The 275654-nt window shown below is 47.9% G+C and overlaps 2 protein-coding genes and 1 pseudogene across 6 annotated transcripts; 2 read left to right on the forward strand and 1 right to left on the reverse strand.

The window, feature by feature from the left end:
• The first annotated feature begins 7584 nt into the window (after positions 1 to 7584).
• On the forward strand, positions 7585 to 166087 carry SETDB1 (SET domain bifurcated histone lysine methyltransferase 1). Of its 5 annotated transcripts, none has more exons than XM_077257881.1 (22): positions 7585 to 7606; positions 131291 to 131504; positions 131887 to 132044; positions 135599 to 135636; positions 143981 to 144059; positions 144126 to 144311; positions 144522 to 144723; positions 145257 to 145330; positions 145411 to 145601; positions 145738 to 145867; positions 146943 to 147069; positions 147342 to 147797; positions 147880 to 148458; positions 148841 to 148957; positions 149406 to 149575; positions 150182 to 150717; positions 153104 to 153132; positions 153222 to 153363; positions 163411 to 163558; positions 163725 to 163939; positions 164377 to 164465; positions 165746 to 166087. In XM_077257881.1, the coding sequence occupies exons 2-22, from the start codon at positions 131293 to 131295 to the stop codon at positions 165861 to 165863; spliced, it is 3996 nt and encodes a 1331-aa protein (XP_077113996.1). In that variant the 5' UTR covers positions 7585 to 7606; positions 131291 to 131292; the 3' UTR covers positions 165864 to 166087. The 5 variants fall into 5 exon arrangements, with proteins under 5 accessions (XP_077113996.1, XP_077113988.1, XP_077114013.1 ...); XM_077257873.1 differs by lacking the exon at positions 7585 to 7606 and adding an exon at positions 105304 to 105441; XM_077257898.1 differs by lacking the exon at positions 7585 to 7606 and adding an exon at positions 105304 to 105441 and having other exon boundaries at positions 153222 to 153348.
• On the forward strand, positions 13207 to 37688 carry LOC143797740 (uncharacterized; annotated as a pseudogene).
• Positions 166088 to 169336: 3249 nt separating the features above from the next.
• CERS2 (ceramide synthase 2) lies at positions 169337 to 192869 on the reverse strand. The gene is made up of 11 exons (XM_077257912.1): positions 192697 to 192869; positions 175327 to 175500; positions 174483 to 174600; positions 174090 to 174208; positions 173785 to 173842; positions 172030 to 172080; positions 171854 to 171946; positions 171611 to 171739; positions 171194 to 171300; positions 170874 to 171027; positions 169337 to 170183 (listed from the first exon to the last, which is right to left on the reverse strand). Exons 2-11 carry the CDS (start codon positions 175497 to 175499, stop codon positions 170052 to 170054), a joined length of 1134 nt encoding a protein of 377 aa, XP_077114027.1. The 5' UTR covers position 175500; positions 192697 to 192869; the 3' UTR covers positions 169337 to 170051.
• Between the last annotated feature and the right edge of the window lie 82785 nt (positions 192870 to 275654).

Below are 275654 nucleotides of genomic sequence, written 5' to 3' on the forward strand. Positions count from 1 at the left end.
CGACACTGTGGATCACCAGTTCCTTCTCACTATGCTCCGCTCCATAGGCCTCAAGGACACAGCCCTCTCCTGGTTCTCCTCCTACCTCTCTGACCGCTCCTTCACTGTATCTTTTGCTGGCTCCTCTTCCTCTCCTGGTCCCCTTACTGTCATGGTTCCCAATGGCAAGGGAACGTAAAAAACACATAAGTAATGAACGAGCTCTCGGGTGATGGAAACTCGAGTTGACCGTGAGCTAAATCTACCACACAACTAACAGTAGCCAGGGAGCATACCTACGGCTTCCTATATGCCACGCGCCAGCCGGAGGACTAACTACGCCTGGTAGAGGAAGAAACAGACCTGGCTTACCTCTAGGGAAATACCCCAAAAGATGATAGCAGCCCCCCACATGTAATAACGGTGAATTAAGAGGAAAAGACATACACAGTATGAAAGTAGATTTAGCAAAGAGAGGTCCACTTACTAGATAGCAGAAGGATACAAAAGAGGACTTCACGGTCAACTGAAAACCCTTTCAAAAACCATCCTGAAATTACTTTAAGACTCCTGTGTCAACTCATGACACAGGAGTGGCAATTTCAGCCCGCAAGAGCTTCCAGCTACAGAGAATTACAAAAACTGCAAACTGGACAAAAGGTACAAAACAAAAGGACAAAGTCCACTTAGCTGATCAGCAGACTAGTAGCAGGAACATGCAACCGAAGGCTCTGGTTACAATGATTACCGGCAAGGAAATGACTGGAGAGCAAGGCTAAATAGGAAACTCCCAAACACTGATGGAAGCAGGTGAACAGAAGAAGCAAAGTGCAAACAAGTCACCAGTACCACCAGCAACCACCAGGGGAGCCCAAAAAGCGGATACACAACAGTACCCTCCCCTTAAGGAGGGGGCACCGAACCCTCACAAGAACCGCCAGGGCGATCTGGATGAGCCCTATGAAAGGCACGAACCAAATCCGAGGCATGAACATCAGAGGCAGTTACCCAAGAATTATCTTCCTGACCATAGCCTTTCCATTTAACCAGATATTGAAGTCTCCGTCTGGAAATACGGGAGTCCAAGATCTTCTCCACGACGTACTCCAATTCACCCTCCACCAGCACAGGAGCAGGAGGTTCAGTAGAAGGAACCACCGGTACCTCATATCTCCGCAACAACGACCGATGGAACACATTATGGATAGCAAAAGATGGCGGGAGGTCCAAACGAAAGGAAACAGGGTTAAGAATCTCCAAAATCCTATAAGGACCGATAAACCGAGGCTTAAATTTGGGAGAAGAAACTCTCATAGGGACAAAACGGGAAGACAACCACACCAAGTCCCCAACGCGAAGGTGGGGACCAACACGACGACGACGGTTAGCAAACTGCTGAGTCCATTCCTGGGACAATTCCAAATTATCCACCACTTGTCCCCAAATCCGATGCAACCGATCCACCACCGCATCCACTCCAGGACAATCCGAAGATTCAACCTGACCAGATGAAAAACGCGGATGAAACCCTGAATTGCAAAAGAAAGGAGAAACCAAAGTGGCAGAACTAGCCCGATTATTAAGAGCAAACTCAGCCAACGGCAGAAAGGCGACCCAATCATCCTGATCCGCAGACACAAAACACCTCAAATAAGTCTCCAAAGTTTGATTAGTTCGCTCCGTCTGGCCATTGGTCTGAGGATGGAATGCAGACGAAAAGGACAAATCAATGCCCAACCTGGCACAGACTGCCCGCCAAAATCTAGACACGAACTGGGTACCCCTGTCAGAAACGATGTTTTCCGGAATACCATGCAAGCGAACCACATTTTGAAAAAACAGAGGGACCAACTCAGATGAGGAAGGCAACTTAGGCAATGGCACCAAATGAACCATTTTAGAAAAACGGTCACACACCACCCAGATGACAGACATCTTCTGAGAAACAGGGAGATCCGAGATAAAGTCCATAGAGATGTGCGTCCAAGGCCTCTTCGGAATAGGCAAGGGCAACAACAACCCACTAGCCCTAGAACAACAAGGCTTGGCCCGAGCACACACATCGCAAGACTGCACAAAAACACGCACATCTCGAGACAGGGAAGGCCACCAGAAGGATCTAGCCACCAAATCTCTGGTGCCAAAAATTCCCGGATGACCTGCCAGAGTAGAAGAATGAACTTCCGAGATGACTCTAATGGTCCACTCGTCAGGAACAAACAGTCTACCAGACGGACAACGATCAGGTCTATCCGCCTGAAATTCTTGCAAAGCACGTCGCAAATCTGGAGAGACAGCAGACAAAACCACTCCATCCTTAAGGACACCAGCAGGTTCAGAATTCCCAGGAGAGTCAGGCTCAAAACTCCTAGAAAGAGCATCTGCTTTCACATTCCTAGAACCCGGTAAGTACGAGACCACAAAATTAAACCGGGAAAAGAACAACGACCAACGTGCCTGTCTAGGATTCAGGCGCCTGGCAGACTCCAAATAAATTAAATTCTTGTGATCAGTCAAAACTACCACCTGATGTCGGGCACCCTCAAGCCAATGACGCCACTCCTCAAATGCCCACTTCATGGCCAAAAGCTCCCGATTACCAACATCATAGTTTCGCTCGGCGGCCGAAAATTTTCGCGAAAAGAACGCACAAGGTCTCATCACTGAGCAGTCGGAACTTTTCTGCGACAAAACCGCCCCCGCTCCGATCTCGGAAGCATCGACCTCAACCTGAAAGGGAAGAGAAACATCAGGCTGGCGCAACACAGGGGCAGACAAAAAGCGGCGCTTAAGCTCCCGAAAGGCCTCCACGGCAGCAGGGGACCAATTGGCAACATCAGCACCCTTTTTAGTCAAATCCGTCAGAGGTTTAGCAACGCCAGAAAAACCAGCTATAAATCGACGATAAAAATTAGCAAAGCCCAAGAATTTCTGGAGACTCTTCAGAGAAGTAGGCTGCGTCCAGTCGTAAATAGCCCGAACCTTGACAGGGTCCATCTCAATAGAAGAAGGGGAAAAAATATACCCCAAAAATGAAATTTTTTGAACCCCAAAAACACACTTTGAACCCTTTACACACAAAGAATTCTCCTGCAAAACCTGAAAAACCCTCCTGACCTGCTGAACATGAGACTCCCAGTCATCAGAAAAAATCAAAATATCATCCAAGTACACAATCATAAATTTATCCAAATATTCCCGGAAAATATCATGCATTAAGGACTGAAAGACAGAAGGTGCATTAGAAAGGCCGAAAGGCATTACCAAATACTCAAAATGGCCCTCAGGCGTATTAAATGCGGTCTTCCACTCATCCCCCTGCTTAATTCGCACCAAATTATACGCCCCACGAAGATCAATCTTAGAGAACCACTTAGCCCCCCTTATGCGAGCAAACAAATCAGTCAGCAAAGGCAACGGATACTGATATTTGACTGTAATTTTATTCAGGAGACGATAATCAATACAAGGCCTCAGAGAGCCATCCTTTTTAGAGACAAAGAAAAAACCGGCTCCTAAAGGTGATGAAGAAGGACGAATATGTCCCTTTTCCAGGGACTCCTTAATATACTCGCGCATAGCAGCATGTTCAGGTACAGATAGGTTAAACAAACGACCCTTTGGAAATTTACTGCCAGGAATCAGATCTATGGCGCAATCACAATCCCTGTGAGGAGGGAGTGAACCAATCTTAGGCTCTTCAAAAATATCACGATAATCAGACAAAAATGCCGGAATCTCAGATGGAATAGATGACGAAATGGACACCATAGGAGTGTCCCCATGAGCCCCCTGACATCCCCAGCTTAACACAGACATAGCCTTCCAGTCAAGGACTGGGTTATGAGACTGTAACCATGGTAATCCAAGCACCAAAACATCATGTAAATTGTACAACACAAGGAAGCGAATCACCTCCTGATGGTCTGGAGTCATACGCATAGTCACTTGCGTCCAGAACTGTGGTTTATTACAAGCCAAAGGTGTAGAATCAATACCCTTCAGAGGTATAGGGACTTCCAGAGGCTCTAAATCAAACCCACAGCGCCTGGCAAAGGACCAGTCCATAAGACTCAGAGCGGCGCCCGAGTCCACATAGGCATCCACGGTAATAACTGATAATGAACAAATCAAGGTTACAGACAAAATAAATTTGGACTGTAAAGTGCCAATTGAAATGGACTTGTCAACCTTCCTAGTACGTTTAGAGCATGCCGATATAACATGAGCAGAATCACCACAATAGAAGCATAACCCATTTTTACGCCTATAATTCTGCCGCTCGCTTCTGGACATAACTCTGTCACATTGCATTTTCTCTGGCGTCTCTTCAGAAGATACCGCCAAATGGTGCACGGGTTTGCGCTCCCGCAAACGCCGATCAATCTGAATTGCCATTGTCATGGACTCATTCAGACCTGTAGGCGCAGGGAACCCGACCATAACATCTTTAACGGCATCAGAAAGGCCCTCTCTGAAATTTGCCGCTAAGGCGCACTCATTCCACTGAGTAAGCACAGACCACCTACGAAATTTTTGGCAGTATATCTCCGCTTCATCTTGCCCTTGAGATAGGGCTATCAAAGCTTTTTCAGCTTGAATCTCCAAATTAGGTTCCTCATAAAGCAACCCTAAAGCCAGGAAAAACGCATCCACATTGAGCAACGCAGGATCCCCTGGTGCCAATGAAAATGCCCAATTTTGAGGGTCACCTCGCAGCAAAGAGATTACAATCTTAACCTGCTGGACAGGATCTTCTGAGGAGTGAGGTCTGAGAGAAAGGAATAATTTACAATTATATTTGAAATTCAAAAACCGAGATCTATCTCCGGAAAACACCTCTGGTGTAGGGATTTTAGGTTCAGAAATAGGAGCATGTATAACAAAATCTTGTAAATTTTGAACCTTCGTAGCAAGATTATTTAAACCTGCAGCCAAACTCTGGACATCCATGTTAAACAGCTAAGGTCAGAGCATTCAAGGGTTAAGAGGAGGTAAGAAGCAGCTAGACAGCAATTAAGGGCTAGGCAGCAAAACTCTGAGGGAAAGAGAAAAAAAAAAAAAAAATTTCCCTTCAACACTTCTTTTTCTCCTGCTTCAGCCCAAACAATTAACACTTTGTGGGCCGGTCATACTGTCTTGGTTCCCAATGGCAAGGGAACGTAAAAAACACATAAGTAATGAACGAGCTCTCGGGTGATGGAAACTCGAGTTGACCGTGAGCTAAATCTACCACACAACTAACAGTAGCCAGGGAGCATACCTACGGCTTCCTATATGCCACGCGCCAGCCGGAGGACTAACTACGCCTGGTAGAGGAAGAAACAGACCTGGCTTACCTCTAGGGAAATACCACAAAAGATGATAGCAGCCCCCCACATGTAATAACGGTGAATTAAGAGGAAAAGACATACACAGTATGAAAGTAGATTTAGCAAAGAGAGGTCCACTTACTAGATAGCAGAAGGATACAAAAGAGGACTTCACGGTCAACTGAAAACCCTTTCAAAAACCATCCTGAAATTACTTTAAGACTTCTGTGTCAACTCATGACACAGGAGTGGCAATTTCAGCCCGCAAGAGCTTCCAGCTACAGAGAATTACAAAAACTGCAAACTGGACAAAAGGTACAAAACAAAAGGACAAAGTCCACTTAGCTGATCAGCAGACTAGTAGCAGGAACATGCAACCGAAGGCTCTGGTTACAATGATGACCAGCAAGGAAATGACTGGAGAGCAAGGCTAAATAGGAAACTCCCAAACACTGATGGAAGCAGGTGAACAGAAGAAGCAAAGTGCAAACAAGTCACCAGTACCACCAGCAACCACCAGGGGAGCCCAAAAAGCGGATACACAACACCTTACTATCGAGGTTCCGCAAGGCTCAGTCCTAGGCCCCCTCCTCTTCTCTCTTTACACGGCCCCTATTGGACAAACAATCAGCAGATTTGGGTTCCAGTATAATCTCTATGCTAATGACACCCAAATATACACTTCTTCCCCCGACATCACCCCTACCCTAATTCAAAATACCAAGGATTGTCTGTCTGCTGTCTCTAGCATCATGTCCTCCCTCTACCTGAAACTAAATCTCCAAAACGGAACTTCTTGTGTTTCTCCCTTCTTCTAACCTCACTCTACCCAACATCGAAATTACCCTGGAGGGTTCAACCATAATTCCCAAACAGCATGCCCGCTGTCTTGCGGTCATATTCGACTCCGAACTTTCCTTTACTCCCTATATCCGATCACTCACTCGCTCTTGTCACCTGCATCTTAAAAACATCTCCTGAATCCGACCTTTTCTCACCGTTGAAACTGCTAAGACTCTTACTGTCGCTCTTATTCATTCTCGTCTGGACTACTGCAACTCTCTTCTAATCGGTCTCCCTCTTACCAAACTTTCTCCTTTCCAATCCATCTTGAATGCTGCAGCCAGAGTCATATTTCTGTCCAGCCGCTTCACCGATGCGTCCATCTTGTGCCAGTCATTACACTGGCTACCCATTCGCTACAGGGTCCAGTATCAACTCATCTCTCTCACCCACAAAGCTCTCCACAGTTCTGCACCGCCTTATATCTCCTCTCTCATCTCTGTATATCGCTCTACACGTGCCCTCAATTCTACAAACGACCTAAGACTAACATCCCCTGTAATCCGAACCTCACACCTCTATCTCCAAGACTTCTCTCATGCTGCGCCAGCTCTCTGGAATGCACTTCCCCAGACGATCAGACTGATACCTAGCCCCGACCTATTCAAGCGAGCTTTAAAAACCCATCACTTCAAACAAGCCTACCACACCAACTACTCAGTAAACTAACTTTGCCCTGTTCCCTCCCTCCAAATATTACTCTGAATCTGCACCCTACTATTCATCTGTCTCCACACCCTCCATGCACACGATTAACTGCACTTGATACTTGACTATTGCACTTAAACACACGGGCTGATGACCGGATCATGCAGCTTTGTATGAAAATCCCTATGTATTATAATTGCCAGAGCTGAAATAACAAGCACTTTTCACCTATTGTGTCCCCCCATTTCCTTGTAGATTGTAAGCTTGCGAGCAGGGACCTCACTCCTAATGTCACTGTTTAAATTGTCTTAACTCGTACTGAATTTATTGTTTGTACATGTCCCCGCTTAATTGTAAAGTGCTGCGGAATATGTTGGCGCTATATAAATAAAAATTATTATTATTATTATCTTCCTGCTCTAAACCAGAGAAACCAAGAAGAGACCTGCCCACAGGCCCACCCCAAAGCACAGCATGCACTGATTGATGAAGCCCTGACATAGGGCAGGGTCACCGCCATAACGTGGAAAAGCTAACAGACGGGGTTGAGAACCATGTACATAGTTGGCAGGCTGATTGGTCATGACTGAGCTTGTCGCATCTTGGGTAGATGCAGATGCGGTGAGAGTTGTCAGCATATCTAGATGGATGGTTACTGTCCGCAGGTAGGAGAGGATTTTATCCTGCTCGTCTTTCTGGTGGGAGACAGGTCTGAGGTAGAAGAATCCTGAGAGCCAGCGGATTCCAGGGCCTGTGCAAACTGTAACAGGAGTAGTGTAACCACTGTACCATGGTCCAAGGAGAGCCTGGAGGGGCATGACAAGGTGAGCACCTGACTCTTCAATCGAGCCCCTGATGGTGAGGTTAGGCTTGGTTCCCGATGGACACTAGGTGCTACTCCAGGACAGATCTCGGACACACGGCAGCTGACCTCCAAGGGACAGGTACTGTAGCTGGAAAGGTCCGGTAGGAGAGTACAGCTGATATAGGCAAGCACGGCAGGAACACAGGAACCACAGATGCAGATGGGTACTGCTGGTAAACAGATAAGCATTGGCACGTGCAGGCAGGTTTGGCTGATATACAGATAGGCACTGGCAGGTGCAGGCGCGTCCAGCTGATATATAGACAGGCACAGCAGGTGCAGGTGGGTCTGCCTGATATACAGACTGGCCCAGCCAGTGCAGGCGGGACTAGCTGATATATATTCATTCACGGCAGGTGCAGGCAGTTCAGACTGAAATACAGACTGACAAGTCAGGAACTAGCAAGAAATGACAGAGACTAGGGCAAGAACCAGCAGGTAGGGCTAGGGACAAGCAAACACTAGCAGAACTAGTGGTTACAAATGGAGAGGGACTTGAGAATTACCAAGCATGCTGAGAACAGACTAAGGGCAGTGACAGACTGCCATATTTCTCGTGCGAGACTCACATCGCACTGCACGGACTGGCACCTCTCCTGACTTGAGCAAGATGTATTACCATGCAGCTGTCAAGCTCAAGTCAGGAGAGCCGACAGCCAGTACTAGGTTTACGATGCGATTCTCGCAAGAGAAATACGGCAGTCTGTCTCTGCTCTAACAACGCTGCACAGGCACCTCCATGCAGGTGGACATGCCTTAAATAATAAGTGTCTCACAGCCATTGGCTTGGACACTTTAGGATGGCACGAGTGGCCCCTTTAAAAAGCATATACTGAGAACACTACAGAAAACCTGCTGTATACCAGAAACACCCTACAAGACCCGCCGTTATCGGTGTCATGCCATGTGGCGAGCGGAATTTACCACTCTGCCATAGCAGTGACAAAGAAAAAATACAGAAACTTTGTGATGCCAGGGTGAACTTAATTAACCTCTGCTTCCTGGTATTGTCCTGTAATGTGGTGCACTCCAAATAGTTCAGACAACAGGGAGGCCAGATATTCCCACCCCATATTAATCTGTTAAATCCAGATTAATGATGATTGCAGCAATCACATTTACTTTCCATTATTGTAATGCAGATATATAAATGGTGCAGTACTTTCTGAGCTTCCACTTCTGTTTATCTGTGTAATGTAGGTGTCTGGATGCAACGCACAGACGCACGAGGCGGAAACAGTCACTGATGATAATAGTTCTATTTATATACAGTGATTTAAAGTAACTCTAAACAATTAGTATTAGTAGCTAGGCAGATTAACATTCAATCGAAGATAAAAATAAACTTGGAAAAGCAAAGGAAATCTCTCTCTATTTAATGTCAATGTCCTGTTTACAACAGTGGTGCGCCCAGTCGTGAGAGTCATCATGTAAGTTCTCTCTCTGCAATTGTGGCCCTAGCAGGGGTCACCGGGTTTTCTAGCTAGGCCATAAGTCTCTCTCTGACATAGTCTATTCAAGCCCATTAAGCATCCCATGCACCAACCGGCCCCCTCTCAACCTGAGACCCTAACCCCAGCCAACCCCGGTACAATAGAGGATAGCTGGAAGTGATGGCCCTACTCACACGCACTTTCCTTCCGCAGGCACGTCCCGCCTATTGCAGTCTCCTAATGGATCTTCTCGGCTTGACTGTCGATGGAAGTCTATTAGGATTGGAATGGAGTGCGCCAGGCCTCAGCTCCTGACAGACGATGTCTGTCTCTTGAGCTTTACCGATGTGGGGCACAAATCCAGGTCCCAAGTAGCCCAGGGGGAACTCAGAGTCCTCTTGTGCGGAAACCAGCCTTGTCAGGCGATGGCCGACATCTTGCTGTCATAGGCATTCCACTGAGGCCTGTTATGCTGGCCTCAGCAACATCCCTGGAGTGTGTCTGCTCCACTCTCTTCTCTGGTGCCAAATCTGCCTGTGGCAGCTAGTGTAACGACTGGCGAAGAGCGGACACGTCTGGTTAAAGATTAGCTAGATAGACAACCCTGGCTGCTGCATTAAGGATAGCCTGGAGAGGGGAAAGTCGAGTGAGGGGGAGGACAATTAATAGAGCATTGCAGTAGTCCAGGCGGGAGTGGATCAAGGCGACAGTGAGGGTTTTTGTTGTTTCCATGGTGAGAAAAGGGCAGATTCTAGAGATGTTCTTTAGGTGTAAGCGGCACGAGCGGGCAAGAGATTGTATATGGGATGTGAAAGAGAGATCGAAGTTAAACATAACACCCAGACAGCGCGCCTGCTATAGGGGTGTTACTATGGTGCCACCCACGGAGAGGGAAATGACAGATTTAGGGAGGTTAGTAGATGGCGGGAGCAGAAGATCAGTTTTGGAGAGGTTGAGTTTCAGATAGAGAGCGGACATGATGTTGGAGACTGCGGACAGACAGTCAGTGGTGTTCTGTAGTAAAGCGGGGGTAAGGTCAGGGGATGACGTGTATAGTTGTGTGTCATCAGCCTAAAGATGGTACTGAAAGCCAAATCTGCTGATGGTCTGTCCAATTGGGGCCGTGTAGAGGGAGAAGAGAAGGGGGCCAAGGACTGAGCCCTGAGGTACCCCAACAGTGAGAGGAAGAGGAGATGAAGTGGAGCCAGAGAACTGAACACTGAAGGAGCAGTCAGAAAGATAGGAGGAGAACCAGGAAAGAGCAATGTCCTTAATTCCTTAATGCCTAGTGACTGGAGCCTAGAGAGTAGGAGAGGGTGGTCAACAGTGTCGAAAGCTGCAGAAAGGTCGAGAAGAATGAGCAGAGAGTGGTCACCATTACATTTTGCTGTCAGAAGGTCATTGGTCACCTTGATGAGTGCAGTTTCTGTCAAATGTAGGCGGCGGAAACCGGACTGTGAAGGGTCTAGGAGGGAATGAGTGGAGAGGTAACGGGTAAGGCGGGAGTAGATCAGGCGCTCCAAGAGTTTAGAGATGAAGGGGAGATTGGAGACTGGTCTGTAGTTATTTGTGCAGGATGGGTCGAGGGCGGGTTTCTTTAGTAATGGAGTAATGATAGAGTGTTTGAAGGAGGAGGGGAAAATGCCAGAGGACAGGGAGAGATTAAAGATTGTAGTTAGGTGAGTTGTGACGACTGGAGAGAGAGACTGGAGCAGATATGAGGGAATGGGGTCGGTGGTGCATATAGTCGGACGAGAAGAGAGGAGCTTGGAGACTTCTTCTTCTGTGATGGGATCGAATGTGGAGAGTGAGCCAGGGGAAATGCAGGGAGGGATGGGAGTCACTGCACTTGATGTCTGGGAGCAGATTTCCTGAGGGATATTATCTATTTTCTCTATAAAGTGTGAGGCCAGGTCATCAGCACAAATGGCTGTGATAGGGGCTTGTGCTTTTGGCCCGAGGAGGGAGTGAAAGGTGTCAAAACGTTTCTTGGGGTTGTTGGATAGTGAGGAGATCAGAGTGGTGAAAGTAGGTCTGTTTGGCGAGGTGAAGGGCAGAGTTATAGGTTTTTAACATAAAGGTTTTTAACATAAATTTGAAGTGTATGAAGTCTTCTGGTGTATGAGTTTTTCTCCATAAGCGTTCAGCACACCTAGAGCATTGCCCCATAGAATATAATGTACCCCCATAGAATATAATGCAACCATCCTCATAGAGTATAATGCAGCCCTCCATGGGGTATAATGTAGCCCCCTTAGAGTTTAGTGCAACCCCCTCATAAGGAATAATGCAGCTCCCCCATAGAATATAATGTAGCCCCCTCATAAGGCATAATGCAGCCCCTACATAGAATAAAATGAAGCCCCCTCATATAGTATAATGCAGCCCCCCACAGAATATAATGTAGCCCCCTCATAGGGTATCATGCTGCCCCCCTCATAGGGTATCACGCTGCCCCCCCATAGGGTATCATGCAGCCCCCTCATAGGGTGTCATGCTGCCCCCCATCATAGGGTATCATGCAGCCCCCTCACAGGGTATCATGCTGCCCCCTCCATAGAGTATCATGCTGCCCTCCTCCAATAGGGTATCATTCTGCCCTCCTCCAATACGGTATCATGCTGCCCCCATCCACAGGGTATCATGCTGCCCCCCTCCAAAGGGTATCATGCTGCCTCCCTCTATAGGATATCATGCTGCCTCCCTCCACAGGGTATCATACTGCCCCCCTCCACAGGGTATCATGCTGCCCCCCCTCCAATAGGGTATCATGCTGCCCCTTCCACAGGGTATCATGCTGCCCCCTCCATGAGGGTATCATGCTGCCCCCCTCCATGAGGGTATCATACTGCCCCCCTCCATAGGGTATCATGCAGCTCCCTCCCCATAGGGTATCATGCAGCTCCCCCCAATACAACCAGTACTCACTGATATATATATATATATATATATATATGTATATATATATATATATAAAAAACCCACAATATTCATCTCTCCTCCTCGCTTCCACTCAGATTCCGGCAGCGGTGGCTCTGCTCCGATGTCAGCGATATCAGGAGCTGCGCTGCAGTTGGAGTGTCAGTTGTGTGTCAGAGGCAGAGGGGAAAGATGGGATGACGCTCTGTCTCCATTAGAATGCGGCACACACTGGGGTGGTGCTGACGCCGGATCCCCATGGCTTACGGCCCCATAGTGGCCGCATGGGATGGGGGCCCCTGGGCGAGCGGGGGTGCAGCCTGTGGCAAACACTGCATGCTATTAAAATGAAATGAAGTCACTCCTCTCCATGCCCATGGTGCGTGGAGAAGCATGAGTAGTCATTTTCTTTAGCAGCGGGAACAGGCTTCAGCTTCCTGTCACCAGCTGTTGCTCCGCTGGCACCGGGATCCCCCATATCAGCTGCATGGTGTGCAGCTATTAGTGACATGTCACTGACTGGGGGCCTCTGGAGCAGTGGGGGTCTTAAGCAGCTGCTGACCCTGTATGCTAGCAGGTATCAGTGCTTGGGCCCACCGCAGAATCCTCCAGTTCTCCAGTGGCCCAGTCCGACCCTGCATATATATACAACTTCTATGCACTGAATACTCACGTACATTATCTGCAAAGGATGATATTAGTGAGAGCAGGTTGTGGGATGCAGTGACGGACAGGAGGCAGAACAAGAGTTAACAGGTTTATTACTCCTCCGAGGGAGGTGATGGGTAAACAGGGATATAGCAGGAGGAAAAGGCCCAGTATAAGGGCAGTTTAAAGTAACAAAGGAAAGAATTAAGGCAACTGTTCATGAGAGGTTAAACTTATCAGTCCGACGGCTTCTTAGCTGCAGAGCTCTAATGCTCAAAGGTAGCGCCTTCGCATTCGGTGATCCCAGGGTAGTCCGGAAGAAGTTGAAGATCCGATTCCACTGCAGGTCTCTGCTCAAAGTCACTGTACTTCACAGTCGGGGGTCTATATCGCGGGCCTGCGATGTCACGTTACTCGAAGGATCAAGCACCAACCTTCCCCTGCTGCGCGCGCTGTCTTCCCGCCAAGTCTCCTGCTCTCTTCCCATGCATAGCCCCTTTTATCTCTGTTGAACAGTGCAAAGGTCGGTCCAGGTCAGAAAACTTTCCCCCAGGCAATAATGGTGATAGCCCCGACAGTTCCGGAACTGGCGCAGGAAAGGTACTCCCGGTCCAGTATATCTTTACACTTCCCCTCTCCTTTTGCTCGCCATTCCACGGGCGAGAGTTTTTGTCCTTGAATGTTTTGTTGCCAAATAAATTGCTCTTGCTTGTATCGGTTGGGGGGTATTCCAGCTGTTGTCCATTCAGGGTAGTCGAGTCAGCTAGAACAGGTGAAGGCGGGACATGCCGGTTTCCAATGGGACAGTGTCGTCAAGAACTTCAAGGTCTTGTCCCTCTCTCAAATCTACAGGCAACGTTCAGGACCTTCCTCTTCTTCACCATCAGCGATGTCTGGAGGAGGTATTTCAGGAGCGTCTTGTACTTACTCCACCTGGTCAGGATCTTTTGACAAACAGGGTAGTAGCATGTTTCGGTGAACTATTTGAGTGGAAGTGTTTTCTTCCCCTTCTGGTTGAATTTCATAGATGGGCCCTTCCGAGTTGATTCTCCGCTTCACCCAATACAGTTTCTTCTCTCACTGGTACTCCAGTTTATCTCGAGGATGTTTATCTCGAACCAACACCCAGTCCCTAGCCTGAAGTGCTGTCCCCTGCAGAGGAGCTGTTTCTGGATGCTTTATGTTGTGAATTCCGTTCTGGAGCTCCCTCCTGTGGTTGCTAATGGTATTTTTGTGAGTTCTGCTCTTGGGCTCCCTCTGGTGGTATCGAGTGGAACTGCTGCTCCGTTAGGTAGCTGTAGCAGCTGCTGTTGTGAAATTGGATTTTGGGCTCCCCCGGTGGCCACTGGTGGAATTGAACTGGTGTGCTTCATCCTCTCTGTTCACCTGTTTCCATCAGGATGTGGGAGTCGCTATTTAGCCTTGCTCCTCTGTCACTTCCATGCCGGTCAACATTGTAATCAGAAGCCTTTCTGTGCATGTTCCTGCTGCTAGACAACTCCCAGCTAAGTTGGACTTAGTCCTTGTTTGTTTTTGCATTTTGTTCCAGTTCACAGCTGTAGTTTCGTTTCTGTGTCTGGAAAGCTCTTGTGATCTGAAATTGCCACTCTGATGTTATGAGTTAATACTAGAGTCTTAAAGTAATTTCAGGATGGTATTTTGATAGGGTTTTCAGCTGACCATGAAAGTGCCCTTTCTGTCTTCCTGCTATCTAGTAAGCGGACCTCAATTTTGCTAAACCTATTTTCATACTACGTTTGTCATTTCATCTAAAATCACCGCCAATATTTGTGGGGGCCTCTGTCTGCCTTTCGGGGAAATTTCTCTAGAGGTGAGCCAGGACTATATTTTCCTCTGCCAGGATTAGTTAGTCCTCCGGCCGGCGCTGGGCGTCTAGGGATAAAACGCAGGCTACGCTACCCAGCTACTGTTAGTTGTGCGGCAGGTTTAGTTCATGGTCAGTTTAGTTTCCATCCTTCCAAGAGCTAGTTCGTATGTTTGCTGGGCTATGTTCTCTTGCCATTGAGAACCATAACAGTTTGACCGGCCTAAAAGGGTTAAATTAATTGACAGAGAAAGGAGAGAAAAGAGAAGTCTGCTGAAGATTTTTTTTTTTTTTCTCAGTTCTGAGTGTGCTTGTAATTGAATCTCTTGCAAGTCTGCCTATATTGCAGCCTTTCTCTCTCTCTCTCCTTCTAATCCTGGAATGGCTCTGTGTTCACCTGTTTAAAATGGATATTCAGAGTTTAGCTGCAGGTTTGAATAATCTCACCACGAAAGTTCAAAACTTACAAGATTTTGTTGTTCATGTTCCTATATCTGAACCTAGAATTCCTTTGCCTGAATTTTTCTCGGGGAATAGATCTTGCTTTCAAAATTTCAAAAATAATTGCAAGTTGTTTTTGTCCCTGAAATCTCGCTCTGCTGGAGATCCTGCTCAGCAGGTCAGGATTGTGATTTCTTTGCTCCGGGGCGACCCTCAGGATTGGGCTTTTGCATTGGCTCCAGGGGATCCTGCGTTGCTCAATGTGGATGCGTTTTTTCTGGCCTTGGGGTTGCTTTATGAGGAACCTCAGTTAGAACTTCAGGCGGAAAAGGCCTTGATGTCCCTATCTCAGGGGCAAGACGAAGCTGAAATATACTGCCAGAAATTCCGTAAATGGGCTGTGCTTACTCAGTGGAATGAGTGCGCCCTGGCGGCGAATTTCAGAGAGGGTCTCTCTGATGCCATTAAGGATGTTATGGTGGGGTTCCCTGTGCCTGCGGGTCTGAATGAGTCCATGACAATGGCTATCCAGATCGATAGGCGTCTGCGGGAGCGCAAACCTGTGCACCATTTGGCGGTGTCTACTGAGAAGACGCCAGAGAATATGCAATGTGATAGAATTCTGTCCAGAAGTGAACGGCAGAATTTTAGACGAAAAAATGGGTTGTGCTTCTATTGCGGTGATTCAACTCATGTTATATCAGCATGCTCTAAGCGTACTAAGAAGCTTGATAAGTCTGTTTCAATTGGCACTTTACAGTCTAAGTTTATTCTATCTGTGACCCTGATTTGTTCTTTATCATCTATTACCGCGGATGCCTATGTCGACTCTGGCGCCGCTTTGAGTCTTATGGATTGGTCCTTTGCCAAACGCTGTGGGTATGATTTGGAGCCTCTTGAAACTCCTATACCCCTGAAGGGGATTGACTCCACCCCATTGGCTAGCAATAAACCACAATACTGGACACAAGTAACTATGCGGATTAATCCGGATCACCAGGAGATTATTCGCTTTCTTGTGCTGTATAACCTACATGATGTGTTGGTGCTTGGATTGCCATGGCTGCAATCTCATAACCCAGTCCTTGACTGGAAAGCTATGTCTGTGTTAAGCTGGGGATGTAAGGGGACGCATGGGGACGTACCTGTGGTTTCCATTTTATCATCTATTCCCTCTGAGATTCCTGAATTCTTGACTGAATATCGTGACGTTTTTGAAGAACCTAAGCTTGGTTCATTACCTCCGCACCGGGAGTGCGATTGTGCCATAGATTTGATTCCGGGTAGTAAATACCCTAAGGGTCGTTTATTTAATCTGTCTGTGCCTGAACATGCTGCTATGCGAGAATATATAAAGGAGTCCTTGGAAAAGGGACATATTCGTCCTTCGTCATCTCCCTTAGGAGCCGGTTTTTTCTTTGTGGCTAAGAAAGATGGCTCTTTGAGGCCGTGCATTGATTATCGGCTTTTGAATAAAATCACGGTTTAATATCAATATCCGTTGCCACTGCTGACTGATTTGTTTGCTCGCATAAAGGGGGCCAAGTGGTTCTCTAAGATAGATCTTCGTGGGGCGTATAATTTGGTGCGAATTAAGCAGGGGGATGAGTGGAAAACCGCATTTAATACGCCCGAGGGCCACTTTGAGTATTTGGTGATGCCTTTTGGTCTTTCAAATGCCCCTTCAGTCTTTCAGTCCTTTATGCATGACATTTTCCGTGATTATTTGGATAAATTTATGATTGTGTATCTGGATGATATTTTGATTTTTTCGGATGACTGGGACTCTCATGTCCAGCAGGTCAGGAGGGTTTTTCAGGTTTTGCGGTCTAATTCCTTGTGTGTGAAGGGTTCTAAGTGCGTTTTTGGGGTTCAAAAGATTTCCTTTTTGGGATATATTTTTTCCCCCTCTTCCATCGAGATGGATCCTGTCAAGGTTCAGGATATTTGTGATTGGACGCAACCCTCTTCTCTTAAGAGTCTTCAGAAATTTTTGGGCTTTGCTAACTTTTATCGTCGATTTATTGCTGGTTTTTCTGATGTTGTTAAACCATTGACTGATTTGACTAAGAAGGGTGCTGATGTTGCTGATTGGTCCCCTGCTGCTGTGGAGGCCTTTCGGGAGCTTAAGCGCCGCTTTTCTTCCGCCCCTGTGTTGCGTCAGCCTGATGTTGCTCTTCCTTTTCAGGTTGAGGTCGACGCTTCTGAAATCGGAGCTGGGGCGGTTTTGTCGCAGAGAAGTTCCGATTGCTCCGTGATGAGACCTTGTGCTTTTTTCTCGCGTAAATTTTCGCCCGCCGAGCGGAATTATGATGTTGGGAATCGGGAGCTTTTGGCCATGAAGTGGGCTTTTGAGGAGTGGCGTCATTGGCTTGAGGGGGCTAGACATCAGGTGGTGGTATTGACTGACCACAAAAATCTAATTTATCTTGAGTCCGCCAGACGCCTGAATCCTAGACAGGCGCGCTGGTCGTTGTTTTTCTCTCGGTTTAATTTTGTGGTGTCCTACCTGCCGGGTTCTAAGAATGTTAAGGCGGATGCCCTTTCTAGGAGTTTTGAGCCTGACTCCCCTGGTAATTCTGAACCTACAGGTATCCTTAACCCCTTCCCGACATGTGACGGTATAGTACGTCACATGTCGGGACCCCCGCTTTGATGTGCGCTCCGGCGGTGAGCGCACATCAAAGTCGCGACATGTCAGCTGTTTTTTACAGCTGACATGTGCGCGCAATAGCGGCGGGTGAAATCGCGATCACCCGCCGCTATTAACTAGTTAAATGCCGCTGTCAAACTCAGACAGCGGCATTTAACTACCGCATCCGGCCGTGCGGCCGGATATGAGCGCATCGCCGACCCCCGTCACATGATCGGGGGTCGGCGATGTGTCAGGAAGGTAACCATAGAGGTCCTTGAGACCTCTATGGTTACTGATTGCCGGTGGCTGTGAGCGCCCCCCTGTGGTCGGCGCTCACAGCACACCGGCATTTCTGCTGTGTAACAGCGATCTTATGATCGCTGCTGCATAGCAGAGCCGATCGGGCTGTGCCTGCTTCTAGCCTCCCATGGAGGCTATAGAAGCATGGCAAAAGTAAAAAAAAAAAGTTTTTAAAAATGTGAAAAAAATAAAAAAAATATAAAAGTTTAAATCACCCCCCTTTCGCCCCAATCAAAATAAATCAATAAAAAAAAACCCCAACCTACACATATTTGGTATCGCCGCGTTCAGAATCGCCCGATCTATCAATAAAAAAAAAGCATTAACCTGATCGCTAAATGGCGTAATGAGAAAAAAATTCGAAACGCCAGATTTACGTTTTTTTGGTCGCCACGACATTGCATTAAAATGCAATAACGGGCGATCAAAAGAACGTATCTACACTAAAATGCTATCATTAAAAACGCCAGCTCGGCACGCAAAAAATAAGCCCTCACCTGACCCCAGATCACGAAAAATGGAGACGCTACGAGTATCGGAAAATGGCGCAATTTTGTTTTGTTTTGTTTTTTGCAAAGTTTGGAATTTTTTTTCACCACTTAGGTGAAAAATAACCTAGTCATGTTAGGTGTCTATAAACTCGTAGTGACCTGGAGAATCATAATGGCAGGTCAGTTTTAGCATTTAGTGAACCTAGCAAAATAGGCAAGCAAAAAACAAGTGTGGGATTGCACTTTTTTTGCAATTTCACTGCACTTGGAATTTTTTTCCCGTTTTCTAGTACACGACATGCTAAAACCAATGATGTCGTTCAAAAGTACAACTCGTCCCGCAAAAAATAAGCCCTCACATGGCCAAATTGACGGAAAAATAAAAAAGTTATGGCTCTGGGAAAGAGGGTAGCGAAAAACGAAAATGGAAAAACGGAAAAAGCTCCGGGGGTGAAGGGGTTAAGGATGGAGTGATATTGTCTGCCGTTTCTCCAGACCTGCGGCGGGCCTTGCAGGAGTTTCAGGCGGATAGACCTGATCGTTGCCCACCTGGTAGACTGTTTGTTCCTGATGATTGGACCAGTAAAGTCATTTCTGAGGTTCATTCTTCTGCGTTGGCAGGTCATCCTGGAATCTTTGGTACCAGGGAATTGGTGGCAAGGTCCTTCTGGTGGCCTTCCCTGTCTCGAGATGTGCGAGGCTTCGTGCAGTCTTGTGACGTTTGTGCTCGGGCCAAGCCTTGTTGTTCTCGGGCTAGTGGATTGTTGTTGCCCTTGCCTATCCCGAAGAGGCCCTGGACGCACATCTCGATGGATTTTATTTCGGATCTTCCTGTTTCTCAGAAGATGTCTGTCATCTGGGTGGTGTGTGATCGTTTCTCTAAGATGGTCCATTTGGTTCCCCTGCCTAAGTTGCCTTCTTCTTCCGAGTTGGTTCCTCTGTTTTTTCAAAATGTGGTCCGTTTGCATGGTATTCCGGAGAATATCGTTTCTGACAGAGGTACCCAATTCGTGTCTAGATTTTGGCGAGCATTCTGTGCTAGGATGGGCATAGATTTGTCTTTCTCGTCTGCTTTCCATCCTCAGACTAATGGCCAGACCGAGCGGACGAATCAGACCTTGGAGACATATTTGAGGTGTTTTGTGTCTGCAGATCAGGATGATTGGGTTGCTTTTTTGCCTTTAGCGGAGTTTGCCCTCAATAATCGGGCCAGTTCTGCCACCTTGGTGTCTCCCTTTTTCTGTAATTCGGGGTTTCATCCTCGATTTTCTTCTGGTCAGGTGGAATCTTCGGATTGTCCTGGAGTGGATGCTGTGGTGAAGAGGTTGCATCAGATTTGGGGGCAGGTAGTGGACAATTTGAAGTTGTCCCAGGAGAAGACTCAGCTTTTTGCCAACCGCCGGCGTCGGGTTGGTCCTCGGCTTTGTGTTGGGGACTTGGTGTGGTTGTCTTCTCGTTTTGTCCCTATGAGGGTTTCTTCTCCCAAGTTTAAGCCTCGGTTCATCGGCCCGTACAAGATATTGGAGATTCTTAACCCTGTGTCCTTCCGTTTGGACCTCCCTGCATCTTTTTCTATTCATAATGATTTTCATCGGTCATTATTGCGCAGGTATGAGGTACCGGTTGTGCCTTCCGTTGAGCCTCCTGCTCCGGTGTTGGTTGAGGGCGAGTAAGAGTACGTTGTGGAAAAAATCTTGGACTCCCGTGTTTCCAGACGGAAACTCCAGTATCTGGTCAAATGGAAGGGATACGGTCAGGAGGATAATTCTTGGGTGACTGCCTCTGATGTTCATGCCTCCGATTTGGTCCGTGCCTTTCATAGGGCTCATCCTGATTGCCCTGGTGGTTCTGGTGAGGGTTCGGTGCCCCCTCCTTGAGGGGGGGGTACTGTTGTGAAATTGGATTTTGGGCTCCCCCGGTGGCCACTGGTGGAATTGAACTGGTGTGCTTCATCCTCTCTGTTCACCTGTTTCCATCAGGATGTGGGAGTCGCTATTTAGCCTTGCTCCTCTGTCACTTCCATGCCGGTCAACATTGTAATCAGAAGCCTTTCTGTGCATGTTCCTGCTGCTAGACAACTCCCAGCTAAGTTGGACTTAGTCCTTGTTTGTTTTTGCATTTTGTTCCAGTTCACAGCTGTAGTTTCGTTTCTGTGTCTGGAAAGCTCTTGTGATCTGAAATTGCCACTCTGATGTTATGAGTTAATACTAGAGTCTTAAAGTAATTTCAGGATGGTATTTTGATAGGGTTTTCAGCTGACCATGAAAGTGCCCTTTCTGTCTTCCTGCTATCTAGTAAGCGGACCTCAATTTTGCTAAACCTATTTTCATACTACGTTTGTCATTTCATCTAAAATCACCGCCAATATTTGTGGGGGCCTCTGTCTGCCTTTCGGGGAAATTTCTCTAGAGGTGAGCCAGGACTATATTTTCCTCTGCCAGGATTAGTTAGTCCTCCGGCCGGCGCTGGGCGTCTAGGGATAAAACGCAGGCTACGCTACCCGGCTACTGTTAGTTGTGCGGCAGGTTTAGTTCATGGTCAGTTTAGTTTCCATCCTTCCAAGAGCTAGTTCGTATGTTTGCTGGGCTATGTTCTCTTGCCATTGAGAACCATAACAAGCTGCCATCACTGATCGCCTTGCCTGGGTTTGTTATTTAAACCTGCTCTGGGCTTTAGTTCATGCCAGCTGTCAATGTCTTAGGTTGGATTTGGTTCTCTCCTTGGATTTCTCATATGGCCTGTCCTTGTCAGCAAAAGATAAGTTTCTGCTAGTTCTTGTTTGTCCTTTTTCTTTGGACACTATTGCTTTGCAAATATGTCTCTTTTTGTCCAGCTTGTCACTATGTCATATTCAGGCTAGCTGGAAGCTCTGGGAAGCAGATTTGCCCCTCCACACCGTGAGTCGGTGTGGAGTTCATTTTTGTAAACTCTGCGTGGATTTTTGTAGTTTTTAATACTGACCGCACAGTATCCTTTTCTCTCTGTCTATCAAGTTTAGTATTGGCCTCCTTTGCTGAAAACTGATTTCATTTCTGTGTATGTCATTTCCCTCTCCACTCACAGTCAATATTTGTGGGTGGCTGTCTTTCCTTTTGGGGTTTTCTCTGAGGCAAGATAGCTTTCTATTTCTTTCTTTAGGGGTAGTTAATTCTTAGGCTGTGAAGAGGTGTCTAGGGAGAGTCAGGAACATCCCACGGCTATTACTAGTGTTGTTGTTAGGATTAGGGACTGCGGTCAGTAGAGATACCACCTCCTCAGAGCTTGTCCCATGTTGCGTTTTAGCCACCAGGTCATATCAGTGTGGCCTCTTAACCACCAGGTCATAACAGTACAGCTGGCCCACAATGTGTTAAATGCATCTCAAAAGAGGGAAAAGAAAGTTCTGAGTCATTTTTTTTTCCTTTGTAGCTTGTTTTGTCTTTTTTTCCCTTAATCTCTGGGTGGTTCAGGATTTTGGTGCTGATATGGAGGTTCAGGGTCTGTCCTTGCGCGTGGATCAACTCGCTGCAAGGGTACAGAGTATCCAAGATTATGTTGTCCAGACTCCGGTATTAGAGCCTAGAATTCCTATTCCTGATTTATTTTCTGGGGATGGATCTAAATTTCTGAACTTTAAAAATAATTGCAGATTGTTTTTTGCTCTGAGACCCCGTTCCTCTGGTGACCCCATTCAGCAGGTGAAGATTGTTATTTCTTTGCTGCGTGGCGACCCGCAGGACTGGGCATTCTCCCTTGAGCCAGGAAATCCTGCATTGCTCAATATTGACGAATTTTTTCAAGCGCTCGGATTGCTGTATGACGAGCCTAATTCTGTGGATCAGGCAGAAAAAACTTTGCTGGCTCTGTGTCAGGGTCAGGAAGCAGCAGAAGTATACTGCCAGAAATTTAGAAAGTGGTCTGTGCTCACAAAATGGAATGAGTATGCCCTGGCAGCGATTTTCAGAAAGGGTCTTTCTGAAGCCCTTAAAGATGTTATGGTGGGGTTTCCCACGCCTGCTGGTCTGAATGAGTCAATGTCTTTGGCCATTCAGATTGATCGGCGCCTGTGCGAGCGCAAGGTTGTGCACCATATGGCAGTATCCTCTGAGCAGAGTCCTGAGCCTATGCAATGTGATAGGATTTTGACTAGAGCAGAAAGACAGAAATTCAGACGTCAGAATGGCCTGTGCTTTTACTGTGGTGATTCTGCTCATGCTATTTCTGATTGCCCTAAGCGTACTAAGAGGGTCCCTAGGTCTGTTACCATTAGTACTGTACAGCCTAAATTTCTTTTGTCTGTTACCCTGATTTGCTCATTGTCGTCCTTTTCTGTTATGGCATTTGTGGATTCTGGCGCTGCCCTGAACTTAATGGACTTAGAATTTGCCAAGCGCTGTGGTTTTTCCTTGGAGCCTTTGCGGAGTCCTATTCCCTTAAGGGGGATTGATGCTACGCCATTGGCCAAGAATAAACCCCAGTACTGGACACAGTTGACCATGTACATGGCTCCAGCACATCAGGAAAATATTCGCTTTTTGGTGTTGCATAATTTGCATGATGTTGTTGTGCTGGGTTTTCCATGGTTACAGGTACATAATCCAGTGCTGGATTGGAGATCTATGTCTGTAACTGGTTGGGGTTGTCAGGGGATACATAGTGATATTCCTTTGATGTCCATTTCCTCATCCGCTTCTTCTGATGTTCCTGAGTTTTTGTCGGATTTCCAGGATATATTTGATGAGCCCAAGTCCAGTTCCCTGCCTCCTCATAGGGACTGCGATTGTGCCATTAATTTGATTCCTGGCTGTAAGTTCCCTAAGGGCCGACTTTTCAATCTGTCTGTGCCAGAGCATGCCGCTATGCGGAGTTATGTAAAGGAGTCCTTGGAGAAGGGGCATATTCGCCCGTCTTCGTCGCCATTGGGAGCGGGATTTTTTTTTTGTTGCCAAGAAGGATGGTTCCTTGAGACCCTGTATAGATTATCGCCTTCTCAATAAGATCACGGTCAAATTCCAGTACCCTTTACCTTTGCTTTCTGATTTGTTTGCTCGGATTAAGGGTGCCAGTTGGTTTACTAAAATCGACCTTCGAGGGGCGTATAATCTCGTGCGTATTAAACAAGGTGATGAATGGAAAACAGCGTTTAATACGCCCGAAGGCCATTTTGAATATCTTGTGATGCCATTCGGGCTCTCTAATGCTCCATCGGTATTTCAGTCCTTTATGCATGATATCTTCCGGAATTATCTGGATAAATTCATGATTGTGTATTTGGATGATATTTTGTTTTTTTCTGATGATTGGGAGTCTCATGTGAAGCAGGTTAGGATGGTATTTCAGGTCCTTCGTGCTAATGCGTTGTTTGTGAAAGGGTCTAAGTGCCTCTTTGGAGTTCAGAAAGTTTCTTTTTTGGGTTTCATTTTTTCTCCCTCGGCTATTGAAATGGACCCTGTTAAAGTCCAGGCCATTCATGATTGGACTCAACCCACATCTGTAAAGAGCCTTCAAAAATTTTTGGGCTTTGCTAATTTTTATCGCCGCTTTATTGCTAATTTTTCTAGTGTGGTGAAGCCTCTGACCGATTTGACGAAGAAAGGCGCTGATGTGATGAATTGGTCCTCTGCGGCTGTTGAGGCCTTTCAGGAGCTTAAACGTCGTTTTACTTCTGCCCCTGTGTTGCGTCAGCCAGATGTTTCTCTCCCTTTTCAGGTTGAGGTTGATGCTTCTGAGATTGGGGCAGGGGCCGTTTTGTCTCAGAGAAATTCTGATGGCTCTTTGATGAAACCATGTGCTTTCTTCTCCAGAAAGTTTTCGCCTGCTGAGCGTAATTATGATGTCGGCAATCGGGAGTTGTTGGCTATGAAGTGGGCATTTGAGGAGTGGCGACATTGGCTTGAGGGAGCCAAGCATCGCGTGGTGGTCTTGACTGATCATAAAAATTTGATTTACCTCGAGTCTGCTAAGCGGTTGAATCCTAGACAAGCTCGGTGGTCTCTGTTTTTCTCCCGTTTTGATTTTGTGGTCTCGTATATTCCGGGATCTAAGAATGTGAAGGCTGATGCCCTTTCTAGGAGTTTTTTGCCTGATTCTCCGGGAGTTCTTGAGCCGGCTGGGATTCTCAAGGAGGGGGTGATTCTTTCTGCCATCTCCCCTGATTTGCGGCGGGTACTTCAGGAGTTTCAGGCTGATAAACCTGACCGCTGTCCAGTGGGGAAACTGTTTGTTCCTGATAGATGGACTAGCAGGGTAATTTCTGAGGTTCATTGTTCGGTGTTGGCTGGTCACCCTGGGATTTTCGGTACCAGAGATTTGATGGCTAGGTCCTTTTGGTGGCCTTCCTTGTCGCGGGATGTGCGTTCGTTTGTGCAGTCCTGTGGGACCTGTGCTGGGGCTAAGCCTTGCTGTTCCCATGCCAGTGGGTTGCTTTTGCCTTTGCCTATTCCCGAGAGGCCCTGGACGCATATTTCCATGGATTTTATTTCTGATCTTCCTGTTTCTCAGAAGATGTCTGTCATCTGGGTGGCTTGTGACCGGTTTTCTAAGATGGTCCATTTGGTACCGTTGCCTAAGTTGCCTTCCTCCTCTGATTTGGTTCCATTATTTTTTCAGCATGTGGTTCGTTTGCATGGTATTCCGGAGAATATTGTGTCTGACAGAGGTTCCCAGTTCGTTTCTAGGTTTTGGCGGTCCTTTTGTGCTAGAATGGGCATTGATTTGTCTTTTTCTTCAGCATTCCATCCTCAGACAAATGGCCAAACGGAGCGAACCAATCAGACCTTGGAAACCTATTTGAGATGCTTCGTGTCTGCTGATCAGGATGATTGGGTGACCTTTTTGCCGTTGGCCGAGTTTGCCCTTAATAATCGGGCTAGTTCTGCTACCTTGGTTTCGCCTTTCTTTTGTAACTTTGGTTTTCATCCTCGTTTTTCTTCAGGGCAGCTTGAGCCTTCTGACTGTCCTGGTGTGGATTCTGTGTTGGACAGGTTGCAGCAAATTTGGACTCATGTGGTCGACAATTTGACGTTGTCTCAGGAAAAGGCTCAACGTTTTGCTAACCGTCGTCGGTGTGTTGGTCCCCGGCTTCGTGTGGGGGATTTGGTCTGGTTGTCTTCTCGTCATGTTCCTATGAAGGTTTCTTCCCCTAAGTTCAAGCCTCGCTTTATTGGGCCTTATAAGATTTCTGAAATTATCAATCCGGTGTCTTTTCGTTTGGCCCTTCCAGCTTCTTTTTCCATTCATAATGTGTTCCATAGATCCTTGTTGCGGAGATATGTGGTACCTATGGTTCCCTCCGTTGATCCTCCTGCTCCGGTGTTGGTTGAGGGGGAATTGGAATATGTGGTGGAGAAGATTTTGGATTCTCGTTTTTCGAGACGGAAGCTTCAGTATCTGGTCAAGTGGAACGGTTATGGCCAGGAGGATAATTCTTGGGTTGTTGCCTCCGATGTTCATGCTGCCGATTTGGTTCGTGCTTTCCATTTGGCTCGTCCTGATCGGCCTGGGAGCTCTGTTGAGGGTTCGGTGACCCCTCCTCAAGGGGGGGGTACTGTTGTGAATTTCGTTCTGGAGCTCCCTCCTGTGGTTGCTAATGGTATTTTTGTGAGTTCTGCTCTTGGGCTCCCTCTGGTGGTTTCGAGTGGAACTGCTGCTCCGTTAGGTAGCTGTAGCAGCTGCCATCACTGATCGCCTTGCCTGGGTTTGTTATTTAAACCTGCTCTGGGCTTTAGTTCATGCCAGCTGTCAATGTCTTAGGTTGGATTTGGTTCTCTCCTTGGATTTCTCATATGGCCTGTCCTTGTCAGCAAAAGATAAGTTTCTGCTAGTTCTTGTTTGTCCTTTTTCTTTGGACACTATTGCTTTGCAAATATGTCTCTTTTTGTCCAGCTTGTCACTATGTCATATTCAGGCTAGCTGGAAGCTCTGGGAAGCAGATTTGCCCCTCCACACCGTGAGTCGGTGTGGAGTTCATTTTTGTAAACTCTGCGTGGATTTTTGTAGTTTTTAATACTGACCGCACAGTATCCTTTTCTCTCTGTCTATCAAGTTTAGTATTGGCCTCCTTTGCTGAAAACTGATTTCATTTCTGTGTATGTCATTTCCCTCTCCACTCACAGTCAATATTTGTGGGTGGCTGTCTTTCCTTTTGGGGTTTTCTCTGAGGCAAGATAGCTTTCTATTTCCTTCTTTAGGGTGTTGTGAATTTGGATTCTGGGCTCCCCCGGTGGCCGCTTGTGGAATTGGACTTGTCATCCTCTTTCCTGTTTCACCTGGTTCCATCAGTAGTGGGTGTCGCTATTTAAGCTCATTTCTCTGGTGGTTTCTTGCCGGTCAACAATGTTATCTGATGCCTCTCAGTGCTTGTTCCTGCTTCTAGACTACTACTAGATAAGTTGGACTTTTGTCCATGTTTTGTTTTGCCTATTTGTTCCAGTTCACAGCTGAAGTTTTGTTACTGTGTCTGGAAAGCTCTCGTTGATCAGGGATTGCTACTCTGGCGTTATGAGTTAATGCCAGAGTTTAAGGTAATCTCTGGATGGTGTTTTGTTAGTGTTTTTCTGCTGACCATGAAAGTATACTATCTGTCTTCTGCTATCTAGTAAGCGGACCTCAAATTTGCTAAGACTATTTTCCTGCTGCGTTTGTTGTTTCATCTGAACTCACCGTCATTATATGTGGGGGGCTACTGTCTTCTTTGGAATATTTCTCTAGAGGTGAGCCAGGTCTTATATTTCCCTCTGCTAGCTATTTAGGTCTTAGGCCAGAGCTGGGCATCTAGCGATAAATAGGAAATGCTACCTGGCTATTTCTAGTTGCGCGGCAGGCTTAGTTCATGGTCAGTATAGTTCCATCTTCCGAGAGCTTGTCCCTCTATAGGCTTGCTATGATCTCTGCCTGCAGAGATCATGATAGTTTGACCGGCCAATAAAGTGTTAAAGACCCAGGTTGAGAAAGGAGAGTTATAAGAAGTCTGCTGGAATTTTTTTTTTTTTTTTTCCTCCAGTCTGCCTTGCTGCAGTCTTTTTTCTCTCTCTCCTCCTAATCTCTGTATGGCTCTGTGTGCACCTGACAATAATGGATCTCCAGAGTGTAACTGCGGGTTTGAATAATCTCATCACGAAAGTACAAAATTTACAAGATTTTGTGGTACATGCTCCGGTATCTGAGCCGAGAATTCCTTTGCCGGAGTTCTTCACAGGGAATAGAGCTAGCTTCCAGAATTTCCGAAATAATTGTAAGCTTTATTTGTCCCTGAAGTCTCGTTCAGCTGGAGACCCTGCTCAGCAGGTTAAGATTGTGATTTCCTTGCTCAGGGGTGACCCTCAAGATTGGGCCTTCTCATTGCCAGCAGGGGATCCTGCGTTACGCGATGTGGATGCGTTTTTTCTGGCCTTGGGCTTGCTTTATGAGGAACCTCATTTGGAACTTCAGGCAGAAAAAACTTTGATGGCACTATCTCAGGGGCAAGACGAAGCTGAAGTTTTCTGCCAAAAATTCCGTAAATGGTCTGTGCTTACTCAGTGGAATGAGTGCGCCTTGGCGGCAACTTTCAGAGAAGGTCTCTCTGATGCCGTTAAGGATGTTATGGTGGGGTTCCCTGTGCCTGCAGGTCTGAATGAGTCCATGACAATGGCTATTCAGATTGATAGGCGTCTGCGGGAGCGCAAACCGGTGCACCATCTGGCGGTGTCTATGGAAAAGACGCCAGAAAGTATGCAGTGTGATAGAATTCTGTCCAGGAGCGAGCGACAGAATTTTAGACGGAAGAATGGATTGTGTTTCTATTGTGGGGATTCTACTCATGTTATATCAGCATGCTCTAGGCGTACAAAGAAGCTTGATAAGTCTGTTTCCATTGGCACCATTCAGTCTAAGTTTATTTTGTCTGTAACCCTGATTTGCTCTTTGTCATCCATTGCCACGGACGCCTATGTTGACTCTGGCGCCGCTCTGAGTCTAATGGATTGGTCCTTTGCCAATCGTTGTGGTTTTGATTTAGAGCCTTTGGAGACTCTTATTCCTCTGAAGGGGATTGACTCCACCCCATTGGCTAATAATAAACCACAATACTGGACACAAGTAACCATGCGTATCAATCCGGATCACCAGGAGATTATTCGTTTCCTGGTGCTGTATAATTTACATGACGATTTGGTACTGGGATTGCCATGGTTGCAGTCTCACAACCCAGTCTTGGACTGGAGAGCAATGTCTGTGTTGAGCTGGGGATGTAAGGGTATTCATGGGGACTTACCTTTGGTTTCTATTTCGTCGTCCATTCCCTCTGAAGTCCCTGAGTTCCTCTCTGATTATCAAGATGTCTTTGACGAACCCAAGCTTGGGTCGTTACCTCCGCACCGTGAGTGCGATTGTGCCATAGATTTGATACCGGGTTGTAAATATCCCAAGGGTCGTTTGTTTAATCTGTCTGTGCCGGAACATGCTGCTATGCGGGAATATATAAAGGAGTCTTTGGAAAAGGGACATATTCGTCCATCTTCTTCTCCCTTGGGAGCTGGGTTTTTCTTTGTCTCAAAAAAAAGACGGCTCTTTGAGACCATGTATTGATTATCGGCTTCTGAATAAGATCACTGTTAAGTATCAATACCCATTGCCATTGCTTACTGATTTGTTTGCTCGTATAGAGGGTGCTAAGTGGTTCTCTAAAATTGATCTTCGTGGGGCGTATAATTTGGTGCGGATCAGGCAGGGGGATGAGTGGAAGACCGCATTTAATACGCCCGAGGGCCACTTTGAGTATTTGGTCATGCCTTTTGGTCTTTCTAATGCCCCTTCAGTTTTCCAGTCTTTTATGCATGATATTTTCCGCGATTTTCTGGATAAATTTATGATAATATATCTGGATGATATTCTGATTTTTTCTGATGACTGGGACTCTCATGTCCAGCAGATCAGGAGAGTTTTTCAGGTTCTGCGGTCTAATTCTTTATGTGTGAAGGGGTCTAAGTGCGTTTTTGGGGTCCAGAAAATTTCCTTTTTGGGGTATATTTTTTCTCCCTCTTCCATTGAGATGGATCCCGTCAAGGTGCAAGCTATTTGTGACTGGACTCAGCCCTCCTCTCTTAAGGGTCTTCAGAGATTTTTGGGCTTTGCCAACTTTTACCGCCGATTTATTGCTGGTTTTTCGGATGTCGTTAAACCACTGACTGATTTGACCAGACAAGGCGCTGATGTTGCTAATTGGTCCCCTCATGCTGTAGAGGCCTTTCAGGAGCTTAAGCGCCGTTTTGCCTCTGCCCCTGTGTTGCGTCAGCCTGATGTGAATCTGCCTTTTCAGGTTGAGGTTGACGCTTCGGAGATCGGAGCTGGGGCAGTGTTGTCGCAGAAAGGTTCCGACTGCTCCGTCATTAGGCCTTGTGCCTTCTTTTCTCGCAAATTTTCGCCCGCAGAGCGGAATTATGATGTTGGGAATCGGGAGCTTTTGGCCATGAAGTGGGCGTTTGAGGAGTGGCGCCATTGGCTCGAGGGGGCTAGGCATCAGGTGGTGGTATTGACTGACCACAAAAATTTGATTTATCTTGAGACTGCCAGACGCCTGAATCCTAGACAGGCGCGCTGGTCTTTATTTTTTTCTCGCTTTAATTTTGTGGTGTCATACCTACCGGGTTCTAAGAATGTTAAGGCAGATGCCCTTTCTAGGAGTTTTGACCCGGACTCTCCTGGTAATTCTGAACCCACAGGTATCCTTAGGGAGGGAGTAATTTTGTCGGCCGTTTCTCCTGATCTGCGGCGGTCCTTGCAAGAGTTTCAGGCGGATAGACCGGATCGTTGTCCGCCTGATAGACTGTTTGTTCCGGATGATTGGACCAGCAGAGTCATCTCTGAGGTACATTCTTCTGCATTGGCAGGTCATCCCGGAATTTTTGGTACCAGGGATTTGGTGGCAAGATCCTTCTGGTGGCCTTCCCTGTCACGAGATGTGCGAGTCTTTGTGCAGTCATGTGACGTTTGTGCTCGGGCCAAGTCTTGTAGTTCTCGGGCTAGCGGACTGCTGTTGCCCTTGCCTATTCCTAAGAGGCCTTGGACACACATCTCGATGGATTTTATTTCAGATCTGCCTGTTTCCCAGAAGATGTCTGTCATCTGGGTGGTCTGTGACCGTTTCTCTAAAATGGTCCATTTGGTTCCTCTGCCCAAGTTGCCTTCTTCTTCTGAGTTGGTTCCTCTGTTTTTTCAGAATGTTGTCCGATTGCACGGTATTCCTGAGAATATTGTTTCTGACAGAGGTACCCAATTTGTGTCTAGATTTTGGCGGGCATTCTGTGCTAGGATGGGCATAGATTTGTCTTTTTCATCTGCTTTTCACCCTCAGACTAATGGCCAGACCGAGCGGACTAATCAGACCCTGGAGACATATCTGAGGTGTTTTGTCTCTGCTGACCAGGATGATTGGGTTGCTTTTTTGCCATTGGCAGAGTTCGCCCTCAATAATCGGGCCAGCTCTTCCACCTTGGTGTCCCCGTTTTTCTGTAATTCGGGGTTTCACCCTCGATTTTCCTCCGGTCAGGTGGAATCCTCGGATTGTCCTGGAGTGGATGCGGTGGTGGAGAGATTGCATCACATCTGGGGGCAGGTTATGGACAATTTGAAGTTGTCCCAGGAGAAGACTCAGCGTTTTGCCAACCGTCATCGTCGTGTTGGTTCTCGGCTTTGTGTTGGAGATTTGGTGTGGTTGTCTTCTCGTTTTGTCCCTATGAGGGTCTCTTCTCCTAAGTTTAAACCTCGGTTCATCGGCCCTTATAGAATATTGGAGATTCTTAATCCTGTTTCTTTCCGTTTGGACCTCCCTGCGTCCTTTTCCATTCATAACGTTTTTCATCGGTCGTTATTGCGCAGGTATGAGGTACCTGTGGTACCTTCAGTTGAGCCTCCTGCTCCGGTGTTGGTTGAGGGTGAGTTGGAGTACGTTGTGGAGAAAATTTTGGACTCTCGTGTTTCCAGACGGAGACTCCAGTATCTGGTCAACTGGAAGGGTTACGGCCAGGAGGATAATTCTTGGGTCAATGCATCTGATGTTCATGCTTCTGATCTTGTTCGTGCCTTCCATAGGGCTCATCCTGGTCGCCCTGGTGGATCTGGTGAGGGTTCGGTGCCCCCTCCTTGAGGGGGGGGTACTGTTGTGAATTTGGATTCTGGGCTCCCCCGGTGGCCGCTTGTGGAATTGGACTTGTCATCCTCTTTCCTGTTTCACCTGGTTCCATCAGTAGTGGGTGTCGCTATTTAAGCTCATTTCTCTGGTGGTTTCTTGCCGGTCAACAATGTTATCTGATGCCTCTCAGTGCTTGTTCCTGCTTCTAGACTACTACTAGATAAGTTGGACTTTTGTCCATGTTTTGTTTTGCCTATTTGTTCCAGTTCACAGCTGAAGTTTTGTTACTGTGTCTGGAAAGCTCTCGTTGATCAGGGATTGCTACTCTGGCGTTATGAGTTAATGCCAGAGTTTAAGGTAATCTCTGGATGGTGTTTTGTTAGTGTTTTTCTGCTGACCATGAAAGTATACTATCTGTCTTCTGCTATCTAGTAAGCGGACCTCAAATTTGCTAAGACTATTTTCCTGCTGCGTTTGTTGTTTCATCTGAACTCACCGTCATTATATGTGGGGGGCTACTGTCTTCTTTGGAATATTTCTCTAGAGGTGAGCCAGGTCTTATATTTCCCTCTGCTAGCTATTTAGGTCTTAGGCCAGAGCTGGGCATCTAGCGATAAATAGGAAATGCTACCTGGCTATTTCTAGTTGCGCGGCAGGCTTAGTTCATGGTCAGTATAGTTCCATCTTCCGAGAGCTTGTCCCTCTATAGGCTTGCTATGATCTCTGCCTGCAGAGATCATGATATTAGGGGTAGTTAATTCTTAGGCTGTGAAGAGGTGTCTAGGGAGAGTCAGGAACATCCCACGGCTATTACTAGTGTTGTTGTTAGGATTAGGGACTGCGGTCAGTAGAGATACCACCTCCTCAGAGCTTGTCCCATGTTGCGTTTTAGCCACCAGGTCATATCAGTGTGGCCTCTTAACCACCAGGTCATAACAGTACAGCTGGCCCACAGTGTGTTAAATGCATCTCAAAAGAGGGAAAAGAAAGTTCTGAGTCATTTTTTTTTCCTTTGTAGCTTGTTTTGTCTTTTTTCCCCTTAATCTCTGGGTGGTTCAGGATTTTGGTGCTGATATGGAGGTTCAGGGTCTGTCCTTGCGCGTGGATCAACTCGCTGCAAGGGTACAGAGTATCCAAGATTATGTTGTCCAGACTCCGGTATTAGAGCCTAGAATTCCTATTCCTGATTTATTTTCTGGGGATAGATCTAAATTTCTAAACTTTAAAAATAATTGCAGATTGTTTTTTGCTCTGAGACCCCGTTCCTCTGGTGACCCCATTCAGCAGGTGAAGATTGTTATTTCTTTGCTGCGTGGCGACCCGCAGGACTGGGCATTCTCCCTTGAGCCAGGAAATCCTGCATTGCTCAATATTGACGCATTTTTTTCAAGCGCTCGGATTGCTGTATGACGAGCCTAATTCTGTGGATCAGGCAGAAAAAACTTTGCTGGCTCTGTGTCAGGGTCAGGAAGCAGCAGAAGTATACTGCCAGAAATTTAGAAAGTGGTCTGTGCTCACAAAATGGAATGAGTATGCCCTGGCAGCGATTTTCAGAAAGGGTCTTTCTGAAGCCCTTAAAGATGTTATGGTGGGGTTTCCCACGCCTGCTGGTCTGAATGAGTCAATGTCTTTGGCCATTCAGATTGATCGGCACCTGTGCGAGCGCAAGATTGTGCACCATATGGCAGTGTCCTCTGAGCAGAGTCCTGAGCCTATGCAATGTGATAGGATTTTGACTAGAGCAGAAAGACAGAAATTCAGATGTCAGAATGGCCTGTGTTTTTACTGTGGTGATTCTGCTCATGCTATTTCTGATTGCCCTAAGCGTACTAAGAGGGTCCCTAGGTCTGTTACCATTAGTACTGTACAGCCTAAATTTCTTTTGTCTGTTACCCTGATTTGCTCATTGTCGTCCTTTTCTGTTATGGCATTTGTGGATTCTGGCGCTGCCCTGAACTTAATGGACTTAGAATTTGCCAAGCGCTGTGGTTTTTCCTTGGAGCCTTTGCAGAGTCCTATTCCCTTAAGGGGGATTAATGCTACGCCATTGGCCAAGAATAAACCCCAGTACTGGACACAGTTGACCATGTACATGGCTCCAGCACATCAGGAAAATATTCGCTTTTTGGTGTTGCATAATTTGCATGATGTTGTTGTGCTGGGTTTTCCATGGTTACAGGTACATAATCCAGTGCTGGATTGGAGATCTATGTCTGTAACTGGTTGGGGTTGTCAGGGGATACATAGTGATATTCCTTTGATGTCCATTTCCTCATCCGCTTCTTCTGATGTTCCTGAGTTTTTGTCGGATTTCCAGGATATATTTGATGAGCCCAAGTCCAGTTCCCTGCCTCCTCATAGGGACTGCGATTGTGCCATTAATTTGATTCCTGGCTGTAAGTTCCCTAAGGGCCGACTTTTCAATCTGTCTGTGCCAGAGCATGCCGCTATGCGGAGTTATGTAAAGGAGTCCTTGGAGAAGGGGCATATTCGCCCGTCTTCGTCACCATTGGGAGCGGGATTTTTTTTTTGTTGCCAAGAAGGATGGTTCCTTGAGACCCTGTATAGATTATCGCCTTCTCAATAAGATCACGGTCAAATTCCAGTACCCTTTACCTTTGCTTTCTGATTTGTTTGCTCGGATTACGGGTGCCAGTTGGTTTACTAAAATCGACCTTCGAGGGGCGTATAATCTCGTGCGTATTAAACAAGGTGATGAATGGAAAACAGCATTTAATACGCCCGAAGGCCATTTTGAATATCTTGTGATGCCATTCGGGCTCTCTAATGCTCCATCGGTATTTCAGTCCTTTATGCATGATATCTTCCGGAATTATCTGGATAAATTCATGATTGTGTATTTGGATGATATTTTGTTTTTTTTCTGATGATTGGGAGTCTCATGTGAAGCAGGTTAGGATGGTATTTCAGGTCCTTCGTGCTAATGCGTTGTTTGTGAAAGGGTCTAAGTGCCTCTTTGGAGTTCAGAAAGTTTCTTTTTTGGGTTTCATTTTTTCTCCCTCGGCTATTGAAATGGACCCTGTTAAAGTCCAGGCCATTCATGATTGGACTCAACCCACATCTGTAAAGAGCCTTCAAAAATTTTTGGGCTTTGCTAATTTTTATCGCCGCTTTATTGCTAATTTTTCTAGTGTGGTGAAGCCTCTGACCGATTTGACGAAGAAAGGCGCTGATGTGATGAATTGGTCCTCTGCGGCTGTTGAGGCCTTTCAGGAGCTTAAACGTCGTTTTACTTCTGCCCCTGTGTTGCGTCAGCCAGATGTTTCTCTCCCTTTTCAGGTTGAGGTTGATGCTTCTGAGATTGGGGCAGGGGCCGTTTTGTCTCAGAGAAATTCTGATGGCTCTTTGATGAAACCATGTGCTTTCTTCTCCAGAAAGTTTTCGCCTGCTGAGCGTAATTATGATGTCGGCAATCGGGAGTTGTTGGCTATGAAGTGGGCATTTGAGGAGTGGCGACATTGGCTTGAGGGAGCCAAGCATCGCGTGGTGGTCTTGACTGATCATAAAAATTTGATTTACCTCGAGTCTGCTAAGCGGTTGAATCCTAGACAAGCTCGGTGGTCTCTGATTTTCTCCCGTTTTGATTTTGTGGTCTCGTATATTCCGGGATCTAAGAATGTGAAGGCTGATGCCCTTTCTAGGAGTTTTTTTGCCTGATTCTCCGGGAGTTCTTGAGCCGGCTGGGATTCTCAAGGAGGGGGTGATTCTTTCTGCCATCTCCCCTGATTTGCGGCGGGTACTTCAGGAGTTTCAGGCTGATAAACCTGACCGCTGTCCAGTGGGGAAACTGTTTGTTCCTGATAGATGGACTATCAGGGTAATTTCTGAGGTTCATTGTTCGGTGTTGGCTGGTCACCCTGGGATTTTCGGTACCAGAGATTTGATGGCTAGGTCCTTTTGGTGGCCTTCCTTGTCGCGGGATGTGCGTTCGTTTGTGCAGTCCTGTGGGACCTGTGCTCGGGCTAAGCCTTGCTGTTCCCGTGCCAGTGGGTTGCTTTTGCCTTTGCCTATTCCTGAGAGGCCCTGGACGCATATTTCCATGGATTTTATTTCTGATCTTCCTGTTTCTCAGAAGATGTCTGTCATCTGGGTGGTTTGTGACCGGTTTTCTAAGATGGTCCATTTGGTACCGTTGCCTAAGTTGCCTTCCTCCTCTGATTTGGTTCCATTATTTTTTCAGCATGTGGTTCTTTTGCATGGTATTCCGGAGAATATTGTGTCTGACAGAGGTTCCCAGTTCGTTTCTAGGTTTTGGCGGTCCTTTTGTGCTAGAATGGGCATTGATTTGTCTTTTTCTTCAGCATTCCATCCTCAGACAAATGGCCAAACGGAGCGAACCAATCAGACCTTGGAAACCTATTTGAGATGCTTCGTGTCTGCTGATCAGGATGATTGGGTGACCTTTTTGCCGTTGGCCGAGTTTGCCCTTAATAATCGGGCTAGTTCTGCTACCTTGGTTTCGCCTTTTTTTTGTAACTTTGGTTTTCATCCTCGTTTTTCTTCAGGGCAGCTTGAGCCTTCTGACTGTCCTGGTGTGGATTCTGTGGTGGACAGGTTGCAGCAAATTTGGACTCATGTGGTGGACAATTTGACGTTGTCTCAGGAAAAGGCTCAACGTTTTGCTAACCGTCGTCGGTGTGTTGGTCCCCGCCTTCGTGTGGGGGATTTGGTCTGGTTGTCTTCTCGTCATGTTCCTATGAAGGTTTCTTCCCCTAAGTTCAAGCCTCGCTTTATTGGGCCTTATAAGATTTCTGAAATTATCAATCCGGTGTCTTTTCGTTTGGCCCTTCCAGCTTCTTTTTCCATTCATAATGTGTTCCATAGATCCTTGTTGCGGAGATATGTGGTACCTATGGTTCCCTCTGTTGATCCTCCTGCTCCGGTGTTGGTTGAGGGGGAATTGGAATATGTGGTGGACAAGATTTTGGATTCTCGTTTTTCGAGACGGAAGCTTCAGTATCTGGTCAAGTGGAACGGTTATGGCCAGGAGGATAATTCTTGGGTTGTTGCCTCCGATGTTCATGCTGCCGATTTGGTTCGTGCTTTCCATTTGGCTCATCCTGATCGGCCTGGGAGCTCTGGTGAGGGTTCGGTGACCCCTTCTCAAGGGGGGGGTACTGTTGTGAATTTCGTTCTGGAGCTCCCTCCTGTGGTTGCTAATGGTATTTTTGTGAGTTCTGCTCTTGGGCTCCCTCTGGTGGTATCGAGTGGAACTGCTGCTCCGTTAGGTAGCTGTAGCAACTGCCATCACTGATCGCCTTGCCTGGGTTTGTTATTTAAACCTGCTCTGGGCTTTAGTTCATGCCAGCTGTCAATGTCTTAGGTTGGATTTGGTTCTCTCCTTGGATTTCTCATATGGCCTGTCCTTGTCAGCAAAAGATAAGTTTCTGCTAGTTCTTGTTTGTCCTTTTTCTTTGGACACTATTGCTTTGCAAATATGTCTCTTTTTGTCCAGCTTGTCACTATGTCATATTCAGGCTAGCTGGAAGCTCTGGGAAGCAGATTTGCCCCTCCACACCGTGAGTCGGTGTGGAGTTCATTTTTGTAAACATTGCGTGGATTTTTGTAGTTTTTAATACTGACCGCACAGTATCCTTTTCTCTCTGTCTATCAAGTTTAGTATTGGCCTCCTTTGCTGAAAACTGATTTCATTTCTGTGTATGTCATTTTCCTCTCCACTCACAGTCAATATTTGTGGGGGGCTATCTTTCCTTTTGGGGTTTTCTCTGAGGCAAGATAGCTTTCTATTTCCTTCTTTAGGGGTAGTTAATTCTTAGGCTGTGAAGAGGTGTCTAGGGAGAGTCAGGAACATCCCACGGCTATTACTAGTGTTGTTGTTAGGATTAGGGACTGCGGTCAGTAGAGATACCACCTCCTCAGAGCTCGTCCCATGTTGCGTTTTAGCCACCAGGTCATATCAGTGTGGCCTCTTAACCACTAGGTCATAACAGCTTTAGTTCCTGAAATCTGGTCTGCACCAGATGATGTAGAGTCTGCAGATGATGACGTTGTTCTCGAACACAGGTGGACACCCTCATCCGTAGGTAGTCCTCCTCTGGACCCAGCTCCAGCTTGGTAATCTGTCTTCCTGGACGACCGAACAGCACGGTATATGGAGTGTAACCGGTGGTACAATGTATTCGGTTGTTGTACACCCACACTAACTCAGCTACAAGCTCAGGCCACTTGACCTTTCGGTCTTCTTCCAGTGTCCTCAACATCTGTATCAGAGTGCGGTTGAATCACTCACAGGCCCCTATTACCTCAGGGTGGTAAGGCTTTGTCCAAGACTTTTCTATCTGGTACAGACGGTGCAATTCTTAAATCATTTGCTCCAGAAAACAGGCACCTTGTTCAGAGTTGATGCGTTTCAGGCAGCCGTACACCTGAATGAAATTCTTGCAGATGGCATGTGCAGCGGATTCAGCCGTCTGGTCACGTGTCGGGGTCACAGCAAACTTCGTGAAGTGATCCGTCATTACTAGACAATGTTCACACCCTTGATGAGCTGGGCCTATTGTCAGATAGTCTATCATCAGTACTTGCAGGGGAGCCGAGGTCACGATGGTCTGTGTGGGAGCTCTCTGGTCTGGAGGTTTCACTAGTTCGCAGCTTCTACATGACCTACAGGTCTCTTCCACCACTGCCTTCAGCCGGGGATGATAAACTAATCTTTGTAGCCATTGAAAGGTCTTCTCCTGGCCGAAGAGAGCTCCTCTCTCGTGCGCTTCAGTGGCCACTTTAGACAGCAGTGCCGCCGGAATTAACACCTGCCAGGTGACACCCAGCTCTCGCTGAAGTTGGATCTTCCGATACAGCAATCCATTCCTTATTTGAAGCCTTTCCCACTGCCAAAGGATCTGTAGAGCCCCCGGAGACAGGGTGTCTCTCTCTCTGATTGGGGAGTTTCTTTATCGTCACCCTCTGTCTCATTTGAGCTAGTTCCCAATCTTCTTGCTGTATCCTGACCCACTCATCATGGGAATGTCTCAGTATGCATTCTTGAGACGCTACCTGCCCCAGCTCCTGCGTTGCTGCCAACTTCCTGGCAGAATCCCGGAACTCAGGGACCTCTTCAGCTTCCAGTACCTCATCTCGGTTGGGAACAGGTTTCCCATGTATCACTTTGGATAATGTGTCAGCGTGAGTGTTCTCAACTCCTGTCTTGTAGACAATTTTGTATTGAACTTTCGCCATCCAAGCCACCCAGCTCTGCTCCAGGGCTCCTAACTTTGCACTTTGGAGCCAGCCAAGTATTCGGCAAATGTCTCTGTCATGGCCCACACTAATGCCAACTAATGCCAACAGCTCTAGTCTGAATGAGCTGCAGTTGTCAGGATTCCTTTCAGATCCATGGAGAGACCGACTCACGAAGGTGATTACTCGTTCTTTTCCTTCTTGAATCTGAGACAGCACAGCCCCGAGTCCATGCAGGCTATCATCAGTGTGGATAATAAACAGTTGTGAGAAGTCGGCATAGGCTAGCACTGGCGCTTTCATCAAGGCCACTTTCACAGCCCAGAATGCTTTCTGCTGACGTTCTCCCCATGAAATGATTCTGTTCTTCACACCAGATGGCACCCCCCTTCAAAAGCTCTAGCAGCGGGTTCACTATGTTAGTAAAGTTCTTCACGAAGCACCAATAATATCTGGTAAGCCCTAAGAAAGCCCGTACATCCTTCACGGTCTGCGGAGTAGGCCAGTCCAGCAGTTTTCTCACTAGACGGTCTCACCCCTTCAGCAGAAACGACATGTCCCAAGTAGTCAATTTGGGTGAGAAATAGATGACACTTCTGGGGCTTCACTTTCAATCCGTGTCTTTGAAGGCGGCTCAACATCTGTTCCATTCTTTGGAGATGTTCCTCGAACGAGGCAGCATATATGATGATATTGTCTAAATAAATAAACATGGCCTCAAAGTTTATGTCACATAAACACCTTTCCATCAATCGATGGAACGTCCCAGGTGCATTAGCCAGGTCGAACGGCATCCGGTTGAATTCGTATAGACCCGTGGGGAGTATAAAAGCCGTCTTAGCTCGGTCCTGCTCTGACATCGGCACTTGCGAGTAACCACTGGCTAGATCCAATGATGAGAAGTATTTTGCGCTTCCCAGGGCAGACAAAGACTCTTCAATCCTTGGTAACGGATAGGAATCTCACACAGTGCAGGCATTAAGTTTGCGGTAGTCCACACAAAAGCGCAAAGTTCCATCTTCCTTTCGCACTAGTACGATGGGAGCAGCCCAAGGGCTCTGACTCTCTCAAATAACCCCATTCTATAGCATCTGGGTCAGCATTCCTTTCACCTCTTAATACATTTGCGGCGGAATTTGTCGCTACCATTCTCTTATGGGTGTGGTGTTTCCAGTCGGAATCTTGTATGTGATTGCTGTAGTGCAGCCGATGTCGTCCTCATGACGTGCAAGCACATCCTGATATCGCCCTAAGAGAGCTTCCATCTGCTGGACCTGTTGCTGTCAATTCGGCCCGCATTTGTTCTAGTATATGGCGTCCTTCCCGCAGCTACTGAGATTCTGGTGTTAAAGAGGTATCTACAGCCACGGTCCAAGGATCTCCCTGTTTCACCGTCAATTGCACGGTCTGTGGCGGTATTAGTTCTTCCGGCATGCCCAAGATTTGTGCTACTTCACTCCTGGATGGGAGCGTGATATTGCTTTCTCCCAAATTAACTCCCTTTCAACCTAGATCTTTACCGCAGACAGTTATTTGCATCCAGACTACCCCTGCGACCGGGATGGGCAAGTGATTGGCAGCCGTCAACTTTATCACTGGGCTCCACTCAGGCCGCATTGCCTCTGGAAAGTGTCGTCGGAAGTATGTTTCAGGCATCGTGGTGACCTGTGAGCCAGTGTCTACCAAACGACGTACAGCCTGACCAACTATTTCGGCCCAACCTAGAGGACACATGGAAACTAGATTCGTGGGACTTCTGTTACTCCTTCTTGACTGTTAGGGCTCCGGGCGGCGTCCTCCAGGCTCAGAGCCTCCTAGTTTAATGGACGGCATTGGAGAGGCCTATTCCGTCATGCGCGTCTCCGAGCCAAGTGTCTAGCTTCATCGCAGTTATAGAATCCCTCTCAGCGTGGCATTCTTATTTCTCGATGAGGTTCAGAACTATTTCTGGCCCCAGGTGGATTTGATGGAACTACAGGTTTGTTCTTTGTATCAGCCAATTCTGCTCGTATATCCTGAATTTCCTTCCGCAATTCTTCCACCCATCTTGGTTCGGTGGCCATTGTCATAAATACCTCTCCTCTCCGGACCTTCCCCGTCAGAACGTCACCCCTGCTCTTGCTCGTGCGTGCGCGCTTCACTCTCCACCTCTGAAAAGATCATGCGTGGATTTACCCGCAAGCGCTCCAGGAAAGCCTGTTTCAGCAGCATGTCACGCAAGCCTGTCACCAACTGGTCCCGCAGTACTATGTCAATGGACCCTATGCCAATGCCGTCTTTTCTAGCAATGGCAGTATGGATCTCTTGCAGTGGGTTCATGTACCGGGTCACCGTCTCTTCCTCCCTTTGAACCCTGCTAAATAAGTGCATGCGTAACTCCCCTACGTCAGTGGGGTCTCCGTGGGTTTCTTCCAGTATTTGTAGTGGAGCGCCCCCAGACGCAGGGCCGCGGGGTACTCGGTACCGGGCCTCTCTGTCTCGGTTCTGGGGTTGTCACGGTGGCTAGACCCGGTCCGTGACCCTGCTGAGGGGCGTCCAATGAAAGGTGTAGGTGGTGGTGCGTGGTGCAGGTCGCGGTGAATAACGAGGACACAGGGTTGCAGTCTCTTTACCTCTTTACTGAAGGCTTCAAGATCCTCAATCCAGAGCACTGCTAACAGGGCTGTCTGAGACCGTCCGGTCTGAAGGCACATCCAGAGTTCCCTTTACAGGTGGAAATCAGTGTCTACCTTCTAGCGCCTGTGTGTTGTAGTACTTCCTTGCTGAGCACCACGGGATAGTCCTCACAACTGTCGTGTATATTTCTGTTCTTTCTCTCTCTCTCCGTCCCCAGATGGTTTGGATAGGACGCACCCGTATGACAGGGTAGGCCTGGAGCTATTTTATAGGGACCCTAGAGATGCCCCTCTCCCAGAGTTTGCCTCCGTTGTCTTCGTTAGGTGTAATGGTGAGACAGCCAACCTATGGTTAACTGCCCGGCCGTGGTTAAAGTAATGCGTGGAGTCTCTTACTTTCTCGGCGTTCCGGCCACCGGCTACGCGCCTCAGAAGGATGTTGCTCATCTTAAGGCATGATTCCTTCTGGTATTGTCTCCTTTTTGCTGTATTTCTGTTCCTCACTTCTCCACAATAAACCTCGCTTCTTGTCCTTTCTTAGGAGTCTGCCAGGATCCCACCCCTGACAGATCCCCTCTCTAGCTCTTCCCAGCTACTCCTCCCTGACTTCCTATCCAACCCCCAGTTTTACCAGAGTGTGGGGAGTGGACTACTAGATAGAACCCCCCCCCCCTGGTGGCCGGAGTGTGAAGTGTCATGTGTGTCTGTGATACCTGGTCAGGTGAACTCCTTTAGTGCCATCAGACATACCATCACTCCCCTTAACGGCAGAGCGACAGTACTGCAACGACCAGGACTCTGGGGCGCTGCACTCCCCCCGGTTAAATCCAGTACTCCTGGACTGGGAAAAGAAAAACAACAATACATGTTAACAACAAACATACAAAGTTTTGAAATGCAATAAACAAGTAAACTTAACAGTGCTTCCCTTTACGGGAGGTGAGAACACTTGAACGTTGCGAAAGTTTGGTCATGCAGTTTATGACTCTCAGTTCAGTGGTTGTAACTTTAGAACAGCAGGGACCCCGGGTAAACAAAGGGGTCCCTTTGAAAGTTTTGGAGCAATTCACTGTCCACTGCTCCGTTGTCCATTTTTAAACTTATAACAAAGATATTTACACAATTAGCAACTTTTGTTAATAACTCCAAGTTTTGTAGCGAAGGGGAGTTTAATTCTTGGTGCTACATGTAGACCTCCGTAGTGCAGGGGTTGCTATTGGCCTAGCAGGACCCGCTATGCTTGCTACCACTGGTGTAGTGCACTGCCTTCTAGCTATGCTTCTAGTGAGTCTGGGCAGCACTGGCATGCTGGATCTCTCAGAGCTGCTGCTAGCAACAGTGGGTATGGCAGATTCGCCGATAGCAGAGGGAGGCTCCGCCGGTCCGACGATGGGCATGGCATCGTCCGGCGGGGTCTGTGGTGATGGCGGGTCGGGGGGATCTGGCACCACGTTCAGTTCAGGCGAGTTTGGTTGACGAAACATTAATACAGGTACCACGATTTATCTGAGTCCACGACTGGGGAAAATCGCCAAGAACAGTGTGTATCATCTTCTCCTCTTCTACAGGTGGAGAGGTTCTTGGATCTGTTTCCTTTTCTCTGAACTTGTCAGGGCATACCTTAAGGTGGTCTCTGGATATTGCCGTTGAGGTTTCCCCCCCATCTTTGCTGATGAGACAGACTTTAGTATTGTCGAAATCGGACGGCAGGATGGTATACGGTTCCGCTTCCCATTGGTCGTCAAGCTTGTGTAGTCTCCTCTTCCGCTTGAGTACTTGCTCACCAGGTGGCAAGGGAATCGCAGGAGCACGCTGGTTGTAGTCCCTTTCCTGTTTTTGCCTGGCCTGAGCGAGGCTTCTTTCCACCCACTCCTGTACCTTGCGGTACCTTTGCTGCCTCTCTGTATCCCAATCGGCATCCGGCGAGGTATCTTCGGGGGTTAGAACCCCCATGTCCAGATCAACGGGCAACTTGCTAGGCCTTCCTCGCATCAGGTATGCCGGAGTGCAGTTAGTAGAGTTTACTGGGATGTGGTTGTACATGTCTGCCAGGTCGTGCAATTTTGTTGGCCACAAGTTCCGTTCTTCTACAGGCAAGGTCTTCAGTAAGTCGATCACCACTTGGTTCATCTTTTCACACATCCCGTTGGTCTGTGGATGGTACGGTGTGGTTCTGATCTTCTTACACCCATACAGATGGCAGAACTCCTGGAACACCTCCGCCTCAAATGCCGGTCCCTGATCGGTCAGTACCTTCTCCGGATACCCATGGGGCCTACAGAAGTACTGCTGGAAGGCTTTGGCGGCTGTCCTGGCCGTTAGATCCTTGACAGGTACAACCACCAGGAACCTGGAGTAGTGGTCCACTATGGTGAGAGCATAGATATAGCCTGACTGGCTAGGCGTCAGCTTCACGTGGTCTAGCGCGACCAGTTCTAGTGGCCGTTTGGTGATGATGGGCTGCAAGGGAGCCCGTTGGCTGTCACGGTCCTTCCGGCGTAGGCTGCACGGGCCACACTCCCGGCACCACTGCTCAATGGCTCTTTTCATGCCAATCCAATAGAATCTCCCTCGGAGTAGTCTCTCCAACTTCCTCCACCCGAAGTGTCCAGCCCCATCGTGGTACGCTCCCAGAACCATGGGCGCATCTTGCCTTGGAACCACTATCTGCCATACCAATTCATGGGTGCGGGGGTCGATACTCCTTCGGCACAGCTTACCATCATGAATAAACAGTTTGCTTCTCCCCTTCCACAGCTGTTGGGTTTCTTGTGGATCATCCGGGCCGGGATGCAAACCTGCCTGCGTCAGGAGCTCTTTCACCCGACGGACCGCAGGGTCACCATCCTGGGTCTCTGCCCACCCATGGTGGGACAGGGGATTCAGCGTGGCATCCTGGTTGTTTTTGTGCCTGTTCTTCACATGATGGGAGCATTGAGTGGCCTTGGGGCGATGGAAAGTGGGCAGTTCTACTTCTTCAAGTGCCTCCGGGTCCTCCCCCGTTTCTGGCAAATTGGGCATCCGGGACAAGGCATCGGCATTCGCATTCTTGAATCCTGCCCGGTACTTGATGGTGAAATCGTAATTGGACAGCCGGGCCATCCACCGCTGTTCCAAAGCCCCGAGTTTTGCGGTGTCCAAGTGCGTTAGTGGATTGTTATCCGTGAAGACGGTGAATTTCGCTGTGGCCAGATAGTGCTTGAACCTCTCCTTCACTGCCCACACGATGGTGAGGAATTCCAGCTTGAAGGAACTGTAGTTGTCAGGGTTCCTTTCTGTGGGACGAAGTTTCCTGCTGGCGTAAGCGATTACCCTCTCCTTGCCTTTCTGGACCTGGGACAACACAGCTCCCAGTCCTACGTTGCTGGCATCCGTATACAGTACAAACGGTTGATCATACTCAGGGTAGGCCAGTACCTCGTCTCCCGTCAGCGCCATCTTCAAGCAAGTGAATGACCCTTCCAGTCCTTCGTTCCAATCGAATGGGGTGCTCTTCCCCTTGGTCTTCTTGGATTGGCCCACCAGCAGATCTTGCAATGGCGTGGCCTTCTTGGTGAAGTCCTTGATGAACCTCCTGTAATAGCCTACCAACCCGAGGAACTGCCGGACTTCATGGAGGTTGCTGGGTTTTGGCCAGTCCTTAATCACCGTAACCTTGTCGAGGTCTGGAGCCACTCCTTCAGCACTCACCACATGGCCGAGATACTGCACTTTGGGTTTCAGCAGGTGGCATTTGGATGGTTTCACTTTCAAGCCAAAGTTGGACAGGGCTTCAAACACCTCGGCCAGGTGCTTCAGATGGTCTTCATAGGTCTTAGAGAAGACAATGACATCGTCCAGATACAGCAGTACGGTTTCAAAGTTCTTGTGCCCCAGACAGCACTCCATCATCCTCTGGAACGTCCCCGGGGCATTGCACAGTCCGAAGGGCATGTAGTTGAATTCACAGAGACCCATCGGCGTCGTGAAGGCCGTCTTCTCCTTGTCCGCCTCCACCATGGGAACCTGCCAGTACCCACTGGTGAGATCCAAGGTAGAGAAGTAGTTAGCAGATTTTAACGTAGCCAGTGACTCCTCTATCCTGGGCAGTGGGTATGCATCTTTATGTGTAATGCGATTTAACTGCCTATAATCCACACACATTCTCATTGTGCCATCTTTCTTCTTAACGAGACCCAATGGAGCTGCCCAGGGGCTACAACTGTCCCTCACTACCCCAGCCTCCTTCATCTCTCGCAACATGTCTTTGGCACACTGATAATGAGCTGGGGGTACAGGACGGTATCTCTCTTTTATGGGTCGATGATCTCCTGTGGGGATATGATGTTGGATCCCTTTCACCTGCCCAAAATCTAGGGGGTGTTTGCTAAAGACCCGTTCGTACTCATGAATTACCCTGTAGGCCCCCTGTTTCTGGTGAGGTGGGGTAGAGTCAGTGCCCACGTGTAATTCCCGACACCAATCTTTCGGTTGCCCTGCAGAACCGTTGTTCTCCGCCGGATTGGACGGGACCAAGGGCCCAGGTGCCTGTATCACACTACTATTAACAGTAAACAGTTTGGCAAGTATGGCATATTTGGTTAGATGGACTTCTTCCTCCCCACAATTGAGAACACGTACTGGCACCCTCCCCTTGCGGACGTCAACCACCCCTCTGGCTGTCAGGAGGGTAGGCCTGTTATCCGAATATACAGGTTTTACCAGGGCCTGATAGTCTTTACCCCTGAGGCCTATGGCTGCCCAACACCATATTAACATTTCACTCCTGGGGGGTATCGCAATGGGGTTTGAATCACTCACTGTGACACGACCAATTTCACCACCAGTCAGCTCCACCTGCTGCCTTTGCATTAGAGCCCTGATCTCTTTTTGCAGGACACTTTGTTCACTGTAGCCAGCTGTTTCTGCGACCTGTTGTAATAGGACAATAACTTCTGCAAGACAATTCTCTATAACATTAGTACCAATGGTCATCATGGGATTACACTTACGGCGGTCAATATCAACAATTACAATCCCTTGGGCCTTCAATTCCACCCACCCCACTTTGATGGTGACCTCTTTATACCCCACTTGTGGCAATGGCTGACCATTACTGGCTATTATGGTGAAATCGTCATCGGGGCCACGAGTAATGTCAGCGTCCTCCCAATACCGTCTATAAAGCACGTAAGGCATAGTCGTCACCTGAGAACCGGTGTCCAGCAGAGCGTTCATTGGGATACCGTCGATCACAACAGGAAGAACTGGTCGCCCTCCAACGTATTTGGCTCTCCAATGCTGCGGGCCTGATCGTCCTACTTCTGGGGGTTGGCCCTTTGCCCCAGGGGTTGCTCGTTTAAAGGACAGTACCTTGCAAGGTGGCCCACCTGGTGGCAGCGGGGGCAGATGGGTCATCCGTCCCGATGGAAGCGATCGTCGTCCCTGCCTCTGGTTGGCGGAGTCCTCCTCTGTCGCATCCAGGGGACATCCTCTGGTCTGGAGGCCAGCTGGATCTTCTCCTTGGGGGCCTCCTGTAGGGACTGCACGGTGCGGGCTAGGGCAGCAACGCTCTTGGTCAGCTCCTGCATCTGGAATCGGAGTCCTGCGGGGGAGTCGTCCTCTAGGCTCTGGGCATCGGCCTCGGCGGCAACTGGGGCATCCGATGCCACCTCCTGGTGGTATGTGAGAGCGGGACGCCTGGGAGGCACTGCACGGCTGGGCTGCCGCTCTTGTAGCGCCTGGATGGCTTTATCCTTGAATTGCGCAAAAGTCAGGTCTGGATTCTGCATGGCCAGGAAGTGCAGTTGACCCCTTTGGTGGCTGCACAGGAGCCCCTCAATGAACCGCTCCTTCAGGAGTTTATCTTCATCTTGCATGCTGCCGGGGTCACTCTGCTTGATGGCCCGCAGCGCCTCCTGGAGGTTAAGGACATAGTCCCGTAAGCTATCCTGCGGCCTCTGCTTGCACTCATAGAAAGTCAACTTAATTTCTGTAGCGGTGCGGGTGTCAAAGGTGGCTTTAAGCTATGCAAAGACCTGCTGTGCAGTTCCCTTATCCGCGGCGGGCCAGGACTTCACTTCTCTCAGAGCCGCCCCAAAGAGTTGGCCCGTTATCATATGGACTTTCTGAGGCTCTGTCAAGGGATAGAACTCAAGCAGGCTGCAGATCCCCTCTTTAAAGTCAGTTAATGTATGTGACTCTCCAGAGAATCGCGGGAGCCAGGCTGCCCCAGGTAGGTACGGCATGGAGAAGGGCATGATGGCTGTTGTAGCCGCAGCAACCTCCGGCTGGCGGGTAGGGGCAGCGAGCTCTGCAGCAACCAGCTGTGGTACAAGGCCCGCGGCTGCATCTACTGCGGGGCCTGGCGGTGCCTCTGCGTCTACGGCTGCGACCGCCGCCTCTGCTCCCCCCGACTCAGACATGGTCGCTCCTTCCCCCTGCTGACCTGCTGGAAGTTGGTGTTCCTCTTCCGGGATCGTCACTTTACCGCGTCTTCTGGATCTGCGCTCTTTTTGACCGGCTCCGCCCACGAAGCTATGGCTCCTCCCTTCGAGCGCGACGATGGCGGATTTTTGGTGGCAAATAGCAGCACACAGTCTTTGCAATAAGTTACAGTCCAAGCACAATAAATCACAGTTCCAAGGCACACATGACCTGATTCTTCAGGCTTAAGTAGATCCTGTTCGTGACGCCAAGTTTGGAGCGCCCCCAGACGCAGGGCCGCGGGGTACTCGGTACCGGGCCTCTCTGTCTCGGTTCTGCGGTTGTCACGGTGGCTAGACCCGGTCCATGACCCTTCTGAGGGGCGTCCAATGAAAGGTGTAGGTGGTGGTGCATGGTGCAGGTCGCGGTGAATAACGAGGACACAGGGTTGCAGTCTCTTTACCTCTTTACTGAAGGCTTCAAGATCCTCAATCCAGAGCACTGCTAACAGGGCTGTCTGAGACCGGCCGGTCCGAAGGCACATCCAGAGTTCCCTTTACAGGTGGAAATCAGTGTCTACCTTCTAGCGCCTGTGTGTTGTAGTACTTCCCTGCTGAGCACCACGGGATAGTCCTCACAACTGTCGTGTATATTTCTGTTCTTTCTCTCTCTCTCCGTCCCCCAGATGGTTTGGATAGGACGCACCCGTATGACGGGGTAGGCCTGGAGCTATTTTATAGGGACCCTAGAGACGCCCCTCTCCCACAGTTTGCCTCCGTTGTCTTCGTTAGGTGTAATGGTGAGACAGCCAACCTATGGTTAACTGCCCGGCCGTGGTTAAAGTAATGCGTGGAGTCTCTTACTTTCTCGGCGTTCCGGCCACCGGCTACGCGCCTCAGAAGGATGTTGCTGATCTTGAGGCATGACTCCTTCTGGTATTGTCTTCTTTTTGCTGTATTTCCGTTCCTCACTTCTCCACAATAAACCTAGCTTCTTGTCCTTTCTTAGGAGTCTGCTAGGATCCCACCCCTGACAGATCCTCTCTCTAGCTCTTCCCAGCTACTTCTCCCTGACTTCCTATCCAACCCCCAGTTTTACCAGAGTGTGGGGAGTGGCCTACTAGATAGAACCACCCCCCCTGGTGGCCGGAGTGTGAAGTGTCGTGTGTGTCTGTGATACCTGGTCAGGTGAACTCCTTTAGTGCCATCAGACATACCATCACTCCCCTTAGCGGCGGAGCGACAGTACTGCAACGACCAGGACTCTGGGGCTCTGCACTAGCACTTTGTTAAAGGTGTCTCGTTCCCGGGGGGGGGTTGTAGCAAGACAGAATCCCTCACCTCTCCATCCAAAGCTATCATGGCAACCCCGCCACTAAAGCAGGAGTCATGGGTTGCATCCTCATCATCCACCTGATCCTCTCAGTCCAGCTCCATAGCATAGTATTGTTACCAGTAAACTTGGGTAGGTTGCTTAACATGGCCCCCGGGATATACTGGACCTAGGGTCTACCTCAACTGCTTGGTCTGCCGCCTCCGTGCTGTTGGACTGCATCCTGCCGAATACGCCAAGTGTGAGCAGGTTGCAGGATGCAGTGATGGACAGGAGGCAGAACACGAGATAACAGGTTTATTAACAAAGGGATTACTCCTCGCAAGGAGGTGATGGGTAAACAGGTATATAGCAGGAGGAAAAGGCCCAGTATAAGGGTTGGTTAAAGTAAGAATGGAAAGAGTTAAAGCAACTGCTCATGAGAGGTTAAACTTATCAGTCTGATGGTTTCTTAGCTGCAGAGTCCTAATGCTCAACGGTGGCACCTTCGCAACCGGCGCATGATGATCCCGAGGTAGTCCTGAAGAAGTTGAAGATCCGGTTCCTAAAGGTGGCGACGAGACCTCGCTGTATCGAGCGGGGTCCTGGATCTGGATTCTCTGTGAGGGGTGAGGAATAGTCTATGATGCTGCCCGAGCATGATTCAGCTTGTAACAAACAAATAAACGCATACAGATGGAGGAATGCCACATAATATAGATAAGTGACTACCAGTGTAGAAGATATAAGGCATTCACACCCAAATCATGGGACAGATCCGGACCCACCAGTAATCACTAATTAAACCACAGAAAAATTGGTGGAAAAAGTCCATACATAACTCAGATTGATGCAAAATAGGAAAACCTTTATTATTAAAAACATACATATAAAAGACCATAAGACAGGGGCATGACTGGAGTGGGCGATGCAACCAAACACATCATAGGTGGAGAACCACACATGCTAAAGGCATATCATAAGCGCAAGTGCGCAGCATAGATTAGATACCGTGACCGCATATCAGTACAACATACCAGAAGTCTGTAAACCAAGCCACGTGTGGACCTCACACCCTCCCCGACGCGCGTTTCGGAAGCGCTAAGCTTCCTTCCTCAGGGGGCGTGCCCCACAATGTGCCGATATGGTTTATAAGCAGGCGGGACCAGATGTAGACACGGATGCAAGAGGCTAAGGACACACCTCTATCCGGTGCTGACATCACCGCTGACGCGGATGGCCCCATGTGACCACAGCACCAGACGGCGAGCAGCAGCTGATCAGAGGCGGAACCATGTAGCGTCACTACACCGGTAACCATGGAGATTGTGGGGAAGCTAATGATGCCTCACCGCAAACAATAACTCAGCATAGTTTGCAGTACCAAATATGACATACGCCTAAAGAGGCAGCAGATAGTATAGAGATACAAACAGTAACCATATAAATCCCCACATACATTTTACAAAGTACATAGAGTAAACCCATACATTAATTATAAAATACAAGCCATATATATACACATACACAGATAACCCAATATGAGGGGAAACAGAGGATAACAAACAGTGCATATATAAATAGATCAATAACCTCCACAGATGAATATAATTCATATATACATATATGCAAAGAATACTAATAAATAGGAATAAATATGGCTAGGACATTTTTATCATAGCAACTGGTGGAGAGATACATATCAACTTCCTCTTCATAGCTTGATAGTAGTTCATCGACGTTCAAAGGCAACAAAGTAGGAAAAAACACTAAAATAGGAAAAACATGAAGAGTAAATAAACAAATACAATAAAAAATAATACTAAAAACACAAGATATGAATGTGCATCACCGCACATATATAAAGCATCAGCAGGAGGACCTTCGCGCCTGCCTATGCCGGGCTCTTCCTGGGGCTGTGGGAGAGGGATCTCTTCCTGTCAAATGAACAGGGGTTAATGGACCGTGTCCCCTTTTGGACACGGTACATTGACGATATCTTCTTCATTTGGCAGGGCAGTTCCGTCGACCTTGAGCAATTGATCCGGACTTTGAACAGCAATGACCTCAATGTGCATTTGACTTTCAACTTTGACAGTCAGTCCTTGAATTTTTTGGATGTCACCATCAGACGGGACTGTTCTGGTTTACTACAGACTGATATTTTCAGGAAAGAGACGGCGACTAATACATTATTACTTGCCTCCTCGGGTCCTCCCAAACACATGATTCGCTCTGTACCAGTGGGCCAGTTTCTCCGGCTCCGTAGAATATGCTCGTCTGATGGTGACTTTGAGTCCAGAGCTGAGGAGCTTAAACAACGCTTCTATACACGTGGCTATGGCCACAGGATGGTTAAGGCGGCGTATCATCGTGCCAAATATGCCTCCCGCCATAATCTCCTTTACAACAATGCACCTGAGCGGAAGTTGGATGACACTGTGCGATTTGTAACAACTTTTAGTTCCCGTTCGGACAGTGTTCGGTCCATCCTACAAAAGGCATGGCCAATTCTAAAGGTGGACCCTGTCCTCAAAAAGTTGATCCCCCCGGTACCATCAATAGCTTTCAGGAGGGCTAAAAATCTAAGAGACCATTTGGTCTCTAGTCACTACCCTGAGCAGGTGACTCCCACCTTCTTGGATAGGTTTCCTATTAGGGGTGGGTGTGTTCCGTGTGGTAGATGTGTCGCATGTCCCAACATTGTACGATGCGATAGTTTTACCAACGCGGAAGGTACAAAATCTTTTAGTATCCGCCAACGCATCACTTGTACCACTAGGTACGTAATTTACTATGCTACGTGCCCGTGTAACCTTATTTATGTTGGGTTAACCACACGCCAACTTAAGGTGAGGGTTCGTGAGCACGTACTGGGGATATCTGCGGCAGCTACTCACGAGGACACATCCACCCTGAAAACGATACCGCGCCACTTCAGGGAGTTGCACAATTGTGATGACACCCTCCTGAAGGTGCGCGGTATTGAATCTTTGAAAATAAATATTCGGGGTGGTGGATTATCGAAACGTCTGTCCCAACTTGAGACCAGGTGGATTTGGGCTCTGAACACTGTTCATCCCAATGGTCTTAATGAGTGTCTCTCATTTGCTCCCTTTCTGGGGTCCTCCTGCTGATGCTTTATATATGTGCGGTGATGCACATTCATATCTTGTGTTTTTAGTATTATTTTTTATTCTATTTGTTTATTTACTCTTCATGTTTTTCCTATTTTAGTGTTTTTTCCTACTTTGTTGCCTTTGAACATCGATGAACTACTATCAAGCTATGAAGAGGAAGTTGATATGTATCTCTCCACCAGTTGCTATGATAAAAATGTCCTAGCCATATTTATTCCTATTTATTAGTATTCTTTGCATATATGTATATATGAATTATATTCATCTGTGGAGGTTATTGATCTATTTATATATGCACTGTTTGTTATCCTCTGTTTCCCCTCATATTGGGTTATCTGTGTATGTGTATATATATGGCTTGTATTTTATAATTAATGTATGGGTTTACTCTATGTACTTTGTAAAATGTATGTGGGGATTTATATGGTTACTGTTTGTATCTCTATACTATCTGCTGCCTCTTTAGGCGTATGTCATATTTGGTACTGCAAACTATGCTGAGTTATTGTTTGCGGTGAGGCATCATTAGCTTCCCCACAATCTCCATGGTTACCGGTGTAGTGACGCTACATGGTTCCGCCTCTGATCAGCTGCTGCTCGCCGTCTGGTGCTGTGGTCACATGGGGCCATCCGCGTCAGCGGTGATGTCAGCACCGGATAGAGGTGTGTCCTTAGCCTCTTGCATCCGTGTCTACATCCGGTCCCGCCTGCTTATAAACCATATCGGCACATTGTGGGGCACGCCCCCTGAGGAAGGAAGCTTAGCGCTTCCGAAACGCGCGTCGGGGAGGGTGTGAGGTCCACACGTGGCTTGGTTTACAGACTTCTGGTATGTTGTACTGATATGCGGTCACGGTATCTAATCTATGCTGCGCACTTGCGCTTATGATATGCCTTTAGCATGTGTGGTTCTCCACCTATGATGTGTTTGGTTGCATCGCCCACTCCAGTCATGCCCCTGTCTTATGGTCTTTTATATGTATGTTTTTAATAATAAAGGTTTTCCTATTTTGCATCAATCTGAGTTATGTATGGACTTTTTCCACCAATTTTTCTGTGGCTTAATTAGTGATTACTGGTGGGTCCGGATCTGTCCCATGATTTGGGTGTGAATGCCTTATATCTTCTACACTGGTAGTCACTTATCTATATTATGTGGCATTCCTCCATCTGTATGCGTTTATTTGTTTGTTATTATCTATTTTCTGTGTTATGCACAGGTATTGTGATTCACGCAATGGACTTTCGAGCCAGAGAAAAGGCATGGCTCGACCATATGGACAAGGTTTTTGTTGGAGGTGTGACGGGTGTGCATCAGCAGGGGGATCCCGGTTGGGACACGAAATTTTCTAATATTAAAACTTTATTGGACAGACGCTTAAAATTATGGTGGAACCGATTGTTTCTTGAGAAATACAAAACAAATGGAATGATCCCTAGAGGACTTAGGGTGAGGGTCATTCCGTCTTTTCCAGTGGATGATGCCACATTCATCACTAAATGGGAGGAGACATGTGACACTTGCTCAATGGCCCTTATGCAACTCCTCATTGATTTAAACACGACCAGGATCAAGGATCTTGATGGTCAAATTGATACTGCACAGGCCGAAATTCGCAATGGATGTCCACCCGAAAAAATTCAGCAGTTTGAGGTCAACTTAGATAAATCCACAGATGATTTGGTCAAAAGAATTCAAAATACCCAAAAGACCAAGTATGGTAGAGATATTAAAGACTACCAATCTAAAGGTGTCTATCTGTGGACGAAAGGGAGGAATCCTAGTCTAAAGAGGAGTGGTTCAAATTTTTCCATTTCCTCTCAGAGTGGTCAGTCTGATATATCATCTGTATCAGGATCGACGGCTGGAAATTCGGGGGCTGTGAGACTTCGTGACCATGCCTACCATCCCTATAAAAGAAAATCATTCTCCGGGGGATATAAGGATAATAAGGTGATTAATCTAACCTCACATTTGCTGTCTGCCACTGACTTATCTCTATTAGGGAGAGGTTTGTCCTTTTCTCCCACTGCTGGTTTTGATTTATTTTCTACTATCAAGGACCTGCACATTTTCGCGAGGTCATTGCTGTTCAAAAGATACTTTAACACTAACAGTTTGCTTTCTCTATTCCTGACAGAAGAGGAACAGGAGGCTCTAAGGATACTCGAGGAACTTGCCAGTGAACATATAGGTGAAGGAGGTAAGGTTCCACCCTCCATTCGTCCACGGTCCACTAAGTTCCCTCCACTATCATCTTGTTCCAGTATCGATTTGTTTGTCCGGGTGGTGATGGAGGACTTATACAAAATACCACATTTTCGTGTTAATGATAATCTTACACGGGAGGAGAGGTTGAGATTAAATTATCTTCAGGGACTGCCCAATACCGTGATTAAACCTGCCGACAAAGGCGGGAATGTGGTCCTTTGGCCTACCAGTATGTATGAGAGGGAGGTATATCGCCAACTAAATAATACTACGTGTTATAGACGTCTTACGTACAACCCCCTCTCAGCATATTGTGGCCAATTGGATGTTATTATTAACCCCTTCACCCCCGGAGCTTTTTCCGTTTTTCCATTTTCGTTTTTCGCTACCCTCCTTCCCAGAGCCATAACTTTTTTATTTTTCCGTCAATTTGGCCATGTGAGGGCTTATTTTTTGCGGGACGAGTTGTACTTTTGAACGACATCATTGGTTTTAGCATGTCGTGTACTAAAAAACGGGAAAAAAATTCCAAGTGCAGTGAAATTGCAAAAAAAGTGCAATCCCACACTTGTTTTTTGCTTGCCTATTTTGCTAGGTTCACTAAATGCTAAAACTGACCTGCCATTATGATTCTCCAGGTCACTATGAGTTTATAGACACCTAACATGACTAGGTTATTTTTCACCTAAGTGGTGAAAAAAAATTCCAAACTTTGCAAAAAACAAAACAAAACAAAATTGCGCCATTTTCCGATACTCGTAGCGTCTCCATTTTTCGTGATCTGGGGTCAGGTGAGGGCTTATTTTTTGCGTGCCGAGCTGGCGTTTTTAATGATAGCATTTTGGTGTAGATACGTTCTTTTGATCGCCCGTTATTGCATTTTAATGCAATGTCGTGGCGACCAAAAAAACGTAAATCTGGCGTTTCGAATTTTTTTCTCATTACGCCATATAGCGATCAGGTTAATGCTTTTTTTTTATTGATAGATCGGGCGATTCTGAACGCGGCGATACCAAATATGTGTAGGTTGGTTTTTTTTTTTATTGATTTATTTTGATTGGGGCGAAAGGGGGGTGATTTAAACTTTTATATTTTTTTTATTTTTTTCACATTTTTAAAAACTTTTTTTTTTTACTTTTGCCATGCTTCTATAGCCTCCATGGGAGGCTAGAAGCAGGCACAGCCCGATCGGCTCTGCTATGCAGCAGTGATCATAAGATCGCTGCTACACAGCAGATTTGCAGGTGTGCTGTGAGCGCCGACCACAGGGTGGCGCTCACAGCCACCGGCAATCAGTAACCATAGAGGTCTCAAGGACCTCTATGGTTACCTTCCTGACACATCGCCGACCCCCGATCATGTGACGGGGGTCGGCGATGCGCTCATATCCGGCCGCACGGCCGGATGCGGTAGTTAAATGCCGCTGTCTGAGTTTGACAGCGGCATTTAACTAGTTAATAGCGGCGGGTGATCGCGATTTCACCCGCCGCTATTGCGCGCACATGTCAGCTGTAAAAAACAGCTGACATGTCGCGACTTTGATGTGCGCTCACCGCCGGAGCGCACATCAAAGCGGGGGTCCCGACATGTGACGTACTATACCGTCACATGTCGGGAAGGGGTTAAACGGGCCCTCTCTAGTGGCATTATCACAAAAGAACTATCATCGGCCTTGGTAGTCCCTGAACCAACCATTGCCACACTGTATCTCCTCCCTAAGATACATAAGAATGCCTCCTCACCGCCCGGTAGACCTATCGTGTCTGGCAGAGGGAATTTCCTGGACCATATTAACAAGTGGATTGATTACCACCTCCAACCTCTTGTAGTGAGCCTCCCCTCTTATTTGCGGGATACAGGTGATCTTTTGCGCAGGGTCGATGGACTGTGTCTGGAGAGTGATTCTCTTTTGGTTTCAGCAGATGTTGAATCTCTATACACTAACATCAGGCATAAGGACGGCATTTTTGCTGTACGGTATTATTTGGGCACTTCTTCTTTACCACTTGGCCTTAGAGAACTTCTGCTGGAGCTTCTTGAGTTCACTCTCACTCACAATTTTTTTGTTTTCAAGGGGTCCTTCTACCTTCAGCTCCAGGGGACCGCTATGGGCGCGGCCTTCGCGCCCGCCTATGCCGGGCTCTTCCTGGGGCTGTGGGAGAGGGATCTCTTCCTGTCAAATGAACAGGGGTTAATGGACCATGTCCCCTTTTGGACACGGTACATTGACGATATCTTCTTCATTTGGCAGGGCAGTTCCGTCGACCTTGAGCAATTGATCCGGACTTTGAACAGCAATGACCTCAATGTGCATTTGACTTTCAACTTTGACAGTCAGTCCTTGAATTTTTTGGATGTCACCATCAGACGGGACTGTTCTGGTTTACTACAGACTGATATTTTCAGGAAAGAGACGGCGACTAATACATTATTACTTGCCTCCTCGGGTCATCCCAAACACATGATTCGCTCTGTACCAGTGGGCCAGTTTCTCCGGCTCCGTAGAATATGCTCGTCTGATGGTGACTTTGAGTCCAGAGCTGAGGAGCTTAAACAACGCTTCTATACACGTGGCTATGGCCACAGGATGGTTAAGGCGGCGTACCATCGTGCCAAATATGCCTCCCGCCATAATCTCCTTTACAACAATGCACCTGAGCGGAAGTTGGATGACACTGTGCGATTTGTAACAACTTTTAGTTCCCGTTCGGACAGTGTTCGGTCCATCCTACAAAAGGCATGGCCAATTCTAAAGGTGGACCCTGTCCTCAAAAAGTTGATCCCCCCGGTACCATCAATAGCTTTCAGGAGGGCTAAAAATCTAAGAGACCATTTGGTCTCTAGTCACTACCCTGATCAGGTGACTCCCACCTTCTTGGATAGGTTTCCTATTAGGGGTGGGTGTGTTCCGTGTGGTAGATGTGTCGCATGTCCCAACATTGTACGATGCGATAGTTTTACCAACGCGGAAGGTACAAAATCTTTTAGTATCCGCCAACGCATCACTTGTACCACTAGGTACGTAATTTACTATGCTACGTGCCCGTGTAACCTTATTTATGTTGGGTTAACCACACGCCAACTTAAGGTGAGGGTTCGCGAGCACGTACTGGGGATATCTGCGGCAGCTACTCACGAGGACACATCCACCCTGAAAACGATACCGCGCCACTTCAGGGAGTTTCACAATTGTGATGACACCCTCCTGAAGGTGCGCGGTATTGAATCTTTGAAAATAAATATTCGGGGTGGTGGATTATCGAAACGTCTGTCCCAACTTGAGACCAGGTGGATTTGGGCTCTGAACACTGTTCATCCCAATGGTCTTAATGAGTGTCTCTCATTTGCTCCCTTTCTGGGGTCCTCCTGCTGATGCTTTATATATGTGCGGTGATGCACATTCATATCTTGTGTTTTTAGTATTATTTTTTATTCTATTTGTTTATTTACTCTTCATGTTTTTCCTATTTTAGTGTTTTTTCCTACTTTGTTGCCTTTGAACGTCGATGAACTACTATCAAGCTATGAAGAGGAAGTTGATATGTATCTCTCCACCAGTTGCTATGATAAAAATGTCCTAGCCATATTTATTCCTATTTATTAGTATTCTTTGCATATATGTATATATGAATTATATTCATCTGTGGAGGTTATTGATCTATTTATATATGCACTGTTTGTTATCCTCTGTTTCCCCTCATATTGGGTTATCTGTGTATGTGTATATATATGGCTTGTATTTTATAATTAATGTATGGGTTTACTCTATGTACTTTGTAAAATGTATGTGGGGATTTATATGGTTACTGTTTGTATCTCTATACTATCTGCTGCCTCTTTAGGCGTATGTCATATTTGGTACTGCAAACTATGCTGAGTTATTGTTTGCGGTGAGGCATCATTAGCTTCCCCACAATCTCCATGGTTACCGGTGTAGTGACGCTACATGGTTCCGCCTCTGATCAGCTGCTGCTCGCCGTCTGGTGCTGTGGTCACATGGGGCCATCCGCGTCAGCGGTGATGTCAGCACCGGATAGAGGTGTGTCCTTAGCCTCTTGCATCCGTGTCTACATCCGGTCCCGCCTGCTTATAAACCATATCGGCACATTGTGGGGCACGCCCCCTGAGGAAGGAAGCTTAGCGCTTCCGAAACGCGCGTCGGGGAGGGTGTGAGGTCCACACGTGGCTTGGTTTACAGACTTCTGGTATGTTGTACTGATATGCGGTCACGGTATCTAATCTATGCTGCGCACTTGCGCTTATGATATGCCTTTAGCATGTGTGGTTCTCCACCTATGATGTGTTTGGCTGCATCGCCCACTCCAGTCATGCCCCTGTCTTATGGTCTTTTATATGTATGTTTTTAATAATAAAGGTTTTCCTATTTTGCATCAATCTGAGTTATGTATGGACTTTTTCCACCAATTTTTCTGTGGTTTAATGATTCAGCTTGGCAGAACACTACGGGTGAGGTAGGATGCAATTCTATGCAAGTCACCCTGTCTCAGGAGGCACACGTGCAGCAAAAACCGGCCCAAAACGTCTGGCACTTTCGGATGCAGGAGCCAGCGGGCACACTGCTGGTCTATGTTCAAAGTCACTGTACTTCACAGTCGGTGGTCTATAGCGCGGGCCTGTGCTGTCACGTTGCTCGAAGGATCGAGCACCAACCTTCCCCTGCTACGCGCGCTGTCTTCTCGCCAAGTCTCCTGCTCTCTACCAGCGTACAGCCCCTTTTATCTCCGACACACCCCCTGTTGAACAGTGCAAAGGTTGGTCCAGGTCAAAAAGCTTTCCCCCTGGCAACAATGGTGACAGCCCCGACAGTTCCAGAACCGATGCAGGAAAGGTACTCCCGGTCCGCTCTATCTTCTTACATTAGTATAGTGCAACCATACGGAGGTAGCTGCCAGCTCTGCTACATCTTAAAGGCACATGCACTACAACTTTGGGGCATTACATATTCACCCACTTTAAAAATATGCATGTCCCTATGCACCTGGAACTTCTTATTGTGTTTTAGGACAACCTTGAAAGGAAAAAAAAATGCAAATAGTAGAATATCAGGAGTCCATGAGTCTCTGTATAAAAGCTGTAACCTGTGTAGAGGTTTGTACTCACTCGGCTGCTCTTGAGGTAGGCACATGAGGCGGTTTTCATGCAATAGTCCAGGAAAGTTTATTTAACTTCATAAACCGCTCTGGGTGGCAAAGAGCAGAGCCTTGTCTGGCACAAAGTGAAAACAAACTGAAAACAAAATGTCCATATGGCAGAGGTGTCAAACTGCATTCCTCGAGGGCCGCCAACAGGTCATGTTTTCAGGATTTCCTTAGCATTCCACAAGGTGCTGGAATCATTCTGTGCAGGTGATTAAATTATTACCTGTGCAATACAAGGAAATCCTGAAAACATGACCTGTTGGCGGCCCTCGAGGAATGCAGTTTGACACCTCTGCCATATGGTATTGCAGGTCCGCCCGTTCAGGTCAGTGCCTTTAGCAACAAACACTGAAGGTAAACATGAACTGCAGGTAAATAGTCCATATGGCACTGCAGGTCTGCACGCTCAGGTCAGTGTCTTTAGCAAGCACACTGGAGGTCTCCTGACCCTGAAGGAAAGACTCAGCCTCCATTTTATCTGCTAAACAATTCCCCTGGGGTTGGGATATGTGAGCGGTATTCCCACTCATCTCTTATGACCGCTAGTAAAACCCAGCCCTGGAATGGTCCAAATAACTCTCTCAGCACTATATGTGCTGGAGCATACTTCCTAGCTCACATCACCGCAGCTAATAGCCACAATGACACATATCTCCCCTCAAGGACTTGTCTGGTGGCCATCTTACACCTGGAACAAATATAAAATCATTCAAATGTCTTTGACGACTAGTGTTGAGCATTCCGATACTGCAAGTATCGGGTATCGGCCGATACTTGCTGTATCGGAATTCCGATACCGAGATCCGATATTTTTGTGATATCGGGTATCGGTATCGAAACAACATTAATGTAAAAATGTGTAAAAGAGAGAATTAAAATAAAAAATATTGCTATACTCACCTCTCCGACGCAGCCTGCACCTTACCGAGGGAAGCGGCAGCGTTCTTTGTTTAAAATTCGCGCTTTTCTTTCCTTTACGTGAGTCCCGGCTTGTGATTGGTTGCGTGCCGCCCATGTGACCGGGACGCAACCAATCACAGCAAGCCGTGACGTAATTTCAGGTCCTTCAGGATTTTAAAATTACGTTCCGGCGTTGTGATTGGTTGCGTCGCAGTCACATGGGCGACGCAACCAATCACAGCAAGCCGTGACGTAATTTCAGGTCCTTAAGGATTTTAAAATTACGTCCCGGCTTTGTGATTGGTTGCGTCGCAGTCACATGGGAGACGCAACCAATCACGAGCCGTGACGTCACGGGAGGCTGGACACGCGCGCATTTTAAAATGGGCACGTGTCCAGCCTCCCGTGACGTCCCGGCTTGTGATTGGTTGCGCCGCGATCAACCAATCACAAGCCGGGAGGCTGGACACGCGCGCATTTTAAAATTTTAAAATGCGCGCGTGTCCAGCCTCCCGGCTTGTGATTGGTTGACCGCGGCGCAACCAATCACAAGCCGGGACGTCACGGGAGGCTGGACACGCGCCCATTTTAAAAAGCGCGCGTGTCCAGCCTCCCGTGACGTCACGGCTTGTGATTGGTTAATGGCGGCCATGTTGCCGGGACGCGGACCAATCACAGCAAGCCGTGACGTAATTTCGTCACGGCTTGCTGTGATTGGTCCGCGTCCCGGCAACATGGCGCCGTGACCAATCATAAGCTGGGACGTCACTGGAGGCTGGACACGCGCGCTTTTTAAAATGGGCGCGTGTCCAGCCTCCCGTGACGTCCCGGCTTGTGATTGGTTAATGGCGGCCATGTTGCCGGGACGCGGACCAATCACAGCAAGCCGTGACGTAATTTCGTCACGGCTTGCTGTGATTGGTCCGCGTCCCGGCAACATGGCCGCCCTGACCAATCACAAGCCGGGACTTCACGTAACCAAGTAAAAGCGCGAATTTTAAACAAACAACGCTGCCGGTTCCCTCGCTGAGGTCCAGGCTGCGTCGGAGGGTGAGTATAGCGATATTTTTTATTTTAATTCTTTCTTTTACACATTTATATGGATCCCAGGGCCTGAAGGAGAGTTTCCTCTCCTTCAGACCCTGGGAACCATCAGGAATACCGTCCGATACTTGAGTCCCATTGACTTGTATTGGTATCGGGTATCGGTATCGGATTGGATCCGATACTTTGCCGGTATCAGCCGATACTTTCCGATACCGATACTTTCAAGTATCGGACGGTATCGCTCAACACTATTGACGACACATGTCATGAATGTGCCATGTTCTGCTGGGACCTGTGGTACATTTGAGATTAGAAGATCACAGAGATTGGCTGAACACAGGTCCTCTTTAAATCCTCAGGGTTATTCATGAGTTATCAGGTTTCTTGTGGCATGGAAAGGGTTTAGAGTTTTTAGTGGTCTATTGGCTGTGCTACTTATTGGAACCATACCCTTCCATTATATAAACCTGTGTCTAGCTTCCCTCCATGCAAGCAATAGAATCTTTATTCTGTTCTTGGCTGCAGTGGAGAAGGTGCTTCAGTAGTGTCATTCTTGTCCTCTTCAGATTTTTGTATGCGCTTTTGTCAATACCTCTTCTTTACCCTGGTTGGCGTTCCTCCATGTTGCTTTTCTGCTCCGTTACTGTGCAGCTATCTTCCCTTTGTATTTTATCCTATGTGCTTGTTGTTTGATTGTAACCTTGGTTTGCCCGTTTGTCCAGTCGGTGTTACCCCTTATACCCCTGCCCTTTCCTTCACTGGGAGGAGAGTGGAAGCAGCATAAGATTTCATAGCAGCACAAAGAGGTACAAGAACTGGGTATCTCCACCTTTAGGAGTAACCCCAGGGTTAGGGATAGACTAGGGCTTCCCTAGATTAGTAACAGTATAGGGTCACTCTTCCCAGAATTCCTACAGTCACAGCGTGACATTATTGCTCACCCCATATTTTATGATTTTAATATGGATCTGGTCGTTGTACTATCTAAACAAATGCAGATTCTGTCTTTGGAGGAGACAGATCTGTGGTCTATAGTTGTACTGCAGGAAGTGAGGAACAATGGTTGGTGATTCTTGTCTCCTTACTTCAAGGGGATCCTGTCACCATTCTGTGTCTAATAAACCGGGGCCAGGAGCTCCTACCTTGGCTCTAATGCTAGGGGTGCCCTAGCTATCCCTGATCCCCAGTTTACTTCTGATGGTGAAGATGCTATACTCCTGAATCAGCCCTTGTCTGTCCCCTCCCAGGGAAGTGGGGAAGAATAGTTTTTTTCTATACACAAACCAGACAAACAAGGTGTCATGAATCGCAGGGGGGTATTTTTATCATCCCACCGCTGCCAACAATATGTCATGAACCGGGGGTGTTTGGTTGCCCCCAGTTCGTTCTGCAGGGATTTAATTATCCCACTTCCCAGTTCCGGTTTGGAACTTGCACTTCTCTGGTGCCCCTTACCCTCAGGTCAGTCAGGGAAGTGCACCTAGGATAATTAGTCACCAGAAAGGCTGCCGTGAGGGTGACATAATTATTCCCAGCCGCAGCCGAGCAATACACTTATAAACCCCGTTCCGTCACTGCTAGCGTTACCCAACAGCGCAGGACACTTCGCTGCCACCAGCTCCTATTAAGATTAATAACAGGACAGGAGCCAACCCAATTAGTAGCGTAATTTACTTCAGAGAACTTAGGATACGTTTAGAGCAAGGAAAACGAAGCTAGTAAATATTATAACTTTAAAAAATTAGGCAGTGTTTACAAGAGTATATAAAAAGATATTATCTAAATGAGACAATTATATATGTACAGGCAATTACAAAATAAAAGGGATTAAAGGTCAAAATAAACTTACATTTGTCTTATATCATGGCTGACCATGCGGTGTGGGGGAGGGGTGACATCAAAATGCATCACAGAGTCTTTCTTTAGCTGGCTCCCTGGGCAAGAACTGGCCCCTCCTAACTCAGCTCCTAAATGTATAAGCTCTGCTTGATGACCTCACTGAGTGGGCTATGACATGGACTCCACTCCCCTTTCCAAAGAGACTCAAAACTTCAGTAAAACTCATACCCATTATAGCTTACGCTGAAAACCTCGTAGAATGACGACGAAAGTATTCCCTGTCTTCTCCCGATGTTAGCTTCCATTTAAGTCTAAACATGGGGTAGCTGTGCGACCCGGTTAAGCAGTGATCCATTTCTCGCATTCTGTTGGCGTTGCAGCTTAGAAAACACACTGTGCGTGTATCTCTACCCTTGCAGATCCTAAATATGTTTTGTTCTGAGTTCCAGAGATGGGCCATTGACACCAGGTGGAACGATCAGGCCCTCAGAAGTCAGTTTTATCATGGCCTCTCAGAAAGGTTAAAGGAAAAGGAGGTGTTGGTCCAGTATGAAACTCGCTATGGCCTTAGTCATCCGGATTGACAGATGGCTCAGATATATGCAGCGCCCCAGAGTCCTGGTCGTTGCAGTAATGTCGCTCTTCCACCAGGGGGAGTGATATTACGTCTGATGGTACTAAAGGAGTTCACCTTGCCAGGTATCACAAGTCACACACTACACTTCACACTCCAGTCCACCAGGGGGAGCTGTCATGATCTCTGCAGGCAGAGATCATAGCAAGCCTATAGAGGGACAAGCTCTCGGAAGATGGAACTATACTGACCATGAACTAAGCCTGCCGCGCAACTAGAAATAGCCAGGTAGCATTTCCTATTTATCGCTAGATGCCCAGCTCTGGCCTAAGACCTAAATAGCTAGCAGAGGGAAATATAAGACCTGGCTCACCTCTAGAGAAATATTCCAAAGAAGACAGTAGCCCCCCACATATAATGACGGTGAGTTCAGATGAAACAACAAACGCAGCAGGAAAATAGTCTTAGCAAATTTGAGGTCCGCTTACTAGATAGCAGAAGACAGATAGTATACTTTCATGGTCAGCAGAAAAAACACTAACAAAACACCATCCAGAGATTACCTTAAACTCTGGCATTAACTCATAACGCCAGAGTAGCAATCCCTGATCAACGAGAGCTTTCCAGACACAGTAACAAAACTTCAGCTGTGAACTGGAACAAATAGGCAAAACAAAACATGGACAAAAGTCCAACTTAACTAGTAGTTGTCTAGAAGCAGGAACAAGCACTGAGAGGCATCAGATAACATTGTTGACCGGCAAGAAACCACCAGAGAAATGAGCTTAAATAGCGACACCCACTACTGATGGAACCAGGTGAAACAGGAAAGAGGATGACAAGTCCAATTCCACAAGCGGCCACCGGGGGAGCCCAGAATCCAAATTCACAACAGTACCCCCCCCTCAAGGAGGGGGCACCGAACCCTCACCAGATCCACCAGGGCGACCAGGATGAGCCCTATGGAAGGCACGAACAAGATCAGAAGCATGAACATCAGATGCATTGACCCAAGAATTATCCTCCTGGCCGTAACCCTTCCAGTTGACCAGATACTGGAGTTTCCGTCTGGAAACACGAGAGTCCAAAATTTTCTCCACAACGTACTCCAACTCACCCTCAACCAACACCGGAGCAGGAGGCTCAACTGAAGGTACAACAGGTACCTCATACCTGCGCAATAACGACCGATGAAAAACGTTATGAATGGAAAAGGACGCAGGGAGGTCCAAACGGAAAGAAACAGGATTAAGGATCTCCAATATTCTATAAGGGCCGATGAACCGAGGTTTAAACTTAGGAGAAGAGACCCTCATAGGGACAAAACGAGAAGACAACCACACTAAATCTCCAACACAAAGCCGAGAACCAACACGACGATGACGGTTGGCAAAACGCTGAGTCTTCTCCTGGGACAACTTCAAATTGTCCATAACCTGCCCCCAGATGTGATGCAATCTCTCCACCACCGCATCCACTCCAGGACAATCCGAGGACTCCACCTGACCGGAGGAAAATCGAGGGTGAAACCCCGAATTACAGAAAAACGGGGACACCAAGGTGGAAGAACTGGCCCGATTATTGAGGGCGAACTCTGCCAATGGCAAAAAAGCAACCCAATCATCCTGGTCAGCAGAGACAAAACACCTCAGATATGTCTCAAGGGTCTGATTAGTCCGCTCGGTCTGGCCATTAGTCTGAGGGTGAAAAGCAGACGAAAAAGACAAATCTATGCCCATCCTAGCACAGAATGCCCGCCAAAATCTAGACACAAATTGGGTACCTCTGTCAGAAACAATATTCTCAGGAATACCGTGCAATCGGACAACATTCTGAAAAAACAGAGGAACCAACTCAGACGAAGAAGGCAACTTGGGCAGAGGAACCAAATGGACCATTTTAGAGAAACGGTCACAGACCACCCAGATGACAGACATCTTCTGGGAAACAGGCAGATCTGAAATAAAATCCATCGAGATGTGTGTCCAAGGCCTCTTAGGAATAGGCAAGGGCAACAGCAGTCCGCTAGCCCGAGAACTACAAGACTTGGCCCGAGCACAAACGTCACATGACTGCACAAAGACTCGCACATCTCGTGACAGGGAAGGCCACCAGAAGGATCTTGCCACCAAATCCCTGGTACCAAAAATTCCGGGATGACCTGCCAATGCAGAAGAATGTACCTCAGAGATGACTCTGCTGGTCCAATCATCCGGAACAAACAGTCTATCAGGCGGACAACGATCCGGTCTATCCGCCTGAAACTCCTGCAAGGACCGCCGCAGATCAGGAGAAACGGCCGACAAAATTACTCCCTCCCTAAGGATACCTGTGGGTTCAGAATTACCAGGAGAGTCCGGGTCAAAACTCCTAGAAAGGGCATCTGCCTTAACATTCTTAGAACCCGGTAGGTATGACACCACAAAATTAAAGCGAGAAAAAAATAAAGACCAGCGCGCCTGTCTAGGATTCAGGCGTCTGGCAGTCTCAAGATAAATCAAATTTTTGTGGTCAGTCAATACCACCACCTGATGCCTAGCCCCCTCGAGCCAATGGCGCCACTCCTCAAACGCCCACTTCATGGCCAAAAGCTCCCGATTCCCAACATCATAATTCCGCTCTGCGGGCGAAAATTTGCGAGAAAAGAAGGCACAAGGCCTAATGACGGAGCAGTCGGAACCTTTCTGCGACAACACTGCCCCAGCTCCGATCTCCGAAGCGTCAACCTCAACCTGAAAAGGCAGATTCACATCAGGCTGACGCAACACAGGGGCAGAGGCAAAACGGCGCTTAAGCTCCTGAAAGGCCTCTACAGCATGAGGGGACCAATTAGCAACATCAGCGCCTTGTCTGGTCAAATCAGTCAGTGGTTTAACGACATCCGAAAAACCAGCAATAAATCGGCGGTAAAAGTTGGCAAAGCCCAAAAATCTCTGAAGACCCTTAAGAGAGGAGGGCTGAGTCCAGTCACAAATAGCTTGCACCTTGACGGGATCCATCTCAATGGAAGAGGGAGAAAAAATATACCCCAAAAAGGAAATTTTCTGGACCCCAAAAACGCACTTAGACCCCTTCACACATAAAGAATTAGACCGCAGAACCTGAAAAACTCTCCTGACCTGCTGGACATGAGAGTCCCAGTCATCAGAAAAAATCAGAATATCATCCAGATATATTATCATAAATTTATCCAGAAAATCGCGGAAAATATCATGCATAAAAGACTGGAAAACTGAAGGGGCATTAGAAAGACCAAAAGGCATGACCAAATACTCAAAGTGGCCCTCGGGCGTATTAAATGCGGTCTTCCACTCATCCCCCTGCCTGATCCGCACCAAATTATACGCCCCACGAAGATCAATTTTAGAGAACCACTTAGCACCCTCTATACGAGCAAACAAATCAGTAAGCAATGGCAATGGGTATTGATACTTAACAGTGATCTTATTCAGAAGCCGATAATCAATACATGGTCTCAAAGAGCCGTCTTTTTTTGAGACAAAGAAAAACCCAGCTCCCAAGGGAGAAGAAGATGGACGAATATGTCCCTTTTCCAAAGACTCCTTTATATATTCCCGCATAGCAGCATGTTCCGGCACAGACAAATTAAACAAACGACCCTTTGGATATTTACAACCCGGTATCAAATCTATGGCACAATCGCACTCACGGTGCGGAGGTAACGACCCAAGCTTGGGTTCGTCAAAGACGTCTTGATAATCAGAGAGGAACTCAGGGACTTCAGAGGGAATGGACGACGAAATAGAAACCAAAGGTACATCCCCATGAATACCCTTACATCCCCAGCTCAACACAGACATTGCTCTCCAGTCCAAGACTGGGTTGTGAGACTGCAACCATGGCAATCCCAGTACCAAATCGTCATGTAAATTATACAGCACCAGGAAACGAATAATCTCCTGGTGATCCGGATTGATACGCATGGTTACTTGTGTCCAGTATTGTGGTTTATTATTAGCCAATGGGGTGGAGTCAATCCCCTTCAGAGGAATAAGAGTCTCCAAAGGCTCTAAATCAAAACCACAACGATTGGCAAAGGACCAATCCATAAGACTCAGAGCGGCGCCAGAGTCAACATAGGCGTCCGTGGCAATGGATGACAAAGAGCAAATCAGGGTTACAGACAAAATAAACTTAGACTGAATGGTGCCAATGGAAACAGACTTATCAAGCTTCTTTGTACGCCTAGAGCATGCTGATATAACATGAGTAGAATCCCCACAATAGAAACACAATCCATTCTTCCGTCTAAAATTCTGTCGCTCGCTCCTGGACAGAATTCTATCACACTGCATACTTTCTGGCGTCTTTTCCATAGACACCGCCAGATGGTGCACCGGTTTGCGCTCCCGCAGACGCCTATCAATCTGAATAGCCATTGTCATGGACTCATTCAGACCTGCAGGCAAAGGGAACCCCACCATAACATCCTTAACGGCATCAGAGAGACCTTCTCTGAAAGTTGCCGCCAAGGCGCACTCATTCCACTGAGTAAGCACAGACCATTTACGGAATTTTTGGCAGAAAACTTCAGCTTCGTCTTGCCCCTGAGATAGTGCCATCAAAGTTTTTTCTGCCTGAAGTTCCAAATGAGGTTCCTCATAAAGCAAGCCCAAGGCCAGAAAAAACGCATCCACATCGCGTAACGCAGGATCCCCTGCTGGCAATGAGAAGGCCCAATCTTGAGGGTCACCCCTGAGCAAGGAAATCACAATCCTAACCTGCAGAGCAGGGTCTCCAGCTGAACGAGACTTCAGGGACAAATAAAGCTTACAATTATTTCGGAAATTCTGGAAGCTAGCTCTATTCCCTGTGAAGAACTCCGGCAAAGGAATTCTCGGCTCAGATACCGGAGCATGTACCACAAAATCTTGTAAATTTTGTACTTTCGTGATGAGATTATTCAAACCCGCAGTTACACTCTGGAGATCCATTATTGTCAGGTGCACACAGAGCATACAGAGATTAGGAGGAGAGAGAGAAAAAAGACTGCAGCAAGGCAGACTGGAGGAAGAAAAAAAAAAAAAAAATTCCAGCAGACTTCTTATAACTCTCCTTTCTCAACCTGGGTCTTTAACACTTTATTGGCCGGTCAAACTGTCATGATCTCTGCAGGCAGAGATCATAGCAAGCCTATAGAGGGACAAGCTCTCGGAAGATGGAACTATACTGACCATGAACTAAGCCTGCCGCGCAACTAGAAATAGCCAGGTAGCATTTCCTATTTATCGCTAGATGCCCAGCTCTGGCCTAAGACCTAAATAGCTAGCAGAGGGAAATATAAGACCTGGCTCACCTCTAGAGAAATATTCCAAAGAAGACAGTAGCCCCCCACATATAATGACGGTGAGTTCAGATGAAACAACAAACGCAGCAGGAAAATAGTCTTAGCAAATTTGAGGTCCGCTTACTAGATAGCAGAAGACAGATAGTATACTTTCATGGTCAGCAGAAAAAACACTAACAAAACACCATCCAGAGATTACCTTAAACTCTGGCATTAACTCATAACGCCAGAGTAGCAATCCCTGATCAACGAGAGCTTTCCAGACACAGTAACAAAACTTCAGCTGTGAACTGGAACAAATAGGCAAAACAAAACATGGACAAAAGTCCAACTTAACTAGTAGTTGTCTAGAAGCAGGAACAAGCACTGAGAGGCATCAGATAACATTGTTGACCGGCAAGAAACCACCAGAGAAATGAGCTTAAATAGCGACACCCACTACTGATGGAACCAGGTGAAACAGGAAAGAGGATGACAAGTCCAATTCCACAAGCGGCCACCGGGGGAGCCCAGAATCCAAATTCACAACAGGGAGCCTTGCTTCTATCTATTAGGGCGCTCCTCACATACGGGTAAAACTGGTGGGTTGGATAGAGAGTTAGTCAGACGCTGCCTGGGTTTGACCCAGTGAGCACCTGTCAGGCAGACAGGGGGAAAAGGAGGGACATCTGAGCTGCAGACAGAGGGTCCCTGTCAGGGGTGGGATCCTGACAGGGGCCTAGCGAGACAGAAAGACACGGAGCTGCGCCTGCCCCACGTGCAGCAGTATCCTAAGAAAGGACAAGAAAGGAATTGTATTGTGGAGAGTGAGAAACAAAGTCACAGCACAAGGAGATAATACCTCCTTCTGAGGCGCGTAGCCGGTGGCCGGAACACCGAGGGAGTAATTGACTCATTACTTCAGAGACCGGCAGGACAGTCAATTCCAAGTAGGCTGCCCGACCTTAATACCTAAGAAGACACGGTGGCAAATTGTGGGGGTCGGGGCGACTCTAGGGTCCCTACAAACAAGCCCCAGGCTATCCCAGTCATACGGGTTGTCCTATCCATACCATCTGGGGACAGAGAGAGAGAACATCAGAAACATCCACGAAAGTTGTGAGGACTATCCCGTGGTGCTCAGCAGGGAGGTACTACAACACACAGGTGCTAGTAGGAAGGCTACTGATTTCCACCTGGTTAAGAGAACTCTGGATATGCCTTCGGACCAGCCGGACTCTGCCTGCCCTGTGAACAGTACTCTGGACTGTGGACGCTGAAGTCTTCAGTAAAAGGTAAAGATACTGCAACCTTTGTGTCCTCGTTATTCATTGCGCCTTACATCGTCCACCATCACCACCTACACATTTGGGAAGCCCTGGGGACATACTTCACCTGTGGAAAGGTATACCATCTAGCTGCCACTCCATCACCCCAGCGGACCCCTAGCAGCGTCGGTCACCCTGACCGAATACCACAGGTGGCGTCACGAACACCAGACAAACTTTACACCTTTAATTGGACACCCCTCAGAAGGGCCACGGACCGGTCGGGCCACCGTGACATCCCCAGAACCGAGAGAAAGAGACCCGGTACCGAGTACCCCATTGCCCTTAAAGTGGGGGCGATCCATATAGACCTGCGATAACCTATCCCCAACTTTACTCCCTAGGGTGAAGAGCTCACTTGTGTGTCCTGATGAATCTATGCAGCTGGGGAGGACCTCAGTTTGTGCCAAACCTTCTGCGGTCTGCTGAAGAACGTGGGTTTGTTTCTTTTGTGGTAAGAAGGGTCACTTCATTGGGATGTGACCCTCCGCAATTAAATAATTAAAAAAAGGCAGAAAACTTCTAACCCCAGATTGCGTGGAGGGTTACAATCTGAGTATATACAATTCCTCCAGTTTGTCTTACTTGAAGAAGTGTTTGTTGGTGCGATAATTGAAAGGGTGTCTATTCTTTTGGATAGTGGGGCAGCTTGCCCGGATTCATGGCTTATAGTGTTTTGGCAAAACCCATCCTCATATTTTCTATTGATTTTGCGCCTCTTGATCAGGGTTGTTTCACACAGGTGGTGCATAATTTGGGCCTTCACATTGGGATCCTTCATAAAGAACGCATTTCTTTCTCTGTGATTGAAGGTCTTCCTACTCCTATTGTACTGGGTCTGCCGTGGATGGTTATCCATTACCCCGTGGTAGATTGGCAGCCTAGGGAAATAACAAAATTAAGTTATTTCTGTAACAATAACTGTCTTAATACCTGCTTCTCTACTGCTTCCACCAAAACATACCCTCTTTTTTTCTCCAGTTTTCTGAAGAGGGGTGCGAGGAATTGCCTCCTCATCGGGCTTATGACTGTCCCGTTAATTTGCTCCCTGGAGCAAAACTACCCAAATACGGGTTACACAATCTTTTCAGTCTTGAAAAACCGGCCATGAAGGAGTATTTTGCCAAAAGGCATATCTGACCTTCCTCTTCCCCCTTGCTGCAGGTTTCTTCTGTGCAAAAAAAAATATGGAGGTCTGAGTCCTTGTCTGGATTTTCAGGAGTTAAATCAGATTACAATCTGAGACCCTTATCCTCTTCCACTCATTTCGGATTTGTTTAGTCAGATTGTTGGAGCAAAATGGTTCTCGAAGTTGGACCTTAGGGTACCGTCTCACAGTGGCACTTTGGTCGCTACGACTGCACAATCTGTGACGTTCCAGCGACATACGTACGATCTCGCTGTGTCTGACACGCTACTGCGATCAGTGACCCCGCTGAGAATCGTACGTCGTAGCAGATCGTTTGAAACTTTATTTCGTCGCTGGATCACCCGCTGTCATCGCTGGATTGGTGTGTGTGATACCGATCCAGCGATGTGTTCGCTTGTAACCAGGGTAAACATCGGGTTACTAAGTGCAGGGCCGCGCTTAGTAACCCGATGTTTACCCTGGTTACCATTGTAAAAGTAAAAAAAAAAAAAAACACTACATACTCACCTTCTGATGTCTGTCACGTCCCTCGCCGTCAGCTTCCCGCACTGACTGTGAGCGCCGGCCGTAAAGTGAAAGCAGAGCACAGTGGTGACGTCACCACTGTGCTGTGCTTTACGGCCGGCACTGACACAGTCAGTGCGGGAAGCTGACGGCGAGAGACGTGACAGTCACCGGACAGTCACCGGAATGTGAGTATGTAGTGTTTTTGTTTTTTTTACATTTACAATGGTAACCAGGGTAAACAACGGGTTACTAAGCGCGGCCCTGCGCTTAGTAACCCGATGTTTACCCTGGTTACCCGAGGACTTCGGCATCGTTGGGCGCTGGAGAGCTGTCTGTGTGACAGCTCTCCAGCGACCACACAACGACTTACCAACGATCACGGCCAGGTCGTATCGCTGGTCGTGATCGTTGGTAAATCGTTTAGTGTAACGGTACCCTAAGGGAGGCCTATAATCTGATTAGAATGATGAGTGGAAAAAGGCATCTTGAAAATCTAGTCATGCCATTTGGTCTGACTAATGCCTCTACCTTTTTTCAATATTTTATTTATGAAATCTTCTGTCATCTAGTGGGCAAATTTATGGTGGTATACCTTGATGATACTTTAATTTACTCACTTGATTTTGGGACACATCAGGGACATGTTAGACTAGCTACTACAGATATTGCGAGATAATAAACTTTATGCTGTACCTGAGAAATGTTTGTTCGCTATTCAGGAGGTGCAGTTCCTGGGTTACCTGGTGTCTGCTTTGGGTTTACGGACGGATCCTGAGAAGGTCTGCGACGTATTGGAATGGAACCTTCTGGAAAATATTAAGACCCTACAATGCTTTCTGGGGTTTGCTAATTATCAGAAGTTTCTCAGGAACTTCTTGTCCATTGTCAAACCACTTACGGACATGACCAAAAAGGGTACAGATTTAAATCCTCATGGTCAGTCATGAGTTAACAGGTTTCTTGTGGCGTGGCAAGAGCATTAGAGTTCCTTGTGGTCTGTTGGCTGTGTTTCTTGTTGGAACCACACCCTTCCATTATATAAATCTGTGTCTGGCTTCCCTCCTTGCAAGCAATAGAATCTTCATTCTGTTCTTGGCTGCATTAGAGAAGGTGTTCATGTAGTGTGGTCCTTGTCGTCCTGAGATTGTTGCGTGCGGTTTGTTGTCAATACCTCTTCCTTCCCCATATTGGTGTTCCTCCGTGTTGCTTTTCTGCCCTGTCACTGTGCATCCCTCTTCCATTTGCATTTTATCCTGAGTGCCTGTCCTTTGATTGTGCCTTGGTTTGCCCCTGTCTGTCCAGCTGGTGTTACCTCTTTTATAATCCTGCCACTTCCCTCACTGGGGAGAGGGTAGAAGCTTAATAGGATTTCATAGCAGCACAGATAGGTAGGAGAACCGGGCAACTCCACCTTCAGGAGTAACCCCTGGGGTTAAATTATGGACAGTAATAATAATTTTATTTATATAGCACCAACATATTCCACAGCACTTTACAATTAAGGGTGGACATATACAGACAATAAATTCAATACAAGGTAAGACAGTTTAAACAGTTACGTTAGAAATGAGGGCCCTGCTCGCAAGCTTACAATCTACAAATTAGAGGGTCTATTGCTCATAGTCTACAAGTATAGGGTCCCTCTTCTCCGGGCATTCCTATGGTCAAAGCGTGACAGCGTATCACTTGAACATTGCATAAAATGAGGAACATGGGGGCTGCTGTATTACAGTATTTGTAGTGGGCGATTTTCTTTTTCAATTGCCCTAATTAAAGTACATAGAGTAAAGGATTAACTCTGTCATCTAAAATGTCTTGCCAACACACGGCCCTTGGTCACTCTCTCTGACCTTCTCAATGAGTCACTTGGGATACCTGATGGAAGCTGTGTTCAGGTGCGACAACGGGTTGTTGTCTGTGAAGGCTATGAAAGGAGTAGCTGCCACGTAGTCTTTGAACGTCTCTGTCACTGCCCATACCAATGCAAGGAACTCAAACTTGAAGGAACTGTAGTTCTCTGGATTCCTCTCTGTTGGTCAGAGGGAGCAACTCGCATAGGCAATCACCTTCTCCTTACCATCTTGAGTCACGGTATGTGCACAAGTCAGGATTTCTTGCAGAAATTTCCTGAAGAAAACCGGAAATTTTCTGCAAGAAATCCGCATTTTTTTTTGCGTTTTTTTCCCGTTTTTTTTAAGCATTTTGCAAGCGTAATTAGCTTGCAGAATGCTAAAGTTTTTCAAGCGATCTGTATCATCGCTTGGAAAACTGACTGACAGGTTGGTCACACTTGTCAAACATAGTGTTTGACAAGTGTGACCAACTTTTTACTATAGATGCTGCTTATGCAGCATCTATAGTAAAAGATAGAATGTTTAAAAATAATAAAAAAAATAAAAAAAATGGTTATACTCACCCTCTGCAGACAGCATAAGATGCATAAGCAGCATCTATAGTAAAAAGTTGGTCACACTTGTCAAACACTATGTTTGACAAGTGTGACCAACCTTTCAGTCAGTTTTCCAAGCGATGCTACAGATCGCTTGAAAAACTTTAGCATTCTGCAAGCTAATTACGCTTGCAAAATGCTAAAAAAACAGCGAAGAAAACGGGAAAAAAACGCAAAAAAAAAATGCGGATTTCTTGCAGAAAATTTCCGGTTTTCTTCAGAAAATTTCTGCAAGAAATCCTGACGTGTGCACATACCCTAATGAACATGTTGCTTTTTTTTCCACGATGTGATTTTTTCGCAGAAAAAAATGCAGCATGTGCACAAAATATGCGGAATACACTGAAAATAATAGGAGGTATATGTAAGCGTTTTTTCGCGTTTTTATCACGTTTTTATAGCGAAAAAACACGAAAAAAACGCGAAAAATACTGAACGTGTGCACATGGCCTCAGGGTATGCCAAGATAGGAGCCTCTGTCAATATTTTCTTCAGTTGATTGAAGGAGACATCTAGTTCTTCAGTGCTGGTGATCAATTGGCTCTTTTTTTGTCTGGCGTGCACAATGACATCTCAACAGCTCTTGCAGGGGTGCAGTGATCTGGGTGAAATTTTTGATGAAGCAGCGGTAGTATCGTGAAAATTTCAAGAAACTTCTGACTTCTTGGATAGTAGTTGGGACAATCCACTTCTGGACAACATCGATCTTTTCAAGATCCATAACCAATCCTTCAGCACTCACTATGTGGCCTAGATACTGTACTCTGGGTGACAATAGGTGACACTTTGAGGGTTTGACTTTCAAGCTATAGCTGGTGAGATTCTTGAAGAGACCTGCCAGGTGCCTGAGGTGTTCTTTGTAGGTTCTGGAAAACACAATCACATCATCCAGATAAATCAGAACCATCTCAAAGTTCATGTGACCTGGCTGGAGCATTCCATTAGCCTTTAGAAAGTTCCTGTGGCATTGCACAGTTGAAATGGCATACAATTTAATTCAAACAGGCCCATCGGTGTTGTGAAGGCTGTTTTCTCTTGGGTCTTCTGGGGCTACAGGTACTTGCCAATACCCACTGGTCAGGGTCAGTGTTGAGAAGAATGCAGCTGACTTTAAGACTGAGAATGATTCCTCAATATGTGGCATGGGGTAGGCATCTTTGTGGGTGACACAATTCAGCTTTCTATAGTCTACACAGAAGTAGATGTTCCCATCTTTCTTCCTTACAAGGACAAGTGGTGCAGCCCAGGGACTGGGACTATTTTTGATAAGATCTGTGCTTTTCATGTCCTGGATTAGCTTTATCACTGGCTGGTACATCGAGGGAGAGATGCGCCGATGGCTTTGCCGGATAGGTGGGTGTGAATGAGTGTGGATGGTGAGCTGGATGACTTCCAATTTTCCAAAGTCCATGGAATTCTTACTTAAGGCTTGATGGTGTTCTTTCACAACCTTCAGAACGCCCCGCTTCCACTCATGTAGGATGTTCTGATCCCCCACATGAATCTCTTCCCACAATGGGTTTTCAGTAGTTTTTCACAGGACTAACCTCTGTCTGGGCACCTTTTTGGCAGTTCAGCACCTCTTGACTCAGGATATGTTGGAAGGACGCTATTGACAGCTTGGCAACAGCACAGTACCTTCTCAACTTCACCTGTTGATCACCGAGCTTCAGCAAACGAATAGGGGACTCTCCCTCTAGTTTCCTTAACTAAACTCCCTGCAACCAGAACTGACACTTCACCATTCAACAACAATGAGGCCCTGTTTTGGGAGTTCTGCTTGGCTGATTTTTACTGTAGGATCCCAGCTTGGGAACAGCGTGCAGTTGCTAGAAATAACATTTATTGAGGCTTCTGTAAAGTGCAGAAACTGGACAGGATTCCAGGAGCACTTATAGTAGGAGGCTTGAATTGTGGTGGCTTGTGAGCCTGTGTCAAGTAAAGCTGAAAATGAAAAAGACCTGCCGTGACAAAGAATATAAAAAAAGTCTGTGACACCAGGATGCACTAAATTAACCCTTGCTTCCTGGTAGTGTGATGCACTCCAAAAAGTCCAGAAGACAGGGAGGCCAGATGGAAGGTGTTGTACATAGCAAGAGAGGGCACTGTATATGGGACAGCAATAAAGGAGACTATGTAATATATATACATGTATGTGTGTGTGGATATATATATATATATATATATATATATATATATATATATATATATATGTTTATATATACGTAGCTTTGTCACCATAAAAGGAGGGGGCCTAGACACATTTCTTGCACAGGGGCCTCAAGCTGTCAGTGTCCGCCCCTGGCCTGTGCTGTGGCGTGTGCTTTTAATTTTTTAATTAAATGTGCGTGCCGCTGTCACTCTGTACCTGGCTCCTCCTAACTTCTCCTTTCTAGTTCTGCACTGCTCCCTGCTGAATTCTCTGGCTGGATTTGCATAAGGATGCCACATCTCCTGGCTGACGTAGCTTTCCAGCCAGAGAGAGCAGTGTATGCTGGGCCTGGTTGAAAGTAGTTGCACATGTGAGGGCGGCTCCCGGCTGTTGGAGGCGGAACATGAGGAACTGAGGCTATGTGGAGATGCAAGACGGTGAGCTGGGCCCAGCGGTGAATTTCTTTCTTTTTTTTTTTTTTTTTTTTGGGGGGGGGGGCATTCAGACTTTTGCTATGGGGCCCCATGATTTCCATGTACACCCCTGATGCAGGGCCTAGCTCTAGGGATATACAGGGCATAGGTTTCCTGCTCGGCGATTGGTGATGAACCAATATAGAGATGGTAGGGGAGGAAGGGTGCTATTAGATCTGCCTAGGGGTCTCCACTCCCCCATTCCCTAGTGTTTCGGCTTCCTTTTCCTCATCCCTTCGTGTTGCACTTAGTCTTTCCCACACTGTGCGTGACAAAGACCTGCCGTATATCGGGGACACCCCACAAGACCCACCGTGTAACGGGAACACCCCAAAAGACCTGCCATATACTGGGAACACACCACAAGACCCATTGTATACTGGGAACACTACACAAGACTTGCAGTATACCAGAAACACCCCACAAGACCTGCCATATACAAGGAACACCCCACAAGACCTGCCGTATACCAGGAACACCCCACAAGACCAGCCGTATACCGGGAACATCCCACAAAACCCGCCGTATATTGGAAACACCCCACAAGACCCGCCGTATACCGGGAACACATCACAAGACAAGTCGTATACCAGGAACAACCATACAAGACCTGTCGTATACAGGGAACACCCTACAAGACCTGCCATATACCGGGAACACCCCACAAGACCTGACGAATACCGAAAACACCCCACAAGACCTGCCGTATACAGGGAACACCCCGCCAGAGCTGCCGTATACAGGGAACACCCCACAAGACCTGCCGTACACCAGGAACACCCCATAGGTCCTGCCACATACCGGGAACACCCCACAAGACCTGCCCTATACCGGGAACACCCTTCAAGACCCACTGTATACTGGGAACACCCGACAAGACCCGCCATATACTGGGAACACCCACAAGACCCATCGTATACCGGGAACACACCACAAGACATGCCGTATACTGGGAACACCACACAAAATCTGCCAAATACCAGGAACACCCCACAAAACCTGCTGTATACCAGGAACACTCCACAGGACCTAGTGTATACCGAGAACACCCAACAGGATCTGCCGCATATCGGGAACACCCCACAGGACCTGCCGTATTCTGGGAACATGCCACAAGACCTGCCGTATACATCAAACACCCCACAAGACCTGCTGTATACAGGGAACACTCCACAACACCTACCGTATACTGGGACCACTCCACAAGACCTGCTGTATACCCGGAACACCCCACAGGACCTGCTGTATACCGGGAACACCCCACAAGACCCGCCGTATACCAGGAGCACCCCACAAGACCCGCCATAAACCGTGAACAACCCACAAGACCTGCTGCATACCGGGAACAGTCCGCAAGACCCGCCATATACCGGGAAAACCCCACAGGACCTGCCATATACAGAGAACACCTCACAAGACCTGCCGTATAACAGGAACACCCCACAAGACCGGCCGTATACCGGGAACATCCCACAAGACCTGCCTTATACTGGGAACACCCTTCAAGACCCACCGTATACTGGGAACACCCTACAAGACCCGCTGTATACTGGGAACACCCCACAAGACCCGTCGTATACCGGGAACACACCACAGGATGCGCCGTATACTGGGAAACTGGGAACACCACACAAAATCTGCCAAATACCAGGAACACCCCACAAGACCCACCGTATACCAGGAACACCCCACAAGATCTGCTGTATACCGGGAACACCCCACAGGACCTGCCACATACCGGGAACACCCCACAAGACCTGCCTTATACAGGCAACACCCCACAGGACCTGCCGTATACTGGGAACAAACAACAAGTCCTGCCGTATACCGGGAACACCGCACAAGACCTGCCTTATACCAGGATCACCCCAAAAGATCTGCCGTATACTGGGAACACCTCACAATACCTGCCAAATACCAGGAAAACACACCACAGGACCTACCGTATACTGGGAATGTAAGAAGAAGGACCGAGCCGTGGATACCTGCTCTGCGCCAGGACCGGAACTGTCGGGGCTGTCACCTCTGTTGTCCGGGGGAAAGATTAGGGGAGCTGTTGTGAATTTCGTTCTCGGGCTCCCTCCTGTGGTCGTGAATGGTACTTTGGTGAGTTCTGTCCTTGGACACCCTCTGGTGGCTTTGAGTGGAACTGCTGATCTTTGAGATTGGCTTTCTCAGCTGTCCTCGTTTATTGCTGCTGCTGGCTTCCCTATTTAACTCTGCCCAGGTCGTTAATCCATGCCAGCTGTCAATGTTTCAGTACTGGTTCAGATCTCTCTTGGATTTCTCTGATGACCTGTCTACTCCAGCAGAAGCTAAGTCCTTGCTAGTCATTTGCTGTTCATTGGTTTTGAATATATTTTTCAGTACATGCTATGTTTCAGTCCAGCCTGCTATTATGATATTTCCTTGCTAGCTGGAAGCTCTGGGGGTGCAGAGCTGCACCTCCACACCGTGAGTCGGTGTGGAGGTCTTTTTGCACACTCTGCGTGGTTTTTGTAGTTTTTTTATACTGACCACATAGTTCCCTGTTATGGCTGGACCTGGTGGTTAGGAGCACCGGGAATGACCTGATAGTCAAAACTGCAAAATAGAGCGAGCTCTGAGAAGTGGAAGCTCTGCTGACTGCAGCCCTAATCTATTATCACACACACTAGAATTAGCCGTGGATCGTACCTGACTCTGCCTAGACGACTCTTCACAGCCTGAGAGGTAATTACCCCTAAAGAGAAATATAGCCTCACCTTGCCTCAGAGAAATTCTCCAAAGGAAAAGAGCAGCCCCCCCACATATATTGACTGTGAGTTAAGAGGAAGGCACAAACACAGGAATGAGACAGGCTTCAGCAAAGGAGGCCCGACTTACTAAATAGACAGAAGATAGATAAAGGGATCTTTGCGGTCAGCACAAAAAACTACAAAAAGCCACGCAGAGTGAGCAAGAAACCCCCCCGCGCTGACTCACGGCGCGGTAGGTACCACTCTGCAACCCAGAGCTTCCAGCTAGCGAGACAATATCATGATAGCCAGCTGGACAAAACTTAGCAGGTACTCAGAAATATATTCAGCACACAAATGAACAACAAATGAGCTTAACAGGGACTTAGCTTCTGCTGACGTAGACAGGTCATCAGGAGATCCAAGTGAGATCTGAACCAGTACAGATACATTGACAACTGGCATCAGGTAACGATCTGAGCAGAGTTAAATAGAGGAACCAGCCCAGTCTTAAACGATGCAGCTGAGGAAGCCACCTCCAGACCAGCAGCTCCACTTTCAGCCACCAGAGGGAACCCACGGACAGAACTCACAGAAATACCATTCCTGACCACAGGAGGGAGCTCGAGAACAGAGTTCACAACAGTACCCCCCCCCTTGAGGAGGGGTCACCGAACCCTCACCAGAACCCCCCGGCCGATTAGGACGAGCCAAATGAAAGGCACGAACCAAATCGGCAGCATGGACATCGGAGGCAAGAACCCAGGAATTATCTTCCTGACCATAGCCCTTCCATTTGACCAGATACTGAAGTTTACGTCTCGAGATACGAGAATCTAAAATCTTCTCCACCACATACTCCAATTCTCCCTCGACCAACACCGGAGCAGGAGGGTCAACGGAAGGAACCATAGGCGCCACAAATCTCTGCAACAACGACCTATGGAACACATTATGGATGGCAAAAGAAGCTGGAAGGTCCAAACGAAATGACACAGGATTGAGGATTTCAGAAATCTTATAAGGCCCAATAAAACGAGGCTTAAACTTGGGAGAAGAAACCTTCATAGGAAAATAACGAGATGACAGCCAAACCAGATCCCCAACACGAAGTCGAGGACCAACACGGCGACGGCGGTTAGCGAAACGTTGAGCCTTCTCCTGTGACAATGTCAAATTGTCCACTACATGAGTCCAAATTTGCTGCAACCTGTCCACCACAGAATCCACACCAGGACAGTCCAAAGGCTCAACCTGCCCTGAAGAGAAACGAGGATGGAAACCAGAATTACAATAAAAAGGTGAAACCAAAGTAGCCGAACTGGCCCGATTATTAAGGGCGAACTCAGCCAATGGCAAGAAGGTCACCCAATCATCCTGATCAGCAGAAACAAAGCATCTCAGATAGGTCTCCAAAGTCTGATTGGTTCGCTCAGTTTGGCCATTTGTCTGAGGATGGAAAGCAGAAGAAAAAGACAAATCAATGCCCATCTTAGCACAAAAGGACCGCCAAAGCTTCGAAACAAACTGGGAACCTCTGTCCGACACAATGTTCTCCGGAATGCCATGCAAACGAACCACATGCTGGAAAAACAACGGAACCAAATCAGAGGATGAAGGCAACTTAGGCAAGGGTACCAAATGGACCATCTTAGAGAAGCGATCACAAACCACCCAGATGACCGACATCCTTTGAGAGACAGGGAGATCTGAAATAAAATCCATGGAAACATGCGTCCAGGGCCTCTTCGGGACCGGCAAGGGCAAAAGTAACCCACTGGCACGAGAACAGCAGGGCTTCGCCCGAGCACAAGTCCCACAGGACTGCACAAAAGCACGCACATCCCGGGACAAGGAAGGCCACCAAAAGGACCTAGCATCCAAATCTCTGGTACCAAAAATTCCAGGATGACCAGCCAACACCGAACAATGAACCTCCGAGATAACCCTACTAGTCCATCTATCAGGGACAAACAGTCTCTCTGCAGGACAGCGGTCAGGTCTATACGCCTGAAACTCCTGCAGAACCCGCCGCAAATCAGGGGAGATGGCAGACAAAATCACCCCCTCTTTGAGAATACCAGCCGGCTCAGAAACTCCCGGAGAATCAGGCACAAAACTCCTTGAAAGGTCATCAGCCTTCACATTCTTAGAACCCGGAAGGTATGAAACCACGAAATCGAAACGGGAGAAAAACAGTGACCAACGAGCCTGTCTAGGGTTCAACCGCTTGGCAGACTCGAGATAAGTCAAATTCTTGTGATCCGTCAAGACCACTACGCGATGCTTGGCGCCCTCAAGCCAATGTCGCCACTCTTCGAATGCCCACTTCATGGCCAACAACTCCCGATTGCCAACATCATAATTACGCTCAGCAGGCGAAAACTTTCTAGAAAAGAAAGCACATGGCTTCATCACAGAGCCATCAGAACTTCTCTGAGACAAAACAGCCCCTGCTCCAATCTCAGAAGCATCAACCTCAACCTGAAAAGGGAGCGAAACATCTGGCTGACACAACACAGGAGCCGAAGAAAAACGACGTTTCAGCTCCTGAAACGCCTCAACCGCCGCAGAGGACCAATTCACCACATCCGCACCTTTCTTGGTCAAATCAGTCAGTGGTTTGACAACACTAGAAAAATTAGCGATAAAGCAACGGTAAAAATTCGCAAAGCCCAGGAATTTCTGAAGGCTCTTTACAGATGTAGGCTGAGTCCAATCATAAATGGCATGGACTTTAACTGGATCCATCTCGATAGTAGAAGGGGAAAAAATGAAGCCCAAAAAGGAAACCTTCTGAACTCCGAAGAGACACTTAGACCCCTTCACAAACAAGGAATTAGCACGAAGGACTTGGAACACCATTCTGACCTGCTTCACATGAGACTCCCAATCATCCGAAAAGACCAAAATATCATCCAAATATACTATCATGAATCTATCCAGATACTTTCGGAAGATGTCATGCATAAAGGACTGGAATACAGATGGCGCATTAGAAAGCCCGAATGGCATCACCAGATACTCAAAATGGCCCTCGGGCGTATTAAATGCGGTTTTCCATTCATCGCCCCGCTTAATACGCACAAGATTATACGCTCCTCGAAGATCTATCTTGGTAAACCAACTAGCCCCCTTAATCCAAGCAAACAAATCAGACAATAGAGGCAAAGGGTACTGAAATTTGACCGTGATTTTATTAAGAAGGCGGTAATCTATACAAGGTCTCAGAGAACCATCCTTCTTGGCCACAAAAAAGAACCCTGCTCCCAACGGTGACGACGACGGGCGAATATGCCCTTTCACCAAGGACTCCTTTATATAGCTCCGCATAGCGGCGTGTTCTGGCACAGATAAATTGAAAAGTCGGCCTTTAGGAAACTTACTACCAGGAATCAAATTAATAGCACAATCACAATCCCTATGAGGAGGCAGGGCACTGGGCTTGGGCTCATCAAATACATCCTGGTAATCCGACAAAAACTCAGGTACTTGAGAAGGAGTGGAAGAAGAAATTGATAACGCTGGAACATCACCATGGGCCCCTTGACAACCCCAACTGGACACAGACATAGATTTCCAGTCCAATACTGGATTATGGACCTGTAGCCATGGCAAACCCAACACGACCACATCATGCAAATTATGCAACACCAAAAAGCGAATATCTTCCCGATGTGCAGGAGCCATGCACATGGTCAACTGGGTCCAGTACTGAGGCTTATTCTTGGCCAAAGGCGTAGCATCAATTCCCCTTAATGGAATAGGATGCTGCAAGGGCTCCAAGAAAAAACCACAGCGCCTGGCATACTCTAAGTCCATCAAATTCAGGGCTGCGCCTGAATCCACAAACGCCATAACAGAGTAAGATGACACAGAGCAAATCAAAGTAACGGACAAAAGAAATTTAGGCTGTATAGTACCAATGGTGACAGACCTAGCGGATCGCTTAGTGCGCTTAGGACAATCAGAGATAGCATGAGTGGAGTCACCACAGTAAAAACACAGCCCATTCTGACATCTGTGCTCTTGCCGTTCAGTTCTGGTCAAAGTCCTATCACATTGCATAGGCTCAGGCCTCTGCTCAGAGGACATCGCCATATGGTGCACAACTTTCCGCTCCCGCAAACGCCGATCGATCTGAATAGCCAAGGACATTGATTCATTCAGACCAGCAGGCGTGGGGAACCCCACCATAACATCCTTAAGGCCCTCAGAAAGACCCTTTCTGAAAATCGCTGCCAGAGCACACTCATTCCATTGAGTAAGCACAGACCACTTTCTAAACTTCTGACAATACATTTCAGCATCATCCTGACCCTGACATAGAGCCAGCAAGATTTTCTCTGCCTGATCCACAGAATTTGGTTCGTCATAGAGCAATCCAAGCGCCAGAAAAAACGCATCTACGTTAAGCAATGCAGGATCTCCTGGCGCAAGGGAGAATGCCCAGTCTTGAGGGTCACCACGCAACAAGGAAATAATGATTTTTACTTGCTGACTAGGGTCACCAGAGGAGCAAGGTTTCAGGGCAAGAAACAGTTTTCAATTATTCCTGAAATTCAGAAACTTTGATCTGTCCCCAGAAAAAAAATCAGGAATTGGGATTCTAGGCTCTAACATAGGATTCTGAACTATATAATCCTGAGTGCCTTGTACCCTTGCAGTGAGATTATCCACACAAGAGGACAGACCTTGAATGTCCATATCTTCACCTGAGTCCTGAACCACCCAGAGGTTTAGGGGAAAAAAAAGACTAAACACACTGCAGAGAAAAAAAAAATGGTCTCAGAACTTCTCTTATCCCTCTATTGAGATGCATTAACACTTTTGGGCCAGTTGTACTGTTATGGCTGGACCTGGTGGTTAGGAGCACCTGGAATGACCTGATAGTCAAAACTGCAAAATAGAGCGAGCTCTGGGAAGTGGAAGCTCTGCTGACCGCAGCTCTAATCTATTATCACACACACTAGAATTAGCTGTGGATCGTACCTGACTCTGCCTAGACGACTCTTCACAGCCTGAGAGGTAATTACCCCTAAAGAGAAATATAGCCTCACCTTGCCTCAGAGAAATTCCCCAAAGGAAAAGAGCAGCCCCCCCACATATATTGACTGTGAGTTAAGAGGAAGGCACAAACACAGGAATGAGACAGGTTTCAGCAAAGGAGGCCCGACTTACTAAATAGACAGAAGATAGATAAAGGGATCTTTGCGGTCAGCACAAAAAACTACAAAAAGCCACGCAGAGTGAGCAAGAAACCCCCCGCGCCGACTCACGGCGCGGTAGGTGCCACTCTGCAACCCAGCTAGCGAGACAATATCATGATAGCCAGCTGGACAAAACTTAGCAGGTACTCAGAAATATATTCAGCACACAAATGAACAACAAATGAGCTTAACAGGGACTTAAGGCCCCGTCTCACACAGCGACGCTGCAGCGATACAGACAACGATGCTGATTGCTGCAGCGTCGCTGTGTGGTCGCTGGGGAGCTGTCACACAGACAGCTCTCTCCAGCGACCAACGATCAGGGGAACGACTTCGGCATCGTTGAAACTGTCTTCAACGATGCCGAAGTCCCCCTGCAGCACCCGGGTAACCAGGGTAAACATCGGGTTACTAAGCGCAGGGCCGCGCTTAGTAACCCGATGTTTACCCTGGTTACCAGCGTAAATGTAAAAAAAAACAAACAGTACATACTCACCATCTGTTGCCCGTCAGGTCCCTTGGCGTCTGCTGCCTGCTCTGACTGAGCCGCCGTACAGTGAGAGCAGAGCGCAGCGGTGACGTCACTGCTGTGCTCTCACTTTACGGCGGCAGTCAGAGCAGGCAGCAGACGCCAAGGGACCTGACGGGCAACAGATGGTGAGTATGTACTGTTTGTTTTTTTTTACATTTACGCTGGTAACCAGGGTAAACATCGGGTTACTAAGCGCGGCCCTGCGCTTAGTAACCCGATGTTTACCCTGGTTACCAGTGAAGACATCGCTGGATCGGTGTCACACACACCGATTCAGCGATGTCAGCGGGACCTCAACGACCAAAAAAAGGTCCAGGCCATTCTGACACGACCAGCGATCTCGCAGCAGGGGCCTGATCGCTGGTACGTGTCACACATAGCGAGATCGCTACTGAGGTCGCTGTTGCGTCACAAAACTAGTGACTCAGCAGCGATCTCGCTAGCGATCTCGCTATGTGAGACGGGGCCTTTAGCTTCTGCTGAAGTAGACAGGTCATCAGGAGATCCAAGTGAGATCTGAACCAGTACAGATACATTGACAACTGGCATCAGGTAACGATCTGAGCAGAGTTAAATAGAGGAACCAGCCCAGTCTTAAACGATGCAGCTGAGGAAGCCACCTCCAGACCAGCAGCTCCACTTTCAGCCACCAGAGGGAACCCACGGACAGAACTCACAGAAATACCATTCCTGACCACAGGAGGGAGCTCGAGAACAGAGTTCACAACAGTTCCCTTTCCTATCCTCTGTCTTTCTAGAGAAGATTCGGCCTCCTTTGCTAAAATCTATTTCATTCCTGTGTTTGTCACTTCCCTCTTAAATCACAGTTAATATTTGTGGGGGGCTACCTTTACTTTGGGGAATTTCTCTGAGGCAAGGTAGGCTTCTATTTCTATCTTTAGGGGTAGTTAGCTCTTAGGCTGTGAAGAGGCGTCTAGGGAGAGTTAGGTACGCTCCACGGCTATTTCTAGTGTGTGTGATAGGATTAGGGATTGCGGTCAGTAGAGTTACCACCTCCTCAGAGCTTGTCCCAGGTTTTCTGTTCTAACCATCAGGTCACTTCGGGTGCTCCTAACCACCAGGTCATAACAGTACAGCTGGCCCATAAAGTGTTAATGCATCTCAAAAGAGGGAAAAGAGAAGTTCTGAGTCAATTTTTTTTCTTTGCAGTTTGTTTTGTCTTTCTCTTCCCCTTAACCTCTGGGTGGTTCAGGACTCAGGTGTAGATATGGATATTCAAGGTTTGTCCTCTTGTGTGGATCAACTCGCTGTTAGGGTACAGAGTATTCAAGATTATGTAGTTCAGAATCCGATGTTAGAGCCTAGAATTCCAATTCCTGATTTGTTTTCTGGGGATAGATCTAAATGTTTGAATTTCAAAAATAATTGCAGACTGTTTCTTGCTCTGAAACGCCGCTCCTCTGGTGATCCCATTCAGCAAGTAAAGATTATTATTTCTTTGTTGCGTGGTGACCCGCAAGACTGGGCATTCTCTCTTGAGCCAGGAAATCCTGCATTGCTTAATGTGGATGCATTTTTTCTAGCGCTTGGATTGCTTTATGACGAACCTAATTCTGTGGATCAGGCAGAAAAGATCTTGCTGACTCTAAGTCAGGGTCAGGATGAAGCAGAGGTGTATTGCCAGAAGTTTAGAAAGTGGTCTGTGCTTACCCAATGGAATGAGTGTGCCCTGGCAGCAATTTTCAGAAAGGGTCTTTCTGAAGCCCTTAAGGATGTTATGGTGGGGTTCCCCACGCCTGCTGGTCTGAATGAGTCAATGTCTGTGGCCATTCAGATTGATCGGCGTTTGCGCGAGCGCAAAGTTGTGCATCATTTGGCGGTGTCCTCTGAGCGGAGGCCTGAGCCTATGCAATGTGATAGGACTTTGACCAGAGCTGAACGGCAAGAACATAGACGTCAGAATGGGCTGTGTTTTTACTGTGGTGACTCCTCTCATGCTATCGCTGATTGTCCTAAGCGCACTAAGAGGTTCGCTAGGTCTGTCACCATTTGTACTTTGCAGCCTAAATTTCTCTTATCTGTTACTCTGATTTGCTCATTGTCGTCCTACTCTGTTATGGCATTTGTGGATTCAGGCGCTGCCCTGAACTTGATGGACTTGGAGTTTGCCAGGCGTTGTGGTTTTTCCTTGGAGCCTTTGCAGAGTCCTATTCCCTTAAAGGGGAATGATGCTACACCATTGGCCAAGAATAAACCTCAGTACTGGACTCAGCTGACCATGTACATGGCTCCCGCACATCAGGAAAATATTCGCTTTTTGGTGTTGCATAATTTGCATGATGTTGTCGTGTTGGGTTTGCCATGGTTACAGGTTCATAATCCAGTACTGGATTGGAAATCAATGTCTGTGTCTAGTTGGGGTTGTCAAGGGATACATGGTGATGTTCCTTTGATGTCAATTTCTTCTTCCACTCCTTCTGAAGTCCCTGAGTTTTTGTCGGATTACCAGGATGTATTTGATGAGCCCAAGTCCAGTGCCCTACCTCCTCATAGGGACTGTGATTGCGCTATTAATCTGATTCCTGGTAGTAAGTTCCCTAAGGGCCGATTGTTCAATTTATCTGGGCCAGAACATGCCGCTATGCGGAGTTATGTAAAGGAGTCCTTGGAGAAAGGGCATATTCGCCCGTCTTCGTCGCCGTTGGGAGCAGGGTTCTTTTTTTGTGGCCAAGAAGGATGGCTCTCTGAGACCCTGTATAGATTACCGCCTTCTCAATAAAATCACGGTCAAATTTCAGTACCCTTTGCCTCTGTTGTCTGATTTGTTTGCTCGGATTAAGGGGGCTAGTTGGTTTACCAAGATTGACCTTCGAAGGGCGTATAATCTTGTGCGTATTAAACAGGGCGGTGAATGGAAAACAGCATTTAATACGCCCGAGGGCCATTTTGAGTACCTGGTGATGCCATTCGGGCTTTCTAATGCTCCATCTGTGTTTCAGTCCTTTATGCACGACATCTTCCGGAAGTATCTGGATAAGTTCATGATCGTATATTTGGATGATATTTTGGTCATTTTTGATGATTGGGAGTCTCATGTAAGGCAGGTCAGGATGGTGTTCCAGGTCCTTCGCGCTAATGCGTTGTTTGTGAAGGCGTTCTAAATGCCTCTTTGGAGTTCAGAAGGTTTCCTTTTTGGGCTTCATTTTTTCCCCTTCTACTATCGAGATGGACCCTGTTAAAGTTCAGGCCATTTATGATTGGACTCAACCTACATCTGTGAAGAGTCTTCAGAAGTTCTTGGGCTTTGCTAATTTTTACCGTCGCTTCATCGCTAATTTTTCTAGTGTGGTTAAGCCTTTGACTGATTTGACGAAGAACGGCGCTGATGTGGTGAATTGATCCCCTGCGGCCGTTGAGGCTTTTCAGGAGCTTAAACGTTGTTTTACTTCAGCCCCTGTGTTGCGTCAGCCAGATGTTTTGCTCCCTTTTCAGGTCGAGGTTGATGCTTCGGAGATTGGGGCAGGGGCTGTTTTGTCTCAGAGAAGTTCTGATGGCTCCTTGATGAAGCCGTGTGCTTTCTTTTCTAGAAAGTTTTCGCCTGCTGAGCGTAATTATGATGTCGGCAATCGAGAGTTGTTGGCTATGAAGTGGGCATTCGAGGAGTGGCGACATTGGCTTGAGGGAGCCAAACATCGCGTGATGGTCCTGACTGATCACAAGAATCTGACTTACCTCGAGTCCGCCAAGCGGTTGAACCCTAGACAGGCTCGATGGTCACTGTTTTTCTCCCGTTTCGATTTTGTGGTCTCATACCTTCCGGGATCTAAGAATGTGAAGGCTGATGCCCTTTCTAAGAGTTTTTTGCCTGATTCTCCGGGAGTCCCTGAGCCGGCTGGTATTCTTAAAGAGGGGGTGATTCTGTCTGCCATCTCCCCTGATTTGCGGCGGGTGCTGCAGGAGTTTCAGGCTGATAGACCTGACCGCTGTCCAGTGGAGAAACTGTTTGTCCCTGATAGATGGACTAGTAGGGTTATTTCTGAGGTTCATTGTTCAGTGTTGGCTGGTCATCCTGGGATTTTTGGTACCAGAGATTTGGTTGCTAGGTCCTTTTGGTGGCCTTCCTTGTCACGGGATGTGCATTCTTTTGTGCAGTCCTGTGGTACTTGTGCTCGGGCCAAACCTTGCTGTTCTCGTGCCAGTGGGTTGCTTTTGCCTTTGCCTGTCCCGAAGAGGCCCTGGACGCATATTTCCATGGATTTTATTTCTGATCTTCCTGTCTCTCAAAGGATGTCTGTCATCTGGGTGGTTTGTGATCGGTTTTCTAAGATGGTCCATTTGGTACCCTTGCCTAAATTGCCTTCCTCCTCTGATTTGGTTCCATTATTTTTTCAGCATGTGGTTTGTTTGCATGGCATTCCGGAGAACATTGTGTCGGAGAGAGGTTCCCAGTTTGTTTCTAGGTTTTGGTGGTCCTTTTGTGCTAAGATGGGCATTGATTTGTCTTTTTCTTCAGCATTCCATCCTCAGACAAATGGCCAAACCGAACGAACCAATCAGACCTTGGAGACCTATCTGAGATGCTTTGTTTCTGCTGATCAGGATGATTGGGTGACGTTCTTGCCATTGGCCGAGTTCGCCCTTAATAATCGGGCTAGTTCTGCTACTTTGGTTTCGCCTTTTTTTTTGTAATTCTGGTTTTCATCCTCGTTTTTCTTCATGGCAGGTTGAGCCTTTTGACTGTCCTGGTGTGGATTCTGTGGTGGACAGGTTGCAGCAAATTTGGACTCATGTGGTGGACAATTTGACGTTGTCTCAGGAGAAGGCGCAACGTTTTGCTAACCGCCGTCGCTGTGTTGGTCCCCGACTTCGTGTTGGGGATTTGGTTTGGTTGTCTTCTCGTTATGTTCCTATGAAGGTTTCTTCTCCTAAGTTCAAGCCTCGTTTCATTGGTCCTTATAAGATTTCTGAAATTATCAATCCTGTATCGTTTCGTTTGGCCCTTCCAGCTTCTTTTGCCATCCATAATGTGTTCCATAGGTCGTTGTTGCGGAGATATGTGGCGCCTATGGTTCCTTCCGTTGATCCTCCTGCTCCGGTGTTGGTTGAGGGGGAGTTGGAGTATGTGGTGGAGAAGATTTTAGATTCTCATATTTCGAGACGGAAGCTTCAGTACCTGGTTAAATGGAAGGGCTATGGTCAAAAGGATAATTCCTGGGTTGTTGCCTCCGATGTCCATGCTGCCGATTTGGTTCGTGCCTTTCATTTGGCTCGTCCTGATCGGCCTGGGGGCTCTGGTGAGGGTTCGGTGACCCCTCCTCAAGGGGGGGTACTGTTGTGAATTCCGTTCTCGGGCTCCCTCCTGTGGTCGTGAATGGTACTTTGGTGAGTTCTGTCCTTGGACACCCTCTGGTGGCTTTGAGTGGAACTGCTGATCTTTGAGGTTGGCTTTCTCAGCTGTCCTCGTTTATTGCTGCTGCTGGCTTCCCTATTTAACTCTGCCCAGGTCGTTAGTCCATGCCAGCTGTCAATGTTTCAGTACTGGTTCAGATCTCTCTTGGATTTCTCTGATGACCTGTCTACTCCAGCAGAAGCTAAGTCCTTGCTAGTCATTTGCTGTTCATTGGTTTTGAATATATTTTTCAGTGCATGCTATGTTTCAGTCCAGCCTGCTATTATGGTATTTCCTTGCTAGCTGGAAGCTCTGGGGGTGCAGAGCTGCACCTCCACACCGTGAGTCGGTGTGGAGGTCTTTTTGCACACTCTGTGTGGTTTTTGTAGTTTTTTATACTGACCGCATAGTTCCCTTTCCTATCCTCTGTCTTTCTAGAGAAGATTCGACCTCCTTTGCTAAAATCTGTTTCATTCCTGTGTTTGTCACTTCCCTCTTAACTCACAGTTAATATTTGTGGGGGGCTACCTTTACTTTGGGGAATTTCTCTGAGGCAAGGTAGGCTTCTATTTCTATCTTTAGGGGTAGTTAGCTCTTAGGCTGTGAAGAGGCGTCTAGGGAGAGTTAGGTACGCTCCACGGCTATTTCTAGTGTGTGTGATAGGATTAGGGATTGCGGTCAGTAGAGTTACCACCTCCTCAGAGCTTGTCCCAGGTTTTCTGTTCTAACCATCAGGTCACTTCGGGTGCTCCTAACCACCAGGTCATAACAGGGAGCGTACCTACACTTGCTTTTGGGAGCAGGGGGTGTGGCTAAGTTAAAAAAGCCACAGCGCGCGTGGAAGTGGTCATACTTGGCGGGAACAGACAGCGTGCAGCAAGGAGAAGTGAGTGCTCCGTCCCTCGAGCACTGCAGCAGCGCAGGCACACGCCCGAGTGTTCCCGTTGAACAGCTGATATGTGCCCGCCAATAGGCATTGGTGGAATCGCGATCCATCCGCACCTATTAACTACTTAAATGCCGCTGTTAAACTCTGGCAGTGGCATTTAACAAGCGCTTCCGGCCATCTGGCCGGAATTGCGCTCATTGGTGACCCCCTCGCATAATTGGGGGTCATCGGTGCGTCAGCATGACAACTAGAGGTCTCCAGCAGACCTCTCTGGTTGTTGATGCCGGTTTGCAAGTCTGTAATTCAGCTACATAGTGGCGATCGGAGCATCGCCTCTATGTAGCAGAGGCAATCGAGTTGGGAGGCTATTGAAGCATGGCAAAAGTAAAAAAATAGGGATTTTTATGTACTCACCGTAAAATCCTTTTCTCCGAGCCATTCATTGGAGGACACAGACCGTGGGTGTATGCTGCTGCCACTAGGAGGCTGACACTAAGTGATACAAAGAAAGTTAGCTCCTCCCCTGCAGTATACACCCTCCTGCTGGCTCTCAGCTAACCAGTTCGGTGCAAAAGCAGTAGGAGATCAATAACAACATATGAGCTTACAGCATGTCATATTATATATGAAAGTATAGCATATCAGATTATAAAACAAGCATAAGCTAATACCAGGGTGGGAGCTGTGTCCCCCAATGAATGGCTTGGAGAAAAGGATTTTACGGAGAGTACACAAAAATCCCTATTTCTCCTTCGCCTCATTGGGGGACAGAGACCGTGGGACATCCCAAAGCAGTCCCTGGGTGGGGATAACATCAGAGACTGCCGCGACCCAGAAAAACTCCCCTCCCACAAAGTGACGCCACACATGTTTACTCAAACATAACTATTTTAGCAAGATTTATTCAAAATAACTTTCATCTTTTCTCTTTGGCTTAAAATTATGGTCGCAGCTTAACACAGGCAAAATTTGCCAACCAATCGGGTGCAGGGAGATTGTCTGCCTTCCGGTCTCCCGGTGCAGGTATCTTCACCACCAAAATCTCCACCCATTCCGCCACGGAGTAGCCCGGGAACCAAGCTACGACCCACCCAAAGAATGGAGTGCCTGAACCACCCCTTCGCGGAGACCATCCAAAAATATATCCAAACCAGCATCGTTAAGATGAACCCCGTCTGGGAGGAGAAAACCCGAATTATCCCCCTCTAACCGGTGGTGTCTCACCACGACACCATTCTTAAATCTAATGAAACGAGATATTCGCTGGTTTAAAGTGCGTCTGGATCTTTCCATAGCGCTCAGCTCCCTGGCGCCTCGCCAGACCATCCTAGGAATCAGCTCCGACCAAACCAAACGCATAGCTGGAAAGAAACCCAGAAATTTATCCAGATCCGCTCTCATAAGAGTCAGCAGTTCGGCGAGAGGAAAGGAAGCCAGGTCGTTCCCTCCGGTATGAATAACCACTACTGTCTGGGAAGACGCAACTCTCGCGATCCAAACGACTTCCGGAAGGACTTGAGACCAGGTAAGACCCCTCGTGCCACGCCAGATGACATCCATACCAGTGAAGCCCAGCGATCGTCCTCCTGGGCACAATTCAGCACGCCGAGCTACCCAATATATGTACGAATGACCCACCAGCCATATGCTGGGCCGCATACCATCTGAAACAAACAAAATTGTTAACAAAGAAACAAAAGGAATAGGAACTAGGAAAAGGAAAATCATTAACTTGTAAACGGTATGCCCTTAATGGTATGTTCTCACAAAACTAATTTGGGCCTGATATACCGAGTGAAACAACGGGACTTCCATCTACCCACTCTTTGAATATCTGATTCAAAAAGACCAGCCCTGGAGGCTTCCGTAGCCGCGCCGATCCTAAAAGAATGAGTGCCGAATTCTGACGCGGGAAGGCCTAGAAATGACAGCGAACGCCTTAGGACCGCCAAAAACTGACCCGAAAATAAGGGAGAGCCGTTCTCATGTATGAAAAATTGAGCCCCGGTGCTCCTAACCTGAATGTTGATTAAAGCCAATGGGCAGATCGTACCTTTTATGGCAAACAGAGGGAACCATGTGCCCCTACCTTCCTGATCGGTTTTGGATCTGCGAACTCTAACCCTTAAACCATCGTCGCAAATCACTGTCATCCAACTGCAAGCTACCTGCCTTGCGGCGGGACGAGGGGAGAATCTCGCTAACCCGCATGGCCCCGAAAAAAGCCAAGCCGAAGGCCGCTGAGATCAACCCGCATGGCCCCGAAAAAAGCCAAGCCGAAGGCCGCTGAGATCAACGTGGCCTCGTACACAGAATCACAAACATTTCCCGAAACCCTGATAAGGTTAACCAAGAGAGGGAAGGAAATGGGCCTCCTAAGGTCGCTCCGTGTGCTCATCCGGCGCCAGCCCTTCAAAACTTGGCCGATCAAAAAATGCTTGGTTGAATCAGCCCAGCCGCGCAATTTGAAGTGAAAAGCCACGCCCGATATGCGGTTACGTGCAACCGTTCCCGACATCCCGGCAGCCTGTAATCGCGCCAGGAACGCCAACGTAACCTGAACCCTCAGGGAATCTGAAGAACCTACCGGTTTATCCGCTGCTACAATACACCACTCATCCCACGCCTTACCGTATGCTCTCCAAGTAGACGGAGCAATGGATGACCGTATGAATGGAATCAATTCTCCAGGACATCCCAAACCGAAGGAGGGCATCCCAGGATTCGCGTTTGTTCCCTCGGAAGCTGACCATACCGTTCCTGCGAAGCAGAACAATTTTTAACATCCGTTAAGTTGACATTATCACAGTTTCCCACAACCGCTTTTATCCACACATTGAACTCCAGACATCTCAACACAATAAAACTGATGATCTTTATAACCGGTGGTGAGGAGGATGAAAGGTAATTTATGGCATGCGTGGAGCTGTCTGATTTGAGCTGCAAACGGATGCGCTTGTTACGAAAACACTGGCCCCAGAGTTCCATGGCCGCCGCCAGGGAAAACAACTCGGTTAAGGTCGGATCCGGACCCATGCTCTGCTAAGCCAAGATTCAGGCCATGCGCCAACGCACTTTTGGTCTCTGAAATGAACCCTGAAACCGACAGGACCCGCTGATTCAAACATTAGATCCAGGCTATCAATCGCAGACCTCCTCTTGAAAGCATGTTTTCCCATTGTAAGTAAGAAGGAAACACTGCCATACGATCAGATCACTTCGTAGTTGGGCAGTGATCCTGATTCTATGGTGAGGTTGCTTCACGCCTCTCGTGGCAAGTATCAACCTTCGGGAAAAGATTCTGCCCATCGGCATTATCTTGCAAGCAAAGTTCAAGCAGCCGAGAAGGGATTGCATTTGGACCAGGGAAACCTTCCCAACCGATAAGCAACCCGCGATTAATTCTAACAGCTTCGCAATCTTTTCCTGAGGCAACCTAAATTCCATGGAAACCGAATCGATTTCGATCCCGAGGAAAGTAATTACCTGACGAAGAAGGTCCGTAGACCTCCGAAACGCGTAGGCAAGTGTGGTCCTGTGCGGCATCCGTCCTTTGTTTTTTGTTTTGGTGACGTCACCTTTACCACGCCCCCCTTTTTTTCACCGCTCTGTGCACCAGCTTCCCCTGGTTCACGGGTGCCGGCAAGCGGTGTTCCTGACGCGTGCGGCGGGCACACACCCACCAGGGAGGACGCTCCCTTCACTTTCGGGTGTTTGTGCCGCCCCACGCCGCTGCCCTGGACATCGCCACTCTGGATACTGGACTCTGTACTTCCATGGGCCGCTGGTGAACCTGTCTCTACTATTGCAGCCCTCCTGAGAACGTGTTATCACCCTCACAAGCAGCTACATCATTAGCCAGTAAGTGTGCTCTCCTTTTTAATAGCAGCCACGCATTTCATGTGGAACTTTGGACATAACAGGCATCTACTTTGCTATTGATACTACTTATACTTTCATTGTGCGTCACATTGCGTCCAGGTAGACGCTCACTTTGTACACCTACGTAGTATTTATTTAGCTGGCGCGGTGCCTTTGTTTATTTATTTAGTAATTACCTGAACAGGACCGATCATTTTCTCCGGGGACAAGGGTACACCGAAATGAGACATAACCTCCTTAAATTTTGCCAGGGCCTGGGAACACGATTCCAAATTTGCCGGGCCCACCAGCAAAAAATCATCAAGGTAGTGTGTAATTGATGACAAACGCGTGACCTCTCGGGCGACCCATTCCAGGAATGTGCTGAACATTTCGAAATAATGGCAGGAAATTGAGCAACCCATTGGGAGGCATGTGTCGTAGTAATACTAGCCCTCGACCATGGCACCTAACAAATGGTAGCAGTCCGGGTGCACCGGAAGCAGGTGAAAGGCGGATTCAATATCCGATTTGGCCATAAGGGCCCCAGGTCCAGCTATTCTGACCATCTCGATGGCTCTATCGAAAGGTATGTACGTCACTGTGGTGTCATCACTCGGAATGCCATCATTCACCGACCTGCCTTTTGGGTAAGACAAATAGTAAATTAGCCGGTATTTACCCTGTTCCTTTTTGGGAACTATGCCCAACGGGGAAACCCGTAAATTATAGAAGGCGGGAACATTGAAAGGACGTCGGAAACGTCCTGCTCGGATTTCCTTGTTCAATTTCTCGTACAGGATAACGGGGTAGTCCCTTGCAGATTTCAAATTAGGGGCTGACTGAGGTTTGTCTGAAAAAACGAAAGGAATGAAAAAAACGAAAGAAAAACCAAAACGGAGCTGGGCCGCAGCCGGCTTATTGGGGTACCTGCCCAACCACGGTTCCATGTTTTTTTACGCTCACCGGTGTCATGTGGTTCACCCCCGGAGGGTGTCTTACTACTGTTTGATTTTTGGGAGGGTCGAGTGCATTTAGCTGCCGAATGGGTTCCGCCACAGACGGAACATTCGTGTTTATATTTGCATAAACTGTAGAATTTGCAGTGGCCCTCGTTGAACAGCCAACATGTGCCGGGTCTTCGTATAACCGCCGACCCTGCGCTGGTGGTCGCGCCGGCGTATGGACCGAGAAAGGGCTGCAAGGTTTTTTGTGCCATCATCAAACGCAACCAGGAATCAGTGGCCTTCACCCCCCACCCTAAATGTGGGTTGACAGCCAGCCGGCGGCGGAAATCCTAATCGTATTTCCACCACGCAGACCCGCCGTGGGACTTGTAAGAGCTGTATATACTGTCCAAGTAAATGAATAACTCGGAACATCGCTCCGGGTGTTTCTCGCCCATCACACAGCCTAAAACTGCGAAAGCCTGTAGCCAATTGTTAATAGTTTTGGCTACTTTAGGCTTCCTGTCGTAGACCTTTTCACCCACACGTCTCTCCTTGTCCACCGAGTGCTGCTCAGTGGACACGAGAGACCAAATGTCGATGAACTCGTTAGCCCAAATCTGTTCCTTTACGCTAACATCCAAATGTGAACCTATAGGTGGGACACCGCAAAAAAGGCCACCTTTGTAAATGTCTGGGCGGGGAGGAGGGGAGGGTTTTGGGGGTACGACCGGTTGCAGCAACCTGGGATTCACAAAAATCCTGCCGCCGCCCATGCTAAGCGGAATCACCGTGTCTGATAAATTTACACTATTACTCCTGTCCCCACCCCAGGCCCCAGTAAAGGGGTACTCACCGGATAGCATATTCAACTCCGGACGGCTCTGCTCTTGGGTTTCCTGATTGGTGGCACTCCGCCTTTCCGCTCGGGATGTGGACCTGTGACGAGATGATAAGCGCCGATGGGACCTGCCAGATGAACTATCCGACGTATATGGGGAATGCCATCTTGATGCCCTAGACCGTCTGGTGCGACGGCTGGATCTGGACCTATGATAGTGCCCCCGACTACTGTAACGTTCCCTATGCCTCTTCCGGCGACGGCGATAGTATCCGGACGACGATGAAGAGGAGAGGCTGCGCGCGGAGAGGTTACCCGCACTCTGTCCGCTAACCAGAGCCGGGGTGCCAGCACCCTGTGCGGGAGGTCCAACACCGGTAGCCACCAGCGATAGAACTGCTGAGGCGCTCTGATGTTCTCCTGCTGCCATTTGCGATGGAACTATTTGCCCCCCAGGTATTTGTGAAGGAGGTGCTGTAAAAATCAAAGGGCATGAGGGGAAAGGAGATTCCCCTCTAACACCTGCTTGGCCAGACACAGTTTGTGGCCCAGACACTGAGGAGGAACTTACCTGCTGCTGAGCTGCTAATAATGCCTCCCATCCTCTCCCTGCATTATTGCTAAAATCTCCCCTTGGCTGTGAAGTCGGTAAAATAGTGTCTTGTGACTCTCCTGCCCGGTTCTCCGTCCCCCCAGCCTCCTGAGAGGACGAAGATGACCCTTGCGCTCCCCCCATATTTGCGGCTGGTATCAGCCCTGTCCCAGATCCTGCAGCTAAAAGCTGGTGCTGTAAGCCTCCCCCCTTAGAGGCAGTGCCCGCCGAGTGAGCGGCGCCGCTATGCCCGGAAAATACCCCTTCCTGCGCTTGCAGAACCTCTGCTGCCGCCACCCGCTGTCTGGCGCCCACGTGTGAGGAAGCGCGCGCACTTGAAACGTGCGCGCTCCTCTTCAAATGTAATGGCGGGCTCAGGCGAGTCGGCAGCCGGGTGGCTCTGCCAGAACGCCGCCCGCCCGACGGCATCGCCTGGCCCGTCGCAGGGAGGGAGACGCTCCCGGCCAGCAAAGCCGCTAGCCAACCGCTGCCCACCCTGCTAATCTTCTGCCTCACCGCTTCCTGGAGCGGGTCCATTTCACCGGCAGCCCCAACCAGGTCCGGGTTCAGAATGAGGGACCGGAAGCCGCGTCCAGCACGACTGTCCCTCCTCCGAAATAGGCCACGCCCACAAGTGCGCGGCCAAACAAATCCCGATCGACGTCACGCTGTGGGAGACCAGGGGTAGCCATGCAGAGGCCCGGCAGTCAGGGGACATCGGGACTGCCGCAGTGTCCCTCATCAGGCCCTGTGTAACCACTACTTACAAGTGCGCCACCGCAGCTGTAGAGTCCGCCTGCCCAGACTCCCATCTGTGGAAGTATGGGAATTATAGTGCTTCAAGAATGCATGCGGACTGGACGAATCCGCAAGCTTGCAGGCATGCCTTGTCGACGCCTGGTGCCTAGAACCCTCGATAGACAGGGAGATAGGCTGACATCTAATACAGAAGGACTCCTGGTCCTGGATGGTGAAAGGAATCCACCAGGCTAATATGGCCGATGAAACGGCTAAACCCTTCCTGTAAACGCCAGGAACTCTTCCTCTTACCGTCAGGAAACCCAAGGTAAAGTGTCCAACCTTCGGAAGGACGCCGTCCTCGAGAAGTACCTACTCAGAGCACTGACTTCGTCCGGAATACGGGGAACTCATTCCATTTTGTGGACTGGTGCTGAAAGAGATGAGGGAAGAACTATGCCCTCGTAACAGTGGTAATACAATACCACCTTGGTAACAAGGGACGGGGATGGCCTGAGGACAACCTTGCCTTGAAGGAAATAAGGGAAAAAAGTCTGAAAGAACCGAGCAGCTAGCTCCGAAGACTCGTCAGGATGAGGATATCGCAGAGAAAAAAGGACGACCTTCTCTGATAGTAAAGTCTGTCCGGATCAAAAAGGAGTCTACTGTAAGACTCCTAGGACCATTAAGGTCCCAATGATCTAACAGTATGCAATAAGGAAGAACTACGTGTGAAAACTCCCTGCGAGAAAGTCCCTACTTGCAGTTTTGTTGCAGTAGGGCGGAAGCTACCAGCTCCACAAGCAAAAAAGCTGACGTGGTCAGTGCGGATCTCCGAGGATCACTGGGGCCCTTTCTGCTTCTGAAAAGCTTTCGGAAGTAGTGAAGGGGAGTTATGGAAATTGGTGCCACGGAAGAACCAGAGCATGCAGTGCGATGGCTCTTGGATCTCGAGGCCGAACTACGAACTCGAGTACATTGGCGATCAGTCTGGACGCCATCCGATCTACAACTGCAGAGCTCCAGTGAAGGCAGATCTGATGGAAGTCTTCCGGGTGAAGTTCCCACTCACTTGAGGCAAAACCCTGACGAATGAATATGTTCGCCGCCCAGAGTTATACTCCTGAGATATGTACTGCCGAGATCACCGAATGGTAGATCTCGGCCCATCAGAGAATGTGAGGTACCTCGGCCATGGCGCCTGACCGTGGGTACCTGCTAAATGATTGACGTATGGCACAGCCGTGGCATTGTCCAACTGAATTCGGATAGGTTGACCCGCCAGAAGACGGTGGGCCTGCTGTAGGACTACCGTTCAGATCCCAAGAGCAATGATCGGGAGAAGACTGGCATTGGTAGTTACTAATAACCATTGAACCGGGAGAAAGGCCTTGGATGAAGAAGGAGCTCAGAGACTATCGTCTGAAAGTCTGTTTGACTTGCTGAAAATGAGCGGAGCGAAAAAAACTGCTTCCATTGTCGTCACCATTTTTCCTCAGAACCCTCCCAGCAAATCGAATGAAATGAGGGGATGAGTGATCAAGTGCGCAAGCTCCCTGTTGAAGGGCCATGACCTTGTCTCGAGGGAGAATTACCATCCTTCTGGAAGTGGGCAGGATCATCCTCAAAAAGGATATCTGCTGGGCTGGAAATGAGGAGAACTTGTCTAAGTTTAGCTGCCAGGCCAGGTGAGAGGGTATCACAAGTGATATAGACTACTTAGCGTAGTCCTGGAAGGGCGGCTAGACAGTCGGCCAAACAGGGAAGGACGACCGCGCCTCTAGGGTGCAAGAGGAACATGACAGCCGCCATGAGCCTTGCTAACACTCTGGGTGCGGTAGCAAGGCCGAAGGACAAGGTCGTGACTTGAAAAAGCTGTTCACGAATGGAAAAGCGAAGGAATTTTTGAAGAGGGTAAGCATCCCGAATGTCGATGGATGCCAGAAACTCCACCTTTTTCTGTTGAAGTAAGGGCTGAGCGGAGGAACTCCATTCGAAGAAGGAGAACCTTGTGAAAGGTTGTTAGAAGTTTGAGGTCCAGGGTCGGTCTTACTTTTCGTTCCCCTTTTTGGAACCAAGATCCCTTAGATCTAGACTGTCCTGGACAACCCTTCCACTGCTGGTTGGGGCTGTAGGAACGTACGATCCTTTGTTAGTCTCCTGCTCAAAAGATTTGATTGGCCAGTTGTACTGTCTTCAGGAAAAGGTTACTGGTGTGAATCAAAGTAGTTAAGGTCTCCAGCCAGGAGACCATTGCTCTACCAATCCATGCGGTTGGCTAGGGAGGGTAGAGCGCTGGACCCGAAGCCGCAAGATGGAACGAACCAGATTTGCTATCTGATAGTCCGTGGTATTTTTAATTGATGATACATTGGGCAGGGATACTGGTAGGTATACCACAGGAGATTCTACCCGGTTAATCAGCCAAGTGGCAGAATGCGCGGCTGCATCCAGCAGGTCATAGTCTCTTGCCATCGCCGCTCTCTTTTGACGGTGCAGAGTTAAAAATTAGGAACCCTCGATCCACCATCCTCTTAACAGGGAAGTGGAGAGGGATCATCCGCCTTCTTGCATCTTCTGCCAAATAGTGGTGATGCAGAGGGGGGTGCTCAGACGCCCAAGAAGGGTGCCTCTATACATCCACAGAGTTCAGGTCTCCGGGTGGACAGGGCAGGTTGTCTGGCGTTAGGCCTGGATGCAGAAGAGGATACATGGAGGCAACACTCTGTGTGCTCGTCTGTTGATGGTGTGGGGAGATAGGTGCCCTTTAAAGGACCCATCGCCATTAAAAATCAGACCAGGCAAGGCATCCCACGTAGAGGTTCTGTCCAGTGAATCGCATATCCGGACTGAATGGCAAATGCTCTACGAGGGAGTTTAGTCTCCTTATAAGGGACACTGCGTAGTCTAGAGCAGGACCGGAGTCCTCGTCAATGTACAGAGATTGGTTGATGATATAAATAGGCGAGTCCATCCTTTACTGAAGCTCTAGCAAGTCCAGGTCCAAGGCACATCCGATCCATGTTCAGAGTCTTGTCCTCAGCAAATCCTTGGGGAGAGAGATCATGAAATGAAAACTTCCGTTTTCTAGATGCCTGTACGTTTCTAGAATACTCGCGGCCCCTGCTAGCCGATGGATCCCATGTAGGAGAGGGACCATGTATATCGGTCCTGCGAGCACTCCGAGCCACGGAGGGATCACGGAGGGATTCAATCTCTTGGTCAGAGAAACCATGGGACGACGTGGACGAAGTCAACTGAGGGAACTAGGTACACTGGAATAAACTGGGATCAGAGGCGGAGGGCTCCTGAACTCATTTAGGGTGACCGGCTTCGAATTGGTCATGTGCCTTTAAGACCAGGGAATACTGGTCGTATGCCTTTTAGACCAGGGAATACTGGTCGTGTGCCTTTAAGACCAGGGAATACTGGTCATGTGCCTTTAAGACCAGGGAATACTGGTCGTATGCCTTTTAGACCAGGGAATACTGGTCGTGTGCCTTTAAGACCAGGGAATACTGGTCGTGTGCCTTTAAGACCAGGGAATACTGGTCATGTGCCTTTAAGACCAGGGAATACTGGACATGTGCCTTTAAGACCAGGGAACACTGGTCATGTGCCTTTATCATGCCATGCTGCAGAGTCGTTGCAAAGGTGTCGCCCCTGTGTGAGCCGGCCGGGTGGACCAAGATGGCCACTGGGAGTTGCAGAGGTGATAAAATCTCACAGAGAGCGAGAAGCGCCAATTCAGGGCGGAGCCACAGGCACGATGTGGGCGGAGCCTCGAGACTTCCATGAATAGGCTCAAGCCAGGGCCTAAATTTCTGCAGCCGGCGGGAGCGATACCAGCGGTAGAAGTGAGGGGTGTTGTAGTGGCCGAGAAAATTGAGCGTTCCCGTGCCAGGCGAGAAGCGCCAGAAAAGTGGGCAGAGCCGCCTTATGGCGCCATAGTGCACTTCTGGGGTGCGGCCTACACATCGGCCGAAGCCGGGGGCTAAATTTTTGCAGCCAGCTGGAGCGTTATCTCAGGGAGGTGGGCCACAGGGAAGTGGCTGAGGCTGCCTGTCAGCAAGTGAATATCCCGCTGCAGAGGCCCACCGCTGACTGGATCCACTCACCATCGGTGCGCGTCCTGGCATGGAGCCGCCGCGGATGACTGGGTTTCAGCGCTGTTCTGCTGCAGGTCAGGTATTGCAGCGTGGATGGTGCAGTGATAAAGGTGTAAACCTCAATCCACCATCCCCTTGTTAGGAAGGTGGAGAGGAACCGTCCGCCTCCTTGTGCCATCCGCTTTCACAGTGGTGGGACAGTGGGGGCTGCTCGGACGCCATAGAGAGGGGCCTCTGTACATCCACGGAGTTCAGCTCCTGGGTGGACAGGGCCAGTTGTCCGGCATTAGGCCTGGCTCCAGGAGAGGATACATGGAGGCGACACTCCATGTGGTCGCCTAAGCACCAAGAAACAAGACACAGAATAGGCCATACAAAATGGGGATCACCAGAACGCTAGGATTAGACTAAAACAACACAACTTTATTACAATATCACACAGGACATGAACATTTAAAATCAATTAAAACATTGAAATACACAAAGCCTGTAATAAGGCAAGCACCTGTGCTAGACAAATGGGGAAAATAGTTTAGGATATCATGGGCTTCTGTATGGACAGCATACTCATAGTGTGCAAAAACTAGCAGCAACGATAGCAGAATATGACACAAAAATTACATAAGAGCCTAGTGCATATAGACACGAGCAGATATATAGGCTCGAAAAATGGAGACCAGTGTAAACAGTGTAAGTCTAAGGGTACTGTCACACATTGAAATTTCGATCGCTACGACGGCACGATTCGTGACGTCGCAGCGTCGTACTATTATCGCTCCAGCGTCGTAGACTGCGGTCACACGGTGCAATCACGGCGCTGGAGCGATGCTGAAGTCCCCGGGTAACCAGGGTAAACATCGGGTTGCTAAGCGCAGGGCCGCGCTTAGTAACCCGATGTTTACCCTGGTTACCAGCGTAAACGTAAAAAAAACAAACAGTACATACTTACATGCCGGTGTCTGTCCCTCGGCGAAAGCTTCTCTGCACTGTGTAAGCACAGCGGCCGGAAAGCACAGCGGTGACGTCACCGCTGTGCTCGCTTTCCGGCTCTGGTGCTTACACAGTGCAGAGAAGCTGAGACGCCGGAGGACAGACACCGGCATGTAAGTATGTACTGTTTGTTTTTTTTACGTTTACGCTGGTAACCAGGGTAAACATCGGGTTACTAAGCGCGGCCCTGCGCTTAGTTACCCGATGTTTACCCTGGTTACCAGCGAACACATCGCTGGATCGCTGTCACACACAACGATCCAGCGAGTGATCAAGCGACGAAAGAAAGTTCCAAACGATCTGCTACGACGTACGATTCTCAGCAGGGTGTCTGATCGCAGTAGCGTGTCAGACACTGCGATATCGTAACGATATCGCTAGAACGTCACGAATCGTACTGTCGTAGCGATCGAAATTTCAATGTGTGACGGTACCCTAACAGACTCTTTCAACCGAAGACCTAGTAGTCACCAGTACAGCACCTGGGTCCCTGTTAGACCCATAAAATGATATAAAGCTTGGGACCCCTCTAGCAGGTAATGCAGATATAGTGCTAAGATGTACAAAAACACGCTATTGATCTATAGAAATACCATTATTGAAAACAGATGGTCCCCCAGCACTTAAAGATGATAAATAAATAGTAGGCAGAGTAATGATGTTAATATGCGTCTACATCTTTAAACCAGACCCATACATGCAATACACTAATACACCGGCCAATACCATAGCCCAAAGGGTTATACATAATACCCCACACTAGCAAGACCAGGCACTAAGAAAGCGGGTGCCCAAAGCGTGTCCCACACAGCGGTGGCTTCGTCAGACCCCTGGACCACTTGGAATTTTCCCGTTTTCTAGTACACGACATGGTAAAACCAATGATGTCATTCAAAAGTACAACTCGTACCACAAAAAACAAACCCTCACATGGCCATAGTGACGGAAAAATAAAAAAGTTATGGCTCTGGGAAGGAGGGGAGCGAAAAACGAGAGCGCAAAACCGAAAAAAGCTCTGAAGGATAAGGGGTTAATAAACTGTATTTATACCAGGCTAAGGAGGGTCTCTACTTGTCATTCGCATAGTAGCCCCTCCCCTTCTATCCCCCTCATCACTGATTGTATGTTTTATTCGTCAATCATTTGTTAGCCACACCTCCTGAGCAGTTCTTAATGTTCATTGGTCACTTTTCTTGTCAATCATATAACGCCTCGCTATGTACATAAACACGCCCGTTCAATGATAATCACGCCCTCATGGGAAGCGCGAACTTTTCTCTTTTCTGGCTCCTCCCATTTTCTCAGACTCCGCCTTTTCGCCTTGTCCTCGCTGCTGCGGTGACGTCACTTCCAGCCAGTGCGCGGGTTCGGTTCCGGAGGGAAGACTTCCGGACCGTCACCCCGGCAACCGAAGATAGGAGGAGTACCGGGAAACGGGGAGGAAGAAAAGAGCGCGGAACGGTGCAGCTGCCGGTATGGTGACCCCAGGTCTGGCCCCATGCGCTCACAATGCGGAGACACGTGTGTGCAGAGCGCTCTAATCCGTATAGTGAGACAAGTGCCAGATTATCAATCGGTCTGGATTATTGGACAGGTCCAAAAATAATGGCGTGCAGTGAATTAGCAAGAATTGTGTGTCATTCTGAAGGATGATGGGAGGAGTGGTCCTGGGGGCATAAGGCTCTGATGGGTGGTGCCGGCCGGGGTCCCTCAGGATCGGTTATGGTCATGTGACCTTTTCAGAGGCGGTGTGCAGCCATTGGATGAGGTGGTCATGTGACACTGGGGGGCAGAGTGCACGTGACACATTTGGGGAGCTTTTGAGGCGATTTTTATTCTATTTTTCGGTGACTTTGGTTTTTAGCCCCTTATTTTACAGTAAACGATCACCCCCCCCCCCCATCCGCATGAATCGTCCGCTCGTCACCGGGGCGTAATTACAATACGGCTTTAAGCCCTACAAAGTGTGTTGGGGTAAAGGGGCTTAGTATATACAGGGCTGTGCCGAAAACTGCCTAAAAGTGCGACAGGCAATGGTTTTATCAATTAGCAAAGTGAACGAATAAAAGAGGAATATAAAACCCATCATCAGTATCTGGTGACCGCCCGTCACCTCCATCATCAGTATCTGGTGACCGCCCGTCACCTCCATTATCAGTATCTGGTGACCGCCCATCACCTCCATCATCAGTATCTGGTGACCGCCCGTCACCTCCATCATCAGTATCTGGTGATCGCCCATCACCTCCATCATCAGTGTCTGGTGACCGCCTGTCGCCTCTATTATCAGTATCTGGTGACCGCCCGTCACCTCCATCATCAGTATCTGGTGACCGCCCGTTGCCTCCATAATGAGTATCTGGTGACTGCCCGTCGCTTCCATCATCAGTATCTGGTGATCGCCCATCACCTCCATCATTGGTATCTGCTGACCGTCTGTCGCCTACATCATCAGTATCTGGTAACCCCCCATCACCTCCATCATCAGTTTCTGGTGATCGCCCGTCACCTCCATCATTGGTATCTGGTGACCGCCTGTCACCTCCATAATGAGCATTTGGTGACTGCCCGTCGCTTCCATCATTAATATCTGGTGACCGTCTGTCACCTCCATCATCAGTATCTGGTGACTGCCCGTCGCCTCCATCATTAGTATCTGGTGACCGCCCGTCACCTCCATCATCAGTTTCTGGTGACCGCCCATCACCTCCATCACCAGTTTCTGGTGACTGCCTGTCGCCTCCATCATCAGCATCTGGTGACCGTCTGTCGCCTCCATAATGAGTATCTGATGAGTATCTGGTGACCGCCTGTCGCTTCCATCATTAGTATCTTGTGACTGCCCATCACCTCCATCATCAGTTTCTGGTGACTGCCTGTCGCCTCCATCATCAGTATCTGGTGACCGTCTGTCGCCTCCATAATGAGTATCTGGTGACCGCCTGTCGCTTCCATCATTAGTATCTGGTGACTGCCCGTCACCTCCATCATCAGTATCTGGTGACCGCCCGTCACCTCCATCATCAGTATCTGGTGACCGCCCGTCACCTCCATTATCAGTATCTGGTGACCGCCCGTCACCTCCATCATCAGTATCTGGTGACCGCCCGTTGCCTCCATAATGAGTATCTGGTGACTGCCCGTTGCTTCCATCATCAGTATCTGGTGATCACCCATCACCTCCATCATTGGTATCTGCTGACCGTCTGTCGCCTCCATCATCAGTATCTGGTAACCCCCCATCACCTCCATCATCAGTTTCTGGTGATCGCCCGTCACCTCCATCATTGGTATCTGGTGACCGCCTGTCACCTCCATAATGAGCATTTGGTGACTGCCCGTCGCTTCCATCATTAATATCTGGTGACCGTCTGTCACCTCCATCATCAGTATCTGGTGACTGCCCGTCGCCTCCATCATTAGTATCTGGTGACCGCCCGTCACCTCCATCATCAGTTTCTGGTGACCGCCCATCACCTCCATCACCAGTTTCTGGTGACTGCCTGTCGCCTCCATCATCAGCATCTGGTGACCGTCTGTCGCCTCCATAATGAGTATCTGATGAGTATCTGGTGACCGCCTGTCGCTTCCATCATTAGTATCTTGTGACTGCCCATCACCTCCATCATCAGTTTCTGGTGACTGCCTGTCGCCTCCATCATCAGTATCTGGTGACCGTCTGTCGCCTCCATAATGAGTATCTGGTGACCGCCTGTCGCTTCCATCATTAGTATCTGGTGACTGCCCGTCACCTCCATCATCAGTATCTGGTGACCGCCCGTCACCTCCATCATCAGTATCTGGTGACCGCCCGTCACCTCCATTATCAGTATCTGGTGACCGCCCGTCACCTCCATCATCAGTATCTGGTGACCGCCCGTTGCCTCCATAATGAGTATCTGGTGACTGCCCGTCGCTTCCATCATCAGTATCTGGTGATCACCCATCACCTCCATCATTGGTATCTGCTGACCGTCTGTCGCCTCCATCATCAGTATCTGGTAACCCCCCATCACCTCCATCATCAGTTTCTGGTGATCGCCCGTCACCTCCATCATTGGTATCTGGTGACCGCCTGTCACCTCCATAATGAGCATTTGGTGACTGCCCGTCGCTTCCATCATTAATATCTGGTGACCGTCTGTCACCTCCATCATCAGTATCTGGTGACTGCCCGTCGCCTCCATCATTAGTATCTGGTGACCGCCCGTCACCTCCATCATCAGTTTCTGGTGACCGCCCATCACCTCCATCACCAGTTTCTGGTGACTGCCTGTCGCCTCCATCATCAGCATCTGGTGACCGTCTGTCGCCTCCATAATGAGTATCTGATGAGTATCTGGTGACCGCCTGTCGCTTCCATCATTAGTATCTTGTGACTGCCCATCACCTCCATCATCAGTTTCTGGTGACTGCCTGTCGCCTCCATCATCAGTATCTGGTGACCGTCTGTCGCCTCCATAATGAGTATCTGGTGACCGCCTGTCGCTTCCATCATTAGTATCTGGTGACTGCCCGTCACCTCCATCATCAGTATCTGGTGACCGCCCATCACCTCCATCATCAGTTTCTGGTGACTGCCTGTCGCCTCCATCATCAGTATCTGGTGACCGTCTGTCGCCTCCATAATGAGTATCTGGTGACCGCCTGCCGCTTCCATCATTAGTATCTTGTGACCGCCCGTCACCTCCATCATCAGTATCTGGTGATCGCCCATCACCTCCATCATCAGTGTCTGGTGACCGCCTGTCGCCTCTATTATCAGTATCTGGTGACCCCCCCCCCCCATATCACCTCCATCATCAGTTTCTGGTGACCGTCTGTCGCCTCCATAATGAGTATCTGATGAGTATCTGGTGACCGCCTGTCGCTTCCATCATTAGTATCTTGTGACCGCCCGTCACCTCCATCATCAGTATCTGGTGATCGCCCATCACCTCCATAATGAGTATCTGATTACCGCCCGTCGCCTCCATCATTAGTATCTGGTGACCGCCCGTCACCTCCATCATCAGTTTCTGGTGACCGCCCATCACCTCCATCACCAGTTTCTGGTGACTGCCTGTCGCCTCCATCATCAGCATCTGGTGACCGTCTGTCGCCTCCATAATGAGTATCTGATGAGTATCTGGTGACCGCCTGTCGCTTCCATCATTAGTATCTTGTGACCGCCCGTCACCTCCATCATCAGTATCTGGTGACCGCCTGTCGCCTCTATTATCAGTATCTGGTGACCCCCCCATATCACCTCCATCATTAGTATCTGGTGACCGCCTGTCGCCTCCATAATGAGTATTTGGTGACCGCCTGTCGCTTCCATCATTAGTATCTGGTGACCGCCCGTCGCCTCCACCATCAGTATCTGGTGACCGCCCATCGCCTCCATCATCAGTTTCTCGTGATCGCCCGTCGCCTGCACCATCAGTATCTGGTGACCGCCCATTGCCTCCATCATCAGTTTCTGGTGACCGCCCGTCACCTCCATCATTAGTATCTGGTGATCACCCGTTGCCTCCATAATGAGTATCTGGTGACTGCCCGTCGCTTCCATCATCAGTATCTGGTAACCCCCCCATCACCTTCATCATCAGTTTCTGGTGATCGCCCGTCACCTCCATCATTGGTATCTGGTGACCGCCTGTCACCTCCATAATGAGCATTTGGTGACTGCCCGTCGCTTCCATCATTAATATCTGGTGACCGCCAGTTACCTCCATCATCAGTATCTGGTGACCGCCTGTCGCCTCCATAATGAGTATTTGGTGACTGCCCATCGCTTCCATCATCAGTTTCTGGTGATCGCCCGTCGCCTCCATCATCATTATCTGGTGACCGCCTGTCGCCTCCTTCATCAGTATCTGGTGACCGCCTGTCGCCTCCTTCATCAGTATCTGGTGACCGCCCGTCGCCTCCATCATCAGTATCTGGTGACCGCCCGTCGCCTCCATCATCAGTATCTGGTGATCGCCCGTCGCCTCCATCATCAGTATCTGGTGACCGCGTGTCGCCTCCTTCATCAGTATCTGGTGACCGCCCGTCGCCTCCTTCATCAGTATCTGGTGACCGCCTGTCACCTCCATCATTAGTATCTGGTGATCGCCGGTTGCCTCCACCATCAGTATCTGGTGACCGCCCATCGCCTCCATCATCAGTTTCTGGTGATCGCCCGTCGCCTCCATCATCAGTTTCTGGTGATCGCCCGTCGCCTCCATCATCAGTATCTGGTGACCGCCTGTCGCCTCCTTCATCAGTATCTGGTGACCGCCCATCGCCTCCATCATCAGTATCTGGTGACCGCCTGTCGCCTCCTTCATCAGTATCTGGTGACCGCCCGTCGCCTCCTTCATCAGTATCTGGTGACCGCCCGTCACCTCCATCATTAGTATCTGGTGATCGCCGGTTGCCTCCACCATCAGTATCTGGTGACCGCCCATCGCCTCCATCATCAGTTTCTGGTGATCGCCCGTCACCTCCATCATCAGTATCTGGTGACCGCCCGTCGCCTCCATCATCAGTTTCTGGTGATCACCCGTCACCTCCATCATCAGTATCTGGTGACCGACTGTCGCCTCCATTATCAGTTTCTGGTGATCGCCCGTCACCTCCATCATCAGTATCTGGTGACCGACTGTCGCCTCCATTATCAGTTCCTGGTGATCGCCCGTCACCTCCATTATTGGTATCTGGTGACCGCCCTTTGCCTCCATAATGAGTATCTGGTGACTGTCCATCGCTTCCAACATCAGTTTCTGGTGATCGCCCATCACCTCCATCATCAGTTTCTGGTGATCGCCCATCAGTTTCTGGTGATCGCCCATCACCTCCATTATCAGTTTCTGGTGATCGCCCATCACCTCCATCATTAGTATCTGGTGACTGCCTGTCGCCTCCATCATCAGTATCTGGTGACCGCCCATCACCTCCATCATCAGTTTCTGGTGATCGCCCATCACCTCCATCATTAGTATCTGGTGACTGCCCGTTGCCTCCATCATCAGTATCTGGTAACCGCCCATTGCCTCCATCACTTCTTCTCATCACTTGTACACAGTTTGTGAAGGATCTCGTTAGGAGAGTACCCAACATCTTGGAACACTGAGGCCAGATCTCCTGTGTATGAGGCTTGTGCAGATCCTTCTGTGTCTTCATGTGATCCCACAGACGGGATGATGTGATATCAGGGCTCTCTGGGGATCTGATCATCACCTCCAGGACTCCTTATTATTAATGACATCGGCTGGATGTTGGGGGTAGTTCTCCGGCTGCAGAATACATTTGGAGACCATCATGGTATTGCATGATGGGTAAGTATCGGCCGGAGTTCTCAACACTGAGGACACAATTAATCCTGAGCAAATCCACAGATCCATTTGCTGACATGCAGCTGCAGACTTACAGGACCTTACACCATCTTCACTGTTCCTGAGGACCCTCATTATTGTCTCTGGATGGAAGAAGCTGGCCCCACTGGTTGTTTTCAGATCTGAGCTGAGGCCACTGCTGGGCGTCATCCTGTGTTTTTCATCTGCTGCACTAAGTTTCCTTGGCTGACCTCTGCATCTACTTGTCCTCAATGCTGAGAAATCCTGGCAGTTACAGTGGGGTGTACTTGATCCCTTGCTGATTTTGTAAGTTTGCCCACTGACAAAGACATGAACAGTCTATAATTATAAGGGTAGGTTAATTTTAACATTAAGAGATAGAATATCAAAAATTAAATCCAGAAAATCACATTGTATAATTGTATTTGCATTTTGCAGTGAGAAATACATATTTGATCCCCTACCAACCATTAAGAGTTCTGGCTCCTACAGACCAGTAAGACGCTCCTAATCAACTTGTTATCAGCATTAAAGACAGCTGTCTTACATAGTCACCTTTATAAACGACTCCTGTCCACAGACACAATTAATCAGTCTGACTCTAACCTCTACAACATGGGCAAGACCAAAGAGCTTTATAAGGATGTCAGGGACAAGATCATAGACCTGCACAAAGCTGGAATGGACTGCAAAACTATAACAAAGACGCTGGGTGAGAAGGAGACAACTGTTGGTGCAATAGTAAGAAAATGGAAGAAATACAAAGTGACTCTCAGTCGCCATCAATCTGCGGCACCATGCAAAATCTCACCACAAGGGGTATCCTTGATCATGAGTAAGGTGAGAGGTCAGCCTAAAACTACACGGGGGGGACTTGTTAATGATCTCAAGGCAGGTGGGACCACAGTCACCAAGAAAACCATTGGTAACACATTACGCCGTAAAGATTAAAAACCTGCAGTGCCCACAAGGTTCCCTGCTAAAGAAGGCACATGTGCAGGCCCATCTGAAGTTTGCCAATGAACACCTGGATGATTGCGAGTGATTGGGAGAAGGTGCTGTGTTCAGATGAGACAAAATTGAGATCTTTGTGATTAACTCAACTCGCCGTGTTTGGAGGAAGAGAAATGCAGCCTATGACCCAAAGAACACCGTCCCCACTGTCAAGCATGGAGGTGGAAACATTGTTTTGGGCTGTTTCTCTGCTAAGGGCACAGGACTGCTTCACCACATCAGTGGGAGAATGGATAGAGCCATGTACCGTAAAATCCTGAGTGACAACCTCCTTCCCTCCACCAGGACATTAAAAATGGGTCGTGGCTGGATCTTCCAGCAAGACAATGACCCAAAACGTACAGCCAAAGCAACAAAGGAGTGGCTCAAAAAGAAGCACATTAAGGTCATTGAGTGGCCTAGCCAGTCTCCAGACCTTAATCCCATGGAAAACTTATGGAGGGAGTTGAAGTTCCGAGTTGCCAAGCGACAGCCTCAAAATCTTAATGATTTAGAGATGATCTGCAAAGAGGAGTGGACCAAAACTCTTCCTGACATGTGTGCTAATCTCATCATCTACTACAAAAAATTTCTGACTGTTGTGCTTGCCAACAAGGGTTTTGCCACCAAGTATTAAGTCTTGTTTGCCAGAGGGATCAAACACTTATTTCTCACAGCAAAATGCAAATATATTTATATAATTTATACAATGTGATTTTGTGGATTTTATTTTTGATATTCTATCTCAATGTTAAAACTAACCTACCCTTATAATTATAGACTGTTCATGTCTTTGTCAGTGGGCAAACTTACAAAATCAGGGATCAAATACTTATTTCCCCCACTGTACTTCTCCATCATGTAATATCGTCAGGGAGGTGTTTGACTGGCTCCAAATTTATTCTTCAGCTTTACCCCGAAGATCCAGCCAATGTCATTAATCACGAGGATTTTTGGAGGTGATCGTCGGACCCCACAGATTGCTGATCTCTCATCATTTTGTCTGTGGGATCACATGAAGAGACAGAAGGATGTGCACAAGCCTCACAGATGAGATCTGGGGTCAGGTCTCCAAGATGTTTGGTACAACTTCCCTTCCCGACATGCGCCATACTAGTACTGCTCTGTGGGAACTGCGTTCCCGCAAACCGCAGTACTAGTACGGCGGCACGATCGCGCGGTCTCATGTTGCACTAGCGCTGATCGTGGGCATTTAACCCCTCTGATGCCGCTGTCAGTAGTGACAGCGACATAGAGGGGCATCGCGCAGGGACGGGGGCTCCCTGCACTCTCCCACCGGAACAACGCGATGCGATCGCGTTGTTCCGGTGGTCTCCATGGAGTCCCCGGATCCAAAATGGCGGCGGGGCTCCTTCCGGGTCCTGAAGTGAGCCTCCTGCACTGCCTGTCAGATCGCTGATCTGACACAGTGCTATGCAAAGTGTCAGATCAGTGATCTGATGTAATATAGTGATGCCCCACCCTGGGACAATGTTATAAAGTAGAAAAAATAAATAAATAAATCCCCAAATAAAGAAAAAAATAAATATTTTCCAATAAATCCTTTTATTTATGTAAATAAAAAAAAAAAACCCAATAAAATACACATATTTGGTATCGCCGTGTCCGTAACCACCCTCTCTATAAAACTATCCCACTAGTTAACCCCTTCAGTGAACACCGTAAAAAAATAAATAAAAAACGAGGCAAAAAACAATGCTTTATCATCATATCGCCGAACAAAAAGTGCAATAAAATGTGATCAAAAAGACGGATATAAATAAACATGGTACCGCTGAAAACGTCATCTTGTCCCGCAAAAAAAAGCCGCCATACAGCGTCATCAGCAGAAAAATAGAAAAGTTATAGTCCTCAGAATAAAGCGATGCAAAAACATTTTTTACCCTTCACCATGACAGCACCCACTGGAGAGATAGGGATCCGCCCCAAGGAACAGGAAACCTACAGAGACATAAAAGGGGGCGGTCCCCCTCTCCTCCTCAGTTTAGGTTTCCTGTTCCCAGGGGACAGGATCTCTGAAGACTACAGAAGATCTTACCTGGGCTAGGAGCATCCGCCTGTGCGGTTTCTGCGGGAACGGCAGGGGATGCAGTCCAGATGCAGCGTCGGGGGAGATTCCGTTAGACGGCTCCCCCCTCGTCTGGCCGGCATGTGGGATGGCTGAGTCCGGGGGAGACGCCGCCGATTCCACAAGAGCAACGCTGCAGAGGTGCGGCCTTGAAGAGGCTCCAGACGCGGACCACCAGGTAAAGGGTCCGGGATCTGCGGCACAGCTGCAGCGGCAGCCGGTACACCGCTCCATAGCGCAGGCCGGGATAATGGCGGCCGCACATGCGTGGAGCGGTGTAAGAATCCCCAGAATGACCCGGAGGTAGAGGAGCACTTCCGGGTCACTCACACAGCGGTGGGGGAAAGCGCGGTTTCGCGCATGCGCAGTACACCGCTGTGAAAGAAAAAAAAAAAAAAAGTTTACTGACCGGATCTTGGCCTATAAAAAGGGGGAAGTTGCAAACGCACAGGCGATGCAACATGTCGTCCCCAGGCAAGACTGTGGACCCAGCAGGTGAGCCAGCCAGCAGAAGGTCCTCAGATGCCAGCCACAGGAGTGAGACCAAGGATTCAAGATCCAGAAAGTCGCAGCCTCCTATTTTGGTACCGTACAGCTTCACTGGGTGAGTGTAATTTCCCCTCTGCCTATAAAGCTGACACCCTTTTCCACAAATGTCTTCTTCTCCCAGGCCAAAAAGAGACAGAAATCTAAGCACAAGCAATGTGCGTTATGTGACGAGCCTCTCCCAGATTCCCACCCCAAAAAACTCTGCAATCAGTGTATGGCGGAAACAATGCAGAGCCCATCTATGTCGGTCACAGATATACGGGCCATAGTTAGAGAGGAATTACAGGCCATCTCACAGGCCAGTACCCCCCCTAAAAAATCCGGGAAAGAAAAGGCTATATCCAGCTCTGAGTCCGAGGAGGAAGGCGTTATCCACTCAGACTCCTCGCAGGCGTCATCCTCTTCCTCAACACATTCCGACATTGAGGGTCGAGCTTGTTTTCCCCTTGATGGGGTGGACAACCTAGTAAAGTCCATCAGGAATACTATAGGTTGTGAGGATACAAAAGACGACCAAACTGCACAAGACATCATGTTTGCAGGGTTGGCGGAGAGGAAGAGAAGAGCATTCCCAGTAATTCCTGCGGTTAAGGCACTGATAAAGAGGGAGTGGGAGAAACAGGACCAGAGAGGTTTTCTCCCGTCAGCCTCCAAAAGGAAGTACCCCTTTAATGATGAGGAGTTAATTTCATGGACTAAAATCCCTAAGGTGGACGCTGCAGTTGCCTCCACCTCAAAACAGTCAGCTCTACCAGTCGAGGATGCGGGCCTACTTTCTGATCCTCTAGATCGGAAGGCAGAATCGTCACTGAAACGATCATGGGAGGCTTCCACGGGCATATTTAAGCCATCAATTGCCAGCACGTGCACAGCTAGATCCATGCTTGTTTGGATTGATCAGCTGGATCAACAGATCGAACAGGGGGTCTCCAGACAAAAATTGCGGGATGCGATACCACTAATTAGAGGTGCAGCAGCATTCATGGCCGATGCTTCAGCTGACTCTCTTCGCCTTGCAGCAAGATCAGCCGGTCTAATTAATAATGCCAGACGTGCGTTATGGATGAAGAGCTGGAAGGGGGATACGCAGTCAAAGGCTAAGATCTGCGCTATTCCGTGTGAGGGTGAGTTTTTGTTTGGGAAAGCATTAGACGAGATCCTCAAAAAAGCAAAAGAGAGGAAAAAAGCCTTCCCTGACCCCTCAATTCCTTTCTATAGGAAGACCTTTAGGAAGAGGCCGTTCGGGAAAAGAACACAAAATGAAAGATCGTCACGATGGGCCACAAGAGAGGGAAAACAGGGTGGCACTATGTTCAAAGGCCCCCCCTTCCGTAGAGACAATAAATTCTGAAACACCAGACACCCCAGTAGGGGGTAGGTTAAAATTTTTCTTTCCCCAATGGCGAAAAATCACGTCAAGTTCCTGGGTGCTAAATATTATTAAGGAAGGAATGAAAATAGAATTCCTCCAAATTCCCCATGATTCCTTTATTTTAACAACTCTTTCCTCACCAGTGCAACAGAAGGCCCTTGAACTGGAAATTAGAAGCCTTATAGTTAAAAATGTTTTAGTTAGGGTGCCAAAGGGACAAGAGGGTAAAGGGTTCTACTCTCCGTTATTTTTAATCCCTAAACCCGATGGTTCATTTCGAACAATTATAAATCTTAAAAAACTCAATACGTTTATTAAAAATTATACGTTTAAAATGGAGTCTATTAGATCGGCCATTAAACTCCTTTTCCCAAATTGTAGAATGGGCGGCATTGATTTAAAAGATGCCTACTACCATCTCCCTATCCATAGTAGGTATCAAAAATACTTAAGAGTGGCAGTAACTCTTGAGGGGGAGATTCATCATTTCCAGTATACAGCCATGCCCTTCGGTCTCTCCACGGCACCCAGGATCTTCACGAAGGTAATGTTAGAAGTAATGGCCTACCTTCGCCAGAGAGACACATTAATCATTCCCTACTTAGATGATTTTTTAGTTGTAGGAAATTCGTCCCTTCAATGTGCGGAACGATTAGCGGACACTGTCTCGTCCTTAGAAAGCCTGGGCTGGATCGTCAACTATAAAAAATCCAGACTCATCCCACTTTCTCTTCAGACATTTTTGGGGTTTAATCTAGATTCCATAAAACAAAAATGTCTACTTCCCCAAGAAAAAATATCTCTTATAGAGGGTAAAGTAGTGGCGGCCATTCACAAACCTCAAATGTCCCTGAGAGCAGGAATGTCCTTGCTAGGATCCCTCTCCTCCTGTACTCCAGCCGTTCAGTGGGCACAACTTCATACCCGAACATTACAACATCAGATACTTCGGGAACAGAGAAAATTTCTGGGGCACCTTGAATCGAAAATAACTTTATCCGAGAATGTCTTATCCTCCTTAGAATGGTGGCTAGATAAAGACAACCTAGCGGGGGGTGTCCCTTGGGTAATATCACCATCCCACACGATAACTACGGACGCTAGCCCCCACGGGTGGGGCGCACACATGGGAGATAGATTCTGCCAGGGAACCTGGGATAAGAATGAGGATTTATATTCATCAAACCTGAAAGATTTGAATGCGGTAAACTATGCACTGCGTCAATTTCTCCCACAGCTACGAGGAAGCCACGTCAGAATCTGTTCAGACAACACTACGACAGTGGCGTATTTAAACAAACAAGGCGGCACAAGATCAGACGCTCTAATGTCTTCCGCAAACAGTACCTTAATCCTGGCCGAAAAGCATCTGTTGTCCCTCTCGGCAGTCCACATCAAAGGAGAGGACAATCAACAAGCGGACTTTCTAAGGGTACCGTCACACATTGAAATTTTCATCGCTGCGACGGCACGATTCGTGACGTCGCAGCGTCGTATAATCATCGCTCCAGCGTCGTAGACTGCGGTCACACGTTGCAATCACGGCGCTGGAGCGATGCCGAAGTCCCCGGGTAACCAGGGTAAACATCGGGTAACTAAGCGCAGGGCCGCGCTTAGTAACCCGATGTTTACCCTGGTTACCAGCGTAAACGTAAAAAAACAAACAGTACATACTCACCCGTCGGTGTCCTTCAGGTCCCTTGCCGTCTGCTTCCTGCTCTGAGTGCAGCCGTACAGTGAGAGCAGATCGCAGCACCGCTGTGATCTGCTCTCACTTTCCGGCCGGCACTCAGAGCAGGAAGCAGACGGCAAGGGACCTGAAGGACACCGACGGGTGAGTATGCACGGTTTGTTTTTTTACGTTTACGCTTGTAACCAGGGTAAACATCGGGTTACTAAGCGCGGCCCTGCGCTTAGTTACCCGATGTTTACCCTGGTTACAAGCGAAGACATCGCTGGATCGCTGTCACACACAACGATCCAGCGATGTCAGCGGGTGATCAAGCGACGAAAGAAAGTTCCAAACGATCTGCTACGACGTACGATTCTCAGCAGGGTGTCTGATCGCAGTAGCGTGTCAGACACAGCGATATCGTAACGATATCGCTAGAACGTCACGAATCGTAACGTCGTAGCGATGGAAATTTCAATGTGTGACGGTACCCTAAGTCGACACACTCTTCATCAAGGAGAATGGTGTCTCAATCCTCACATTTTTCACAAGATAACATTGTTATGGGGCAAACCCCAAATAGACCTGTTCGCTACAAAACAAAACAAACAAGTCCAGAAATTCGCATCTCGGTCCCGTGCAGATCACCCGGACATTCTAGATGCCCTTCAAACACCATGGCAATTCAAGCTAGCGTATGCTTTCCCTCCGATAATTCTGCTTCCACAAGTAATACGGAAAATCAGGGAAGAGCAGGCCAGGATAATACTGATAGCGCCATTCTGGCCCAAGAGACCATGGTTCTCGTGCCTGCGGTCAATGTCGGTGACGGATCCTTGGGTCCTTCCCTCAATCCCAAACCTTCTCTCTCAGGGACCTTTCTTCCACCCTCAGGTGGACAGCCTCCACCTGACGGCCTGGAATTTGAAAGGCAGATATTAAATTCCAGGGGTTTTTCAAAAGGCCTAATTGATACACTCCTGCTTAGCAGGAAACCATCTACAACAAAAATTTACACCAAAGTATGGAAGAAGTTTCTTCAGTTCCATACTAGTTCAAACCCCTCTGAAGTCCCAATAAAATCTATACTAGAATTTCTACAGAAAGGGAAAGAGTTAGGTCTGTCAGTTAACACACTAAAGGTCCAGGTGTCCGCTCTCGGTGCCCTCTATGGCCATAATATTGCTGGTAATAAATGGGTATCCCGCTTCATCACGGCCTGTGAACGAGTTACTCCTGTCCACATACCTAGGGTAGCTCCTTGGGATCTAAATCTAGTCTTAGACTCTCTAACAGAATCTCCGTTTGAGCCTATAGACACAGCATCTTTGAAACACTTGTCGTTAAAAACAGCCTTCTTAGTAGCCTTAACATCGGCTAGAAGAGTCAGCGACATTCAGGCCTTGTCGATAGATCAACCTTACCTTCTCACATTTCATGACAGACTAATCTTAAAACCGGACCCCTTATACCTTCCTAAGGTAGCAGGGAAGTTCCACAGGTCACAAGAGATACATCTTCCTACCTTCTTTAAAGACCCCTCTACTCCTGAAGAACAAAAATTTCATACTCTAGACGTCAGGAGAGTAGTTTTGCAATATATTGAAAAAACTAGTAGTTGGAGGCAGAGTAGGGCTCTGTTCATATCCTTCCAGGGCAAAAAGAAAGGATATGGAGTCACAAGAGCAACATTATCCAGGTGGATAAGAGACGCTATCCGGTTGGCCTATTCCATGAAAAATGAAGAACCTCCGGAGGGTATCAAAGCACATTCCACCAGAGCCATGGCTTCTTCCTGGGCCGAAAAAGGGAACGTGCCAATCGAGGATATATGTAAGGCTGCAACTTGGTTGGCTCCTTCCACTTTCTATAATCACTACAGGCTTGTCCTGTCTTCCGACTCTGACCTACACTTTGGCAGGACTATCCTCAGCACGGTGGTCCCCCCCTAGGTGTTGGTCTCTGGAAATCTCTCCAGTGGGTGCTGTCATGGCGAAGGGTAAATAGCCGGATTACTTACGGTAATGCTCTTTTAATGAGTCCATGACAGCACCCAGTCACATCCCTCCCTAATAAAAGCCAATGTAATTACTTCTATGAAGTTTATATTCTGATGATACATTGTGATGGTTGACTAACACTGGCGGTCCTCCGGGTACTCTGAAATTAAACTGAGGAGGAGAGGGGGACCGCCCCCTTTTATGTCTCTGTAGGTTTCCTGTTCCTTGGGGCGGATCCCTATCTCTCCAGTGGGTGCTGTCATGGACTCATTAAAAGAGCATTACCGTAAGTAATCCGGCTAATTTTTTTTAAATAAAATAGTTTTTATTGTGTAAAAGCGCCAAAACTTAAAAAAAACTATATAAATGAAGTATCGCTGTAATCGTACTGACCCGAAGAATAAAGCTACTTTATCAATTTTACCAAACGCGGAATGGTATAAAGGCCCCCCCCCCCCCCAAAAGAAATTCAGGAATTCCTGGTTTTTGTTCATTGTACCTCACAAAAATCGGAATAAAAAGCGATCAAAAAATGTCATGTGCCCGAAAATGGTACCAATAAAAACATCAACTCGTCCTGCAAAAAACAAGACCTCACATGACTCTGTGGGCCAAAATATGTATAAATTATAGCTCTCAAAATGTGGTAACGCAAAAAATATTTTTTGCAATAAAAGGCGTCTCAGCGTGTGACAGCTGCCAATCATAAAAATACGCTAAAATACCCGCTATAAATAGTAAATCATTCCCCCCTTCATCACCCCCTTAGTTAGGGGAAAAATAATAAAATTTAAAAAATGTATTTATTTCCATTTTCCCATTAGGGTTCGGGTTGGGGCTAAAGTTTGGATTTGGATTATGTTTACGGTAAGGGTATGTGCACACGTTGCGGATTTCTTACAGAAATTTCCTGAAGAAAACCGGAAATTTTCTGCAAGAGATCCGCATTTTTTTTTTTTGCGTTTTTTTTGCGTTTTTTTTTTCGCATTCTGCAAGCGTAATTAGCTTGCAGAATGCTAAAGTTTTCCAAGCGATCTGTAGCATCGCTTGGAAAACTGACTGACGGGTTGGTCACACTTGTCAAACATACTGTTTGACAAGTGTGACCAACTTTTTACTATAGATGCAGCTTATGCAGCATCTATAGTAAAAGATAGAATGTTTAAAAATAATAAAAAAAATAAAAAAATGCTTATACTCACCCAGACATCTCCTCAGCGGCGTCCGTTCCTCTTCCTATAGCTGGTCTGTGCGCACAGGACCTTCCGTGACGTCACGGTCACGTGAGCGGTCACATGACCGCTCACGACCAATCACAGGACAGTGACGTCATCGGCAGGTCTTTCACCGCACACCAGCTACAGGAACCGAAGCGACAGCATGCAGTGGAGGCGGGAAGACATCGAAGGTGAGTATAGGACTATTTTTTATTTTAATTCTTATTTTTTGACCAATTATATGGTGCCCAGTCCGTGGAGGAGAGTCTCCTCTCCTCCACCCTGGGTACCAACCGCACATAATCTGCTTACTTCCCGCATCGTGGGCACAGCCCCGTGCGGGAAGTAAGCAGATCAATGCACTCCTAGGTGTGCGGAATCCCCTGCAATTCCGCATTTTAATGAACATGTTGCTTTTTTTTCCGCGATGCGATTTTTTCGCGGAAAAAAAGGCTACATTTGCACAAAAAATGCGGAATACACTTAAAATAATAGGAGGCATATGTAAGCGTTTTTTTCGCGTTTTTATCACGTTTTTATAGCGAAAAAACGCGAAAAAAACGCGAAAAATACTTAACGTGTGCACATGGCCTAAGGGTTGGGATTAGGGTTAGAGGTCTATCAGGGTTAGGGGTGTGGTTAGGGTTGAGATTAGGGCTGGGATTAGGGTTAGGGGTGTGGTCAGGGTTATGGTTAGGGTTGGGATTAGGCTTAGGGGAGCATTGGGGTTAGGGTTGGAGTTAGAATTGGGGGGGCTTCCACTGTTTAGGCACATTAGGGGCTCTCCAAACGCGACATGGCGTCCGATCTCAATTCCAGCCAATTCTGCGTTGAAAAAGTAAAATGGTGCTCCTTCCCTTCCGAGCTCTGCCATGCGCCCAAACAGTGGTTCCCCCCACATAAGGGCTATCAGCGTACTCGGGACAAATTGGACAACAAATTTTGGGGTCCAATTTCTCCTGCTACCCTTGGGAAAATAAAAAACTGCTGGCTAAAAGATCATTTTGTGGAAAAAAAAAATGATTTTTTTAATTTTCACGGCTCTACATTTATAAACTTTAATGAAACCATTGGGGGTTCAAAGTGCTCACCACACATCTAGATTAGTTCCTTAGGGGGTCTACTTTTCCAAAATGGGGTCAGTTGTGGGGGGTTTCCACTGCTTAGGCACATCAGGGGCCCTCCAAACTCGATATGGCGTCCTATCTCAATTACAGCAAATTTTGCATTGAAAAGTCAAATGGTGCTCCTTCCCTTCCAAGCTCTGCCATGCTCCTAAACAGTGGTTTACCCCCACATATGGGGTATCGGCGTACCGATACTGACGGTGTAGGTAGGCGATGGGCCGTCGCCAGATACTGACGGTGTAGGTAGGCAATGGGCCGTCGCCAGATACTGACGGTGTACAGTCATGGACAAAAATTTTGAGAATGAGACAAATATTAATTTTTCCAAAGTCTACTGCTTCATTTTTTTCTAATGGCAATTTGCATATACTCCTGAATGTCAGAGTGATCAGCTTAACAGCAATTACTGTACTTGCAAAGTCAATATTTGCCCAGAAAATGAACTTTAACCCCCAAAACACATTTCAACATCATTGCAGTCCTGCCTTAAAAGGAGCAGCTAACATCGTTTTAGTGATTGATCCATTAACACAGGTGTGGGTGTTGATGAGGACAGGGTTGGCGATCAGTCATGATTAAGTAAGAATGACATCACTGGATACTTTAAAAGGAGGCTGGTGCTTGGTATCATTGTTTCTCTTCAGTTAACCATGGTTATCTCTAAAGAAACACGTGCAGCCATCATTGCACTGCCCAAAAATGGCTTAACAGGGAAGAGTATCGCAGCTACAAAGCATTGTCAACCTCAGTCAACAATCTATCGCATCATCAAGAACTTCAAGGAGAGAGCTTCCATTGTTGTAAAAAAAGGCTCCAGGGCGCCCAAGAAAGACCAGCAAGCGCCAGGACCGTATCTTAAAACTGTTTCAGCTGCGGGATCGGACTACCAGCAGTGCCGAGCTTGCTCAGGAATGGCAGCAGGCTGGTGTGAGTGCTTCTGCATGCACTGTGAGGCGGAGACACTTTGAGCAAGGCCTGGTTTCAAGGAGGGCAGCAAAGAAGCCACTTCTCTCCAGAAAAAACATCAGGGACCGACTGATATTCTGCAAAAGGTACAGGGAGTGGACTGCTGAGGACTGGGGCAAAGTCATTTTCTCTGATGAATCCCCTTTTCGATTGTTTGGGACATCTGGAAAACCGCTTATTCGGAGAAGAAGAGGTGAGCGCTACCACCAGTCTTGTCTCATGCCAACTGTAAAGCATCCTGAAACCATTCATGTGTGGGGTTGCTTCTCAGCCAAGGGAATCGGCTCACTCACAGTCTTGCCTAAAAACACAGCCATGAATAAAGAATGGTACCAGAATGTCCTCCAAGAGCAACTTCTCCCAACCGTCCAAGAGCAGTTTGGGGCCCAACAATGCCTTTTCCAGCATGATGGAGCACCTTGCCATAAAGCAAAGGTGATAACTAAATGGCTCATGGAACAAAACATAGAGATTTTGGGTCCATGGCCTGGAAACTCCCCAGATCTTAATCCCATTGAGAACTTTTGGTCAATCATCAAGAGACGGGTGGACAAACAAAAACCAACAAATTCTGGCAAAATGCAAGCATTGATTATGCAAGAATGGACTGCTATCAGTCAGGATTTGGTCCAGAAGTTGATTGAGAGCAATAAAAACCAGAGGGCAGCAGATCATGTGAAAATATAATTTTGGTGTCATTCTCAAAACTTTTGGCCATGACTGTAGGTAGGCGATGGGCCGTCGCCAGATACTGACGGTGTAGGTAGGCGATGGGCCGTCGCCAGATACTGATAACCATTTAAATTTCTTTTTTGTTTGTTCGCTTGAGAAAAATAAACCAATAATCTTTCTATTCTGGAAGCTTCTTACTTTGCAGCATTTTTCCCCACCTGCCTAAAACATTTGGTAGCGCTGTAGTAGCGTTGGAGAGCACTTAGCTCGGGTCATTGGAGCAAGCATACCGCTGATGTGAACGGTCAGTCCTCAGGATCTCACCCCTTTGGTACATGGAAAGCCATCTGGCAGGAAGAGGAAAGTTGCCCACTCCTATTGCTATGTGCCCACGTTGCGGATTTCTCTGCGGATTTTTGCATACAGTTTTTGAAAAATCCTCAGGCTGTGTTATACCTGCGGATTACCCACGGGTTTACCGCAGATTTCCTGCGGTTTTTGTGCGGATTCCACCTGCGGATTCAAATTGAGGAGCAGGTGTAAACTGCTGTGGAATCCGCACAAAGAATTGACATGCTGCGGAAAATACAATGCAGCGTTTCCGAGCGATATTTTCCGCAGCATGTGTAATGGCGGATTTGGTTTTCTATGGTTCTGTATACCGCATGGAAAACAGCTGCGAATCCACAGCGGCCAATCCGCTGCAGATCTGCAGCCAAATCCGCAACGTGTGCACATACACTATTAGGCTATCATATGAGAGCCATTTTAACCCCTTCATTCCCAGTTTGATTTCACCTTCATGACCAGGCCAAATTTTTACAATTCTGACCACTGTCACTTTATGGGGTAATAACTCTGGAACGCTTCAACAGATCCCATTGATTGGGACATTTTGTCTTTTTTGTGACATATTGTACTTCATGATAGTGGTGAATTTAAATTGACTTTAATTCTTACAACCTTAAATCAGTCATGTCACACAAAATAGTTGATAAATAACATTTACCACATGTCTACTTTACATCAGCACAATTTCTGAAACCTAATTTTTTTTGCTAGGAACTTATAACGGTTAAGTTGACCAGCGATTTCTCATTTTTCCAACAAAATTTACAAACTAATTTTCTTAGGGACCACCTCACATTTGAAGTGAGTTTGAGGGACCTATATGACAGAAAATTCCCAGATGTAACGACATTATAAAACTACACCCCTCAAGGTGCTCGAAAAAAAATTTTAGCCCCAAATTTGGTATTTTCACAAGGGTAACAGGAGAAAATGGGTCATACAATCTGTTGTGCAATTTTTCCTGAGTATGCTGATACCCCATATGTGGGGAAAACTACTGTTTGGATGCATGGCCGAGCTCCTAAGTGAAGAAGCACCAAATGAATTTTGCAGTGCAAAATTGGCCGGAATAGATAGCGGACACATGTGACATTTGATGAGTCCCTGACACGGCAAAACGTCAGAAACCCCACAAATGACCCGATTTTGGTAATTACACCTTTGTAGGAATTCATCTAGGGGTGCAGTGAGCATTTTTACCCAGGCGATTCACAGAATTGTATAACATTGGGCTGAGTCAATTGAAAATTAACATGGTTTCTACTAAAGTGTTGCTTTGGCCTCAAGTTTTGAATTTTCTTAAATAGTTGTAGGAGAAAATGAACTGTAAAATTTGTTGTGCAATTTCTCTTGAGTGCACCAACACCCTACATGTAATCAGGAGCTACTTTTCAGGCACAGTGCAATGCTCAGAAAGAAAGGAGCCCCAGATTACAGTGCAGACTTTACTGTTATGGTTTGCGGGTGCCATGACCCACTGGGACTGGGAGAGAACAGCAGAATCCCCCATAAGCGACCCCATTTTACCACCAAAATGTTGTCTTAGCTTCAGATTTTACATTTTCACACACGAAGTGGGTAAAAATGGCACCAAAATTTATCCCACAATTTCTGCTGAATGTGGCAATACCCCATATGTGGCTGTACAGTGCTGCTTAACCATACAGAGAGACTCGAGCGGAACGGAGCGCTATTTGCCTCCTGGAGCGCAGGTTTTCCTCGAATAGTTTGCGGACTGCATATAAAGAGCCCCTAAGTGCCAGAAGAGCAGAATCCCACCTCAAGTGACCCCTTTTTGAAAATTATACCCCTTTGGAATTTATCTACAGATGTAGTGTCAATTTTGACTCCGTGGGTGTTTTCCGGAAACAAGCAGCAATGAATGTTGCCGAGTGAAAATTGCAAACTGCCGTTGTAGTGACCAGTCCGTTTTGCCCAGCTTGTGCTTCTGGAGACACCACCGGTAAATTATGCGGACTCTCATCGCTACAGAAGTAACAAAAATATGGGCTCTAAATGTGGTTTAGGCACACTGCGGCTTAGAAGGGAGGGGGACATTTGGATTTGGGGGTACAGAATTCACTGGATTTCTTTTGTGGGGTGAGGAGCCATTTTGCTTTTCCAGAGTCTTTGTACTATCAGTAACGAAGAAGCCCCCTATATTTCCGTTAACAGGTGACAAACCTGAGTGGGGACTTGCTTTTTTGTGATTTGAGTTGAAGCTTTTATCAATTGGGTACATTTAAAATAACATTTTGGATCACAGATAAACAGCGCGCTACACTGGCCACTTTGTGGTTTCTATCTAAATCTGACATGATTCAGATGAACCCCCCCCCCCCCCCCAGGGATCCATTCACTATAATGAGGCAGCAGAGTTACTCAAAACTTTGTCTGGCCTCTGTTCAGCGGTGTCCTTCTTTTTGAAATGCAGAAAACTGTAGCCAGTGGCACTTTTATGCAATCCTAAAAAAGACAGACGGCGTCCACAGTGCTTCCAACTGCTTCATTATAGGGAATCCTCTTTCGGGGGATCCATCTGAATCTCTTATTTCAGAGAATTACATGGAAACCCCAGTGTAAGCGCTCAGTGCAGAGCACAGGATGAATGTGCGCCAAGCCTTACTGCGATCTTTGGGAGGTAGAATGAACAAATCAGCAGCAGGTGAAGAATTGGTGACATATAGAGTACAGACCAAAAGTTTGGACACACCTTCTCATTAAAAGATTTTTCTGTATTTTCATGACTATGAAAATTGTAAATTCACACTGAAGGCATCAAAACTATGAATTAACACGTGGAATTATATAAGTAACAAAAAAGTGTAAAACAACTGAAATTGTCTTATATTCTAGGTTCTTCAAAGTAGCCACCTTTTGCTTTGATGACTGCTTTGCACACTCTTGGCATTCTCTTGATGAGCTTCCAGAGGTAGTCACCGGAAATGGTTTTCACTTCACAGGTGTGCCCTGTCAGGTTTAATAAGTGGGATTTCTTACCTTATAAATGGTGTTGGGACCATCAGTTGTGTTGTGCAGAAGTCTGGTGGATACACAGCTGATAGTCCTCCTGAATAGACTGTTAGAATTTGTATTATGGCAACAAAAAAGCAGCTAAGTAAAGAAAAACGAGTGGCCATCATTACTTTAAGAAATGAAGGTCAGTCAGTCCGAAAAATTGGGAAAACTTTGAAAGTGTCCCCAAGTGCAGTGGCAAAAACCATCAAGAGCTTCAAAGAAACTGGCTCACATGAGGATCGCCCCAGGAAAGGAAGACCAAGAGTCACCTCTGCTTCTGAGGATATGTTTATCCGAGTCACCAGCCTCAGAAATCGCAGGTTAACAGCAGCTCAGATTAGAGACCAGGTCAATGCCACACAGAGTTCTAGCAGCAGACACATCTCTACAACAACTGTTAGGCTAGAGTCACACTGCAGCGAGATACGGCCGAGTCTCGCAGGTTAAAAAGAAGCTCTGGCGCCGGCACTCCGGAGCGGAGCGTGCAGCTCCATGTATTGCTTTGCGGCTGCACGCTCCGCTTTGGAATGCCGGGGCCAGAACTTCTTTTTAACCTGCGAAACTCGGCCGTATCTCGCTGCAGTGTGACTCCGGCCTTAAGAAGAGACTTTGGGCAGCAGGCCTTCATGGTAAAATAGCTGCTAGGAAACCACTGCTAAGGACAGGCAACAAGCAGAAGAGACTTGTTTGGGCTAAAGAACACAAGGAATGGACATTAGACCAGTGGAAATCAGTGCTTTGGTCTGATGAGTCCAAATTTGAGATTTTTGGTTCCAACCACCGTGTCCTTTGTGCGACGCAGAAAAGGTGAACGGATGGACCCTACATACCTGGTTCCCACCGTGAAGCATGGAGGAGGAGGTGTGATGGTGTGGGGGTGCTTTGCTGGTGACTCTGTTGGGGATTTATTCAAAATTGAAGGCATACTGAACCAGCATGGCTACCACAGCATCTTGCAGCGGCATGCTATTCCATCCGGTTTGTGTTTAGTTGGACCATCATTTATTTTTCAACAGGACAATGACCCCAAACACACCTCCAGGCTGTGTAAGGGCTATTTGACCAAGAAGGAGAGTGATGGGCTGCTACGCCAGATGACCTGGCCTCCACAGTCACCAGACCAGAACCCAATCGAGATGGTTTGGGGTGAGCTGGAAGGCAAAAGGGCCAACAAGTGCTAAGCATCTCTGAGAACTCCTTCAAGATTATTGGAAGACCATTCCCAGTGACTACCTCTTGAAGCTCATCAAGAGAATGCCAAGAGTGTGCAAAGCAGTCATCAAAGCAAAAGGTGGCTACTTTGAAGAACCTAGAATATAAGACATAATTTCAGTTGTTTGACACTTTTTTTGTTAAGTATATAATTCCACATGTGTTAATTCATAGTTTTGATGCCTTCAGTGTGAATTTACAATTTTCATAGTCATAAAAATACAGAAAAATCTTTAAATGAGAAGGTGAGTCCAAACTTTTGGTCTGTGTATATGTATATATATATATATATATATCTCACACTGTAATGCATGAGAGCTGCAGCTTTACACTGGAAGATTGCCTGTTGCACCCTGCTGCTAGCTGGGTCTAACAGGCCACCGTAGTTGGCAGACCCTGAGGTCGTCATGTGACCTCCAGCTGCCATGTGCCATGACAACCCTTGGCCCCCTTCTGATCCTGTCATGGGGTGCCGGAGGGGTGTGAGAACAAACATCTGTCTTATAAACTTGTAAATGCTATAATCACTAATGATCGCAGTTTCTAGATCATGACACAGGGTTAATCTCATTAGGACCTGAGCCAATCAGGTCCCGATGATGTCGAAATTCCGAGCTATCGCTCTGCACCGTCATCCCGGCACTTGCAGGACTCTGGGGGGTCCCAAGCACTGCAAGACCACCGAGCGTACAGAAACGTCCACACTGAGCTACATTGTATTGGGGATAAGTACCTCGATTTGCTGATTGCCATAGGGCCCGGTGCTCCGACCACTAACACATTATCACTTTTTCTGCATTTGCCTGTCACTGAACAACCCCTTTAAGTGCTGGTCAATTTTGCACTTTTTTTTTTATTGCACAAATGTCGGAAGCGGAAAGGTTCCTATGGAATGTCTGTCAACTTGATGGAACAGAGTGGGCACTACTAGGTCCAGTCTGAGAACTGTGATTTCCCAGCGGGATGGAGCTCCTAGTGGAAAGGATAGAGCGTAGAGATGAGCCAAACGATTCAAGAGCTCTGCTCCAACAGCTTATAGTCTCACTGCTGTAACAGTAAAGAATCCTTTCAATCAGAGATGAGAATCCATTTCCAGGACCCGTGAGAAGCATTTCCTACCTGCAGAAATCCCCCTGCTTCTCCTTCTGTTAGATTTTGGCAGGTAGTAGGTGGGGCGCAGGGTTCCTGGTAATGGATTCTCTCATTTCTAATAGGATTTTTTACTGTTAGAGCTGATAGAAGGCTACGTTCACATTTGCGGTCGGCGCCGCAGCGTCGCCGTATGCGCCCCTATATTTAACATGGGGGCGCATGGACATGCGTCGCACTTGCGTTTTGCGCCGCATGCGTCCCTGCGGCGCACGCGTCTGGGCGCATTGGACGCAGCAAGTTGCATTTTTGCTGCGTCCAAAATCAATCAAAAAAAGGACGCATGCGGCGCAAAACGCAGCGTTGTGCATGCGTTTTGCTGCGTTTTTGTTTGCGTTGTGCGTTGCGGCGCCGACGCTGCGGCGCACAACGCAAATGTGAACGTAGCCGAAGATAATAACCAGACATGAAAGGTCACGCATCTTTCAGGATGTGGATATAAGATGAAGCTGACCCTCCCGATCAGTTCTTATATTGGTTATTTATCTTCCTGGGAATGAGTGGCCCCAGAGGCGACCTGTGCTGCTTGTCTCCTGTAGCGCTCAAGTTGCCTGCTCCTGCTTCTGGATACATTGCAGCAGATGTCGCTTTCCAGCTTCCCCCTCCCCCCACCTCCTGCCCTGTGCATTTTTGTGACTCTTTGTACTTGACAGCAGGATTTTTAGCTGTCTGGCCAGGGTGGGGGATGGGGTGCTAGGAGGAGGAGGATGGGCAGAGAGCAGCCAGACCAGAGGGGCGTCAGATTACTGCAGCTGCTGGAGGCTGGCTCCTGGCTTGCTGCTCTCCCTGCACATGCTCAGACTGCTGGTGCCTAGGATTTCCCAGATATCCCATTGTTCATCCCAAATGGTCCGTAAGTTCTCCCTGAAGTACCAGTGATCCTGATATTTGTTTTTTTCTACCACATGGTAAAAGCGCGGTGTGAACAGAGCCCAGTTGCATCTTCTCTGTATGGGGTATTAGCAAGCAGGTGGCAGGAGCGCTCAGCCACCATTAAGCAATTGTCCCAGATTAGACAAGTTATTTTTTTTCTTATGTTGTAAGGGGGACCTAATAGTACGGCAGTAGCCATTAGCCGCCACAAGGGGGCAGACTTTTAGCTGCATTTAATCCCGTAGATGCAATTTTTATTTTATTATTAATTTTATTTAACTTCTTCAGATGCGGTGATAGCAAATATTTTATCTTTATTGTATTTTTAAAAAATATTTGTTGGGAGGGTCCTCATAGGGGACTTGAACCTGTGATCGTCCGATTGCTCATACTATATACTTGAATATAGTATATTGTAAAATTCACAATCTCCTTTAAAAGCTAACCAGCCACAGGTAAGTCTTCACAGGAGTACCGTCGTGGCGGGCCCCAGGATGCAATGGCAACCTCCCAGCCTGTCAGAGATTGATGGATGCATCATACTCGGGGGAGGGCCCCGACAGTTCACCAACCAACACGACCAACATCGGAAGGGGCTCAGCAGATGTTAACCCATTTAAATGCTGCTGTCAAAGATTTACAGCGGCGTTTAAGGGGTTAAGCAGCAGTGATTAGGGCATGACACAGTTGAAACCGGTGTTTTTCCATGTTAAAATGTATTTATTTTTTCTCCACTGCAGCCATGGATGACCCAGAGATGGCCGAACTGGAGAACATGGTGGTGGAAGAACTGGGCATATCGATGAAGGAGCTGCGGGAATTTATAGACCGCGAGGTGGAGAAGAACGAGCTGGTGAAGCAGAAGAAGGCCCAGCTGCTGGAACTGGAGGAGCTGGTGAAGCAGAAGGAGCAGGAGGTGGCTGGTGTGGACAGCCTGTACGACAACGCCTCCAGGTGAGGGATGATCGGCATCTTACTGGTGTCTGTGCTGGAATACGGTATTGATGATCTGTCCTCAGGATAAGGCATTGATGAGAGATCAGAGGGGGTCCGACACCTAGGTCTGTGTCGGGACACGGTGTAGGTAGCCAGAGCACCACAGCGCTGTACACTGTGTATTGGCCACTCTCAGTACGGCAACTCTGCCTTCTTTAAGTGAATGAGACCTAAGCTGCAGGTACAGTAGGCCGTCGGTTCTTAGCCGGCCTCGTTCCTGTGGCTTGATCATGCCTCCGGGGTGTCCCTATAAGATGCACTAGTCCTGCAGATATGTACTATTTGTGGATGATACAGCAATGATATAGAGATGGAGTGTCTAATGGTCACTTATTTTCAGGGCTCTGGATAACTGTGAGTCCTTAGTAAAGACCCTGTATAAAGAGATGGGCATCGCCTACAGAGAGAGCAGCTCAGACGATGAGTCTTCGAAGCCAGTGGAAGTCATCGAGATTCCCGATGAGGATGACGATGACGACGTCCTGAGCGTCGGATCTGGTCAGTGACAAATATCTTACATATACAGAGGGGGCTTTAACCCCATTCACGACCATGTAACAAAACTTAGCCTGGTTGCAGGAACTGAGCTTGCAGCATACCAGCAGTGACCGGAGCAAACTCTGATCGCTGATGTTTAACCCGTTAGTGACAGACCCAATTTGCAGCTTAATAACGCTTCAGCAGATTCCACTGATTCTGAGACTGTTTTTTCGTGACATATTGTACTTCGTTAGTCGTAAAATTTATTCGATGTGACCTGCGTTTATTCATGAGAAAAAACGGAAATATTGCGAAAATTTTGGAGATTTTGCAATTTTCAAACTTTGTATTTTCATGCCCTTAAATTAGAGATTGATGTCACACAAATTACCGTATATACTTGAGTATAAGCCGACCCGAGTATAAGCCGACCCCCCCCCTAATTTTGCCACAAAAAACTGGGAAAACTTATTGACTTGAGTATAAGCCTAGGGTGGGAAATGCAGCAGCTACAGGTAAATGTCAAAAATAAAAATAGATACCAATAAAAGTAAAATGAATTGAGACATCAGTAGGTTAAGTGTTTTTGAATATCCATATTGAATCAGGAGCCCCATATAATGCTCCATACAGTTCATGATGGGCCCCATAAGATGCTCCATACAAAATACGCCCCATATAATGCTCCATATTAAAATATGCCCCATATAATGCTGCATAAAGGTTGATAGTCCCATAAGATGCTCCACACATTATTGCCCCATACGATGCTCCCATACATTGTGGCCCCATAAGATGCTCCATACATTATGGCCCCATACGATGCTCCATACATTGTTGCCCCATAAGATGCTCCATACATTATGGCCCCATACGATGCTCCATACATTGTGGCCCCATAAGATGCTCCATACATTATGGCCCCATACGATGCTCCATACATTGTGGCCCCATAAGATGCTCCATACATTGTGGCCCCATACGATGCTCCATACATTGTGGCTCCATCCATTGTGGCCCCATACGATGCTTCATACATTGTGGCCCCATACGATGCTCCATACATTGTGGCCCCATACGATGCTCCATACATTGTGGCCCCATAAGATGCTCCATACTTGGTGGCCCCATAAGATGCTCCATACATTGTGGCCCCATAAGATGCTCCATACATTGTGGCCCCATAAGATGCTCCATACATTGTGGCCCCATAAGATGCTCCATACATTGTGGCCCCATAAGATGCTCCATACATTGTGGCCCCATACGATGCTCCGTACATTGTGGCCCCATAAGATGCTCCACACATTTGCCCCATTTGCTGTTGCTGCGATTAAAATGAAAAAAAAAAGAATCACATACTCGCCTCTCTTCGCTCAGGCCCCCGGCACTTGCGATAGTCACCTTCCTCGTTCCACGCGCCTCTCTGTCTTCCATCCTCTGCACTGACTGTTCAGGCTGAGGGCGGCGCGCACTAATCGCGTCATCGTGCCCTCTGACCTGAACAGTCACAGCCAGAGGACGGAAGACAGAGCAGCGCGCAGCGGTGGAACGAGGAAGGTGACTATCGCGCAATGCTCACCTTCCCCGATATACTCGCCTGCTCCCGGCGTGGTCCCTGGCAGCGTCTCGCTGTCAGATGGTCTCCGGGAGCCGGCGGCATCTTCCTGTGTTCAGCGGTCACATACCGATCATTAAAGTAATGAATATGCGTCCATATTCATTACTTTAATGAGCGGTACCACGTGACCGCTGAACACAGGAAGAGCTGCCCAGAGACCATCGGACATGCAGGGACAGTGCCAGGAGCAGGTGAGTATGTCACCGCCCCGCTCCCCCGCCGACCCCTCCCCCCCGTCCGCTGACAATGACTCGAGTATAAGCCGAGAGGGTCACTTTCAGCCCCAAAAAGTGGGCTGAAAATCTCGGCTTATAATCGAGTATATACGGTACTTGTTAAATAACATTTCCAACATGTCTACTTTACATCGGCACAATCTTGGAAACAAAATTATTTTTTGGTAAGACGTTATAAGGGTTAAAAGTTGACTAGCGAGTTCTCATTTTTCCAACAAAATTTGCAAAACAATTTTTGTTTTTAGGGACCATCTTGCATTTGAAGTGACTTTAGGGGGTCAATATAACAGAAAATACCTAAAAGTGATACCATTCTAAAAAAAATGCACCTCTCAAGGTGCGCCAAACCACATTCAAGAAATGTATTAACCCTTCAGGTGCTTCACGAGAACTAAAGCAATGTGGAAGGAAAAAATGAACATTTTACTTTTTTCACAAAAAATTTACTTTGGAACTTTATTTTCACAAAGGTATCAGGAGAAAATGGGCCACAAAATTTGTTGTGCAATTTCTCCTGAGTATGCAGATGCCCCATATGTGGGGAAAGCCACTGTTTCGGTGCATAGCAGGTCTCATAAGAGAGGGCGCACCATTTGAATTTTTGAACGCAAAATTGGCTGGAATCAATGATGGTGCCATGTCGCGTTTGGAGACCCCCTGATGTACCTAAACAGTGGAAACCCCTCAATTCTAACTCCAACCCTAATCCCAACCCTAACCACAACCCTAACCCCAGCACACCCCTATCACATCCCCAACCACAACACACCCCTATCCCTAATCCCAACCCTAACCACAACACAACCCTATTCCTAATCCCAACCCTAACCACAACACAACCCTATCCCTAATCCCAACCCTAACCACAACACACCCCTATCCCTAATCCCAACCCTAACCACAACACACCCCTATCCCTAATCCCAACCCTAACCACAACACACCCCTATCCCAAATTCTAACCCTATCCACAAACCTAACCCCAACACACCCTTAACCCTAATCCCAACCCTAACCCTAACACACCCCTAATCCCAATCCTAACCTTAGCCCTAACCTTAGTTTAACTCTAACCCTAATGGAAAAATGGAAATGCATTTTTTTTAATTAAATTATGTTTCCCTATCTAAGGGGGTTATAAATGGGGGTTTTATTTAAACATTTTTTTAATTTGGATCGCTGTGATAGTGTCGATCACATTGATCAAAATGAACCAGTAGGAAAATTTTCCTATTGGTGCCGAACGGCAGATCTCGGTGGGCGCACTGCACATGCGCCGCCATTTTCTCCCGGAAGAAGACGCCAGGGGACATCATGGGGATTTCTGGACTCCAGAGGTTAAGGGGGGGCGACCGGGGGACCCTATTTCTCTCTCCTCTGATGTTCAATCACATCAGAGGAGAGAGAAATTAAATGGAAAATCTGACTTTTTTTTTTTTTTTTTGGTTGTCATCATTATACCGTTAATAACGGCGATTGCCACACCTGGGTTGGTAAAAACCGACCCGAATCATGTTCTCTGGGGTCTCAGCTACTCCCGGAGGCTGAGACCCCAAAGAAATTTCAACCCTGGGGGGCGCTATACACTTTTTCCTCTTTTTAAGTACCCTTAATTACCTCCGTGAAAACGTGTATCGGCGGTCGTTACGGGGTTAACAAACCATCCAAGTTTCCAACAAAATAAAGTAAAAAAATATTTTATTATTCTCTTACAGGGGAAGAAGTTAGTAAGACGCCAAAAGAGAAGCATCTAGTAAGTACGAAATAAGATATACAGGTGAAAAGTCTGTAAGACTGTCCTCGGAGAGGTGGTTTCATCAGTGCAGCCCCTTCATAAGCTGCTGTATAAGAGCACCTCTCACTTTGTATGCTGTGGTACATATCAGCCCCTTTTCATAGGAATGTTTGCTTCCATTTTTTATTTAGTTTTCTCCTTCGCCTCATTGGGGGACACAGGCCGTGGGTGTATGCTGCTGCCACCAGGAGGCTGACACTCAGTATTACAAAGAAAGTTCGCTCCTCCCCTGCAGTGTACACCCTCATGCGGGCTCCCAGAGAACCAGTTCCTTGCTCTTCCTCTCCTACGACGTGGGATGCCACTCCAGAGCTGATTCTCAGGGGCGACTGGTCCCTTCAAGGGCACCGATCTCCCCGCACCCTGAACGGATGAGCACATGGAGTGTCGCCTCCACGTACCCTCTTACGCAGCCAGGCCTATTGCCGGACATTCAGCCCTCTCCCATCCTAGGTGATTAACCCTTTGGATGTACAGAGGCCCACCTCGTGGCGTCCAAGCAGCCCCCACTGCACCACCACTGTTAAAGCAGATGGTAAAGGAGGCGGACAGTCCCTCTCCACCTCCCTGTGAAAGGGTTGGTGGATGGAGGGTTCCTGCACCTTCCAAAAATTGACGACACCTGACCTGCAACAGAGCGGTCAAGCTCTACAGCTCCTTGCAGCGGGCTTCCCGGACATCCGATCGGTGAAGGACAGGTCGGGTTCGGTAGGAGGGCTCCTGGTGCACCGCGACTACCCAGCGGACATGCACCGGCCGGTGCTGGAAATTAACTCGCCAGCTTCGGCCTGTACTAGACCGCAAACCAGACTTCCCGCCCACTTGTTCGCGCGTTCTCAGCTGGCTCCACCCCCCTCTCTTCCTGCTCACGCCATCCAGAACTTTTCTCCCTGGCTTCGGCCTGTGCTAGGCCACAAGTTGGAAGCTCCGCCCACTCCCTCAGCGTGCTTTTTCTCTGTTCCTGACGTCCATTCTCAGGCTTCCAGCCGTGCTCTGCAGACTGGGCTCCAGAAGTGGGAGGATTCTACCTCCCGGCACAGGACAGGGGTAAGAGCTGCGCAGCGATCCTGGGCATTGTTTTTTCCCATTGGCCCCTTCCCCGTAGTATATTCTGGGCATTACCCTTCTTCTCATTGCAGCCATCAACCAAACCCTGAAGGTGGACGAATCTCTGTTCTGGGCCACGCGGTATCCTTTAGCAGGATTAAACATCCGCATAAGATGTTCACCAACCATCCTGAATTTCAGGACATTATTTAGCGGCACAGAAAGAACGCTGCACAGGACAGTAACCTCTGCGTTTACTGGACCTGCATTTGCCAGTTTTTTTTCCGGAAAACGGTGGATTCATTTATTGAGACCGTCATCCACACTCTGTAGGTTGACGAGGACGCCGGTTTTACTCTGGATCACGCACTGTTCTTCAAAAGGACTAAATTCCCTCATAGAACATTTGCCTGTCACCTGTCCGGATAAGCGATGCAGGAACAGTATTGTCTGTGTACATAGGATGGACTGATTTTTAGAGGTGATGGGTCCCTTTAAGGGCAACGATCTCCCAACACCATTAACAGACGAACACATGGAGTGTCGCCTCCATGTATCCTCTCCTGCTGCCAGGCCTAATGCTGGACGTCCAGCCCTGTCCACCCCAGGGCCTGAACTCAGGGATGTACAAAGACACCCCTTTTGGCATCCGAGCAGCCCCCACTGCATCACCACTGTTTAGTGAATGATGCAAGGAAGCGGACGGTCCCTCTCCACTTCCCTGTTAAGGGGATGGTGGATCGAGGGTTCATCACTTTAACCCAGGGGTGGGGAACCTCAGGCCCCAGGGCCATTTACAGCCCCCGATGACCTTTTATTAGGCCCCCCGAGCAGATTCTCAGCGACCGCATTCTTGGGCAGGGAGGTTGTTTTGATTACAACCAGCTCATTAATTTCTTCTTGCTCTGTTAGCACGCATGCGCGCACACACACTCACACACACACACACACACACACACACACACACACACACACACACACACACACACACACACACACACACTGTTCACTACTGAACATTGAAGGGCATGCAATGAAAGATTACGTCCTGACACCAGTGCCAGAGTCAGGATGTACTTTGGGGGTGGAGTTTGTACGGCCCAGAAGGATGGTATAAATATCCAAATGGCCCTTGGTAGAAAAAAAATTCCCCACCCCTGCTCTATCCCTATACCGTCCAAAGACGGCAGCGACAGCAAGAGATGGTTTATCCTGATCTGCTGGATACAGCTGCGCATTCTACCACCCGGCAGTTTCTCCGGGTCAGTGCTCTACCCTTCCTTAGCTGCCGCATTGGTGCCTAAAGCAATGGGCTCCTGGTCGAGGACATTAACTACTTCGATTCAGAACAGTAACCTCCCGGAGGCAGTACAGCTGGCCAGTCAAATCTCTTGACTATGTGATCCACACTGCTTTGGACGCGGCTAGTTGCGCGGCGCTGTCAGCCGCTAATGCCATTACATTTAGAAGGGCATTATGGCTCAGAGGAGGGAAAGCGGACTCTGCGTCCAAAAAAGTCTGGAATCACTCTCTTACCAGAGTGGTCGGTTATTCGGTGAGAGGTTGGAACCAATTCAGGCGGGCCCACTACTTCTTCCCAATTGGGGCGTTCCGCACACAGGAACAAGGGTCGCAAGTTTCCTATAGACCCAACCAGCAGTGGAAGGGTTGTCCTAGACAGACTAGATCTCGGGGATCTAGGTTCCAAATAAAGGTCGGGAAAAGCAAAACCAATCCCTGACCTCAAACTTCTAACAAGTTTTTCAAGACCTGCCATTTTCGGAGGGAATCCTTCCGTTCTGTCATTACTTCAATGGAAAAAGGTAGAGTTGCTGACATTCACCGACATTCGGACTGCTTACCTCCACTTGCTTTTCCCTTCACCAAAAATTCCTGCGCTTCGCCATTCAGGAACAGCATTATCTGTTCACGACTTGGCCTTTAAGCCTTGCTACCGTTCCTAGAATGTTCTCAAGGGTCATGGCAGCCTTTGTGTCCATCTCACACTCTGGGCGTAGTCGTTCTGCCCTATCCAGATGACTTTCTAGTCAAGGGACCGTCCTTCCAGGACTGCGCTCAGTCTGTCTGTATCGCTTGCGATACCCTTTCTCACCTGGGCTGGCTGATAAACTTAAGCAAATCTTCCCCATTTCCAGCCCAGTGTCAGACCACGTCAGGCGTTGTTTGCAGAGCTAGTACAATTTGTCGCCGTTCTTTTCTGGCGATTGTCCAGATCTGCTCTCCAGGGACCATTCTGTCACCAGATCCCAGGGGTCCTGCGTTTCTCAACTTGGCCGTTGAACCCTGGGTTCTGACCCAGGCGGGACTCTCACAACATCAGCGACTAGTGCTTCTAAGCCCGCCTCAGTACGCATTTTGCTTGGGGCAGGGATCTCAGACGCCTTCCCCATTTTAGTTTCAAGACAATCTGGGTTCAATTCGGGCGCTCAGCTTGCTGAAAGTCCAGATTTGGCGTTATCGGTTTTATTGCAACAAAACGGCAACTAAGCACTTCACTAAGGGAGTTTCACATGTGGTACTTCCCTATCACATAACGCTAGATCTTTGGGACTTAAACTGGTCCTGGGGGTCTTAAAGGAGACTCCCTTTTGATCCGTTTCATGATGTAGCTGACTTTACTGTCATGGAAGGTCTCCTTTTTTCGTGGCGGTCACGTCGTTCTGGAGAGTTTTTTGGGAGCTAGCCGCTCTGTCCTTTCAGATGCTTATCCTTACTGCCATCAAGGGAAGGTTTTCTTCAGGCCGTATCTGTCCCTTGTTGCCAAGGTGGTATCGAACTTCCATCGTTATGAGTACATTGTTCTTCCTCATCTTGTTCGGCTCCAGTCCACAAGGTGGAACGGGTTCTCCATGCTCTGGACAAGGCATGAGCTCTGAGAAGATACGTATAAAGGACAGCAGGTCGGACGTTTTTTTCGGGCCTTCTGATGGTTACAGGAAGAGTGTAGCCGCTTTATCGGCTATGATAGCCAGGTGGATTCGTTCCAACATCCAGGAGTCCCTCCGTGTTATAGGTCAGCCTATCCCAGCGGAGATCAGGGCACACTCCACTCGGTCAATTGAGGTTTCTTGGGCCATTAGGCACCAGGCGTCAGCAGAGCACGCCTGCAAGGTTGCGGTTTCATCCAGTCCGCACGCATTCTTGAAACACTATAATTTTCACACCCATACTTCCGCAGATGTGAGTCTGGGCAAGTGGACTCTGCAGGCCGTGGTAGCGCACTCTTAGGATGCAGTTACGCATGGACTCCTCTGTTATGTTGCCCCCACCCAGGGACTGCATTGGGACGTCCCATGGTCTGTGTCCCCCAATGAGGCGAAGGAGAAATAGAGATTTTTGTGTAGTCACCGTAAAATTATTTTTTCCCAGCCAATCATTTGGGGACACAGCACCCACCCTGTTAATAATTATTATTATTATTTATTTATATAGCACCATTAATTCCATGGTGCTGTACATGAGAAAAGGGGTTAAGTACAGGGTTATAGATAACGTTTACAGTAAGCAAATTTACAATGTCAGACTGGTGCAGAGGGGAGAGGACCCTGTCCTTGCGGACTTACATTCTACGGGATAATGGGGAGGAGACAAGGTTGGGGGAGCAGCAGCTCTGGCGGTTGGTGAGGCGGCAGAATGGTTATTGCAGGCTGTAGGAAGATATTGGGAGATGAGTTCAGAGATATAGGGAGGGGACAGGTTGTGGATGGCTTTGTGGATCAGTGTTAGTAGTTTGAACTGGATTCGTTGGGGAATTGGGAGCCAGTGGAGGGATTTGCAGAGGGGAGAAGCAGGGGAGTAGCGAGGAGAGGTGGATTAGGCGGGCAGCTGAGTTGAGGACAGACTGGAGCGGTGCAAGAGAGTTAGCAGGGAGGCCACAGAGGAGGGTGTTGCTGTAGTCGAGAGGGGAGATGATGAGGGCATGCACAAGAGTTTTAGTAGATTGTGGGTTGAGGAAGGGACGGATTCTGGCAATATTTTTGAGTTGGAGGTGGCAAGAGTTTGGACGTGCGGCTTGAAGGACTGGGCAGAGTCGAGAGTTACCCCGAGGCAGCGGATTTCAGGCGCTGGGAGATCGTGATGCGTTTACCGTAATAGATCAGGTAGGGGGGATGCGCGAGATGGGGGAAAGATGATGAGTTCGGTTTTGTCTACGTTGAGTTTTAGGAAGCGAGAGCATGTAACCAGGGTACCTGCAAGTGCAGGACCTGTGGACATGTGACCAGGTTACCTGCAAAACCGGAAATGTAAGCACAGCCTCATAGAGATCAGGTAAATAACGATAATATATTTATGCAGCTAATAAGGCAGGAAGACGCAGGCGCGTCTGACGGTAGTCACAGCCTGCCGACCAGGACCTATGAGTGATAGCGCATGCGCCGTTCATCACAACAATCGGTTGCTAACAGGTAGCTAACCAGGACCTCGGTCACATGACCAGGGAGCCTGTAAGTGCAGTCTCGCGGCGATCAGGTGAATATCTTGAAAAATAACACAGTAAAGAAAGTAAAAATAGAATACACACGGAGGGGGAATGACAATGGCCCTAAAACCTCTGTTTATTCTTTGCGCTAGTTGTTAATTAAATAAAGTGTAATGGATGATTATTCTGTTACACAGGAAGTGATGACAGACGCCAGAAAGAGGTACCACCTACCCATCTTACCATATAATGGCAATCAGAACCTAGTGTGATAGAGACCATTTTGCTCCTCACACTGAGGAATCTGCTATTACTGGAGGTTATGTCTGCCACTGCAGAATACCCCCTCTAACCTGGGCAACTTCCCCTGATGAACCCCCTGAACAGGGGAGGAAACGCGTTGGGAAGAGTTAGGGAAACACAATTCCAGGGTGGCTACATTTGCCAAGGGTGTCACTGCAACAGGCTCATATTTGGGTACTGCCCTTGTGCCCTGTGTGGAAAACTCCCGCCCTCACGACAGGGAAAATAGGTCCTGTCCCCTCTCCCCCCTCTGTTGTATTTTATTCTCCCCATTACTACAAGTTTCACGGATCCTGAGGCCACAGGAACCTCCAGAAAATCGAGACGCGACAAATGGGTGAGATCGTGCCATTTTTCTAAATGCACTGGTAATCATGAGCACTGTTCTCAATTGATTGATTTTAAAACAAATTTATTCCTTTTAGGTATGCATATTAAAGGTTAAGTTTTAAGAATAATTTTCTGTCTATGCTGAAGTATACGAAATTTGATAGTCAGTTTATCTAGAGCAATACGCTATAGTTTCAATTACTGTTTATTTGAAGCGAGAGTTGAAGAAGGAGGATATGGCTGATAGACACTCCGGGATTCTGGACAGCAGAGAGGTGACATCTGGGCCAGAGAGGTAGATCTGAGTGTCGTTCGCATACAGGTGATACTGGAAGCCATGGGATTTTATTAGTTGTCCAAGGGTATACATGGAAAAAAGTAGGGGCCCTAGGACAGAGTCTTGAGGGACTCCAACAGAGAGAGGGCGGGATGAGGAGGTTGTGTGGGAGTGGGAAACGCTAAATGTGCGGTTGGAAAGGTATGAAGCAATCCAGGACAGGGCAAGGCCTTTGCCAATGGAAGAAAAAATTTGTAGCAGTGGTTGACTGTGTCGAAAGTAGAGGATAGATCGAGGAGGATGGAGAACTGTCTGTTAGATTTGACTGTGAGTAAGTCATTAGTAATCTTTTATTCAGAGCAGTTTCGGTGGAGTAGTGGGGGTGGAAGCCAGATTGGAGGTTGTCAAGAAGGGAGTTAGATGAGAGGTGGGAGGAAAGTTGAGCATGGACATGCTGCTCAAAGAGTTTGGAAGCAAACCGGAGCAGTGATATGGGGCGATAGCTGGGCATAGCAGTTGGGTCAAGGTTAGCTTTTTTGAGGATGGTGTGATGGTGGCATGTTTGACAGAAAGCATAGGGGAAGGTACCAGAAGATAGCCATAGGTTGAAGAGAAGGGTTAGGGCTCGAATGAGCATGTTGGTGAGGTTGGGGAGCAGGTGGGAAGGGATGGGGTCAAGTGCACAGGTGGTGAGGTGTGATTTTGAAAGGAGATGATTAAGTTCTCCTTCAGTGATGTGAGGGAAGTTATTAGGGAAGGGCAGAGGTCTGGTATATGGAGTGGTTGGGGTGGTGGAACAGTAAAGGTTTGCCTTGTTTGAACGATCTTGTTTTTGAAGTAGGTGGCAAACTCCTCAGAAGAGATGAAGGGAGTTGGAGGTGGCAGTGATGGGCGGAGGAGAGAGTTAAATGTGCTGAACAGTTGTTTTGGGTTGTATGATAATGAAGATACAAGGTTAGTGAAATAGGTCTGTTTAGCAGAGGTGAGGGCTAGTTTGAAGGCAAGTGTAGCTTGTTTGAAAGCAGTGAAGTCTCCTGGCAGGCAGGTTTTTTTTCCAACGCCGCTTTGCGACCCTGGATGCTTGTTGGAGTTTTTTGGTGAGGTTCTTATGCCAGGGTTGCCTATTGATTTGTCGCACTTTGCCATGCATGAGAAGGGTGACTGAGTCTATGGCTGATGTGAGGGTGGAGTTATAGAAAGCGGTGGCGCTGTCCGTGTCGTGGAGTAAAGATATGGAGGACAGGGGTAGAAGAGAGTCTGTGAATGTCTAGGTGTGCAAGATTTCTGCGAGGATGTGGTAGTGGCTGGACATGGGGTGAGTAGATGGTGGTCAGATATGGGGAAGGGAGAGATTGTGAGATTAGATAAGGAACAGAGGTGGGTGAAGATTAGGTCTAGTGTATGTCCATCTGCGTGGGTGGCTGTGGAGGACCACTGTGTAAGTTCAAAGGATGAAGTAAGGGCCAGGAGCTTGGAGGCTGCTGGCTGGCGGGTGTCAGTAGGGATATTAAAGTCACCCATTATGATTGTGGGCATATCAGCAGAGAGAGAGTGAAGAAGCCAGGTGGAGAATTGGTCAATGAACGCAGTGGCTGAGCCCAGTGGCTGAGTGCTTTTGCTTGTTCTGTAATTTGACATGTTATACTCTTATATGTTATTGATCTCCTACTGCTTTTGCACTGAATTGGTTCTCTGGGAGCCAACAGGAGGGTGTATACTGCAGGGGAGGAGCTAGCTTTCTTTGTAATACTTAGTGTCAGCCTCCTGCATACACCCATAGTCTGTGTCCCCCAATGATTGGCTCGGAGAAAAGGATTTTACGGTGAATATACAAAAATCCCTTTTTTCTTTTTTTTTTTTTTTTTTTTTATTTATTGTATTTTTTTTTTCTTTTTTTTTTTTAGTTAAAAGATGCAATGTCTGCCATGAAGAAATGCAAACAAGATGTCCAAAACTTAGTAGAAGCCATTCAGAAGAAGCCTGGTATGTACCCTACATTTTGTGCTACCTTTTTGCTGCATTAGGTCTGACATGCAAGTATTGTTGCAGATGGACCTCAGACGCGACTTTCCTCTCACCCGTCATCACCTACCAGCTCCATGGGTGCCCCCAACCAGGCTGGCACAGCCCACGATGTAAACAAAGATGGGGACCTTACGGTCAGCATGCGAATACTGGGAAAGAAGCGGACCAAAACATGGCACAAAGGAACGCTCATCTCCATCCAGATGGTCGGTGAGTTAGAGTTGGAGAGGGATTTTTTTTATGGCTAAACATGTTTTTTTGTAAAGGGGTTTTATTAAAAAAAATTGCAGCATTTGCCTTGTATTGCTGATTGCAGAATCCACCAGTGAGCTTGTTTGGCACTTCTCTTTTTATGGATCATTATCTTTCTGGTGTTTTTTTTGCATGCTGAGATGCGGTAATATGTTTCTTCCTCCCCAGGGACTGGAAAAAAATATAAAGTTAAGTTTGACAATAAGGGGAAGAGCCTGCTGTCCGGGAACCACATAGCGTACGACTACCACCCTTCAACCGAAAAATTGTTTGTGGGAAGCAGAGTGGTGGCCAAGTACAAGGATGGGAACCAAGTGTGGCTGTATGCCGGCATCGTAGCTGAACCCCCCAGCAACAAGAATAAGATGAGGTGAACAAAATATCCATTTATTTCCATAGCTGTAACATTTTTAGTTATAGACAGACAGTCCGTTACTCACTTGTGCTCTCCAACCTGTGTTTCCCCAGGGGTGTCAGAGCATGATGGGAGTTGTCATTGTCTATCTGCTGGCTAGCTACAGATGGCGACCAGTGCTTCACAGGGTTAATATCATCTTCATAGTCTGGTATTGTCAAATAGTGCTTGTAATAATAAGTACTTTTGCCATTTACCGTATGTTAAAATTTTGAGCCTTTCTTGAGATATTAACACTTTTTTATTTTGTGTATAGCTTGTTGCCTAGGTGACCGACCACCACTGCTGTCTAGCAGTTAGCAAACGTGTTAATATCTTTGGAACGGCTACAAATTTTAATTAGTAAATTGTAAAATTGTTTGTTTTTTACACGCTCTATCCAACAATATCAATTTGTGAACCCTTTAAATATTTGGCACCATGTGTGGTTTGATTTACATCTTTGTCAGGTTTTATATGATGATAAAACATCAATTATTGTTTCTCAGGTTTCTGATCTTCTTTGATGATGGCTACGCCTCTTATGTCACGCAGTCGGAGCTGTACCCTGTCTGCAGGCCATGTGAGTGTGGACTTTAGTCAAATCCACATGTAGTCGATTGGCTGCAGATTTTACCTGTGGCTGATGTTTTTTTTTTGTAGTGCCTAAATCTTGGGAGGACATAGAAGATGTGTCATGTCGAGACTTCATTGAGGAATATGTCACCGCTTACCCAAACCGTCCAATGGTTTTACTCAAGAGCGGGCAGATGATCAAGACAGAATGGGAGGGCACTTGGTGGAAATCCAAGGTGGAGGAAGTGGATGGCAGCCTGGTGAAGATCCTATTTCTGGTAAGGAGATGCCTGTCTTGCTTCCCGTTTCATCCACTGTATCTAGAGCACATAGATAGCCTTAAACTCCTTCCCAGCATGTGACTGCATATAGGGCGCTTGTCGAGAACTTCAACTATTACCCTTTCTATTTCAGGACGATAAACGTTGCGAATGGATCTACCGAGGATCCACACGTCTGGAGCCCATGTTCAGCATGAAGACTTCCACTGCTACCACTCAGGAGAAGAAACAGGCAGGACAGCAGAGGACGCGCCCCAACGTGGGTGAGTATTTGATCTTTTTCGTGTGCGGTATTGATTTCCTCATATACCGTACATACTGGAGTATAAGCCGACCCGAGTATAAGCCGAGGCACCTAATTTTGCCACGGAAAACTGGGTAAGCTTATTGACTCGAGTATACCCTGGGTATGTGTGGTTCCCCCTGTCCTGTCCAGCTCTGTGTGGCTCCCCCTGTCCCATCCTTGTATGTATGGCTCCTCCTGTCCCATCCTTGTATGCTCGGCTTCCCCTGTCCCATACTTGTATGCTCGGCTTCCCCTGTCCCATACTTGTATGCTCGGCTCCCCCAGGTCCCATCCTTGTATGCTCAGCTCCCCCGGTCCCATCCTTGTATGCATGGCTCCCCTTATCCCATCCTTGTATGCATTGCTCGGCTTCCCCGGTACCATCCTTGTATGCTTGGCTCCCCCGATCCCATCCTTGTATGCTTGGCTCCCCTGATCCCATCCTTGTATGCTGGGCTCCCCCAGTCCCATCCTTGTATGCATGGCTCCCCCGGTCCCATCCTTGTATGCATGGCTCCCCCTGTCCCATCCTTGTATGCATGGCTCGGCTCCCCCAGTCCCATCCTTGTATGCTCTGCTCTCCCAGTCCCTATCCTTGTATGTTTGGCTCCCCCGGTCCGATCCTTGTATGCATGGCTCCCCCATCATACTCGTGCTCCGTCGCTGAATGTCCCTACATCTCCATTGTCCCAGTGTAGCAGTTCTTCCTGTGCTGAGCGGTCACGTGGTACTGCTCATTAAGGTCGTGAATATGCGCTCCACACCTATGGGAATGGAGTAGCTTCCATATTCATGACCTTAATGAGTGTAGCACCACGTGACCGCTGAGCACAGGAACAGGAAAGAGCTGCCAGCGCCGGGGCAGGGATGAAGATGCAGCGACGAAGGGTGAGTATTGATGTCTTCTGGAAGCCGCTGGCTTTCTGGACCATGACTCGTGTATAAGCCGAGGGGGGCATTTTCTGAACAAAAAAAATGTGCTGAAAATCTCGGCTTATACACGAGTATATACGGTCGGTAACTAATTATTCTTCTCTCCCCCTATGTGTCAGGTGCTGTGCGGAGCAAAGGGCCCGTAGTGCAGTACACCCACGACCTCACCGGCAGCGAGTCTCCGTTTAAACCCACGGAGCCTTCCTCTCCACAGTCAATACCATCACCACAGCTCATTGACACAGAGTGAGTCTAGACGTCCACATGTTAGTCATCTCCATTCATCCTGATGGACGCCATGGATATTTTTTTCTCTCTGTAGAGAAGTCTAGTTGACAGGCTGGCATGTGAGTGCCAGGAGACCAGGTGCTTGGAGGTATACAGTGGGCAATACTCCTGACCTATGTGTCAGCTGGGTGGCTCAGACGTCTTGCCTACCGTTTTCCGCCAGTTTCTGGTTCAGATGTACACATAGATAAGTGTCAGCCGTATTTATGACTCCTTGTTTCTGGTTGCAGCTCGGATAGCCAACAGGCTCAGTCTAAGAAGCAAGTGGCCAAGAAAAGCACATCGTTCCGTCCCGGATCAGTGGGTTCAGGACAGTCCTCTCCCATACCCATCGAGGCCATCACTGGATTGCGTCCCGTTCTTCCAAACCAACTCAACCAGACCTTCCAACCCATCCAACCCATCCAGCAGATTCAGTCGATCCAGCAGATTCAGCCGATCCAACCCATCCCTCACATTCAGCAGATCCAACCTATTCAGCAGATCCAACCCATCCAGCAGTTCCAGCAAATTCAGCAGATCCAACCCATGCAGCAGATTCAGCAGATCCAACCCATGCAGCAGATTCAGCAGATCCAAACCATTCAGACTATCCAAGCAATTCAGACTTTTCCCACTATTCAGGCCATTCAGACACTTCAACCCAATCACACCATCCAAGCCATACAGATGGCACAGCCAAACAGGTGAGCTGCCCTTCACTAACAGATCTCAAATACTGCATCGAGATCTTCGATATTGATCTTTTTCCCTCACGTCTCTGTACAGGTTTATTACCACCAATCCCACGTTCCAGATTATTCAGACAAGCCCAATGCCGACAGAGATAATTTACAGGGCCCCGAGAGAAAAACTCTTCTACCTACCTCATGCATGCAACCCGAACTGCTTGTCGCGAGTCCGAGCCATTTCCCATCGGGGCAGGAACCCCATGCTTGTCCCTCTCCTTTATGATTTCCGGCGAATGACTGCAAGGAAGCGCGTGAACCGCAAAATGGGGTTCCACGTCATCTACAAAACGCCGTGCGGGCTGAGCCTGCGAACCATGCCGGAAATCGAACGGTACATCTTCGAGTCCAAGTGCGACAAACTGTATTTAGAAATGTTCTGCCTGGATCCCTACGTGTTGGTGGACCGCAAGTTTCAGCCTCAGAAACCCTTTTATTACATCCCAGACATCACGTATGGCAAGGAGGACGTGCCCCTGTCCTGCGTTAATGAGATAGACAGGACACCCCCTCCGCAGGTAGACTACAGCAAGGAGCGCATCCCCGGCCGAGGAGTGTTCATTAACACCGGTGTGGACTTCCTGGTGGGATGTGACTGCACGGACGGATGTCGAGACAGGTAGGAAGAAGCACTGAAGGTCCACATGTGATGTCGTGGCGGCCAGTAGAGATGTCGGGGATACCGGCATGTTCACAGGGCTCTGGTTTGATGATCATGGACTACTGACGTGAACACTGAACCAGGGTCTTGCCAAACATTTTTTAGAGCTTTACATGGTTAACAAAAGCGATCGGAGCTAGCTCCAAGCTCCAGTCACATCTGTTAGAGGCAGGTGCTGGCTGTATAACATTGTGTGGATCGGGCTCAGCTCCTGAGACCCCTTCAGTACACATGCAACGTCCCTAGGACTCGAGATATAATATCCTTGGGAGGGAAGAAGATTAGGAGTTGTCATGGATGACCGTTCCTCATGGATGATCTTTTGACACATTTGTTTCAGATCCAAATGTGCTTGTCATCAGCTAACGATTGACGCCACCCGCTGCACCCCCGGGGCACAGGTGAACACGTCCGCAGGTTACACGCACAAGCGGCTGGATGAATGTCTGCCTACCGGGTAAGGTCACCACTGGTTCTTTATGGGACTCATTCCTATCATGAGGGAGTCTGAAAATCTCTCCCTTAAAGTAGCGCTCCGGTCTTCATGAGTGCATCACTCCTACGCTTACGGGATGCTGCCAATAGCTGGCGCGCTCCTAAAGATTGACAGTTCTGACTAGTGGTACGTTGGCACTGCTGGTGCACAATGTGCGCACCTTCCTGCTGCTATTAGCGACAGCTTTGTCCCAGGGGTGATGTGAGACATACCCCCTTTTTTTTTTTTTTTTATAATTGTGTTTATTGAATTTAATACAACAGTACATATAAACAGTACAATTAGATAAATCATATATGAACAGTACAAATATGCAAATCATGTAGCAATACCAATGCCCAAGTACCCTAACACACCCCTACCCTTCTCTGCGGACATACCACTTTTTAATGTTTTCGTCTCCTTGCAGGGTGTACGAATGCAATAAGAGATGCAAGTGTAACCACAATATGTGCAATAACCGCCTGGTGCAGCACGGCCTCCAAGTGCGCCTCCAGCTCTTCAAAACCCAGAACAAGGGCTGGGGGATTCGCTGTCTGGACGACATAGCCAAGGGCTCCTTCGTCTGTATATACGCAGGTACGACTCCCTGTCCCAGGACACACAGGGTTCACGTATGATCTGGCGCTTGTATGCTACACCAACTGCTGCTGAGCTGTTAGACGGTGGTGGAGATTTGCCAACGACTTGAAGAGATTAAGCTCCTCAACACGAGGGAAGCAGAAAAACGAACAAGATTCCAGAAATGTGTCACTTACTGGGCTCCTTGTTGTAGTTTTGATAATATTGCTGCTTCAACTCCTCTAATCTTCTCAACCTCGCCCACACGACTGATTGGTAGCTTTCTGCCAATCCGTGGCGTGGGCGGGTTATACAATGCTTATGTATATAGAGGACTACTTAGCTGAAGCTCATTAGTGAGAAGACAAGCAGAGATGCAGCAGAAAGATAGCGATTTATCAAAACTACAGCAGGAAGCCCAATAAGTGACCCAGAATCAGCCACTTTGCTTAGTTTGCCATGTCTCCGAACAGTGCAAAAAGGACGTAAGATGTTTTTATTCTAAAATTAAAAAATCTATAGTGGTCAGAGAAATCTCAGGGGAGTTCAGTGGCTGTCTGATTAGTGACAACAGAAGGAACCATTTTCTATGTGAAGTGATTTTCACGATCTGTCTTCCCGCAGGCAAAATCCTGACGGATGACTTTGCGGACAAGGAAGGTCTAGAGATGGGTGACGAGTACTTTGCCAACTTGGACCACATCGAGAGCGTGGAGAACTACAAAGAAGGGTACGAGAGTGAAGTGAAGTCATCCTCTGACAGCAGCGGCGTAGACATCAAGGAGGATGGGGAAGAAAACAGCGGCAGCGACGACCAGGAGCAGTCAAACGACAGCTCGGATGACAACTTTGGCAAGAACGAAGACCTCACCAACAGTTCTGTGTGGCGGAGCTACGCCACGCGCCGGCAAACCAGGGGTCAGAAGGAAAACGGGACGTCTGAGTCGGCCTCGAAAGACTCGGCATTAGTCCGACAAGCCAGCCAAGAGGAAAACACGGACTGCAAGCTGCCAGAGGAGACCTCCAAAAATAAGGTGGCTTCTTGGCTGAGCTCTAACACCATGACCGACACATACATGGACTCCGATAGCCGCTCATCTCTTAAACTGGGAGACGCGTCCGATGCAGAGAAACTGCCAAAGAAAGAGGAACGTGGAAAGGTGAGGAGGCGTGTGTGTTTAGAGTGGGTTCACATAAATAACACCCATACCCACCCAGGCAAGTTTCATATGTTCCTTTATGCTGGGACTAGAATAGGGCTCTAAACAAGTTGATGCTGTTCCCCCTCCTGGTCAGATCCACGTTTTGCAAAGCAGTCATTAATTGAAACTGCTCAGTGCCAGCAACATGTGGAAGTGATCACTTTTCCTCCCAATGGAATGAGAATCTGATAGCTGAGCAGTAAACAATGGGAACAATGCCACAAGCCAGTTTGAGGGGCATCTACTACTTACCAGCCTTCATCATAGGGAGCTGGGTAATGGGATCCTAGTCCAGTACCTGTGCTAATGTGTAGACAGTGCTACTCTGCTTTTCTCCGAGAAGACGGGTCTGCAGGATGTGAAATATAACTAATTTTAAAACCACACACTAATGGCGCTTCCACGTAATGATCTGGCCAATCTCTGTGAGTGGGAGTAGAGGGTCCACCCCTGCTCTTCTGGGGCATCTGGCACCTCTGGTTACAACTTCACCAAGGAGTCTTTATTCCAATACCATCCATGGACTCTTTCAGATTTGCTGTTAAATCTATTTGTCTCATCAAGTTGGACAGGAGGATTTTCTAACTCTGTCCCTCTAAATTGCAGACCAAAATGCCATGGTTTTATGTGTCTGGTGGATTTGCCCCGCTGCCTGTTAACTTCCGGTGAACAGAGTAGATCACTGTCATTGGTGGATATCCAGAATTTTCGGATTTCCACATCCTGACAGCACTTTTCTGTTTTGGATTGCCACCATCAAATATGTCCGAACCTCATATCCCAGGATTTTGTCTGTCATTATAGCCCTCCTTCACCCACCGGAGGATCGTAACCTCTCCCTTTCTGGCCTACATGTTGATCAAGGTTGTTTCTAGGCTGACTAGTTAGGTTTTTCAAAAGGACCCCACAAACCTCTTCAGTTGGGTCTTCTACAAATAACTCTGGACACCTGAGACCTCTTTTGTTCAGTCTTTTGCGAGTAACTCTGGGCACTCTGATCCTCTTACCCTGGGACATCAACTGGTTTGGTGTCTTGGGATTAACTCTGGAAAACCTGGGTCCTCTTTGGTTGGGTTATGAGTTGGTTACATCTTCTGCGAACAACTCTGGACACCTGTGTCCTCATCGGTTGTGTCTTCAGCGATTAACTCTGGACACCTTGTGTCCTCTTCAGTTGGGTCTTCTGGGAATAACTCTGTGGAAAATTGGCACATTGTTGTAAGTGTCCAAATTTTGCAAAGACTGGGTCAACTCAATAGTCTGGACCATCCATCCAGCTGTCTTCAAGAGTTCAGATGACATGGACTTCTTGGCTTTCAACTGGATCACAGGCTACCCAGCTCTCTTCACTGAGCCCAAGGCCCTTATACAAGAGGCATGGATGTGCTCATCTTTCTAGGGAACTAGCTTGCCCCCTTAACTCTTCTTTTCTCCAAGAACGCTGACAGAAAGGGCATGCAGGCAATCGTCCCTACAAGTCTGGATTGGCTTCAAGGACTTGGTACATCAATGTTTCCAGACAACTTCCTCTAACTAGGGACTCTCTCTATCCTGGTTCCACTATTTCACCTGAATCTAGCAGTTCTTCTTCAGCTGTTACAGATTGAAGTTTGTGAATTTTGAGCTGCTGATAGATACAGCGCTTACCATAGTGCAGGGGTCCCCACACTGAAGCTCAAGAGGCACATGTGGCTCACAGACCCATGATGTGTGGCTCGTGGCTGTCTGCCAGATTGGTGCATTAGCACCAGGTGTAGCCAACGGCTATTTAGAGCACGTCTCTAGATGGTGACTTCTGTGTAACATGCACAGAAGAGCAGATCTGAATGAGGTTAAGGTAGGAAACCATGGAGCTGGGCATACTGCCTTTTGTGATTTATGTGAAGAAGCTTTGGCTATCATTATACTGATAATGGGGCCTCTGGGTGTCACTACTGTAAGTGGGGCAGGAGCTGGATGTGGCTCGTGACTCTCCCAATGTCAAAAAGTTTGGGCACCTCTTCTTCTATAGAGTGTACCATCTCAAGGGTCAGGTCTTCAACCAGCCCCCTCTCATGGTTCCATCCTTAGTAAGCTGTCTACTCTTAGAGACTGTTAACAGGATCTGTATTATAAGATGTCCTGCTGGCTCGTGACTCCGTTAATGTGGGTTTACAGTAGCCGATGGCCACTGATCGACTGTGTTTGCCAACTGTACTTACCACGCACACAGAATATTACTCTAGACAGCACATGGACGTTGTCTGATAACCTACTTTTAAGCAAAAATCATTTGAGGGACCAGCACTAATGAAAAATGCCAGGTACACTACTAATACTCCCTTTATTCTCTGTTGTCACACAGGATGTGGATGAAGCCGGCAAAGCCCCTGGGTAGGTGCAGATGGAAGCGTCCGACATAGTGAAGATGTTTCTTATACCTGGCATCATAGTCTTCTTACAGTTTATTTTTGGTCTTTTAGGCATGGAGAAGGTAACCGGGTATACGGCTACAACCCGAGCCCAGCGCACCCTCAGGGCATCAGGAGGCCAGTCAGCAAGACCTCCATGCACCAGAACAGGCGCCAATCCAACACGCAGACCAACGATGTAAGCAGATGCCAGGTTTGTGATGATGAGGAGGGTTATCCTTGTCCAGATGCTGAGATTTCATTATTACTCTGTCGCCTCATTGGGGGACACAGGACTATGGGTGTTATGCTGCTGTCCACTAGGAGGCGACACTATGCATAATCTGAAAAAGATTAACTGTGGCTCCTCCTCTGCAGTATACACCCCTGGACGGCATCGGCCTTCTCCAGTTTTTGCTTAGTGTCGCATAGGAGGCACACCTAAAAGATTTTTACTCCGTTTTTTTCCGACGGGATTACAGATGAAGAAAAGAGGGTCTCCTGTGAGACTCCCGGCATGGCTCCTTCCTCGGCCCCCTATTATGGGGTGCCCAGTTGAAGTAGAGATGGTTATTCCCCATGTTGCTCCTTCCCCAGTCCCTCGGGTGCTGGTTCGAAGTCGAGACCCCATCTCCTTCCCCAATTCCTTTTGGTTTCTGGGTTGAGGTCGAGGCGAGGATAAAGGTCCCTGAAGTTGTGACATCAGCACCCTCCCTATCCCCCTCTGGGGGTATTAGGTTGAGACACCTCAGGTAGGGCCTGTACAGGCAGCATTCTACAGCTCCCAGCAATGGGCCAGCACACTGCGCCTGCATCCAGGGACCCCAGCCCAGCTGCGGGCTCCTGTTGGGGCCGGGGGGAGTGCAGGCAGGCATGGCACATACAGACACAGGGCTCCCTGCGCCCCTGTCTCTGCGGCAGCACCAGCTCTATACTGCCTCAGGGAGACCCCAGCCGGGCTCCCCCTTCCGCTTATAGCCCCACCGCCATCCTGCTTTTAAATCCGGAGGGGTCCAGTTCAGATCCAACCGCCTCCCGGACTTTCGCGCCGGCCTGGAGCCCTTCTGGGCCTCAGGCATCTAATTTAGGCCCCGGCTTCGGCCTAGCTGAAGCCGCCGCCTCCTCTCCGCCCCCCGGCCCACCCCCGGATGACAACTATGACACTCTACAGTGTCATAAAGGGGGTGGATCGAGACAGAAAGGGCGCATTTTTACACAGCTTTGCCGCCTTTTTCCAGCTCTCCGCCCCCTTCTCCCCCTTCCTCTCTTTCTCAGCAGCCATTTTTCTGCTGCAGATTAACCCTGCATCTCCCGGTCTCCAGGACCAGGCAGCCAGTCTCGGGGGGGCACAGGACTGTGGATCTTCGACGCTGGACCTAGGGGCACACTGGTGGGGTAAGATCACAGCTGGGTTTTTTTACTCAGCTGTGAATCCATATTACCTATAAGGCTCCCCTATAGATTTCTCTACCCCTGTAAGGTCCTCTGCCGGCGGCCTTTCTGCACTATGCCGGGCTCAAGGTCCAAGAGAACCAGGCAGAACTGCTATTATACATTCTGCACAGCCTGCGGGACCGCTCTCTCCAGTGGCAGCACGTACCCGCATTGCCAGAACTGTATACAAACTAATGTGTCAGAGCCCCAAGAAACCCCTGCCAATGCCTCGGTGTCTAATGCCACGCCGGAATGGGCTACTCAGATATCGCAATCTATGACGAAGTCTATAGATAACCTAACCTCCACATTGCTTCAGGCTCTGCAGGGTCATGCCCCGGCTATGACCGTTACCCAGCAAAGGGAGAGCTTGACTCAGGAAAAAGATGACCCTGGCACATCCACGTCTAGGTCAGGACGCAAGCGGACCCATAGATCAAGTCCATCTGCGTCATCCCATAGCACACGGTCATCCCCCTCTAGGGAGAGACACCGTAGCTCTAGGTCATCTAGACCGTCCCATTCCAGGAACAGACAATGCAGATCTCCGCAATCCCCGACCAGAGAAGGTCTCCCCAGCTCACCCAGCAGGGGACGCCTCAGTGATACACAGGATTCGGAAGGCATCTGCGACTCTGACTCAGACAGAGAAACGGAGGGGTCCCTGATCCCAATCCCTCCTAGCAATACAGCGCTAGTTGAGGACATAATCTCTTCCATCCATCAAGTGCTGGACATTTCTGATCCGCCACCAGAGGCCCCAGAACATAAGATTTCCTTTGAAGGACCTCTGAAGCCGCCTAAGGTTTTCTCTAACCACCCAGAGTTTAAGGCGATCCCTAAAAAGCAGCTCTCACAGCCTGAGAAAAAATTCGCTAATCGCAAATATCTGGAGGTGAGGTACCCCTTCCCACAGAATGACACCAAGGAATGGACAGATCCACCTGAAGTGGATCCCCCAGTCTCTAGGATAGCAGCACAGACCCTCCTTTCACTGCCAGATAGCTCAACCCTCAGGGACGCAGCAGACCGGCAGGTAGAACGCATGGCTCGTTCAATTTTCGCCTCAGTTTGGGCTGCCAAGGCCATTCTGGCCTGGACAAAGAATTTACAAGCTCTCCAAGCATCCGCTCCTGAGCTGTCGGACCAAGTGGTAGCAGTTGTAGCAGACTACATGCTCCATGCAGCTCTGGATTCAGCAAGGGGAGTAGCGGGGATAGCATCAAACGCCATCACGATTCAGTTTATCCTCTGGCTGCGGGAATGGAAAGCGGACTCAGCCTCAAAGAAGTCCCTCACGCACCTCCCCTACCTCAGTGGGAGACTTTTCGGTGAACAGTTGGACACTATGATATCCAACGCCACCGGGGGTAAGAGTACGTCTCTTCCCTAACTGAAACCTAAACGCACTTACAAGAAGCGTGACCAAACTCGATTCCGATCCTTTCGGAATTCCTCGGGCTGGTCTGCCTCGCCTCCAGCACAAAATCGTAACCGTTCCCCATGCAGGGACAACTCACGATCGACGCAAAGGTCGGCCAAGACCTGGCAGTCAAAAGCAGGCCAGCCTAAGCCCAGAGGAGGAAAATCTTAGACTTTCTCCTCATCATGACTCACGGACTCCGGAAGACACCACACCAGTAGGCGGCCGACTTTTGCTCTTTCATCAAGTCTGGCTGCCTATTACAGAAGACAGGTTGGTCAGGGAACTAGTGTCTTCCGGATACAAAATAGACTTCACCTCCATCCCACCGGACCGATTCTTCCTCTCTGTCCCCCCAAAACCGCCAGCCAAGGCTCGTGCCTACCACCAAGCGGTCTCCTCGCTTTTTCAAGCAGGAGTCATAGTACCGGTACCCACGACCGACCGCTTCCGAGGGTTCTACTCCAATCTGTTCGTAGTTCCCAAGAAAGGAGGCAGTGTACGGCCCATACTAGACCTAAAACAGCTCAAAAAATATGTACGGGTCCGTCACTTCCGCATGGAGTCCCTTCGGTCCATCATTGCGTCCATGGAGAAAGGAGAATATCTCCTCCATAGACCTACAAGACGCATACCTGCATATACCCATTGCACCTGCCCATCAGAGGTTCCTCAGGTTCGCAATAGGCCAGGACCACTACCAATTCGTGGCTCTCCCTTTCGGACTCGCCACAGCTCCCAGAGTGGTCACCAAATTTATGGCAGCCACCATGGACGTCCTGCACTCCAGAGGCATAGTAGTTGTTCCATACCTGGACGATCTACTCATCAAGGCTCCCACCTTCAAGGACTGCGAGCTCAGCGTCTCAATCACAACCGATACTCTCAGTCGCATGGGCTGGTTAATGAACCTACAAAAGTCATCTCCAACCCCGAGTCAGTCCCTGACCTTCCTGGGAATGCTATTCAACACCTCCAGGGGTCTAGTGCTCCTTCCCAAGGACATCTGGCTTCAAAGTTATGGAACTTGAGAGTGTTCGGACTAATATTAGGGGTGGAGATAGCACCAACAGTCTTCTCCGTTGTGAAACGAAGTGGATATTTAATCTGAAAAGTTTGGCTCCTCAGGGCCTGAATGAAGAAATACTCTTCACAGGTTTTTACAACAAACTATGACCTTGCATATCTGGTCAGTATCTATCTCGTTGGCTTTCCATATATTTTTTACTCATCCTCCTCATTCTTTCGGGATGGATATATATCCCGTATTTTGTAAACCGCTTCTGTAAAGAAGTCTGATTCCTTGAGGTGATGTTTTCTCATTTGAATAACTGTCTATGATGTACCTACATGCCCCAATACGTGCTTAATATGTTTGGGAGTCCAATCTCTCTATAACTAATTTTTTTCATATTAAACTGCTGCTGTGACATCCCATTTCTATTTATTCATATGGATACCTATACCTACAGGGTTTGGTGGCCTTGTTTATAGAAGTAATAGTTACTGCCATTGAGTTAACCTGTTTGGATTCACATTGTTTGGATTAATAGGCCATTCAGTACCCTTTATGAAATCTTTTAGTATGGTATAGATAGTACCACCGGGGTGGGGTTTTGTGTGTCAATCTTTTGGAGCCTATTATTGTGATCACTACCTAGCTCCTCCAATAGTACTTCTCCTGGTACCGATATTCATATGGCCCCTCGGGTCTTGGTAGGTGTATGGGTATGTTATATACTACCCCATGCGGCATTTTATTATTATCATCTTTATTCTCTGTCTTGAATGTATATCCATAATTGTTTCTTTGCTGCCTCGTAGCTAGGGCACCTATTTCATTTTGGTTGTGCTATCCACATTCCTGTCCATGATATGATATCATCTGTGACATATCATGCACTTCCTGTGCTTGACCGTTTGGCTTTTATATGCATCATATTCTGCTCGTTATGGCGCTTGTGCAAATATGCTATCTGACAGCATTGTGATAATATATAAATTACTCTCATATACATTCTTTGCCACTTTTTGGCCTATGCATAATACGTCGATTTATGCGCACATAACTTTGGGCAAACACATTTAGTGCACCATCTATGATGTCGGTCTTTACCATTCATGTGGCACACTGTTATAGGGGGTTATGTGACTGTTCTTTTTTGCGCCATGAGTCATACCGGGAACTGGATTCATCTTGCAGTGTACATACTTTGCGTATGAATACGCTATCATTACGCCTTAATTTTGGCACTCTTTTCTTTTGCTGTGACTGACACATGCAGTGTATGACAACAAATATGTAAAGCATTTTGGCGTTATATTGTTCGTTTTTTTTTTGTTTTTTTTTTGGTAATGGGACCCACTCTTTCAGTACCTATACTTAGCGCATTTATATGCCGTCATGGTGCCCTTACTCCGGCACTTTGTTCCTTGTTGCCGTAGATACTTGGAATGTATAACAACGAACGTGTGAAGCATCTTGGCGCATGCGCAACGGCTATATCGCCCGCCATCTTGGGACACCTTGCCCGGTCTTATGTCTATGACGCTGGGACACCTCCGGTCCCTAGTATGGCGCTTCAGCGTCCATCAGCCCACACATTGCCGTTCCCTGCTCTTGGCGCATGCGCAATGGTTATATCGCCCGCCATCTTAGGACTCCCTGCCCGGTCATATGCTTATGAGGCTGGGACACTTCCGGTCTCTAGTATGGCGTTTCGGCGTCTATCAGCCCACACATCGCCGTTCCCTGTTTAGGGAGTTTTTTCAGCTGGTATGTATTGATTTTGATTTGGGTCTATAAATAGTCGACATTATACGGACACTAGTACTTCCGCTCCTGACGAAGCCACGTTGTGGCGATACGCGTTGGGCGTTCTTTGCCCCCCACTACCGGTGCCATGCTGGCTTAGCGCTGGTTTAGCCTTAGGCAGGTTGTATTTGGCGTCCATAACTCCCTTTTGCTCCCCCTTGCATGTATCCGTATGCCTTTCCATACAGCCATTGGTGTAGGCAAATTTGGCATTTATATGCACTGCATGTGCAGGCCTATATATATTCCATCTATAGTCTGTGGTATCTAAGTATTGTCCTCCATTTTATATCACAGCCCCTATATGTCCTGCTTCTATCATTCTATTGTTTGTTTGTGGCATTTAGGATATATTTATATACCTCTGTTTCATCAGAATACATGTCTGTACGCTTCTTCTTCTTTATGCAGTAATTACTTTAGACTCTGTATACTTTGCATGCAGCACTTTATACATATGTGGGACTAGTACAGTACACTCACCGGCCACTTTATTAGGTACACCATGCTAGTAACGGGTTGGACCCCCTTTTGCCTTCAGAACTGCCTCAATTCTTCGTGGCATAGATTCAACAAGGTGCTGGACGCATTCCTCAGAGATTTTGGTCCATATTGACATGATGGCATCACACAGTTGCCGCAGATTTGTCGGCTGCACATCCCAAAGATGCTCCATACAAGGCAGGATGGATCCATGCTTTCATGTTGTTTACGCCAAATTCTGACCCTACCATCCGAATGTCGCAGCAGAAATCGAGACTCATCAGACCAAGCAACGTTTTTCCAATCTTCTACTGTCCAATTTCGATGAGCTTGTACAAATTGTAGCCTCAGTTTCCTGTTCTTAGCTGAAAGGAGTGGTACCCGGTGTGGTCTTCTTCTGCTGTAGCCCATCTGCCTCAAAGTTCGACGCACTGTGCGTTCAGAGATGCTCTTAGGCCTACCTTGGTTGTAACGGGTGGCGATTTGAGTCACTGTTGCCTTTCTATCAGCTCGAACCAGTCTGCCCATTCTCCTCTGACCTCTGGCATCAACAAGGCATTTCCGCCCACAGAACTGCCGCTCACTGGATTTTTTTTCTTTTTCGGACCATTCTCTGTAAACCCTAGAGATGGTTGTGCGTGAAAATCCCAGTAGATCAGCAGTTTCTGAAATACTCAGACCAGCCCTTCTGGCACCAACAACCATGCCACGTTCAAAGGCACTCAAATCACCTTTCTTCCCCATACTGATGCTCGGTTTGAACTGCAGGAGATTGTCTTGACCATGTCTACATGCCTAAATGCACTGAGTTGCCGCCATGTGATTGGCTGATTAGAAATTAAGTGTTAACAAGAAGTTGGACAGGTGTACCTAATAAAGTGGCCGGTGAGTGTATATGGGACCTAATTATTAGTTCTGATTATTCATCTCGATATGATTCCCTATTTAACATATACAAAAATACCTGTTTGCAAGGGGGTGTTCTAGATTGATTACTAGTATTTCTTGAGCTCTATTATATTTTTTTGAGCTTTATTACATTTTCACATTTGTTATGGCCATAACAATCACATGCCTATAGGGCTAACACCATAAATTTTACTCTTGGAGTAATTGTATATTGTATATTTTATATGCGCTTTTCAACATTTGTTATTCTATTGTGTGCAATTGTCGTAGTATATCTACAAGATACATCTTTTTTGTACTGATCTGTATCCGGTTTTTGGGGGGCTACCCCTTCATGGGGATGTACCTATCAGGTTTTTAATTGTTTTTAATGTGTGCTGTGTCTTGTATTGACTATAATAAAATTAAGTATTAATCTAAAATTTGTTCTCTTGGTGATCCCCGGTTGTGTGTATGTCTTCTTTCTCTTCTTGTTGACATTACTCTCTTGGACATACCCTGGGTTGATCCCATTTTTGATATAAGGCTGATGGTGCCCTCCACTCTCTTTTTCCATGGTCCTTCCCAAGGACAAGGCACTGGGTCTCGGACTAGGAGTTCGCACCCTCCTCCGCAAACCCCCTCGATCTCTCCGGTTTGCCATGAGAGTCCTCGGCAAGATGGGGGCAGCAATAGAAGCGGTCCCATTTGCCCAGTTTCACCTCAGGCCTCTCCAACTAGCCATTCTCAAGTCCCGGGACAGGAATCCCTTTTCTCTCGACAGGGAATTCCAGCTAACATCGTCAACCAGGAGGTCCCTGCACTGGTGGCTCAAGCCAACCTCGCTAGCAAAGGGGAAATCCTTTCTCACAGGTCAATGGAAGGTTCTGACCACCGACGCGAGCCTGACGGGTTGGGGTGCGGTGCACCTACACCACAGGGCAAGTGGTCCCCAGTGGAAGCGACCATGCCCATCAACATCCTGGAAATTCGTGCCATCCTTCTGGCATTGAGGGCCTTCCATCACTTACTGGCAGCCTCTCACATCAGAATACAGTCGGACAATGCCACGGCCGTGGCATATGTGAATCACCAAGGGGGGACCCGCAGTACCCAGGCGATGCGAGAAGTGTCACACATCCTCCGCTGGGCGGAGGACACAGGGTCGGTTCTTTCGGCGGTCCACATTCCGGGTGTGAACAACTGGGAAGCAGACTTCCTCAGCCGACAAGGAATAGACTTGGGAGAGTGGTCTCTCCATCCCGAAATATTTCAACAGATCTGTCTCCGCTGGGGCACCCCGGATGTGGACCTAATGGCATCCCACTTCAATGCCAAGGTCTCCAACTTCATGGCCAGAACACACGATCCGCGGTCGCTTGGAGCAGACGCTCTGGTTCAGGACTGGACCCAGTTCCAGCTTCTGTATATTTTTCCACCTCTCCCCCTGATATCCAGAGTGGTGAGGAAGATCAAACAAGAGGGAGTTCCAACCATCCTAATTGCACCGGACTGGCCCAGACGTACATGGTACGCCGACATCGTACAACACACAGCAGACGCCCCCTGGCGTCTCCCCGACCGCCACGATCTTCTATCACAAGGCCCGTTCTACCACCAGAACTCAGGGGCTCTCAATTTGACGGCGTGGCCCTTGAGACCTGGGTTCTAACCCAGGCAGGGCTCTCGACGGACGTCATTGGAACCATGATCAGGGCACGGAAGCCAGCCTCTGCCAATATTTATTACCGTACCTGGAAAGCTTTCTTTACCTGGTGCGAATCTCGTGGCCAGATCCCACTCCCTTATTCCCTACCCAAAGTACTTGGTTTTCTCCAATCTGGTCTGGAGGCCAGGCTGTCATTGGGCTCGCTTAAGAGCCAGGTGTCAGCCCTCTCAGTGCTTTTTCAAAGGCGCATTGCTACCAAGCCGCAAGTAAGGACTTTCCTTCAGGGGGTTTCCCGATTGGTTCCCCCCTACAGACGACCACTAGAAACGTGGGACCTCAACCTGGTCCTGACAGCATTGCAGGAACCATCCTTCGAACCCCTTAAGGAGGTCCCGCTCCGCCTTCTTTCCCAGAAGGTGGTTTTCCTGGTGGCAATCACCTCGCTACGCAGGGTGTCTGAACTGACAGCACTCTCCTGCAGACGGCCCTTCCTGGCTTTTCACCAGGACAAGGTAGTTCTTCTTACGGTCCCATCCTTCCTTCAGAAGTTTGTGTCCAACTTCCACCTCAATGAGGAAATTTCACTACCATCCCTTTGTCCTGTTCCGGTTCATAGAGTGGAGAAGACTCTTCATACGCTTGACCTTGTCAGGGCATTGCGTATATAAGTGTCTAGGACTGCGTCCTTCCCGGAGGTCTGATTCTCTTTTCCTCCTTCCGGAAGGCGGCCACAAGGGTCTGCCAGCTTCCAAAGCTACCCTTGCCAGGTGGATCAAATCCACCATACAAGAGGCTTACCGCCTTAAGAATTCTCATCTTCCAGCCGGTATTATAGCACACTCTACACGGGCGGTAAGGGCCTCCTGGGCCATTCGGCACAACAAGTGTGTAAGGCGGCCACTTGGACTAGCTTACACACTTTTACTAAACACTACAGGGTTCATACCCAGTCCTCAGCGGACGCGAGCCTGGGTAGATGTGTCCTGCAGGCGGCGGTGCCCTAAGTATAGGGGCCTGTCTGCACAATATTCGTCCATTGCTTCCCACCCAGGGACTGCTTTAGGACGTCCCATGGTCCTGTGTCCCCCAATGAGGCGACAGAGTAAAGGAGATTTTTGTGTACTCACCGTAAAATCTCTTTCTCTTAGCCTCTAATTGGGGGACACAGCTCCCACCCTGTTGCCCTTCCGGGCCGTTGTAACTGTTGAGTTCTCATATTGTTTTCTTGAGCTCGTACATAGTTGCCTTCTTACAGGCATAATTATGTTATTCATGTTACATAGTTGCCTTCTTACAGGCATAATTGTTATTCATGTTACGTTCCTCCTACTGCTTTTGCACAAAACTGGAGAAGGCTGATGCCGTCCAGGGGTGTATACTGCAGAGGAGGAGCCACAGTTAATCTTTTTCAGATTATGCATAGTGTCGCCTCCTAGTGGACAGCAGCATAACACCCATGGTCCTGTGTCCCCCAATTAGAGGCTAAGAGAAAGAGATTTTACGGTGAGTACACAAAAATCTCCTTTTTTTAATCTCCTTTTTGTTTTAGGAGGTCCTGACCTTATCCAGCAGCTCGGAGAGCGGCGGAAGTAAGAAACCAGCCGCCCAGACAAATGCCAACGACAGCGACGACATCCAGACCATCTCCTCCGGCTCCGATGTGGATGAGGATAAGAAGAATGTCTCCTTCAGCAAAGGTAGAACCCTGTCCGGCTGGACTTTCCCAGTTCTTCCTCTCCCTGACTGTTATACATCACTGTGCCGGTGCTAGCTGTGTTACACCACCGGCTCCTCCAGAGCCAAGCTCTGATTGCTGCCACTTGATTGCTAACTTTTAGTTCATGTTCTATCCAATGTCTCCAGGCGGACCGCTGGTAAAGAGACAAGTAGCAGTAAAATCCACCCGAGGATTCGCCCTGAAATCTACTTACGGTATCACAGTCAAGGCCAACATGGCGTCAGCTGACCGGGGCGAAGGAGGAGGCGGACGCAGGGCGACCCGCCAGTTCTATGACGGGGAGGAGTCTTGTTACATCATCGATGCCAAATTGGAAGGAAACTTGGGCCGATATTTAAATGTAAGTTGCCTTACGTGTTGCCGAGTTTTATTATTTAAAGGGCCAGTCCCAAGCTAGGAAGTAATCGCATATCCCCATCTCTGAGGGTTTGACCATTGAAACCCCCAGCAATCCCGAGAAAAGGCCCCATGTGCATGTAGCGGCAGATGTAGCTGAACGCTTCCTGCGATGATCACTTGCTGCTGCATTTACTCTCTTCAGCACCCTGGTTCTCGGGAGCTGGGGGGTTCAGCGGTCAAACCCTCAGTGTTTGGGATAACTTCCTCACTTGAGAATACCCCTTTATCTGGTTTGGGCTGTATTTGCTGCCTTACTGGATAAGACTGTGGAGGCTGAAGGATGGCTCCGTGTGGAAAGTTCTGCAATCTGCCCTACTCGTGTGAGAATACTCCCATCCTCCAGAAGCTGCTTACCCTTCCCTTTGTGTCTCATTCCAGCACAGCTGCAGTCCTAACCTGTTTGTCCAGAACGTGTTTGTGGACACTCACGACCTGCGCTTCCCCTGGGTGGCCTTCTTCGCCAGCAAGTAAGTAATCCGCTTAACATTCTTGCGCTTCCCCACTAATTATGTGTTGTGTTTAGAGTTGAGCGAATGTTCCTCTCCCTCCTCATTTGGCAAGCTATAGCGCTTACTGAATAAGCTGCAGAGGGAGCCCGGAAACATAAGTGCTCCTGCTGATCAGCTGTCCACCGCAGCTGCATGGAGAGCCTATTTGTTGTGCCTGTCACACAGCCGCTACACATGCAGCTGATCAGCAGGAGCGCTCCATGTTCCCGCTGCAGCTTATTCGGTAAGCGCTATAGCTTGCCAATTAAGGAGGGATCCGAACATCTTCGCTCATCTCTTGTCATGTTGTGTGTGCGGGGACTGCGACCATCCTATGCCTGATACATGGCGCTGTGCCTTCCTGTAGATTCACACCCAGTGAATGGATATTGAAGGAGGGGGGCATGTTGGATTTCACATGCCCAATCTTTCCCCCACTGCAGATTAGTAGCCACAGGACACATCTGCCAGTGCTCATTCTTGGCCTACAAGAGGCGTCTTGTATGTGAGATCTGCTTCAGATTAGGGAACTTGCTTCCATATTGATTTGCTTCTTGAAAAGCAGATCACATGATCTTTCTCTTGGCTTTGCTTAATGGGATTGTCATCTTTTTAAAGGGGTAATATTGCAAAGTGCGTGTTGAAACCAGTGACTTTGCAATTTACCTCTCCTTTGATTCTATTACTTCTTGGTGCTGTCGTTACCGGCCACCTCTGCAGTCTTCTCAGCAGTGGCCACGTTCTGGCCTGAAGCTGGCTGGATCCGGCCTGCTCACGTCCATATCCGCAGCAGATGCTGCCTTTTTTTGCACCATTAGAGCGTGCCGTTTGCGCATTGTTGGTGTTGCTTCTCACTTCTCTTCAGGAGCCCCTGCTTGATTAACAGATTAGACAATCCCCTTTATGTTGGCACTGATAAAGGGACATTTCTTACCCTATCAGGTGCTATGATAGGGTGTCCTGTCCATTACGGTTGTGTACATGAACCACTTCTGTAAGCATATGTGCAGCCTATCAGGAATTGGCAGCGCTTTGGACGCGCCACATGTCCGTCTCCGCTGGTGTCTGTGGATGCATAGTGGACATGGCATTTCTTGAAGTAACACCTAGGCGCTGCACAAGTACGCAGTGTCCATCCTGCATTGCTAACTGTTTTTGGTCCTCTTTGGTGTATTGCTAGAAAGCAGCCATTGTGCGGTGTGCATGGACCCCCAGCTTCTGCTTTCTTCTAGCTAACCTGTCTATTTGTGCTCTGGTAGGAGGATACGAGCGGGCACTGAGCTCACCTGGGACTACAACTACGAGGTGGGCAGTGTGGAGGGCAAGAAGCTGCTGTGCTGCTGTGGATCCACCGAGTGCAGGGGCCGTCTGCTCTAACACCCTTCTACCAAACATCTAATCCTGGTGCTGAAGACAGATCCCCCTCTCCTGACTCCTCCTCCTCACACAAGTGTTTTGCAGGCCCCACTGTCCCCCCCCCCATTACTGATTCCCCAGCTCCTTGGGATGAGGAGAGGTGATGTCTTAGTCTTTATTTCTCCTTAGATTTGGTTTATATATATATTTTTTTCCTGTCCAGATAATAAAAGTTAGTGTTATTATGATGTAATCATTTAATAGCAGGAAAGGGTTCCCTGATCTGGACCCTCACTTTCTTTTTTTTGTTGTTGTATCTCCTCCTCAAGGGTTGCAGAATAGTGGCAGTTTGGGATCGTGAGACCACCACTGAGCTCTGAGATCCATCCATCCATCTATTCAGCCTGTACATATTAATGCAGGAGTTTTTGAGTGGATGGGGAGCAGGAAAAGGCGGTATATAAAAGCTGAAAGACTTAGTATGGTTGAAGATGTTGGAAAAGGCATGAATGGGGCAGTGAACTGATATTTGGGGTCTTCACTGTACAGTCTCTTGCAGCATAAACCCATGGTTCTCCTGTGTCCACTATTAGGCAACAGCAAAAAGAGGATTTGGGGTACTCGCAGCAAAAAAACCCTCATTCTCTTGTAGGCAGAAACTGGTCTGCCACCTAGTATCGGTAATGTACGCCTATGGTCTCCTGTGTCCCCCAACGGTGCGAACAAGATATGTCTGTATTGTGGTATACTGCAGTATCCAGACATGGTAGCCCTATGTACCCATAAAGTGATGAGAGGATTTGGGGTACTTAATGTAAAAGCAGTGTAGCATTTATTGCACGACCCAGTAACATAAATCAATGAGTTTTCAGTTTGCCCCATGAATCAACAGAGAAAAGTGTATTTTGAGTACTGGCTATATGGCTGTGTGTACACGTTGCAGATTCTTCGCTAAAAAAAACGCATACATTATGCATCCCATCATTTAGAATGCATTCTGCAATTTTTGTGCACATGTTGTGTTTTTTTCCGCGAAAAAAACGCATCGCTGTAAAAAAACGCAGCATGTTCATTAATTTTGCGGATTTTCCACTATATTATTGTATTGGGAACCTCTGGAAAAAAAGTGGTAAAAACATGAGAAAAAAAACGCATGCGGATTTTTTGCAGAAAATGTTCTGTTTTGCTCAGGAAATTTCGGCAAGAAATCCTGTACGTGTGCACATAGCCTAAAATTTTTGTTGCCTCCTGTCACGGATCACAGGGAGGATATTTTTATCTTATCAAATACATAATATTCCTGACACAAAAGCATACACCCCCCTACCTGTCCCCAATGAAGAATCATGAGAATGATGGGTGGTGGGACTCTCAGATCACAAGACTTCACAGCCCCTGTGTTGGATGAAGGTGAACATTTCCCCATCATTGTCAGTAGTCCCAGGAGCAAGGCGTTACCAGCACTTTTATGTCCTGGGCCAGCTACAGTTGTGGCCAAAAGTATTGACACCCCTGCAATTCTGTCAGATAATACTCCGTTTCTTCCTGAAAATGATTGCAATCACAAATTCTTTGGTATTATCTTCATTCAATTTGTCTTAAATGAAAAAACACAAAAGAGAATGAAGCAAAAAGCAAAACATTGATCATTTCACACAAAACTCCAAAAATGGGCCAGACAAAAGTATTGACACCCTCAGCCTAATACTTGGTTGCACAACCATTAGCCAAAATAACTGTGACCAACCGCTTCTGGTAACCATCAATGAGTTTCTTACAATGCTCTGCTGGAATTTTAGACCATTCTTCTTTGGCAAACTGCTCCAGGTCCCTGATATTTGAAGGGTGCCTTCTCCAAACTGCCATTTTTAGATCTCTCAACAGGTGTTCTATGGGATTCAGGTCTGGACTCATTGCTGGCCACCTTAGAAGTCTCCAGTGCTTTCTCTCAAACCATTTTCTAGTGCTTTTTGAAGTGTGTTTTGGGTCATTGTTCTGCTGGAAGACCCATGACCTTCATAATGCCATCCACACGATCAAGCAGTCCAGAGGCAGCAGAGCAACCCCAAAACATCAGGGAACCTCCGCCATGTTTGACTGTAGGGACCGTGTTCTTTTCTTGGAGTGCCTCTTTTTTTCTCCTGTAAACTCTGTGTTGATGCCTTTGCCCAAAAAGCTCTACTTTTGTCTCATCTGACCAGAGAACATTCTTCCAAAACGTTTTAGGCTTTTTCAGGTAAGTTTTGGCAAACTCCAGCCTGGCTTTTTTATGTCTCGTGGTAAGAAGTGGGGTCTTCCTGGGTCTCCTACCATGCAGTCCCTTTTCATTCAGATGCCGACGGATAGTAAGGGTTGACACTGTTGTACCCTCGGACTGCAGGGCAGCTTGAACTTGTTTGGATGTTAGTCGAGGTTCTTTATCCAATATCCGCACAATCTTGCGTTGAAATCTCTTGTCAATTTTTCTTTTCCGTCCACATCTAGGGAGGTTAGCCACAGTGCCATGGGCTTTAAACTTCTTGATGACACTGCGCACGGTAGACACAGGAACATTCAGGTCTTTGGAGATGGACGTGTAGCCTTGAGATTGTTCATGCTTCCTCACAATTTGGTTTCTCAAGTCTTCAGACAGTTCTTTGGTCTTCTTTCTTTTCTCCATGCTCAATGTGGTACACACAAGGACACAGGACAGAGGTTGAGTCAACTTTAATCCATGTCAACTGGCTGCAATTGTGATTTAGCTATTGCCAACACCTGTTAGGTGCCACAGGTAAGTTACAGGTGCTGTTAATTACACAAATTAGAGAAGCATCACATGATTTTTCGAACAGTGCCAATACTTTTGTCCACCCCTTTTTTTATGTTTGGTGTGGAATTATATCCAATTTGGTTTTAGGACAATTCTTTTTGTGTTTTTTCATTTAAGACAAATTAAATGAAGATAATACCAAAGAATTTGTGTTTGCAATCATTTTCAGGAAGAAACTGAGTTATCTGACAGCAATGCAGGGGTGTTAATACTTTTGGCCACAACTGTAGTTATCCTATAGCTCAGTCCAAGATCCCGCCTCACAAAAGGAAATGTGTCAGACAATCTGAATTAATGTATATAGAATGTACTTTTAGAAAGCTTGCACACTTTCACACTGGTCAACATGGGTTATTCAAGACTACTTCAGTAAATTCATACATGGCAGTGCTAATTGAGTGCCACTCTGTTTAGCAAAGATGCATTTAATGAGCGTGTGCAAGTGTCATTGTGAAGGGAGGAGAAGCTGTGACATCATTGTAACCCTGACTGATAAGGAGTATGCTGAAAAGATAGTAAGAAATAGCCCCAGTGTGAGAAGAGCAAGGTTACTTGTTTAGTGTAAGATCATGAGATAGAAAATCCAAAAACAAAACCTGGTTTAAGGGGAATGTTACTAGAAACTGATCTACTGATTACATGACCTAATCGCAGCCCAGCAATTTTTCCCCAGACATCATGGGTCTCATTTATCACATTTCATTTTATTAGTCCACTAGAAAGCTGGCTGCCGTCAGACGGCCAGCCAGTGAGTATGTAAAAGGTAATGGCATCAGGATACACCCTCAAGGTTTAAAATTGACTGTACAGAGAAAAATCCAAGGTCTCTGTGGAAAATAAGGCAACTTGTGGTTCCGACAGAAGAGAGAATCAAAACTAGTGTTATAAATACATCCGCTACCGCGATACGACGAATTCCAGACAGCGGGCGGCGATCATCCAACATGGAGAAGGTGCAGTATTCACAGTAGATTGTCAACATGGCGAATCATGGCGCCTAGGTAAGAAACAAACCGTCCTCATCGGTCAGGCAAGACAGTGGTTCAACCCAGGGAGCTGGGCATCAAAACTCAGGACGACGGGAAAGACAAAAATAAATGCCATCACTGCAGTCCTCCAGGTCATCAACTCTCATTCTCCAGGCCAAAAAAGAAGAAAGTCATCTCTGGAACATACATCGGTAAGGAACCAGTCCCTCCGATCCAGGCAGCAATGGGAAACAGGCTTCATACACAGTAATCGGTGAGAACAGATTTAGAGATCAATGTAGAAGTTTTTTTTATAAAAATGTCCAGTGTAGAGGCTCCACTTATCACCTCCCGTGGTTAGTGAGGAAAGTCTGAGATGTTGGCAAGGTAGCTATCAGTAGTGTGAGAGGGAAGAGAGTCGGTATTGGGCCCTCATTCCACCTTGTGATGGTTGTTGTTTTGCAGTGAATGACCATTGGATACCACCCCATTCTTGGTGGGTTCTTCTTCGTCTTCATCTGGAATGTCAGTTTCATCTTTGTCGCTTCTCTCGTCTTGCTCCAGCTATTAGAAAACAAGTTAAAGTTAATCTCATGGACAAGAGAACAGCTCTGTGTAGGGTCAAACTAGAGCGCAGGCTGGCTACCAGGCCACATGGGTCCTCGTCCTTACTAGGATGTTAAACAGCATGGTGCTGGAGTAGCCAATAGAGGGCCTGCTGGAATACATTTAAAGCTGCCCCTTTAAAGTGTTAATTTTCCAAAATGGCATTTTTTGACAGAGCTTGTAAAAAATTTAGCAAGTTACTGCTTATTAAAATTTGATGTCTTGAGTTATTAATGCTTGCGTTTCTAGCTAGTTGCCTAGGAAAGAGACCACCGCTACTGTCTAGCCTGTGATCACTGTGCTGAAATGGATAGGGATGGGGCGACAAGTCACTCCAGCAATCCTGACCAGTTTCAAAATAGTGCTTATAAGTTTAATAGTAAAATGGTTTGTAAGCACTGCATATGTTGTGCTGTCTCGCAGCAGTGGTTGGTCTCAAACAACAGGCAATCTAAAAAATGGAAGAAAATTGCTTGTATTTAAATCATTTAGGAAGTTAAGAGCAATCCTTTAACATTAGTGTATTTAGATGGATTATCAAAGTAAGTACACCAGCCTCAAAAGTCTAAAATCTATTTAACACTGAAGTAAAACCTGATGACCGATTCTTATTTGTTTTTGTGGAAAAATTGACAGAGTGTGTCTTACCTTGCCAGTAAGAAATTTATGGGCCATGCCCAGGATAAGGTAAGCCCAGAATATGTGCAGACATTGTAGTACCCACAGCATGACATTGAAAAAGTAGTAACCAAAGAAGGGTGGGTAAATCTCTACAGGGTAAACCCAGGTGCAATGTAGGATCCTGCAAAAGATGGGATAAAAAAAAGAAAAGTCTGACAACATCTGGACAAGAAATGAAAAGGAGTCAAAAGTTGTCAGGGACTGCTGCTAATCAGCTTGTGCCAGTAAACAGCGCTGAAGAAAGAAATGGTGGGATAATGAGCATTCTAATGGCCTCAGCCACTTACCAGAAAGGAAAGATGATGATCCTTGTGACGATGAAGACAAAGGCGAAGACCACAAACAAGTTGTTACAGGTCTCCTTCCAGCCAGCATAGTTAAACATCTTAGCAGACTGTTTAATGAGAAAAAACAAAACACAACCTCAGTCAAGTTTCTGACTTTTAACACATCCTCTGCATTGGTGGTCCTTCAAAAACCATGGCTGTGAATAGGTCTACTGCTTTACGGGCAGAGTGCAATTCAATGAGTAGACTGTCCACTGTGCCGGACATCTACCTGAAGAGGATACTTGGGTGGAGCTTCTCTCAGCCAATCGGCCTCTTCACAAAGCTCCACCCCTGAGTGTCCTTTCCAGTTGTTGGCCAAGTGTTTATGGTACTAACTGAGCCTTCAGAACTGCTACATATATTAAAAGCGCTTACCTCTAGGAAAAAATCAGAGGCGTCATGAATGACCAATACCAAAGTACCCACGCGGATGTAGTTGGCACACCACGAGAAGCTGATTAGCACGATAGTGGCCACGTGGTGGATGATCTGCTCTTGAAAGTCCTGGAGGAGAAAAAATATATAAAAGAGGATTGGGTAATCTCCAGTATGCATCTTACACTCCATTCACAATTCAGAATTTTGCCCCTGATGACAGTAGCTGAGATCAATACCAACCTTCCGTTTGACATCAAACGCCACTCTGAAGAGTAGAGACCAGTAAAAGCCCAGTGAAATCATGTAGTACCAGTACTGCGATAGGATCATAGTCTGAAGGAGGAGAGAGATAGTGAGCAGAACATGCAAGAGCTGAGGACTCAATTAAACGTCTGAGCCGCCAGTATGGGAATTACCTGCTTAGGGAAATCCTTCCAGACCTCTCGCAGATCCTGAAACCAGGGTTTCTGCATAAAAGTTAAAAAGAGATTAAAATTCATATGCTTCTTATATTACACATATATACACTGCTCAAAAAAAATAAAGGGAACACTAAAATCCCACATCCTAGATATTACTGAATGAAATATTCCACTTGTAAATCTTTATTCATTACATAGTGGAATGTGTTGAGAACAATAAAACCTAAAAATTATCAACGTAAAGCACAACTAATATCCCACGGAGGTCTGGAGTTGGAATGATGCTCAAAATCAAAGTGGAAACTGAAGCTACAGGCTGATCCAACTTCAGTGGAAATGCCTCAAGACAAGGAGTGAGTGTGGCCTCCACGTGCCTGTATGACCTCCCTACAAAGCCTGGGCATGCTCCTGATGAGGCGGCAGATGGTCTCCTGAGGGATCTCCTCCCAGACCTGGACTAAAGCATCCGCCAAGTCCTGGACAGTCTGGTGCAACGTGACTTTGGTGGATGGTGCAAGACATGGTCCTCAATCGGATTCAGGTCTGGGGAAGGGGCGGGCCAGTCCATAGCTTCAATGCCTTCATCTTGCAGGAACTGCTGACACACTCCAGCCACATGAGGTCTGGCATTGTCCTGCATTAGGAGGAACCCAGGGCCAACCGCACCTGCATATGGTCTCACAAGGAGTCTGAGGATCTCATCTCGTTACCTAATGGCAGTCAGGCTACCTCTGGTGAGTACATGGAGGGCTGTGCGGCACTCCAAAGAAATACCACCCCACACCATTACTGACCCACTGCCAAACTGGTCATGCTGAAGGATGTTGCAGGCAGATCGCTCTCCATGGCGTCTCCAGACTCTGTCATATGTGCTCAGTGTGAACCTGCTTTCATCTGTGAAGAGCACAGGGTGCCAGTGGCGAATTTACCAATCCTGGTGTTCTGTGACAAATGCCAAGCGTCCTGCACGGTGTTGGGCTGTGAGCACAACCCCCATCTGTGGACGTCAGGCACTCAGACCATCCTCATGGAGTCGGTTTCTAACTATTTGTGCAGACACATGCACATTTGTGGCCTGCTGGAGGTCATTTTGCAGGGCTCTGGCAGTGCTCCTCCTGTTCCTCCTTGCACAAAGGCTGAGGTAGCGGTCCTGCTGCTGGGTTGTTGCCCTCCTACGGCCCCCTCCACGTCTGCTTGTGTACTGGCCTGTCTCCTGGTAGCGCCTTCAGCCTCTGGACACTACAATGACAGACACAGCAAACCTTTCCACAGCTCGCATTGATGTGCCAATCCTGGATGAGCTGCACTACCTGAGCCACTTGTGTGGGTTGTAGAGTCCGTCTCATGCTACCACGAGTGTGAAAGCACAACCAAAAGTGACCAAAACATCAGCCAGAAAGCATTGGTACTGAGATGTGGTCTGTGGTCCCCACCTGCAGAACCACTCCTTTATTGAGTCTGTCTTGATAATTGCCAATAATTCCCATCTGTTGTCTATGCCATTTGCACAACAGCATGTGAAATTGATTGTCAAACAGTGTTGCTTCCTAAGTGGACAGTTTGATTTCACAGAAGTTTGATTTACTTGGAGTCATAATCTGTTGTTTGTGTTCCCTTTATTTTTTTTGAGCAGTTACACACACACAAAAGGTCACCCATTAAAATAAAGTCAGCAAGAGAAGCAACGAGCACAGTTTTTGGATGAGGTGCCTGAACACAGTAACGTAGTACAGTACACGGAGTACTCACGTCTATGAGGACGGTAATGCCAGCAATGAAAGCAAGAAGATAATAGGTGAATCTCCAACTGTGAAAATAAAAGGCAGACCTCTGGTTGGCTGAGAATAAGAATACAAAAATACCCCTAAAAAAACCCAAATCTTTATAAAGTACCACCCCTTTTAGCTATGGTATGGGGACTGCCCATGATCTGGAATATCGCCGCACTACTTTGACATTTCCCATTCAGTCTTCCATTATGACGGCTGGAATATGGTGCTGCAGTTACTCCATCTGATTTGATAGGTGGCGCTGTAGACCTGATCAGCATGTACCTGGCCTCCCGGAACTTCTTCTGTAGGCTCGGCCGGTCCTGGTTTCTCCTCCGGCGGAACCATCTCTCCACCTGGCGTACAGTGATTTTACTTGCCCTTGACAAGTTTTCCAGATCTCCCTGTTAGGAATAGAGTTTTATAATGCGATGATTCATAACACATGATTACCTGCTGGAACTGTATGAGTGCCAAAGCCCCCACCCGTCCCAGCCAAAGCCCCCACCCGTAAGTAGGGCGTCCCAGCTAAAGCCCCAAACCTTTTAGCCAAAGGGACTTCACACTTGACCTTTAAAACTCACTGCCTATGGTGAAATCACAGACACACTGGACCCGAATCCCACCCCAATGGTGACATCATCCTCCCCCGGCCCCACTCCCAAAGTGACATCACACCTGTTTGGGATGTTTAGAGCAGCTTTTATAGAAGGACTCCAGGACCGGATTATGGGCCGCCCGCAGCTTCACCTTGTCCTTCACGCCCAGTACCTTGGCGAATGGGGAGGCCACGTAACTGCAAGACATATCACAGGGGAAATTCACATACAAGACACAGGCCAGGGATATGCTCAGCTCCGGCCTGCATACATGTGAAGGAGCAGAGCTGCAGTGCAAAGCACGAGGCGAACAGCTGACCACAGAGCAGAAATAATAAAAATAAATATAACTAATTAAAGGAACACTATCACATCGATGTCTGAATGGGGCAAAAAGAGGGTTCCAGAAATAATTATTGATGTTCATACCATTATATGTTTGGATAAGCCAAGATTAAATTTTAAAGTCGGATGCTGTAATCAGAAGTAAAAAAAAATAAAATAAAAACCCTAAAAAACATGGATCGTAGAATTTTTTTACTTTTATGTGCAGTACCACTCTTGACCACTAGATGTCCCCAAGAGCCAACGATCTGATCGACATGATTATAATAATAATTTTTATTTAGCGCTAACATATTCCCCAGCGCTTTACAGTTTGCACACATTATCATCGCTGTCCCCGATGGGGCTCACAATCTAAATTCCCTATCAGTATGTCTTTGGAATGTGGGAGGAAACCAGAGTGCCCGGAGGAAACCCACGTAAACACAGAGAGAACATACAAACTCTTTGCAGATGTTGTCCAAGGTGGGATTAGAACCCAGGACTCCAGCGCTGCAAGGCCGCAGTGCTAACCACTGAGCGACCCTGCTGCTCAATCTCCCCAAGTTTCATCACAGGGAAAACACAGATATACTTACATTTCAAAGATGTACCGTACTATAAGGAAGAGGAAAGCGAGAGGGATGGAGATGTACAAGTCGGAAGCTTTGGCGTACACCCGGCCATCCTGGTCTTCCAGGTCCGTCCACGTCAGGTTCTTCGGAAGCCAGAGTCGGTGCCACCAGAAGTAGTCGTAAGCAGTTTGCAGCATCCTGTAGGGAATAGAGGCGTTGTTAGAAATGTTGACTTCTGATGAGGCCGATACTCGGGCACAGGTAGCAGAGGTATTACAATACCAGAATCTGACATCTTTAGCTCAGAGGACACAGTGTAGCAAAGCCTCAGCTGTAGGAAGTATTAGAACAGAAAACTCCAGGCACGGACAACTAGTCTCCTCACTTCCTCTTCTTGCAGAGGAAGTCACACAACCACTGCAGCTAATCAGCTGCCACCGATTAGCTGCAGAGGTCATTTACCGATTGAGCCAGAAGAGAGGCGATTAAGGAACACCGACTGCGGTGCAGAGAAATGGCGGGGGTCTAGCAATAAATAATGCACAATCCCTTTAAGATTTGATTAAAACCAAGTAGGAGAGGCAGCGCAGCTTCTTTCTGTATAATGGCTGACGCCCTTGGAGAGCACCGGCTGGAAGCCACTCTGGAGATGTCTGCACATGCATCACTGATCTGACGAGTCGGCCGAGTCGCGCATCCAGGTTTTGCAGGTTCCATTTGCCAAGGGGGGGGGGAATTTATTTGCCTGCAATCTGTTTCCATTTGTAAATTTATGCAAAGCTTCATCTAAGCTTCATGAGGATCAGCAGCTTCACCAGGAGGTCAGCTCAGGCCATTCTAAAATGCCAAGATGGCACACAGCTTAAGGCTTTAAAAGGAGCATGTCCACCTTCATAAATGGGTATTTGTGGATACTACATGTGAATCCAAGCAATTTTTCAATTTGGTGCTTATTAAAATTTTCAACCATTCTGGAGATACTAACACTTTGGTTTACAGCTCGTTGCCTTGGAGACCGACCACCGCTGCTAGACATCTTAAAATGTGCAGTGCTTACTAGCCATTTTCTAATGAGCTTGTAAGAACTATTGTGAAGCTGGCTAAGATCTCTGGCACCTACTAATTTCGGCCAGCTTCAGTGCAGTGCTTATACGAGCTTGACAGCAGTGGTGGTCGGTCTCCTAGGCAATAAGATGTAAACGGCTGAAAATTTTTAATAAGCAGAATATTGCAAAGTTGTTTGTTTTTACACTCAGTATCTGATAATGTCCACCTATGAAAATGGGGAAAAACCTCTTAAAGGCATATTTCGCATAAACACATTAATGGACCCTGGGACCTGAATCCATCATGAAAACCAGGGCCCAGTCTGGTCTCTACTGTGACAGCAGAGGTCACAGCATTCCCCTCTCAATTCGCTTTTACAGGGGCACGCTTGCACCTCTGATTGCCAATGAGGAGGAAAAAAAATTAAAAGGAGGAGGAGTTGGGGTTTGTTGTTCAAATGGCTGGTTTCTCAACAGCGCCACTTATGTCCATAGGATGTGTCACGTACTGCAGCCCAGCCACAAGTTTTTGAATGCAATACCATACGTAGCCTGTGCACAAGAGTGGCACTGCAATTAGTATATATCTCTATCAGCCAGAAATGGGTTGACCTGTCCTTGTGCAGGTTTAGTGTGTATCATCCACCTGGTCCGTCTTGGACAGCTACTTCCATGCAGCTTTCTAAGTCTGACTTAGAGGGAAAAGAAGTGTATTTCCACTACTCCCCCCCCCCCCCCCCCCCAAAAAAAAAATAAATAAATAAATTACACACACACACACACACCCGTTCAAAAGTTTAAGGTCACTTAGAATTTCCTTATTTTTGAAAGAAAAGCACAGTTTTTCCAATGAAGCTAACATTAAATGATTCAGAAATACACTCAATACATTGTTAATGTGGTAAATGACTATTGTAGCTGCAAACGTCTGGTTTGTAATGCAATATCTTCATGGGTGTATAGAGGCCCATTTCCAACAACCATCACTCCAGTGTTCTTATGGTACTTTGTGTTTGCTAACTGTGTAAGAAGGCTAATGGATGGTTAGAATACCCTTGAAAACCCTTGTGCAAGTATGTTAGCACAGCTGAAAACAGTTTGGCTGATTAGAGAACCTATAAACCTGACCTTCCTTTGAGCTAGTTGAGAATCTGGAGCATTACATTTGTTGGTTCCATTAAACTCTCAAAATGGCCAGAAAAAAAGAACTTTCATGTGAATCTGGACAGTCTATTCTTGTTCTTAGAAATGAAGGCTATTCCAGGCGAGAAATTGCCAAGAAACTGAAGATTTCCTACAACGGTGTGTACTACTCCCTTCAGAGGAGAGCACAAACAGGCTCTAACCAGAGTAGAAAGAGAAGTGGGAGGCCCCGCTGTACAACTGAGCAGCAAGACAAGTACATTAGAGTCTGTAGTTTGAGAAATCGACGCCTCACAGGTCCTCAACTGGCAGCTTCATTGAATAGTACACGCAAAACGCCAATGTCAACATCTACAGTGAAGAGGCGACTGGATGCTGGCCTTCAGGGCAGAGTGACAAAGAAAAAGCCATATCTGAGACTGGCTAATAAAAGGAAAAGATTAATATGGGCAAAAGAACACAGACATTGGACAGAGGACGATTGGAAAAAAGTGTTATGGACAGACGAATCCAAGTTTGATGTGTTTAGATCACACAGAAGAACATTTGGGAGACGCAGAACAACTGAAAAGATGCTGTAAGAGTGCCTGACGCCATCTGTCAAGCATGGTGGAGGTAATGTGATGGTCTGGGGTTGCTTTGGTGCTGGTTAAGTGGGAGATTTGTACAAGGTAAAAGGGATTTTGAATAAGGAAGGCTATCACTCCATTTTGCAACGCCAGGCCATACCCTGTGGACAGCGCTTGATTGGAGCCAATTTCATCCTACAACAGGACAATGATCCAAAGCACACCTCCAAATTATGCAAGAACTATTTAGGGAAGAAGCAGGCAGCTGGTATTATACCTGTAATGGAGTGGCCAGCACAGTCACCAGATCTCAACCCCATTGAGCTGTTGTGGGAGCAGCTTGACTGTATGGTACGCAAAAAGTGCCCATCAAGCCAAACCAACGTATGGGAGGGGCTTCTGGAAGCACGGGGTGAAATTTCTCCAGATTACCTCAGCAAATTAACTGCTAGAATGCCAAAGGTCTGCAATGCTGTAATTGCTGCAAAGGGAGCATTCTTTGATGAACACAAAGTTTGAAGGAGAAAATTACTATTTCATAAAAATCTTTTTTTCGAACCTTGTCAATGTCTGGACTAGATTTTCAACTCATTTGATTAATAAAAGTATGATTTTTCATTGAAAACACAAAATTGTCTGGGTGACCCTAAACTTTTGAACGGTATATTATATATATATATATATATATATATATATATATATACTTTTTTATTATTATGACTTGTAAAATATTGACATTACTGCTCCTTTAATGTAGAGGACATGAGTCACATGACCACAGGCTGGCGGTCACTGAGACCTTGCTTGCTCTAAGGAAGCCAATAAAATGGATAGGAATCATTAAATACCAAGCGCTAGCAAGCCCATAATGGCTTAACCCCTTGGAGACTATAGGGGGGGCACAATCTGAGAAGATAGAGCTCCCCTTTAAGAGAATACGTTGTTGAGTCGAGACGGCCTTGAGCTAATGAACACAACACCTCCGCCGATTCATGTGACTCCGCCGTGTAACCTTATAGCTGTTCCTTGATCATTAGCAAACACCTTGGAGTCTTTTTTCCGTGTCGGAGCGCTTTGTCTGCTGTACAACTGTCACCTGGTGACAATGGATCTTCGTGCCTCCCCCTTCCCCCCCCCCCCCCAAAAAAAAGGAGACTTAACATTGCGCAAAATATAGTAAACTGGATGCTCCAGGTGGACGAAGCGCCTGCTTCATTAGAGAGACCACTCCTTTCAGAACGCGGCCCAACTGATTGCTCAGTGTTGGTGGCATTTCGGGCAAGCAGTTGAATTTGCTTTTGCGCTTTCTCTGCTGCGGTGACAGGTTATTTCGGCCCCAGGCAGTGACGTCTACACCTCTTTAGTTGTAGGAAGCAGGCCTGTGCTACAAGCTGTGAAGTGGGGCCTCAGCGGACGCAGATGAAAGGGTTAATTAGTAAATCCTTTAATGGCAGTAGTTTATAAACCCCTTTAAGAAGGGGGTTGGCGTTTCACTTATCTCAGTCATCAAGGCAGTTGGGTCTACATGAAAACACAAATGTAAACATTTGGTGGAGATCATCATTACATGAATGGAGGACAGATCCACAAGGACCAGCAAAGGGCAGAACACACCAGCAGATATCAGACCTGTCACAGGCACCTTAGTAAGTCTGGGCCAACGGTTGTAGAGACCACCGTTTGGTCTGCAGGGGATGTGGCCAAAAACAGCATCTACGCATATAAAACTGATTTTTAAAAAAAAAACAAACAAAAAACCCCCCACATATATCAAAACCTAACTGTTTCTGTAACCGCCAAGCAGAAGCCGTGTCAGGCGCCACCCCCAGCACCTGCATTAGGCAACAATTAAACCACTACTGTAACTGCCAAGCAGAAGCCAAGTGTGAGACTCCACCCCCAGGACCTGCATTAGGCAACTGCAGTTTTGCTACTCTAGGCTTCTTCTACAATATGTTGTGAGAATCTACGAATTCACATTTTTTTCTCAAAACAAGAAAAGCCACAGTCCCATAGCAAGTTTTTGATTGGAACTAGGATGCCCTTGTCAGAAACTGTTACCCCCGTCCCGCTCTAGTGCAGGTCTGCCCAGTTTCATACCCCCACCCACTACTCTGCTGCCTGATCTGACCCTCCCCCAATGCTCATTACCACCAGGCTCTCCTACAGGCCTGCCTAATCTGATACCTCCTCCTCCCACCACACTCATTACTGCCAAGTTTTCCTACAGGCCTGCCTGATCTGATATCCCCCTTGCTCATTACCACCAGGCTCTCCTACAGTCCTATCTGATCCGATATCCCCTGTGCTCATTACCACCAGGCTCTCCTACAGTCCTACCTGATGATACCTCCTCCCCCCACACATTATTATATATAGTTTTCCTACAGGCCTGCCTGATCTGATATCCCCCGCGCTCATTACCACCAGGCTCTCCTACAATCCTACCTGATCTGACACCACTTCCCCCTACCCCAGCTCATTACCACCAGGCTCTCGTACAGTCCTGCCTGATCTGATACCACCTCCTCACCCCCCACGCTCATTACCATCAGGCTCTCCTACAGCCCTTCCTGATCTGATATCCCCCGTGCTCATTACCACCAGGCTCTCCTACAGTCCTACCTGATCCGATATCTCCCATGCTCATTACCACCAGGCTCTCCTACAGTCCTACCTGATCCGATATCTCCCATGCTCATTACCACCAGGCTCTCCTACAGTCCTACCTGATCCGATATCTCCCATGCTCATTACCACCAGGCTCTCCTACAATCCTACCTGATCCGATATCCCCACCAGGCTCTCCTACAGTCCTGCCAGATCTGATACCTCCTCCTCCTACACTGATTATTGCCAAGTTTTCCTACAGGCCTGCCTGATCTGATATCCCCGTGCTCATTACCACCAGGCTCTCCTACAGTCCTACCTGATCTGATATCCCCCACGCTCATTACCACCAGGCTCTCCTACAGGCCTACCTGATCTGACACCACTTCCCCCTACCCCAGCTCATTACCACCAGGCTCTTGTACAGTCCTGCCTGATCTGATACCACCTCCTCACCACCCCACGCTCATTACCATCAGGCTCTCCTACAGCCCTTCCTGATCTGATATCCCCCATGCTCATTACCACCAGGCTCTCCTACAGTCCTACCTGATCCGATATCCCCACCAGGCTCTCCTACAGTCCTGCCTGATCGGACACCACTTCCCCCTACGCCAGCTCATTACCACCAGGCTCTTGTACAGTCCTGCCTGATCGGACACCACTTCCCCCTACCCCAGCTCATTACCACCAGGCTCTTGTACAGCCCTTCCTGATCTGATATCCCCCGTGCTCATTACCACCAGGCTCTCCTACAGTCCTACCTGATCCGATATCCCCACCAGGCTCTCGTACAGTCCTGCCTGATCGGACACCACTTCCCCCTACCCCAGCGCATTACCACCAGGCTCTTGTACAGTCCTGCCTGATCGGACACCACTTCCCCCTACCCCAGCTCATTACCACCAGGCTCTTGTACAGTCCTGCCTGATCTGATACCACCTCCTCACCACCCCACGCTCATTACCATCAGGCTCTCCTACAGCCCTTCCTGATCTGATATCCCCCATGCTCATTACCACCAGGCTCTCCTACAGTCCTACCTGATCCGATATCCCCACCAGGCTCTCCTACAGTCCTGCCTGATCGGACACCACTTCCCCCTACGCCAGCTCATTACCACCAGGCTCTTGTACAGTCCTGCCTGATCGGACACCACTTCCCCCTACCCCAGCTCATTACCACCAGGCTCTTGTACAGCCCTTCCTGATCTGAAATCCCCCGTGCTCATTACCACCAGGCTCTCCTACAGTCCTACCTGATCCGATATCCCCACCAGGCTCTCGTACAGTCCTGCCTGATCGGACACCACTTCCCCCTACCCCAGCTCATTACCACCAGGCTCTCGTACAGTCCTGCCTGATCGGACACCACCCCCACGTTCATTACCAACAGTCTCTCCTACAATGTTGTCAGATCTGACTGCTCCAGCAGTGAGGTCCCGGAATGCTGCCAATAGACTTTGGTCTTATTTTTTTTTTCTGGGTGGTGAGAAAGTAGATAAAAACGGCAAGATCTCAGCTGTGGCAGTGTTCACCGTATAACACATCCCCTATACTCTATGGACCAGTCCAGTTACAGTAACGCCAACATCTGGGCAGGCATTTGGAGCCCTGGCCCTGCCTAACCGTTTAAGGCACCGATATCAGGGATTGAGCAGCCATGAACAGAAATGTCTCTGTTCCCAGCAGTTAATCATCACCTTGATCCAATAGTACAGCAAGTGGCAGAAGTGGGTTATCCGGCACTAGAAACACATGGCCACCATCTTCCAAGACCAGCACCACCTTTGTCCACTGGCTGCATCTGGTATCGCAGCTTGGCTCCATTGAATTCAGTCAAACAAGATGTCAGTAACTGGGCGTGCAGGTAGCACCATGGAAAGATTAATTAATTAATGACGGGGAGGATTTAGCTGCAGATGCCACGTCCCTATGGATGGCCTAATTGCAGAGAAGACACAATGTTTCTGTGCGTTGGGGCAGGTGCATCGGATTAATTAGCACGCGCCGTGCTGTGGGCGGCTGTCAGGGGAGACCTGCACAATATGGAGAAGCCGGGAGGGGGGGGGCACGATTTATCACATCAGTGCCGAAAAGTGAGCAACACAAATGGTTAAAGATACCTGACAGAACAATAGCCCGGCGGCTACAAGGCAAACACTGGGTGACATAGGAGGCTGTAAAGTCTGACGTGCAACTGTATAAAAAAAGTGATCGCAGGATCATGTCCACTAAAAAGACTAATAAAAAATATATATCTAAAGAAATAAAATGTAAAAATGACAAACTTTATAAACAACATAAAAGTAAAAAATAATAAAAAAAAAAAGTTTAAACCGCTCTGCAAGTAGAAAATTCCAAGAAATAAAAATGAACATATTTGGCATCGTTGCATACGCAATTGTCAGAGCTAAATAAAAAAAAAAAAAAAAAAAGACAAAAACCCCCCCACTCAATTGGTATAAAAGAACAACACAAAAAGAAGAGACAATTGACGATTTTTTTCCACTTTTTTGAAAGCTGCACCATTGGAATTTTGTTCCCATTTTTTCAGGACATTACTTGGTAAAATAAAGAACTTTGTCAAAATTACAACTCGTCTCACAAAAATAAAATATTACTAAGAAACAGCTAAAGCAAAAATAACTAAAATAAATAAAGTGGCCATATCTTTAAAGAATTAGGCTGGCCATGCAACCTCACTATCCCCATAAACAGTGACGTGTGAAACTATTCACCCCCTTGGCTTTTTACCTATTTTATTACATTACAACCTGTGTGTAAATATTTGTGGAATCTGACGTGTGTGTGATGCATCAGCACTAAATAGTGTAAGTTGGTGAAGTGAGAGAAATCTAGGCATATATTAAATTTATGGTATCAAAACTAAAAATTGGCATGTGCATATGTATTCAACCCTTTTGCTCTGGTCCCTACAAATTTCTGGCGCAAGCAATTCCCTTCATAAGTCCCATGCTTAGTGACAGGACGTCCCCCTGTGTGCAATCTAAGTGTCTTATGTCTGTCAGAATATACACTTTACCTTTTCTGAAAAGGCCACAGAGGCTGCAACACCATTAACAAGAGGCACCACTAACCAAACACCATGAAGACTAAGGGTACCGTCACACAGTGAAATTTTCATCGCTACGATGGTACGATTCGTGACGTTCTAGCGATATCGTTACGATATCGCAGTGTCTGACACGCAGCAGCGATCAGGGACCCTGCTGAGAATCGTACGTCGTAGCAGATCGTTTGGAACTTTCTTTCGTCGCTGGATCTCCCGCTGTCATCGCTGGATCGTTGTGTGTGACAGCGATCCAGCGATGTGTTCGCTTGTAACCAGGGTAAACATCGGGTAACTAAGCGCAGGGCCGCGCTTAGTAACCCGATGTTTACCCTGGTTACCAGCGTAAACGTAAAAAAAACAAACAGTACATACTCACATTCCGGTGTCCGTCCCCCGGCGTCTCAGCTTCTCTGCACTGTGAGCGCCTGCCGGCCGGAAAGCGAGCACAGCGGTGACGCGGTGACGTCACCGCTCTGCTTTCCGGCTATGGTGCTTACACAGTGCAGAGAAGCAGAACGCCGGGGGACAGACACCGGAATGTGAGTATGTACTGTTTGTTTTTTTTACGTTTACGCTGGTAACCAGGGTAAACATCGGGTTACTAAGCGCGGCCCTGCGCTTAGTAACCCGATGTTTACCCTGGTTACCCGGGGACTTCGGCATCGCTCCAGCGCCGTGATTGCAAAGTGTGACCGCAGTCTACGACGCTGGAGCGATAATCATACGACGCTGCGACGTCACGGATCGTGCCGTCGTAGCGATGAAAATGGCACTGTGTGACGGTACCCTAAGGATATCTCCAAACACCATGAAGACCAAGGAGATCTCCAAACAACACCTATCAGTTATTAGGTTCTTTAGAAGGACGTAGATCTGGGGATTTATTCTGACGGAGTATAGGCTGAACTGGTTGGACAAATGTATTTTTTCGACCTTGATAACTATGTTACCACGAAGCCCAAGGAGATCTCCAAACACCACCATGAAGACCAAGGAAATCACCAAAGAATACCATGGAGACCAAGAATATCTCCAAACACCATGAACACCAAGTAGATCTCCTAACAAGTCAGGGACAAAGGTGTTGAGATGTACAAGTCATGGTACCACAACAAACCTGCCAAGAAAGGCCTGCCCACCAAAACTCTCAGCCTGGGCAAAGAGGACATTAATCAGAGAGGCAGCACAGAGACCAAATGTAACCATGAGGAGCTGCAGATTTCCCAAGCAGAGACTGGAGTATCTGTCTATGACCACCATAAGGCGTACATTCCATAGAGGTAGCCTTTATGGAAGAGAGGCCAGAAAAAGCCTTTACTTACACATAAAAAGATGTAAGGCTCATCTTGAGTTTGCCAAAAGACAAGTGGGACCCCCCCCCCCCCCAAATGTATGGAGGAAAGTGCTGTGGTCAAATGAGACCAAAATTGAAGTTTTGGTGACCACAGTGAATGCTATGTCTGGCGTCAAACCAACACAGCTCATCACTCAAAGAACACCATCCCCACAGTGAAACGTGGTGGCAGCATCAGGTTGTGGGGATGTTTTACAGCAGCAATGACAGGGAAAATGGTCCGAGGGGGAAGATGGATGATGTGAAAAACAGGGATATTCTTGAGCAAAACCTGTTTCAGTCTGTCAGTGATTTGAGACTAGGTCGGCGGTTCACCTTCCAACAAGACAATGACCCAAAGCAACACTCGACTGGTTTAAGGGGAAACGTGTAAATATTTTGGAGTGGCCTATACACAGCCCAGACCTTAATCCAATTGAGAACCTGTGGTCAGACTTGAAGATTGCTGTTCACCAGAGGAAAACGTCTAATTTGAAGGAGATGGAGCAGTTTTGCCTTTAGAAATGGGTAAAAATCCAAGTGGCAATGTGGAAAGCTCATAGAGACTTATCCAAAGGGACTGGGAGCTGTAGCTGCCACAAAAAGGAGGCTCTGCAGAATATTGACTTTAGGGGGCGAATAGTGATGCGCACAAGTTTTCAGTTATTTTGTCCTATTTGTTCTTTGTGTCACAAAAGTGTGTGTGTTGTACTTTTGAAAGCCACTGTATAGATGTACGCTCAGATCAGTTGGCCGTACATGTGTTAAGACAACTGCTTGATGTCTCTGCCCATTTTTCCTTGAGATTAAAGGATTGGACATGTTGAAAACCAGCTGCCCAATCCCTCTTGACCTTGAAACTTGACAAAATTTGGGACACCCTGATACATATGGGTGGTTGACTAGTCTTGCCAAAAGTTTAATCATTGTTGTAGTAGTAGTAGTAGTAGTAGTAGTAGTAGTAGTAGTAGTAGTAACAAGTTACCTGATTCGGGGTCCCCACCCTGGGGGACCACCAACATCTTTGGCTTGGCATTGCATGCAAACCTACCGGGTGGGCCATGTATACACCTAAATAAAATGGGAATGGTTGGTGATATCAACTTCCTACTTGTGGCACATGAGTATATGGGAGGGGGAAAACTTTTCAAGATGGGTGGTGACCATGGCAGCCATTTTGAAGTCGGCCGCCATGAGGGTCCTGTTCCAATTTTTATTTTGCCTATTCTGCCCATTCAGCACACCGATATGGCATCAGTCGAACATCCCTTTGGCGGATATTAGCTACTCACAAATGGCACCCTTACAAAATCCGGCTGCTGCAGCATCTCATCGGGGATTACCCAGATCGGAGCGATGAATTTGCAGAATGGGCAAAATAAAAATTGGAACAAGACCCTCAGTTTACACAGAACATTATGTTCAGTGATGAGGCAAACTTTTTTGGGTGGGCCATATATATGGATACACCTAAATAACATGGGAATGGTGACAGTTTTCTTGTGTAGGGTGTCTTGCATTGAAATCTGCTGCAATGACCCGGGTACTGCGTTCACCAGACATCATCACAATTTCTATCCGCTCCTCACCTGCTAACCTCTGCGACATGTCAATGGCTGTAAACAAAGAGAAACTTGTAAATAACTCATGAAAGAGTAAAGTTATGTTAAAACCAAGCACACCATTGTTTTTCTTGTGAAATTCTCAATAAGTTTGATGTGTCACATGACCCTCCTCCCATTGGAAAAAATAAAGTTGGATCCAAAATGGCTGACTTCAAAATGGCCGCCATGGTCACCACCCATCTTGAAAAGTTTTCCCCCTCCCATATACTAACGTGCCACAAACAGGAAGTTGATATCACCAACCATTCCCATTTTATTTAGGTGTATCCATATACATGGCCCACCCTGTATTAACCAATACTTGCAAAGACGGCTGGTTGCATGGGATCTGAGACCCCCATCCCAAAGTTAGTATGTATTCTATCCTCCAGTCACATTAGGGATGATAAAGGACTAAACCCACACTGTGACATTTGGGAAGCGTCTCTGTGTGCCGTACACGAGTGTGAGTGTCTTGTATCGTATTGTGCAATCGCAGCGTGTCATCAAGCAAAACTGAGTCATCGGGAGCACATGTACCAGGGTGACAGCGCTGACATCACGGCACGGCCGGGTGACCTGAGGGTGCACCGAGCCTGTAGGAAGCGAGCGCTCTTCTAGGAATTGCATTATTCACGCCATTTCCTCCATGCAATCTGCACTGACTATATTTTCCAGCAGAGCAAATGCTATTGGTCTCTGTTATCAGCCATGTCAGGCTGGGGCGAGGCTGACTATGGTGATCTTTGCAGGATGACTAAAACAAAATGTGGCATCCATCTTTCTCCAAAGTACTCACCGACCAGCTGCAGTATGTGCGGCCATGCTTACACAGTACCTGCCTAGCCAACTGCAGAGATTCCTGGGAAGAAGATATGCAAATCAGCTCTCCACAAGAGGAAAGTGTGCCATCTAGTGGCGATAGCTGCCTTATGAAATAGAGATATTTAAACAAACCACAAGGAAAAGGCACAAACCAAATGGGTGCGACATGGGACAACGGTCCCCAGGAAGAAAAGGATCGGGCATGCGGAAAACCACACGCTCAATCCTTCTTTGCCTACAGAATTGGGGGCCCCGTACGTGTTGAATAACAGGTCCCGTAATAATAACGATGGGATGCTAGGTGGAGTTCCCCTTTAAGCATCACTCGGATTATAGCAGTACCAATGTTCACCAACATTCCCGCCTCGGCCGGTGGAAATTTCCAGCTCGGTGTGTACAGTACACAGCCGGGACAGCAGAAAAGATACAGTGCAGCTTGAATTTGCCTATTACTACAGGGCGGTATGGAAATCCGGGGCCACACATCGCTCTTCCCCACCGCCCCGTGCCTATTTACCTAACCGGAACCATCAATCCCAACAATGCAAATGTTTACTGCCCTCCATAACTACAGCGCCCTCCCCAACACTGCAGGATTAACCACCTGCTGACTGAACCCAAAGCGAAAACACGGGCCACATGACAGGGAGATGGAGCCACGTATGGAGGCAACATGGTACAGCACACGACATAACCACCACACATACTGTACAGAATACACAAATTATACACACGATATACCCACCACACACACACACACACACACACACACACACACACACTACAGAATACATGCACGACATACCCACCACAAATACTGTACAGCACACACACACACAGACGACATACCCACCACACACACTGTACAGAATACCCACCACACATACTGTACAGAATATACACATTACACACACACACACACACGACATACCCACCACACACAGTACACCCATTATACACACACAGTACAGAATGCACACATTATACACACACACACACACACACACGACATACCCACCACACACACACACTGTACAGAATATACACGTTACACACACACACACACACACACACACAACATACCCAGCACACATACTGTACATAACACACACGACATACCCACCACACACATTGTACAGAATACACACAAGACATACCCACCAAAAATACTGTACATTATACACACACGACATACCCAGCGCACACATACACACACACACACACACACACGACATACCCACCACACACACACTGTACAGAATACACACACGACATACCCACCACACACAGTACAGAATGCACACATTATACACAAACAAACACACACACACACACACACACACACACACACACTGTACAGAATACCCACCACACATACTGCACAGAATATACACATTACACACACGACATACCCACCACACACACACACACTACAGAATACATGCACGACATACCCACCACACACAGTACAGAATGCACACATTATACACACACACACACACGACATACCCACCACACACACACACACACACTGTACAGAATACACACACGACATACCCACCACAAACACACACACACACACTGTACAGAATACCCACCACACATACTGCACAGAATAATAATAATCTTTATTTTTATATAGCGCTAACATATTCCGCAGCGCTTTACAGGTTGCACACATTATCATCACTGTCCCCGATGGGGCTCACAATCTAAATTCCCTATCCGTATGTCTTTGGAATGTGGGAGGAAACCGGAGTACCCGGAGGAAACCCACACAAACACGGAGAGAACATACAAACTCTTTGCAGATGTTGTCCTGAGTGGGATTAGAACCCAGGACTCCAGCACTGCAAGGCTGCAGTGCTATCCACTGCGCCACCGTGCACATTACACACACAACATACCCACCACACACATGACATACCCACCACACACATGACATACCCACCACACACACACACTGTACAGAATACCCACCACACATACTGCACAGAATATACACATTACACACACGACATACCCACCACACACACACACATTGTACAGAATACACACACGATATACCCACCACACACTGTACAGAATATACACATTACACACACACACAACATACCCGCCACACACACATTGTACAGAATACACACACAACATACCCACCACATACTGTACAGAATATACACATACACACACACACACACGCGACATACCCGCCACACACATTGTACAGAATACACACACACACACACACACACAACATACCCACCACACACTGTACAGAATATACACATCACACACACACACACACACGATATACCCGCCACACACACATTGTATAGAATACACACATTATTTGGAATATACGGTGATGGAGATGGGAAGAGAAGCAGAATCCCCATTCCCCCCGTCAGTGCATTAATGTGCCCATGGTAAATTAATAACTACGAGCCTCAAGGTCATCCCTCGATTTGCCAATATAAAGTAGGGGGAAGGGAGGTTAGTCGTCTCTTAGGCTGGGGTCACACTATCAGGATTTGGTCAGTATTTTAGATCAGGATTTGTAGCCAAAACCAGGAGTGTAACAATCAGAGGAAAAGTATAATAGAAACATATGCACCACTTCTGTATTTATCCCCCACCCCTGGTTTTGGCTACAAATACTGATGTAAAATACTGACCAAATACTGATAGTGTGACCCCGGCCTAACAGTGAAAATCCCTGGCTGCTTCCATGAACAGCACCACATCTGTTTCCAGGTTGTGTCTGGTACTGCAACTCCACCAGTAAATGAGGCTAAGTTGCAATACCAGACACGACCTGTGGGCAGTTCTGGCACTGTTTCTGGATCAAAGCAGCCATGTTAATTTCTGATACTTTACAACCCCTCTATGGCTTTCCAGACATGTGACGTATTGTTATCTCCATTGTTGGATGCTATTGTATGGAAGGGGCCAGCACAGGTCACAGTGTCAGCGCCAATCACTGCGGTCAATCTACGGCGCACTCTGGTCCTTTCTAAAGCCCACTAATCCCGCCCCCCACAATGTGATTACAGGCTCACCCAGAACCGTCTATTGTTACTGACACGAGTCGTATACGCAGATCGTGGGTACAGAGCAAGCATTTTGGATGGGATCTCCCCCTATCGGAGCGGTGTGAAGGACATAACATTCGCAGCCGTCAACTTAGCATGAAAACGGTCACAGCTAATTTTACCCTAAAACATGTCTGTACACCAAGGGGTTTTTGCAGAGTTTTCACAGAATAAATAACAAGGAGATTAAAAACAAATCAATTTCGATTGAAGAGTTAGAGAATTTGCTCCAAAAAGCTCAACAAAAAATAACTTCAGTGTGAACACACCCTACGGCTCTGGAACAGTTCAAGAAACAAGTATTTCCTGCAGCAGATTTTACTACAAAACTCGCCTGTTTGGTTTTTTTTATTATGAAGCATTTTTTTTTTTTTTTTTTTTGCAACCTTTTGATAGGAATGTTTGGTTTCAGGATCTGCTCTTGAAAAAAAGAAAAATAAATAAATAAATTTGAGCAGACATTTTTAAATAGTAAACATAAGATTCCTTATTAAATTCTTTTTTTTTTTTTAGAAAAGTGCGTTGACCCCCAAAACAGCCGTTTTGACTTTTTCCCCTTTAAAATGTTTAACGTATGGAGTCATTTTATATTTTCATAGATTGGATTTTTACAGATGGGGCAATACCAGATAAGCCACTTTTTGTACGGGTAAAAAGGTGTTACACTTTTTTTAACATTTTTTGTTAGTGTGAAACTGATTGTCTGTGCCATAAACTGTAATTCCTTAGCGCTGCGATATATCGGGGCCATCTTTGAATACAAACAGTGCGGCGCTCATGTACGTGGCAGCGAAACAGTATTCAGTGATTAAAAAAAGCCGTTATCACACATAGCCAGATACAGAAACCTATGACTGTAGTGATAACGGGTCACGTCCAATCACAAGGGGAACTTAGATAACAAAAAGAAAAATGTATGGTAAAAATAACAATGACTTCCGAGTCCCCGGCATAGGACCACCGAGATGTCGTGGAGCCCCAGCGGCCATGTCACCTACCCTAAGAGGCAACACAGGAGGTGCCCCCAGGGTGTGGAGCAGGTGCAGCTCCTGAGCCCGCTCCATACCCCCCATACCTGACCTGCGGATACCCCAATGTTCCCCTGACTGTGACCCACACCAAGGACCACCCCAGTATCAGTCCAGATCGCTCCCCAGCCAGAACATTATACCCTGTAGCTTCCCGTCCAGCAGGGACCCCCGCAGCTTCTAACAACACAAGGAAACCCACCCTCATACAAACATTCTAAAAGGAAGCCCCCACAGTGCTGACCTGCCCAGAGCACTCACAATAGTTATTAACCCTTGTGCCGCACCTTTCACTGACAGGTGAGGGCCCCATAAGTCCTATTAGAGGGTCCATCTGACAGCCAGGACCACCACTGCCTCCTCGCACTGCTGGGACCCCAATGAATACTACGGGCTACACCGCAGGCCACCTCTATTGAGGCTCTCACAAGTGGGGTCCAAAGCCATCCAATTCAGATGCCTTAAAGGGATTGTCCAACCCCTTGAAAATCTGTACTAAACACACAACCAAGCTGTTCCCAAAATACCAATTACCAATACCAATTACCAGGGCAACCATTGTGAGGTGAAAATGCCACACAAAAGACACCGTCACCAAGAAACCAGACATTCCTGCTGTCACCTGTGCAGGAAGAGCGAGTAGTCTCCCATAGCAGCCAATCAGAGCTCTGCTTATAGTTCTGATAAACTATCAAAGCTGTCATAGCAACCAATCAGATCTTAGCAAAACGATAAGAACTGTTAATTTCATTGGTTGCAGCACTTTACAAAGGTGACCATCACAACCAATCCAATTTTTTTTTTTTTTTTTTGCAAAAAATAACAGCTGTAACAGGATTGGTTCACAAAGCAAAGAGGTGCTCATAGTAACCAATCAGATAACAGCTGCTACTACTCTCGCTAGAAGCCGCGATCTGATTGGTCGCTTAAGCTTAGTGTTGCGGCCACCTTGTGTAGTGCTGTCAGTCCCGGGAGCTGCCCGTACTGTGCAGACCGCGCTGTGCTCCCAGTGGGCAGCATGTGCCGAGAGTTGTGGGAAGAAGTGACTGACAGCGGCGGCACGTACCTGTGTGGGGGCAGCGCGGTGCCGGGTCCGAGGTGTTGGGGGAGAAGGGAGCGCAGGTCACCGCTCTCCCCGGGAGTTCACTGCTTCTGACGTTGCCGTTCACCCCACCCCTGGCTGCAAATCCTATGAGAGGAAGGGCCGGCGACTCCTCTTCCTCCCAGAGAGTCCACTCCCCTCCATCCCGGGCCTCCTCCCGCCGTCACTGACACGGGCTCCCGAGGAGAGGAGCCGCAGCATGGCTACTGACAGCACTGCTAACCCGCTGTTCACACACTGCGATAGCCGCACCAGCGTCACTGCTCTCTGGCTCCTCTTTAGGTTAACAAATGGGTATTTTAATTGTTAGTTTTCTCACGTCTGTATGTAAGCGCTGGACGGGCGGCAAAGGGTAAAGAGAAGGAAAGAAAGGCTGAACGTTATAGGTTACTGCGCCAAAATATGCTGGCGGAATATATGGAGCGAAGACAGGACGGAGCGCACCACCCGTGTACAGCATATGCCCTGTGCTTGGTAGGAGGAGAATGTGCCCACATCCCGTATACACCGATGTACAGCATATGCCCTGTGCTTGGTAGGAGGAGAATGTGCCCACATCCCGTATACATCGGTGTACAGCGTATGCCCTGTGCTTGGTAGGAGGAGAATGTGCCCGCATCCCGTATACACCGATGTACAGCATATGCCCTGTGCTTGGTAGGAGGAGAATGTGTTCGCATCCCGTATACACCTGTGTACAGCATATGCCCTGTGCTTGGTAGGAGGAGAATGTGCCCACATCCCGTATACACCGATGTACAGCATATGCCCTGTGCTTGGTAGGAGGAGAATGTGTTCGCATCCCGTATACATCGGTGTACAGCGTATGCCCTGTGCTTGGTAGGAGGAGAATGTGCCCGCATCCCGTATACACCGATGTACAGCATATGCCCTGTGCTTGGTAGGAGGAGAATGTGTTCGCATCCCGTATACATCGGTGTACAGTGTATGCCCTGTGCTTGGTAGGAGGAGAATGTGCCCGCATCCCGTATACACCGATGTACAGCATATGCCCTGTGCTTGGTAGGAGGAGAATGTGTTCGCATCCCGTATACATCGGTGTACAGCGTATGCCCTGTGCTTGGTAGGAGGAGAATGTGCCCGCATCCCGTATACACCGATGTACAGCATATGCCCTGTGCTTGGTAGGAGGAGAATGTGTTCGCATCCCGTATACATCGGTGTACAGTGTATGCCCTGTGCTTGGTAGGAGGAGAATGTGCCCGCATCCCGTATACACCGATGTACAGCATATGCCCTGTGCTTGGTAGGAGGAGAATGTGTTCGCATCCCGTATACATCGGTGTACAGCGTATGCCCTGTGCTTGGTAGGAGGAGAATGTGCCCGCATCCCGTATACACCGATGTACAGCATATGCCCTGTGCTTGGTAGGAGGAGAATGTGCCCACATCCCGTATACACCGATGTACAGCATATGCCCTGTGCTTGGTAGGAGGAGAATGTGTTCGCATCCCGTATACACCTGTGTACAGCGTATGCCCTGTGCTTGGTAGGAGGAGAATGTGCCCACATCCCGTATACACCTGTGTACAGCGTATGCCCTGTGCTTGGTAGGAGGAGAATGTGCCCACATCCCGTATACACCTGTGTACAGCGTATGCCCTGTGCTTGGTAGGAGGAGAATGTGTTCGCATCCCGTATACACCTGTGTACAGCGTATGCCCTGTGCTTTGGTAGGAGAATGTGCCCACATCCTGTATACACCTGTGTACACCGTATGCCCTGTGCTTGATAGGAGGAGAATGTGCCCGCATCCCGTATACACCAATGTACAGCGTATGCCCTGTGCTTGGTAGGAGGAGAATATGCCCACATCCCGTATACATCGGTGTACAGCGTATGCCCTGTGCTTGGTAGGAGGAGAATGTGCCCACATCCCGTATACACCGATGTACAGCGTATGCCCTGTGCTTGGTAGGAGGAGAATGTGTTCGCATCCCGTATACACCTGTGTACAGCGTATGCCCTGTGCTTGGTAGGAGGAGAATGTGCCCACATCCCGTATACACCTGTGTACAGCGTATGCCCTGTGCTTTGGTAGGAGGAGAATGTGCCCACATCCTGTATACACCTGTGTACAGCGTATGCCCTGTGCTTGGTAGGAGGAGAATGTGCCCACATCCCGTATACACCTGTGTACAGCGTATGCCCTGTGCTTTGGTAGGAGGAGAATGTGCCCACATCCTGTATACACCGATGTACAGCGTATGCCCTATGCTTGGTAGGAGGAGAATGTGCCCACATCCCGTATACACCTGTGTACAGCGTATGCCCTGTGCTTTGGTAGGAGGAGAATGTGCCCACATCCCGTATACACCGATGTACAGCGTATGCCCTGTGCTTGGTAGGAGGAGAATGTGCCCGCATCCCGTATACACCTGTGTACAGCGTATGCCCTGTGCTTGGTAGGAGGAGAATGTGCCCGCATCCCGTATACACCTGTGTACAGTGTATGCCCTGTGCTTGGTAGGAGGAGAATGTGCCCACATCCCGTATACACCGGTGTACAGCGTATGCCCTGTGCTTGGTAGGAGGAGAATGTGCCCACATCCCGTATACATCGGTGTACAGCGTATGCCCTGTGCTTGGTAGGAGGAGAATGTGCCCACATCCCGTATACATCGGTGTACAGCGTATGCCCTGTGCTTGGTAGGAGGAGAATGTGCTCGCATCCCGTATACACCTGTGTACAGCGTATGCCCTGTGCTTGGTAGGAGGAGAATGTGCCCACATCCCGTATACATCGGTGTACAGCATATGCCCTGTGCTTGGTAGGAGGAGAATGTGCCCACATCCCGTATACATCGGTGTACAGCGTATGCCCTGTGCTTGGTAGGAGGAGAATGTGCCCACATCCCGTATACACCGGTGTACAGCGTATGCCCTGTGCTTGGTAGGAGGAGAATGTGCCCACATCCCGTATACATCGGTGTACAGCGTATGCCCTGTGCTTGGTAGGAGGAGAATGTGCCCACATCCCGTATACATCGGTGTACAGCGTATGCCCTGTGCTTGGTAGGAGGAGAATGTGCTCGCATCCCGTATACACCTGTGTACAGCGTATGCCCTGTGCTTGGTAGGAGGAGAATGTGCCCACATCCCGTATACATCGGTGTACAGCATATGCCCTGTGCTTGGTAGGAGGAGAATGTGCCCACATCCCGTATACATCGGTGTACAGCGTATGCCCTGTGCTTGGTAGGAGGAGAATGTGCCCACATCCCGTATACATCGGTGTACAGCGTATGCCCTGTGCTTGGTAGGAGGAGAATGTGCTCGCATCCCGTATACACCTGTGTACAGCGTATGCCCTGTGCTTGGTAGGAGGAGAATGTGTTCGCATCCCGTATACACCTGTGTACAGCGTATGCCCTGTGCTTGGTAGGAGGAGAATGTGCTCGCATCCCGTATACACCGATGTACAGCATATGCCCTGTGCTTGGTAAGAGGAGAATGTGCCCACATCCCGTATACATCGGTGTACAGCGTATGCCCTGTGCTTGGTAGGAGGAGAATGTGCCCACATCCCGTATACACCGGTGTACAGCGTATGCCCTGTGCTTGGTAGGAGGAGAATATGCCCACATCCCGTATACACCGATGTACAGCATATGCCCTGTGCTTGGTAGGAGGAGAATGTGCCCACATCCCGTATACATCGGTGTACAGCGTATGCCCTGTGCTTGGTAGGAGGAGAATGTGCCCGCATCCCGTATACACCGATGTACAGCGTATGCCCTGTGCTTGGTAGGAGGAGAATGTGCCCGCATCCCGTATACACCGATGTACAGCATATGCCCTGTGCTTGGTAGGAGGAGAATGTGCCCACATCCCGTATACACCGATGTACAGCATATGCCCTGTGCTTGGTAGGAGGAGAATGTGTTCGCATCCCGTATACACCCGTGTACAGCATATGCCCTGTGCTTGGTAGGAGGAGAATGTGCCCACATCCCGTATACACCTGTGTACAGCGTATGCCCTGTGCTTGGTAGGAGGAGAATGTGCCCACATCCCGTATACACCTGTGTACAGCGTATGCCCTGTGCTTGGTAGGAGGAGAATGTGTTCGCATCCCGTATACACCTGTGTACAGCGTATGCCCTGTGCTTTGGTAGGAGAATGTGCCCACATCCTGTATACACCTGTGTACACCGTATGCCCTGTGCTTGATAGGAGGAGAATGTGCCCGCATCCCGTATACACCAATGTACAGCGTATGCCCTGTGCTTGGTAGGAGGAGAATATGCCCACATCCCGTATACATCGGTGTACAGCGTATGCCCTGTGCTTGGTAGGAGGAGAATGTGCCCACATCCCGTATACACCGATGTACAGCGTATGCCCTGTGCTTGGTAGGAGGAGAATGTGTTCGCATCCCGTATACACCTGTGTACAGCGTATGCCCTGTGCTTGGTAGGAGGAGAATGTGCCCACATCCCGTATACACCTGTGTACAGCGTATGCCCTGTGCTTTGGTAGGAGGAGAATGTGCCCACATCCTGTATACACCTGTGTACAGCGTATGCCCTGTGCTTGGTAGGAGGAGAATGTGCCCACATCCCGTATACACCTGTGTACAGCGTATGCCCTGTGCTTTGGTAGGAGGAGAATGTGCCCACATCCTGTATACACCGATGTACAGCGTATGCCCTGTGCTTGGTAGGAGGAGAATGTGCCCACATCCCGTATACACCTGTGTACAGCGTATGCCCTGTGCTTTGGTAGGAGGAGAATGTGCCCACATCCCGTATACACCGATGTACAGCGTATGCCCTGTGCTTGGTAGGAGGAGAATGTGTTCGCATCCCGTATACACCTGTGTACAGCGTATGCCCTGTGCTTGATAGGAGGAGAATGTGCCCGCATCCCGTATACACCGATGTACAGCGTATGCCCTGTGCTTGGTAGGAGGAGAATGTGCCCGCATCCCGTATACACCGATGTACAGCGTATGCCCTGTGCTTGGTAGGAGGAGAATGTGTTCGCATCCCGTATACACCTGTGTACAGCGTATGCCCTGTGCTTGGTAGGAGGAGAATGTGCCCACATCCCGTATACACCTGTGTACAGCGTATGCCCTGTGCTTTGGTAGGAGGAGAATGTGCCCACATCCTGTATACACCTGTGTACAGCGTATGCCCTGTGCTTGATAGGAGGAGAATGTGCCCGCATCCCGTATACACCTGTGTACAGCGTATGCCCTGTGCTTGGTAGGAGGAGAATGTGCCCACATCCCGTATACACCTGTGTACAGCGTATGCCCTGTGCTTGGTAGGAGGAGAATGTGCCCACATCCCGTATACACCTGTGTACAGCGTATGCCCTGTGCTTTGGTAGGAGGAGAATGTGCCCACATCCTGTATACACCTGTGTACAGCGTATGCCCTGTGCTTGATAGGAGGAGAATGTGCCCGCATCCCGTATACACCTGTGTACAGCGTATGCCCTGTGCTTGGTAGGAGGAGAATGTGCCCACATCCCGTATACACCTGTGTACAGCGTATGCCCTGTGCTTGGTAGGAGGAGAATGTGCCCACATCCCGTATACACCGATGTACAGCGTATGCCCTGTGCTTGGTAGGAGGAGAATGTGCCCACATCCCGTATACACCTGTGTACAGTGTATGCCCTGTGCTTGGTAGGAGGAGAATGTGCCCACATCCCGTATACACCTGTGTACAGCGTATGCCCTGTGCTTGGTAGGAGGAGAATGTGCCCACATCCCGTATACACCGATGTACAGCGTATGCCCTGTGCTTGGTAGGAGGAGAATGTGCCCACATCCTGTATACACCTGTGTACAGCGTATGCCCTGTGCTTGGTAGGAGGAGAATGTGCCCACATCCCGTATACACCTGTGTACAGTGTATGCCCTGTGCTTGGTAGGAGGAGAATGTGCCCACATCCCGTATACACAGATGTACAGCGTATGCCCTGTGCTTGGTAGGTGGAGAATGTGCCCGCATCCCGTATACACCGGTGTACAGTGTATGCCCTGTGCTTGGTAGGAGGAGAATGTGCCCACATCCCGTATACACCTGTGTACAGCGTATGCCCTGTGCTTGGTAGGAGGAGAATCTGCTCGCATCCCGTATACACCGATGTACAGCGTATGCCCTGTGCTTGGTAGGAGGAGAATGTGCTCGCATCCCGTATACACCGGTGTACAGCGTATGCCCTGTGCTTGGTAGGAGGAGAATGTGCCCTCATCCCGTATACACCTGTGTACAGCATATGCCGTGTGCTTGGTAGGAGGAGAATGTGCTCGCATCCCGTATACACCTGTGTACAGCGTATGCCCTGTGCTTGGTAGGAGGAGAATGTGCTCGCATCCCGTATACACCTGTGTACAGTGTATGCCCTGTGCTTGGTAGGAGGAGAATGTGCCCACATCCCGTATACACAGATGTACAGCGTATGCCCTGTGCTTGGTAGGAGGAGAATGTGCCCGCATCCCGTATACACCTGTGTACAGCGTATGCCCTGTGCTTGGTAGGAGGAGAATGTGCTTGCATCCCGTATACACCTGTGTACAGTGTATGCCCTGTGCTTGGTAGGAGGAGAATATGCCCACATCCCGTATACACCTGTGTACAGCGTATGCCCTGTGCTTGGTAGGAGGAGAATGTGCTCGCATCCCGTATACACCTGTGTACAGCGTATGCCCTGTGCTTGGTAGGAGGAGAATGTGCCCGCATCCCGTATACACCTGTGTACAGTGTATGCCCTGTGCTTGGTAGGAGGAGAATGTGCCCGCATCCCGTATACACCTGTGTACAGTGTATGCCCTGTGCTTGGTAGGAGGAGAATGTGCCCACATCCCGTATACACCGATGTACAGCGTATGCCCTGTGCTTGGTAGGAGGAGAATGTGCTCGCATCCCGTATACACCGGTGTACAGCGTATGCCCTGTGCTTGGTACGAGGAGAATGTGCCCGCATCCCGTATACACCGGTGTACAGCGTATGCCCTGTGCTTGGTAGGAGGAGAATATGCCCGCATCCCGTATACTCCGGTGTACAGCGTATGCCCTGTGCTTGGTAGGAGAATGTGCCCACATCCCGTATACACAGATGTACAGCGTATGCCCTGTGCTTGGTAGGAGGAGAATGTGCCCGCATCCCGTATACACCGGTGTACAGCCTATGCCCTGTGCTTGGTAGGAGAATGTGCCCACATCCCGTATACACCGGTGTACAGCGTATGCCCTGTGCTTGGTAGGAGGAGAATGTGCTCGCATCCCGTATACACCGATGTACAGCGTATGCCCTGTGCTTGGTAGGAGGAGAATGTGCCCGCATCCCGTATACACCTGTGTACAGCGTATGCCATGTGCTTGGTAGGAGGAGAATGTGCTCGCATCCCGTATACACCTGTGTACAGTGTATGCCCTGTGCTTGGTAGGAGGAGAATGTGCCCACATCCCGTATACACCTGTGTACAGCGTATGCCCTGTGCTTGGTAGGAGGAGAATGTGCTCGCATCCCGTATACACCTGTGTACAGTGTATGCCCTGTGCTTGGTAGGAGGAGAATGTGCCCACATCCCGTATACACCTGTGTACAGCGTATGCCGTGTGCTTGGTAGGAGGAGAATGTGCTCGCATCCCGTATACACCTGTGTACAGTGTATGCCCTGTGCTTGGTAGGAGGAGAATGTGCCCACATCCCGTATACACCTGTGTACAGTGTATGCCCTGTGCTTGGTAGGAGGAGAATGTGCCCACATCCCGTATACACCTGTGTACAGTGTATGCCCTGTGCTTTGTAGGAGGAGAATGTGCCCACATCCCGTATACACCTGTGTACAGTGTATGCCCTGTGCTTGGTAGGAGGAGAATGTGCCCACATCCCGTATACACCTGTGTACAGCGTATGCCCTGTGCTTGGTAGGAGAATGTGCCCACATCCCGTATACACCGGTGTACAGCGTATGCCCTGTGCTTGGTAGGAGAATGTGCCCGCATCCCGTATACACCGGTGTACAGCGTATGCCCTGTGCTTGGTAGGAGAATGTGCCCACATCCCGTATACACCGGTGTACAGCGTATGCCCTGTGCTTGGTAGGAGGAGAATGTGCCCGCATCCCGTATACACCTGTGTACAGCGTATGCCCTGTGCTTGGTAGGAGGAGAATGTGCTCGCATCCTGTATACACCTGTGTACAGTGTATGCCCTGTGCTTGGTAGGAGGAGAATGTGCCCACATCCCGTATACATCGGTGTACAGCGTATGCCCTGTGCTTGGTAGGAGGAGAATGTGCCCGCATCCCGTATACATCGGTGTACAGCGTATGCCCTGTGCTTGGTAGGAGGAGAATGTGCCCGCATCTCGTATACACCGGTGTACAGTGTATGCCCTGTGCTTGGTAGGAGGAGAATGTGCCCACATCCCGTATACACCTGTGTACAGCGTATGCCCTGTGCTTTGGTAGGAGGAGAATGTGCTCGCATCCTGTATACACCTGTGTACAGTGTATGCCCTGTGCTTGGTAGGAGGAGAATGTGCCCACATCCCGTATACATCGGTGTACAGCGTATGCCCTGTGCTTGGTAGGAGGAGAATGTGCCCGCATCCCGTATACATCGGTGTACAGCGTATGCCCTGTGCTTGGTAGGAGGAGAATGTGCCCGCATCTCGTATACACCGGTGTACAGTGTATGCCCTGTGCTTGGTAGGAGGAGAATGTGCCCGCATCCCGTATATAGCGGTGTACAGTGTATGCCCTGTGCTTGGTAGGAGGAGAATGTGCCCGCATCCCGTATACACCGGTGTACAGAGTATGCCCTGTGCTTGGTAGGAGGAGAATGTGCCCGCATCCCGTATACACCGGTGTACAGAGTATGCCCAGTGCTTGGTAGGAGGAGAATGTGCCCGCATCCCGTATACACCGGTGTACAGAGTATGCCCTGTGCTTGGTAGGAGGAGAATGTGCCCACATCCCGTATACACCTGTGTACAGAGTATGCCCTGTGCTTGGTAGGAGGAGAATGTGCCCGCATCCCGTATACACCGGTGTACAGAGTATGCCCAGTGCTTGGTAGGAGGAGAATGTGCCCGCATCCCGTATACACCGGTGTACAGAGTATGCCCTGTGCTTGGTAGGAGGAGAATGTGCCCACATCCCGTATACATCGGTGTACAGCGTATGCCCTGTGCTTGGTAGGAGGAGAATGTGCCCGCATCCCGTATACATCGGTGTACAGCGTATGCCCTGTGCTTGGTAGGAGGAGAATGTGCCCGCATCTCGTATACACCGGTGTACAGTGTATGCCCTGTGCTTGGTAGGAGGAGAATGTGCCCGCATCCCGTATACTCCGGTGTACAGCGTATGCCCTGTGCTTGGTAGGAGAATGTGCCCACATCCCGTATACACAGATGTACAGCGTATGCCCTGTGCTTGGTTGGAGGAGAATGTGCCCGCATCCCGTATACACCTGTGTACAGCGTATGCCCTGTGCTTGGTAGGAGGAGAATGTGCTCGCATCCTGTATACACCTGTGTACAGTGTATGCCCTGTGCTTGGTAGGAGGAGAATGTGCCCACATCCCGTATACATCGGTGTACAGCGTATGCCCTGTGCTTGGTAGGAGGAGAATGTGCCCGCATCCCATATACATCGGTGTACAGCGTATGCCCTGTGCTTGGTAGGAGGAGAATGTGCCCGCATCTCGTATACACCGGTGTACAGTGTATGCCCTGTGCTTGGTAGGAGGAGAATGTGCCCGCATCCCGTATATAGCGGTGTACAGTGTATGCCCTGTGCTTGGTAGGAGGAGAATGTGCCCGCATCCCGTATACACCGGTGTACAGAGTATGCCCTGTGCTTGGTAGGAGGAGAATGTGCCCGCATCCCGTATACACCGGTGTACAGAGTATGCCCAGTGCTTGGTAGGAGGAGAATGTGCCCGCATCCCGTATACACCGGTGTACAGAGTATGCCCTGTGCTTGGTAGGAGGAGAATGTGCCCACATCCCGTATACACCTGTGTACAGTGTATGCCCTGTGCTTGGTAAGAAGAGAATGTGCCCACATCCCGTATACAACAGTGTATGCCCTGTGCTTGGTAGGAGAAGAATGTGCCCACATCCCATATACACTGGTGTACAGTCTATGCCCTGTGCTTGGTAGGAGGAGAATGCGCACACATCCTGTATATACCGGTGTGCAGTCTATGCCCTTTGCTTGGTAGGAGAATGTGCACACATCCCATATACACTGGCGTACAGTGTGTGTGTGGCACCCCAGGAGACAAGTCCAGTTGCCATAGTGGCATTGCCTCCCTCACGGGGTGATGTCATGCCTGGAAGCATGGAGGGGTCCCCTTTCCAAGTACATCAGCATGCAACACATTTCCCACTCCAGATCCGAAGGGGGAGCTCTAACACCTGATTTCAGGGGAGCTTCCCTATAAGTTCTGGCTGGAGGCAGGGTTAGGAAGTCGAGTCTGAGACAGTGAAGGAGGAAGAGACAAGTGAGGAGAACCTGGGGGATTTGAGCTGCAACTGAGCTCACCCCAGGACTGAGTGCCAAAGACCGGACACTGGAGTCCATGGTTGTGTGGGAACTGGAGGCCCAGCAACTAGAACTGGAGGGCAGGAGATTGCAGGTCTCCTGGCCCCAGCTGACACCCTGAGGTACAGCAGCATGAGCCCGGAGTCACCACGAGGGAGTGACACCTGGAACAGGCTCAAGCTGCCTGCCATGCGGGTAGTGTTCCATTTAATGGACAGACAGAGAGGGACTTGAGAGGAGCATAAAGCATAAAGAACCCAGAGAGCATCGCAGTAGGGAGGCCTCCAACCCCACCTGGCTAGGTGGATTCTGACTTGCTTCCAGGCTGCCCGCATCACCAATACCACCTGGTACCTGTGCTCAGGACTGCACCTTCAACCAGGAATTAAAGGTAAAGAAAACTGCAGCCCTTGGGTCCTCTAGTTCTTTCTCGCACCCTCAGTCCTGCACCCCAATGTCCATGATCCCTAATAGACTGTACTCGTAACCCTGGGCCCTTGCTCCACCTATGGGGAGCAGAACCATCTCAACTGCGACACCAGCCGTCCCCTTAAGCAGCGTTGGCTACCTATTGCTGAACACCACAGGTGGTGTCACGTGAAATCCCCTACAAACATTCCCTCATCCCTTTATTGCGCACCCAGGGCCATGGACCAGGTTCCGCTGTCGTGACCACCCCTTTAAGAATCGTCCGACCTGGTTCCGAGTACCCCACAGCCCTAGCAGCAGGAGTCGCATTTCTGGCATCACGAACAGGATATCGTAGCCCAGAACCGTCGGGTCCTGTTCGCCATAGACTATTATACTGTAAGATAACCGCCATTTTTCACGCGGCGTGCGAGCTGCAGAGGAGGTGTGTCTTCATGGGCAGAGCCTGAAAAAGAGCGCAAAGGGAAGCAGTGCTCCGTGCTCTGCTGTCAGCCGGTGAAAAAGCAGGAGGCCCCAACCGGAAACCATGAGGAGCTCAATTCCTCCTGCCGGTGGAGCAGCCGCTTACTACTGTAACGATACCCAGAGCCTGGTTGAGGTTAACTAGGGGGGAGGAACATGTCCAGCTCGGGTGGAGATGCACCGGCATCTGCCATAATGCCATTATCAATGCCGTACATATCGGGAGCAGCCTGGTTACCGCAGTACTCAGGGGAGTCATATACCCAGAGTGATTTTAAGGAGAGACTATGCAGTTTGTTCGAAGTGTACCTCCGTCTGAGAATCAAAAAGTCAGCATCCATACTGGCCAGCTAACTGGTGCTGCCCAGAGAGAGTTAAAGTCCTGGCTGGACACTGATAAACGGACTGTTAAGCAAATCTTGGCCAGGCTGAAGGACAACTTTGACACCTGCACCACAGCAGAGATAAAAATGAGATTCTTTGGGTGCAAACAGAGGGTGCAGGACAGTACAGTATACGGGACTATGCCCTTAATCTTCAGGAGGCGCTGTGAGCCATAAAGCAGGTTGACCCCGACAGCATGCAAGATGAGGATAGATTGCTAAAAGAGCAGTTTATTGACACCCACAGAACACAGGTGCGCATCATGGCTGTACAAAACCCTGACCTGGACTTTGCGCACTTTAAGGATAGGGCCATCCGGGTGTTGTGTAAACGAAATTCCAGCGGCATCGTGCCACCTAGGCGCCCAGCAATTCCACACCAACAGGAGGCGGCATCCTATCCCCAGTCCCTCGTTGAAGCCGTCGCGCAGACCCGAGATAATAACTCCTCTGTAGACCTACGTCTCCAGGTCCAGGAGCTGACCAAAAGTGTGGCTGCACTAACCAAAACCGTGCTGTCCATTCAAGTGTCCTCAAAGGAGAAGATCCAGCTGGCCTCCAGTCCAGATGATGTCCGGTGGCGACGCCGGAAGACAATCCCACCAACCAGAGGTAGAGACAGCGATCGCTGCGACGAGGACGGACAGCCAGTCTGTTGCCGCTGCAACAAGGTGGGATACATTGAAAAATCTGCAATTTAAATGAGCAGAGGGCCAACCCCTGGGAATAAGACGACCAGGCCCACAAAGCTGGCGAGGCAAGTACGTGGGAGGACGGTCGGTCCTGCCCATTGTGATCGATGGCATCCCGATGAACGCTTTACTGGACACTGGCTCCCAAGTGATGACTATGCCATATATTCTTTACAAACGGTACTGGGCTGACTCTATTACCTGCGGCCCAGATAATGATCTGACAATAGTCGCCAGCAATGGTCAGCCTTTGCCACAAGTGGGGTATAAGGAGGTGACCATTAAGGTGGGGCGAGTAGAGTTGAAATCCCAAGGTCTGATAATTGTAGATATTGATCAGCGAGAATGTAATCCAATGATAACCCTAGGTACCAATGTGATAGAAAACTGTCTTGGCAAGGTAATTGTTTTGTTGCAGCAGGTAGCCGAGACCGCCATTTCAGCAGCAAGTCCTGCAAAAAAAGATGAAAGCCCTGATGCAGAGACAACAGGTAGAGCTGTCTGGTGGAGAAGTCGGCAGCATCAGTGAGTGATCCAATCCCCATTGCAATACCCCCTAGGAGTGAAATTTTAATCTGGTGTCGAGCAGCAATAGGCTTCAGGGGTCAAGACTACCAGGCCCTGGTAGAACCCGTGTACTCTAAGTGTAGGCCCACCATCCTGACAGCCAAGTAGTCAATATCTGCAAGGGGAAGGTACCAATACGCATCCTGAGTTGTGGGGAGAAAGAGGTCCATTTATCCCGATATGCCACCCTTGCTAAGCTTTTCACTGTATAAAACGCAATACAGGCAGTAGAACCCTTGCTTCCAACTGACCAGGCGGAGGACAATGGCTCTGAGTGGCAGTTGGAGGATTGGTGTCAGAAGTTACACATAGGCACTGACTCCACCCTTTTGCACCAGAAGCATGGGGCTTACCGGGTGGTCCAAGAATATGAACAGAGAACGGGTCTTTAGAAAACACCCTCTAGACTTTGGGCAGGTAAAAGGGATCCAACACCATATCCCCACCAGAGATTATCTGCTCATTAAAGAGAGGTAGCGGCCTGTACCTCCAGCTCACTATCAATGTGCCAGGGGTATGTTACGGGAGATGAAGGAGGCTGGGGTGATCAGAGACAGTTGTAGCCCCTGGGCAGCTTTGTTATTCCTCATTAGAAAGATGGTACAATGAGAATGTGTGTTGACTACAGGCAGATTAACCGCATTACACATATGGACACCTACCCGTTATCCAGAATTGAGGAATCATTAGCTGCACTGAAGTCCGCTATTTCTCCAACTTAGATCTCCCCAGTGGGTATTGGCAGGTTCCCGTGGCGGATAAAGAAAAGACCGCCTTGACACCCATGGGCTTAAATGAGTTTAACTACATGCATTCGGGCTTTGTAACGCACCGGGGACGTTCCAGAGGGTGATGGAGTGTTGTCTCGGGCACAAAAACTTTGAAACCGTTCTGTTGTACCTGGATGACGTCATCGTCTTCTCCAAGACCTATGAAGACCACTTGAAGCACCTGGCCGAGGTATTTGAAGCCCTGTCCAACTTTGGCCTGAAGGTGAAGCAGTCCAAGTGCCACCTGTTGAAGCCAAAGGTGCAGTACCTAGGCCACGTAGTAAGCGCAGAAGGCGTAGCACCAGATCCAGACAAAGTCACCGTTATTAGGGACTGGTAAAAACCCAACACCATTCCCGAAGTACGGCAGTTCCTCGGGATGGTAGGCTACTACAGGAGATTCATCAAGGACTTCACCAAGATAGCCGCACCACTGTAAGACCTGCTAGTTCGCCAATCCAAGAAGGCCAAGGACAAGAATCCTCCGTTCGAGTGGAAAAGCAGGCTAAAAGAATCCTTCACCCGTTTGAAGTTGGCTCTCATGGGAGATGAAGTTCTGGCCTATCCTGACTATGACCAACCATTCATACTTTACACTGACGCCAGCAACGTGGGATTGGGAGCAGTGCTGTCACAAGTGCAGAGAAGCAATGAGAGATTGATTGCCTATGCCAGCAGGAAGCTTTGTCCCACTGAAAGGAATCCCAACAACTATAGTTCCTTCAAGTTGGAGTTCCTTGCCATAGTCTGGGCTGTGACCGAGTGATTCAAACACTTCCTGGCTTCAGCGAAGTTCACCGTATTCACGGACAACAATCCGCTGACTCACTTGGAAACCACAAGGCTAGGTGCATTGAAACAGCGATGGATGACCCGCCTGTCCATCTACGAGTTTTCCATCAAGTACCGAGCAGGTCATAAGAGCGCTAATGCCGATGCACTATCCAGGATGCCCAAATTACCAGACGAGAGAGAAGACCCGGAAGAGCTAGAAGAAATCAAGTTACCAGCCTTCCACCACCTCAAGGTGACCCAGTGCTCCCATTGTGTGAGGAACAAGCGCTATGTCATGCAAGAGGCCTTGTTTAACCCATTGCCCCACCATGGATGAACAGAGAATCAGGATAGCAACCCAGCAGTCCGCCTAATAAAGGAGTTGCTGACCCAAGCGGACTCACACCCTGGCCCAGATGCTCCACAAGAGACCCAACAGTTGTGGAAAGAGAAGGGCAAGCTGTTCATCTATGAGGGTAAGCTGTGTCGGAGGAACATCAACTCGTGAACCCACAAACTGGTCTGGCAGGTGGTAGTCCCGAAGCGGGATGCGCCAATGGTCTTAGAGGTGTACCATGATGGAGCAGGACACTTTGGGTGGAAGAGGCTGGAAGTCCTACTTCGTGAGAGATTCTACTGGATTGGCATGAGGAAAGCCATTGAGAGGTGGTGCCGAGAATATGGCCCATGCAACCTGTGCAGAAAAGACCATAACAGCCATCGAGCCCCATTACAGCCGATCATCACAAAAAGCTGCTTGAACTGGTAGCTTTGGATCACATGAAGTTAACCCCGAGTAGGACTGGCTACACCTACGCTCTGACCATAGTGGACCATTACTTAAGGTTCCAGGTAGTCATGCTTGTCAAAGACCAAACCGCGAAAACGGCAGGCAAAGCTTTTCAAGAACACTTTTGTTGACCGCACGGTTACCCTGAACAAGTGCTCACCGATCAAGGCCCAGCCTTTGAGGCAGAAGTGTTCCAGGAGTTCTGTAACCTGTACGGTTGCAAGAAAATCAGGACGGCACCGTATCATCTACAGATAAATGGCATGTGCGAGAAAATGAAACAGGTGGTAATTGAGCTGTTGAAGACCTTGCCTCTGGAAGAGCGAAACCTGTGGCCAGAGAAGTTGCCAGATTTGGTAGATCTGTACAATCATATCCCGGTAAACTCCACCTACTGCACTCCAGCCAGCCTGATGAGAGTGAGACCTGGCAAGTTACCCATTGACTTGGACATGGGAGTCCTAACACCTGAAACGACTTCGCCAGATGCAGACTGGGATACAGAGCGGCAGCAGCAATACCGCAAAGTGCAAGAATGTGTAGAGAAGAGTTTGTCCCAAACAAGACAGAGACAGGAAAAGAGCTACAACCAACAATCTCCGGCTACTCCTTTAGCACTGGGAGGACAAGTCCTCAAAAGAAAAATGAGAATGCACAAACTAGATGATCAGTGGGAGACTGAACCATACACCGTCATGCCTTCAAACTTTGATAACACCAAAGTGTGCCTCTTCAGTAAAGATGAAGGAGAAACCTCAGCAGCAGTGTCGAGGGATCATCTGAAGGTGTGCTCTGACCAATTAGAAAACAAAGAAGAAGATAAAGATGCCCCTCAAGCCATAGAAGAGGAGGAAGAGAAAATCCATACTGTTCTTGGAGACTTTCCCCAGTCATGGACGCATGTAAATCAAGCCATCGTAGTACCTGTCCTGATCTTTCCCCAACCTACTGCACCTGAAGCAGCAGAGACTCTAGACCCGTCGTCTCAAGCAGCAGATGCCACACCAGCAGCAGAGCAAGAGAATATACCCCCTACTAGCGGTGAATCTGTCAGACCCATGGTGAGTCTAAGAAGTTCCATATGGTTGCCCAGTTTACCAGTAAAATGCAGGCCTACTAGTAGCACAGACACTAGTGGGTCCACAACATCAACAACAAACACACTAGACCAAGTTAGATCATTAGAGGTACCAGTACTGCGTAGATCCACCTGTAGTACAAAAGGTCAGCTCCCAGCCCAGTATATGGGCTAAAATGTAAATAAGTTAATAATATGTATAATTGTAACCGTTAAGCATGAGCCTACAGAGACTCTGTAAGAACTTTTGTAGCACTCTGTTTTACCTGTTGAAGGACAATTGGGCCACAGGACTATGTGTGGCCAAAACCTTAATAGTATATAATTACCAACTTGGCTCAGGAATGACGAATGGACTAATCGTCAAGGGGTGATGTCATGCTGGAAGCAAGGAGGGATCCCCTTTCCAGGTACATCAGCATGCAAATCCTTTCCCACTCCAGACCAGAAGGGGGAGCTCTAACACCTGATTTCAGGGGAGCTTCCCTATAAGTTCTGTCCTGGAGGCGGAGTTAGTTAGTCTGAGACAGTGAAGGAGGAAGAGGCAAGGGAGGAGATCCTGGGGGATTGGAGCTGCGACTGAGCTCACCCCAGGACTGAGCGCCAAACACCTGAGTCCGTGGTTGTGTGGGAACTGCAGGCCCAGCAACTAGAACTGAAGGGCAGGAGATTGCAGATCTCCTGGCCCCAGCTGACACCCTGAGGTACAGCAGCATATGAGAGCCCGGAGTCACCACGAGGGAGTGACACCTGGAACAGGCTCAAGCTGCCTGCCATGCGGGTAGTGATCCATTTAATGGACAGACTGAGAGAGGGACTTTAGTGGAGCATTAAGCATCAAGAACCCTGACAGCATCGCAGTAGGGAGGCCTCCGACCCCACCTGACTAGGTGGATTCTAAATTTCTTCCAGGCTGCCCGGATCTCCAATACCACCTGTTACCTGTGCTCCGGACTGCACCTTCAACCAGGAATTAATGGTAAAGAAAACTGCAGCCCTTGTGTCCTCTAGTCCTTTCTCGCATCCTCAGTCCTGCACCCCAATGTCCACGATCCCTAGTAGACTCATAACCCTGGGCCCTTACTCAACCTGTGGGAGCAGAACCATCGGCCCCAGCGGACTTCTTAAGCAGCGTCGGCTACCTATTGCCAAACACCACAGGTGGCGTCACGTGAAATCCCCCACAAACATTCCCTCATCCCTTTATTGCACACCCAGGGCCACGGACTGGGTCCCGCTGCCGTGACCACCCCTTTAAGAATCATTCAACCCCGTTCTGAGTACCCCACGGCTCTAGCGGGTGTCGCATATGCCCTGTGCTTGGTAGAGGGGAATGCGCACACATCCCGTATACACCGGTGTACAGTCTATGGCCTGTGCTTGGAGGGGAATGTATCCACATCCCGTATACACCGGTGTACAGTGTATACCCTGTGCTTGGTAGGAGGAGAATGTGCACACATCCCGTATACACCGATGTACAGTCTATGCCCTGTGCTTGGTAGGAGGAGAATGCGCAGACATCCCGTATTCACCGGTGTACAGTCTATGCCCTGTTCTTGGTAGGAGGAGAATGTGCACACATCCCGTATACACCGATGTACAGTCTATGCCCTGTTTTTGGTAGGAGGGGAATGCACACACATCCCGTATACACCGATGTACAGTCTATGCCCTGTGCTTGGTAGGAGGGGAATGCGCACACATCCCGTATACACCGGTGTACAGTCTATGCCCTGTACTTGGTAGGAGGAGAATGCGCCCACATCCCTTATACACCGGTGTGCTGTCTATGCCCTGTGCTTGGTAGGAGGGGAATGCGCACACATCCCGTATACACCGGTGTACAGTCTATGCCCTGAACTTGGTAGGAGGAGAATGCGCACACATTCCATATACACTGTGTGCAGAATTATTAGGCAAGTTGTATGTTAGAGGATTATTTTTATTATTGATCAACAACTATGTTCTCAGTCAACCCAAAAGACTCATAAATATCAGAGCTTAATATTTTGGGAAGTTGGAGTGTTTTTTTTTTAGATTTGGCTATCTTAGAGGATATCTGTGCAGGTAACTATTACTGTGCATAATTATTAGGCTACGTAATAGAAACCAAATATATTCCCATCTCACTTGTTTATTTTCACCAGGTAAAGCAATATAACTGCACAAAATTTAGAAATAAACATTTCTGACATGCAAAAACAACCCCCCCCCAAAAAAATTAGTGACCAATATAGCCACCTTTCTTTATGGTGACACTCAACAGCCTTCCATCCATAGATTCTGTCAGTTGCTTGATCTGTTTACGATCAACATTGCGTGCAGCAGCCACCACAGCCTCCCAGACACTGTTCCGAGAGGTGGACTGTTTTCCCTGCATCCCTGCATGTAGATCTCACATTTAATGAGGGACCACAGGTTCTCTATGGGGTTCAGATCAAGTGAACAAGGGAGCCATGTCATTATTTTTTCTTCTTTGAGACCTTTACTGGCCAGCCACGCTGTTGAGTAGTTGGAGGCATGTGATGGAGCATTGTCCTGCATGAAAATCATGTTTTTCTTGAACGATACCAACTTCTTCCTGTACCACTGCTTGAAGAAGTTGTCTTCCAGAAACTGGCAGTAGGTCTGGGAGTTGAGCTTCACTCCATCCTCAACCCAAAAAGGTCCCACAAGTTCATCTTTGATGATACCAGCCTATACCAGTACCCCACCTCCACCTTGCTGGCGTCTGAGTCATAGTGGAGCTCTCTGCCCTTTACTGATCCAGCCTCTGGCCCATCAAGAGTCACTCTCATTTCATCAGTCCATAAAACCTTTGAAAAGTCAGTCTTAAGATATTTCTTGGCCCAGTCTTGACGTTTTTTCTTAGGTTTCTTGTTCAAAGGTGGTCGTTTTTCAGCCTTCCTTACCTTGGCCATGTCCCTGAGTATCGCACACCTTGTGCTCTTTGTTACTCCAGTAATGTTGCAGCTCTGAAATATGGCAAAACTGGTGGCAAATGGCATCTTGGCAGCTTCATGCTTGATTTTCCTCAATTCGTGGGCAGTTATTTTGTGCCTTTTTTGCCCAACACGCTTGAAACGCTTGATTGTTCGGTGATCACGCTTCAAAGGTTTGGCAATTTCAAGACTGCTGCATCCCTCTGCAAGACATCTCTAAATTTTGGACTTATCAGAGCCAATCAAATCTCTTTTCTGACCCATTTTGCCAAGGGAAAGGAAGTTGCCTAATAAGCACACCTTATATAGGGTTTTGATGTCATTAGACAACACCCCTCCTCATTACAGAGATGCACATCACCTGATTTACTTAATTGGTAGTTGGCTCTCAAGCCTGAACAGCTTGGAGTAGGACAACATGTATAAAAAGTATCATGTGATCAAAATACAACTTGCCTAATAATTCTGCACACAGTGTACACTGGTGTACAGTCGATGCCCTATGCTTGGTAGGAGGGGAATGCACACACGTCCCGTATTCACTGGTGTGCAGTCTATACCCTGTGCTTGGTAGAAGGAGAATGAGCTTGGAATATAATTTATGAGTCGCCCGCCAGGGCAGTGGGGTACTCAGTACCAGGTCCAGTACTGAAAGGGAACGTCACGGTGGCTGCGACCCGGTCCGTGGCCCTGAGTGCCCAAGTAAAAGGGAAAGGTCTTTTAAGGGAGTTAATAAAGTTTGTTATTGTGACGCCACCTGTGGTTCTCGCTCAGAGGTGACCGACGCTGCTTACAGGGGTCCTCTGGGGTTGATGTTACGGCAGCAAAGATGGTGACGCCTCCCAAAGGTGAAGCGGGATCCCCAGGGCTCCCAAGGTGTATGGCAAGGATGGCATGGTGGATGCCGGCAAATAAATGGAGGACACAGGGTTATAACGTCTTTACCTGGTTTACTGATGTAGTCAGGCCACAGTCCAGGGTACCGGGAAAAGGTGGTGATATGGTCCGGCCGGCCTGGAGGCAAAGGTGATCCCTCTCCCAGGTGATGTCCTTAAGCCTTCCTACTCACGCTCGTATGCGAGGTCCTTGCTGCCTGTAGCTTGCTGACAAAGTCCTGTCCTGGAACAGTTACCCGTATGGTGGGCAATGCGAGCCTTTTTGTAGGGTCTCTATCATGACCCTGGCTCTTCGTGTACTGCTGCACCTTCAGGTGTGGGTGCGGGCAAATTACATAAAGTCCTTTACCCTCTGGAACTGCCATGTGACCTGGAGTACAACACAGCCTCGGGCTCCCGGTGCCTGGTTCCTGTGCTTCGGCTCAGAGGGTGCCCGGGCACAGTTCCCCTCTAAGCCCTTTCCTTTTCCTGTGCCTCTTTCCTCAGATGCTCACTACATTCCAACCCTTCAGGTTATCTTTAGTGATGAGCGAGTATACTTGGTACTCGAGATTTCCCGAGCACACTCTGGTGTCCTCCGAGTATTTGTAAGTACTCAGAGATTTAGTTTTCTGTGCCGCAGCTGAATGATTTACATCTGTTAGCCAGCATAAGTACATGTGGGGGTTGCCTGGTTGCTAGTGAATCCCCATATGTAATCAAGCTGGCTAACAGATGTAAATCATTCAGCTGCAGTGCAGAAAACTAAATCTCCGAGCACTTACAAATACTCGGAGGACACCTGAGCATGCTCGGGAAATCTCGAGTACAGAGTATACTCGCTCATCACTAGTTATATTCCTTTCCTGGAGCAGCAGCTCACACATGGCTGCACGGCCCCACTCTCTGCTCTCACTCCTCTCTCCTCCACTGTCTGCTACTGACTGTCTTCCTTGGTCTCCCTGGACCAACTGTCTATCTCCTCCTCCAGACCAGAACACATAAAGTTGGGGAAGCCCCCTGAATCCGGGTTCAGAGCTCCCCCTTCTGGCCTGGATTCAGAATGTGTTGCATGTAGGTTCGTTACCTGGTAAAGGGAATCCTCCTTGCCTCCAAGCATAATATCACCCTCCCTGAAAGGAAGGCAACATCACTGTAACAACCGGTTACCTGGGGTGTTACATATACTCCTGTGTATATGAGACGTACACTCAGTCCCCTGTAACCTGCACTTATTCCAGGTCTCAGATGCCCAGGACCCTATTATACATCTCCATATTTTTGTACCAGTAAGTTATAATGTTTATACTTTCTATTTATTCCTTGTTTTCATTCTTAGGTTGCCCTGTGCTGGGTGTATCTGCAGGTCTCCATTACCTATAGAAGAGCCAGATTCCCTCTGACACTCGGCATTGTGCTTGGTGGTGTACATCTGCATGCATCTGCTCAGGCATGAAACTCTGCTTACTACCAAAAACCCTATCTAAAATATAGCTTTTATTCAGTTACTAATAAAAATAACCTAAATACCTACTTACTGAAGGTGATATGGTGTGCGCAAAGAAAACACAAAAAAGCATAAAAAATATATGCTATAAAAGACTATCTACCACCCAAGGAAGTCTTCCATGATAATAAACACTTAACCTCCCCGGGTTAGAGTAATGCTACTATATTATTTTTATAACTCATAGATCAATCTCTGCTTAGAGGGTAATATGCAGAGTGTAGGCCCTACGAACACCAAGCCTCTAAAAATAGCCCTGCGGTCCTGGGTACTAACTGGAGAGTTTCTTATATATACTAAAGGCACCTTCCTGTGTTGGCCTATGATAGTGCCCCATCCACCACACTCTTACTCAGCCGAGGTGCCGAAATGAGTGATATAACCCTATATTTGCACCTGTCTGAACACCTACCTAGATGCGGAGGTTGGCACCCTAAGATAACGAGAGATGGTGCCCCCGCTTGTGCGTCGACTATCCCCTTGCTCCTCTGACCCTAAAAGACGTTCAGTCAGAAAAAGATGGCCTGTATCCAATATGTATACACAGTAGAACCAAAAAATGGAAAAAATGATGTGCCAAAAGGAAATAGTTCAGACAAGTGCAATTCATTCATACCAGATGCCAGGGATACATACCCCCATACTCGTTATAGTACCCTAAGAACAAGGATAACAGATAATTTACTGATATCTGGATGTTATTTAGCACTAAACCAACATATGACTAATTACAAATACACATATCTGGTACACACACATCAAATAAAAATCAAATATTATTGTGCATAATTATTGACCCTACCATGGATAAATGGCAGATATTTTCCTTCTAAAAATGAAGATAACAACACAATGAGAGACCACGGTAAAGAACAGGTCTGTATATTGATAATTAATGTATATTAAAAAAAAAAAGTCATATGCTGTTAAAGTGCCAATGCATAACATAATGAGCTCTCACACAAGTACAAAAAAGATATTCCTTGGAAAACTCAACAAACCCCATCAACAAAAGACATTATTTCAAGAATCTCTCTACATAGATCCCACGAGTTCCACTTCGCAATTACAAACAACCAATGCTCAAAATTCGCAAAAAAATGGTCCAGATGGGATCAGCAATTCCCTACACCTATCACTTGAAACAACAGACCTGTTCATGCTCCATTCGTTAACCATAGAAAATACTCCTGTCCTTAGCACTTTCGTTGACTCATAAAAAGTCAAACAATGTGACGTTTAATGTTTCTACTGTTCTTACACACGACTTTGACTATTTTAGAAATGTACATAGTTCCTGCATTATTATATTCCATGCATTTCAAATGTGAAAGCAGAATTGTTATCCCCCCCCAATTGTTAGGGGGTGTGTCTCTTTTCCATTTTCCATACCCTTTCCATACCCTTTCCTTTCAGACTTTAATTCTGTTTCTGTGGCACACTGGATCCTATCTGACAGGAAATGTCTGTGTCCCTTCACATTATACCCACCCACTCTGGGCTAGTCCTAGACATTAACCCTAATTTTCTGTATTTTTGGGTGAGTTAAAACACTGTCACTACTAACGCACGTCCAAATACACATTACACACTACAACAATACACATACATCATAACAATACTCATGTCTGAAAGGGGGAACGTAAGCAGTATGTCCATCTCCTTACAGAGGTCACTCACCAGGTGCAATGATGCTGGATGTAATACATTGAGGGCGAAGGGCCGGATGTTATACACTGGGGAATGCTTTTGTCCATTTACAGTGGCATGTAAAAGTTTGGGCACCCCTGGCCAAAATTACTGCTATTGTGAACAGTTAAGCAAGATGAAGATGAAATTATCTCTAAAAGGCCTAAAAGTTAAAGATGACACATTTTCTTTGGATTTCAGGCAAAAAAATATTTTTTTTAATCTTTTATATTTTAAAAATAACAATAATGAAAATGGGACAATGCAAAAGTTTGGAGATTTGTGTGCTCAGATAATTTTAACCAAGGTTTCAGACTTAATTAGTCTGTTAGTGTTATGGTTTACGATCATCGTTAGGAAGGGCCAGGTGAAGCAAATTCCCCAGCTTTATAAAAACCCAGCCTCCTCTAACCTTGTGCCAAAAAGCAGCAGCCATGAGTTCTTCTAAGCAGCTGCCCAACTCTCTGAAAATGGTGGCGGTCCACAAAGCAGGAGAAGGTTATAAGAAGATAGCAAATAGTTTTCAAGTTGCCCCTTCCTCAGTTCAAAATGTAACTAAATGGCAGTTACCAGGAACAGTGGAGATCAAGATAAGGTTTGGAAGACCAAAAAAAAAAGGATTTAAAATTTCAGGAAATGAACATCTCGCCAACCATTAAGCATAGGGGTGGATCAATCATGCTTTGAGGTTGTGTTGCAGCCAATGTACGGTTAGCATTTCACAGACAGAGGGAAGAATGGATTCAATTAAATTTCAACAAATTGTTAAATTGTTAAAAAGTTGAAGTTGAAAAGAGGATGGCTCCTACAAATGGATAATGAGCCTAAACACATGCTAAAATCCACAATAGATGACCTCAAGAGGTGCAAACTGAAGGTTTTAGAATGGCCCTCACAGTCCTCTGATCATTGAAAATCTATGGTGAGACCTCAAAATAGCGGAGGATATAAGACGACCCAGGAATCTCACAGAACTGGAAGAATCTTCCAAGGAAGAATGGATGAAAATCCCTCTAACAAAAATTGAAAGACTCTAGTCTGGCTACAAAAAATGTTTACAAGCTGTGATACTTTCAAACGGGGGCGCTACTAGATGCTAGCCATGCAGGGTGCCCAAACTTGTGCATCTGCCCATTTTCCTTTTTGTAATTTTTAAAATGTAAAAAAAATTACAATTTTTTTTTGCCTGAAAAACAAAGGAACTGTGTCATGTGTAACTTTAGCTTTTTTAGAGATCATTTCATCTTCAACTTGCTTAACTGTTCACAATAACAATAATTTTGACCAGGGGTGCCCAAACTTTTACATGCCACTGTAGTGTACGTCATAGTCCTCTCTTCCATTGGTAGCTTCCCAGCATATCTGTGACACATCTATGTTGTAATGTGAGCGTTGCCTCTGTGAACTGAAGTCATATAATGGATTTCCCCTGCTGATACGGCCATTTTGACCTAATATATATATTGTAGGGAGGAAGGAAGCGGCAATGATGATTTTTTTTTGTGTGTGAGTTTTGTTTTTATTTTACATTATTATTTTATTTCTTGCTTTCAAATCTGTTTCGGATTACAGCCGCCTCACCTTTTCTGCAGCTGCACAATCTTTCTTTTATCAGACCAACCCCATTGTCTTTCTCTTGTGATTTTTAATAGGTTGTGAAACGGGTCCATCCTCCGCATGGGATCTGTATCTCTGTTATTGGAACGGAAAAGAGAAACTGAATTGCTTTACACAGGTGTGAACGGAGCCCTAAACATTTATGGCATAGCCACAGGATATATTATGGACATGGGGCAGATATCCGGCAAATCAGCTGCTGCATCCAGGTGGAGAATAAATAAGAGGTGGCGCTTGGATGTGGGTCTCAGCAGTGGCACCTGACCTGATTTCTTTAACCTGACATATGTAAATTTGTACCCCGTAAGGGTACATTGGTAGATTGCCCTGTTTATCCCTGTACTTGCCACCAAAACAATTCCATTCAGAAAGATCAACGAAAAGTTGATCAACAATTTTAATTTAGTTTTCGTTAACCTGGTGTCCAATAATCTAGTAAATTGAATATTTCTGAGGGTCCGTCATCTGGGTTCCCCACCGATGCTGCTGGATTCATTAAAGTGTAAATGCACATGTGTGCTCTACCGTGCCAAAAAAAAGAAAACAGGACAGGACCCAGCACTTTGAATAGGTGAAATTTTGCACCCCAGTGGGACAAAGGGAGCAAAAAGACTGAGCAATGGGAGTTTACACAATGGCTAGGTGGCCATATAAAAGACCTCCATGAGATCATAAGTAAGGGCTCTTTCGATGGGGCAGAGAGTACTGGACTGTCCCCCAGTTAAAACTGGGCCATTCTCGGTATCGGAAAGAGTCTCAACAAGGGGACCCCCGGCGATCAGTAAGTTATCTGTGATCATTTCCATTCCTTGTAGACCCCCTTTTTAATTTGAGGATGTTAGATTTTTTCCAATTGAGAAGGCGACTTTTAAGCCCCCGAGCTGACAATCACGACAAACACGTACTGTGTGAAATGCAATGAAAACTATATAGTCCCACCCCAAACCTTGGCACCGCTCCTGGGCATGTCCTGCCAAGGGATTAACCAAGCACAGTTTCTCACAGGCCGATAGCGATTATTTGCAGCAGGTGATTCATGCGGCACCCGAGTCATTACCTTGTGTGCACCTCATCCAGCAGTGTATGACAATAGGGAGGATATCACAGTCTGATAATATCCATATCTGTATAGAGCAATGTGAGCTGACTGATGGTCGTACGTGGCCGTATAATTGGTGCCCTACCCCAGAAGGTCTATTTGTGCCCAGATCCAGAACTACTATACACGGCATTTATCATGATAGCAGATTTCCAAAATTCTACACCACAGATGGAGATGAGCTGCCAATATAATTGTGCCACCCCCATTAAGGACTTCTTATTTTTTTGGGTGTTTCTTCACCATTTACCAGGCCCGCTGCAGACCAACTCTCCCTTGGTAGAAGGTGGGGAGCATTTCCTAGCAGGCTGACGTTTGTCATTACTCAAGGCATGGGGCTAACGCTAAAGTTTCCGCTCCATTCAGGAGGACTTTTCCACCCACATTACATTTGTTTTTTACAGCTTATGGATGTTTTTCTGTTTCTACTTTTTTTGTATTTCTCTTACTCATCAGATGAAAGTGGGACGATGAACTCCAGTTCTGATCATCAGCTGAAAAAGTCCAAAGTGTCTTTTGAGCAATTTGAAATATTCGTTAGTTACTCACTCACAAAACAAACAATTGTTTATTTCGCCGACCCATTCACCACAGTCAAAATCGGCCATTTTGTTAATCATTAGTGTAATGGGTGTGGGCTCCCTAATCCGCTATCTCTACTCTCTGTCTGATTTCTGTACTCTGCAGAGACAGGTCTCAAGTGATCTCTGGACAACTGAAGACCCCCATACAAGTTAGAGTAATCTCAGCAGCTGATATGGGCAGGGTCAGCAGGTGGTCCAACATGTATGAGGGGAGACTCCCGACTCACCCTGGGCAGATGATATTGAGAGAGATATGGATCCACCATAGCCGATATTGGACTGCTAGATAACTCTCCGCTAGAGTAGTCTATCTGCCGCTCTCTCGTAGAGACCACATGAGCGCTCGGCAGAAGGAGCACTCCTGTTTATGGAGGAGTCGGGAGAGATAGCCACCGGGCCAACCATTATTCAGCTAACAGCTCTGAAACTGACCATACACAATGGAGCGATGAAAGGTCATGTGTCGCTCTTACAGATCTTCATTTGTACGACAGCAGCATACATGCGTCCAATTACATTGTACAAATATCTGTTAGGTGAAGCCATACACTTCTGAAGAATAATAATTAGAACTAATGAAGTTAAGTTTTCCAATCCGCATGTACACCTTATGCCAAGAACCATAGTCGTATAAAAATATCAGACGCCCAATCAATCTTTCGAACTACAGCAAAAGTTGATCGCTTGCCACCTAAAAACCATACAACAAACCAACGATTTATTTGAAATAGTCTATTTAGTACAACTTTAGTCTAATGTGTATGGAGGCCTTTAGTCTACCGGCAAATGTTCTTTGGGATCTCTCTACAAGTCTACAGCATTTGACACTGTAGATCACCAACTTCTCCTGGTCATGTACCACTTTTCATGACGGCACTACCTCACTCCTACAGAACACCAGTCATCGTCTCTGACAAATATGAGAATACATATAAAATACTTATATCGTGTACATGGAAGGTTTGCGATGACTTCATGATTTCATGGTTCTTTGTGTCCTAATTAGACCATTGAGTGGAGATTACTTCTGGCAAATGAGACTCTTAAGACCTTTCTATATTTCACCATGATAGTATGTATCATTGGCATAGTATTAGGAAACCGTGTTTTCATAGGCTCAGTACCTGTTCAATAACTGTGAGAGCTCGAAATGATTGCTAAGTTTTCACTGAACATCTGGGATCTGGTAGATCTCAGACTGTCAGCACCAGATGACTAAATTGTCAGGTGCCAATGGGAAATCGTGACATCTGGGGTCCTAACAGAGACCCCCTAGTTCTGTTACTAGCATCTATGTATTAGACCAAACAGGGGTATGCAATGTTGTGGAATATTAAGTATTTCAAGGCATTCTAGAAGTGATCATGCCCCTGCAGCGCCCCAGAGTCCTGGTCGTTGCAGTACTGTGGCTCCGCCACTATGGGGAGCTACGGTGCGTCCGATGGCACTGAAGGAGTTCATCTGATCAGGTATCACAGACACCAATACATTTCACAGCAGGGCCTCCGGGGGGAGCTAAGGGTGCTATTCATTAGGCCACTCCCCACCATAGTGGGTAAACCGGGGGTCAGGCAGGAAGTTAGATCAGAAAGCTGACTGGATTGGACGAAGCAACACCTAGTGGCAGAGGGTGTTGTGGAGGAAGAGACAGTAGGGTCTCTGTCAGGGGTGGGATCCTGACAGAGGCTTGGCATTGGAAAGAACGTAACGGGTCCGCGCCAGCTCCGGGAAGCGGCGGGACCCAAGAAAGGACTAGAAGCGAGATAGATTGTGCTGAGTGAGAAACGAGATCAAGCAATAGGAGAATTCCAGTAGGGGTCGTGCTGTAAGACCGGAGCAACACCCTACTGAGGCGCATTACCGGTGGCCGGAACGCCGAGGGAGTATTATAACATTCAGCTTCAAGCAATACTCTAAACAGCGGCAGGACAGTCAGTTTAAGGCGGGCTGTCTAACACATATCACCTATGAAGTCTTGGGAGGCAATTGCGGGAGAGGGGCGTCTCTAGGGTCCCGGAAGAACTCCAGGCCTATCCGACAAACGGGTGCCGTTCCAACTGTAACATCAGGAAGGGACGGAAGATTAGAAGAACATCATTTAATCGAGTTGTGAGGGAACTTAAGAAACAGACACAACGGTTGTGGGGTACTTTCCGTAAGCACAGCAGGGAAGGACTACAACACATAGCGCTAAGAAGGAAGGCACCGATTTCCACCTGTGAAGTGAACTCTGGAGGTGCCATTGGACCGGCCGGACTTGCGCAGCCTGGTGAACCGTATTCTGGACTGAGGACTCAGAGATCTCCAGTAAAGAGGTAAAGAGACTGCAACCTGGTGTCCTCGTTATTTACCGTGACCTGCACCCCACAACTGCACCGTTACAACACGACTTATTGCACCGGACGTCCCCCACTGACAGACAGGGCCACGGACCGGGTCTAGCCACCGTGACAACCCCAGGACTGAGACCTAGAGGCCCGGCTCCGGGTACCCCTTGGCCCTGCGGCGGTGTGGGGGCGCTCCAAACTTGGCATCACGAACAGGATCTACTTAAGCCTGAAGAATCGGGTCATGTGTGCCTTGGAACTGTGATTTACCATGCTTTGACTGTACTTTATTACAAAGACTGTGTGCCATGTCATTTGCCGCCAAAATCCGCCGCCATTACAGCCCTGAGGGGAGCGCAGGAAGAGAAGAGGGGCGTGAGGTGGGCGTAGACAATCTGGAGAGCGCGAACAACAATGGCCGCCCAGTCCAAATATTTCTGTGTCCTGAGGACGTGTCCGTCAACAGCTGAGGTCCGCCTCCTGATTCTGGTCGGAGGGTGGAGACCATGGGGACGGGGCCGCCCACGGAAGAGACCGCGGGAAGAAGACGCGGGAGAAGAGACCAAGATGGCCACGCCAGAAGCCCCGCATGAGAAGGATCGGGTGCGGAGAGAGGTCGGACAGTCCAATGTAGCTCCGGGTACGCCGTCGCTGAGGGGACTGACCCTAGCAGGACCAACGATGGGCCGACCTCCCCGGCCGCCGTCGGAAGAAAGCATGGCCGCGGCAGAGGCCCGGCAAATTGCTGCCCGCCTGGAGGCCGATGCCCGCGTGATTGCTAGGCTGGGCCAGCCCACAGAGATCTGCCTGGTTCCAGTGCCCCCTGCTTCTCCCAACCTGGCCGCGGCTGAAGGTATGCCGCAGGCATCGGGCCTAAAGATCACGCCAGAGGCCGAACACCTGCGGCGCTTGATGGCTGCATGGTGAACCCGACCTCGGCCGGCCGTGCAGGTGGACCTGACCCCCACTGCAGAGGTTCCCTCATCCCACTGGGGGGTCGTGATTTCTTTTAACCCCCAATACGGACGCGGGGTTATCCAGGAAATCGGGGAGCCGCTACAGATCCACGTGGATCGGGAAGAGGTGGAGCCCTGCAGCGGAAGATTTCCCCGCGATCTGGAACCCGGTGATGCGGTGACTTACACCCGATGGAGGAGGGCTACGGGAGAGGCTGGCTGGATGGCGCGAGGCGTGCAGCGATGCACTGCCCTCCAGGCTGCTGCCGGAAAACCGGAAGAGGATGCTCCCGTGGGGAAAGCAGCAGAGCCCGGCCCCGCAGAACCTCGAGAAGCCCGGCCTCGCCGTGCCCCGGAGGGACGTGTGCGCCTGCCAGCAAGAAGGGCCTCCCGGCGAGGGATCTTAGCGTTGCTGGGACCAGAACCGCGTCCTGGCTCACCAGTGCGAGCTGTTGGCCTGGTGAGACCGGATAGGAGATCACCTTCCGCTTCACCACAGTAAGATTTTACTGTACTTCTTTTATTTGTAAATAGTAACTATTTTATTGCCTTTATGACTGCTAACACCCGTTCAGGGTAAACTCTTAAGGGGATCCTTCTACAGACCTGGGATCCCTATTGTTTTGTTTGTTTTGTTTTTGTTACCAAAAGTTTTGCACAAGTTTTAAAAACTGAGAAATCATGAACAGTGCATGATCAAAACTTCTTTGTATATAGTTTGCACCTTATTAAAGGTGCTCCCTACTGGTTTTACTTAAACAAGGACTCTTTGCGAAGATACCGTACTGGAACCTTTGATAAGTATGGACTGGTAGCTTGAGAAGATGTGCTACCTCACAGAGACTTGGTCTTCTCTTAAAGGGGATGTTCATTTGTTATGCTTCGATAGTAATATTGCTTGAGATGAGTAGCAATGATGTCTTGACCGAAGGAAATAATGATAATGTTTATATGAGAAAAGTTATATGTGTTTAACTGGTTAAATGTGAAGAAATATTGATAATGTTCTCTGAAAGAAAAAGTAGAAGGAAGAAATGAGAAAGTTTAATGTTGTGAAAAGAAGATAGTTGATAATGTTGATAAGAAAAGGGGGGGGGGATAGAAGGTAAACCCTGCGTTCCCCATCGAAAGTTAGTAATGTGTTACTAAGGACAGAAAGTGAACCTGTAAGGGTTAGTGGGTGAGCCTTATAGGAGCCAAGTAGAGCCGGCTCGGTGTTCTCAAACTGAAAGAAAAGTTATGTTCTATACTGTGTATAGTAGTTGAAAAGGCAGTAGGCCCTGGCTGAACGGGGCGGTCCTGTAACAGAAAGGAGAGGCAGTAGGTCTGGTGCCGATAGGACAGGCGGTCCTGCAGATTCAAAGTAGGAGAATGTAAAAGTTAAATTGCCTTATAATGTGATTATAGGAAGGTCTTTGGTGGATACAGAGTGTATATCCTTAAAGGCAAAGTTAAATTATTGGTTAATAATGTTTGCACTTAGTAGAATACCCGGTTGGGTAAGAAAAGTTAATTATAGCATGTTGCTATGATATTTTTGCCATGTTTGTAACGTTCAAGTGTCCTTACCTCCCATAAAGGGAAGCCTGTTCAAGTATACTTATTGTTATTGCACTCAACAAAATTGTATGTCTTTTTGCTAACTTGTATTGTTGTTTTCTTCCCAGTCCCGGAGTACTGTGTTTAACCAGGGGGGAGTGCAGCGCCCCAGAGTCCTGGTCGTTGCAGTACTGTGGCTCCGCCACTATGGGGAGCTATGGTGCGTCCGATGGCACTGAAGGAGTTCATCTGATCAGGTATCACAGACACCAATACATTTCACAGCAGGGCCTCCGGGGGGAGCTAAGGGTGCTATTCATTAGGCCACTCCCCACCATAGTGGGTAAACCGGGGGTCAGGCAGGAAGTTAGATCAGAAAGCTGACTGGATTGGACGAAGCAACACCTAGTGGCAGAGGGTGTTGTGGAGGAAGAGACAGTAGGGTCTCTGTCAGGGGTGGGATCCTGACAGAGGCTTGGCATTGGAAAGAACGTAACTGGTCCGCGCCAGCTCCGGGAAGCGGCGGGACCCAAGAAAGGACTAGAAGCGAGATAGATTGTGCTGAGTGAGAAACGAGATCAAGCAATAGGAGAATTCCAGTAGGGGTCGTGCTGTAAGACCGGAGCAACACCCTACTGAGGTGCATTACCGGTGGCCGGAACGCCGAGGGAGTATTATAACATTCAGCTTCAAGCAATACTCTAAACAGCGGCAGGACAGTCAGTTTAAGGCGGGCTGTCTAACACATATCACCTATGAAGTCTTGGGAGGCAATTGCGGGAGAGGGGCGTCTCTAGGGTCCCGGAAGAACTCCAGGCCTATCCGACAAACGGGTGCCGTTCCAACTGTAACATCAGGAAGGGACGGAAGATTAGAAGAACATCATTTAATCGAGTTGTGAGGGAACTTAAGAAACAGACACAACGGTTGTGGGGTACTTTCCGTAAGCACAGCAGGGAAGGACTACAACACATAGCGCTAAGAAGGAAGGCACCGATTTCCACCTGTGAAGTGAACTCTGGAGGTGCCATTGGACCGGCCGGACTTGCGCAGCCTGGTGAACCGTATTCTGGACTGAGGACTCAGAGATCTCCAGTAAAGAGGTAAAGAGACTGCAACCTGGTGTCCTCGTTATTTACCGCGACCTGCACCCCACAACTGCACCGTTACAACACGACTTATTGCACCGGACGTCCCCCACTGACAGACAGGGCCACGGACTGGGTCTAGCCACCGTGACAACCCCAGGACTGAGACCTAGAGGCCCGGCTCCGGGTACCCCTTGGCCCTGCGGCGGTGTGGGGGCGCTCCACCCCCACCCAAAAAAAACCCCAAACTAACAAACACTAAACATCTTTTTTTTTTTTAAGTTTACAAGTAATATATAGAGTGGGTACGGAAAGTATTCAAACCCCTTTAAATTTTTCACTCTGTGTCATTTCAGCCATTTGGTAAATTCAAAAAAGTTCATTTTTTCACATTAATGTATACTCTGCACCCCATCTTGACTGAAAAAAACAGAAATGTAATAATTTTTGCAAATTTAATGAAAAAGAAAAACTGAAATATCACATGGTCATAAGTATTCAGACCCTTTGCTCAGACACTCATATTTAAGTCACATGCTGTCCATTTCCTTGTGATCCTCCTTGAGATGGTTCTCCTCCTTCATTGGAGGCCAGCTGCGTTTAATTAAACTGATAGGACTTGATTAGGAAAGGCACACACCTGTCTATATAAGATCTCACAGCTCACAGTGCATGTCTGACCAAATGAGAATAATGAGGCACAGATCTGGCCAAGGTTACAAAGGAATTTCTGCAGTACTCAAGGTTCCTAAGTGCACAGTGGCCTCCATAATCCTTAAATGGAAGAAGTTTGGGACAACCAGAAGTCTTCCTAGTCCTGGCCATCCAGCCAAATTGAGCAATCGTGGGAGAAGAGCCTTGGTGAGAGAGGTAAAGAAGAACGCCAAGATCGCTGTCCCTGAGCTCCAGAGATACAGTAGGGAGATGGGAGAAAGTTCCACAAAGTCAACTATCACTGCAGCCCTCCACAACTCGGGCTTTTATGGCAGAGTGGCCCAACAGAAGCCTCTCCTCAGTGTAAGATATCTGAAAGCCCGCATAGAGTTAGCTAAAAAACACATGAAGGACAAGACTATGAGAAATAAGATTCTCTGGTCAGATGGGACGAAGATAGACCTTTTTGGTGAGAATTCTAAGCGGTATGTGTGGAGAAAACCAGGCACTGCACATCACCTGCCCAATACAATCCCAACAGTGAAACATGATGGTGGCAGTATCATGCTATGGGGGAGTTTTTCAGCTGCAGGGACAAGATGATTGGTTGTCACTGAAGGAAACATGAATGCGGCCAAGTACAGAGATATCCTGAATGAAAACCTCTTTCAGAGTGTTCTGCACCTCAGACTTGGCTGAAGGTTCACCTTCCAACAAGACAATGACCCTAAGCACACAGCTAAAATAACAAAGGAGTGGCTTCAGAACAACTCTGTGACCATTCTTGACTGTCCCAGCCAGAGCCCTGACCTAAACCCAATTGAGCATCTCTGGAGAGACCAGAAAATGTCTGTCCACCAACATTCACCATCCAACCCAACAGAACCGGAGAGGATATGCAAGGAAGAATGGCAGAGGATCTCCATATCCAGGTGTGAAAAACTTGTTGCATCATTCCCAAGAAGACTCATGGCTGTACTAGCTCAAAAGGGTGCTTCTACTCAATACTGAGCAAAGGGTCTGAATACTTATGACCAAGTGATATTTCAGTTTTTCTTTTTAAATACATTTACAAAAATTACTACATTTCTGTTTATTTCAGTCAAGATGGGGTGCAGAGTGTACATTAATGATAAAAAATAAACTTTTTTTGAATTTACCAAATGGTAAATAAATGAAATAAAGAGTGAAACATTTAAAGGGGTATGAATACTTTCTGTACCCACTGTAAATATTTGGTTCTGCTACAATTTTAATGACCCTTAAACCCACTGGTAGAATGGTGGAATTTCTGTTTTTAACCCCAAAAAATGATATACATTATATTAAATTATTAAATTACAAGAAACCCTTAAGTGGTACCAATGAAAAATAACAACCAAACACAGGAATCAGTATTTTTTTCTCTTTCAAACATTATTTTATTGAACAAATCTAAAAAAAAAATTCCAAAGTTAGTTACAGGTTCATTGTATTTGTGTCAACCCTGTAGGTAATAGGTTGGAAAAAGAAACATAAAAAAGTGGCCAAATTTCTTTTTATTATCTGGTAGCAGAGTCGGTAAAGAAGTAGTTTAATAAATTTAGTTACAGTCTGGCAGCTCAACATCAGAGTCCAGAAATGCAGCCACTGCAGGAGGCAAAACAGGAGCAGAGATTAGGAGCGCGACGGCAGAGCAACATGAGAGCCAAGCCTGGAGATGGGGATTTAGTAAGGATTACGGGCGGTCAGAAAAACAGAAGGTCCTATGGACGAGAAAACTAAAGTTTGAGACGGTGTTAAGATCCAGTCTGACTTTCTCCACGATCAGCGTAGAAAGAAAAAGGAACTGATGCCATCTGACAGCTGGTCCATCACCTCCATAGTGAAGGAGCTGCTGCCATCTGACAGCTGGTCCATCACCTCCATAGTGAAGGAGCTGCTGCCATCTGACAGCTGGTCCATCACCTCCATAGTGAAGGAGCTGCTGCCATCTAACAGCTGGACTATCACCTCCATAGTGAAGGAGCTGCTGCCATCTGACTGCAGGTCCATCATCTCCATAGTGAAGGAGCTGCTGCCATCTAACAGCTGGTCCATCACCTTTGTAGCGAAGGAACTGATGCCATCTGACAGCTGGTCCATCACATCTGTAGTAAAGGAGCTGCTGCTATCTGACAGCTGGTCCATCACCTCCCAAGTGAAGGAGCTGCTGCCAACTGGTCCATCACCTCCATAATGAAGGTGCTGCTGTTATCTGACAGTTGGTCCATCACCTCCGTAGTGAAGGAGCTGCTGCCATCTGGTCCATCCCCTCCGTAGTGAAGGAGCTGCTGCCTTCTGACAGATGGTCCATCACTTCCATAGTGAAGGAGCTGCTGCCATCTGGTCCATCACCTCTGTAGTGAAGGAGCTGCTGCCATCTGGTCCATCACCTCCATAGTGAAGGAGCTGCTGCCATCTGGTCATCACCTCCGTAGGAAGGAACTGCTGCCATCTGGTCCATCACCTCTGTAGTGAAGGAACTGCTGTCATCTGACAGTTGGTCCATCACCTCCGTAGTGAAGGAACAGATGACATTTGTCAGCCACATTCTTTGTCTCCAAAGAGAATGAACATTGAAGAGTATGGCAGCCAGGAAGTTAGGACCACTGGTCTATGTCCCACCTTGTGAGGAAGTTGGAATCCTTCTACGACTCATGCCATCCAGCCAAACACTGTTCTACAGAGAAGAGGAGTACTAATCACCCAAAATATGCAACTTTTTGAGGATTTCAGGTGACCAAAAAACATAAATTCTGACACTTTGTCATGGCCTCGACCAAAACGGCCCTTGAAACGCATGAGATAAATCTAAATCCTATTCCAACTTTCTGCGCCGTCCCAACGTGGATATATGTGAAAGTGACGATTATCAGGCGGTAATCACTGCGCAGTGTAACACAGTCCTGCTAGGCTTCCATTACATGGCACATTGTAATTACCTGCAGCCCGGACCGTGTCATTAGGTGCCAGGCAGAGGAAAAGCATTAGCAGCGCAGCTCTAATTAGATCGCGCTACTTTTTATATCAAGTCACTTGCTAAGTGCGGTCAGGGCGATCGGACGGCAGAGAGACGAGCCCCGCAAACGAAATTATTGTGATGACGTCCTCTCCATTGTAAAGACGCATTGCCATTATTGTTATCATATGCTTTTCAGGAAATCATCTCGGACTAACACCAGATGGACTCCATTGACTATGACATCATAACAGAAACTATAAGGATGCCACTCACCATGACACCAAAATGGAGACCAGTCGTACCCCATTGACAATGACACCATAACAGAAACCCCAAGGATTCCATTGACTATGACACTAAGGTGGAAACCAGTTGTACCCTATTGACTACGACACCGTGATGGAAACCAGATGGATCCCATTGACTATTTCATCTTAAAGGACCCCATATGGACCTCATTGACAATGGCACCATAACGGAAACCCCAAGGATTCCATTGACTATGACGCTCAGGTGGAAACCAGTCACGCCCGATTGACTACAACACCATAATAGAAACCAGACGTATCCTATTGACTACATCATCTTAAAGGAACCCGTTGAGAATGACACCATAGCAGAAACCAGATGAACCCCATTGACGATGATACCAGACTGGAAACCAGACAGACCCCATTGACAATAACAATGCTGTCAGCTCGAGTTCATCTGATCACTACTTTCAATCACTTTGCCCTTGTCTCATGTACTGTACTTATTGGCATCACTTTTGAGCAACCAGTGGACAACTCCTTTAAGAAAATGTCTTGAATCATTGGATCAGCCAACAACAACCTTGTATGTGATGACTTGATGGTTTTTCAGGATCCAACTATTATCTGATGACACGACACATTCAATACAATAAGAGTGAGATCAGACGAGGGTCCTTGTCGATACTAGAGATTATGCCTTTCCATCCCGCCACACCAAAGGCCAGTGATTGTCTGCAGCGGTCAGGAGACTAATGACAAAATATTACTTCCAGAACTGGAAGTAATTGGTAATTATTTTATTTTATTTATTTCACAATATTTCATACCAATTTTATAGGAATATACTCTAAAAATTCTAAGCTAAAGCTAAAAAAAAAAATCTATCAAGAGAAACCGGAGAAAAAACTGGAGTAAAAGTCCAACTTCTTGCAATATAATATTGATTATCTAGCACTTAATCTACGGAATGGAAACTGGCATATACTTTAATACCGGGAATATAAAAGTAATACTGTCACAGGTGATAGGGCAAAGTCTTTGAAAAGTTCACTAAGGTCAAAGGCCAACTAAGGCCGGTTTCACACGTCAGTGGCTCCGGTACGTGAGGTGACAGTTTCCTCACGTACCGGAGACACTGACACACGTAGACCCATAAAAATCAATGCATCTGTTCAGATGTCATTGATTTTTTGCGGACCGTGTCTCCGTGTGCCAAACACGGAGACATGTCAGTGTTCGTGGGAGCGCACGGATTACACGGACCCAATAGAGTCAATGGGTCCGTGTAAAACACGGACCTCACACGGACATTCTCCGTCTGGGGTCCGTGTGCGTGCAGGAGACAGTGCTACAGTAAGCGCTGTCCCCCCCACATGGTGCTGAAGCCGCGATTCATATGTTCCCTGCAGCAGCGTTTGCTGCAGAGAAAATATGAAGAATAGTGTTTAAAATAAAGATCTATGTGTCCGCCGCCCCCCCCCCACCCCCTGTGCGCCCCCCCCGCTGTTCAGAAAATACTCACCCGCTCCCACGTTGGCTGTCGCTCCTTCCTGGTCTGGCCGCGGCTTCCACTGTATGCGATCACGTGGGGCCGATCATTTACAATCATGAATAGTCGGCTCCGCCCCTATGGGAGGTGGAGCCACATATTCATGACTGTAAATGATCGGCCCCACGTGACCGCATACACTAGAAGCCGCGGCCAGACCAGGAAGCAGCGAGGGAGGCGGGTAAGTATTTTCTGAACAGCGGGGGGGCGCACAGGGGGTGGGGGGGCGGCGGACACATAGATCTTTATTTTAAACACTATTATTCATATTTTCTCTGCAGCAAACGCTGCTGCAGGGAACATATGAATCGCGGCTTCAGCACCAGATGCAGGGGACCACACGCGTGGGTACCACACGCTCCGTGTGGTACCCACTCGCCATATGGGCAGCACACGTGTGCCGCACGTATGGCCTACGTGAGTTCCCAGGCACACGGACACGGATAACTCCGGTAACGATTTATTCCAGTACCGGAATTATCTGGACGTGTGGGACAGCCCTAAGATGAAGAGTGATGATCAGTAAAAGCCAGTACAATAGAAAACGAAAAATACTCAACACAGGCCTCAGTCATGAAATGTCCTCTACAGGAGAATTTACACTGCATCTCAGCAAAGCAGTAAAGTGGATGGCATTTTATCAAATTGGAATTTGGCCTGTGGTGCAGATTTTAGAGAACCCGTCACTTCCCATAAACATGTATTTTTTATAACCTGGTGTAAATGCCGCTTTCCTCCTGAATCCGGCGATGTTTTTATTTTTTTCCTGCGCCTCTCTGTTCCTGAGATATGGCCCCTTCTTCCCTGTATACAAATCTAGTCTTGTTTTCCAAGTGGGAGTGATCCTCAAGACGACACCCACAGATATGTGATGACCACGCCCACTTAGATAGCGGGACTAGATTTATATACACTAAAGAGGAGTCCATATCTCAGCAACGGAGAGGTGCAGGAAGAAAAGAAAAACATTGCCGGATTCAGGGGAATGGCAGGATTTACACCAGATATAAATATATATAGATATAAAGCAAGTGACAAGTCCCCTTTAAATCTGCAATCAATGGCAGCCCATAAGCACCTGCGAGAGAGTGAGTACTAGCATCTCTTAAAGGGATTTTCCAGGAAAATAAAAAGAATCAGTTTTTCTCTTATAAATAGTGCCCTTCTTCTCTAGAGGTTGTATCTGCTATTGCAGCTTGTTCCCATTTTGCCTTCAGTGTTAATTTTGGCTTTAGGTTGGTGTTAGATGGCCTTAAAAAACATCAGCCAGTTGCCCTCAAAAATTGCACATGTACCTGGCTCCATGACTGAGCGGCCTACTATTTACATGCACACGTCGGGTCCATAAATCGCCATGCTGTGATTGACTGTTGGTCTGTGTGGTATATAATTGGTCTAAGGTGCAGACGTACATATAATACCCTCATCTGAACGAGCCCCTACATGTCATCACACGTCAGGACCCCCTGCGGTCTTCACTCCAAAATGTCATCTGTTTTCTGCTTCATGGAACCGGCTCTACCTGTTCCAGATAGCTATCAAACTCCAGAAGACTCAACAGCAAATTGTGCAGACGCCCCGGCGCCCCCCGTGTGCAGGAGAAAGACGACCGTAACCATCCTATGACTTTGTTCTGCGTTTTTCAGCTGACGAAAGAGGCATGCCAAATTATCAGATGAGGAGGGAAGAATTTGGGAAGTTTTCTTTCTTTAACTTATTCTTCAGGATGTCCCTCCTCAACTCCTCCTGGAAATGACTACATATTCAGTGCCAAGTAAAACAAGTAAAAAAAGTCCCAGCAGGGGGGCGAGAATGAGCTCAGGGAAAGGAACCCCCAAAATACATGGCGGGAGGAATTATTCCAAGAAAAGCATTTAGACAATGCAGATTTGTCATTTTTACTGGGTTTTTTTAAATTTTTCTGAGTTTTTATTGACATGGCCATATGAGGGCACAGTGTTTGCAGGACAAGTTGTAGTTTTGATCGACACCATTCACATTACCATGTGATGTACTGAAAAATGGGATAAAAAATCTTATTCTAAAATTCGTATTCTTTGCTTAGCGAGTAGTTTTTGTTGGAACAATTTCGGGGTAGATATAACGTTTTAATCTCTTTTTATTTATTTTTTGGGGGAGGAAAGCGCAGAAAAAAATACTAGCAAAAAGGCAGAGATGCTTAACTACCTAGGCCTCAAAACAAATGTACTATCAGGATGCAGCGGACCCATGTAGTTAAGATGGTGGCAACCAGGAGCGGATTATCAGAGGGTCAATCTGGGCGGTAGCCCAGGGCCCAGTGGTGTGGGGGGCCCAGGGCTACTACCGCACAGATTGCCCACCCACCGGCCGCCGCCATCTCAGGCCCCCTGACTACTGTACTGGCGTATTATCATTATCTGCCCACTGCCCACTGCCCAGACCCAGCCGGTGGGCAGAGAGAGGGGGCCCGCATCGGGCCCCTTCTCATCTGCTCACCGGGCCCCTACCGGGCGGCGCTGCAGCGGTTTCCTATTGACGTGCGGGCGCAGGCCCGCACGTCAATAGTTAACAACAACAACAGCGGCCAGCCAATTGGAGGCTGGCAGCTGAAGTCGGGCGCAGGCGCAGTGCACACAGACGCCGGCGAGTGTGCGCTGCTGAAGGGAGCTCGTCGCCTGGAGCGCTGGTCAGGTGAGGAGGAGAACTCGGTTTTTTTTGTTTTGTTTTGTTTTGTTTTTTTGCTAACCTAAGTACTGGAGCTACTGGGGCTGGGGCAATGCTGGAGACACTGGGGGCAATTCTGGAGACACTGGGGCTGGGGCAATGCTGGACACACTGGGGGCAATGCTGGAGACACTGGGGCTGGGGCAATGCGGGACACACTGGGGCAATGCTGGAGACACTGGGGGCAATGCTGGAGCTACTGGGGCTGGGGCAATGCTGGACACACTGGGGGCAATGTTGGACCCACTGGGGGCAATGCTGGAGACACTGGGGGCACTGCTGGAGCTACTGGGGGCAATGCTGGAGACACTGGGGCAATTCTGGAGACACTGGGGCTGGGGCAATGCTGGACACACTGGGCCCCTGGGGGCAATGCTGGAGACACTGGGGGCAATGCTGGAGCTATTGGGGCTGGGGCAATGCTGGACACACTGGGGGCAATGCTGGAGACACTGGGGCAATGCTGGAGACACTGGGGCAGATTGCTGGAGACACTGGGACAATGCTGGAGACACTGGGGCCGATTGCTGGACACACTGGGGGCAATGCTGGAGGACACACTGGGGCAGATGATTGCTAGACACACTGGGGCAATGCTGGAGACACTGGGGCAGATTGCTGGACACACTGGGGCAATGCTGGAGACACTGGGACAATGCTGGGGACACTGGGGCAGATTGCTGGAGACACTGGGGCAATGCTGGAGACACTGGGGCAGATTGCTGGACACTGGGGGCAATGCTGGAGACACTGTGGCAGATTGCTGGACACACTGGGGGCAATGCTGGAGGACACACTGGGGCAGATGATTGCTGGACACACTGGGGCAATGCTGGAGACACTGGGGCAATGCTGGAGACACTGGGGCAGATTGCTAGACACTGGGGGCAATGCTGGAGACACTGGGGCAGATTGCTGGACACTGGGGGCAATGCTGGAGACACTGGGGCAATGCTGGAGACACTGGGGCAGGTTGCTGGACACACTGGGGGCAATGCTGGAGACACTGGGGCAGATTGCTGGAGACACTGGGGGCAATACTGGAGGACACACTGGGGCAGATGATTGCTGGAAACACTGGGGCAATGCTGGAGACACTGGGGCAATGCTGGAGACACGGGCAGATTGCTGGACTGGACACACTGGGGGCAATGCTGGAGGACACCCTGGGGCAGATGATTGCTGGAGACACTGGGGCAGATTGCTGGACACACTGGGGGCAATGCTGGAGGACACACTGGGGCAGATGATTGCTGGACACACTGGGGCAATGCTTGGGACACTGGGGCAATGCTGGACATACTGGGGCAGATTGCTGGACACACTGAGGGTAATACGCTGAACACACTGGGGGTAATATGCTGGACACACTGGGGCAGATTGCTGGATACACTGTCTGGGGGCAATGCTGGACACTCTGGGGCAATATGCTGGACATACTGGGGCAGATTGTTGAACACACTGGGGGCAATGCTGGACATAGGGGCTAATTAAGGGATATTATTACTGCAGTGATGTATTTATTTTATTTTTTGAGGACATTGTTTTAAATGGGGGGCGGTCCTGTTACTGTGTAGAGTGACACTATATCGCCTTTTTTTCTTCATGTGGTGTAATGTAAAAGTTGTGAAAAATTAAGTAATGTGTTCTGCAAGCGGAGCTCGAGATAACTGTGTTATTTCCTGCAGAAACGAGTCCTGGCTGGAAGAAATGATGGCGGTCTGTGCTGGATGAAAGATGAAGGACTTCACCTAGAGATGTCACTGGTGAGTCAGTGTTACCTATACACTGACACTATACCCTGTATACTATATACAGAGCTCCTGTATATAATGTCACCAGTGATCACTGTATTACCTATACACTATATACAGAGGTCCTGTGTACAATGTCACCAGTGATCGCTGTATTACCTCTACACAGACACTGCATACTAAGTACAGATCTCCTGTGAATACTGGCACTTATGGTGATAGTATTGTGGGGGGTTTTTTTATTACTGATCAGTATTGTAGTATTCAGTCACTATGTGGTGGTAATATGTGGTCTGGAAATGGTGTTGTGGTATTTGTCCCTTGAATGTGCTATTTGGTCACCAAGTGGTGGTAATATGTGGTCTTGACATGGTGCGGTGGTATTTGTTCCTTGTATGTGATATTATTCGATCACTGTGGTTGTAATTTGTGGTCTGGTCATGGTGCGGTGGTATTTGTTCCTTGTATGTGATATTGGTCAAAATATACCTAAATTGTATTGCATATTTTAACAAATATTTAATAGGTTACAGTAGAGTAGGGCCCGACCATTTTTCTGGAATAATCTGGTTCAGGTATCACATGACCCCCGTCACATGACCGGGGGGGGGGGGCCCACAGTGTCTGAACAGCCCGGGGCCCTGGCTACCCTTAATCCACCCCTGGCGGCAACATAAGTGCAAAGATACAGATGAGACAACCACTCACGGACTACCAATCCATGGAGGCAGGGCTGGCGTTAGGGGCAGGCAAACCAGGCAGCTGCCTGGGGCCCCCACTCCCCCAGGGGCCCCCAGTTAGCGGCAAGTCACGCAGCCGCTATGGGGCCCCTGTGAGGCAGGGGGGCCCGCCTGCCGCCAGCGCTGACTCACCCGCCGCATTGAACTATACCGGCGTCTGCCGGTACAGTTCAAAGCAATGACGGAGGAGAGAGCGTCACCTGACACTCCCTCTCCCATCATTCCCCGCTCCGCCTCTGACACAGCGGGTGCGCGTCATCAGTGTCAGGCAGTGCGGCGGCAGCCGCCGACACAGTAGCAGGGAGCAGCGCGGGCTCCGGGAGAGTTAAGGAGCTTGTGTTTTGTTTTTTTAACTAGACTGTGCAGACATTCTCGGGAGGAGAGAGGCGGGGATGGAAGGGTGGATGTGGGCAGTGCTGTATACTACTGTGGGCAGTGCTGTATACTACTGTGGGCTGTGCTGTATACTACTGTGGGCTGTGCTGTATACTACTGTGGGCAGTGCTGTATACTACTGTGGGCTGTGCTGTATACTACTGTGGGCAGTGCTGTATACTACTGTGGGCAGTGCTGTATACTACTGTGGGCAGTGCTGTATACTACTGTGGGCTGTGCTGTATACTACTGTGGGCTGTGCTGTATACTACTGTGGGCTGTGCTGTATACTACTGTGGGCAGTGCTGTATACTACTGTGGGCAGTGCTTTATACTACTGTGGGCAGTGCTGTATACTACTGTGGGCTGTGCTGTATACTACTGTGGGCTGTGCTGTATACTACTGTGGGCAGTGCTGTATACTACTGTGGGCAGTGCTTTATACTACTGTGGTCTGCTCTATACTACTGTGGTCTGTGCTGTATACTACTGTGGGCAGTGCTGTATACTACTGTGGGCAGTGCTGTATACTACTGTGGGCTGTGCTGTATACTACTGTGGGCAGTGCTGTATACTGCTGTGTGGGCAGTGCTGTATACTACTGTGGGCTGTGCTGTATACTACTGTGGGCTGTGCTGTATACTACTGTGGGCTGTGCTGTATACTACTGTGGGCAGTGCTGTATACTACTCTGTGGGCAGTGCTATATACTACTGTGTGGGCAGTGCTGTATACTACTCCGTGGGCTGTGCTGTATACTACTGTGGGCTGTGCTGTACACTACTGTGTGGGCTGTGCTGTACACTACTGTGTGGGCTGTGCTGTACACTACTGTGTTGGCTGTGCTGTACACTACTGTGTGGGCTGTGCTGTACGCTACTGTTTGGGCTGTGCTGTACACTACTGTGTGGGCTGTGCTGTACACTACTGTGTGGGCTGTGCTGTACACTGTGGGCAGTGCTGTATTCTACTCTGTGGGCAGTACTGTATACTACTGTGTGGGCTGTGCTATATACTAAGTGGCTGTGCTATATACTACTATGTGGGCTGTGTTATATACTACTATGTGGGCTGTGCTATATACTATGGGGGTATATTATATTCTATGGGGGAGGCTGTATTATATTTATATTCTATGAGGGGTGATGACATCATACTCTGAGGGGGCTACATTATACTATATGGGGGGGCTGCATTATACTCTATGGGGAGGTTACATTATACTCGGGGGGTTTACATTATACTCTGGGGTGGCTGCATTATACTCTGTGGGGTGGCTGCATTATACTCTGTGGGGTGGTGGCTGCATTATACTATATGTGGGCTGAATTATACTGTATCGAAGTCTATGGGGAATACATTATACTATATGAAGAACTATGGGGTGCGTTTATACTATGGGAAGTGAATTGTACTACATGGATGACTATGGCGGTGCATTATACTATATGGAGCACTGTGAGGAGTGTATTATGCTATATGGAGGACTGAGGAGTATATTTTAATATATGGAGGACTATGAGGAGTGTATTATACTATATGGAGGTCTATGGGAAGTGTATAATACTATATGGAGGACTATGAGGAGTGTATTATACTATATGGAGGACTATGGGGCACATTATATTATATGGAGGACTATAGGGTGTGCATTTTACAATATGGAGGACTGTGGTGCACATTATAATATATGGAGGACTATGGGGTGTATTATACTAAACAAGCAAAATGCTGCATATTCATTGGGTTATTGGATTGTTTATGCCGGAATAAAAATCATTGTTCTCAGCAGGACATCGCTGGTGTAAACTGTAGATGTGCTGCTGATAACATGATACTGTATGGTGATCTGTTAGTGATCTATTAGTGATCCTTCTGTCCCCTTCATTCTTTCTCAGACGGTGGAAAGAGGCCGTGAAACAAGCGTCCAACGACTTCAGTATTGTCGATCACACTCGTTTAGCGGCCTGAGATCAGCGCATGTAAATACAACCGAAATGCTTCTGTATGATGTGCAATATGTTAGCATTTGGGGCCCCATTTTAAACTTTGCCTAGGGTCCCACTTTGCCTAAAACCGGCCCTGCATGGAGGGGGCGGTTGCTTGGCATATTACTGCACATAAAAGACGTGTATGGGGCGCTGTTCATGCAGTGCCCCAGAGTCCTGGTCGTTGCAGTAACGTCGCTCTGCCGCAAGGGGAGTGATGTTGCGTCTGATTGCACTAGGGGAGTTCACCTGACCAGGTAACACTCACACTACACTTCACACTCCGGCCACCAGGGGGAGTGGTTCTATCTAGTAGGCCACCCCTCACACTCTGGTAAAACTGGGGGTTGGACAGGAAGACAGTGAGAAGTAACTGGGAAGAGCTAGAGAGAGGACCTGTCAGGGATGGGATCCTGGCAGACTCCTAAAAGAAAAATGCAACAAGTGAGCAACGGGAATACAGCAAAGAGGCAATAGGACCAGAAGGAGTCGTGCTGAAAGATCGAGGCAACATCCTTCTGAGGCGCAAACAGTCGGTGGCCGGAACGCCGAGAAAGTAAGAGACTTTAAGCATTACTTCAAACCACGGCAGGACAGCCAATTATAGGTTGGCTGTCCCATTTAAACACCTAAGCAGACAACGGAGGCAGCTGTGGGAGAGGGGCGACTCTAGAGTCCCGGAAGAACTCCAGGCCTACCCCGTCATACGGGTGCGTCCTGCCATATCATCTGGGGGACGGAGAGAGAACGAACATCAGAGACAGACAGAATTAGTTGTGAGGACTATCCCGGGGTGCTCAGCAGGGAAGGACTACAACACATAGGCGCTAGCAGGTAGACGCTGATTCTCACCTGTCAAGGGGAACTCCTAATGTGCCTTTGGACCGGCCGGTCTCAGACAGCCCGGTTAACAGTGCTCTGTATTGGCTAACTCGAAGCCTTCAGTAAAGAGGTAAAGAGACTGCAACTTGGTGTCCTCGTTATTTACTGTGACCGGCACTGCACCGCACTACCACCACCATCTACACCTTTCATTGGGCGCCCCTCAGCAGGGTCACGGAATGGGTCTAGCCACCGTGACAACCCCAGAACAGAGACTCAGAGGCCCGGTACCGGGTACCCCTCGGCCCTGCGACAGTGGGGGCGCTACAACTTGGCGTCACGAACAGGATCTACTTAAGCCTGAAGAATCAGGTCATGTGTGCCTTGGAACTGTGATTTATTGTACTTGGACTGTGACTTATTGCAAAGACTGTGCATTGTTATTGCCGCCAAGAGTTCCCGCCACAATTCGCCATCGCTGCGCACGGAGGGAGGAGCCTTAGTTTCGTGGGCGGAACCGGTCAAAAAGAAGAGCGGAACGAGAAAGCGCGGTAAGGTTCCAACCCCGGAAGAGGAACTCCGACCTCCAGCAGGTTAGTGGGAGGAAGGGACAGCCATGTCTGAGTCAGGGGAAGCGGAGGCGGCGGTCGCAGCCGTGAACGGAGAGGCAGCCAGACAGACACTGCCGCTACCACAAAGGCCATAATGCCCTTCTCTATGCCGTACCTGCCCGGAGCGGCCTGGCTCCCGCGATACTCCGGGGAGTCGCACACATTAAATGATTTTAAAGAGGGAATCTGCAGCCTGCTCGAGTTCTATCCCCTGACGGAGCCTCAGAAGGTTCATATGATAATCGGCCAACTCTTCGGGGCGGCTCTGAGAGAAGTGAAGTCCTGGCCCGCTGCGGATAAGGGAACTGCACAGCAGGTTTTTGCAAAGCTTAAAGCCACCTTCGATACCCGCACTGCTACAGAAATTAAACTGACTTTCTATGGATGCAAACAGAGACCGCAGGATAGCTTACGGGACTATGCCCTTAATCTCCAGGAGGCGCTGCGGGCCATTAAGCAGAGTGACCCCGGCAGCATGCAAGATGAGGATAAACTCCTGAAAGAGCGGTTCATTGAGGGGCTCCGGTGCAGCCACCAAAGGGGCCAATTACACTTCCTGGCCATGCAGAATCCGGACTTGAATTTTGCGCAATTCAAGGATAAAGCTATCCAGGCGCTGCAGGAGCGACAACCCAGCCGCACAATACCACCCAGGCGTCCCGCTCTCACATACCACCAGGAGGTGGCGTCGGATGCCCCAGTTGCCGTCGAGGCCGACGCCCAGAGCCTAGAGGACGACTCCCCCGCAGGACTCTGCCTCCAGATGCAGGAGCTGACCAAGAGCGTTGCTGCCCTGGCCCGGACGGTGCAGTCCCTACAGGAGGCCCCCAAGGAGAAGATCCAGCTGGCCTCCAGACCAGAAGATGTCCCCTGGATGCGACAGAGGAGGACTCCACCGACCAGAGGCCGGGACAGCGATCGCTTCCATCCGGACGGACGACCCATCTGCCGCCGCTGTCATCAGGTGGGCCACCTTGCAAGGTACTGTCCTTTAAACGAGCAACCCCTGGGGCAAAAGGGCCAACCCCCAGGAGTAGGACGATCAGGCCCGCAGCATTGGAGAGCCAAATACGTTGGAGGGCGACCAGTTCTTCCTGTTGTGGTCGACGGTATCCCCATGAACGCTCTGCTGGACACCGGTTCTCAGGTGACGACTATGCCTTACGTGCTTTATAAACGGTATTGGGAGGACACCGATATTACTCGTGGCCCCGATGATGATTTCACCATAATAGCCAGTAATGGTCAGCCGTTGCCACAAGTGGGGTATAAAGAGGTCACCATCAAGGTGGGGCGGGTGGAATTGAAAACCCAAGGGATTGTGATTGTTGATATTGATCGACGAGAATGTAATCCCATGATGACTATCGGTACTAATGTGATAGAAAATTGTCTTGCAGAATTTATTGTTTTGTTGCAACAGGTAGCAGAAACCGCTGGCCACAGTGAACAACGCGCCCTGCAAAAAGAAATCAGAGCTCTGATGCAGAGACAGCAGGTAGAGCTGACTGGTGGTGAGATTGGTCGTGTCACTGTGAGTGATTCAAACCCCATCGCGATACCCCCCAGGAGTGAGATGTTAATATGGTGTCGGGCAGCCATAGGCCTCAGGGGTAAGGACTACCAGGCCTTGGTAGAACCCGTATATTCAGACAATAGGCCTACTATCCTGACAGCCCGGGGGGTGGTCGACGTCCGCCAGGGGAGGGTGCCCGTACGTGTCCTCAATTGTGGGGAGGAAGAGGTCCACCTCACCAAGTATGCCACGCTCGCCAAACTGTTCGCTGTCAATAATAGTGTGATACAGACACCTGAACCCTTGGTCCCGTCAAACGTGGCGGAGGACAACGGTCCTGCAGGGCACTCGAAAGATTGGTGTCGGGAATTGCATGTGGGCACTGACTCTACCCCATCCCATCAGAAACAGGGGGCCTACAGGGTGGTTCACAAGTACGAGCAGGTATTCAGCAAGCACCCCTTAGATTTTGGACAGGTGAAAGGGATCCAACATCACATCCCCACGGGAGATCACCGACCCATAAAAGAGAGATATCGCCCTGTACCCCCAGCTCATTACCAGTGTGCCAAGGACATGTTGCGAGAAATGAAGGAGGCCGGGGTGGTGAGAGACAGTTGTAGCCCCTGGGCAGCTCCATTAGTCCTTGTTAAAAAGAAGGATGGTACAATGAGGATGTGTGTTGATTACAGGCAGTTGAATCGCATTACACATAAAGACGCATACCCACTGCCCAGGATAGAGGAGTCTCTGGCTGCCTTAAAATCTGCTAACTACTTCTCTACCTTAGATCTCACCAGTGGGTACTGGCAGGTTCCCGTGGCGGAGGCGGACAAGGAGAAGACGGCCTTCACGACACCGATGGTCTCTGCAAATTTAACTACATGCCCTTCGGATTGTGCAATGCCCCGGGGACGTTCCAGAGGATGATGGAGTGCTGCCTGGGGCACAAGAACTTTGAAACCGTACTGCTGTATTTGGATGATGTCATTGTCTTCTCTAAGACCTACGAAGACCATCTGAAGCACCTGGCTGAGGTGTTTGAAGCCCTGTCCAACTTTGGCTTAAAGGTGAAACCGTCCAAATGTCATCTGCTGAAACCTAAAGTGCAGTACCTGGGCCATGTGGTGAGCGCCGAAGGAGTGGCCCCAGACCCCGACAAGGTCACGGTGATCCAGGACTGGCCGAAGCCCAGCAACCTCCACGAAGTCCGGCAGTTCCTCGGGCTGGTAGGCTATTACCGGAGGTTCATTAAGGACTTCACCAAGAAGGCCGCGCCCTTGCAAGACCTGTTGGTGGGCCAATCGAAGAAGACCAAGGGGAGGAACACCCCATTTGATTGGAACGAGGGGCTAGAGGGATCCTTCACTTGCTTAAAGTCGGCACTGACGGGAGAAGAGGTACTGGCCTACCCCGAATACGACCAACCGTTTGTGCTGTACACGGATGCCAGCAATGTAGGATTAGGGGCCGTGCTGTCCCAGGTCCAGAAAGGCCAGGAGAGGGTAATCGCTTACGCCAGCAGGAAGCTTCGTCCCACGGAAAGGAACCCTGACAACTACAGTTCCTTTAAGCTGGAATTCCTTGCCATCGTCTGGGCAGTGACGGAGAGGTTCAAACACTACCTGGCCTCAGCGAAATTCACCGTCTTCACGGATAACAATCCGCTAACGCATCTGGATACCGCCAAACTCGGGGCCTTGGAACAGCGGTGGATGGCCCTACTGTCCAACTACGACTTCACCATCAAGTACCGGGCAGGACGCAAGAATGCGAATGCCGATGCCCTGTCCCGAATGCCCAATTTGCCTGAAACGGGAGAAGACCTGGAGGCACTTGAAGAGGTGGAGCTGCCTGCATTCCATCGCCCCAAAGCCACTCAGAACTCCCATCATGTGAAGAACAGGCACAAGAACCAACTGGATGCCCTGCTGAATCCCCTGCCCCACCATGGATGGGCGGAGACCCAGGATGGTGACCCCGCGGTCCGTCGGGTGAAAGAGCTCTTGACGCAGGCAGGGTTGCATCCCGGCCCAGACGATCCACAGGAGACCCAACAGCTGTGGAAGGGGAGAAGTAAACTGTTTATCTATGATGGCAAGCTGTGCCGGAGAGGCATCGACCCACGTACTCACAAATTGGTATGGCAGATAGTAGTGCCACGGCGAGATGCGCCCATGGTTCTGGGGGCCTACCATGATGGAGCCGGACACTTCGGATGGAAGAAGCTGGAGAGGCTACTCCGAGGGAGGTTCTATTGGATTGGCATGAAGAGAGCCATTGAGAAGTGGTGTCGAGAGTGCGGTCCATGTAGCCTACGCAGGAGGGACCGTGGCAGCCAACGGGCTCCCTTGCAGCCTATCATCACCAAGCGGCCGCTCGAACTGGTCGCGCTGGATCATGTGAAGCTGACACCTAGCCGGTCAGGCTATGTCTACGCTCTTACCATCGTGGATCACTACTCCAGATTTTTGGTGGTAGTGCCTGTCAAGGACCTAACGGCCAGGACGGCCGCCAAGGCTTTCCAGCAGTACTTTTGTAGGCCCCATGGTTACCCGGAGAAGGTACTGACCGATCAGGGACCAGCATTCGAAGCGGAAGTGTTCCAAGAGTTCTGCCAATTGTACGGGTGTAAGAAGATCAGAACCACACCGTACCATCCCCAAACCAATGGGATGTGCGAAAAGATGAACCAGGTGGTGATCGACTTACTAAAGACCTTGCCCGTAGAGGAACGGAGCCTGTGGCCAACGAAGTTGCCTGACTTGGTGGACATATATAATCACATCCCAGTAAATTCCACCAACTGCACTCCAGCGTACCTGATGCGAGGAAGGTCTAGCAAGTTACCCGTTGATCTGGACATGGGGGTCCTAACCCCCGAGGATACCTCGCCGGATGCCGATTGGGATACCGAGAGGTGGCAAAGGTACCGCAAGGTACAGGAGTGCGTGGAAAGAAGCCTTGCTCAGGCCAGGCAAAAACAGGAAAGGGACTACAACCAGCATGCCCCTGCAATTCCCTTGCCACCTGGTGAGCACGTACTCAAACGAAAGAGGAGGCTACACAAACTCGACGACCAATGGGAAGCGGAACCGTATACTGTCCTGCCATCCGATTTCGATAACACGAAGGTTTGCCTCATCAGCAAGGATGGAGGGGAGACCTCGACGGTGATATCCAGGGACCACCTTAAAGCCTGCCCTGATAAACTGAGAATGAGGGAAATGGATCCAGGAACCTCTCCACCTGTAGAAAAGGAGAAGATGATCCACACTGTCCTTGGTGACTTTCCCCAGTCGTGGATTCAGATAAATCAGGCCATCGTGGTACCTGTTCTAACGTTCCCACAGCCGGACCCACCAGAACCAATGGTGGTACCAGATCATCCGGCCCCGCAACCTCAACAAGCCCTACCTGAAGATGCCGTGCCGACCGTTGAACTGGCAAATCCTCCCTCTGCTATCGGCGAGCCTGCCGTACCCACTGTTGCTAGCAGCAGCCCTGAGAACCGCAGCCTGCCAGTGCTACCCAGACTCACTAGCAGTGTAGCTAGAAGGCAGTGCACTACACCAGCAGTAGCAAGCATAGTGGGCCCTGTTAGGCCAGTAGCAACCCGTGCGCTGCGAAGGTCTACGCGCAGCACTCAGAATCAAACTCCCCTCCGCTACAAAACTTGGAGGTATTAGTGAGGGCTGCTATTTAGTCAACAATTGTTTGTGTGCATATCTTTTGTTACAGGTTTTAAAATGGACAACGGAGTAATGGACAGTGATTGCTCCAAAAACTTCTAGAAGGGGACCCCTTTGTTTACCCAGGGTCCCCGCTGTTTCAACCACTGAACTGAGAGTCATAAACTGTGCATGACCTAACTTTTGCAACGTTCAAGAGTCCTCACCTCCCATAGAGGGAAGCACTGTTATGTTTAATTGTTTATGATGTTTCAAAATTTTGTGTGTTTTCTGTTAACATGTATCGTTGTTCTTATTTTCCCAGTCCGGGAGTACTGGATTTAACCGGGGGGGAGTGCAGCGCCCCAGAGTCCTGGTCGTTGCAGTAACGTCGCTCTGCCGCAAGGGGAGTGATGTTGCGTTTGATTGCACTAGGGGAGTTCACCTGACCAGGTAACACTCACACTACACTTCACACTCCGGCCACCAGGGGGAGTGGTTCTATCTAGTAGGCCACCCCTCACACTCTGGTAAAACTGGGGGTTGGACAGGAAGACAGTGAGAAGTAACTGGGAAGAGCTAGAGAGAGGACCTGTCAGGGATGGGATCCTGGCAGACTCCTAAAAGAACAACGCAACAAGTGAGCAAAGGGAAATACAGCAAAGAGGCAATAGGACCAGAAGGAGTCGTGCTGAAAGATCGAGGCAACATCCTTCTGAGGCGCAAACAGTCGGTGGCCGGAACGCCGAGAAAGTAAGAGACTTTAAGCATTACTTCAAACCACAGCAGGACAGCCAATTATAGGTTGGCTGTCCCACTTAAACACCTAAGCAGACAACGGAGGCAGCTGTGGGAGAGGGGCGACTCTAGAGTCCCGGAAGAACTCCAGGCCTACCCCGTCATACGGGTGCGTCCTGCCATATCATCTGGGGGACGGAGAGAGAACGAACATCAGAGACAGACAGAATTAGTTGTGAGGACTATCCTGGGGTGCTCAGCAGGGAAGGACTACAACACATAGGGGCTAGCAGGTAGACGCTGATTCTCACCTGTCAAGGGGAACTCCTAATGTGCCTTTGGACCGGCCGGTCTCAGACAGCCCGGTTAACAGTGCTCTGGATTGGCTAACTCGAAGCCTTCAGTAAAGAGGTAAAGAGACTGCAACTTGGTGTCCTCGTTATTTACTGTGACCGGCACTGCACCGCACTACCACCACCATCTACACCTTTCATTGGGCGCCCCTCAGCAGGGTCACGGACTGGGTCTAGCCACCGTGACAACCCCAGAACAGAGACTCAGAGGCCCGGTACCGGGTACCCCTCGGCCCTGCGACAGTGGGGGCGCTACATTCACATATAGGTAATGTTCAGCATCCAGGTTAACAGCACTTTTTTTTTTACTTTTTTTCAGGGTGCAGCCAGGCCCATTTTGTCTTGTAAACTGTGGTGTCTGTTCACATGGGGTGCATTTGGTGAGCGCTGGGCAGCCCGCCTGATCGAATAGTATGGGTGTCACTAATAGGCTGTTAACCTGGATACTGTATATTACCTATATGTGAACAGCGCCCCATACAAGCCTCTATTGTGCAATAATGTAACAAGCAACCACCCCCTCCATGGATTGGTAGGCCGTGAGTGGTTGTCTCATGTGTATTTTTGCACTTATGTTGCTGCCATCTTAACTATATGGGTCCACTGCATCTGGAACGCCCCGCCAGGGCAGCGAGGTACTCGGTATCCGGGGATGTCACGGTGGCTGCGACCCGGTCCATGGCCCTGGGCGCCCAATTAAAGGGGAAGGTCTTTAAGGGAATTTGTAATGTCTATGTTCGTGACGCCACCTGTGGTTTTCGGTCAGTGAGGACCGACGCTGCTTAAAGGGGTCCTCTAAGGTGATGGTATGCAGAAAGATGGTGACACTTCCCACAGGTGAAGCAGGGTCTCCAGGGCTTCCCAAGTGTGGGGCACCGATGGTGTGGTGGATTGTATGGCAAAGAACAAGGACACAGGTTTGCAGTCTTTTACCTGGTTTACTGATGGTAGCAGTCCTCAGTTCAGGGTACCAGATGTAGGGTAGCTGTGGTCCGGCCGGCTTGGAGGCAATAAGGGATCCCACTTCAGGTGAGGTCCGTAAGCCTTTCCTACTTGTGCCAGATGGCGTGGTCCCTGCGGCTTAAAGCTTGCTGACAGAGTCCCCTCTCTCCTGTCCTAAGACAGATGTCTGTACGATAGGCAGTTTGAGCCTGTTTATAGGATCTCTTAGATGACCCGGCCCCTAAAGTTACTGCTTCACCTCAGACTTGTTACAGGCAGTTGACATATAGTCCTATGCCCTCCCGTTCTGTCACGCGTCCTGGAGAACAACACGATCTCGGGCTCCTGGTACCTGGCTTCTCCACTCTGACTCTGAGGGTGTCCTTCCGCTGTTCCCCTCTTGAGCCCTTTCCTCCTCCGTGCTTCCCTCTAAGCTCCTCCACAATTCAACTCTCCTTCTGCTTCTCACTCTTTCCAGGGGTAGCAGCTCCCTCGTGGCTGCTCGGCCCCTACGTCTGCTCCAGACGTCCTTCTACTCTCCTGGAGACCAATTGTCTCCCTCCATTGTCTCCCTCAGACTGACTGGGTCCTCCTCCAGACCAGGATACATAAAGTGTAAGGAAGCTCTCCTGAATCCGGGTCCTGAGCTCCTTCTCCTGGACTAGATTCAGATGTGTTGAATGTAAGTGCCTTACCTGATAGAAAGAATCCCCCTTGACTCCAAGCGTGACCTGATAGAAAGAATCCCCCTTGTCTCCAAGCGTGATATCACCCTCCCCGAAGGGAAGGCAACATCAATGTAGCAACTGGCTACCTGGGGTGCTGCACATCCTGATAGTGCAATTGTTTGGAGGCCTGGGCAGGTAAACATTGCTGCCTTTTTGCTAGTATTTTTTGAATTTTTGGAGGATCTCTAAATTCTCTTTTTGTGCTATATTTGTTGAGGAAAGTGCAGTTACAGCTTTAATCTCATGGGTTAATATTTTTTATATTTTCGTAGTTTGGCATTGATAACAAAAATGTTTTATTTTTTTATTTCTTTATTTTTGCATTAGTAAATGGGAAATGATTAAAAACTTATTTTTAAGCTTTTTATTATGTATATTATTTTAATTTATATTGTTATAATTTTAAAAAACTGTTATAATGATACAAATTATTATTATTATAGTTTTTAATATCATTTTTAGATTTATTATTACCATTATTATTAGTAGTAGTAGTATTAGTATTGTTTTTATGGTATTATTACTATCTTATTATTTTTTATATTTGTAATATTATCTTTATGATATCTTAAGTTTTATTACTATTATTCTTAGTAGTATTAGTATTGTTTTTATGATATTACTAGATTATTATTATTATTATTATGGTCATTCTTATAATTTTTTTCATTATTGTTTTAAATATTATTTTTATGATATCTTTAGTTTTATTATTACTATTAGTAGTAGTATTATTATTAGTATTATTTTTAATAGTTATCTATGTAACTTGGAGCATGCTATATAATGCAATACTTCAGTCCTGCACATAGAGAAATTAACTACTTCAACACCACTCACAGGATACACAGATGGCGGCACTGGGAGCCTTCACCATGCCCCTTGCATCCATAGCAAGCCTTCTGCACCCCTTTTTCCCTGTTAAAAATCTTTATCATCATGAAAGTCCAGTATATGAATATAAAAAATATTAACCTCTGCGGTAAATGCTGTAAAGCAAAAATTAAATAAAGAAAACCTCCAAAATAAGCATTTTTTGTCACTGCACCTTTTGCAAAAAAAACGCAGGAAAAGTGAAGCACACATGTACTCCAAAAACAGGACCATTAAAACCTACAGCTCGTTGCTCCAAAAGAAACCCTCACACGGCTGCATCAACGAAAAAATACAGAGTTACGGATCCTAGAAAATGGTGACACAAATGAACTTTTTTCAAAGTTCAAATTTTTTAAAGACAATAAAATAGTTAAAAAAAAACTACAGAAGTTCAGTATCTCCATAATACAGTCACGTTTCCAGGTTATTTTTGTCGCACATCAAAACCCCCCAAAAAGCGTCTAAGGCCATGTGCACACGGTGTGGATTGGCCGCTGCGGATTCACCACAGTTTTCCATGCGTTGTACAGTACCATGTAAACCTATGGAAAACCAAATCTGCAGTGCACATGGTGCGGAAAATACAGCGCGGAAACGCTGCGTTGTATTTTCCGCAGCATGTCAATTCTTTGGGCAGATTCAGCAGCGTTTCACAAACGTTTTTAAAACGCAGGTGGAATCCGCACAAAAACCAGAGGAAATCCGCGGATAATCCGCAGTGCGTTTTACCTGCTAATTTTTCAAAAACGGTGCGGAAAAATCCGCACACGAATCCGCAATGCGGGCACATAGCCTAAGGGATTTGGCGGAAAATAGCCAAATAGGGGTCTGTGTCGGTTGTCTCGGATGACTCCTTCCTCTTATATGCACCATATATAAGTGGTGGTGTAACCTGAGGCCTCGCCATCCTGGTACCGGCAATAGCGGGCAGTGATTGACACTGATTACAGCCGCTGTGATCTGATGAGCGTTTCCTAGATCCTGGGAGCTGGCAGCGAGGGATCTTATGTAATCAGCTGTGCACGCTGAGTGCCGCTTATCTCCGGCATTTATAACACAACCTTTACCCTCCTCCTGGTCAATGTTCCTTATATTATCGCTAGGATTTATAACACCAGCACGACTGCTCCGTACCGCCACCTAGTGGTGCATTATGTGATAGAAACCAATCATAAAGCACAACATGTTTCCATAGTCACATCCAAAAATAAGGGCAGCTACGATATACAGTATATGGACTCCAAAGTGGTGTCATTCAAAAACAAAACAAACCACGCAAAAAAAAAAAGACTCCATATGTCTACGGTTATGGAAAAGTAACAGCTAGTTGCTAATGGCTCGCCAAGTATTAATGGCCTCAGGGTTTGGTAGAAGCAGCTGCTAAGCAGACGCACCTCTGCCACGTGCAGAACGCGCGTTGAGGGCTATATGTGACCCCAGCCTTATGATTGTCTATTAGCAACATACTGAAAGGACGGCGCGTCACTCGTCATAAATATGTATTTTGTGTACCCGGTGTAAATGCCGCTGTTCTCCTGAATCCGGCAATGTTTTTCTTTTCTTCCTGTCCCTCTCCTTTCCAGAGATATGGCCTCCTCTTCCTTGTATAAAAAAAAATCGGTGGGCGTGATCCTCAAGATGACACCCATTTGGCTAACAAGACTAAATTTACAGACAAGACAGGGCCATATCTCAGGAGCGGAGAGGCGCAGGAACAAAAGAGAAACATGGTCGGTTTGAGGAGAACTGTGGCAGTAAATAAAAGACATGTTTATGGCAAGTGCCAGGTTCCCTTTAACTCCTACTACAGTATTGCAGCGCATTGTATCAGTGATCAGGTGATCACAGGTTCAAGTCCCCTGAGGAGAACTAACGTGAAATATGTTTTAAAAAAAGGCAATTAATTTGTTTTTTTTCAATTTCACCCCACTTGAATTATTTTTAAGTACATTGTACGCTAAAAATGAATAGTGTCATTTAAAACTACAACTTGACCTGTCCCCCCCCCCCAAAAAAAAAAAAAAAATGCCCTCATATGTCTATGCCAACAGGAGAATAAAAAGTTATGACTCTTGGAAGAATGGAAGGAAAAAACCTAAAGCACAAAAACAAGAAGTCTTGGGGTCTTTTAGGGGTTTAATGTAATGTGCCTGGCCTCCAGGAGTGTCTGCAGGCAGCAGCTACTCATCAGGGAAGCTTCTCACACAATAGCAGGACGCAGTGACACCTAGTGGTCACATGTAATAATACATATCGTTAGTCTATTTTCTCTTTGGCTTTTCTAACAAATGTATCATTTTTGTGGCCATTTTCACTTTTTTTGCACCTAAAGTTGGAGCTTTTGCTTTGCCAGATATTTTTAGACATATTTATGACTAATGACTTTACAAAAGGCCAAAACATTTTGACATTGCATCATTTGTGTAGATGAAAGGGGGACAGAAAGTCCCTATATGAACATGATAGGTGATAACATGTTGGTTGGTGGGGGTCCGACCTGTGGGAACCACACATTCGGCAGAACGTGAATTTTTATCCCCGTCGTTACAATCTGGGGACGCTCCATTCGTGTTCTATGGGGGCTGACCATATTGCCCCATAGGGAAGTAAAGAGGAGCAGCTAAGCCTGTGCTCTGCTGCTTCACTATCACAGGGATCAAGGTTCCCCATTGACAGGTCCCACCAATCAACTAACCTATGCCAAGGATGCTGAGGATAGGTGGTAACGTCTTTTCACCAGACAGCCCCTTTAAGCGTGAGGTCAATATGGATGGGGGCCTCAGAGTCAGCCTTGAGTGATACCAAGCAGTGCACCCCTGAGGCATGTCTGCAAGGTGATACCCATGCAGTAGGAAATGCCAGTAGAGAAGCGAGAATCATTGTCCTCGGAGACCCGTCACCGCATCTGCAGTGTGACTCCATGGGAGACGTCTCTTCTCAGCAGCACGGATTCACAGAATGACATGAGGTGCTAAGTGTTGGGGTCCCAGTGGCCCGTGGCCTTCTTCCACTTTCCCATTTTCACCTATGCCCTTTTTCTAGCTGCACTGCCCCCTATAGTCCTGCACCAAATACATACTAGGCTGCGTTCACATATTGTGGCCCCCATGTTTTTGTCCTTCAGCTTTATATTTGGTGGACTTTTTATGAACTGCACCAATTTTCCAAAATCACAACAACTAGAATAAAAAATGTGTTTTTCCCATGATTTGGAAAACTCAGTGAATTAGAATGTTCTTTTTAATGCGGTATGTTACCTGCACTGCATTAGAAATTTGCAGAACTTTGGCTGAAGTTGATTGCTGTTTGTTACATGGACTAAATAAGTCAGGGGAAAGGCAAGGGTTAACAGGTGGATTATGGCTGCTAGGGTCAAGCTTTGGTGAGTTACCAGCAGTGAGTTGCAGAACCAGTCGGACTGGAGAAATGGCTGCTGGAATGCGGTGGCATGGAGCCCAGAGCGGCCGCCGGCCTCCCAACTCTGTGTGAATAGAGGCCGCATTGTAGAATACGGAATGTGTGTGACGGGTGCAGCCCGGAGCGGAGGAATCGGCAGCAACACGATATATCGCCGCCAGCCAGAGGTTTACTACGTACAGTTGTAAATGGTAATGAATATGTGCACACTGCAGAAATAGTGCTACCCATGGGTAAAGTAAAGCGCCACACACTGATTCCATTTCCTCAGTCATGAGAAAAAATAAGCACACCCTTTTTGAATTTTATTGTTTTACATACCAGGACATATTAAAAGAGAAAACTCTAGAGTAATTTGTGTACAGTGGAATTCTTTGTCAACTCAATGACTACATGCTGCTGGTATGCTGTGTTTGGTTTTAACCAACGTGGCGTCAGGGTCTTCTCTCTGTGGGAAATGCTGGCAAGTTCTTATATCTACAGGAAGTGAGGGTAGGTTCTTGTATCTACCGGAAATAGTGGCAGGTCCTTGTATCTCTACAGGAATTGGCAGCAAGTTCTCTACAGGAAGTGGCAGCAGGTCCTTGTCTCTCTATAGGAAGTGGCGGCAGGTTCTTGTCTCTACAAGAAGTAGGGCAAGGTATCATCAGGTTCTTGTCTGCAGCAAGTGGTGGCAGGTTCTTGTCTCTCTCCAGGAAGTGGGAGGCAGGTCCTTGTCTTTCTACAGGAAGTGGGAACAGGTCCTTGTCTCTCTACAGGAAGTGGTTGCAGGTCCTGTTCTCTATACAGGAAGTGGTGACAGGTTCTTGTCTCTGCAGGAAGTGGTGGCAGGTTCTTGTCTCTCTCCAGGAAGTGGGGAGCAGGTCCTTGTCTTTCTACAGGAAGTGAGAGCAGGTCCTTGTCTCTCTACAGGAAGTGGTGGCAGGTTCTTGTCTCTATAGGAAGTGGTGGCAAGTTCTTGTCTCTACAGAAAGTGGGGGCAGGAACCTTGTCTGTCTACAGGATGTAGCGGCAGGTTCTTGTCTCTACAGAAAGTGGCGGCAGGTTCTTGTCTCTACAGGATGTGGGGGCAGGTCCTTGTCTGTCTACAAGAAGCAGTGGCAGGTTCTTGTCTCCACAGGAAGTGGGGGCAGGTCTTTGTCTTTCTACAGGAAGTGGGGGCAGATCCTTGTCTGTCTATAGGAAGTGGTTTCAGGTCTTTGTTTGTCTACATATGTAGACTTCAGTCTAAGAGAGGATTCACATTAGATAGGTTCCCAGCAATAAGAATCACCTTATTGTGGCTGCCGGGTACACATGAATTGGCCAATTTATGTGCTAATCTCGATTTTTCATATTTTCTAGTGCAGTAATGCAATTCAAATTTCATATATTTCAGGTTTGCATGTTATAGTGCTACTTTATTTGTTGGTTTTATATGGAGATGGCTACTCTTAGTTTGCACCTGTACACATTTAATTTTTGTTTCGAAATGACAGTCAGTCTTTGGATATTTGTATACAGGAAGCGGGGGCAGGTCCTTGTCTCTCTACAGGAAGTGATTGTAGGTCATTGTGTCACGACTCTGTTGTCAGGTGTTCTGGGCTTCTTCCCTGTCCCTAACACTAGGGGTGCTCTAGCATGCCTTGTTCCCCGGATTACTTCTGATGGTGAAGATGCTGGGGCCACGAACCTTGCCTTAGCTCCTGAATTCGACCTAAATCTGTAACCTTCCCCCATCCAGGGAAGAGGTGAACAGTAGTGTACCGTAATACACCAGCCAGACTAACAATATGAACAGGGGTAACAGAAAGTACCAAAAATACAAAAATACACACATAAACAACAGAAGTAAGCAATGGGGAGCGGAGGATGGGGATAAACCAAAGTAGAAGAAAGGAAATTATCACACTCAAAACCTAGCAACAATCACAGATAAATCCACCAAATACCTTTCTCCAACAACCATCAACAACCTCCAGCCATACATCATACAATGATCTGACAATGAGTGCTAGCTAGGGTGTCATGGTTCCCAATGGCAAGGGAACGTAAGAAACATAAAAATAACGAACGAGCTCTCGGGTGATGGAAACTCGAGTTGACCGTGAGCTAAATCTACCACACAACTAATAGTAGCCAGGGAGCATACCTACGGCTTCCTAAATGCCACGCGCCAGCCGGAGGACTAACTAAGCCTGAACAGAAGCAGCAAAGTGCAAACAAGTCACCAGTACCACCAGCAACCACCAGGGGAGCCCAAAAAGCGGATACACAACAGTACCCTCCCCTTAAGGAGGGGGCACCGAACCCTCACAAGAACCGCCAGGGCGATCTGGATGAGCCCTATGAAAGGCACAAACCAAATCCGAGGCATGAACATCAGAGGCAGTTACCCAAGAATTATCTTCCTGACCATAGCCCTTCCATTTAACCAGATACTGAAGTCTCCGTCTGGAAATACGGGAGTCCAAGATCTTTTCTACCACGTACTCCAATTCACCCTCCACCAGCACAGGAGCAGGAGGTTCAGTAGAAGGAACCACCGGTACCTCATATCTCCGCAACAGCGACCGATGGAACACATTATGGATAGCGAAAGATGCCGGGAGGTCCAAACGAAAGGAGACAGGGTTAAGAATCTCCAAAATCCTATAAGGACCGATGAACCGAGGCTTAAATTTAGGAGAAGAAACCCTCATAGGGACAAAACGGGAAGACAACCACACCAGGTCCCCAACACGAAGGTGGGGGCCAACACGACGACGGCGGTTAGCAAACCGCTGAGTCCTCTCCTGGGACAATTCCAAATTATCCACCACTTGTCCCCAAATCTGATGCAACCGATCCACTACTGCATCCACTCCAGGACAATCCGAAGATTCAACCTGACCAGATGAAAAACGCGGATGAAACCCTGAATTGCAAAAGAAAGGAGAAACCAAAGTGGCAGAACTAGCCCGATTATTAAGAGCAAACTCCGCCAACGGCAGAAAGGCAACCCAATCATCCTGATCCGCAGACACAAAACACCTCAAATAAGTCTCCAAAGTTTGATTAGTTCGTTCCGTCTGGCCATTGGTCTGAGGATGGAATGCAGACGAAAAAGACAAATCAATGCCCAACCTGGCACAGACTGCCCGCCAAAATCTAGACATGAACTGGGTACCCCTGTCAGAAACGATGTTTTCCGGAATACCATGCAGGCGAACCACATTTTGAAAAAACAGAGGGACCAACTCAGATGAGGAAGGCAACTTAGGCAATGGCACCAAATGAACCATTTTAGAAAAACGGTCACACACCACCCAGATGACAGACATCTTCTGAGAAACAGGGAGGTCCGAGATAAAGTCCATAGAGATGTGCGTCCAAGGCCTCTTCGGAATAGGCAAGGGCAACAACAACCCACTAGCCCTAGAACAACAAGGCTTGGCCCGAGCACACACATCGCAAGACTGCACAAAAACACGCACATCTCGAGACAGGGAAGGCCACCAGAAGGATCTAGCCACCAAATCTCTGGTGCCAAAAATTCCCGGATGACCTGCCAGAGTAGAAGAATGAACTTCCGAGATGACTCTAGTGGTCCACTCGTCAGGAACAAACAGTCTACCAGACAGACAACGATCAGGTCTATCCGCCTGAAATTCTTGCAAAGCACGTCGCAAATCAGGAGAGACAGCAGACAAAACCACTCCATCCTTAAGGACACCAGCAGGTTCAGAATTCCCAGGAGAGTCAGGCTCAAAACTCCTAGAAAGAGCATCTGCCTTCACATTCCTAGAACCCGGTAAGTACGAGACCACAAAATTAAACCGGGAAAAGAACAACGACCAACGTGCCTGTCTAGGATTCAGGCGCCTGGCAGACTCCAAATAAATTAAATTCTTGTGATCAGTCAAAACTACCACCTGATGTTTGGCACCCTCAAGCCAATGACGCCACTCCTCAAATGCCCACTTCATGGCCAAAAGCTCCCGATTACCAACATCATAGTTTCGCTCGGCGGCCGAAAATTTTCGCGAAAAGAACGCACAAGGTCTCATTACTGAGCAGTCGGGACTTTTCTGCGACAAAACCGCCCCCGCTCCAATCTCGGAAGCATCGACCTCAACCTGAAAGGGAAGGGAAACATCAGGCTGGCGCAACACAGGGGCAAACAAAAAGGTCCGCTTAAGCTCCCGAAAGGCCTCCACGGCAGCAGGGGACCAATTGGCAACATCAGCACCCTTTTTAGTCAAATCCGTCAGAGGTTTAGCAACGCCAGAAAAACCAGCTATAAATCGACGATAAAAATTAGCAAAGCCCAAGAATTTCTGGAGACTCTTCAGAGAAGTAGGCTGCGTCCAGTCGTAAATAGCCCGAACCTTGACAGGGTCCATCTCAATAGAAGAAGGGGAAAAAATGTACCCCAAAAAGGAAATTTTTTGAACCCCAAAAACACACTTAGAACCCTTTACACACAAAGAATTCTCCCGCAAAACCTGAAAAACCCTCCTGACCTGCTGAACATGAGACTCCCAGTCATCAGAAAAAATCAAAATATCATCCAAGTACACTATCATAAATTTATCCAAATATTCACGGAAAATATCATGCATTAAGGACTGAAAGACAGAAGGTGCATTAGAAAGGCCGAAAGGCATTACCAAATACTCAAAATGGCCCTCAGGCGTATTAAATGCGGTTTTCCACTCATCCCCCTGCTTAATTCGCACCAAATTATACGCCCCACGAAGATCAATCTTAGAGAACCACTTAGCCCCCCTTATGCGAGCAAACAAATCAGTCAGCAAAGGCAACGGATACTGATATTTGACTGTAATCTTATTCAGGAGTCGATAATCAATACAAGGCCTCAGAGAGCCATCCTTTTTAGAGACAAAGAAAAAACCGGCTCCTAAAGGTGATGAAGAAGGACGAATATGTCCCTTTTCCAGGGACTCCTTAATATACTCGCGCATAGCAGCATGTTCAGGTACAGATAGGTTAAACAAACGACCCTTTGGAAATTTACTGCCAGGAATCAGATCTATGGCGCAATCACAATCCCTGTGAGGAGGGAGTGAACCAACCTTAGGCTCTTCAAAAATATCACGATAATCAGACAAAAATGCCGGAATCTCAGATGGAATAGATGACGAAATGGGCACCATAGGAGTGTCCCCATGAGCCCCCCGACATCCCCAGCTTAACACAGACATAGCTTTCCAGTCAAGGACTGGGTTATGAGACTGTAACCATGGTAATCCAAGCACCAAAACATCATGTAAATTGAACAACACAAGGAAGCGAATCACCTCCTGATGGTCTGGAGTCATACGCATAGTCACTTGCGTCCAGAACTGTGGTTTATTACAAGCCAAAGGTGTAGAATCAATACCCTTCAGAGGTATAGGGACTTCCAGAGGCTCTAAATCAAACCCACAGCGCCTGGCGAAGGACCAGTCCATAAGACTCAGAGCGGCGCCAGAGTCCACATAGGCATCCACGGTAATAACTGATAATGAACAAATCAAGGTTACAGACAAAATAAATTTGGACTGTAAAGTGCCAATTGAAATAGACTTGTCAACCTTCCTAGTACGTTTAGAGCATGCCGATATAACATGAGCAGAATCACCACAATAGAAGCATAACCCATTTTTACGCCTATAATTCTGCCGCTCGTTTCTGGACATAATTCTGTCACATTGCATTTTCTCTGGCGTCTCTTCAGAAGATACCGCCAACTGGTGCATGGGTTTGCGCTCCCGCAAACGCCGATCAATCTGAATTGCCATTGTCATGGACTCATTCAGACCTGTAGGCGCAGGGAACCCGACCATAACATCTTTAACGGCATCAGAAAGGCCCTCTCTGAAATTTGCCGCTAAGGCGCACTCATTCCACTGAGTAAGCACAGACCATTTACGAAATTTTTGGCAGTATATCTCAGCTTCATCTTGCCCTTGAGATAGGGCTATCAAAGCTTTTTCAGCTTGAATCTCCAAATTAGGTTCCTCATAAAGCAACCCTAAAGCCAGGAAAAACGCATCCACATTGAGCAACGCAGGATCCCCTGGTGCCAATGAAAATGCCCAATTTTGAGGGTCACCTCGCAGCAAAGAAATTACAATCTTAACCTGCTGGACAGGATCTCCTGAGGAGTGAGGTCTGAGAGAAAGGAATAATTTACAATTATATTTGAAATTCAGAAACCGACATCTATCTCCGGAAAACACCTCTGGTGTAGGGATTTTAGGTTCAGAAATAGGAATATGCATAACAAAATCTTGTAAATTTTGAACCTTCGTAGCAAGATTATTTAAACCTGCAGCCAAACTCTGAGGATCCATCTTTAAACAGGTGAGCTCAGAGCCATTCAAGGATTATAAGGAGAGAAAGGCAAAGGCAGTAATTAGAGCTGAAATACAACTGATCCAACTATGAAGCAAGCATAGGGAAAAAGAAAAAAAAAATTTACAGACTTCCTTTTTCTCTCCTTTCTTCTGCCAATAAGTTTAACACAAGGCCGGTCATACTGTCATGGTTCCCAATGGCAAGGGAACGTAAGAAACATAAAAATAACGAACGAGCTCTCGGATGATGGAAACTCGAGTTGACCGTGAGCTAAATCTACCACACAACTAATAGTAGCCAGGGAGCATACCTACGGCTTCCTAAATGCCACGCGCCAGCCGGAGGACTAACTAAGCCTGGTAGAGGAAGAAACAGACCTGGCTTACCTCTAGGGAAATACCCCAAAAGATGATAGCAGCCCCCCACATGTAATAACGGTGAAATAAGAGGAAAAGACATACACAGTATGAAAGTAGATTTAGCAAAGAGAGGTCCACTTACTAGATAGCAGAAGGATACAAAAGAGGACTTCACGGTCAACTGAAAACCCTTTCAAAAAACCATCCTGAAATTACTTTAAGACTCCTGTGTCAACTCATGACACAGGAGTGGCAATTTCAGCCCGCAAGAGCTTCCAGCTACAGAGAAAAACAAAACTGCAAACTGGACTAAAGATACAAAACAAAAGGACAAAGTCCACTTAGCTGATCAGCAGACTAGTAGCAGGAACATGCAACCGAAGGCTCTGGTTACAATGATGACCGGCAAGGAAATGACTGGAGAGCAAGGCTAAATAGGAAACTCCCAAACGCTGATGGAAGCAGGTGAACAGAAGCAGCAAAGTGCAAACAAGTCACCAGTACCACCAGCAACCACCAGGGGAGCCCAAAAAGCGGATACACAACACTAGGGCCTAGATTATATAGGAGATGAGAGTGGCTAGCAGTGAACAGCTGAGAGCCCTAAGGCAAGAAAGCTTCCAGGAGCTCTCAACTGAGCAGATTAACCCAAGCACTGCTAAAAGAAATTACACTGATTAATATGAAGATAAAAAGCTTCTAATCAGTGCAGTAGTAGGAGAAATCAGACGCTGCGATCTTCTGGTGCTTCTCTATCACAGCAAACCCGTGACACCTTGTCTCTCTACAGGAAGTGGGATGGGACTTTGTTCCTCTGCTCTTATTCTCCTGTTTGTCAAATTGCATACATGTATAATGGAGAGGCCATATTTCAATTTAAGGGAGGTGAGCCATTGGACAAAGATATACGCGATATATGCAAGGAAGTGTAGAATGAGAAGTTCCAACACCTATAGTGCTGACAGAAAGCTAATAAAGAGGAATCACTCACTTAAAAAAAGTGGATGGCAAGTTACAAAGTTTGAGAATTAGGCCAGGATCACACTAGCGTAGAATATGGACGAGTGCTATGCGAGAAAACAAAACATAAAATAGCACTCGGACCAGTGTTAATCTATTTGGCAGTTCACATCACCGTATTTTTTCTCCGGCGTAGTCTACATGTGTGTAAAATCATAGCATGCTGCGATTGTCACCAAGACTCAGCTGAGACTCGCTAATGCAAACCTATGGGTGCGAGAAAAAAATTGCACAACACTTGGACCATGCGAGTGTTGTCCGATTTTTCCGCACCGGTGTCCATTGAAAAGTCGTCAATTCATGTGCCGCATACAGTAAAATCACACTGACAGGTTAGGCCTCTTTCACACTAGCGTCGTGCACTGCACGTCGCTATGCGTCGTTTTGCAGAAAAAACGCATCCTGCAAAAGTGCTAGCAGGATGCGTTTTTCTCCATAGACTTTTAATAGCGACGCCGTGCGACGGTTGCGTCGTGTTGCGTCAGACCGTCGCCACCAAAAAACGTTGCTTGTAACGTTTTTTGGTGCGTCGTCTGCAGCATTTCCGACCGTGCATGCGCAGCCGGAACTCCGCCTCCCCGCACCTCACAATGGGGCAGTGGATGCGCTGGAAAACTGCATCCGCTGCCCCCGTTGTGCGGTGCTTTCACAGCTAGCGTCGGTGCGCCACAACGTCGCATAGCGATGTGCAGTGCACGACGCTAGTGTGAAAGTAGCCTTAGAATATAATAGGTATATACAGATAGAATGCATATATACAGCTCTGGAAAAAAATTGCAAAATTTTCATTATGTTTTTACTCTTTTTAGGTATATTTTTTAGTAAAATGTAAACTGTTCTTTTATTCTATAAACTACTGACAACATGTGTCCAAAGTTCCAAGCAATAAATTTTATATATTTTCTGAAAATGAGAAATGGTAAAAATAACAAAAAAATGCATTGTTTGCAGACCTCAAATAATGCAAAAAAAAAAAAGAAAACAAATTCATAATCATTTAGAAACAACAATACTAATGTTCTAACTCAGGAAGAGTTCAGAAATCAATATTTTGTGGAATAACCATGATTTTTAATCACAGCTGTCATGCGTCTTGGTATGCTTTCCACCAGTCTTTCACACTACTTCTGGGTGACCTTATGCCACCCCTGGTACACAAATAAATTTAAGCAGTTCTTCTTTGTTTGATGGCTTGTGACTATCCATCTTCCTCTTGATTACATTCCAGAGGTTTTTAATGGGGTTCAGGTCTGGAGATTGGGCTGCCCATGACAGAGTTTTGATGTGGTGGTCCTTCATCCACACCTTGATTGACCTAGCTGTGTGGTATGACGCAGGTTAATCTTTGCGAAGGACGGATGAATCAAGCTGCATACAAGGTTATCTTGAAAAACAGTTGATTCCTTCTGCTCAGGCAATGTTCCCCAACTCTGAGGACTGTTTTTTCCAGCAGGACAATGCACCATGCCACACAGCTAGGTCAATCAAGTTGTGGATGAAGGACCACCACATGAAATCCCTATCATGGCCAGCCCAATCTCCAGACCTGAACCCCATTGAAAACCTCTGGAATGTAATCAAGAGGAAGATGGATAGTCACAAGCCATCAAAAAAAGAACTGCTTAAATCTTTATACCAAGAGTGGCATAAGGTCACCCAAAAGCAGTGTGAAAGACTGGTGGAAAGCATGCCAAGTCGCATGACAGCTGTGATTAAAAAACATGGTTATTCCGCAAAATATTGATTTCTGAACTCTTCCTGAGATAAAACATTAGTTTGTTGTTTCTAAATGATTATGAACTTGTTTTGGTTTTTTTTGCATTATTTGAGGTCTGCAATCAATGCATTTATTTTTTGCTTTGACCACTTCTCATTTTCAGAAAATAAATACAAAATGTATTGCTTGGAACTTCAGAGCCATGTTATCAATAGTTTATAGAATAAAAAAACAATTTACATTTTACTCAAAAATATACCTAAAAAGAGAACATTTTTTGCAGTGGTCTCTTAATTTTTTCCAGAGCTATGTATGTATATATATATATATATATATATATATATATATATATATATATATATATATATATATATATATATATATATATACACATATACTAGTGATTAAACTAAAGTAAATAATGACAACATTCAATAGCGCTTACGCAGGTGGTAAATTAACTTAAAGTTAAGTTAATAACAATAATAATCATTAAAAATCTGAATAATACTAATAATACATTTTATTCACAGTGTAAAATAAAAAATAAACTGGATTTGTGTGGTAATGTGTGGGGACAGAGCCTCGTGTGGTAATGTGTGGGGACGCAGCCTCATGTGGTAATATGTGAGGACGGAGCCTCGTGTGGTAATGTGTGGGGATGGAGCCTCGTGTGGTAATGTGGAGGGACGGAGCCTCGTATGGTAATGTGTGGGATAGAGCCTCATGTGGTAATGTGTGGGGACAGAGCCTCGTGTGGTAATGTGTGAGGACGGAGCCTCGTGTGGTAATGTGTGAGGACGGAGCCTCGTATGGTAATGTGTGGGGACAGAGCCTCGTGTGGTAATGTGGTGACGCAGCCCTGTGTGGTAATGTGTGAGGACGGAGCCTCGTGTTGTAATGTGTGGGGACGGAGCCTTGTGTGGTAATGTGGGGGGACGGAGCCTCGTGTGGTAATGTGTGGGGACAGAGCCTCGTGTGGTAATGTGTGGGGATGGAGCCTCGTGTGGTAATGTGTGAGGACAGAGCCTCATATGGTAATGTGTGGGGACAGAGCCTCGTGTGGTAATGTGGTGATGCAGCCCCGTGTGGTAATGTGTGAGGACGGAGCCTCGTGTTGTAATGTGTGGGGACGAAGCCTTGTGTGGTAATGGGGGACGGAGCCTCGTGTGGTAATGTGTGGGGTTGGAGCATCGTGTAGTAATGTGTGAGGACGGAGCCTCGTATGGTAATGTGGGGGGACGGAGCCTCGTGTGGTAATGTGTGGGGACGTAGCCTCGTGTGGTAATGTGGGGGGACGGAGCCTCGTCTGGTAATGTGTGGGGATGCAGCCTCATGTGGTAATGTGTGAGGACGGAACCTCGTATGGTAATGTGTGGGGACAAAGCCTCGTGTGGTAATGTGGAGGGACGGAGCCTCGTATGGTAATGTGTGGGGACAGAGCCTCGTGTGGTAATGTGTGGGGACGGAGCCTCGTGTTGTAATGTGTGAGGACGGAGCCTCGTATGGTAATGTGTGAGGACGGAGCCTCGTATGGTAATGTGTGGGGACAGAGCCTTGTGTGGTAATGTGTGGGGACGCAGCCTTGTGTGGTAATGTGTGAGGACAGAGCCTCATGTGGTAATGTGTGGGGACGGAGCACCGTGTGGTAATGTGGGGGGACGGAGCCTCGTGTGCTTATGTGTGGGGACGGAGCCTCGTGTGGTAATGTGTGAGGACGGAGCCTCATGTGGTAATGTGGGGGGGGCGGGATTATGTGTGGTAATATGGTGGGGGGGCGGGATTATGTGTGGCAATGTGGTGGGGGGCGGGATTATCTGTAGTAATGTGGTGGGGTGGCGAGATTATATGTTGTAATGTGGGGGGGCGAGATGTGTGGTAATGTGGTGGGGGCGGGATTATCTGTGGTAATGTGGTGGGGGTGGGATTATGTGTGGTGATGTGGTGGGGGGCGGAATTATATGTGGTAATGTGGTGGGGGCGGGATTATCAGTGGTAATGTGGTGGGGAGGCGGGATAATGTGTGGTTATGTGGTGGGGGGTGGGATTATGTGTGGTAATGTGGTGGGGGGGTGGGATTATGTGTGGTAATGTGGTGGGGCAGGATTATTTGTGATAATGTGGTGGGGGCAGGATTATGTGTGGTGATGTGGTGGGGGCGGGATTATGTGTGGTGATGTGGTGGGGGGCGGGATTATGTGTGGTAATGTGGTGGGGGGCGGGATTATGTGTGGTAATGTGGTGGGGGGCGGGATTATGTGTGGTAATGTGGTGGGGGTGGGATTATGTGTGGTAATGTGGTGGGAGGCGGGATTATGTGTGGTGATGTGGTGGAAGGCGGGATTATGTGTGGTGATGTGGTGGGGGGGCGGGATTATCTGTGGTAATGTGGTGGGGGCGGGATAATGTGTGGTTATGTGGTGGGGGTGGGATTATCTGTGGTAATGTGGTGGGGGGGCGGGATTATGTGTGGTGATGTGGTAGGGGGGCGGGATTATGTGTGGTGATGTGGTGGGGGGCGGTATTATGTGTGGTAATGTGGGGGGCGGGATTATCTGTGGTGATGTGGTGGGGGCGGGATTATGTGTGGTGATGTGGTGGGGGGCGGGATTATGTGTGGTGATGTGGTGGGGGTGGGATTATGTGTGGTAATGTGGTGGGGGGAGGGATTATGTGTGGTGATGTGGTGGGGGGGCGGGATTATGTGTGGTAATGTGGTGGGGGCGGGATTATCTGTGGTGATGTGGTGGGGGGCGGGATTATGTGTGGCAATGTGGTGGGGGGGCGGGATTATGTGTGGTAATGTAGTGGGGGGTGGGATTATGTGTGGTAATGTGGTGGGGGGTGGGATTATCTGTGGTAATGTGGTGGGGGTAGGATTATGTGTGGTGATGTGGTGGGGGCGGGATTATGTGTTGTGATGTGGTGGGGGGCGGGATTATGTGTCGTGATGTGGTGGGGGGGCGGGATTATGTGTGGTGATGTGGTGGGGGCGGGATTATATGTGGTGATGTGGTGGGGGGCGGGATTATATGTGGTAATGTGGTGGGGGCGGGATTATGTGTGGTGATGTGGTGGGGGGTAGGATTATGTGTGGTAATGTTGTGGGGTGGCAGGATTATCTGTGGTATTGTGGTGGGGGGGCGGGATTATGTGTGGTGATGTGGTGGGGTGGGATTATGTGTGGTAATGTGGTGGGAGGGGGGATTATGTGTGGTAATGTGGTGGGGGGGCGGTATTATGTGTGGTGATGGGGTGGGGCGGAGCTACTGTGCAGGGGGCGGGATTAGCGAGTGTGATGTGGTGGGGGCAGGATTATGTGTAGTGATGTTTGGGGGCGGGATTATGTGTGACAATGTGGTGGGGGCGGGATTATGTGTGGTGATGTGTTGGGGCGGGATTATGTGTGGTGATGTGGGGGGGCGGGATTGTGTGTGGTAATGTGGTGGGGGCGGGATTGTGTGTGGTAATGTGTGGGGGGCGGAGCTACTGTGCAGGGGGCGGGATTAACGAGTAATCACAATGCCTCTTATATATATATATATATATACTGCTAAAAAAATAGAACACTTAAACAACAGACTATAACTTCAAGTAAATCAAACGTCTGTGAAATCAAACTGTCCACTTAGGATGCAACACTGTTTGACAATCAATTTCACATGCTGTTGTGCAAATGGAATAGACAACGGATGGAAATTATTGGCAATTATCAAGACACACTCAATAAAGGAGTGATTCTACAGGTGGGGGCCACAGACCACATCTCAGTACCAATGCTTTCTGGCTGATGTTTTGGTTACTTTTGAATGTTGGTTGTACTTTCACACTCGTGGTAGCATGAGACGGACTCTACAACCTACACAAGTGGCTCAGGTATTGCAGCTCATCCAGGATGGCACATCAGTGCGAGCTGTGGCAAGAAGGTTTGCTGTGTCTGTCAGTGTAGTATCCAGAGGCTGGAGGCACTGCCAGGAGACAGGCCAGTACACCAGGAGATGTGGAGGGGGCCGTAGGAGGGAAACAACCCAGCAGCAGGACCGCTACCTCAGCCTTTGTGCAAGGAGGAACAGGAGGAGCACTGCCAGAGTCCTGCAAAATTACCTTCAGCAGGCCACAAATGTGCATGTATGTGCACAAATGGTTAGAAACTGACTCCATGAGGATGGTCTGATTGCTCGACGTCCACAGATGGGGGTTGTGCTCACAGCCCAACACCATGCAGGAAGCTTGGCATTTGCCACAGAACGCCAGGATTGGCAAATTCGCCACTGGAGCCCTGTGCTCTTCACAGATGAAAGCAGGTTCACACTGAGCACATAGACAGACGTGACAGAGTCTGGAGACGCCATGGAGAGCGATCTGCTGCCTGCAACATCCTTCAGCATGACCGGTTTGGCAGTGTGTCAGTAATGGTGTGGGGTGGCATTTCTTTGGAGGGCCGCACAGCCCTCCATGTGCTTGCCAGAGGTAGCCTGACTGCCATTAGGTACCGAGATGAGATCCTCAGACCCCTTGTGAGACCATATGCTTGTGCGGTTGGCCCTGGGTTCCTCCTAATGCAGGACAGTACCAGACCTCATGTGGCTGGAGTGTGTCAGCAGTTCCTGCAAGATGAAGGCATTGAAGCTATGGACTGGCCCGCCCGTTCCCCTGACCTGAATCCGATTGAGCACATCTAGGACATCATGTCTCGCACCATCCACTAATGTCACGTTGCACCACAGACTGTCCAGGAGTTGGCGGATGCTTTAGTCCAGGTCTGGGAGTAGATCTTCAGGAGACCATCCCCCGCCTCATCAGGAGCATGCCCAGGCATTGTAGGGAGGTCATACAGGCACGTGGAGGTCACACATACTTCTGAGCATCATTTCCTTGTCTTGAGGCATTTCTGCTGAAGTTGGACCAGCTTGTAATTTGATTTTCAACTTTGATTTTGAGTATCATTCCAAATCCAGACCTCCATGGGATATTCATTTTGATTTACAGTGATCATTTTTATGTTTTATTGTTCTCAACACATTCCACTATGTAATAAATAAAGATTTGCAACTGAAATATTTCATTCAGTGATATCTAGGAAGTGGTATTTTAGTGTTCCCTTTATTTTTTTGAGCAGTGTGTGTGTGTGTGTGTGTATATATATATATATATATATATATATATATATATATATATACATATATATATATATACATATATATATATATATATACATATATATATCTCAGTGACACACACATATATACATGTCTTTATAATACATAGATACAGGATAGAAGAGATGGATTACATACAGTAAATACAAATGGAGTAGGTAGATATACAGATGTCAGTGACAAATACAATTACACTGTGTTCCAAATTATTATGCAAATTGGATTTAAGTGTGATAAAGATTTAATTGTTTTGTTTTTCAAATAAACTCATGGATGGTATTGTGTCTCAGGGCTCAATGGATCACTGAAATCAATCTTAAACACATGGGATAATTAGTTTTCCAGGTGATTCTAATTAAAGGAAAACTACTTAAAAATGATGTTCCACATTATTAAGCAGGTCACAGTTTTCAAGTAACATGGGAAAGAAAAAGGATCTCTCTGCTGCTGAAAAGTATCAAATAGCGCAATGCCTTGGTGAAGAGATGAAAACATTAGATATTTCCCAAAAACTTAAGCGTGATCATCGTACTGTTAAGAGATTTGTGGCTGTATCTGAGCACAGATGTGTTTGTGCTGATAAAGGCATAATGAGGAAGATTTCTGCCAGGCAAGTTCATCAGATTAAGAGAGCAGCTGCTAAAAAGCCATTACAAAGCAGAAAACAGATATTTGAAGCTGCTGGTGGCTCTGGAGTCCCTCAAACCTCAAGGTGTAGCCTCCTTCAAAGGCTTGCTGTGGTGCATAAATCTACTATTCGGCCACCCTTAAACAGTGTTCACAAGCAGAAATAGTCGCATTGGGTCCACACATACATGAAGACTAATTTCCAAACATTCTTGTTCCAAATGGTCCAAATGGATGGAGTAGTGGATGGTTGGTATATGGCCACCATGTCCCAACAAGGCTGCAACAACAGCAAGGAGGTGGAGGAGTCATGTTTTGGGCCGGAATCATGGAGAAACAGCTGGAGGGCCCTTTAAGGTTCCTGAAGGTGTGAAAATGACCTCTGCAAAGTATATAGAGTTTCTGACTGACAACTTTCCTCCATGGTATAAAGAGCAGAAATGTGCCTTCAGGAGCAAAATCATCTTCATGCATGACAATGCACCATCTCATGCTGCAAAGAAAACCTCTGAGTCATTGGCTGCTATGGGCATAAAAGGAGATAAACTCATGGTGTGGCCACCATCTTCCCCTGACCTCAACCCTATAGAGTACCTTCGGAGTATCATCAAGCAAAAGATCTATGAGGGTGGGAGGCAGTTCACATCAAAATAGCAGCTCTGGGAGGCTATTCTGACTTCATGCAAAGAAATACAAGCAGAAACTCTCCAAAAACTCACAAGTTCAATGGATGCAAGAATTGTGAAGGTGATATCAAAGAAGGGTCCTATGGTAACATGTAACTTGGCCCGTTAGGATGTTTTGGTGTTAAATAGCTTTTTGTTCAGTTAATGTGACCTCCTAATGCTGCAAATTCCACAAATGAGCATTTTCAGTTCTTTAAAACATATCAAATGTTTAGAAATTCTACTGTGCATAATAATTTGGAACAGTGCATTTTAAGTTTTTATTCATTTTGGAGATTATACTGTTATCATTGGGAGGTTTCTTCAATAAAATTCGATGTATACGCTAACGGGTGATGACTTTTATTAGACTGACTGTCATTTGCACCAACCATTTAGGAAAATCAGAGAAAAATGTCATTTGCATAATAATTTGGAACACAGTGTAGTACAGTGTGTGTGCAAATTACTGGACATGTATTTAATTAATCATTTTTTGGAAACAAATGGCGTGGGCTCCTGTGCAATTTTCGTATCCAGCAGAGGGAAAGCCAACGGCTGGGGGCAGATGCACTGTAAGAAAGTCGCATGGTGCAGAGGCGAGTTCACTGCAGTGAATTCTCAGGTGAACTCACCTCTGCACCGTGCGACTTTCGCACGGTTCTATCGTGGATCTCACAGAGGTCACCGCAGTTCAGCTCGGCTGGGAACGGAGCCTCAGTGACGTCACCGCTAGTCTCTAAGGCTGCGGTCGCAGCATCTCATTCGCCAGTTGTTCTCAGCCTGGACGGTCACATCTTGGCACCGTCCAGGTTGAAAACTATTTCTCCCCCAGACATGGATTACGGTGTGGGACAGAACGACGGAGAGGTATGGTATATTGTTGTTTTTATATTTTAGTTTTACTACAGGAGAACGAGTGCTCCGGTGGAATTAGATGAGGTTGAAAGTATGGTTTAATTAAGAATATTTAGGCTATGTGCACACGCTGCGGATTTTGCTGTGGATCCGCAGCAGATTGGCCGCTGCAGATTTGCAGCAGTTTTCCATGAGTTTACAGTACCATGTAAACCTATGGAAAACAAAATCGCACAGTGCACATGCTGCGGAAAAAAACGAGCAGAAACACTGCGTTGTTTATTCTGCAATATGTCAATTCTTTGTGTGGATTCCGCAGCGGTTTACACCTGCTCCTCAATAGGAATCCACAGGTGTAAATCCGCAGGTGGAATCAGCACAAAAACCGCGGAAAAACCACAATAAATCCACGGTAATTCCGCAGTAAATCCGTAGTGCGCAGTGTGTGATGGAAGCCTGAGCTTGTTTTGCTCAGCAGATCTACTGCTGAGTGTTCCTATACATTGTGAAGGCATCCATGTGACTTGGAGAGATGGGTGGGTCCAGTCACCTACATCCCCCACCCAAGAGGGTGTGTCTGAGCATCCAAGATCGAGTCTGTGTGTTTGTGCATGGGCAGTGCTGACTAGTGGGAGCCAGAGTGAGGAGGCCTGTGATATACCTCCGGAAAGGACGCCTCTGAGGATAAGAGGTATCCGGGAACCTGTGCGGTAGTCACGGACAGTTAACGGACATTAATCCGTGTTAGGCATACCTAGGCTCAACGAGGACTGTGGGTACTGTAGAGCCGAACGGTTGCTGGACGGTTCACGATGTGCTGCATGTTAATAAGTACCTGAGAGGTTTATCCTATTTAAATAAACCAAATGGACTTTTTAACCCTGACTGTCCCAGCGTATGCCTCAACGACCAGCCAAGTGAGTACTCCCCGTCCACAGATAGTGGCGACACTTTACAGTTGGTGCTAGATTGCATTGGTCCAGGAGGTACCTGGGAGGAGTACAGCAGATGTTAGCTGTGGATCGGCGGGTTCACAAACTGCGGGCATCTTGCTGTTGATCGGCGGGTCCACGAACTCCCGGAAGGTTTGCTGTGGATAAGCGGGTCCACGAACTCTGCAGAACGGTGTGGAGCCTTACAGAGCCATTCAGAGAGGTGCAGAGCCTTGCGGAGCCGTGCAGAGCTTGGTAGAGCGGTGAGGAGCCTCGCTGTGCAGAGCCTTGCGAAGCTTGGCAGAGCAGTGCAGAGCCTCACTGTGTGGAGCCGTGCAGTCTTACGGAGCCGGTCAAAGCCTTGCAGAGTGGTGCGGAGTCTTGCTGTGAGGAACTGCTGGGGCAGATAGACTGCCATGCACAGGCGGTGAGGGGCCTGAGAGGGCCATGTGGGGGTGCTCTGGTAGCCTTGTTGCTGTGGCTTGGAGGAGTGTGCCAGGACCGGAAGCAACCACAGCAGGAGCTGTGCAGAGTGCCCGGTGTGGATTGGTGTGCAGTGCCAGGAGACCTAGCGACAGCTGTGGGAGGCAAAGCAGCCATGTGTGAAGTGGCTTGCAGTGACGCTCTCGAGGAGATCTATCACTAAGTGATCCGTGGGCATCCGCGAGTATCCCAAAAGAGGATAGGTGTACAAAAAGGAGGTGGTGACCCAAAAGGGGTGGTGACCCAAAAGGGCGTGGTAACCCAAATAGGGATGGTGGCCCAAAAAGGGACTGTTGGCGGGATCAGTGTTCGAACAACGCATGTCCAGGATTATGTACTGACTTTCCATCTGACAAGATGTCGCAGAGCTGTACTGGAGTCAGTACTAGTCAATGGAGAGTGCATGACTGGACTTCTAGACTCGGGGAGCCTGGTGACCCTGGTGAGCGCCACACTGCCTGTCTATCTGATTTCTGGAAGGAAGGTGGAAGTCCACTGCATCCACGGGGTCCCTAGGGATTATCCGGTGACCAGGGTAATCATTGAGACACCCACGATTCTTACCAGCCATGACGTCCCTGTAGTCCTGGACTTGCTGTACCCTATTGTAATCAGTCAGGACTTTGAATTGTTTTGGGACTTGTGGGAGGAAAGGGGAGTGACTGATTGCTTAGAAGGGAGCCGGAATGACCTTAAGGGAGCCTCACCACAGCAGGCGGCTAAAGGAGTTCCTGTTAATGTGATGCATAAAGAGGAGGAGGTAGCGCCCCCTAAGGACGGTAGTCCAGAGTTAGGGGTGACCGGAAGAAAGTGTAGGTCTGACCAACTCTGGGACTTAGCAAAGGTGACCAACAGTGTGATGAGGAAGCCGCTCGACTTCTGGAGCGTGCCAAGAAAGCTCAACATCGGTTGGGATTGGTGGAGGACATCGTTCAAGTGCCCAGAAATCTGGTAAAAAAAAGTTATTGGGAGACTTGGAAGAGTGATGCAGGAAATCATAGATAAGCCCGGTGTGGCGAAAGTGAGGATTCCGGCCAATGACGAAGCCCAGGTAGCTGGTGAAGATGAGATGGTTTCATTCTTCGTTGTCAGAACAATGGAGAGCTTTAAGAATATCCAAATGCTCCTGGAATATCGCATGGCGTACCTAAGAGGTAGAGCAGCTGAGACTTGAGAGACTGCAAATTAATAAACAGCTGCAGGAAATGCGAAGAAGATAGCGGCCACTTTCAACCCGAGGTATGGAAAGATGAAGGGGTTCTTTAAAGGGTGGAAGTACTCAACCAGAAGATAAATGGAATGACTGATCTCTGGGTAAGGCTGGGGTCACACTTGTGAGTGTGATGTGAGAAACTCGCACAAGTCTCTCGCATCAATACCCGGCACTGCCGCCGGCACTCGGACCAGAGTGTGCGGCTGCATAGAAATACATGCCAGGTATTGATGCGAGAGGCTCGTGCGAGTTTCTCGCATCACACTCGCAAGTGTGAACCCAGCCTAATAAGGACAATAGGCAAAATTGCCAACAGAGAGACAACCAAAGGTGGTCTGATGGAAAAGGACGAGGAAGAGTTAGAAGTAGTGACTCTTCTGTGAGCTCAGTCCTGAGTGACCTAGGTGGGAGACCCCATATCAGACGTGGTGACAAAGGGTCAAAGCAGACAGAAGGTATGGGTGCCAGGGAATCACCACACCATACTCACTGCCAGGGATGGGGGTGGTCCGACAAAGGGGCAACTCTATCAGAGGAGGTGACGGAGTCAGATGACGTATGGTTCCAAAAGGGTTCAGTGACAGGGCCCGATGGTGACAGATGATGTGACTTTCAGAGGCGACTGAGAAGGGTCTCTGGTCGGTTATTAGAAAGTGCCAAGCCCCACTGTTTCAGGTAGAGGGGGGAGGTATGTGGTATGGCGAGTGGCCATGTGGTTAATGGGCGATATGTATCACAGAGATGGGTGGCCCTGTGATGGAAGCCTGAGCTTGTTTTGCTCAGCAGATCTACTGCTGAGTGTTCTTATACATTGGGAAGGCTTCCAGGTGACTTGGAGAGATTGGTGGGTCCAGTCAACTACATACCCCACCCAAGGGGTTGTGTCTGAACACCCAAGATGGAGTCTGTGGTGGCAGTGCTGGCTAGTGGGAGTCAGAGTGAGGAGGCCTGTGATATACCTCCGGAGAGGACGTCTCTGAGGATATAAGAGGTATCAGGGAAGCTGTGCGGTCCTCACGGACACTTAATGCACACTAAACTGTATGAGGTACAGCAGGGCTCAGAGAGGTCAGTGCGTGCTGTAGAGCCGAACGGTTGCTGGATGGTGCATGGGGTGCTGCATGTTACCAAGTCCCAGAGAGGTTTATCCTGTGCATAAGCACACCATTGTTTTTCTTGTGAAATGTTCAATAAGTTTGATGTGTCACATGACCTTTTTCCCATTGGAAAAAATAAAGTTGGATCTAAAATGGTCGACTTCAAAATGGCCACCATGGTCACCACCCATCTTAAAGTTTTCCCCCTCCCGTATACTAATGTGCCACAAACAGGAAGTTGATATCACCCACCATTCCCATTTTATTTAGGTGTATCCATATAACTGGCCCACCGGCCACTTTATTAGGTACACCTGTCCAACTTCTTGTTAACACTTAATTTCTAATCAGCCAATCACATGGCGGCAACTCAGTGCATTTAGGCATGTAGACATGGTCAAGACAATCTCCTGCAGTTCAAACCGAGCATCAGTATGGGGAAGAAAGGTGATTTGAGTGCCTTTGAACGTGGCATGGTTGTTGGTGTCAGAAGGGCTGGTCTGAGTATTTCAGAAACTGCTGATCTACTGGGATTTTCACGCACAACCATCTCTAGGGTTTACAGAGAATGGTCCGAAAAAGAAAAAAAATCCAGTGAGCGGCAGTTCTGTGGGCGGAAATGCCTTGTTGATGCCAGAGGTCAGAGGAGAATGGGCAGACTGGTTCGAGCTGATAGAAAGGCAACAGTGACTCAAATCGCCACCCGTTACAACCAAGGTAGGCCTAAGAGCATCTCTGAACGCACAGTGCGTCGAACTTTGAGGCAGATGGGCTACAGCAGCAGAAGACCACACCGGGTACCACTCCTTTCAGCTAAGAACAGGAAACTGAGGCTACAATTTGTACAAGCTCATCGAAATTGGACAGTAGAAGATTGGAAAAACGTTGCTTGGTCTGATGAGTCTCGATTTCTGCTGCGACATTCAGATGGTAGGGTCAGAATTTGGTGTAAACAACATGAAAGCATGGATCCATCCTGCCTTGTATGGAGCATCTTTGGGATGTGCAGCCGACAAATCTGCGGCAACTGTGTGATGCCATCATGTCAATATGGACCAAAATCTCTGAGGAATGCTTCCAGCACCTTGTTGAATCTATGCCACGAAGAATTGAGGCAGTTCTGAAGGCAAAAGGGGGTCCAACCCGTTACTAGCATGGTGTACCTAATAAAGTGGCCGGTGAGTGTGTATATATATATATATATATATATATATATATATATATATATATATATATATATATATATATATAATGTGTGTGTGTTTTGACAAATATTTCCTTTGAAAACGATATGTAAATGACAATGACAATCGGATAGCAGTCGCACTGCACTTGGATGTAAACAACCCCTTTGTATACCAGACCCATGCCCAAACCCCATAACCTCCCTATCCAACATCACCGAAGGGGAGCTTAAGTCTCCTCTCCAAATCGCACCTCACCACCTGTGCCCTCGACCCCATCCCATCCCACCTCCTCCCCAACCTCACCGCCACTCTTATCCCATCCCTAACCCACCTCTTCAACATATCACTAATTTCTGGCACCTTCCCTTCTGCTTTCAAACATGCCACAATCACGCCTATCCTTAAAAAGCCAACCCTTCATCCAACTGCTATGTCCAGTTATCGCCCAATATTGCTGCTCCCATTCACTTCCAAACTCCTGGAGCAGCACGTCCACGCTGAACTTTCCTCCCACCTCTCATCTAACTTGCTCTTTGACAATCTACAATCTGGTTTCTGCCCCATCACTCAATTGAGACTGCCCTGACCAAAATTACTAACGACCTACTTACAGCCAAAGCTAACGGACAATACTATTTTCTCCTCCTTCTAGACCTGTCCTCTGCTTTCGACACAGTTGACCACTGCCTCCTTCTACAGATTCTCTTCTCCTTTGCCATAAAAGACCTCGTCCTATCATGGATCTCCTCATACCTTTCCAACCGCACATTCAGCGTCTCCCACTCCCACACTACCTCCTCATCCCACCCTCTCTCTGTTGGAGTCCCCCAAGGCTCTGTTCTAGGACCCTTACTCTTCTCAATCTATGCACTTGGCCTGGGACAACTCATAAAGTCCAGTACCACCTTTTTGCTGATGACACTCAGATCTACGGCCCAGACGTCACCTCACTGCTGTCCCAGAATCCCAGAGAGTCTTTCAGCCATATCCTCCTTCTTCTCCTCTCGCTTCCTCAAACTCAATGTGTACAAATCTGAACTCATCATCTTTCCTCCATCTCATAGATCTTCCTTACCTGACCTATCTATCGCAATTAACGACATCACGCTCTCCCCCGTACCGGAAGTCTGCTGCCTCGGAGTAACCCTTGCCCTGTCCTTCAAACTGCACATCCAAGCTCTTTCCACCTCTTGTCACCTCCATCTAAAAAATTTCTCCAGAATCAGTCCTTTCCTCAACCGTCAATCTACTAAAATGTTTGTGCATGCCCTCATCATCTCCCGCCTCGACTACTGCAACATCCTTTCCTGTGGCCTCTCTGCTAACACCCTTGCACCTCTCCAGTCCATCCTTAACTCTGCTACCCGACTAATTCATCTCTCTCCTCGCTAATCCTCTGCTTCCCCCCTCTGCAAATCTCTTCCCTGGCTCCCCTTCCCTCAGCATATCCAGTTCAAATTACTAATACTGACCTACAAAGCCATCCATAACCTGTCTCCTCCATATATCTCTGAACTAATCTCCCAATATCTTCCCTCACGTAATCTCCAGTCCTCCCAAGACCTCCTTCTTTCCTCCACACTTATTTGCTTCTCATCCAACCGCCTCCAAGACTTCTCCTGAATATCCCCATCCTCTGGAATTCATTGCCCCAACACATTTGACTATCAACCACATTCGGATCCTGCAGATGGAACCTGAAAACCCACCTCTTCAGGAAAGTTTACAGCCTGCACTGACCCCACTGCCTCCTTATCACTACCGGAGCTACCACCTCACCAACACCGGAGCTCCTACAACCCTCAACCTATTGTCTCCATCCCCACCATCCTGTAAAATGTAAGCTTGCAAGGGCAGATTTGTCACCCCTCTGTATCAGTCTGTAATTGTTA

This window comes from Ranitomeya variabilis, chromosome 1 (genome assembly GCF_051348905.1).
Source record: "Ranitomeya variabilis isolate aRanVar5 chromosome 1, aRanVar5.hap1, whole genome shotgun sequence".
Taxonomy (NCBI): Eukaryota; Metazoa; Chordata; class Amphibia; order Anura; family Dendrobatidae; genus Ranitomeya; species Ranitomeya variabilis.

What these genes read in the sequence shown, in the direction of transcription:
- SETDB1 (XM_077257863.1), top strand. An exon ending in ACGGACGGATGTCGAGACAG is followed by an intron (nt 148,459 to 148,840) that starts GTAGGAAGAAGC and finishes CATTTGTTTCAG; the next exon opens with ATCCAAATGTGCTTGTCATC. An exon ending in ACGATGTAAGCAGATGCCAG is followed by an intron (nt 153,364 to 163,410) that starts GTTTGTGATGAT and finishes TTTTTGTTTTAG; the next exon opens with GAGGTCCTGACCTTATCCAG.
- CERS2 (XM_077257912.1), bottom strand. Translation starts at nt 175,499, where the DNA reads ATGCTGCAAACTGCTTACGACTACTTCTGGTGGCACCGACTCTGGCTT. An exon ending in GTACGGTACATCTTTGAAAT is followed by an intron (nt 174,601 to 175,326) that starts GTAAGTATATCT and finishes TATGTCTTGCAG; the next exon opens with TTACGTGGCCTCCCCATTCG. An exon ending in GCTCTAAACATCCCAAACAG is followed by an intron (nt 174,209 to 174,482) that starts GTGTGATGTCAC and finishes TATTCCTAACAG; the next exon opens with GGAGATCTGGAAAACTTGTC.